The sequence below is a fragment of the Drosophila erecta genome, unplaced genomic scaffold (assembly GCF_003286155.1).
Source record: "Drosophila erecta strain 14021-0224.00,06,07 unplaced genomic scaffold, DereRS2 tig00000000-arrow-pilon, whole genome shotgun sequence".
In the NCBI taxonomy this organism is placed as follows: domain Eukaryota; kingdom Metazoa; phylum Arthropoda; class Insecta; order Diptera; family Drosophilidae; genus Drosophila; species Drosophila erecta.
The window spans coordinates 21,304,853-21,584,110 of NW_020825194.1; the positions used below are offsets into that span (position 1 = coordinate 21,304,853).

The following is a 279,258-nucleotide window of genomic DNA, read 5'->3' on the forward strand; positions in this document are numbered from 1 at the left end:
GCACTGCGCGAAAATCTAGCAGCTAATAATTAACAATTGCAAATATTATGCAAGCTACCATGAGTTAAGATAACTTTTGGCACAGGTTTGGAATACTCAAGACCTGACCGACCGGGACTTGACTTAAATCCTACCTAATTAAATTTGTAAATATTATAATGTTAACACTAACATTAATAATGAAAATCATATAATCTTTGTAAATAACTTAGATATTAAGAATCGTATAAAATAAATACCGATTAGATTAAGTTGTCCAAGAAGGCTAATAGTACGCTAGTCAAGTTAAATAATTTCGTTAAAAAAAAAAAAAATTTTTTGAATCGAAGGGGTTTGCCGATTTCTCGCAGTGCTGGCCCAGGACTAACTGGCGCACCCACCTCCGATTACCTGCAATCGGCCAGTTCTTTCCATTTCTATTTCTGTGCCGGCTTCTGCTGCCGTTTCTGTTTGGCTTTGTTCTCGACGCCCTGCATTGTTGTTGCCGCCTTTCGCCTTTGGCCCGAATGGCATTGAGCTTGAAAATGTGTTTATTTGCCGGCACACACAGCCAAACACACAGCCGCACACACAGCCGCACTTGGGGGCAGCAAGTGCCTGCCATAAAATCGCTGAATCCATCCACGACGACGCAAACAAGCTGCCATATGTCGGCGGTGGCTGGGGTGCAATCTTGCCACCTGGTAGCCACTACTTGAACACCGCATGCCACCCACCGATTGGCGTCGTCATTTGGAATCGGCATCATCATCCCGTCTCGGGGCAATTGTTGTGCATGTTTTTGTTATCTGCCGGCTGGTTGGCTGTAAGGAATGCTAATGCCGCTGCCACAACCGATTCCAATGCCAATGAGACTGCCATAAGTGCACCTCAGGTGTTGGCCAACTTCAAGTCCTTTCCGGGTTTGTTCCGCTCAACTTACACCCAAAAAAAATTATTTCTCAATTAGGCGCAGTGAGTCAGTTGTTTCTGCAATGAGTGCTCAATTGAACATTGAAAAAATATCTTGCTCTAGCCAGAAGTATCCTTTGAAAAAGAGCGCCAATCATTTATTCAGAATGTCAAGCGTTTCCAATTTGAATTTACTAGAGGTTTTAATTCAATTAATCGTTTAAAGGCAGCTTTGCAAGTCCACGCATTTTGTTTGCGTGTACAGCGATGACATTTGTCGGGTTATTTCTTAACTTGCCGGCTTGAAATTAAATTCCTTGGGAGGATCGGCTGCAGGGGTCAAGGCGGCGGTGCGAGGACGTGTGCGGCTGCCAAATGAGGCGAGTTCAAGTGGCACATGGCAGCGCCGTAGAATTTAAAAGCTCTCTGCAGTGCGAGTCACGCTTTCATTTGCGGCATTGGCCAATATATCAAAGCACTCAAACTGATTGCATTTAGTAGGGTCCAGAGCCGATGCCTCGGATCCCAGATCTCAATCAGTGTTGCCAAGTTCAAAGTTGATGCAACATATTAATATTTATACATTTTTGAATTTAATGTTTTAATATTGAAATGGTTTGTATCATTTGATTATTTCTTATAGCTGCATTTAACTCTTATAAACGAGACACATTTATTTTACCATTTTAAGACGAGTTTAAAGGTCCAGTTGGGAGGCTTGATTCTGCACTTGTTAACTTCAGTGGCGCAACACCAGTGCTGCATCGGTTGCATTATGAGACCCACGCGTTGCAGCGGCACGTTTCTCATAACGAAAACCCGCTCCACTTGCCCCCGGTCGCCTTGTTTGCTGGTCAAATCCATCACTCGGCTGCCCCACGCTCCCTCGGTTTTAATTGTCGCACAACAATGATCCCTCCGCCTTAATTGGTGTTTCCCTGTCGGCCGGATGGCACTTGGTGGGGAGCCAGAAGTGTGTGCCAAACACATGCCGCATGCCACTTGCCACTTGCCACTCGACACTCGGCCCGAAGGACTCGTCTTGTGGCAATTATGTGGATGAGCTGCTACCACATTCCAGGCCATTGGCTGGGCTGCGTCCTTTAGGGTCCTAGAAGGATGGAGGGACTTTGCCCGCTGTCTGGCCAATGAAGGCAATTAATGCCAGGCTATTTGAATCAAAGCCCATAAAATTACAAATTACAGAGGGCAACTACAGCATCTATCTCACATGTAATTAGATCTTAAATGCATAAAAGTGCCCGCTTGCTGCTGCTTTAATTCGATTTTCCATAGGGGTACTCCCATCCCAATCGCTCATCCCCTCGCCATTGTAATACCCTGTTATGATGGATTATGGCGCACACGGATTTGCCATACTTTGGGGATGAAATGCACTGCGCCCAGCAGCTGACAATTAATTATATGCATCGCTGTGCTGAATTATCCCTCGTCGGCCCACTAAACCCGTGCAAAATTGCCACCCAGCTAACCCATACCCCTTGAAATACTTTCCACATTTGTTGCGTGCGCACGTAACTCAAATGCCAAACACCTGCAGTTAACACGTTCGCAGTGCTTACAGAGCGGGCAAACAGATCCGATGCCCTGAATTCCCGTGACTCCCTTACTCCAGTATCCACTTCCGTATCCCCAGTCGTATCCATAGCCGTAGTTCGTGCCCCTGCGGAACGGACAAAGCAGCGTTAAAACTGCACTTAAGTCAAACTTGCCAGACAAGTGGCGTGTGGAAAGTAGAAGTGGTTGGGGATGGAGTCCTCCGATTTTAGGGAAACTGGGGGATTGGTTTGACTACTGGGGCTGTGGTTAAACAGAGTAGGGAAGGCGCTCCAAGGAAGGGGCACTGAGCGAAAATCCCAAGTCAATTTTATAGATATATTATCAAATTTATAATTACTCATCGCACGGATGAAGAAAAACTGCATTGCTTCCTTAAAAAAATAAAAATGACACTAAAATGTACGTGTTTTTTACTTATTTACCTATGTTCTTAAAGTCACATTATATGGGTGTTACTATAGTGTTACTGTTTTTAACCTTGTGGTTAGCAACTTTTTGCAAATAATTTAAGTAGTTTTCTGCTGGTGTAATCACAGGCAACTAAACGGCTGACGTGGCCGTTTTACGAGCGCCCTTCGGTTGTAAAATTTCATTACGAACTAAACGGTTTTCATGGCTCAAAAGCAGTGGTCATTGGACCAAAACCCACACTTCCTGCGCTGCTCCGTCGGAATTATCCCTGCAGTCTCGGCCGGACTTTCTTTCTTATGCTAATTCGTGGCGCTCGGACACTTAGTTGATTGGTTTTTGTCAGAGACGTTGTCGCAGAGCGTTGACTGATTGGATTTTGGTCATTTGCCGAAGAACCAAATCGCCCTGTCCCCAGATAGACAGTGATTATGATTAGCCGAAAGTTCTTGAATTTCGCAATTTCGCTCCCTCCAACTTTAAGTTTGCCAGCTCCCTCGCTGCATGCCCTTAGTTGTTATGTAATAATCTGGAGCACATGGGTCTCGGTTCGCTGGCTGCTCGGCTTGTCAAGGGCGTGCACCGGCCCCTGTGACCTTGACCTAGACCCACTCCCAGCTTACATAAGTGGGCGGTGGTAGGTGGAAGTGTAACATGGCCCTAACATTCTGCTGGGCACTTACAGCACTCAAGCTTCCCATTTTAAAACGCTTTTCGCGTTCAGCGGGCAGGGTGATTCAGCAAAGCTTGCCAGCTAGGTATTTGCTTGTAAATATTACAATAAATATGACATATGTAATCGTATTATGCACACTAAGCTATAGTGAAGCCAAGAATAAAATAAGTTTGGGATATTGCCCACGTTTAGTTTATTTTTCAGTACATGTTGTATAGAATTTCTAAAGTAGTGTTATAGTCGTTTTTCTCTCAATTGAATTAATTTAAAAAACGAAAATACTAAACGTATTTCAAACAAACATTAAAGTCTTATGTTTTGTACCGTGCATCGAACAAGTAATTTAATTTTATGACATATGTATACATACATATTTGAAGGTTTAATGAACATAAATGGATGTTATTTTACTAATAATAATAGGCTCTCGAACAGGCTCTTCGCGTTCAATGTCCATATGAATCCCAGTTCATCCATGACATTAATGTCTCTTGTCTTGAAACAAACTCCCACTTCCTACGAATTTGAATCGCGCGCGCAGCCTAACAGCATTTGCGCTTAACAGCGCCCTGTAGTCAAGCTTTTTGGATACAGATGGTAAACAAACGGGAAACAGCGGAAGGGAACGCTGAAACGAAAGAGAACGGACCGTGCAGCTGAATTTTTGTTGTATATTTATTTCGTGCCGTCGAATCGCTTCGCTTAGCTGACTTTTTGACTTTTTCGTGTTATTTGCACTCGAAATCAGCCGAAAAATATCCCCTGAAGATATTGGCGATAGTTCGGATGGCGAATATACTGCAGTGAATCGGTGAATTGCCAGCGAAGCAGCCAAAAGCAAGAACAACATCGAAAAAACGTTTCGTCACGCTGAGAGAGCAGTGGAATTTTTTCGCAACAAATACAATACAAAGTTGCATTGAGAAGTGGATAAGGCGACTGAAATCGGAAAATCAATTGGTGAATAATACGAAATCGGTGCAAGATAAGTTCCCGTGTGAAATTGCTTTTTCGGCGATTGGTTTTTCATCGATTTTGCAAAGGGAAAACAGGTTGGTTGTCAGTCTCTCTCTTTCCACCCCACCCCCAAAACACATTTCTTTGATTTTACTGATTTTGCAACTGGTTCTAGAAAACAACCGCTGCTTATTCTGTGCTGTTTTGTGTGGTTTTTTGAGTTTGAGCTGCTTTGTGGCCTCTGCTTTTTAGCATTTCATTCGTTGCGAAAATTTGTATGAAAATACCGGCTTGTTGTCATCTGTGACAAAGAGCGCGAGAGAGTGAGAAGAGAGCGCGAGCGAGGGTGACTCAGTAACTGTGCTTGTGCTTGTGTGAGGTTATGCGTGTCACATACAGTAGCGGTCAAATAAGTAGGGTGCTTCACAAAGATTGGTTGAATATGTTAAACTAATTTCAACTTTAGTAGAGGAATATATTTGGTATCTTGAAAGCATTTTCAAAGAGTATTTGAATATTGAATAAGTATAAATATAAATTTCTTGTACTAAAAAATAATTCAAATTTAATTTGGTAGTGCTCTATAATTTTATTAAATTTTTCATATCTAAAAATGAAACCTTTATACTTAACAATCAACAACTTTAAACATTATTTTCCAATTGTTCGAGGTACAAGAAATTTCCAGAATAAATATTGACTACAATGCGCTCACCGCTGCTGTGCCATCAACTGGAATTGGAACACACGCGTAGCATATTGGAAACACTCGCGTCCAGCAATATTGCGACATTACCCGACTTGATGGAATTGCTTGCATTTCTCTTAATTGATACGAACTTCAAATGGACGGGTCCTCAATTAGTGGCGATTATTTTTTTCTGCTTTCCCATTTCACTCGGACATTTTCGCAGTTGTGGGTGCAGCAGCTGTTCTTTCAAATTCCCGCGCAATTTGCATTTTCAATTGCATTCGGCGAAAGGGACGGACAGGCAGAGAAAGATTATGCAATATGCATTCATTTAGCGTGTTATCATCTTTTATTGCCGCCGGCTGTTATTGCAACTAGTTTTTGTCGGTACACATCACTAAGGTTAATTTTCACACACTAATTCCTGAAGGTTAACCATCATTTCAGTTAAGAGGGTAGATTCAATTTGTGATCCATGCGGAAGTTCATTTGAGATTGTCATACCATTATCTTAAAAAAGAGATTTTCAAACGGATATTTCGAATACTGGCTTTGAACTGATACGATTTTGGATTTAAATGGTTTGTAAAAAGGGTCACCCATTACAATAAGGGATTTTAGAATCTTGTTGTATATAAAGGTAGAATTTGATTGATTAAATTTAACATTTATTTTTAAGTATGCAATAATTCAAATAAATAAAAACATCACTATTTTAAACTATTATTAAAAAAGAAAAAGAAAATGATTTGCTAAGAATTTAGTATATGTATATGTATACCTAGTTTACACAAATATCCTACTATTTTGCGTCAATACGCTAATTATCTGGCAATGATTACACAATTAACGAAAACAAACTGCTAAAAACAATGATTATTAGAAAATATTGCTCTGCAACGCAAATTGAGAATTAAAAACAAATAGCCCAACAATAAACACCTTAACTGAAATCAACTATCCTCTATTTTAAAATATGAAAAATTTCTAGAGATGGTTGCTGAGTTGTTCCAAAAGTTGTCACTTTTCTCATAGAAGACCCATCTTGATCAGCTAGAAAGTTCTTTTAATCGAGTTGGAGGTGCAAACATCATCAGATGTGCGATTTGAGTGAATTTGAAGCTTGGTATGGGCCAATACATCTCTCCAATAGCCAAAGAATTTCACATGCCAGCTGCGTGGCAGAGTCGCGTGGCTGTGGCAAATAAAAACGCCATTTAAAACCAATAACAATGGGATTTGGAAACCGCTGCTAATTTGATTGATCAACGGGCTTTTAAGGCGCATGAGCGCAGTGCCATAATCGTGCCATTTACACCTGTTGTCCGTCCAAGTGGCAACTGCCTGCCGATTGCCAATTTGCGTTTCTAATTAGTTGCATCCCGTGTCGGCAATTTATGCTCGATGTGCCCAGCGTCGATGATTGCCTAGATTAGTTGTCTATTGGCCATGTGACATCGTGAGAACCACGTGCAAACGGCGCCCCTTCTAATTGCCACTTGCTCGACTCACACTTGCACCCCTTCAACGTTCCATGTCCACTCGAATGAATTTTATTGGAATTTACAAGTAATTTTAATTTAATTTTACTCGTAATCAATGACAAACCGCAGCTACACGACGCTTACAGCTGCTTCAAACAATTGTTAACAATGAAATGTATCCTTTTTTCCTAGTATGAACCATAATTTGACAACTCTCTTGATTGAAGGTTACCATTTGACATTCTTTCTGTGGCATTTGAGGCACTATACTACTATATTTAGTGGCACGATTAGTTGAAGGGGCCAAATATAAATAAGTGTGAGCAAGCAAACAGTAAAAAGAGTATACAACCAACTTAATGTAGTAGAAAATTGTATTTAAAATTATGCCTTGTTTGGGTTTTACTTAAAGTCCCCTTTTTTATAGCCCCTTTTATAGCCACAAATCACTCAAATAATTAGATGATTTTTTGCATTTACCACGCATTTCCATTTCATATTTTGTATTTGCTATGAGGACGTCCGAAATCTCAACATATGTCATACATTTAAGCGCATTTTGTTTGTCTTGCATGTCATTTTGTTGTCCACACAGATTTCCCACTTAATGCGCTCACAATTTTCTATTTCGTTCTCGTTTCATGCGGCTAGAAAATGTTTTTAATGGGTTTTACAGCACGTGCCGCTTGTTTTTGTCCACTGGTATTTGTTATTATGATTGTATGTGGGAAATATGCAGCATAACCTTTGTTTATAATTTATGGCAAGTTATTAAAGTCCGCAGCTGTTTTGTCTATTCAAAAGCCATATCGCAGTTCGCAAAGAAAATAGCACTGTGCTTTGATTATTGTTTTGGAAAGTATATTGTTGTCGGCGATTAAAGCTTTGGCATGTTGATGTGTATCTTTTAAAATTTTCTTTAAAATTATTGGTTGCATAAAAGATATGTAGTTTGGGGTTACTTTACCCATTTCTCTGCTTTAAGAACTTTAAGTAGAAGCAGAGAGTAGAAACGAATTTTAAGATTTCTACAAAGGTTACTTTGGTTTCTATGTGTTCTTTTTTACTTTATTTTGCTTTATTTTTGGGTAAATAAGAAAACGAACCATCTGTATTGGCTAGAGCAATATTTATTTAGAAGTATCGAAGCACAGACGTCACCAAAATGTGGCAAAGACGTCAATAAATCCCATTTTAGCACATATCGCATGGCTTAATTCCAAGGCCATAAAAGGGAAATTCTCAGAAAATAATACATTTCAAGACATTTCGCGTACTTAATTACTTTTCACTCTGGCGACGCTCACATTGTATTTTCTTTGGCAGCAGTTGGGTAAAAATGTCCCAACCTATCGGCCGTTTTAATATTTCTAAACGCCATTCGCTTAATTGGTGGCAACAGGTGCCACACCTGCGCCCCGCCACCACCTAAAGAAACACCACGTAGTGGTTCGGTTGGTGACCACGACTGGCACAGAAATCGGTGGCATCTCGATGCGATGCTGCACTGGTGGCCATCGGCTGCTCATAATTTATTTGCATGCGGGATAAGTTTATATTTATTGGCATGAAGATAAGTTTTGTGGCTACATATTCGAGTCTCGTTTATTTTTAGCTGCTTCCATGCCCGCCAACGAGAAGTGGGGGAAAAAAGCGTAATAAATTATTCGCACATTTACAAATCAAAATTTATGTGCTCTAATTTTTTATTATTTATTTGTCGCCCCCACCTGCAAATTATTTGCTATCCGCTTGGCTGATCCCTTACACGATGAACGTTGATAGATATTTTCAACTAAAATGCATGATTGTTTGCGATTAATACACTATTAAACACATTTTTTAAATAAGGATACTTTATCGTCTATTATTTATTATAATTCTGCTGTTCAATAGTTTTTAATTTACCCCCTTTGAAACCATTTGTTTAATAGCTATCTAAATGAACAATTTCTAAAATGCTCTTTTTATTTGTTTCAGGTTTTAAGAGGAGAACTGGTAAGTTAATACTGTGGGCTTAACTTTAATATAAGTAGAGCAATAAAATTTGAATAAAATGACGAGCATTAACTGGCTTCTTCGAGATTTTTGCGACTTATTAAAGTTAGTTAGTTTCACCTCTTTGTTTTTAAACATGTTTCCATGTTTTTTAATTTTGTTTGTTTGTGGTATGCATTCAGGTTTTCCGTAGCGTGATTTACAAAAGTTTTATTTTCACAATAATTAGTCATCGAAACTGGGATTTCATAATAAAGTCATTAAGAAAGCACGCTTCTATAGACGTAAGGCTCATTCGGCAGACGAAACGCATTACGCGAAATGCAATCGGCGAAACTGAAATCTAAATGGTGATCTAAAATCGAATTTAAATTGAGATAGGTAGAAGGCACAGTGGGGTTTTTCGGGCTTTTGGGGGGTGGGAAATCAATCCGGTGGGTCACGTTCTGCTCGGCGCTAATCGCTCAATTTGCCTCACTGCTAGCACGCGGAAATGTGTGGGAGGGCATTCGAAAGCGTTTCAGTCGCAAAAAGCGGCGGTGTCATGCACTGGGAAAAAATCCAATAGCATTACATAACAAAAACTTCTTGAAAATAACTAGATAACTTCGTCACTCGTTAAGACCGCGCGTTCACAGCAGATTTTCATTTTTCGTGTATACACAGTAGTCGTCCTCGCACTCGTGCGAGGTGCGCCTCGTCACTACGCGGACTGCTGGGGGTACGAGTGATTTGCCCGTTGGAGCAGACAAATGTAGTAATCTATGGAGGATAAAAGCTTTTCACATAGAATAATCACACAAAACAATTCCAAATAGTACTCGCAGTGCATTGAAAGCGGGTACAGTGAGGCAATGCTAATTAAATTTCGCTAGTCGGGGCACGGCGCCCTCAGTCTTAATTTGTTTGCATGCTCGGTCGAGCGGAAAAACAACAACGAATTGGCATAATGATCTTGTACGATCGGCGGAAACATGATGATCATCAGCATCGCCACGATCATGCTGAACTGACTGACATGCGGACTTGTTCCTCCTCTGAACGAGCGTTCAATTGCTATTTTGACTTTGAACTTGCGTCGCTCTGTAATTTACAAATTCTGCACTGCTCTCCTTCAGTGCTCCCCCATTTTGCACTATATAGTATACGAACTGTACGATCCGTGCACCATTTCCTACCCACTCATGTGACGTTCAGAGATTTAAATTTAGCCACAATGACCAGAGAAAGAACGAAACTATCTCTGGGCTCCACGCTTAATATGGAACGACATTTCAATTGCGATTGCTATTTTTAGGCATTGTCATCGCGCCGACTCGGCTTAACGATTTATATCTTTCATTTTGTTGCATATTGAGGGGCACCATTAAACCCCTCGATTGTGTGTATTGTGGCAAGGTTACTTCATTTGAGTTCTCCATACTTATCAAGGTGCATTAAAATGTCAAGTTATTCCTTTAAACCCACCATGTGAGACCTCCACTTATTGATTTTGGAACAAGAAGGCTTAAATTGAGTGTGGTAGTCTTTACAAAATAATAATCGTTACTTAACAATGAATTGTTTTCTGAAAAGATCGCTACTTATCCAGAAATTTTTGACATGCTTCATTTGTTAAGTCTTCTTTAATTAAACAAAACCTCGCTGTCTCTGTCAATAAAACAAAAGAGCAATTAACGCGGCTCATTTAGTTCTAGTTTTGAATAATAATGTGCCATAATTATGTTTGTCATACGACTTCCCAAAAAATTAACTTCCTGCATTTACGCAGCTTTTTGAACTCATTGAACTGAAATACCCTCGAGCACGCAAAACGATTTGCGTTCAAGAATATTGATTTATTTACTGCTGTTTTTAATTTTGCGAAAAAAAACTTTGCAAGTGCAAAAGTCCCAAACGTCCTTGCCTTGAGAAATCGACCGAGTGAGGAGAAATCGCATGAGATGTTGACCAGTAAATTGAACTGAGCATGTGAGCATTGATTTCGCTGATGGCATATGGCACATGGCACATATTTTGAATTTTTTAAGAAATATATGCGCATTTGTTTATACAAATGTATAAACTTTCTCGAACCCCGCGTCCATTGGTGCGCGGCACACATCTAAATATACTTTTAAAAATATATGTTTTCAGTTCGATGGTTAATGGAATTAATTCTTAGCTGAATTTGTTCATTAAACATATCTAAGTTACTTAGAAAACATGTAGATGCACAAAAGTAATTCATACTGCTGCTTGTCATTAGAATCAAAAAATGCCTTTTACTAATCGGTATCAGATAGCCCGAATACTTTGCTAATAATTTTCCCAGTGCTGTAGCCGCGTGTACACACATATATGTATAAACCTATATACATTTTTGTATCCACTGTAGTTTACTATACTAAATAGGATCGCTTCGGTTCATTCATTATAGCTGGCCCCCAGCTAGTGGTCATTCATGAGTTTTCCTCATTTTGATGTCACCGACGTCACGCAATAGAAAATTTCACAAAGTTAGGTCCAACGCCTAGTACTGTGAGTGGTACACCGCGTAGAAACCGAAGTATTTGGGGCTCAGGAATGGGGTTCAACCTTTGGCCCGCCCACACACGTGTCGAATAGCATTGGGCGCTAATTAAATCGCTGGGTTTTTGGCCTTTTTTGCGCGCTCTTTGGGTTGAGTGTCACATTTTTTTGAGGGCGTTCGATCATTTGACTCGAATCGCCGGTGCGCATAAAAAGTAAGCCAGCGTACAATTATAGATATATTTACGATTTGCACAGCCTGACAGATTTCACACATTTCGATTCTCCAGCTTTGTTGGCTTGGATACAACAAATTCCCTTGTTAAAGATTTGCTGAACTGGAAGAGTAGGAAAAAGAACCACACTTTGACTATAAACAAGAATTTAAAAATACACATCGTATGCAAATTGCTAAAATAATAATAACATATCTCTCTGACGAAGAAGATTTATCTGGGTACAGTGCTGCTAATAACTGGGTAAACATGGCTAAAAGACGTCTATAAGAAAGAAGTTTTGCCAGGGAGAGTTGATTTCAGGATATGGCGTTAGTAGTAACGTTAAGATCAAAATATCAACAGGTATCTATTACTAAACGAATACATGCAATGTATCCCTGTTTTAATTGGAAAACTGTTGATTTATTGATTTTCTGAAGCAGTTTCGCTCAAAGATACGCATCAAACGAAATTTGTAGAGCCCGCTGGAATGGAAATAGGAACCGCCACCTATGCAAATTCCCGAAAATCCCCTGCCAAGGTATTTTAATTTTAGGTGGAAGCCAGGGCAATCACTCATGCATACTACTTATCAGCTGGGCTTTGGCAATAAATCCGAGTTTACGTCAGCCGACATACGTAGGTACACTTAGTGCTACAGATACAGATACAGATACAGATAAAGATACAGACACCGATGCGATACAAAGGCGGATACCAGCTACTACTAACTACTACTAACTAACGCCAACGCGCCGATGGAGGCGGCAAAATTTCGCACATTTCGTACGTTTATTTGGTCGATCGGCTACGGCGTTTTCCTATAGTATCGTTGTTATTGCCCCGCTGCCGGCTGCCTGTCGTCGTGTTCCGCCATTTGTAGAGCTCATTTAATTTTATTGTTGTTTATTGCTAAACGAAACGAAAAAAAAACGGTTCATTTTAAATGTTTGATTACAACGATTTGTGAAGTTCAGTCGAATTTGTGATTTTCGCGCTGGAGGAGCGGCCCATTCAGCGATCGCGAGCAATGCGATTTGGAACTGCAATCGGATCGAATCCCAATCGCAGTTCCGTTGATAACTCAACTCAGTCAGTCTCGAGTGTCGTGTGTGATCGAATCTACATCTGCGGCTGAACATCTTGGCTTAAAGGCATTACAGCCAGCACTAGAATAAATCGAGGACTAGTGAAAGTGACAACCATACAAAATGCAGCTGCTGAATTTAGCGTGCCTCAAGCAAAGTGGGTTGAAATCTGGAAATTTTGAATCAAACTACATACTCGTAAATAAATCACCATTACGACACTCAACTTTTCAGCGAAATCACAAGCACAATCCACACATTGGGCTGCCAAACTAATTTGAATTTCATGTTATCGCCGAAAGTTATTTCCCACATGCCCCGCATTTGTCATTCTATAATCCAAAAATAATGCATGTGTACGGCCTTATGCAAAAAGCTAAATAAATGATACCTATTTGATAGATAGGAGCGTGAATTTAAAATGCGAATTTGTGTGCCTTCATTGGCAACCCAACTTAAAATGCCCAAAATGAATTCGGACAGGGGATCCCCGTACTCTGCTTGTGATTTATATCGAGTCGGGTTCAGGATAATTAAATTAGAAAATAATTGCCACAAAAAGCGCATAAACATGTCACAACGCGATTTATAATTTACTTAGGATTTGTTTGACTTCCAAAGCAAAAGCAATGACTGAGTAGATATAGATCACTGTATTATTTTATTTTTTGCTATTCTACTATATCCTGTGAACGAAACTACATCCTGTGAGCGTCCTAAAATTTGTTCTCGCCATGCTGATTGATCGTTTGGAACCAACAGCGAAAACCAGAACACGAAAAGATCTGAATGAGTATGCCAGAAGAATTCATCAATGCCAGTGCAAATACTATGTTCCCGAATCGGAACAGCAACTAAATGCGAAAGCCAGGAATCAATTACTCTTCCACATGACGTGCCGAAAAGTCGCTGGCATCGGCCAAATTAAAAATCTAATCTAAACAAACAGTCACTTGGGCACTTGGCACCGTGCAGTACTCATAGCCGCACTCATCCACTCATCGGATGCATTGTGAAGATATAGAACCGAGTCATTTGCGCAGAGTGTTTCATTCTTGGGCGCGATTGCAGTGCGAAATGTGTCAACAATTAATGCGAAGCGATATTGCAACTGCAATTCAAAGTTCAAGCAACTCGTTAATGTGTCAATATTGAAATTATGTCGTTAAACTCTTTCCACTGCGCGGCTTTATAAATACACTCACGTGTATTTTTGAAATTCATCTGATTCCTCTATATTAAGGCAGTCGCATATTTGCAAAACGCAGAGTGCAATAAACGGAAAATGTGTTGGGCGAATGAGATATTTATGTGTATTCATCACCTGACTTAATGTGGATCCATTAGCTATATTGCGAGGTGATTAGGTAACCGAATCACTCGGATAAATTGCCAGCTTTAGTATACCTAAATTTGTAATTATCTGTGTGGAAAGTTTTGTTAATTGATTTCAGTGAAACAACCAAAGCTAATTAGGGCCACTTCCTTATTTTTTCATTAATTACTTACCATTACACCTACCGCAGTAACTCAAGATATAATAAAACTGAATTGGTAAAAATAAAAAACGCAATGTTACATTTTCAACTATTAAATAAGAGCGGTACCAAATACGTTACCCATCCTCAGTATCAACCACTCCAAGTATTACCAAACAGCTTTAAGTATGATAACCAAAACATTTGGAAACTCTTGAAAACCATATAGTATAAGATTAAAAAACAGAGTAACACCGATTTCTTCTCTTGAGCTGCTTTCCATTTTCCGATTCATTTGGGTTAGCACGCACTGCGGTGATGACGATCACCTTTTGCGTTCGCCAGCCCCAAAAACCCGCCCCTTTCCGCCCGCCGGGACACTTTGCCATGGCCGAACTGCATTGGAAATTATATGCAAATAGCAAACGAGACGGAGACGTTCTAAAAATAAATAGACCACGCAAAAATCAGTATCAGTATTGTGTGTGTGCGAATGTCTTATTTTTATAAGTCTTCAGTCTTCGTCTTCGTTCTTCGACCATGGCGCATTTTTATGCAGAGCAGAAAAGAATTTAGCGCTATGGCCAATGCAAACTGACGATCCCATGATCAAGCAATAGATGCAAAGATACATTTGTATCTATGTAGATGTCCGACTCGGTTTTATGGATGGGCTGTTGTGGATGCAAATTACGAATTTTCCATGATGACTGTGCGGGCTTCCCCCCACAAATTAACCCCCTTTCCAGTATTTTAACCCAGTTATCTTACCCAGCACGATAACGCAATGGAAAAAGAGTAAAAGCGAGAGAGTGAGATACTGGATTCCACTTTTGTATCTGGGTGCGGTATGGAAAGCACATATGTCTGCTGTATCTATGCTCCACTTTTTGGGACTTTGGGTCTTTATTGTTGCTAATTGTTCTCGCTTGTTGTTATTATTGCCGCTGGAAATTTTTTAACTTATCGTGCGCGTCAGAGCTGATAAAATCCGAGTACACAAGGCGCAGGGAAAACTGGTGGGGAAAACAAAAGGAAAACCCTACAAATTGTGCAATTGGCAGTGGGTTAGCAGCGCCTATTCAACATGCAAATATTGGGAAATGTAGTAACAAGTAGTTTCTAGATTTTTGAGCTATTTTTTCTACTCATTTTAATAATAAATTAGTTGAGGTATTCAATTGTTCATCGCTGGACCTTTTGAATTCGTGTCTTAATTACAATTTTTCGTTATCCAATAAATTCTGTTTGCTAATGAACACTGCTTTTATCTATGACACCCACTGTGCGGCTCTTAACCCGCTCTCACTGGCGCTCTCTACCTCTCTTCTTCCTCATCCTCTTCTTCGTGAAACAGCAGACCGGCGCCCCACCACCGCCTGTGCCCCACCGCCCTTCTTTTCCACTGTTGATATTTACTCAATAAATATATTTTTGTATATTTTTAGTTTCAGCTTTCCACACTCAATTTATACCCTTCCCCCGAGTGGTTTATGGATATTCCCCAGTACTTACCCCAAAATCGTGGTCATCTTGATTTAAAAAGCTAGATATACCATCTGAGTCCGCGGAATACTGGAAAGTTATGCTTTAACACTAAGTTATTTGTTGGTAGGGTATCCGATGATCGGATAACCCGACCTTCTTTGCTTTTCTCTCTTATTCTTGTTGTTTTTGCCACAAGCCATTGGCGCACTTGTTACGACGTTGACGTCGACTGCGCTGCCTTTGGCTTTGGCTTTGCCATTGCGTTTGTTGTTCTGCTTTCGTGCGCTCATTTGTTGCGCGGCTTTTGAAGCGATCGCTACGCCGAAGACAAGTCGCGACGGAACGGAACGGAACGAAACGATACGAAACGGAATACAAGGAAGCTGGAGAAAAGCAAAAACAACACTGAGTCGCGCCGGCGTGGAGCAGAATAAAAAAGAAGTAGCAGCAACGAGAATCGTGTAATTATTTCTTCACCATTTGGCGTAAATTGTTTTGATTTCCTTGCCGAGAAATCAATAAAGCTCTAATGAAAATTTATTGAACTTCCAAGTGTGTGCGTGTGTGTGTGTGAAGTCGTGTGACAATGCTTATCAGTTGCACATGATCGTGTGACTCTCCCGCGCTCTCTTCTCTCACTCTTTCTCCTGTCGCTGTAGCTATTGATCAATTGTGAAATTTGTCTGCATAAATAACAAAGTTTACTCACACTTTCTAGTTAAATTCCTATTTGTCATTGATTTTATTTGGCTTAAATCTTACTAAAAACGATTTTTATTGAGATTTTTTTATGATTTTGTTTTCGTTTTGAGGTTCTGAATTGTCTTCGAATGTCAGTTATCGCTCTTTCACATTAAATTCAATTAGTTGCCTTACCTATGTATCTTTTATTTCCCGCCTGCAATCGTTCTCATACACTATTTCAAAAAATTGAAGCATATGCAAGTGTATCAGTTACCACTTTACCATTTTAAAGCGGTTTTCTGCTCAAATTAGCCTTCTTAGTTTTATTTTTGGTTGCCAAGTGTTCTTAGAGGCCATTTCCTGTCTTCCCTCGCTTCGCATTTTGTTTGTTGTGTAAACATTCATGTAGATATTATTTGTTTCCCTCCGAGTTATTCTTTATTTGACTTGGCCTAAGTGTTAAATTGCGAAATTCGCCAAGTATGTACATATGTTGTTGATCCAAAAAGTTAGTTGGTTTAATTAAGTGGCACATGACACGTCCGATAGCTGGAATCGCGTTTTCTTTATCGCTGCTGTCAGTTATCGAATTGCGGTTGTTCTTTTTACCGTTTTCAACCGCAAGCTTATCGTGTTTTTCGATGTAATCGAAATGAAGAATGGAAATAAAGAAAAGCAAAAATTGTAAACATTAAGTTGAAAACTTAATTACATTTTCCACACACATTATCTTTGTTGTAGCTCTGTTATTTTTGTTGTCGTTTTTTGTTGCTATAAATAGCTCAATGCGGTCATTGGTCCCGCTCGCACACTTTTCTCCCCCTCTCTCTCTTGTTCATTCCATGCGATTGAACTTTTTTTATGCTGTGTGGAAGAGAGAGTAAGCGTCGAAGAGTAAGGCAATTTAAGAGAGCGCAGATCGCACATACTATGTATACAGTCGAGGGCGCAAAAAGTGGAACGACAGCCACACAGTTGGGATTTTAGATTGCTTTTCACACAATATATTCATGCAGTAAAATCTTATCAGCAAAACGTGGAAGTATTTAGCATAATACGACGGTGGGGAGGAAAGAGGGCACCAATAAACACAATTCCCGGTTAGACATGTGTCGAACGTTAAACGAACGTTATTTTTCAAACATGTCGGGGTAATAACCCAAAAAAAAGGCAACTAAATGTTCTCTATAGTTATTTTTATATATATATTTAGTGTACATGTGACCCAATTCTAACTATTTGAACAACTACTGAGTGTTCAACAAAAATAATCAAATGCATAAACTTGGTGACAATGACAAGAATAATTATTTTTAAGAAATTGTTCAATTTGTTGGATGTATATTCTAAATTGAAGTGATTACTAACACATCATACACTGTAATCCAAGGCTTTTACGAAACCCCTTTAATCCCCTTCCACACCTTGCATTTGCACCTGGATTTCTCCCTTTCCGACTTTCACAACTAGATTTTCGGTAAAACTTCCTGAATCAACCTTGAGCAGCTATTTGATCACCTTCCACGTAGACCAGTTGATTTTTGTTTAACGATAAAGCAAGGCAAGGTCCCTAACTTTACCCCGTTCTGATTTTTTTCTCCACTTGCAGAGGTGGCACACATCGCCAGCAACAACAACCAGAACCAAAGCAAAGAATCCCAAGAAAGAGATCCGAGGGATACAGGAATCTTTGGGTGCTTTGCCAAGAAGGACGAGCAGCAGCATAATCCAACAAAGAAACAATCAGAACCCAGAGACAGTTCCAGCTCGGGCAGCTATAAAGTCCAGCAAAAGGAGCAAGAACAACAGAGGGCATCGGAGAACGAGCATCCATCCGTTTACCGCCAGCAGGACGAGGAGTTTCATCCGATAAAAAAGGAGGAGCCCCAGAAAACCCCACCAATATCCAAGCAACCCCGTCCGCGGAATACCCCAAGATCGCAAAGTCAGCCGGCTATAAACAACCGACGACGTCCAGGAACCCCGCCACCACACACAGTCGCAGCTGGAAACGGAACCGCAAGCAGGAGCATGACCTCCATTCCCGCCAATCTGTCTAGCAATAATGTTGCTGGAGCAGCAACCTTGCCAGGAGCTGCGGCACCGCCAGAGAAACAGCCGTGGCCCAACTCCAAAGACGATTACGAGCTGAGGGACGTCATTGGTGTGGGTGCCACAGCCGTTGTCCATGGGGCTTTCTGTATTCCAAGGAACGAGAAGTGCGCCATTAAGCGCATCAACCTGGAGAAGTGGAACACATCGATGGATGAGCTGCTCAAGGAGATTCAGGCCATGTCCTCGTGTTTTCATGAGAACGTAGTGACCTATCACACCTCATTTGTGGTGAGGGAAGAGCTCTGGTTGGTGCTGAGACTCTTGGAAGGCGGTTCTCTGCTGGACATCATCAAGCACAAGATGAGAACGTCCAATTGCAAACAGGGTGTCTTCGATGAAGCCACCATTGCCACGGTACTGAAGGAAGTCCTGAAGGGATTGGAGTATTTCCACTCAAACGGGCAAATCCATCGAGATATCAAGGCAGGCAACATTTTGATTGGTGACGACGGTACCATCCAAATCGCTGACTTCGGAGTGAGTGCATGGCTGGCTACTGGCAGGGATTTGTCCAGGCAGAAAGTGCGCCACACCTTTGTGGGCACACCCTGTTGGATGGCTCCCGAGGTAATGGAGCAAGATCATGGTTACGACTTTAAGGCGGACATTTGGTCCTTTGGAATAACGGCGATTGAAATGGCCACGGGCACAGCACCCTACCATAAATACCCGCCCATGAAGGTGCTAATGCTGACCCTGCAGAACGACCCGCCCACCTTGGACACGGGTGCGGACGATAAGGATCAGTACAAGGCTTATGGCAAGACATTCCGCAAAATGATCGTCGAGTGCTTGCAAAAGGAGCCATCGAAACGTCCCACGGCTAGTGAGCTTTTGAAGCACGCCTTCTTCAAGAAGGCCAAGGACCGCAAGTATCTCACCCAGACGCTGCTGCAATCCGGGCCCAGTATGGAGACCAGGGTTCACAAGGCGGCGAAACGGCAGCCAGGAGCTTCGGGTCGTTTGCACCGCACGGTGACAGGCGAATGGGTTTGGTCCAGCGAAGAGGAGGACAATGGTGGTTCTGCCGCCGGCTCTGGATCAGGAGGCAGAAAACACCCTTCTTCGGACTCGGATTCCGAAGATAGACCCATGAACCGATTGGAAAGAGCCGACTCCTCGGACAGCGACCGAGAAGAGCCTTCTCCCGAAATAACGCATAGTGTTTCCTCAGCCACAGTAACACCGGGAGCTCCAGTTGGTGCTGCTGCTGCCCAAGAGGTAACAGCTGGCATCGCTCAATTACCACTTCCTAGCGAAGCAGCCGGCGAAGCGCCACCAGTCAATCTTGTCCTGCGCATGCGCAACTTGCGACGTGAGCTTCACGACATTCGCTTTGAGTTCGTAGTGGGAAAGGATACAGCCGAGGGCATCGCTACAGAACTGGTAGATGCAGGTCTCGTTGATGCGCTGGATACCCAACCGATGGCAACGCATCTGGATCAACTGATAGCTGCCAGTGCTACGATGAAAACGATTACTTTCCAATTGAGCTCCGGCGTGCAGCCGGGCGAAGTGCCCGACGAACGATCGCTGGTGGGATATGCGCAGATCTCCATCACAGACTAGTGATCTGCCACGGAGCATGCATCACAGCCAACCCAACCCATCACAAGAGCATCCGAAACACCAACACATAGCACCATCCCCAGAAAACCAAGCCAGTCTGATGATACGTAAGGCCAGGAGGGTTCGGGATCTGGATTTCCCGACTGGAGCCGTTTCTGTTTGCTGCTTTTAGCACTAGACTAGAACTAACCGTAAATGCTAGTGATAGATCTTAACGCGAGCCGATCGTTTACCATATAGAGAAACTATCTATACACACGTATATATGTTAAATAGGGAGGGTCGATTTTGGTTGAATAAGATGGGGCGTGAAAAATTAGGTCTTCATGATTTGTACCTATTGGTATTAAGTGGTAGTCAAGTGTTTGATATATTTACTATTCAGCTTAGACATTTTTCATTTGAAAGCTATTGGATCTGAATTATACAACAAGTTTAAGTACTTCAAATTGTTCTTTGGATTCGATTTATCCAACCCTAGAAATCGGCCCGCCTTAGAGTTTTATATATGCCTTACGTACTATATAAATCCTATGCGCATTGTAATTATCCATGTGCCCCGACCCGTTTTTCCTCGCCCCGCTAAAGTAATTGAAGAATCGTGTACTTATTCGTTTCGTTTGTCTTTAAGTAGCTCTGTACATACACCACACGTATATATATATATGTATAAATATATACATACATGTATATATATAGCTCTTGGTTTTAATTAGCCCACTGAAATCAGTAGATCCTGATGTAGTCCTGCCTTTATTTATCATTTACCAACCGCTCCCCCGCCAGGCGTCTTTAATTTATTCTCTAGCAATTTAAACTACTAATTTTTAAATCCTAGCGCCTAAGTCTTGTTTTTGTTTTACTCTTATTATTTTGTATTTTATTTTACCATAATTACCACTACTCTGTATACCTACTGTATGAGTTTTCCGATAAGATCGCAAAGGATGTAAACTTAAGTGAGGCCAGAGGAAGATACTGGAGAGAGAACAGGAGAGTAGAAATTATGATTCAAGCTCTGTAACTACCTTGAAGTAAATCGTAAATCAATTACTTTAAAAATGAATAATATTAAACCTCGTATAGTTAAAGAAAAATTGCAAAAAAATAGAAACGAAGAAGGAATTTATTTTGTGTTTTTATTGGCCAGTTTGCAATGCAATGGGATTGCGTTTGTTTCGTTTGGTTTTGGGATTCCAGTTGGAAAAGCAAAATTTATTTTTTGCAATTTTTATTAAAATTGTATCTAATAAAATTTAATTTTATTTAAATTGAATTGTAATAAGTGTGAACAAGTTTAGAGGTGTATATGTATTTATTCGCCTATATTGGATTTTCAAGAATTTTTCAAGTAACCCTTCAGCAAATATTCATCTTTATGAAGCTCAAAAGATAAAACAAAATAATATATTCTTACAGCTTGAAAACGAATAAGCAATCGTTGGGAGCAATGATTAGCTCTTACTAATAAGTACAGTAAACCATTGATTGGGTGGACTTTGCCTAAGCTCACGTAATAAAGAAGCCAGTGTATGCCTGTAATTTTAGACTTTTTAAAGAGCATTGCTGGGCTACCAGCCACTAAGCGAAGAATTGTAGTCCTACAAAAACACGATACTTGCTAGCGTTTTAAATGCAAAGACCTCTTAGATACTTAGCAATAAAGTTGCTGCAACAAATTTAATTGAATGGAGTTTTATCCCAGATAGACTGTTATCAATTGTATACGAGAAACTCGAATAAAATCACATTTGGCTCCCAATTACCCGGGTGTGGTTCTCATATTTATATGTTTACAAGGAATATTTGTAAGCTTCCACAAAATAATCAAGTCGAAACTCGAAAATGTATAGGACTAGGATCTGGGGTTTTTACCATCAAGCTATCAACTACGACGTTCTGCTAAAACAATTTCAGCCATGTCGGACTACTTCGAGGAACTGGGCCATGAACCCACTGGACCACAGGGTGCAAACGATTTGGCCAGAAACCTCAAACGTCTCCAGGTCTTGGCCATCATGAATGGCATCGATATGGAGATCGAGGTGCCCGAGGCCTCCAGGCGAGCCATTCTGGAGCTTCCTGTCCATGAAATCCTGAAAGCGGAAGAGGACGGAGATTTGGAGTGCTCCGTTTGCAAGGAGCCTGCCGAGGAGGGCCAGAAGTACAGGATCCTTCCATGCAAGCACGAGTTCCACGAGGAGTGCATCCTGCTCTGGCTGAAGAAGGTACCTATTTCATCAAAATACATTCTACATTTAAAAATGTCCTTATTGCCTGTCTCCTACCTTACAACTTGCAGACGAACTCCTGTCCCTTGTGTCGCTATGAACTGGAAACTGATGATCCTGTTTACGAGGAGTTGCGCCGGTTTCGGCAGGATGAAGCTAACCGACGGGAGCGGGAGAACACTATTATGGATTCCATGTTCGGTTAATTTGGGGTTTCGATTGGAGCATTTGTAGTTTGAATATTTGCACAGCGGTATTTGGTTAAATTTGTAGTATGCTTAAATAAAGGGTGCTTACGGGAGAAAATACTTTTATTGGCTCATCTTTTCATTATGCAAAAGTAAGTATACTATCTAATTCAACAGCTTTTTCAACGATATATTCGAATATTCTTTAAAAAAACATTTTTGAACTATTCACAATCGCTACTGGTCCCACTTTTACTGAGATGTACCCAGTGGAGCTAACTGTTCCCATTTTTGATAACATGGCAGAGTATTCGATATTTCCCGTAGCAAGCTTATCGATACTGGCGTCGACGACTTGCCATCACCATCTGTCTCTTCCTTTTTGGCGGCGTGATTGGAAGAATATTTTTCGTTTAACAACTTGGACTTATTTTGTAGTTAAATAAAAGTGTAGTCGTAAAAATAAAGTGTTTTCCGGCGGATCGTGCTGAGTTTTGATCAAAATGATTGCCGACGACAGCGGAATAAGGCACTTCGATCGCAAGTTTGTGGCGTCCCATCTGCAGAATCTTCTGCGCTGCCCAAAATGTACAAACTGTTTTACTTACTCGTTCAATAAGAACCAAGGAGAAGGTGAGTGCTCTACTTTATGGCATAGCGATTTCGCCAATTTAGTTGGCTTTCTTAATTCATAACTTTTTATACCGTGGGGCTGAAAACGCTACGTTTTTGCAAATGCTCCGTCTCTCAATGAACAGTGTTGCCAGCATGAAAAGCTGGACAAGTTCAGTCAGGAAGAATAGAAAAGAATAAGAGAAGAAAGTAAAGAAGAATAGTAAAAAACATATATTGAAGTGGTGGTGGCAGCTTAAAATCTTTCTTGTTATTACATTGAAGTATTTATTCTTTCATTGAAATTATTAAAGAAAACAGAAGCCAAAGTCAAGTCTGCATCACCGTTTCGTTTTGGAGGTACTCAAATTACTGCAGAAGTTTTTCAGTTCTCTTTGACATGTTCTTCTAAACAGTCGTACAATAAGTTCACAAATGGTACGTACATACATACATACATAAGCACATGTTTATGAATACATACATAAGCACATGCTTATGAATGTTTTTGTGTAGGTGGTAAAAACGCTGAAGTTACTATGCGTTGACAAATTGACAAATACACATGCATATATGTATACATACACAAGTACATGTTTATGAATGTTTTTGTTTAGCTAATAAAAAACCCTTTTTACACTTATTCGTGAATCATGGACCAATTTCTATGAAATCTAGTGATGATTTTAATACTGGTACTTTATAGGGATTCAACGATGTGATAACCCATCACAGAAGCTGCAAAAAATCGTTACTATTTGAGGTAGATAAACACTGCTGTTTTATTTATGTTCACTTTTATTAGCAAATCATTACCAAATGCATGCCCTTTCCACTTTTTAATCGGAAAATCTTCAGCAAGACATTCTGCCGAATGTAGTGTAATTTTCATTAATTTTTTTAAGAAGCCTTATCCGCTGTTACGGATTTTGTGGTGTTATTGAATTGTAGAAATGCTGGGAACATATGTATGTATGTATGTACGTATATGAAGGTACACTGAAAGTATGGAATTTTCCATACTACAAATACTACTTTTATGATCGCCTAAAAAACGAAAGCTAATTGCAAATTACATATCCTCGTGCAAATATGTCCAAAAATTAGATTTATCGCGTGGGACAAATTTATTAAATGTAAGATCCAAGTTAATATTAAAAATCTCGTGTTTTGGGAGTACCGATTTTGGAAGACAATTTGACAAACCCATACTTAAAATATGCTCTTAACCAACAGAAAGTTATCGTCCCTTTCTACTGGCATGTGGTCATAGTCTCTGCGAGAGCTGCTTGTGGAGCGATCGGCGGGATCCGAAGTGCGCCGTGTGCCAGTGTCCTGCTCCTCCCACGATCATGGCCAGGAGTCCGGCCAGCAAGTCGTCCGCCAATATGCGCGACTACTACGAACTGAACTACCACGTGCTTGGTGAGACCAGCAGCCTCAGTTGCTTCCGCCGATTCGCCACGGACTCAGCAAACCAATCGCTGAGCCTCAGCTCGATCAGCAAGGAGATTGTCCAGTCCGCCAAGTGCAGCGAGTGCGGAAATGCCATTGCCAGCGGAGAGTGCAGGCGGTGCAATGCCTTCTACTGCCGCCGTTGCTTCGATGCCGTCCACAATCACAGTCGCGTGCTAAAGTCGCACGTTTTCCACAAGTCAACGGATCTGGGCACTATCTCCAGCAAGGGACTGCAAGTGGGCGATCAGTACTTCACATTGCCGGGTCAGAACCTTTGCTTTCAGCACCGAATGCTGAAAGACAAGTACTGTGTGCAGTGCCACCGATCCCACTGCCGAAGTTGCTCCAACATATATCATGGCGGGCACCGCATACGGCCGCTGGTCGAGATTGTTAGTAAAATTCTTGCACTATTGTCATTCCTCTCTTGTGTATATTTGCTTATTTCAATGTTGTTCACTCGATTTCAAAGATTTAATTACGCGAGTTTCGAAACCTGCCGCGTCAATGGCTAGAATACAAACTTACAAGCTTCAGAAATCATGATTAACATGTATCCTTAAATCCTGTAATTTGTGCACTACCATTGGCAGTCCCAATTTTAAATAACTCATGTAATCCAATGTTTAATAAGATACATTATATCTGCTAAATCAAATTTATGAAACCCTAATCTTATTGCTTCTATTCGGATTTCCTCCACAGAATCAGCGCTATGCTTCCGAGATTCCAACATCTTTAAACTCACTCAACTCGGCCCTTTTAAATATCGTGAATGGCAAGGAGGTGAGTGCCAAGATCTTTTTACTTACTAGTCAGATTTTATTTCACTATAGCTATAGGTATGTATACAGTTGCATTTACAGCTAGCTATTTACAGTACTTGCTCGCTAAGAATAATTTAGGGATTGTACAACCAACTCGCAAACGAATTTCTCATTACAAATATGGCAAGCTATTCATCCTCTCCACGGAACGCTCATTTGCTACTGCTCTTGATGGGCATCAGTTGTCCGGTGTTTCCATCGGTTTTGATCTCGATTACCTCCAGCTTTTCCACGCTTACCTTTGTGGATTCTCGAGTTTTATTCTCAACTTCCTTGGTTTCCCTAAGACTTTGCAGATGATCCTCCTCTTCACTGCTGCCTGGAGCTGTTGGCTCCACTTCGAAGTCAATCTCTGGCAGCGGCTGTGGAGTGGAGGAGACAACGATTGGCTTAAGGACAAAGGACTGTGTGTCCTGTGTGCTCGTGGGCGCCATTATAGTTGTGGGTGCGGTTTGGTCGTACGTATCGTAGGTCCCACGCTCCGAAATATCATCTATCTCATCGTCGATAAGCAAGTTTTTCTCAGAGCTTTGCTCATAAACCTGGGCATTTATTCCGCTACCATGTTTGGGTTCTGGTTTGTGATTTTTGGGCAGAGCAGGTAGAGTAGATGGTGCTTCCTCGGGTTTCTGCGCCTGTTGGGACGCCTTGCGTTGTTTCTCCTGGCGCATCTTTTCCTCCATTTCCTGGTATTTCATGGCCAGATACCTTGAATAAAGGGCACATTTATTAATGACTACTTTCGAATCTTTATGGTGTCTTACTTATCCACAATAGGTCCATTGTAGTCCTCGGGGAACTTTGAATTGAAAGGCAGAATGTACTTGTAAAGTCGCTCGTTCAGCACATATAGTTGCGCGGTTGTTGAACATTTGACATTAAACCACCAGTCGCAGGTTAAAGCAATCTGTTTATATATATATTTTGTTTCATTTTGAACACGCGTGTATAAAAATTAGGGTTTCCAGTTTACCTGACTAAATATGGTTCCATTGGGGCAAAGGAACGAGGCTTTTCCTCCGTTAAGATCACAGTAATGCCAGACTTGGCAGTTGGTTTCCGGATCTCCAAAGAATCCCTTGTAGCGTTGCTTGGTGCACTCAAAGCTGGTTTGAGGGATCTCCGCATAGTTGGGATAATCGATGCCAGGTCTTCCAGTGCTTGGTCCAGGGTGTTTATCTATTCGAATGTAAATTAATTAAGGGAACATATTGATGTAAAGGCTACCCACTTGGTCCCTTGGGTCTGGCAACCGCCTCCTCTGATTGGGAATGGTGTTCCTCTTCGCTGCCCGTATTGTAATCATAATCCTGGGAACTGGACTTGTGCTCCTCATGATGCTGCGGAGGATTAGCCACAATGGTTTGGGTTTGCTTTAGATTCTGAAGTATGCGGATCAGTGTTTTGATGGAGTTGTCGATGTTGTCGGGTGTTAAGGTTTGCGGAAGATGATTGCTCGCTTGAAGCTTGTGAAGAATTTCGGCCAGCGATGAGGTGCGAATATCTGGTAGTTGATCCTGATCCTCTGGTACGTATGCAGGCGTTAATGGAGGGCGCTCATGGGCGTATTTGTAAACGGGCTTAAGTTTAATAGGCGTTACCGTAGATGGTTCTCTAAGCGGTAACTCTGGGTGGTGGGCAGTAGGAGGCTTCCCGGAAACGTAAACATACTTCGGCGTAATCTCTACCGTGTGACTTGAAGTGGGCGACACCGCGGGCGAGGGTGTGGTCACGTAAATGGGACGCCTGGTGGCCTTGTAAGTATGGACTGGCTGCAAGCGAAGTGTGGGCTGTTGGTTATACAGAATCGGGGGACGCGGTGTGGAAATCTCAGGGTGCATTTGTGGTGCAGGCTGATGCTCGATATGTGGAGCTGTCGTGGTCACCAGAATGTAGGCGTGCTGTGGCGGCTGATGAGCCGATGGACGCTCATGCTGGGAGTGCTGTTGCTCTTCCTCCAGCGATTGTCTTGGCCCATCTATTAGGTAGTCAATAAACTGCGGTGGTGCTGGGGAACTAAAAGTAATGTTCAGATCTAAAGTAAGCGCTTTTGGACAGCTAAATGACAACAGCATATTCAATTGTTACTAAGAGATGCTCAGTTTTTTACGGATCTTGTTAGCTTTGTGTGCCTATTGATGAGTATTCTGGATAATGGGGGTATTTAGTAGAATATGGTTTGACTATGTAATTCCCTATCAAATTAGGAGCTTCTGCTCCTTCTCTAAGATTCTTGCTCCTCCTTCCGAGCGAAAGACTTACCCAAGCGGCTCATCCTTGGCGAAATCGTGGCGCGGCGACTGTGCCTGCGACTCTGCTTGTAATTGTGACTGGGAGTGCGACTGCTCTTGGACGTGGGCCATGAGTGCGCGCAGCGGGATGTGCAGCACCTGTTGGCCAGCAGTCGCATCCGGTCTTACGTAGAGGGAGTCGTACTTGTTCGGGTGATGGGGCTTGGTCTGGGTATGATGCGGGTGCAGATGGGTGTGTTGTGGATGGTGGCTACCAGCCAATGTATTGCTTTGTGCCGGCACCACCGGATGTGAAAAGTCGTAATGCTGCTGCTGCTGCTGCTGCAGATGCTGATGTTGCTGATGTTTTTGGTGTTTCATGCGCTGCTGTAAGTAAAGCACATATTTCTCCTGCGGCGTCATGTGCGGAGTATGCTGCTGGTGAGGATGATGACCAACACTAGTCGAGGGCGGGGCCATATTGAAGTAGCTTTCGTATTTACTAACGTGCCCGAAATGCGGTGATTTCTGGTGTATTATCAATGCGTTTTTGGAGGATGTGGTGGCGGTAACTGCGCTCGAATCGGGAACCGACACAGAAGCGTAGCCGATGCTGTTGGAGGTTAATCATGCAAAGCGGTTATGGTTTCGGTTTCAAGCAGAAATGTCATGGGAGTTCATTATGAACTTTCTGTACTATGTTATACGTAAGCTGAATTCCAAGGAGTTATAGTATGAATTCCTGAATGAATTTTAATCCCTGATACTATTATCTAAATAAATTGTTGAAAGAGTAACTTAATCAGCGATTTAAGTCGAAAAACAAAAGTGTGCATCGAAATGCGTTCAACTAAAGTGTGGTGTTGTAAAAATCTTCGCTGATTGGCATGTATTTCCATGTTCCATCCCATTCTCTGATAACCATTGTACGACAGATTTTTGACCTGAGCCCGCTGGCTACCTATGACATGAATATGCAATTTGACAATTACTACATGAGCATGTGGAGAGGAACACGAGACACTGGCCAGGTCGAGTCTCCCCAAACCACCTTTGCCCACTGGCTGCGCCTCTTGCTGTACAACGAACGGCAATTGGAGTCGCTATGGCTGTCGTCATGGGTCTTACGTCACCTCTGGAGTTGCAAAGATGGTGACTATGTGGAAGACCGGATTCAGAGTAGGAGAAGAGCGGACGTGGCCTGAGTCGGAGCCGGACACTGGAGTGGACTGGGCTGGTGCATGAAATGCAATTGATTTTTCTGCCCAAGGGCATTGCGCTGCAGCAGTATCCGTCTCAGACGGAATCCCAATTGCATGTGCTTTAAACAGAAGCATATTAAAGTCTTTGTTGCATATTTGAATTTTAAACGGGTGCACATAAACAGAGTACAATTATTGACCTATTTGGGTGATGATACAATAGTTTAGCAATCTCTCGTAACTGAGTTAATTAAATTGGTGTGTCTTACAAGTAATTTGTAAAGTCTGATGTACCATTTACTTTTAGGACCAATTAAAAGTCTGTTGTGTAATGTTGTTAATAATGTATAGATGACGTGAAACTGCTTTAAAGACAGCCGTAGTGGCAACATTTTTAATTGTATTCTACATGCGATATTGCAACTGCATCACGATACATAAGTGGGCGTGGCTGTGAGAACTGCCTATCAAGCAGACGGTTTGTGATTCCATGGGATCAGAGCTCGATCTGCCTTACTTTTTGGGCTCTTGGGCTTTTTTCTGCTTGGGTATGAGAGGCACAAGTGACAAGAAGTCTTACCTTGGATTGTTTTGCACTTGCTGGTGCTGCTGCGGCTGTTGCTCCTCCAACGCCTCCTCCTGGGCTCCATGGTCCTCCTGCTCCAGCACCTTCTCGCCCTTCTCCTCCTCGCCAGATGAGGATGGTGACGATGGCTGTTCGGCGGAGGCGGAGGCAGCAGCTCCGGCTGCATAATCCGTAACGATTTGTGCTTGATGGGAATTTTTATAGACAATTTCTGGCTGCTTCAGGTTGCTTTGGATGTTATTGTAATTGATGGCATCGGCGGAGGAGCCCGGCTTGCTGCTCACTGGCGTATAAATAATGGGTATAAACTGTCCCGGCAATGTGTTTTGCGCTGTAAATGGTGTTAAATTGATTTTTGATTGTTTGCCCCGCTGTCGCTGCGACTGGGATGCGACTAAGCTTGGCGATAGGATCTCGAATTGCTGTGGTTGCTGGTGGTGCAGGAGGAGGCGGTGCTGATGCTGCTGCTGCTGCTGCGGCGCTTGCTGTGCATGCTGCTGCTGCACTTGCTCCTTGGGGGACGGCGGTAGCGGCGGAAAATGCTGCACCGTCTTGTGCTGCGTGCGTGTAAATTATGAATTACTTGATTATTTCTGCTTATTTATGGCTCATGAAATCAATTGTAATGAAGAAGATTGGATAGGTATCAAAGTGCTTTTCCAATACCCTCGAAGTTTTATTGCTATACTATACATGCCCTTTGGAAAATACTCTATTCAAATACTTGCCTTATGCGTCGGGTTCAATGGCTTGTACGCAATATACGTGGCACCAGAATTGGTGATCGCCTGCTGCTCCTTGACATGACCAGGTGGCGGATGTGGGGGCGCATGCTGATGCTGGTGGCTTCCAATCGCAAGGGAGTGGAAGACCTCGCCTACGCCCGACTGATAGTGCGACACTGGTGGCGGGTGCGGTGGTCCATGGTGGTGGGGATGGTGCTTCTGCTGCGGCATGTAGGCCACCGGCACTGGTATCCTTCCAGGCAGCGGTGCCTGCAGCTGTGCTCCGCCGGCCGACGACGAGTGCTTTGTGGCATACTGCTGATTAATGGGCAACTCGGGCGCGGGCAGATAGAAGGCCATGTAGGGTATCAGTCGTCGACTTCGCTCTGAGGCACTCAGCTCCGAGTCGCCGATGCCACTGCTGTTGTGGCTGCCTAGGGGATTCCTATTGATTGGAGCTGGTTGGGACGCACTGCCAGTGCCAGCTTGGCTCGTGGAAACCAGAATGGCAACTGTAATATAGAAATATTTATTCTTTAGTTGCATTTTTCCGCTTTTTATTAAGTTTATAATCATTCGACACTCAAAAAACCGCAGGCTTTTAAAGGGTCTTAAAACAAATGATATAGGGGCGTTTGATGATCTGTATATAGAGCAGACTTTTTTAAAAACATCGATAAGTTTGGACTTCCCTCTTATTATTACTTCGCTTGCCATCTTAATGTTTATTTTTAATTTATTGGACGTAGTAAGCCTTGTCTGTTCGTTCAAATTTTCTGGAATGGTAGAAGGCTGTGCACGTCCGTTTTTATATTTATTTCACACTTCATAACGTTTGTAGGTTTTGTCAAAATTTCTGGATTCGAATTTCGTAAGTAAAATACACAAAGTGGCAATAAATTATAGTTTGTGAAATCAACCATCTTAAGGGTAAATATGTTCGCCATATAGAAAAGAAGCATTTGCTTGATGCCATTACCAAATCACCTAGTTGGAAACTCTCGGACAAATACACTAAACGCACGCCGAGGACACAAGAGCCATGTCTAAATACAATTCCAGCGCTGGAAACCGTCAGTTGGGTACCCGACACTCGGATGTGGATGCACTGGCGCAGCGGGGCTACAATGTGGGTCACAAGATCGGCGAGGGCTCGTATGCCACTGTTATAACCGCCGGTTATGCCGATGATAATGGACATGGAGTACATTTGGCCTGTAAAATCATTGACAAGGCCAAGGCGCCCACCGATTTCGTGAATAAGTTCTTTCCGCGCGAACTGGAAATCCTGACCAAGATCGATCATTCCAACATTATACAGATCCATAGCATCCTGCAGCGCGGTCCCAAGATCTTCATCTTTATGCGTTACGCGGAGAATGGTGATTTGCTGTCGCACATCAAGAAATCGGGTCCCATTGATGAGAAGCAGTCAAAGATCTGGTTCCTGCAGATGTCCAAGGCACTGAAGTATCTGCACAACCTGGACATTGCCCATCGGGATCTCAAGTGCGAGAACATCCTTCTCTCCAAGCGACTCAACATCAAGCTGGCCGATTTCGGATTTGCTCGCTATTGTCGCGACGAAAATGGCCGGGAGATGAAATCTGAGACGTACTGCGGATCGGCTGCCTATGCTGCACCGGAAGTAGTTTGTGGACGTCCGTATGATCCAAAACTAGCTGACGCCTGGTCCTTGGGCGTCATTCTGTTCATCATGATGAATGCCAAGATGCCGTTCGATGACAGCAACTTGACCAAATTGCTGGAGGATCAGCGCAACCGCAAGTTTGCCTTTCGCCGCAAGCTGCAGGAGTTGATTTCTGCCCAGGCCAAGGCTACTGTTTCGGTGCTTCTGGAGCCGGAGGCACATGCTCGCTGGAATCTGCGCGAGATTCTTAACTGCGCCTGGCTGCGATCCGTCGAGGAATCCCAATCATCCACTCCCTAGAACTTACTGCAAGTTTGCAAAACCCCAGAGACCACTTATCATTGATAATCAAAAAAGCGCTGCAGTTGATTTCACAGATATGTGTAAATTGGAATGGTATCTCAGAAATTCAATGGTATTTTTCAGATAGAGATATCTTTCTACTGTCTGAATCCCATCACGCACTTTTTATTTTGTATGGTATTAATAAAAAACCAAATACTCAAGTATTATAAATATTTTGATTATGAGTATACAAGAAATTATTCAAACATAATTTAAGGCACTTTTTTTCTTTTCCCCGGAGCAAAGCTTTTATAATTTTTAAATAATTTAAAGAAAAAGCCAGTCGATGTTGAGCAATAGATGCAAACCTTACAATTAAGTGACTTGGATGAAGCAGAAACCCGGACCCAACGAAGCTTAACCACAGAAACCGAAAAGCGCTGTCATAACCGTAAAAGAAATACTATTATAAAATAGCATTAGGTAAAATGTCGAACAAATTTTTCTTGCATCTTTCCCCACTGCATATGGCGTACAGCAATTTATTTATCGTGTGCATTGTTGGCCACACTCTCCGCTTCTGTGGGCCGTGTTTAGTGAGCCGTTTCAGCCGGCAGAGGCACAAAAAGCCTCCATGGGAGGGGAATCCCAGTCCCAGACGACAGTGAAAAGAAAGGCGCCAGTGATGCGCCGCTGAATTTGGGATTGAATTTCGAATGCTTAAATATATGGGTCATTATCTGTGAGAAATTAGACTTGGGTTCAGTCATATTTAATATGAGTGTTAACTCGATTGAACCTAAATTAATAATGTCAAAGTAGAAGTCCGTCCTTGTCTGTCCAAGACACATCAAAATGTGTTATAATTTGGGGAATTAATTTTGGGCTAGTCTTGTTTAAGCCGTGCCTTGTGACCAATCACTGCGAAACATAAGTAATTGTGGGATTTGCCAGTTTCGCCATTCCTGGCCAGTTTGCATTGGATTGGATTGGATTGGTTTGGTTTCGTGTCCTGTGCGGCATGTGTTGCAAGTTGCCATGCCGACCTGCAATCTGCAGACCTGGGAGTCGGCCCCCACGACATGGACAGTCGGCAGTCGCCAGTCGGCAGTCTCCTCACAATAAGTGTCCGAAAGTTCGAGCCAAATCAGAGCTGTGGGGCAGATAATTTGCATTGGAGAGCGGGCCGGGCTTAAGTGGCAACTTAGATGCAAGAAAGGTCTTGTTGTTGCATATGTGACACCAGAAATGGGTGGTTGTTTTCGCCCACAACAGTGGTTGCAGATATTTAGGCAACTGTACAAATTATTTACAAAGTGTAGTTAACTGTTTTTGAGGAATATGTCTGACTAGCCCACAAAGAACCGATACAGCAATGAGTTTAAAACGTTTAACAAAGTAATTATATTGCATTTGAGAACATTATTTAATGAGTATTTCCTATTTATTAATCCTTGTACATTAACGTGCATATTTCAAACGCGCACTGAAAATTGATCCTAGTTCATAGTCACAGTTATGCTATTCCCATCCCAACTCTGGTGTTACCGAAAATGCTTGTCTTTATTTGATCTTTCAGTTTGTCATATCCGTGCCGGCTTTCCATTTAGTTGTTTCTTTATAGTCTGAAAGAGTTTTCATTTTACGACTCTTTTTCATGTGTTGGCCCGGCCAGGCGGTCTGCGCTCCGCACACCTGTGCGTATGCGTAATGCAATTTTGCATTAATTAATATAAGTTGTCTGTGTGCTCGCATCCAGCCTGCGGGGCACTAAAATGTTTTGCGATGGCTCATCTGCCACCTGGCTGCAGCCAATTTTCAACCGAGCGTCGCTCCCAAGTGGCTCGTATGGAATTAATTTTGGGGCAACGTGTCAGATTTATGCTATTGTCTTTGTCCCCTTCGGAACTGCTGGGGCTTATTAGATCTGCCTTCCAACTTCCGGCTGTCGTATAAATCCTTTGAAAAATGAGTTGCATTTGCCTTTCGCATATTGCTAATAATTTGCTAGGATTCGGCTTGGGGATTTGTGATTTTCTATAAAATCGCAAATGGAATTGCCAATCAACACATTGTGCAGATGAGTTTACTGTTTTTTTAAATAAATATTTGACATTCTAAATAAATACTTAATTAATTATACTTTAAATGTATATTTACACATTTGTTTCTTTATAAATAAAATATTTTTTCGTAGTGATTGCGTGTAGTGAATAATTAAAGAGTCGTTACCGACTTGAAGTTATGACAAAACCCAGACGTGTCTTACTTTTTTTATGCTCTACAATCAAACTCATTTTTCCATACATCACTCCATGCAAAAAGTTTCCCAGACTGGCTAATATAATTGTTGATTTCTTTAACAAGAAGGCAAAAAGCACGCAATGCGAACAAAAACTGAGGTAGAAGGAGAGCAGGTGGAAGTGCCTATCCTAAATAAACTTGTCATGGTCAACGGCACACCCTCGATGCTTTTTCAATTACAATATAAATATGGGAGTGTGGCAGAATGCTGAAATGCAATTAGGCAGCCGCGAAAACAAATAAACGGGGGCAACAAAAGTTTGAGAATGATTCCTGATAGGAGATGGGGAATGGTCGGGATATTCTCGCACTGACCCCGCGGGGGATTCGACTTGTTATCGTTGTCATTTGGATGGCACTCTCCGCCGAACACTCGCACATTTGAACCCGTGGGTTTTTAGCTGTTTTGCCCGGTTGTCAGTTGGTTTATGGCCAAAACACATTAAGCGAACCGCATAAAAACATTTTAGCCGCAGTCACAGTCGCTGTTTTGGCCCGAGCCCACACCCTCATCATCATCACCAGCACCCACTGAAATTCTAGTTCAATTCAAGAGAATCGCTCCAAAAATGTTTGTGGTCAGAATCAGAGAGATGCGGAGTATACAGATACAGATACGGATACGGATACAGATACTGATCAGGCCATATTTACCAAGCACTTTTGCATGTATTTTGCATAAAATTTGCAAATGATTTGTTGAGCGCTTCTTATTTTGTGCAATTTTGATGCGATTTCTGGCGGGGATGGGGAGAGCTAATGGGTACGGTGGCGTGCAGGTGGCGTACAGGTGGACCAGACGTGGAGTACTCACCTGTTTTGGGTTAATTCACTCGCCCCGGAGCCAAACATTTCACGCTTTTTTGACATTTCTGGCGCATAATTTGATTAGATTTCGATACGACGAGCGAATTGTTTTGGTCACTCGGTTTTGGGGGAGGTGGTGGAACCATTTTGGAGTGTTGTTCCTGCTGTTGGTGGATTGTTTTCTAATTTGATTTGATTTGATTTCGGCCAGTGTTCTGTGGCCGCCCCCGGTATGCATCGCTCAAATGCAATTAAATGCAAATTTATTGCGTAAATATTTACTTGAGCGTGAATGAATTTTAATTTTGTCACCGGCTCGACCATTTCCATTTACCGCTCGTTCGGCCACCCATTTCTAATTTTCGCTGTTGTTTTGAAATGCTTGTGGCCATCGCATCATCATCATCAACAAAGTGAGCCGGAGGCCAGCGGACTGTGCACGACGCTCACTGATTTGGCTGGATCGGCGGATCCCGCGATCCGATTATTGTGCCACTCAGCTCGCGACTCCAAATTATAATGGCCGAAACGATACCACTCGCGCCCCCGGTCATTTATGGTCCAAATTGTAAAGTCGTCCATGTAAGCCATAAACTAAAACCATAAACTCCACATCTGTAAAGCAGGCATTACACGAGCCACGGGTCCAAGAAGTCAAGCTCAAATTGCTGGCTGTCCGATTTGAGCAGAAAAAAAACAAAACACAGAGGCGCAAGGCCTCAGATTTGCCTTCACTTACAATTTTGGCCAGAAGACAAATTATAGAGGCCGTAAAATGCAATAAACCAATCGCACAATTTCGGGTGGTCCAAATATTAGCCAAGTAAAGTGCGAACTAAATTGCTACTTCTGTTACTTATGCGATCTTTCATTGGCAATAGTAATAAAAATTTGTTAAGTATCTCACGAACTTGTGGAAATTCATTTGCATGCTGCTGAGTCGTAAACATAGATTCACTTCAATCTTCAATCACATTATAATGCAGTAGCCGCTGTCAAGTATACACTCAGTGTTTCGTTTTTTATTTCGAATTCAAATCTGCCCAAAAAATTTGCGCTTGATAAAATGTTAACTTCATTTCAGCCACACCAATCGTGAGTAATTCGCCAACGTAGCAGTTCACACCCCAATTTAATTCTGAGCAACTGCCCACATTGGTTAATGTCTAGGTATTATTTAAATCCATTGTTTCCTTTACTGGCCCGACCTTTAAGCTGCATTCCGTTAAATGGCTGAGAACTTGTCTAACTCATATATCAAAGGCAACGCACCGATGGAATTTAACTTTATGGCCAGAACCAACATCCGCTTGGGGCGAAACTGCAACTTGATCAGCGTAGTTGCTTTTACAATTCGGTATAAAATAATACGAAATGTGCACTTTTTCGTTTAGTTTATATTGTTATTTTCCACGCTTTCCGCTCGTCGACGACAACAATTGCGACAGAAACAGAAAAGTGAATGGGTTTTCCTTCCATTCCTCCAATCGGCTATCGCGGATACGTTTGCAAATGTCGCAATCTGGCACTGGCACCCATTATAAGCATTTGCGGACAGCTTAGAAAAAACAACAAATTAACCGCCCATTAAATAAACATGGAAAAACACACCCGCTTGCGTCTCAGTTTGTCCGTCAAATCAAACTGCGTTCATCAAAGTCAAATTCGTAGACCAAGTTGTCAACCGAGAGGTTTGCAGTACTGCATTGCCAATTACTAGCAAAAAGATACACTTCAACACAATCATTGGAACTTCAATTAAAGGCTTACTATTCAAATGATCTAACCAATTTTTCGTTATTCCTGTGGCGACGATCAAACAACGAAGCTTAATTTTCGATATAAATGTCTAAGCGCCTAATCAGGCCATTTTATTAAGGATTAACCTTAATTGAAGAAGCTCTTCCAATATGGTATAAATGAAGATTTGCTCTTTTAAATAAGATAGTCTTTTTCAATTCAGAATTTGATCTCTTCGTACAGAAATGAAATAGGGAAATTATCTTCACATTCCCCTTCACTTCAACAATAGCAGTTGATCAGCGATCCATGGAAATGTTTGGTGGAGTAATTGTTATCATTGGCCGGCCGTTAATTGTATGGAAATGGAAAATGATTGTTACACTTTCTGCCTGCATTTAGTTAACTACATTTGCACACTCATTCCGCCTCCTCCAACGGTCAGTTGCATCTCATTATAAGATTTACATTTCACGGCCAGCTTGGCAACGAAAAAGTCTGCAAAGTGCTTCCTCATTCACAAATGTGTTTCCTCAAATGGGAATGGTAAATGTAATTGGGATTTTCCGTTTACTGGCATTACTTTTATGGCCTTCCCATTTGTCGATTGGTCCAAACCTAATTTTATTGGTTGTGTTAATCGCCAGGCTATTTTAAAACATCCTAACTGGTATAAAAATAACTCCCAATCAACCAACATAAATAAGAACATTATAGATACTGACTTTCATTGTTGTTTAACGATTTTCTGAAATGCGTTAAACAATTTACTGGTATCCGGTTCAAGGTAATGTTTTACGATTATACCTGTTTTTATTGCCATTCCAAAATAAAAACAATCAAGTCGATTGAGACATTTCAAAATGTCTGGCAAATAGAATATAAAAAATACATGTAGATATTGGCAACAAAATTTTCAAAATTGTGTGCAGCTTTTTACGGTAGAAAGGCAAATAATAAGATGAAAGATTAATTCAATTAAATTAAATCAAATATTTGACTCATTCCCACTTATTCCTTAATATATGTATATTTTACTAAACTTTTAAGCCCAAGGCTGCCCAAAATTGAAGCAGTAAATTTGTCTTTCACACACTCCATGGACAATCCTATTGCCTCCGGTTTTTGGTGACCCAAACGCTTGACCCTCTCGGTCTGGCCAGAAAATTAAAAGCCAAACTCCCACTGGGGTCCACGGGGCGTATGGAGCACGATTCGAGTGGCGTTTGGACTGACCCGGCGACAATCGCTATAGATCCGAAGTTATTTATGATGGCTTTCTCGAAACAAGCGCTACAGCTAAGAGGTTCTGGCCTCACTGTGGCTATAGTTGTGTAATGAACTTCTGCAAAACAATGCAAATGGAAATAACCAATGCTTGCCATTGAAAAATGATTACGCAAATTAAAAGTAATTTATTTGTGCATGCAACAAAGTAAAAGCAACAGCAAATGGCTCGAAGCCGATTGTTATCACTCGAAGCTCAGCCAAGCCAGGCAAAACAAATTTAAATATAATTCACTTACAGCCAACAAAACTCATAAAAGGCCAGAATGGAAAAACGGTAACACAACTTCAATTTGGTGTATTATGGCCACGGTTCGAATCCATTTGCGGCGTTACAGAAATCGAGCGATCTGATCGATTCGATCTGTGGCAAGAAATCGATCGGCAAGGTCGCCAGCTGTCGATGGCTGCTAAATGTGGATTGCCAGTCGTAGATCTCTATAGATCCGCCATCGATTCCCCATTATCTGCTCTAGATGATCATGAAAAAGTTATCTTCAACAAGTAAAAGACTTGATGCTCTTTATGGTAGATATTTGAAGAAGAATTGATTTATTTCAAAAAATGCTATTAATGATGACAATTAATATTGAATTTGAACATAAATTTCCAACTATTATGGCTTAAGTATCCTCCTAAATCTGCACACAGCTCATTACAAATAAACCATAGTCTTAGTTTTAAAAACCATATTTCCATTTGGTTTAATCATATACTATTTCTTCTCGGTGAAACATATCTGCTTAGGAACCATTCTATTACAAATAAAATAAGCTCATCAAGTAAATTAAAGCTGCGGTTTTAAAAATGATTTGATGATTTTGTGGCTGCTTGTTCTCAAAGAACACGGTCAAATTCTATCATAGAAGGCGGAAATCGGGTGCTGAGGTTGTTGGAATCAAAAAGCTTAGAGAACATGACGAGGGCGCCGCCACGGCGATTACTAAAAGGCAATTAATCCCGAGCCACAGACAGAATTAATCGTTAACTACTAGAATTAGTTGCCTTTGTGGTTCGTTGTTTTGAGTTGATTGAAGCCAGTGCCAATCGGGTAACAAAAAACGACAAAGAAACGACGTTAAAAAGTAAATCTTGTTAATTAGAGCGTTGTTAGTCACGTTGTTGCCTATCTTTTGGAGGCCCTGCTGGGTTGGGCTGACCAATGAAAATCTATAACTAATATGGTTCCAGTTGGAAGGCATTGAATGTCATAATCAACAGCACGAATTTAAAAGAGCGTGTTCAAACACTGATGGTTGCTTATTACCAACAGGAAAGGAACCTACTTTTTAACAAGAAAACCAAGGATACCAAATTATATAATGATTTCTCTTGGTATTCATTAGAGTCCATAAACAAATAATTATAATTATATATGGAAGAATTCGAATAAATTAAATAATTGGGAAATGTAACAAAGTTGGAAGAATTTAAAAACTTGATTTAATAAGCAGCAAATTAGTTGTCTGGTTCAGTCTTGGTCATTAATTAGTTTATAAGACATTTTCAAAAGATTCTGGTAACCGCCATTTAAGCTCCATTCATAAATAAATACCTGGCAAAACCAGTCAAAATATACTTTATAAAATTCACATAATTAAAACGCATTTATCAGAGCCATAGAGACTTTAGACAAATGGTTAAGCCGCCGAATACCTAGTCATGGCTAAAACAGGAAGCTATTAATGCCACCTGCTTCGGGGATTCCCTAAATAAACAATTTAAAAACTGTTATCGGGCTTTAATAAGAGTGCTTTTAAGAGTGCTGTTTAATAACAAGTGCTCTGTGACCTCTGACCCAAAACGGTCAAGGCGAATTCCAATGACCGTCACGAAATGACCAAACAACAAAATTTGTAACCCTGTGCACTTTTGCCCGGATTTGCCCTGTGAAAACCTCCCGCAGACAATGGAGAACGATGGAATTTGAGCTAACTCACAGACAGACCATAAATAGTGGTTTCCAAATATGACATTTTTTTTGCCGACTTGGTGTAGCACTTTAATTAATTACTTTAGCATTCAGGTGCTGTTTATATAGCATTTTAAACCTACCCATTTTTGTTAGGTCTCTGCGTTCTTTGTGTTGCCAAAAATCGAAATCTTTTGGTTGTTTTTCTTCTTTTTTTTGGTACTAAACTATGGCTCATGCCAAGCGATTGTTGTCTCAACTAGCCAAATTAATTGGCTTAATTTGGACGCTTAGCTCGGCTAGCAACCTTTTTTTTAGGTGTTAACAATCGTGTTTGCATGTTGGTTTATTGCCAAACAATTTAACCATTTTCGGCTACTTTAGAACTTGAAAGCACAACCAGATGGTAGAGCAAAAAAAAACAAGATAGAATGCTATACTCGAGTTCCTCGTGGAAGCGCAAACGAGAAATTTCAACATTTTCTGGAATATCGGTAGAAACTGGGAAAAAATTAATAAAATAAAAAATAAAAATGGTCGGAAACGCTTCCTTCTCACTGTTACATACTTTTAAATGAATCTAGTATACCCTTTTACTCTACGAGTAACGGGTATAAAAACAGCTTGGCTAATCCAGTAATCCGTACATAATAATTAGCTTATCCGAGCAACAACCTTCAAATTCATCAATTAGTTGATAAATATGCGTTGCCCACTGGCCTGTTTTAATTGTGGTTAATTATTGTAAATGTTGGTAACTTTACAGCACGATAATCACTCCATTCCAAACCTATTTTATTAATGACATGGTAGCGTTTCTTCCACGGAAACAGAAAGATATTCATTTAACCTGAGGTCAGTGAAAGAGGTCAGCCAAGTTTTGATTCAGCCTTAATTGGGTTAATGCAGATTCCGCCGAGAGCTAAACAAGAAGTTCAGTAAAAGCGGCTATAAATTATCACCCGCTAACTGGAAGTTAACCTTGGCTATCGCGGTTGACAAATTGGTAACTCTGCAAATTAGTGACTATAAGAGATTAATTACCACCATATACATTCAAGACATAGTTGATCAGCTAATCAATGAGTATCAATATCAAATTCTCAGTCCACAATCACGAAAACCATTATGTTAAACTTGATCTGTATCACATTTGTTCTACTTTAGCATGAATTTTATTTTCTGACTGTTTGACATCAATTTCGAAATATTGGACACATTTTGAGATAAATTGGTTTATTCGGAGCCACAATTTTGCTCTATATTTCTGTACAGCAGTTGTATAGCGTGTCCAATTCCTCGTATGCAATGCAACGGAAAATGTAATTGAAAGTTGCCACAACACCTTGATTTGATTTTCCTGCTCAGTTTAAGTCTTTGAATTGCTGGTTATGGTTATTTCGATTCAATTTTAAATGAATATCAGCATTTTTATCTCCTAGTCTCAGGTGGAACTGGATAATAATCTCATCATACCTAATTCATACCTAATTCATCAGTTATGGTTCACCTACATTTTTGTTTCTATTGGTTTTTCAATTTATGTGTTCATTTTATGTTTTCTTTTATATCAACATATTTTTTAATCGAATGCCTTAAGGAAATCGTTCGTTTCGATAATGACAATTTTGTCTGCAAAAGTAAATATTTATGGCAAATTGTAGATTTTTCGGATTGAATTACCAGGCGATCATAATCAGCAGCAGGCTCCTACCGAAAACCAAACTGGTTGGGAATTATAGGGCTACAAGAAAATATGTTTCCTAAACAAATATTAAAAGCGGCAATAACTATGTGTTCCAACAGTAAGTTAAACATTCTTCAGGCTTTATTTAAGAAAATTTTTACTACTCACTTTAAAGACCTCACTATTTCACTCACTAATATAATTATGACAAAATAATAGATTATTATTTAATTACTTACAGCTCGAGATTAATGAACAAGAATTGTATATTATATTTTAAATATTTTTTATGAATAAATATTTTAAAATAAATATAACATTTCAAACACTTGTATGAATAACATTTGCCTGGTTATTTGTTCAAGAGGGATGCCAATGTGATATTGCAAGTAATCACACTTAAGACTAAACAGGAATTCCAGAAGGTGACCAACGATCGTTTGGTTTTCGGTAGCAACTTGCTGCTGATTATGATCGCCTGGTAATTCAATCCGAAAAATCTATAATTTGCCAAAGAAATTAACATTTTGCAGGCAAAATTATGAGATTTTTCGGTTTAAATTATTAGGCGATCATAATTTCAAACACTTGTATAAATAACACTTACCTGGTTATTTGTTCAAGAGGGATGCCAATGTGATCTTGCAAGTAATCAGGAACGCATACACTACTACACACACTACGCATACACTACATTCACTGCTCGACCGGTAAGAAAGATGACTTGGAATATTTTGTGACTCTAAATTAGAAGACATGCCTTACAGCCCTCACGAGAACCAGTTGGGAATTATAGGGCTATGGACACGAAAAATCTACAATTTGCAAAAAAAATATTTACACTTTGTGGGCAAAATTGAAAGATTTTTCGGTTTGAATTACCAGGCGAACAGGAATTCCAGAAGGTGACCAACGATCGTTTGGTTTTCGGTAGCAACCTGCTGCTGATTATGATCGCCTGGTAATTCAATTCGAAAAATCTACAATTTGCCATAAATATTTACATTTTCTAGGCAAAATTGTGAGATTTTTCGGTTTAAATTACCAGGCGAACAGGAATTCCAGAAGGTGACCAACGATCGTTTTGTTTTCGGTAGCAAACTGCTGTACATACGTACGTACATACATACGTACATACATACGTACATACATACGTACATACATACGTACATACATACATACATACGTACATACATACATACGTACATACATACATACATGCCCACAAAATGTAAATATTTATGGCAAATTGTAGATTTTTCGGATTGAATTACCAGGCGATCATAATCAGCAGCAGGTTGCTACCGAAAACCAAACGATCGTTGGTCACCTTCTGGAATTCCTGTTCGCCTGGTAATTTAAACCGAAAAATCTCACAATTTTGTCTCCAAAATGTAAATATTTATGGCAAATTGTAGAGTTACACAACTTACATACATACATACATACATACATACATACATACATACATACATACATACATACATACATACATACATACATACATACATACATACATACATACATACATACATACATACATACATACATGCATACATACATACATACATACATACATACATACATACATACATACATACGTACATACATACATACATGCCCACAAAATGTAGATATTTATGGTAAATTGGAGATTTTTCAGATTGAATTACCAGGCGATCATAATCAGCAGCAGGTTGCTACCGAAAACCAAACGATCGTTGGTCACCTTCTGGAATTCCTGTTCGCCTGGTAATTTAAACCGAAAAATCTCACAATTTTGTCTCCAAAATGTAAATATTTATGGCAAATTGTAGAGTTACACAACTTACATACATACATACATACATACATACATACATACATACATACATACATTCATACATACATACATACATACATATCGAAAACCAAACGATCGTTGGTCACCTTCTGGAATTCCTGTTCGCCTGGTAATTTAAGCCGAAAAATCTCACAATTTTGCCTAGAAAATGTAAATATTTATGGCAAATTGTAGATTTTTCGAATTGAATTACCAGGCGATCATAATCAGCAGCAGGTTGCTACCGAAAACCAAACGATCGTTGGTCGCCTTCTGGAATTCATGTTCGCCTGGTAATTCAAACCGAAAAATCTCACAATTTTGCCTGCAAAATGTAAGAAGTATTTATGGCAAATTGTAGATTTTTCGGATTGAATTACCAGGCGATCATAATCAGCAGCAGGTTGCAACCGAAAACCAAACGATCGTTGGTCGCCTTCTGGTATTCATGTTCGCCTGGTAATTCAAACCGAAAAATCTCACAATTTTGCCTGCAAAATGTAAGAAGTATTTATGGCAAATTGTAGATTTTTCGGATTGAATTACCAGGCGATCATAATCAGCAGCAGGTTGCTACCGAAAACCAAACGATCGTTGGTCGCCTTCTGGAGTTCATGTTCGCCTGGTAATTCAAACCGAAAAATCTTTCAAATTTGCCTCCAAAATGTAAATATTTATGGCAAATTGTAGATTTTTCGGATTGAATTACCAGGCGATCATAATCAGCAGCAGGTTGCTACCGAAAACCAAACGATCGTTGGTCACCTTCTGGAATTCATGTTCGCCTGGTAATTCAAACCGAAAAATCTTTCAAATTTGCCTCCAAAATGTAAATATTTATGGCAAATTGTAGATTTTTCGGATTGAATTACCAGGCGATCATAATCAGCAGCAGGTTGCTACCGAAATTTTTTGTAAGAATAACATCATAATTTTTTGCGAATGAATGCAATTCGATGCCAAATTTTATATCGAATTCAACGAAGTATGAAATTCCACAATCAGACCAATATTTTATCTGCTGTGAACAAAATACTGATAATTTAAATCAAAAAATCAGGATTAAAGAAATTTTTTTGAGAAAAATGTCAAAAATTCAACATTTCAAACCTTGAATGCAATTTGATGGCAAATTTTATACGGAATTCACTATGTACATCGCATTTCTGTAATGGGTAACATCATAATTTTTTGCGGAGTTGCTTTCTGATCTTGCTTAAGTTCGGACGTGTGTCTTAACGCGCAATTCGGTTTCGGTGTTTACTTTAAATTCTCTTTTTTCGTGTACCGTTAATCCCTTTAGCCAACGACAACTAAACAAAATTGAATTTTGCTGATATATCAACAACTGGCGGTTGTTGGCACCTGCCAGCTTTAAAATAAAAAAAAAGTTTTCCTACTCACTATTCTTTACGGTTCTGAGATTTGGGGAAGTTGTGCACATATTCATATTAAAAAATTGCAAACAACTCAAAATAAGATTTTAAAAATGATCCTTAATCTTCCCTTTTATTTTTCAACTTGTAAATTGCACGATAAAGCAAATATAAAGCCGATTGATGTTATCATCAAACGAAACAAAAATAAATTTAATTTCAAATTAACATCTATTATACACAATCAAGTGCGAGCAGATCCTTCACTCACTAGCACAAGTTAGTTTTATTGAAGTTTTGGCGAAGTTTAAATAAGTTTCTAAGTTCATCTGCTCAAGGTTTTTTGTACCACTTTTTCCTTGCTTTAAAATGTTGAATCAATAAATTGTAATATTAAATATAATTAAAATTTTTCAGTTGTAAAGATTCCTTAAAATGTAATCTCTGTAAAGTATTTTTAAGCTAGCTTTAATTAATTGACTAATGACTCAATCGAGGCAAATTGAATATTTGAAGGAAGCGGTCATTATTTTAGTAAAACATGCAGCAAACTTTAGCTTAGCTGAAGGTCATTGTCTAAATATTTGTTATTGAGTTTTTTTGTAATATCATCCCATAAATGTATTTGGTTGTCCAGAAAGCGCCAACCTTGAAAAGTTTGCATTTCTAAACTGTTTTATCTGTTGTGTTTTCATTCCTGCTCATTGACATTTGAAAGTTACTTGACTACCAATTTGAAAGTCCCATTAATATTTACCAGATCCTCAAATAATGATATCTGTAAACCAATGAAAATAAATTAAATTACGAACACTTATCCACCGAGGAAAATAATCCATGATCCGGTGAGGGATCACATTTGAAAAATGTCACATTTGATTGAGCCTGCTTAAATTCCCCGCGATTACGGTCATTACATTAATGGGATACCAACTTTCCTTCAGCTAACCATGCAACCTGTTCCATCCCCAAGTCGCATCCCGAATGATGTGCTTATTGTATATAATTTATTTGCAATAAGACAAACCATTTCAGTTATTCAGCTATTTTGAGCATTCAGACGCAACAAGTGCACTTGGCTATCGAGACGGGTTGAGTTGGTTTTAGCCATATTTGTCGACCCTCTGATTTGGCTTGACTCTAATCCAAAAAATTTCATCTATGCAGGCGGTGTGTGCTTTTTAAGTCATGCCAGTTTTGTTTTAACACGCGCCAGTTGGCCCACAAAAATGCAATGAAGCAGCTGCTGAAACTTTCCCTGCGGTGGCCCAACTAGTTCATATATCACTGGTGTGGTAATTAGACCACTAATTAAAGCCCAAATGCCAACACTTCTTGTCTCAAAAGCTGGGTGGGCACTTTCCTACTAGGCCGAACCGAAGCTGTACCAACAATGCCCAATTATGTCATGCTGTCAACTGTCATCAGGTGAATGAAAAATGATTATAAGCAGCTCAAGACGTCGGCTTAGTTTATTTCGATTGTGGTTATATCATACATTTTTAAATAAAGTTGGCGATCTTTCTACCCGAGTCTTTTAGAGGGTGTGATTTAGGTCGTTTACCCGACGTCTGCTAGTTTCTCGTTTGAGTTACGCACGAGCCCGTCATCATTGCACTAAGTATAACAGCAATATCTGAGTTCAGTCTAGGCTCAGTTACAGTTACAGTTAAAGTTTCAGTTACAAGCGCAATAACAATGGAATGTCTCTTACCAAATGCGGCGCTTTGTTGGCTTACACATCATCTAGTGCCACCCCACCAATACCCCACTTCACTTGCTCGTTTTAATAATCTTGAAAAACATCGTCTCATGTGTTGACATTTTTCATTTAAGACTGTATTTGGCCAAAGGCTTCGTGTTGTTTCCAAAAATAATGCCAAGCGGTCTGGGGGGTAAATAATAATAACAAAATGCGTGTAATAACCGAAAAATATTCACACAGTTTACACCTAAGCCATGGATTTCCTACCATTCCATGCTGCTTGATTCAAGGCATCTGCCTTGCATTTTTTGGCTTCTTATTATTTTGTGGCTTTTGCTTTTAGCCCAGTTTTTACGGTCGTGTGAGGTAATTTAAGACTTGGAAGACGTGGAATCACAGCAGGTATGACTATTCAATGTTTTGGTTATGAGTAAATGTGCCTCGGAGCAGTGATTGAAATTGAAAAAGCCGTTTAAATAAATTTCGCAGAGTTAAAAATAATTATATCGCTTCAACAGATTCATAAAAATTGATGGTCACATTTCTGTAGCCGTAAAAATAAGCAAATTTGGATGTTTGCCAATAACTACTTTCAAAATCTTCAAATGATTCGACTTCTTCCTTGCCAGTATATTTATTTTACACCAGCGTAGGATGGTTCTTCAAATTTTAGAGTATATATAAACGTAGGCAGCAGTATATGATATAAAATCGTTTTTAACGTTTTAAACAAAACGTTTCACCAAAATCATTGTGCGTCATTTTTGACTTTTTAGTCAGCCAAGCGTCTAATTTCCCCTGAAGTATTTTTTCTTGTCTGTTTTTTTCTTATGTCATTTTCATTACCTGATTTGCTTGGAATATAATTGTAATGCGTAAACTTCTTTGTTTGGTAATTAGAGAGCGAAACAAATGAATTCCGAATATGCTCTGTTTGACTTTCAAATTCTGTCATTAGTCGAGATGAGACAAACAAAACGTAATGACCCAGGGACGTCAAAGCTAAATTAAAAACCGATTCTCAGCACCGGTTTTAATTCATCGACCAACCCCCACACTTTGCATAATGCCGAAAACGGCACCGTCCAAATATTGGTTAGAGTTAGATGTTAGATCTATAAATCAATTAAGTTATTATCGAGGCGTTGAGCTTGTTTCATCTGTGGGAAATTTGCATTCGTCGGCACACGGAGTATTTCTTCCGCTTGTGGAAAGGCACTTGACTTGCAGTTCGCTCCTTGGACAAGTTGATAACTATTCGGCATGGTATTGTGTAAATTTGCCAGCGGCCATAAAACAATCAAATCCATTGGGTGAAAAGTGGATGAGAGACTTCGAGAGTGAGAAACTCTACAAGAAATGCAAATCCAAATGAATAAAGAAAACAAGCAAGGAGGTGAGGCATTTGGTGCTGAAATTCCAAACACCCTGCAGATTATCAAGCTTTTAGATATTGAATCCCTAGGATTTATGTAATATTAATTTGGGAACTCATTGCGGTATGATTTTAGATATTAACACATTAATTCGAACCTCCATCAGCATCATGATACATATTAAAAAATAAACTATCCCACAGGTTGTACTGTAGGACTTTAAAGAGTTATTAGTACTTCAACCAGCTTAGTGTATTCAAATGCCTTCTTTCAAATAGTGCCTATGTAGGGTACAGTGAAAAGCAACCAAGTTAATTCAAATGAAAGCAAGTCTGTGGGCTGGAACTGCAACCTGGACAGATTCGATGGCGACTCTGAGGAAAATGTTGCAACCAGCTCTCTCGGACGTCGCGTAATTGCGAAACGGCCCCGAGGACATTGGCGCTGCGGAGTTTCTTTGTTGGCTGGCGCTCAAATGAGTTTTTTTGCATATTGCAAATGCAAAATTTTTCTTAATTAAATCCGATCACTGGCGGCCAATCAGGAAGAGATTGGTGGCCGCGTGGTCGCTGGAAAAGCCAGACAACATTGAACTTGAATTGCTGGCCAAAGTGGCTGCGTAAAAGTTGTGCAACTTGTTGTTGGCCAGCTAAATCATTTGAGACATGATTGCAACACATCTGTGCGCCAGCTTTGCTTTTATTTTCGTTTTATTTAGCTGTACTTGGTTTGTAGATCCTGTTTTTGGTCAAGGCGCTGCGCGAAATTGGGTTAAATTACATTTTAACACTGAACAGTACGTGTTTCTTTCCGGTCAATTTGTTGTTTTATTATGTGTAAACCTTAGTTGAAAGGCTTAACCAACTGGATCTTCCACGCATTCGCCGACGGCCAAAAAGGAGTAAGCTGAATAAGAATAAAACTCAGTCTTAAAACAATCATTTCTAGTTTCCCAACTTTCAACTCACGCCTCTCATTTGTGCAAATATAGTTTCGCATCTCGCACTCGTTGCTAAAAGTTAAGTACTCCTCCTGAAAGATCTGCGCACAGACTGGTTCGTAGATAACCGGGCAATCCTTGGTGCAGCTGGGCTTGCAGATCTCCCGGCTGGTTTCAACTAGCTCGGATCTGCCACTGCTTTTTCGGGCGCACTGCTCCACCTTCAGCAGGCAATTGTTGTGAAAGACATAGCAACGTTCGTCTGCCATGGCCCAGGCCAACTCTTTCTCATCGGAGCATCTGTACTGCACACTGCACCGGAAGAGGCCGTCCTGGGCGTGGACCTGGGTGCATCCCACACAAAGGAGCGCGAAGGCCAAAGCCAAGGTCAAAGGCAGCTGGCTGCTTCCGTGCATCTCATCCGCTGATTAAAGTGTACAAACTGAGGTTCTCTGAATCACACTCGTGAATATTTATACGATTCCCACCAGTAACAGCCACATTAACCTGCATCGAATTGGCTGGCTTACTTGACCCCTTCGAGTTAAAATAGCACTGCGGGTCAAATTTGTGAAAATGAACATGCTTTCTTCTAAATTATACTTTGCTAAAGTACCATCATAAATTTTTGTTGTAAATATTGTACATGTTTTTTTTTTTGTGCACCATTTTTTTTTCCGACATGAGTACAGAAAATGTACTTATACTATCTCCATATTGAGGTTTTTTTTTAATTAAAAAGTCTTTTTTAACAAAAATGAAATATATTGAATGTTTACAGACCACCAAAGTGTTAAGAGAATATTTGTAGTTATTAATTGCTAACAAAATGAACTGCGGGTTAAACCAGCTTATTGTGTGACGCAGATCTGATATTTTTTATAGCCGGCAATTGAGATGCAAGATAATCAAAAGCTTTCTGATTTGTTAAATATTCTTGGAAACATTCACAAATATTATATATATTAAATCAACGTCGCACTGCAGTAGAAATGTTAATTATTGATTGCATTATTTTGTTCGTAGTTGTAAAAACAATGTAGAAATTAAAAAATAATTTCCACTAATGTGTTCCGCTTTTTATTTGGTCTTAATTATAGCGTTATGTAAAACACTCGATATAAATTTTATATGCATAAACTTCCGTTAGTTGAACACCGTTTAATTAGATTCACACTCTAGTTTGAGGACTTAAGGTTGCAAACGAAATCAATAAATAAAACATTCAGTTCTCGTGCATTATTAATACACATTATTCAGATTTGTCAAGTTCAAATTGATTTGGACTGTATAGGAAAAGTATATGTTTCAAGTATTCAACTCAAACGTGGCTTATATGCCAGACGGCCCTAATTACAGCGGGTTAAACATCCAAGTAGCAGCGCTCGGCGGTCGAAAGTGGCTCAAATAGATCAGGCTCCGCCGGCTTTCTACCCATTTGAACATCTTATTATGTCAATTATCCAATTGCTAATAAAGTCCACGTACGCTGCTGACCCGCAGTTTTGGATCAGTGGCGATCGGTGAAACGTAAACTGCAAACTGAGAAGCGAAACGAGAAATTCGCGTTAAAATCATTTCAGAGTCATTGACACAGACAAAGTCCGCCAACGTGTGGTTTTTTTGGCAAGCATTTTACTTTTTCCTTTCACGCCCCAAACTCAAACTCCCGCTCCTTTGCTGCTTTTTTCCTCTCCACACGGGAAGTGAAAAATCTTGTTTTCCACAGAAAATATATATGTGCAGCTGGGGTTGTCCAAAGCAAATTTACGGACCTTCAAATTGTGGGTCTGCAACTATTAGGCATCGCAGAAAGTTGACAAAACTTGCAAATGATGTAAACTGTAAACTGTTGGCGGCAATTAGTGAACTTGGGCCGAGTTTTGTTTTTTGGGCTGATGACTGTGATGAATGTAATTGGTTTTTGGCCATTAGCAAACCCAAGTTGCTGGGTTTTAGGAAGTTATTAGCATAATTGCTGCGGGAAGTGTGTGTTTTCTTTTCAGGGATGGTTCATTTCTTTCTCATCCACTGCCGTGTTATGCAGTTCGGAATATTTCGGACGAACTCTGCCCGCTCCAGGTATTTTTTACATGGATGCAGCACTTGGAATTCCGAAACATCTGCCCAATCTCCCACGAAGTCAGTGCCAGACAAATGCACACATTCCTTTCTGCTGCTCCCCCGATGGGAAATTGCATTTTCACTGCAAATGCCGCGCACTCGATGTGGAGCACGTTTACCTCAACTTTGGCCCACGGCTCCAACTATGAATCCGTATTCCCTCCGTCCGCACTCCCTACTCCGGCTTGTCGATCCCCCCAGGTTGGCGTCCAGTTTAGATATCCACTTGGCGCTGTAATGCACCGTCAGCGAATGCCGTCCATGTTGATGGCGATAATAATTTGTATGCCATTCCATCAATACCAGGCTTTCCATAGATTACTCTGTCGTTTCCACAGTGGCGCCGTCATTGTTGTGGCGCTATTAATTGATTTAAATCAATAATATAACATTGCGCTCAAGTCGACCATGGGAACAACTGTATTACTTTTATCAGTACAATTACAAAGTGGTCTTAAAAGTTTCAGTTGTTTTTTCCTTCCCTAAATGTGATTATGTTTTGATTTTTGATTGAAATGCTGCCCCTTATCATTATTGATTGTAATTAAATCGCGTAGTGCATGCCATGTCGTAAAGTGGAATGTAGTCTCCGGGTCCACTGTGCGGATTATCCGCGCAGCCTGGTGGACGTGGACGTGGACGTGGACGAATCCGCGGTGGAACCACCGCTTTGCGTACTTTCGTACTTTCGCTACGATACACAAATATACTTAAAACGCAACTTTGCGCACGTATTTGGGATTTCGGACGGTGTCGCATCCGATGCCGAGGCATTTAAACTTCATTTTCATATTGTCAACGGCAATTGATGGTCAAAGCCCCGCGTCGCCATGGTTGGCATTTCACAAGGCAATGCAATTCGGCACATTGCATTTTGAGGGGGAGCTGTTGGTGGATTCAGGGATTGCATAAGCTCTGCTATTTGGCAGGCTGACATAAAACAACATTTTTTTAGTGCGACACAACGACCTTGCTCCCGTTCAGTCACCCAATCCGCAAAAAATAAGACAAAAACTGGTTTCAATCGATTCTAACTAAGTTTCTGAGTGGTAAGACCGGGTAATTTAGAGATCTGAACTTACCAAATGCCAATGGCAAAAGCCAGTCGCTCGATCTTCCCTTGTGGATCCACATTTTATTCCTCTGATTGTCTCACACTTTCGATTATTTATTTACTGACCGTATTCCAGCTTGTCTTATTGCTTAGTAAAGCATATTTGTTAGACAACTGAAAGTATTCCACAGACGACGGTAAACAATTAAATTAATTGACTTGTCAGCGCTAAAAAGGAGATTAGCATAAACAGTGTTTTGAATATAGTTCTACGAAAGGGGCGTCACCTTCTATCTAATGAATGCATAAATTAGTTTGGTCCAAACCGGTGACAAAGAAAAGAATGCGTTTTGTTTTGAAAACACTTTAGTTACTTTTATTGTGTGATAACTTGAAAAGGTTGGGGAAACCGGACCAAGAAAGTATTAGGAAAGTTTTTCTTTTATTTTAGAGTGAAATCTTCAAGTTTCTGCTAAACCCCAATAAACATATATTGTATAGTTCAGTGAGCAATATTTTCAACAGCCTTCGATAAATGCTCAAGCTCATATTCTTTCACTCTCTTTGCTTAAACAAGAATTGGGACACAGATCCAGATACATTTGATAGGGTCATTTGTTGTCCGCGGTCACAATAAAGCTTGTTCTACTTCACTTTTCATAAGATTCACAATTTATTTTTTGTCATTTTACACCATATGCAAATTTTGCGTTAGAATTATAATTCAGTTGTTTTTTATCCCAACTTTCACATGTGAAATATTATTTAAACAGCCAACGGGTTTTTAATGATAACTAATATTGACAGTTCATAACCTAAGCGATTTATCTTTGGGGTTTTTGGCTGCTAAACTGCGAAACAAAAATGTTTTTATGATTTGTAAGCCGCCAAACGAACCGAAAAATGCTATGAAAAATTGATGCAAAACTCCGGAGCGCGCGAAATTTTTCTACACGCGCATGCGCGGCGTTCAAATTGAAACTAAACGAGGTTTGGCGGCTGCGCGTTTGTTTATTTGATCGGTGGCGCCGCACTGCTTGCACTGCTTGGCTTTCCGACCGGTTTCTCTTTTGGCCAAGTCAAAACACTCTTCTTCGAAGCAACTGCACTCTTTTTTGCTTCCCAGAGGTTTTTGTGACCACAAGTCGCGTGCTTGCGACCCACGATGATGGAGGGATTTTCAAGGGGGTTTTGGCTGATTATATTGCCGCAGGTCAGGTCTCAACTTTGCTTTGTTTATGCTGTTTTTCAGACTTGCCTTTAACTACCGTTTTCGCCGTCTTGCGGCTTGTAATGAAGCCATTAACGGACAATTACCGGGGTGACCATCTTATTATGTTCCAATTGATTCCGGCCTCGGGGCTCGAGCTGGTTCTATTTGGCTTCCCGTGTATATCATCCCTTTCCTTTCACCGGGCTGGCGGTCTGTCCTTTCACCTCTGCACTTTCCATCGCTCGCGAATCAACCACAAAATATGATCAGCTCATCCATCCCACATAATTATCAACAAAATTCAATTTCGGCAACCACGCGATCGAATTGAGTGTGCAGACTACACCAACTCAAAACTACACGTTTAGTTTTGGTCCCACATATTTATTTAATATATTATACATTAAAATCTCAAAATATTTGGACCTACTTTGTAAAATAATTACAATCGACTTAGATAAATAAATTGAATTAAATTTCGTACCCTTATTGAGCAGACATAGCGTATCTAAAGTATAAAAATATCAAACTTTTTTTATCTGTAATTTTATATATTTGCGAACCACTCCCATTGTGTTCAGCTGCTGCAAAATTTAATTAAGGTAAAGTTATAAATTATCTGATGAATTTATATGGCATTCACGCATTGCTTCGCCCATTGACTTTACTCACCCGCATCTATCAATCCAAAGATTAGTCGCCTTTCCATTTTATTTGTATCTTACGCTACTTTCCCAGCGTTTTCACAGGCAAAAGTTATTCAAGTTCCGAAAAATGCAGGCGAATTTAGTTAAAGTTTAATTGTTGAATAAATTGCAAAAAAATGAATAAATTATAAATTGCCTGTTCACCCATAAATATTTAATGAGCTCCAAAAGCCAATCGAATGAAAGTGCAATCATTAAATCGAATGATAAGTGTTTAAGGTCGAATTATATGGCTGATGGTCGGATGTGTAACTTTTGTGATTGTTTGTTGCGGCCTAAAGAAGTAAATAAAATTGTAGTAAATAATAAGAATGTATGAAAAGTCCTGCTTACTATGGAAATGGGATCCTAGAGCCCTCAATTATCGCTATGAATTAGGAAAGTATAATTTATTTTTAGCCCATCAGTTTAGATCCATTTTTTGTAGCCGTAATGTGTAGTGAATCGTATAAATTACTTCAAATGACTCCCATAAAAATATTGGCTGAATGCCGTCACCCCAGGGCACTCATGAAGGGGAACTCCTCCAATTTTGTGGGTGTGTCCAGAAAGTGGACACTGCACGTGCCGAAAAATGGTTTAGAAAGTGGCCAAAGGCACTTTGTGGCACAAAAAGTGATGTTATGGACACAGGAGCGAGCATGGATGCCAGTGTGTGGGGCTTTTAGTTTGAAATGGTCGATAAAAAAGCGATTACTAAATTCAATTTAGTCACAAAGCAACGACAACACCTTTGTGGGATTTCCAATTATAAAGCCCGGTCGAAAGAAATATGCTAGTCAATGCAGCACAGCTCTTTTTCCCATACCGCAAAAAGGCAAAATGCAAAGTGCCAAAGGCGTGAAAATAATCCATAAAAAGAAAAGCGGTGGGAAAATAGAAGGAAAACTACGACCAACAGAAGGAAGCACACAAAAGGGGCTACTTTTTTCAGTTAGCATAGCAGAAAGCGCGCTTAAATGATTTTGAATTGTGGACAAACATTGGCGACATGGAAACACGAAGGCGGCGGAGACGTGGACACGGACACGGGTTGACGTTGTCAACATTGTAGCTGCGGCTTCTGGCTAAAATGTTTGCGGCTGGTCAGGAAGGAGCCGGATGCGGGGGAGTTGGAGGAGGAGGAGGAGCAGTTGGCGTGGCTCGATGCTGGATACTGCGATGTTGGTTGGCTAAAAATAGTGCCTGGCAAAGAGCCGCGACCACAAGTTGCAAAAATCACGCGCCACGATTCGTACAAAGAGCAATTGAATGGAACCATCTTTGGGAGTGAGTGGAAAAGTAGTTGGGACTGCTCCCGCTCCTCGTCTGACTTTCGTTTGCGTTGACTGGATGATTATGGTTCTTTTGGGTCAGGGTTTTGTTTTGGTCTACTTGATGTGCTCCCGTTTAAAGGATGACGTGCCCTTGTAACTTTATGGTGCTTTAAACGGGTGTTATAAATATAAATATATTGGTGGGGAACATTTAATGGATTACATTCTTACCATCCGACTCAATTTCATATTTCTCCAATTTAAATGCTTAAATTTCATCTAAACTAAAGCTAAATGACATTTTTAACTCAATACAGACCTGAATCTAGGAAAAACCTGACTTAAAAGTACAATTGGATTGAGGCACATATTGTAACAACCTCAAGGGTATCTGAGCTTCGTCCTCTTTGACCAGTGACCCATCTCCAATGGCCACTTCCAGTTCATTTTCTGTTTCAATTGCAGCACTTTTTGCCCGCCTGTTGGTGCCAGCAAACTAACAAGTCGCCGGGATTGCCGGCAGAAATGTACATATTTTTTATTCCGGGGCAAAATCAATTGGCATTTCAAATTGCACGCCTTTGAGTTTTGTTCGCGCACTGCGTTTGCCATTCGTTTTGAGGGTTTGGGAGTTTTTGTTATAATTGAAAAGTGGCCCGGCCGTCGAAAAGTGGATGGATGAAAGGACCAATCCATGCCACACGCCATTACCCTCGAAGAAATCGAGGCAAACTGTGTTGGCTATTTAAGTTTCGGTCTATCGCCAGTTTAGGCATATAGAGCCATAGTCATCACAGCCATAGCCGCTCCATAGCCATACAATTAATGCAGATGTCGATGCCGAGACGAGACGAGACGAAACCACATTGAGTCCATGTAGGCGTCCATCGGCACAGGTGTGCAGGTGCAACTGCAAGTGCCGGGTGAACATGTCCATAGCTGTGCACTCCGGCATTGGTAGACACCGAATACTTCCTTCATTAGGCTCACCCGCAGCCCATTTCCCACTCCCATTCCCATTCCCCCTACCCCAATCCTCATTTCGGAGCAGCCAACCAACCGACCAATGTGTCCCAATCTGGCCTCCATTGCACGCTGGATGTCGTGTGCGTGTCGTTTGAAATCGGTCCATGCACTGACCAAAAAAAGGGGTAGTGATGTTGCATCACTTAGGGTCATTCATATCTCATGTGCACTTATTTGGAATGCTAGTTTATGTTCAATTGGAGAGCAGAAAACATTCAAAAATCATTCTCGAGTTGAATGCATAAGTGATACATTTCTTGCAGTGCTCTGGAGGGCTACTCTCACATTGTTTGCTGCATAAATAATGTTAGAGTAAATTAATTTATTCGTTGACATGTGTCCTGCGTTTATTTGAAATTGCATTGTCATTATGCAAATGCACTTTCCCCTTACCCCTTTTACCCGTTTTGCGTTCGATTTAACTGCCTGTTGTTTTCTGCTCCTCGGCTGAGTGACTGCGAGCTGAGTTTTTCTGCTGAGTGCCATGATTTATTTGTTGATACAACCGAGTTATTTACACTTAATTTGACAATGCGTGTAATGGTTTGTTAGCCACCTAAATCCCCGGACTGCAGCTAAGAGCGTTTGTCATTTACCAAGTTTCTTGGCTGCATGATTTGCTGCTGCTGGCTAAAATCTCAAATCTATTTGTATTTGTTCTTACTGGTTGTGGGCCAAGAATGCAGCGTTCAGGTGGTCGTATATTCCAGAGCAAATACAATAAATAAATGAACTGCAGGTGTTCTTGGCCGCATTCGTAATCTTCAGGTTTCAAGAAAGGGTTTACCATTAGGCTGCGACATAATGGGACTTAACGACATCGAGTTTGGGAGAGAACGTTTAATCTCATAGATGTATCCTACTGGTTGTGCATTTCACATGTATTTTCTCGATTATTGTTTGGATTCTAACAAACTTTAGGTTACTAGTTATTTAACAATATGGTTATGCACAAGTCTGTGGGTGCTGGTCAGTTGATTGTTGCCCACTGCTGACCAAATAACCGACTTTTCACGCCTTCTGGTATTACATCTATGGCCAGAGCCGTGGCTACCTTACTCCGCAATCCTTCCTTGCCCACAAACCGTCCACAACATTCCGAAGCCCCCGCAACTGCATTGTGGTTGCCTCATTACTACGGGGAAATGCTCACGCTTTTCCCGGCCGACTGCAGCAGAGGCAACATGTTGCATTTTATGAATGAAGAAAATGTAATTTTACACTTGAATTGCGTGACTTGGAGCGGTAAGTTCTCATATTTCATAGCCCAAGATGCCGCAATCCCTCACGTAAATTGAAAAAGAGCATTGATAGGCAAATTAGGCGCTGTCTGCTTTCTGGCCCTCTTGCACAATTGTAACTCAGGGTACACGTAAGGAAAATTACTATGAATTTACCAGTCGGTGACTTTCGTCATTTCAATTTCAGAAATATTATGCTAATTCGGCGTCACATATGCAGCTCAAACACATTGCGGTTGTATTTTAGTTTTAATAATAATCGAACATTTCAATTAGGTCGTCAAAGTGTGCGGAATATTTGTTACAGTGCAATTGTTGCAACATCGTTGGCAGACGAACGATGCTGAGAATTTTCGACCCACCCATCGCCTGTGCCTCATTAGCGGGAATCTCCATTCCAAGTGAGTGATCCTTTCACCAGGGGGCAACGAACATTCACTTTCAATAGCCAATGACATTCACTTGCCAGACAACTGGCAATTGATCAGCAGGCCGGCGCCCGCTGAGCTCTGTATTATGGCACCCATTAAATGCGATTCCAATGCACTCTTGAAAGTCATTAACAGCTTTGGAAGCGCACCACACCTGTCTGGCAATCAGTCTCCAAGCGAATCATTAGTCGATCTGGTTAAGACTTCTTTTATGTTGGGAGCAGTTTGCTGCTCGTGATTTGTTCAACTGCATTTGGGATTGATCTCTGTTCGTGCGCCGGTTTGCCAAGAAGCACACGAAATATATTACACATACGCCACCGATTCCGGTCGCCAATGCGGTGGCAAGAAGTCCGATTTATTCCACAGCCGTTTGTCATATTTTTCCTTTCGATGTTGTTGGAAATTGCGGAGGAATGCGAAAATGTTAAACGCCAATTAAATAGCATTTACTTTTCAAGGAATTTTATTAATTGGAGGAAACATTTTCATTTAATTCTTGGGGACACACCTTTAATAACGATTTGCTAAAATAAGTCACATTAGCACAGTGACAAATTAAAAATATCCAAATAAGGTTATAAGAATTTAAACTACAGCGAGTTCCTTTAGACTATTTCCTAATGAAGATAAATAAAAAACGTAGTTTCTATCATTAAAGCCACAGAATAAACAAATATTTTGGGGCTTTGATCTCGCGGGCACTGGTGTGCAACCTGCATCGAGCAAATATTTTACCATCGAATTCAGTTGGCCAAGTTGGCCAAACTGGCCCGCACTTGTTGCCATCTCGTCTTGTTCCAGGCAGCTGCAGATCCGATCCGATCCGATGATCTCGTCCCGATGCGAAGGCCATCGCCAGTCTCCGCACTTTTGTCAGATGGCGGACGCAGATCAAAAAACTTGCATATTGCTGGGTGATTTTAATTCCGATCCGACCGACCCGACCGGCTGTGAAAGTAGTTTTTATTTATATTTTTCGGCGGTGCATTTGGCTGTCTCTGGATTTGGTAATAATTCGATGCGACGGCCTTATGAGGCCATTATAAAATATGATGGCTCTATTCTTTAAGCCAAATCATTTTTAGCTTGCAGATAGCTTTGGGACTGCTTTTCCCCACAAAAATAAACTGGAAATGATCCGAAAGAAATAGTTTTATAGGGGTTACATCATGGGCACCAATTTATGTCTTTCACACTTTCAGTTCGCGTGGAGTTCGAGTTTTCATTCGGGCTTAGAGCGACACTCATTGTTCAATTTTCCAATTGTTGGCGATAAAACACACAAAGACTTATCGGCCAAGTCAATCGCTAATGCCCCAAAACAAGTAGTTGCATGTGCTTGGCTCAAAGTTGGAGCTAATACGAGTATTAGCCGAGAAGTCATCCGCTTAGCCTGCCTTTCATTACATGTGGCGCTGCCTCTGAGGCAACAAATGTTTTTACACAAAGACAATACAAAGTAATTATACAAATGTTAAATTTGAGATTACACTAACGAATAATAATTGAGCAACATTTAATAACCCCACATTTATTTGATAATACGTTTATTTTTAAACAATTTAATTGGTATTGCCAACCTGCAGAATGGCTATCAACACTTACAACATCTCCGTTTCTTACCATTAAAATTATGTTTAGTTTTGCCAAATTTGACTGGAGATCACTATTCAAATTCAACTTCCTTTGATAAACCTTGATTGAGAATTATAATTAACCTTAAAACGTTACGTTAAATCAATTTGTAAATAATATAGTAAAAGTTTTGTTAGTTTTACCAAGATGTGAAAGAAGTACCTTCATTAAAAAGTAAGATCTGGGTACAGGTACACAGTATACGATACTTGCCATCTCTGATCGCCAGTAAGCCATTGCTACTATTGCTACTTCATTTTATTTGCCATCCAATCAACGCGTTGCCATCTGTGCAACGTCGTTTATTTGTTGGCCCGGCCGAAAGAAAATGCCTTGCAATATCTACATTTTCACATCGCTCATTTCGCGGTGGCTTTCGCTTTGTTTGTTTAATTAACTTTAGGCCGGGCCATGAAAATTTGGCCGCAAGCTAAAAATATTGCAGCCGGGCTCAACCGGGATTTGAACCCGGGACCTCTCGCACCCAAAGCGAGAATCATACCCCTAGACCATTGAGCCACATGCCGAGCATCTGGCCACTGCAGGCTTTTGGCCGCTGCTCCTCGCTTCTTGGCGCTTTCGCGGTGGTTCGTTGCTTTTGCTGACGCGGATGCTGCTGCGGTTGACGTCTTTTGGCCAACTTGTTTGGGAGGCGGCTTTTGTGTGGCGTGTTTTTGGCTGATTGCATCAGCTTCTTGAGGGGGAAAAAGTATGCCACACTTTACACCTTGATCTCCATTTTCCCTCTGCGCCTGTAACTGGGCTGCAGACAATTGCAGATTTTATCTTGGCACCTTTACCATTTACCATTTTATGGAAATGGCACAGGCCCCAGTGTAGATGAAAGCGAACTTGCTGCTACTGGTTTTAATGTAATAAAGTTCTCTTTCAAAAATCATTTGCTTGAAATTGTGTATTCTGCCTTGCAAAAAGATGTAATAAGCTGAGAATAACACCAAGAGCTTCGAACAGCATCGATCTGTATTTATAACTAATGATTCAAATAACGGCAATACGCGTAGTGACGAATGCAATTACAAGAATATATGCTGTGGTAACGGCGCACAAACAAATAAGATTATCTACAAGATCTGGAAAAAAAAGGACCCATACAGCAGAATGGACCTAGTTCCTAGAATTTTAATTAAATATATTTTTTAATCGACAGGTTTTTATTTGTGCAGACTGGCACTTGAATGCATTCGAGTAAATCCTCATTTCGATTGCTGTCTTCAGTTAGCGCAATTAATCAATTATACTCGTACTTATCTCTCATACTTTCCATAAAAATGCACCCAACTTATTTTGAGCATTATCCATTCGAATGTCATTTTTTTGCCATTCAGGGAGATGTCTTATTTGCAAATTAAAAAACAAACAAATAAAGGTGTTTCGTTTCTTAAAAATAGTTTTATATTAAATCTGATAATGAAACTTTAAAGTATATACAAAACTTAAATGAGTATTTATCAATTTCTAGGCTAAAAAAATGCATTTTACTAACGGAATGTGTGCAAAAATTAATATAATATACGCTCCGAATACGAATTTTTATTATAACTTAAAATGATACCTCCAACAAGAATGTTTCAGCCAGAGGTGATAAAAGTTATTTAAAAAATAAATATTTTAAAAATGGAACGGACAAACTGCATAACCTTAGATCGTGGAATGCATTGTATTACGCGTTTCTTACAAGTCTTTTAAAACTATTGGAAATATATGAAAGTCTTTAAAGCAAGAAACAAGTCTGTACAAACCATCCGACTTAAGACTATAGCGCATTAACTACTTCAAAAATTGGTCTCGACCATTCGATTCTAGGTTGAATTTACAACGTAAGAAAAGCAATTAGTAATGTGTTAACTAATAGGCATCGGCAAACCTAGGCTACATATATTATGGGAAGAGCACTCGGGGCTCAGGTGAAGATGTCCTCGACCAGTTGCTTGGTGATGATGCGATGTGGCCGAGTCGGGTTCACCTTGGGGCGCTGATAGAGCCGGGCGTTAATGGCGTACAGCCGGGGTGAGAGGTCGCAGCGCACATTGAACCACCAGTCGCAGACGAAGACCGCCTGTGAGAACTGGGTGCCATTTGGGCAGAGGAACGTGGCCTGTCGTCCATCGATGTCGCAGTAGTGCCAGCCTGCGGGAGCATGTAGTATTTATTCTTCAGGCAAACATTGTTCAAGGATAACTCACCCTGGCACCTTGTCTCCATGTCGGCGAAGAACCCAGGATACTCCTGCTCGTCGCAGTAAAAGTTGGTGTACGGCACCGCCGACAGAATGGGATAGTCAACGCCAGGACGACCTGCAAATGATTTTGTTATTGCAATTAGTGAGTCGCCGAGCCACCGAAACACCGAAACCAAAACAAACTGCATGTCACGCAGTCGGCGGTTTCCAATCAATTTCACTTCATCCAACCTTACTTGAAAGAAACCTGCGGAAAAAAGCCTCTCCTACCTCCCAGAAGTGTCAACTGCAGGCGCTGCCCCAGGCTCACCAAAAAACTGAAGCCCCCATCAACCCGAAAAAAAAAAAAAAAAAAAAAATGGAAACAAAAATAAGCCCGGCATAAACAAATCCTCGACCGGTTTCAGTCGCCTCTCTGGCGCTAATAAATGAATTTACGAGTAGATGCACTTCTGTGCCAAATATCCATTCCGCTCGTCCGAAAATAATTTAAAATCGTGCACTTTTTTCTGGCCTGTCGCTGATGGCCCCGAAATGCATTTCGCTGCCCCATCTTCAGAACGACTACTCGAAAAATAGATGAAGAAGAGTATTGCTCTGCGCCAAGGACCCATGCCATTGTTTTCGATGTTGTGTCATGTTTAATTGACGGACTTTCGGGGCATGCATACTGAGATGAACCATTTAAAAAGCACAGTATTAGGTTCCTGCGAGATAATTTGGTTACCGGGAATGGATTTGCCCAGCTCTAGATACTCGCGAACGGAGGGGCTAAGGAAGTTGTCCGGTATCTCCGGAAGATCCTTCTCCTGGCTGCCGTTCTCATCATTCTCCAGATCCTGCTGCGGTTCCGGCTCGAAATTAACTGGTTCCGGAGCTCGTGGGCGTTTGGCTCGTTTGGAGCGCACCGTTTCATGGCAATCTGCAAGAAAATAACCCAACTTGTTAGTCAAAGTAAACAAATCGGCAAAGTTCAAGGTTTCGTCGAGGGGGAAAAACATTAAGGTCTACTACAATTAGCGGCGATGCCAATCATTGGCCTTAATGTCAAGACACAAACTTGATTTGCTTGATGCTACACAAACCACTCCCTAATCCAGTTAATGAGTCAGTAGCCGTCTAGCTTAACTTAACTTAACTTTAACCTCAGATTTGTTTGACCTGCTTTTAAGATTTAATATTCATTTTTGGTGCTGCGAGCAATTGAGCAACAATTGTTCTCTTACACGAACAGAAAATACTGAATGTCGCTATTTTTGCTTATATTTACTGTGCTATAATATTAACATGCAGACGAGTGTCTCGTCTATAATATACCCTTTACTCAGCTAGAGAAGCGCAGAAGCAAAGAGGCTGTTTCCGAAATTGCGATTTTTTCACAAGAAACTAATGTTTATCCCATATAAACACTGAAGGATAAAAGACAAGAAAACTGTGATTTCTTTCCTATTTCTCAATAAATCTTTCGTCTGTTCTTATGTTAAATTTCTGGTAAATGATATAGTCGTCAAAAAAAATGTATATACCCAATTTATTTTATCATTTTAAACTACATTTTTTTCAAATAACTAACTTGCAGTACTAGGTACTACTTATTGCGAATAAAATTTAGAATGGGTAATTTACATTTTTCGGAAACTGTGTTCCCAGTGTATGACGCTGTACATTTTGCAGTGTATTGTGTAGATTACTGCTGTGGCTGCTTCAGATGACAAGATTCGTGCGGCTGTTGCCGTTTTTGTGGCTGACCTTGCCGCTTCTTTTGCAGTGGGAAAAGATCTGCCACCAAATCGAGAATTTGCGGTAATTGCTCAATAAAAATGTATTGTTTTGTTCAGTTACTTTTCTGAAGTAAGCATAACTTGGCTTTGAGCTCATAAACCGTACCTGTTGCTTATGCAAACAAGCTCGATGCATTTGAGGTTGCAATTCTGCTTCCTTCACACGGCCCATTATAAAATTAGCTTTGGTCTTGAAAATCCGGTAGGCAATTCGGAATAGAACAAGTGATGCAGCAAACAAAAAGCGAATGCTTTGTGTGCAGTAAGGAGAATGCTACATTCAACTTTTAGTTAACTTCTCTTAGGTCTCCAAAAGTTGTTTGAACACCTTTTGGCACGTGATGAATATTAATGAGCTGACCCATATAACTTTTACACATATCCCAAAAGACAGACTTTAGTTTTATAGGTATTCTAGCAAATTTCCGATGCGTCGGCGTCTGGAAACTGCATGCTTCATCTGGGATTCGAAAACCTTAAGGTTTTCGAGATCTTTTCATACAAAACAGTCCGTCTACCTGGGACGGAGTTGGGTAGATCACCACGGAAAGGCTTCGTTTTAGCTCTTATATACTTTGAAACATATCTAGTATACATCTTATAGGTCAAGGGTTACGGCTACAACTAAATCCTTTTCTTCAGTCATGTATCCCTCAGACAAGCATTCTTTTTATTTAACTTACATATGAGCATAGGAAGTACAGACTTAAATAAACTTCTCCAAGTTTTTCAACATTTTGTTGCCCCATGATTTTGTTACTGCACTTGGAAGCAGTCAGAAAACTAGTTCTTCATTTTATATTCTACACTTCGTGCGAAATTTATTCACCTGGCAGTTGTCGCTGTTGTTTATTAATGCTGATTTTGCCTGTTGTAATTGACCTTAACCTTGTTCCGCAGTTGTCTGTATTTATTTTTATTTTTTTTGGTTGTGTAATTGAGTCGAATGTTTGACTCAGCCCCAGGCGATAAACTTTGCCTGGCCATCGATCTGGAACTGCATCGAACATGTGCCTTTCATCTAGTAAACTGATCGAGTGTGGGCTTATGCGTTAAACTTTCGACAGGGGAAGGCAAACCAAGTGCAGGTGTGCCAATTGATGAGTAATCAATCGAACGATCTAACTAGTTTTTAGTTGACACTTCCGAAGAGCTTGTGAACAATATTTTTCATTTGGGACTTTGTCTTGGTCTCTTTGTTGCATCATACGCAAAGTTTCATTGTAATTTTGGTGTTGCAACAAACAAGCTAGATAAAACTTCCTCAAGTTTCCAATCCTGATATGAATATGCACCAGCTAATGGACCAAACTATAGACCATTTACATGCTCAGTTTTGCCAAAAGGCAGGCATTAGTTGGCCACTGGTTTAGCTAATTATTGAAACCGAACCAATTAACTGCAAAACACAGAGGACAATCCCCAAAAAGCACAAAACAATTAGGCGAAATGCCAACTCCCACACAAAAACCAATCGAATGCAGAAAGCATAAAATTAAAAATTAGATTTTTGGGGACCAACATATGAGCCAGCCAGCCAACAAATTGCAAAATTATATTTCGCAAAAACAGCAACCAAGTTTATTACAACTGAAATAATTACTGCGAAAAAGAAAAACAATCAAATCGTAATTAGACGCCCGTTGAGGTGAGTCTTACTAAAATTCGGCCAGCTGCAAATTCAGCGACAAATTGTAAAAACTGCCCGGTTATTCACACATCCATGAGTCCGCGTTCGAGTATAAATCTCGATATCTATATCTGTAGCCAAGTCCATTAGCCACGCATTTGTTGTCAAAACTTTTGTGCGTGAGACAAGCCAAAAGAATTTTCATTGTGATCGAATATGGTATACCTTGCAAATGAGATTATTTAAAGCGATATCATATGGACACATCGTTTATTTAAAGCGATATCATATGGGCACTTAACTGGATTATTGCTGGTTACATGCATACATTCGAATATATATTTATTTTGTTATATAATTGTAAAAGTGGAAAATATTTGTATAGAGCGGCTTTAATAATAATAAACCGAAATCCGTAAGAGCCATTTGAAACTGCAAGGAGTAATGGCTAGTATAACTTTTAGTACCAACAGTTTCGAAGGAAACTGGAAAGACCAACACAAATCGTGTTTCCAAGACCAATTTCACGGAAAATTATAATGCCCTGCGTCAGAGTAAAAAGTAGCCATAAAAAGATTTAATTTTTCTGTGTTTTTTGGGGACCAAGTGCGTCGTCATGGGGCACACCCCTTTGCCACGTCAGGCGTTGTGGCTAGCTGGTTGTCGTTGTCTGCCGGTTGGGTAACCCAAGCTGAGCCGAACGGACGTTCCTAGTTGCCTAGTTGCCACTCTCCTCCGGTGGAGCGCGCTGCCTGCTCCGCATCCTTCATGTGTTGCTCCATCCAAGCTGATGATTTGGTGCGCTTTGGTTGGCTCGGATTTGGTTCGGTTCGGCTCGGTTTGGTTTGGTTTGGTTGGGCTGGCGGCTTGCCATCGCCCCTGTGATTGGGTTTTGGCTTGGTTTTGTTTTGTTTTGGCTTTTGTATGCAGTCGCATAATTAAAGTAATTGCCTTTCGATGTGTGTGCGCGAAATTGAGTCAGCAGCTGCTGGGGTGCAGGGGAAATTAAATAGCATACAGCAACGCATTTCACAATTGTAATTGCTGTTCGGTTCGACCTGCCGTTGAATTTGACACCTTTTCCCGCTTTTCCAGCGCTCAAACGCCCGATCCTCCAATTCGCCGGCTGATAAAAATCCGCCACATAAATCAAATTGCCACAAAACTCTTATCGGCGTAGGCCATCTATTTTGGGCCCATTGGCTTCGCAGGCTTTGTCTTTTCTGTGGCTGATTAGAGCCAGGTAATGCGACTTCATTTGGTCTTGTACTGCTGAAGCTCGCTCGCTGCGACTGCACATAAATTAAACTGTTTTGCGGCTTTCGGTTTTATCGGCTATCCGCCTCTAAATGCTATTATTATTTATGTTTTAGCCCATTGTCAGGAGTGGAAGGTTAGACTGGCGGTAAGGAACTAAATTACTTGAGTGCCGGAAATGGGGGCCCCATCTAAATTAGGCTTTCTCCTTTTTACAAACACTGTGAGATATTCCGTAAAATAGTTTTGATTGATTGGGTTTACTTAAAAACAGTTTGTGTTGCTTAAATTTTCCATCTCATTCCCAAAGTAATTCCCTGAAAATATCCCTCCATCATCCTCATGCTGTGTAAGCTGAAAGTTACATAAATAATATTACCAACTGTAGCCCTTCAGGAAATATTACTAAAAAGAAGCGACCACCTTGAATAAATTATGCACTTAATACACCTTAGTGTCAGCCATAAATACGCATAAGACTCATTAACAATAACTCTTCTTGATCGTAATCCGTTAAAGGGTTAAAAAGTCAAGTCAGGAAGTGCGGGGTTCGTCCAGCAACAATTGAGTGAAAATAAATCATTGACCAGAAAAAAGCAGGAGGAGGAGCAAAGACGATGCCATGGCATATCCTTCCATGTCACAGAAAACAGCCAGCGACAGGAGGAAAAAAAACTGGAAAACAGAAAAAAGCAGCCACATTAACGAGGATAATTCAGTTGGCATGATGAACATCATCGGACCAATGGCACAAGGCTGCTCTGCTGTCCTTGGCGAGTTGCAAGCGCGTAAAGCGGCGCAAAATAAATTAAGCTCATTATATAATTGAATCCTTGATAGGCTGATTATCCACACGGCCGCCTGGCTCCACCAGTCTCCTGCCCACTCGCTTATTAAAAGGATAATGCCCAGTCAAGCGCAAAGGATGCGAAATGGCCAAACGCAAAAATTATGTAAATGAATTTCCTGTTGCATGTGCTGTTCCGATGCGTTGGCCGTACTATATGTATGTGCAGATGTATCTGCGCGTTGGCCAGCGACATTTCCATAAATCTGCCAGGTGGTGCCACAGTCAAATTAAGCATGGTTGGCCTTAAAAACAATGCTTAAATACAGGTCTTTCTCCAGATACTGACTTTAAAGTGCTTTAAATTTGGCCGGTTCAAGGAAGCGCCGACACAAAATGATCAACTCAAATCCCATGGTTACCAATATATGGCTATTTCAATAAACGATCATTGCATATTACAAGCTATGAAAACTGCGAAGCTCCTTATAGTTGATAATCGCATCAAATACAACCACAATTATCCCATCGTTTGCTTAGATTACTGTCTCCGCAATCAAGGCAGCTACCAAGCTGAAAGTCACCGAAAAACTGTCGCGAGCTCCACCTTAAAAACTGGGGACAGAAATCCACACTAAAATTGCTTTTTCGAGCCGCCGAATCGCCAGTATATTCAAACGGCAACCTCATGCAGTCACGATTTGCACACAAGCGAGGTGGTGGGATATATAAATCTGGATGTGTTCAGAGTTATATGTGTGCAGTCGCAGGCCTCCTTAATCTATTGACTAAATGCATTGCATAAAGCGTCGGTCGGACGGTCGGCCGGTCGGCCAAACCTCTGAGCCAAGACCTAAAACAATGCCACCACAAAACGAACGAGTTCAGTTTGCCGGCCCGGTTCGGTTTTCGTGCAGCAGCGCTTTCAATGGCCGCAAATAGCTCAAAGGCGCTTTGTCTAGCCAGTATGGAGTCCACCCTCCACCCTCCACCCTCCTACCTCCTACCTCCTCAGATCCCGCCCGATATGCGATGCGATACCATACTATACTATTCCGTACTGTGCCCCTGTAAAACCCACTCCCTGTTGCTGCTGCATGGTTAAATTATGAACGCAGCCGTAAATCTATTTGTTAGCTATGACCAAAAACTTCAAATCTAGATTCGTTTTAGGCCAGAGAACTTTTAGCTGAATTCGAATGGCCAAATAAAATTTAATACGGAATACAGTCAGAACAGATCTTGTTGTCTCCCGAACTTTATCGCTGGGCCGCAAGACACCCACCAATATTCCAGTTAACTACTACTTGCACTGAACAAAAAGGTTGGTAGTTGAAGCACCTATCATGTCACATTTAATAAGTGTAGAAATAGTATCTTTCTGTTAATCGAACTATGTTGATGTACGTATATTCGCCATTAATACGAACTTAAGAATTTGTACTTGTTTATTTCTGTGTATGAACGAAACCATGTCGATAGTCGCTTTAGGCTTAGATTTTTGTATACAAAACTTGAAACTTCTTACATAAGATTTCGGCTCGTTGGGCTGCTGTTCGCCAGCTTATTACCACTATAAATTTGCATTCGGGTGTGGGCGTCAATGGGAATTTGGCTCGAGGAAGAGTTTCATTTTCTGCAGGTTATACAATCGGTCATTTTTGAAATCATAAAGCTTGCACTTTACGATTGGCTCGTATAACTCGCAAGCAATCAACGGAGGAATGCATTTCTCGTTACTAAATTATGGGATTTCCAACTTTGCTACACCAAAAACATAGCCATCCGCATTTAAATCCATGTAATGAGCCCATCCATTGATAATTTTTCGTTTCAATGAATCAACCCACTCCGAAAACGAGCTGATCTCATGGTTGTCTGCTACAAAATAAGTTTAATAAGCTTTTATATGTAATTATGCACTTTTCCACGTTAATTGCATTGAAAATCCGCGACTGATTTCCACAGTTTTCCCAACCTGCCAGCCGCTCCGATTTCCCGCATCCTGGGCAATAAGGTGAGGCAGGAGTTCGCTTTTCGTGGCCGCCTGGGCCGTTTTTCATGTCGCATATCTCATAAATATAAATGACTGAATTTTTCCGCAATTTGTCGCACACAAAACAAATTTCATTTTAATTGAAAATTATGCCAGAGCATTAACATGAGCAGCGGTTTAATGGATTCTGTTGTGGGATCTCGTAGAGGATGTTGTAGTTTGAATTTATGGATGAATTTTATGGAGGATGCTGCCCGATTTTGTGTCAAGTGTTTGGTAGATTGTTTTCACAAGGAAGAGGCTTGGATAGAAAGCAAATGATTGAGACATATACAATGATGTTCTCTAATCAAGGATCCTGTAAGGAGTCATGCATTTAATGATTGATTTGTACCCATTAATAAAAAAGGATATAAGTGACAAATTGTGAACCGAATGGGGGAAAACTCAATCGGATTGGAGCTCGGCATTCCAGTACTTTTTTGACCAAACTTATCGCTTTGTTGGCCGTTGACTTGGCCAGCAGATTTGCATTTGTCAGCTGGGCGGTCCGCCGTTGTTTGTTGGCCTGGCCAAATGTGTTGGCTGACAGCCGCATAAATTGTTTTCTCATGTGTGCCAAATGTTTGACTTACGCGCAAAAATGTTTGCGCAGGTAAATCTTTTGTGTGTGCACCGGATTGGGTCAAATTTTTTGTCTTGTTTTCCGCCAGAGCATTTGTATTTTGTTGCTAGCCATGCATATAAATCAATTAATTTATACACAAAAATGCAAAATGCTTGCGGAGCATTGCGTGCGAAGTTATTTCCTCCACCTGGCAATGCGCAACTATTCGGCAGCTTTTAGCCCACTCTGCAAATTATTGGTCAATTATGCACACGTATCGAGATGGGGTAGATAATAAAAACGCACTGCGAATTTAATGCCTAATTGAAAAAGTGCGATATATAAATCCTGTGTGGTTATCAGCAACTAGATTCGAAAATTCTTGGCCCAGAAACTGGTGCACTAATCCACTATAGCGTTTCTCAATCTTCCATTCTAGTTATAAACACAATTGAAACGTATTTGTAACTGCCCTAAAGCAACGTTCATTAAACTCTTCACCTGTTTGCACTTCCTGCACTTCTATTGCTTATATGTATAATAAAAACACGTGTACGTATTGAAATAATTTAGAGTTTTGTCATTCACATAACTGCCTATCTGCCAGTCTCTCGCAATAATTGAAAATCATTTGCATTCGAATGGCAAAAGGCTGGCTATGGCCAAAGCATCTGACAATCTGCGCCAAGCGGATGTGCCGAACAGCAGCTGAAAGGTTATTTGCCAGTTAGTTGCATGCATTACGTATACGCCACGTTGGCTGCAACTCGCGACTGATTTGTGTGGCCGACAGACGGATGCGATGCGATGCTTTGCGCGGCTAATGTGAGTGGGAAGCCATTCGTCGGGATGATGGGCTCCAACTAGAGGGCCCCAGGCGCATTTTGCATCCATTCATGAGGAGAAGCCTTCGCCATTACTGGCAACTTTCAAAATTTAGATGGGAAACATGAGTGGGCTTAGAAGGAATCACTAGCTAAACACATTTGCACAGTTCCTAAATAGATTGTGGCTAAATTAAAGCACATCCGCTCGAAGCTGCGTATTAAGGTAGAAATTAAAATATATCTTTCGGATATACTCGTCAGGTAGCGTTAGGGTAGATACTATTAATTATTAAACGCATACTCAATATTCCTAGGCATTGTCAACAGTTTGACATTTGCTCTATGTGAGGCCTGCTTGGAAGTGTGGGCTAGCACTCTTGACATGAAAGGTTTATTAAAATCCAAGTAATAATCGAACACAATGCCAGAGCGACTGGTAATTAGAGGCCAGCACAAATCGCACCTCATTGAAATGGCAAAAAGGCAAAAAGTATCGGTAGGCAGACGTTATAAGACGGCCAAAGGCGGATTGGTTCGCATAGCCTTCGCTTCGGTCGCTTAATTTCGCCTTTTTATTGTCTGAGCATAGTTGGTTGTCTTTTTGCATTTGCCACACAAAATGTCGTGCAGCATCTGGCTGTGGATTTGTATTTTTTGGGTGCGGACTTGAGCAACCTTCAGAACCATGCAAATGTCAGATGCCATCTATAGCAGAACTTTCCCGTCTGGGCGAACGTCGATTGCCGTGTGGCGTCTGGCCGGAATTTGGAAAGTATTCCCAGGCGACATCATCTTGATGTGCATTTGCAGTTGCCGCAACTCATAAATAACCCGAACTTTGGCGCTGTGTCGCTGGCCAATAAAACACTCGAATATTCCGCATGGTGTCGTGTCGGACTGCGCATTTTGCAACTTGTGGCTCTTCCCAGCGCCAGCAAAAGTTACGCAGGCGCCTGAACGCCAAGTGGCCAAATCTTTGGCCAACCGATGGAAAGCCGCCCGACCGACTGACACGCCAAAAAAGTGCAAATAAAACAAAATGCAACTGCTGCGTTGAGAACGCAGTTTTTGGCTTGCGGTTTGTTAGCCCGCGCTTGACACTTCGAGGCAGGCGGTTGGCTTGCCGCAACGCAGCTGGCTGCATCCCGCCTCCGCCTGCACTACAGTGGGGCCTCGCTACAGCACCAATATAAAAACCCATTTTCATGCTTGAGAGAACGTAGGCTCCCAAAATAACCACATTACCTTATTCACACAATACAAACAATGAATATTAATCTGGTTTTTATATTCCTAACCAATGATAAATATGTTTTGGAGCATTTTACTTAAATATTTTTAAAACCATATACTGTTTCATTACATTTTCATGATTGATGGGATTTATATTAATATTTTAATAGATTTTCATTAGGCACCCATCCCTGTAAGGAGCACATGTCGTGTAATCTGCTAGAATTTATTGCGCTTAACTGGCATTTGTGTGCATGTAATTCGATTAACTGAATCCATGCCAAAACAACTTGTACTTCCTGTGACCATAAAATATGTTTTTCCTTGTGGATGTATCTTTTTACATTACTCCAACTTTGTCTTTCAGGTGCTTTTATTGCGTATGATATTTTGGATTGTAAGCATATGGCAATCAAGTAGTTTATCAAATACCAAATATCAAAAGTGTCATTCAGTCATGCAGCATTTATGTGATTGATTCACAAATGCCAATATAAACTTGAGTAATTGAGTTTCTGATTTCGATAATCAATAGTCAGAACTGCATAGTTGATTAGGGCGAAATTCCGTCAAATGTTGGCATAAAGTCAAACTAAAACATTCTGAATATGGGTTTGTGGTAAATGTGAAACTATAACTGCAACTTATTAAACAAAAGTAATATCTTTATATATTTTTTACGTGTCGATTTGCACCAAGCAACCTCTCTACTTAGCATGCGAGCCACATAAATATTGTGGGAATCTTTGATTTATGGCTGGTGGGATTGTCTTCACAGCTTACCAGTAAATAATAAATATCCACAAATGATGATGAACACAAAACTTATCCTCGGCAACATGTTGCTGCTGTGTCTGCAGTGGTAAATGTTATTTTTGCTCCTTTTGTTTTGTCGGCGAGCGTTTCCTTTTCTTTTTCGACTCCCACTGCTTCAGTTTGATTTATGTGTTGACCTTTTGCAATGTTTGTTGGTTTGCTGGTTTGTTTGTTTGTTTGTTTGTTCGGCAAGCACTTGCACCTACTTTCATGCACTTGAAACCGATCGACAAGGCAACAAAAACCGCGTGCGGTTGCTACTTTTCGCCTTAAGAAGCAATTACTATTAATTCGTTTTTATTGGCAATTGCCGCTGCCGTTGCGCTCGTGTTTCGCTTGTTTACTTTTCCCAGTTGGCAATAGGAAAATGCTAGTAAATGGAGCAACGCCAAAGCCGGAGATTGCCGCAAATTTGCATAGCCTGTAAAGCAGTGGAGTCGCATGCGAGGAGGCGATTGCCCAATAGGCCGCCAAAATAGCGGGTGGGTAAAAGCAACGCTTCACAGTTGAAGTTGCACAGTTGACGTTGCAGTTGCAGTTGCAATTGCCTCAGATGTTTTTCTCTCTTCTGAACTTTTCCTGGCACAATGGAGCACACGAATAGGGCAACACAACACAAATGGTATAATAATAATACAACTTCTTGATTCACTTTTATTATGGCGGTCTGCAGTAATTCTTGGGCTTCTCTGATCGCCAGACAAGTACAACAACCATTCAACCAGACGCTTCGACCTCAACTGACTGCAATTGTTGTGGAATCGAGCACGAGTACTTGGCGGTCTACTCAGAAACCACAAACTCGCTCCACTCTGGAAAAACACTCCAGCTCGGATTTGAGTGGGCTTTTTGAGCCAGTCCTGAACTCGTTTGTCGTGCCTCCAAGAAACATACACGTGTATGTGTTCAACTTGAGCGCGCACTCGGCTAGCTTACTTTTAATTGTACTAACTAACTAGCTCGATCTGCTCTGCTCTTGCAGATCTTGCAGATCTTACGCAATGGCCAATTGCCGATGAATCACGAAAAAGTTCGCAGTTCGCAGTCTAGAGAGCCCCGAACCCTATTTTGGGCAACCTTCGAGCGGAAAACTAGCCTCAAAAGAACAAAAAGCCAGCCACCTAGGCCACAACGTCTAATTAATAGTGTAATTAAGTTTTTCACTTCATATTTTGGACTTCTTAGCCGACTGGAGACTGCGATAGAGCGGAAAAGCCTGTGCTGAATGACACTTGGTTGCGATTTGGGGGCCTTTCATTTTTTAGAGGTTTTCTGACGCTTTTTTGTTTAACTACTGAAACTCAAAAAATTACTCTGAAGAGGAATTCCAAGTATAATTGTAATACCTTCAAGCATTATCGCAGAAAATGCAGAAAGCCTTACTTTGCACAAATAAAAAACGATATTTTAAGAATTATTGAAGATATAAGTGTTTAATTCCAAGCAAATGAAAATCTAAGATTTCCGAAAATTTATGAAAATTAAATTTAGCTGAAATTAATAAATCTAGCACAGTATTTTTGTAAGTGTCTTGGCCAAGAGCATCCCGCCTGCGAACGTTCCACAGTTGACCTTGTGCTGCAGGTCTTTGGCAGCCACAGAATGCGACTTGGTCGCAGAGGCTTCTTCTGGCCAACCAAGAGTCTTCTGGGCCCGCATTTCAATGAAGTTAATGGAGACACAAAGGAGGGCTTTGGGCGGGGTAACTAAATTACTCTGCCATGTGCCGTGTGCCATGTGCCGTCCAGCATTCGCAATTAGCCTTGTCCAGGGAATGCCAATCGGATTGACCGGCTGATGCTGCTGGTGGCTTTTGGCTAACATCAGTCAGGCAGCTCAGCTTGGTCCAATCTTGGGTAAGGTAGTAGGCACACCTCAAGGCCTCCCACATAAATCATAATCACATTAGCCCCTGGTCCAGTCGGATTGAGGCGCGCAGAAATCGCTGTGCGTTCGCTTCCCCGATGGTTAATTGCAAAAATAAACAGCAGCAAAGCGTACTCAAATTATGTATTATATAAAAGGAGAAACAATTATTAATGGCAAAAGCCAAAGAGTCGCGACTGGGCATTACGCAGCCGATCTGAGCCAAGTTGAAAATCAAAAAGCTGGCTAACGAGGCGGCGCAAAATGCTACCAAAATGCTACCAAATTGCGTGTCCGTCCGTCCGATTGTCTGTAATTGATAAACTGGCCAAAATGAACTCGACTGTCTGTCTGTGATCGACTGACGTCGCTTAACTTACCGCAAATGCTGATTATTAAACAAAAAATGTACGTTCAATCCTATTAAAAACTGCGTTTAATAATCGCAGTTGCGCACACTTTTCTGTTGCATGTAGTAACTTTAATTGCACACTAATAGTTTTAATGTTATAAACGAAGTGTTATAAGCGAAATCAATGTAGAACTGCCGAAATTTTCATCAAACAAACGCCGACAAGGCTTTGTAATCTCCAGAGGCATATTAAATCAAAGTGAAGTCTGTGTTCGAGCTGATCAAGTTATGTCAGTATTTTCGCAGAGTTCACAAAATGATGGCAACCATTTTTGAGTGATTGATATTCGGCCAGTAGACTTACGATCGCACACTAATCCCACAGCAGTCCGATGCGAATTTCGTGTTTCTTAATTGTATTTATAATAATAAGCGCGGAAAAGGGTCTCCTTTTATTTGATGAATTTATACGGGGCAGTTGTGTTCCATTGCTTGCAAAAATGTCGATTGATATAGGGTAAAGAACAAGTTTGCGACCAAATGAAATATTTATGTTCTGGATCAGTCTCAACAGCCATTATCTATTATAGGTATCCGACTGTACCCGACCACTATATCATATAGCGCAAGAATTGATTATTAAGTTGATTATTTCGGTTTTCTGACAATATACGTTATGAAAATCAGACACCTGCAGAGGAACAATCGGAAATTTCATTAAAAATAACAGAATATACGGTGTTTTTTTGTTAATTTATATGTTCTTCAGTTTTTTCAAGGGTATATAAGCTTGGGCTACCTTTCTTATTTAATTAAATGTATCAAGCCAGAACATAATACATTAAACAAAACGATGTACATGTAAGGAAATGCCAGAAACACTCGCATATTTTATCAAATAATTTACTCATTGATTAAATTTTGTTCGATTGAAACTTAGTTGATATAGGGGGTTGGTATTCTTCCACAGAATAGAACACTGCCTTGCTCGTAAAGATTTTTGTAAGCACTTTAGCCCCGAGAAACTGGCAGTCAGCTCTTGGTTTTCTATCTCAACACCAAAGTGTTTTTGTGGTCAAGTAAACTTAATTGGCGAGGACTGGATGGGAGTATGAATTGGGTAACTGGGGACTCTTGATAGACAAGGTAAACAATAAACATGTCTATGCCTATGATATGAGGCTCTCAAACTCGACGCCAAACCCTTGACAAGGTCAGCTGAATTGGTTTCAAAGTGCCCCGAGCGACGGGAATGGCAAAACGATCCGCGTTTCGTTTTAATGATGTGCCAGATTCGGGCTCCTACATGGTTTCATTTACACGACAACTCTAGCGATTGGATCGCTCGATGGATGCCCGTTTATGGCAGAACAGCCCGCTGGCGCGAACTTGCCTGTCATCCGCTACAAATCAGCTGTCATAAGCCAGATCCAATCGGATCCGATCCGAGTCGGGGCAGCATTATTTCGGCGATTGTTACAATCACTTTCAAAACCCAACTAACAGCAACATAATCGCTGATAATGATCATTGCCACTTGACAATCGGCGGAGAAGATGATTGCGATTAACACCATCGGAAGATGCAGTGTTGCCCGTTTCGATTGGAAAGGAAGTAACCAGCAATAGTGGTTATAAAAATAGTTGAAACCCCTTCTTAGTCTGGACTTGCTTTGAAGTTCTTCAGCGTACTAGTAAAATGCTAAATCAATTTGCATCAGCTACATACATGTATTTCTGATTAGGTGGACTTAAACTTGTCTTAAGTTTATGAAAGTAAGCGTTGTGTGAAAACAAGACGAACTGGCTGCTCTGAGAAGTGGCCACCGATGGTCCTCCATTGGGGACTGCAAATTTAAAATCCGAGACGTTCGCCATTCACCTGGAGCGGCGGATAGGTGAGGTCGGGTTAGGTGGCAACTGCTGGCAACGCAGAGTCATTAGAATGTGCAACGTATTAATCTGCATGGCTATCTTCATCCAGCTAACCACAGACATTTTCCGCCACTTCTTGCACTCGCAGGTGGTTCGAGCGGCCAAGCAAAAACTGAGCGACTATGCCGCCGAAACGCTGGCCAGCATTTCCAAGCGGTTTTCCCACCTGCACGGCCTTCTCCAGGTGGCCGAGCTGCAGGTCATCGAGAAGCTGCGCGAGTCCAGTTGGCCGCCGCAGATGAAACTCAACGAAGCCATGGGCCAGCTGGATGGCTACGAAGCTGTCATCAAGGTGGGTGTCTGGGTACAGACGGTTTAGCTAGACGGTTTAGTCCTTATTAAAATGCACCATTCCTTACATAGCGATTAAAAAGGAATTTGGAAAGTGGAGCAGACAACAACTTGGGCGTACCCAGCGATGTCTCGCTAAACTGGCTGCTCAAGCTCATTTGCGAACATATCGAGAAGATGCCCACAACTGTGCGGGTCAGCAAGATCGAGGAAAATCCTTACCGGTAAGTAAATTATGCCGATTTTATTGCTCAATGATAATGATTTTGTTTAATTTTTTTAGCGTTACCTGCAGTAGATTCTTGGACATGTCCAACATATTCAAGTGCGAGTTTGTGGACCCCAATATACAAGTTTGTTTCAAGACCGACTTCGAGAGCAGTCGTAGGCTTTCATCGTCGCCCAAGTCCTCCAGCGGTGGCAGGGAAAACTTTCGTCCACTTTCAGCCAATCGTATATCAACCCAAAAGTCGAAGCTGAACCCAAACCAAATGTCACAGAACCAAAATGTCGCCAGTCTAAATTCATCCGCCGCCATTGTCGATGACTTTCCAGATATTCTCCACAACTTCTCGGCATTGGTATTCATCAAGCCCAATAAAACGGCTGAGGACAGCAGCGATTGGTTCAAGACCGATGCACTGGTCAGGGTGCGCTCGGTACACTCCCCGGAGGATTTCTATGTGCAAAGCATCCATGCCGCCCAGCGATTGCAGGAGGAGATGGATACCTTTACGCAGCCACTTTCGGGCAGCTGCTCCGTTCCGCCAGCTATCGTGGTGGGTCAGCACTACATTGTGCACCGCAAGGATCAGGACCGATTCTATCGCGCCATGGTCAGCCAAAAGCTGACCACTCGAGGTGTTTACAAAGTTTTCCTGCCGGATATGGGCCTCTACCTTAATGTCCACAGTGGCGAGTGAGTTCTCTGCACGAATTCTGCAGGACAATTTCCTTCTGCAATGCAATCTCTTCCAGCTTCCGTGTGGTGCCGGAGCGTCTATCCCACCTGCCGTACTCCGTCCTACACTGCAGCCTAAGGGAGTTGATGCCTGGCCATGGTGGATCCGAGTGGGGCACTAAAGCGAGCGGCTTCCTTAAGCAGATAGTGCAGAAGTAAGTTATTCTGAGCCGCCCCAAAAATCCGACAATTTCCCAGTCTTCTGGTTCTAGCAACCCCGTGCATCTGATCGTCAATAAAGCCCTGACCCATGAACTGCATGAGGTGGACCTGATCACCAGCAACTACAACACCAGCATCTCCGTGCGCGATTCTTTTCTATACTCTGGCCTGGCGCGCTCACGCTGCGACCGGGAGTCAGCTATGAGTCCTCAATGGCTGCAGCCTGCTCCTACTGCGCTTCGTCTACCCAGGATGTCGTTTCAATTCGGAGACGTGCACATGATCCAGATGCTGCACGTGGAGGACCCGCAGGAGTTTTATGTCATGCGCCACGAGAACGAGGAAAAGCGCTCGTTGTTGCAGGCCAGCCTGCAGGCGGCCATGGAGCGCATTAGCATAAGCCAGTTGCAAAACATCTTTCTTGGACGGCTGCGTCTCGGTTGCGTGCTGCAGTCGGATGGACAGTGGAAGCGTGCTAGCATTGAGCAGATCCTTGCCGACGGTGAGTTTAGACAGCCATGTTATAAGTGGTCGTATCTAATACTAATAAAATTATGCTTTTTCGCAGGATATGTTCTGGTGCGCCTGGTGGACGAAGGTCCGAGCCAGAAGGTTTTCTGGAATCAATTGTTTGTGCTGCCTCCGAATTTTTGGGATACAGGGCTGGCCATCAAGTGCTGCCTGGCGGATGTGGAGACCTGTGCAGAGCATTCCTATATGTGGACTCCAGAAGCAACGACCTGCTTTAAGCAGCTGACCTCAAATCCAAAACTTTACATGGAAGTTATTCGTGCGACGACGGATGTGGTCTACGTGGCATTAAACTTTGTCCGCTCCAACTCGGAAACCACAAGTGTTGGAGTGCAACTAGTGGCCCAAGGATATTGTACCTCCAGCGGGGAGAGCAGTAGGACGATCAATCCACCCGAGTCCACACGATCTGTGCGTCTTGATGTGGAAACCCAGAAGTTTCTTGCACAGCAAAGGGACCGGCCAGTGGTGGAAGTGTCACCTTACCAGAAGCACGATAATACCGAGCGCAACAAACGAACAACTGTCCGTGTTCTTCACGTTCGGAAGCCCGATGAGTTTTACGTGACCTTGCCCCATTTCGAGCCAGCCATCCTTACCTTGCAGAAGTCGGTGCAGAAAGCAGCTGCCGCAATGTACCAGAATATGGTGCCCAGAAGCAATTGGCAGGTGGGCGACATGTGTTATGCGCGGGTTCAAGCCAAATGCGATTCGCTGGTTTTATGGCATCGGGGAATCGTCAGAAAAGTCATACAACCTGGTATTACTTCCCAAATGGTACGCTGCCATGTGCAGTTGAGGGATTTGGGTGAGCTAGTCGAGGATGTGCCCAGTTCGTCTCTGGCCAATATCGATGAGGCGAACATGCGCATTTCAAGCAGCGCAAAGCGTTGTCACCTACACGGAATTCGGGCTACTGGTGATGAATGGTCAAAAGACGCCATTGAATTCTTTATGGATCAGTTGCAGGCTTATGACGATATTCACGTGACAGGATTCGGGCATGCGGAAAACTCTTTGAGCGTTGTCCTATGGGGTTCCCTCTCCATAGTCAGTGGAGCCTTTTCGCCCGCTCGTATAAAGTACGTTAATATCAACAAGGTTCTCCTGATGGCCGGAATGGCACAGAAGGATCTCAACCTCAACTTTGATAACGAAGACCAGCAATCGATGCCGGAAAATGTAAGCGTGAGCTTCGCAGAAACTGCGAAATCCATTGACTTTGAGATCTATAGAGACCAAAGTGATAGAATTACGAAGACTAAAAGCCTAAGCCCCATTGATTCGCCAGGGCTGAAAGCCGGCTTCGAGCACAACGAGGACATGCCGCCGCTAGAACTGCTCGAGGATTTGGGAAAGACCAGGACTACAACGGGCGAGGAAACACCACCCGCGGCTTGGATTACCCGACGTAAGTGCGATAAGGCCATTTTCACGGCTATCGCCACCAATGTGACCTACGAATGCTGCATATACTTGACTCTCGCCAGCGATAAGCCCTTCATCGAGCACATGCGCAACCTGCTGGTACGGGAATACAAGCCACTAATGGAAAAGCAACAGCGATCCACCTGCCATGCATACAAAGTGGGGCAAGCGGTGGTGGTCACCTATCACATGGACAACCTGATCTACCGAGGAATAGTACAGCGTCTGGAGAACAATCACGATGAGTACACAGTGTACTACGTGGATTACGGCAACATGGAGCTGGTCAAGGCCGATGAACTGCTTCCATATGCTCCGTTCCCGGACCTGAACGCAATGTGTTTTCTGGTGGAGATTCACGGAGTGCGATCAAAACGAGGAAAGTATTCTGTACAGGAAATGGATACCGTCCACCGCACTTTGGTCATGAAGCTGAGCAGTGTCCGTATTGTGGATGCCGAAACAGTGGGTGTGAACAAGCTGCCCACATGCCAGATCAAGGTGGGCAATGTTGACATTGGCACCATGATGATAGACTGCAACATGTCCGTACCTATCGAAAAGCAGCCAATCAAAAAAAAAACTCTATATTTACCTTTACAAAAAGCTCTCGAGGAGTTCAAAGTATTTGACGAGCTTGACAACCTGGCCTCCGGGGAGGGAGAACTATCAGAAGAAGAAGCTCCGCGCACCCAGCGTAAGCAAGGAAGCATTTCATCGGTTCAGCAACCGCCCATTAAGAAAAAATTCCTAGTAGATCAGAAGGAGGTTGAAGCCTTTAACTGTGATCAGGATTTTGATTGCCAGCAAGCCGCACAGAAAATGTCCCTCAACAATAGTTTTTATTTCAGCGACTTTGGCAAATACGCTGGTGAAACAGCAGCCGATGGATCAGATGATAAGCTGTACTCAAATTCCTCTGAAAATATGGAAATGGAAGTCTTTGCCAACAATGATGGCAGTCAGTTAGAGCCTCTAAATTCCCTCGCCGCCGATCAGTTGAGGCGCCGCATTGCTTTGCGTCAAAAGGTGAATAAAAATACTATTTATAATATATAATACAAATTTTTTTCAAAATTATGATTACATTTTTGAAGGAAATGAAGGCGAACATTAGCTTTTCGCCTATGGACTCCTCGTCGGTGAGGTCTTTCTACGACGGCAGTGGGAGCTTCAAAACCCTAAACCTTCCCAACGGAGTAAAACAGTTCCAGTGCACGGTGGACAACGTACTATCGCCCACGGAGCTGCAGATCGCCCCATGTCTTTCGGAGTTTACCAAGTACGAGATCGGGCTGATCCAAGAGACGAGCACCTTGATCAAGGACACGGAACCACTGAAGAAGCCAAGGATAGGCGACTTGTGTCTGGCCCGCTATTCGAGGGATAAACAGTGGTACAGGGCCATAATCAAGGAGATTCCTCCAATCGTATCTCCAACCAGTGAGCAAGCCACGGTATTCTACATTGATTTCCATGACACCGAAAGTGTTTCGTTTAACCACCTAAAAGTAATGCCCAGTCGGTTGTTTATGTTCCCCTTGCGCTCTTTCCGCGTCAAATTGCACGGCGTTAAGAAAAACAAGAATTTCGAAGACAAATCAGTGCGCCAGGCACTGCAGGCCTGCCTCTGCAGACATCCGCTGCTTTTTGCCCGGGTACACTATCCTCTCAACTATCACGCCAACAATGTTGACCGCTCTAATGGCGAGTCCGATCTCATCGAAGTGGAGCTTTTCGAGAACAGGCACAGTAAGAAGCTCGTGTACCAATCTTTGTGTGAAAATTGGATGTTCCTGACAAGAACCTAATGGCTAAAATCACAAATAATTTTTATTAATTACTATATTTCTACGCTACATAAAAGAATATGTATGACAGTATTACTCCATATTTTAAGTTTTTGTTACCATTAAAATAAAGAAATTAAAATTTAATTTCAAGCCAGAAACCGGTGATTTTTTACATTAAATTGATGTTAAATTCATGTTTTCGGCTTGGACTTCTCACTTTTAGATATTTTCTAGCCGCTCCTTTTTGCTGGTTTACAATATCCTGAAACTGTGATATAGTTCTCGAAGTTGGAACTGAGTTGTACTTTTATCAGTGGTGTCAGTCGCCTCCCACCTGTCGTCCCGTAAGAGAATCAATAAAAGGCGCTGATCGTTTTGTAATTATCCATAAATTGAATTTATTTCCTTCATAGAATGGGATTCTTTCCATTAGTTCTCATTGAAATCTTTATCGTAAGTTGTAAATATTTTAAAATTGTTTTGTTTTCATTTGTTTGTTTTCGTATTATGATGCATGTATGCATGTATTGTGAAATTTTATTTATACTTAAGTTGGGTTCACTTAGAGCTACAAATTTTAACTAATGCTGCAATAAACCATTAAAACAATCCTTTAAAATAGCCTAGAGAAGTTGCAACTACTATAAATCAAAAATATGCTACGTACATCGAAATTTGTTATCCAATATGACAGTTGTGTTCGCTTACGTTCGATTGCTGGCAGAGTTTTCTCTTTAATTAGAAAAATACAAATTATATAACAAGTTGTTAGATGGGTGTTCGTTTTCTGTGTATGTGTCCTTCGCTTAGAATGTGCTTAAGTTCTGGAAAACTCGAAAGTTTTAAGACCAATTTCGGCTAACTTAAATTAACTAGTATGCTCTTCTAGGCATGGATAAGTAAATGAATAAACTTAATGCGAACTAAACTACAGAAATGAAAAGTATCGCGGCATATAGTATTTAATCGATGTATATTGCACTGAACTAGGTATAACATTTTACTAAAGTGGGTTAAAATCTAAAACCTAAATGGGATTAAAGCGGTTGACGCGAATTGTAATTCGAATCCAGAGGAAGAGAATGGGGAACACTTTCACATTTAGCTACGTTCTTAAACCACATCCAAAATGTAAGATTAGTAAAATGTAATTATTGTGATAATTGTTTCTTGTTTGCTTATTCAACAAGAGTTGGCAATCGCATATGTTAACTAAATATATAGTTCGATAAGTAATACTAATTTGTTGTTTTGTTTTGTTGTTTTAACCACAGACACACACAGTACACACATAGAAGAGTCATGAACAACTACCTAGGTAATGATTATATTAAACTTTAGTTCGATTACGAAGCCCAATGGCACCGAACATCCTTAGGCCTCCACCGTGAACGGATCGCGCGAATGGTGGATCTTCAGATGCTTGTTGTGGTTGGTCTTGGTAGTGGAGCTCTTGCCGCAGATGGTGCACGTGAACGGACGCTCTCCGGTGTGCATTCGCCGGTGCTCTATCAGATAGTAGTGTCGATGGAAGGACTTATCGCACTGGTCGCAGGTGAACTTCTTGGTGCCGTGATGTTCGCGCCGGTGTCGCATGTAGTTGTACTTGCGGATGAACTTGCAGCCGCAGTACTCGCACGTGTACGGCTTGATCTGCTTATGCGCGTTGATGTGGTTCTTGAAGTCTAGCTCTCGCACGAACGCTTTTGGGCAGTACTCGCACTTAAAGGGCTTGGCTGTCCGGTTGGCGTGTACCCACGAGTGGATCTTGAGATTCCATTTGGTGGAGAAGCTCTTGCTACAAATGGCGCAATCGTATTGGGGCTCCGTTGAATGCGTCGCCATATGCGCCTTGATGGACGTCTTCGCGAAGATCTGCTTACACATAGGGCATTCCATAGGCTCGGCGTAGTCAAACTTATCGGAGTGGGCAAGCCGAATGTGGCGGCGTAGGGAGTTGGCGTGCACAAACCGATCGCAACAGTACGGACAGCACTTCGGCTTCAGGTCGTGCGTTTCCTTGTGCCACAGGAAGCGAGCCTTCGAGGGCAAAACTTCACCGCAGTGGCACACGTATTCCTTTTTGCGCACCATCATTTTGGTGTGGCGCTTGCGGTGCTGCGTCAGATTCGAGTATCGCTTGAACTTTTTGCCTGTTGTGTGTATAAAAGGAGTGAGTTAGGAAAATATAATAGCTTGTGTATGAGAATGCTGAGTATATAAGTATTTCTACTACATCGATATGAATAACTTATAGACACATGGTATGAATAATAAATGATGTATTTGAATTACCGCATATCTTGCACTTGAGAGGTGTTTGCCCCGTGTGCATCCGCATATGTTCGACCAAGGCGCTGCGCACCACGAACTTCTTGTCGCAAACGTAGCATCCGAACTCCTTCCAGCCCAAGTGCCGCTTAAGGTGTAGGGAGAAGTTCTTCCAGCGGTAGAACTTCTTGCCGCAAGTGAAGCATTCAGCCGGGTGCTCAGTGAGATGGGCGTCATAGAGCTTTACGGACGGGAAATCGGTACGACAGACGTAACAGAGAAATATGGATTTTTCCATAGCCTTCTGCTCCAGCTCACTAAGGTTGTTGCGCTCCTGTCCGAGCTTGGATTCGTTGTAGGCGATGAGCATTCGATACAAAGCTGCTAACTTAGCTGCTGGCGTCGTCATGGCTAATGGCGGCAGCGTTGGCTTTTCATCTAGCTGGTTGGGTGGCTTGATGTCATCATCCGCATCACAGTCACCATCACCGCCGATGCCCATCAGCTCAGAGTCCTTGACATCAGCCAAGAGTTCGGAATGGTCGTGCATTTGTTCAACATCCTGCTTTTCCTGGCACTGCTCCTGTTTTATCTTCACAATGCCATCTTTGGAATCCTCAACCTCACCTGCCTGCAGCATCATCTGCTGCTGTGGCGGCAACATCGAAGTATTGATTTGCGGCTGAGTGCAAATTAGACGCCGATTTTGCCGCACGTAGTTGTGCTCGCCAATCATGTGCGCATTGCGCTCTTTAAGCTTTTCGAAGATCGCCTCGCAGTGAGGACACTTGTAGAGCTTGCGGCGCTGCGGTTTCCGCTGGGCAAGAGCAGCCGCCTCCGCTGCCGCCTCAGCAGCAGCCCGTGATGTCGAAGCTATGGGTGGACCCGCCAGCATAGCCGATGACGTACATGCAGAAGAGGTGGCCGCTGTCGGGAGGACATCTGCCAGATGGCTCCTACGCGTGCTAGATGAAGCCTCATCATCAACAGCATTAAAGTCAAAACTGTCGGAGTTTAGGAGATTGAAAAACCTTTATACCTCGTCTTTATAGATTAAAATTCCAACTCTTACCGTTTTTGCTCCCTCTGCTGAGCGCTGAGATCCTGAGCCGGATAATAATCCTGTCGCCAATCAGGGTTGTAGCCGCCAGAAAACTGGTTTCTGAAATACCGCTGAGAAATATCCCCATAAACCTGTACATAATTAAAATTATACTTAGTTGTGGACAAAACCGAAATAAAATTAAACTTACCGATTCACTCCAGGAGTTCTCGATGTCGCAGTTGCTCTCCTGCTCGGAGATTTCTCCCTTGGCGGGCATCTTCTCATCGGTGCGGATATTCAGACCACCCACCAAACTGCTTTCCGTGCCAGCACCAGCGAACGACGACGACGTTGTGGACGCTGAGGCGGAGGGCAGGTTGCTGCTGCTGCTCAGCTGCTCCCGCTTGCAGGCGTCCAGGTCCAGATATTTTGCATCCTCGTCCAAAGCAACGCTACAGCAATCGACGGCCGCTAGAGCAGCATTAAAGTTAGTGGGCTGGTGGCTGACCACATCCTGACTCTGATTGGAGGGAGTGGCTGTTCCCGATTCTGCACCACCCTGATTTTGTGGATCGTGCTCCGGCTCTTGCTGGTACCATGACTGCAGCGATTGGGTTTTGGCCACCCGGAATGTAGCATTCATCGAGTCGTGGTCCATTGAATTGCTGGACGACGAAGCCAAAGTGGCCGCATTGGTGGCATCGCTGACCCCGTGTTGCTGCTGATGATGATGCTGCTGCCTAGAGAAGGGATTGAAGTATGTGGCCGTCGTGGCCGTGGTAGTGGTCTGGTGGTACAGAAAGTTAAAGTCCGGCGGCTGTAACGTGTTCTGCACCTGGGCTGCGGAGGAGGTGTAGGAAGACGACGAGGATAGCAGAATCTCATCCACGTCCATGTTGTTGTCCGGCAGGATGTACTCCTCGCCCGGCTTGGCCGGTGCTTTGGAACAGCTGCTACTGCTGCTGGCGAAAACTGACCCCGCCGAGGGAAACCCTGCACTGGCATTTACCACGAAAGTGGTGCTGGATGCGGCCAGTGGCGGCGGCTGCTTCGAGTTCGCAAACTCCAACAGCACTCGAGCATCGTCATCGTTCACCGCCGAGTGATGCTGCAACAGTTTGCGGCTGGTAGTCAGGTGCTTCTCCAGAATGCTACTGCTACTGCTCGGCGCTGGCGCCTCCACGGTCTCACTCTTTACCTGCACCAGATCTCTTGATATGGATGGGTTGTTGCTGGGGGAAGATGGGGTGTCAGTCTTTTTTGTTGTCGTCGCAGTCGCTGGTGCTGGTTGTTTTGGTTTGATGACTAATTTCTTAGGCCCACGATGCTGGGCGGGAGTTGAAAAGCGCTGCGGTAACAATGTGGTGGTCGCCTCGACCTCGACTTTCATGGGCGGCGGCTGTGTGAGATCCTCGGGAGACACTTCGGTCGCCGTTGCAGATGTAGGCGCTGCAGCCGTGCTTGCCATTCGAATAACGCTGGTAGTACCGTGCTCAAGACTGGGCTTCTGCTCCAGCTCGGCATTAGCGGCCAATGCCACGTTGTCGTAATCATCCAAGGGCTCTTCCTTCTCCACCTTAACGAGTGGTATAGGAGCCACAGCCGCAAACGGTCGACTTGCCCCAATACGACTGGAGGCTACGATGTTGCCCATCAAATGGAGGTACTCATTCATATTGAGCGGAACATCGCTGAGTACAGTAATCCGGTTCTTCTTGGACTTTGTAGTGGCGGTGGAGTTGGAATTGGAGGCGGAGTTGGACGCGGAATTGGAATGATTATCCGCCAGATTGGAGGTGGAAGCTCCAGCAGCACTCGTTGAAGGAGCCGTGCACAAGGGAGGTGGTAATGATGCCGCGGCATTTGGCTGCTCCTGCTTACGCTCTTTTTCCATCTCGCTCTCACATCCGCTGCTAAGGCTCATAAACTCCTCCTCGTCCGACATGCGCTTGGAGCCTCGCTTCGGCTTCGTCTTACGGGCCTTTTTCGTTGTCTTGCTCATATTACGGCTGTGACTGTTCTCCTCCCGCTCATCGTCCCCGTCCTCTTCCTCGGGTGGCGCTTCATGCTCGTCTTCCTCCTCTTCATCCTCGTCATCCTCATCATCATCGTGTATGTGCAGAACACTCGGCGGGGATTGATAAATGCGCTCGATGACGGAGAACTCGCCGTCTTCCTTCTCCACACACTCCACAATATGCTTCGGTGTCTCCTGGACAATGAAGTCACCATTTTCCCGCTCAAGGTAGTGTGCCACCGGTGATTCCGCATACCGCAATACCGAAGATGAAGTGGTTGAACAGGCCGGCGATGCGCAGGCCACAGCCGCTGCAGCATTAAGCAGTGCTCCGAACGGAGAATTTGTCTGACGATTCGCACGAAGACCCGACCCCGAGGTCGAGGGGTTGTTGGAGGAACTGCAGCTACTGCTGACCCCTAATCCGTAGGTCTGCGAATTCGGGGCCTGTTGGTGACTCTGCTGGCTCGGCTGCGACTGCTGCTGGTGAGGATGCTGATGGTGTTGACCCTGATTTTGCACTAAATTGTGGATCTGCACCTGTTGCTGTGCCGGTGGCGGTGGTGGGGGATTCAGGAATACTTCCGTATGTGGCTTACTGGGCTGCTTGACAGCTGCAGTTGCATGTGAAGTGGAAGCCGCTGTTGTCGTCGGTGGTGCCAGGGCTAGGTTGTGTTGCAACGCCACACTTTGCGACTGTGGCTGCTGTTTGTTTTGGTTGTGCTGAGATCGTATTTGACTAATGGCGGCTCCATAGGCGGGAGGTGGTTTCTGGTGCGATTGCTGCTGGGTCTGCGGTGGAGCAACTGCCTGCTGTTGCTGCGTGAATAGCTGTAAAAAAAATCGGTCTGTTTAACAACGGAATTCAATTCTAATATAATGTATAAAAATCAATGTCTAAGCATAAAGGGAACAGTGGGTATACATTTCACTCGTAATTACTATTGTTTTTTTCTCTTCATACGAAATTGAATGCAGACGTGGACCTTATAATCTGGGATATACCCTTTTTGACCAGGTACAAAACCCTTGCGCCTTACCTGCAACGGCGGAGGTGGGGGCAAAGCTGTGGCGTAGCTGAATTTCAGAGCAGGCTGATGCTGCTGCTGCTGATGCTGTTGCTGCGGGGTCTGCTGCTGATGTGGAAAGTGAGCCTGCTGTTGATGGCTGGCGAGGAAGTGCTGCTGAGGCACTTGTGGAATAACCAGCGCGGCTGTTGAGGTGGTGACACCACGCCCAAAGTCCGCCGTCTGTGACTGCTGCTGCTGGTTGAAGCGGTAATCCGGAGTGACCTGCGGTGGCTGGTACAAAGTGGACGCGCTGCTCGTGGTGGGATGTGCGGATGTGCTGGCGCTGGCGCTGGCTCGCGCCTCAGTCGTGGCCGTTGCGCATTTCAGTGCTTTCATCGGTGGATTGCTCGGTTTGCTGCTGCTGCTTGCGGAGTTGGAGGTGGGTGTGGAGCTGGTTGTGGAAGAGGCGGCTCCGTTGGAGCAGGCTGCCACGAGGGAGGAGGATAGAGGTGGTGGTGCTGGTGGCAGCACAGGCGCTGTTGCAGCTGATATGGTATTGACCACGACTGGTTTGACATCGCCGCCAGAAGGTAGTGATAAGACTGCCGGTTTCTCATCGGCACTGGCTTCGCCGCCGCTGGTTCCACCTCCAGTTCCTCCTGTCAGCATGGCGGCAGCGAGAGCACTACCCATGCTGTTGCCACCGTTTCCAACGATCGTCATCTGCACCAGCGCCTTGATCACTTGCTCCTTGGGATGCGTCTCCAAGTGATCGGAGAGATTCATTCCCGCATGCAGGTACAATGTGCACACGGGGCATTGGACGCTGTTGTCGACCATGATGACAATTTTATATTGTTCTATGTGTGGCTCCTGCCTACTCCTACTCCTGCTCACTGGCTGCTCCTGCTCTCTGGGAGCCTGGCTTCTAACTTTCTAGTGCGACGGATGACTGGCTTGGCTGCCCTTCAGAGTCATAAAACAACGTATCTCCTTGGCTTGACGTCCATCTTGCTCAATCCTCTGATTCGACGCGGGCGAGCTGCAATGGAGAACAAAGAATGTCAGAATGTTGATGCCAGAAGTCTCTGTACCAGTCCCTGGGCTCATTCTGCGCTCCGATATCAGCGTCTTCGGTGAAACGATACCCGATATGCGAAGAATGCGCCATCCGGCAATCCAAACGATCAAGTATCCGCGGAATGCGTGCAGTGAAATCTTAAGAAACGCGGTTTTACGAAACCAATCTAACTTTAAGAAGAGGTGGATACTTTAATAACAAACCCCTACTTTCTATTTTAGGGAGGCGATTTTGATTGAAAGGAGGAACTCCTTAGGATGTACATCGTGCGTGCTACCTGTTATCAGTTAATCATATTGCACAATTAGAACTACAAATATGTTTTACTATCAGGTGTAGCACCAAAGAATCAGTACAAAACTTTCAATGCAAGTTTCTTTGTAGTGACTAATTTCTTTAACAGCCACCAAGATAAAAGCACGAGAAAAAAATTCAACAAAGGCTGATGAAGATAGGCTGATAAGAGCACATTTCTAATGATTTTGGATTACCAGTAATAATTCGTTCTTTAGAAAGCTACTAAGTAAAAACAATTAATCATATTGTGCATTGTTAACAATTAAGCATCTCAAAGGATCAAAATGAGAAAATAAGTGACTCGACGAACAGTCATTGTAAGAAGTTGGGGCTACAGGAATATTGACTGAAACAAGCTGACTCAATCTTAACAGTCACCTAAAAGTCTATTTCCCATTTTCGAAACCAGTGGGGCCCTTTTTAAATCGATTCAATTGATTTAGTAAATCTACTTCTAATATTTAAGTTTCTAAACTTATTCTCTTATTAACGAGAGTGGCGCATAAGACCAACATGAGAATTTTGATTAGAAGGTCCTGCTTGGAAGAGAGGAGAGGCTTTTAACTTCCAGGTGTGAGTCGTGGGCAGTGGAAATGGCGGATTGGAATGCCGGCCGCAGATTGGTGAGACAACTTCTGGAGCAGCTTTTTTCGCTCGGGGAGCCAGAGCAGCAGGAAGAAACGGAATCAGAATCGGAAAAAAAGAGGCAACGACCCAGACCCAGACCCAGCCTGCTGACGAGTTATTGGCCGTTCCTCTGGTTTGCCTTTTGCTGCTTGCCTTTTACGATAACTTTTGCTTTTATTTATAGTCTGTCTGTAGACCAATATTTGCTGGCTTCTTTTTTGGGATTTGGCCATCTCTGCAAGGGTGGCTCTTTGTTTGGGGGCGAAGGACAATGCGAGGGCTGCACATAAACAGCGGCAAACAAATGTCTACGTCTGTTGCTATTGATTTTTCCTTTGCCAAAGGTTACACACACCACGCACACACTACACCCACATGCACACATGCACACACAGACAGTCGAAAAAAGAGGAGCACACGGTGCGTAAATGCATTATGATTTAGTCCAATATCCCACTTTGCAGCAACAACAATCGCAGCCAACCTTTTTCCCAGTGTGGAGGCGTGCGTGTGTGTGCCTTAATGTCGCTGATCTTGCCACTTATTGTACGATTTTTTCTGCTGCTTATTATTCACATAATTACAGACACACACTATTTAAAAATGCACATATTTCCGCTTTTGTTCACCAGCCATAGCCATCGATTTCGTTTTCGTTTCATCCATGGAATGAAATGACACTTCCACGAAGAGAGGACGCCAGCTAATTACCAGTATCGATCGAGGAGAGAGAGCGAGCGGCTGAGAGCGTATCCTTGGAAATGGAAAGAGTGAGGTGCACCTGCGGCCGCTTGAGTATGAAGAGGCAGTGGATATGGAGGAGGAACAGGAGGACCAGGAGCTCCTGACTCTCTTCTCTTCTTCTTTTTCTCGTTCAATGACACAGAAATCTTTCCTCTCGTCTTCCGCTTTGTGCGCTCCTTCTTCCAATATACAAGCGAGCTTTTTATATGTGCGAGTGCGAGTACGACTGCGAGGCCATCGCTGCGTTTATCTCCCTCTGTCTGTGTGTGTGTGTGCGTTTGTGTGTGTTTGAGTGCGTGTGGCTACACACAAAGTAAAATTTTCAAGCACGTTTTTCATGCAGTGCGAGCCGTTTTTGGTCTACTGTCGCATCTAAAACGAATAAACGCCACTTTCATCTACACTTTGGTGTACAATTCGTGCAATTTGCTGCGCTTTTCACTACCGAAAACCGTTTAAATCGTTTTCACCTTGCGACAAGAAAAATTACAACACCAAGCGTTGAAGTGCTGCAAAACGTATGCGGGCTGCGGGAACTTACCAGCACTAGCAGTGGTGGTATTTAAGGCTGAGCAGTCCCTTTAGCTATTTTCTCGCTAAATATAACATTTTTAGGTGATGCCAACAGACGGGAATAGCAAAAACTCGATCAAAAATGTTAATCTGTTAATTCTTTTCTCAGGTTTATAGATTTGAAAATATAATAAAACGGTTTGTTAATCGTTTATTTTAATTCGTTTAATACCGCCTTTTTTCCAAAAAAAAAAAACATGTATTTGAGTCCCTGGTAAGGGAAATTGCTCAAGTAGAAGAAGAAGAAGCATCAAGCCGGAACGCAGGGAATTATTTAGACAAATTTGTCAACGCTTGCTAAGATTTTCTCGAATTTGTGCATTAAACAATAGTAAACAGCCGATATGACAGATAAGGCGCAGGAACAAAGTATTATGGACAAGTCCATGCGGTCGGTTTTTGTAGGGAACATACCCTACGAGGCCACCGAGGAGAAGCTGAAGGAGATTTTTAGCGAAGTGGGCCCGGTTTTGTCACTGAAGTGAGTTTCTTTTTATTTATAGCCTTGCAATACCCTACTCAAACCTCTTATTCCTAATCTTCCAGACTAGTCTTCGATCGGGAAAGTGGCAAACCCAAGGGCTTTGGCTTCTGCGAGTACAAGGACCAGGAGACGGCTTTAAGTGCCATGCGGAATCTGAATGGCTATGAGATCGGTGGCAGAACATTGCGCGTGGACAACGCCTGTACGGAGAAGTCGCGCATGGAGATGCAGCAGCTGCTTCAGGGACCCCAGGTGGAAAATCCCTATGGTGAGCCCTGCGAGCCGGAGGATGCTCCCGAGCTCATCACCAAAACTGTGGCATCCCTGCCGCCAGAGCAAATGTACGAGCTGATGAAGCAGATGAAGCTCTGCATCGTGAGCAATCCTTCCGAGGCACGCCAGATGCTCATGCTCAATCCTCAGTTGGCCTACGCTTTGCTCCAGGCCATGGTGGTTATGAGGATCGTGGATCCGCAGCAGGCACTCGGCATGCTCTTCAAGGCCAACCAAATGCCTCCCGTTTTGGGTGGCAATCCGCACCAGGGCCCAGGAAACCACTCCATGATGGGGCAACAACAGGTTCCGCAGCAGCAGGTGCAGATCCCGCAGCAACAGCAGCAGGTTCCTCAGCCGCCAATGCCTGTTCCCGGACCTGGCTTCCCATCCAATGTCCATCCAAACGATATTGATTTGCGCATGGTGCCTGGTGGACCAATGCCGATGGATCCCAGGATGATGGGCCGTGGCATGGACCAGGATTTGCGTGGTTCCTTACCCAATCCAGTGCCTCCGCCACTGATGGATCCCCGAACTCGTGCTCAGATGCCCCCACAGCAGCAGGCGCAGGCGCCACCGGCCCCCTATCCCAGCGATCCGCGCCAGCGTCCCATGGATCCCAGGTTAAGGGCAGGTCCTGGCCCTCAGCAGCAGGCACCACCGCAAGGCATTCCCCAAGCGCCGCCACCAACACAACAGCAACAGGCGGCCGCTCAGCAGTTGCAGAGCAGACTAGGCGCCCATGGAGTCCTGCCCTCGGATGCCTCCGACCAGGAGAAGGCTGCCCTTATCATGCAGGTGCTTCAGCTGTCCGACGAGCAGATTGCCCAGCTGCCCTCCGAGCAACGGGCCAGTATCCTCATGCTCAAGGAGCAGATTGCCAAGAGCACTCAACGCTAAATCTACTTCGGCTAACACAATTGGAAAATCACTATTTTGATCATGCTTACTATACTTTTCTTTACTTTACACTTTCAATATGAACCAATAAATAAAAAGAACATTTTCACACATGGAGATTTATTAGCCAGAATTACGCTGTGCTCAAAGAGCGGAGACTAGGGTCTGGTGTAACTTCTGTACCGTCGTGTTGAGCATTTGGCGAAGCACATCATCTTCGGAACAGTTAATGACCTGAAAAAATGACAGATTATCGATATGTACGCCTTTAGAAAGGCTCTTCGACGAACACTCACAAGGGTTTCCAGGTTTATTTCCGCACGTTTCCCGCTCACCGTTACTGGCAGCAGATCGCCCTTGAACATTTTTGGCACGCAGTTGTCGCCGAAAGTGTCCTGTAGTGTCTCGATGAGGCACTCCCGAAAGCGGGAGTCCTCTGACTTGGTTTGCTTTGTGGCGCCCTTCAGATTCGTTCCTCCCAACTCCGATTGCATGATGCAGGCGAGAACGGCATCGGCGTACACATCATTCACGTGCGTCGCTTGCCACTCCATCACAATGATTTTCTGCTCCACAGTCAGCTCGATGCAGCCGAAAACCCGCAGCTTTCGCTCCGCCTCCAGCACCTCCACGCATCCGGCTCCAATGCGATCCAGTAGAAGCTCTAGAGTAGTCAGCGAGCTGCCCCAAGGAATCGACTGGCGTTGGGTTACAACAGACATGCTCATGTCCGTGTATTCTGTGGCAATTTTTTGATTGAATTAATTGGAATTTTTACAAGGAAATTATTCAATGTATTACTTACTGCCCAGATCAGAAGGAGCCAACAAATGGTACTTGAAGTCGCGTTTAACAAGAACGCCTGAGAGTTTGCTTCCCACCTCCGAGTTCTTGGCAGCGAGGCTTCCCATCACCTTTGCGGTTTTCTCGCCTCGGAAGTAAAGGTCCACGGCATGCGTGTTCCGCGGGTTGTAGAACTTTATATCCGTGCTCGCATCTGCTTCGTATTCCCTCTGTAGGGCCAACTTCAGACGCGACATCTCGTTCTGTTCCCCGTGGACGAGCACGACATGCGTTGGTCTTAGCAGGCGGATGAATTCACTAGTCTGCTGGTAGTCCGTGTGAGCCGAAAAGGATATGTAGTCGACGGACATGTTGAGCGGCAGCTTCTGACCCGACAGTGTGGTGATCTCCTCCGGTTCGGAGAGAACGGCTTTGGCCAAAGTGCCTTCCACGCAGTAACCGGCTATGATCACTCCGTTCTTGGGATCTGTACACCAGCTCTCGAAGAGCTCACGCGACAATCCCGACTGCATCATACCAGGCGAAGCCATGATTACACAGGGCCCTATATCCTCGAAGTGATCGATGCCCTTCAGGTTGGAAATGTGGCGGAAAACGAATGGATTGTTCACTGCTATCTGACGTCTTATTCGATCATTCATGGCATTGATGTAAGTCTGGTAGACAGCCATGCACTTCTTGGCCAGAGATGAGGCATAGTAGATGGGAATCTCATGCAGATCCGGGTTCTGTGACCAGAATTCATCCAGAATAAGTAGCAGTTCTTGGGCACGGCCCAAGGCGAATACAGGGATCAAGCATCTGCCGCCTTGCTGTACTATTTTCTGCACCAGCGAGGTAAATCGGTTCTCTCGATCCTCTCTTTTCTCGTGGACGTGAGTGCCGTAGGTGGACTCTGTGATAAGAACATCCGGCTTCATGGGTGGGACCTCGGCGGCCATTAAATGTCGATCCTCCTGCCGCGAGAAGTCACCAGTGTACAAGATCTTGATACCAGCAATCTCGATCATGAACATGGCAGCTCCCAAAACATGACCAGCAATATAGGCACAAAAGCGCACGCCCATCACATCGCGTTCCTCGTGGAAATTGATCGTCTCGATCTTCTCCATGGAGGCCTCCAGATCAGCTTCCGTGTACAGCATTTGCTCGGTGGATATGTTACTGATCTTGATGTAATCGGACAGCATCCATCGGTAAATGGCTTTAGTGGCATGGGTCATGAAGCAGCGGCCTTTGAAGCTGGTCTTCATGAGGAACCAGGGCAAGGCGCCACAGTGATCCAAGTGGAAACTGGTAATTATAAGGATTCACCATTAAAAGTTGAATGGCCATCTAATCTCTGCAGTACTCACTGTGAAATAAACAGCAGATCAATCTCATCCGCCTCTATTAGATCAACGTAGGGCAGGGCATCCATGCCGGACAATCCCGGATGGATTCCGCAGTCCAGCATAATCTTCTTGCCCTTGAATTCCAACATAATGCAGGAGCGTCCCACTTCCTGGCCAGCACCACTAAAATATAAACGTTCCCGCTGAGTTTCGTGAATATAGATTAAATCAAGTTTCCTTACAGTGGCTTAATCTGCAGCAGGTCGCTTTCCTCATCTGGCATGCGTGCATCACCTGTTGCCTGCGTCATGATGTCTAAAACAATGTAGTCAATAACCAAACAACTTTACAAATCGCCGGCAACAAAACGCTGTGCTGAGCAGTGTGACCAAAGTTTATTGACTGACGGTAAAGACCTGTTCACACGAAGGCCATAAAAGAAGTTATAGTTAAGTTAAGACGATTTATTTATTCTCGTACACTTTCAAAGTAACCATTCATTTTTTCATTTGAATATAGATACGAATAAAAATGGCTATTAATTTTTCGCGATGCTTTGAACCCTTCTAGTTGGGCCTCGCGTGACCTGGCCACACTGATTGCCACACGAAAGTCGAACAAATAAAGGAAAACTATTTTGGACAAATGGGAGGATCCAGCTACGATGGTGAGCAGTGGGATTTATTGGATACATGCCATACAACTCATCCCTCCTATCGACCTCCCACACAGTGCTCAGGAAGCAGGCGCGGAGCCTGGAGAACGAGATCGACCTGAAGCTGGTGGCATTCAGCAAAATTGGAGCGGGCAGCGGAGGAGGTGGAAGTGGAGGATTAGGAGGTGTTGACACATCGCCACTCCTGGGCGAGCACGTCTTCGATTCGCTGTCGGAAGAGATCGAGCAAATGCTGGAGAAGGTGGGATAGGTGACCCAAGTCCATGAGATAGTACAGGGATTAAAACTTAAAGCTGGGACTAAACCCAAAGAAATATAGTTCTGATTCCCCTTAATTAGACCCGCACCGAAAGCCTAACTAGTTTCCTACTCAAGTTTTCCAAAAATGATTAAAAGCAGAATTCAACACACATTTGAAAAAAAACTGCCACGATTGCGATACTGCGATGAAAAACATTCCATTACTTTTCAAGTTGCCACAAAGCCTCTAGGAACCTGTAAAACAAACTTATTTTTATATTATTCGGGTTTTATTTCATTTCTTGCGGTCTTTGCTAGATTCTTTAAAAGAAAACGATTGACTAAGTCACCTTGGATCCGCTAAATGAAATACTTAAATGGATAACTTGAATGATAAAAATGTACCGCCAGCACAATTGTCGGAATGAATGAATCACCCGACAAGACCACAAAATGTTCAAATTGTGTTTCCTAAAATATTTGGAGTTTTGAGTAAAACATTGATTTCTTGCTTGCGTTCTGCGAATTTTCCGTTTCCGGAGCAGTGAATATAACTATGCCATCCTTCTTGATTGCAGCTATCATCGTTAAATGAGTCCATGTCCGATTTGCCCGCCTCGGGAGCAGCCGCTCTGCACACACTGCAGAGGCATCGGGAAATACTGCAGGGGTACCGCCAGGAGTTCAATAAGATCTGCGCCAATCACACAATGCGAATCGAGCGCGAGGAGCTGCTTCGTGGCTCTGGATTGGCCACCAGCTCCGGCAGTCCATCCATCTCGGGCCTGAACCGGCGAGAAATGTACCTGAAGGAGAGCGGGCACCTGAACAGCGCCAGTCACCTGGTCAACGATCAGATTAACATTGCCATCGAGACGCGCGACCATCTGCACGCCCAGCGACAGGCATTCAAGCGGCTGCAGACCCGCTTTAACGATATCTCCAATCGGTTCCCACTGATTTCCAGGTGAAATAGAAAATATTAAGTGGATTTATGCACATTCACTTATCCAATAATTGTCCAATGTATATTCACAGTCTCATTCAGCGCATCAATATCAAAAAGCGACGCGATTCACTGATCCTAGGGGCAGTTATTGGCTTCTGTGTGATCTTGCTGCTGCTGTACGCCTTCAACTAGTGATTCGCCACCCCAATTTGGCCAAAGATAGAGCTTGCATTCGACTTCAATACAGACAATTGCAATTTTAGTTTGGTTTTTCCGAAGGTATATGTGTATGATTAACTTGTGATAGCAATAAATGTACAATGTAAGAGAATCCCAGCAGCTCTTAATTCTTATGTCAAGTAGCAATCAATAACTTTAGGCAATAGCAAACATAACTTATATACAAAAAGCAACCCAAAACATTTATAGACAGTCCTAAACTTAGGACTCACTAACTACTAAAACGACTTCAATTGTATAGAGATGGCTGAAAATCCCCCCGAAGAGGCCTCTCCCATAGATCGTGCTGAGGGGATTCCAGCCGCGGAGGATGCTCCCAATTTAGTAGCGATCGCTGAAGCGGTTGAGGGGGCAGAAGTTCAAGGTGATGCAGCTGACGCAGATCAAGGCGTGGAAGAAATAGTCGATGGAGGTACCGAATCAGTGTTGCCTGCCGAGGATGACCAAGCCTCAAAGGAAGGCCGGGAATCTACAACTAAACACAAGGGTCCTGTTACCGCCGACGAACGAAAGCGCGAAAAGCTGCTGAGGATTAAGGAAAGGCTCGCTAAGAAAAAGGAGGAAGAGGCTTCGCATGCTGCCATGGTGGAAGCTCCAGTAGAATCTGAGGAGATGCAGGAAGTCGAGGCCAGGGAGGAACTCCATTCCGTGGAATCGGGCGCCGAAGAGTCCGCAGATGATTTCGAAGATATACAGGCCATACTCAGCGAAAAGCCCCCGACTCCTCATGAAAGCATTATTATCGAAGAGGATGTCGAGTCGGAAGGCAGCATTGATGAGCCCTTGCCCAGGCTGGGAATGTCCATAAAGAGTGAGTTTATCCGCGGGTTCGAAAGCCTGCCAAGCATATCGGACATATCACTCGATCCGGAACCAGAAGCCCAAATTGAGTCCGGTGCCCAGAAATCCATTTCAAGGCTGGATACAGAAAATGAGGGTGAGGTACAAAAGGATGACACAGAAGATCCGGGTGAGGGCGAGTCTTCGGACTCCGATCAAGATGCTAGCACTGCTCAAATTGCGGCGGATGAGTCCGAAGAGGACGAGGATTCCGTGCTTATGGATGACCTGCCGGATGAGCAAGCGCAGACAGAAAAACAAGTCATTATTGGGGAGGAGGTGGACACCATGGCCATGTTTGCTGTGGCCATCGATGCGGAAGTGCAGCCCCAGCAGGAGGTGGTTGTTCCCGTGGAGGAACCCTTCTGGTATCGCCTCACTGTCGATTTCCTAAACAATCTTATCAATACCGTAGTGGATAATGTGGAGAGCGCCGACAAGAACAAGGAGCACTTGTTGGACAAACGCAAGATGTTGCTGGAGCTGCAGCGCCTGGTAGACGAGTACACCTCCGAGAAGTACCAAAACACCCTAGTGAACAATGTCGTCTGTGACTACTTCCGCCGCAATCGTAAGTTCAACAATTTTCAGCCACTGCCACCAGACGATGTTGCTGGCGAGTTCAACCGCTACATGAATGCCCTCAACTCGGTGGACAATCTGATGGAGCGAGTGAAGATGATCAAGATGAAGTACGGACACAGCACGTCGCGCGCGATGCTGGAGCTCAACTCGTATTCTGTCCTCGCCTTCAATGAGGAGCAGCGCCTGGAGGGATTCATGCGCAAGACCCTCATCCGCAAAGACATGGATCGCTTGAAGCGCGCCCTGGACAACGATCTCAGGCGCATGCAGGACCTTCGCAACCAGATCAGCGAGAAGCGCTACGAGCTTAATTTGAACCTTCACAACCTAGCATTTGTGGATGAGGTGAGGGCGTAGTGTTAGGAACTTTCAGTCTTGTCTATGTGTATACATACATATTCTCCCACAGAAAGTGATGAAATTCGAGAGGGTTACTGAGACGTTGACCATTTCCCAAATGCTCTGCGCCAACGAATCCATAATACAGTTGAGCAAGCAATTGGAGGGTAAATTAGTGACCTCTTTTTAAATTCACGTTTGTATGCGTGTAAATTTTTGTACAGAAAAGTGCAAGGATGTTGCGGTCATGCAGTCGAACTACAAGAAGTCGATGATCGAGGAGACGTGCGTTCGAGAGAAGCGGGACATGATTGCCTACATGCTCTCCAAGGCGAGGGCCGAGTACATACACCGCTTTGAGCGGCGGAACAGTCTGCGCAAGGATCTGACCAGGCTGCAGCTGGAGCACGCCCACCTCAAGACCGTGCGGGCCAAGCTGGAGGTCAAGGGCGGACTGCTCTTCAAGGCGGGCCTGATGTACGACTACGACAAGTGCATGGCCGACATAGAGACTCGTCGCGCCCATATCCAGGCCATGAAGAAGACCTGCAAGGAATTGGGGAAACGCATTCAGACTGTGGAACACTCCAAGCAGTCCAATAATTCGATACGGTTTCTTAGTTAATTAGGATGCATTTCTAATTTTCTAAGGATTTTCACAAATAAATTTGAGTGCATCTTGTATGACTATCATGACTATGTTGACCATTAAACGATCTTCTTCAAATTTCAAAAAGGGTATTCAACGTAAATTGCTTTCAGGAATTCAATTGTGGGAAATGTTCCGTTTCCATGATGTAATTTGATTTCAATTTTATGAAGATATATTTACAAATATATTTCCCCGCCGATTTCAGGCGATAATATTTTACGGTATTTTTCTGCCTGTCGATAACCAATCGGAGGTGCGATAGTCCAGCCCTGGCAACCAGCTGTTCGGCGATGTGATAATAATTTTGGTTTTTGTACCCAACACGTTTGACCCAAAACAAAATCCAGGCATTGCTGAATAAAAATCTACATAAAATGTCAGAGATGTCCGCGCTGCCCAACGCCGTGAACAATGAATCGTCGGTGGCGGCGCCCAGGATGTTCGGCGACCCGGACTTGGACCGGATGGCGATGCAGTATGTGGGCAACATGCAGCACTACCGCGAGAACATCGTAATCCCCAAGAGCAACGGCCCGGTGAAGATCAAGACCAACGAGGAGAAGTTCATCGAATCGGCGGTGGAGAGCTGTGGATTCAAATGCACCATGGCCTGTGTGATGGGTGGGTGACTATCTCTGCTTCTCAACCTAATTGTTCATAATCAAGGCACTTATATACAGTCTCTTCTTGATTTTCTCAGAGGAATATATTTTCGAGTCGTTGGACATTTGAAATATGTACGATCCTTGATCTATCTACGATTATTGTTTTATAACAATACCTATTTATACGATTCTCCGCCCTCATATAATTATTATTATCGGTAAAAATATTTTTTAAACAAATCAAATTATAATAATATGTTATCAGTTATTAATTGGTTGATTTAATGGTTAAGAACTAGCTTCAGACTATTTGGATTCCCCTTTTTTAGTGAATAAAATAGAAGAATTTAAGTCAATCCATATTCAATTTCAGGCTATGGCTTGGGCGCAGCCTTAGGTTTGTTCAGCGCCTCCGTTAATCCCAACATGTCCGATCCCTTCGCGAATGAGAAGAAGCAGACGGCCAGGGAAGTTTTCCGTGAAATGCGCTCCACCACCCACTCCTACGCAAAGAACTTTGCGCTCATCGGATGTGTATTCTCTGCCGTGGAGTGCACCATCGAGAGTGTAAGTCCACCTGCTGAAAAGCGTCTTGCGAATTTTGCATTAAATCGATGCATTTCTGAATTTGCAGCATCGGGGCGTCACGGACTGGAAGAATGGGACCTACGCCGGAGGCTTCACAGGCGGACTGATTGGCCTGCGGGCTGGCGTTAAGGCGGGCATCATCGGCGGACTGGGATTCGCCGCCTTCTCCACGGCCATCGACTACTATATGCATTCTAGATAGGCTCATATTCTTCGGTTACCTTGTTTCGTATAAATGTTTGTTTCTAACTAACGTCTACTGATATGCTTTTGTGAATTGCCGCCAAGGAAACGATTTCGTCACGACCTGTAATGGCCCCCATTTCCGGCTGGCTCCCATTTGGAGCCCTGACATTTGAAAAAGTGCAGCTGCCACACATTAATATTGCCCCCCAATCAAAAAGGCACTGTGTGGCATAAACAATGTGCCACAGTCTCGCTTTCAAATTCGGCCAGTGAGCTCCCGACCGGTTTTCTTTTCGGGGGGGCACTGTGTCCATTTTTGTGGGAACGCGAACGGGAATCTCGATCCAGCAGCAAATTTCCAGTTTCGGTTTTTTGTTCAGTTCGACTCGAGCGGCGGGCAGGTAGAGATCGTTTGTTGGCTCCTCTGCGCCAAGGTTTCCGTTTTCGGCGTCAGCCTTCTCGCGTGTTTCTTCTCCGGACGAGGATGAGCATCGTTCCCCAAGCAGCTGCAAAAGTGCATCAGCAGCAACATCAGCAAGATCACCAGTAACCACAGCAACGCAAACGGGTTTCATTCGCACTCGACGGGCATTTACTTTTATTGTGTGTGCGGTTGGGTCGCGTGCAGTTCACGGAATATGCAAAAGCCTTCATCATTAAATTAAACACAGACTAACGACTAGTAAGCACATGGAACTTTGCCACGGATGTGCGTCCTCCTCCCTTGCGGTTTCTTGAAAGGAAAGGCACTGGAGGAGAGGCGACAGAGATCAAATCTCTCAAAGGAACATTTACAGTGGACATTGGATAAGGAATCAGACTGATGCTTGTTTTGCTAGCATCAAAGGCGGGCTTAGAGGGCAAGACACAACTGATGGTAGATGGTGTTATATTAATACATTATAATCAAACTGATTTTTCATTGGTAGATATCAGGCAGGTAAAAAGGGCATTAGAAATATTTATTCAAATGTTAAACATTTGATTTTTATTAGGAGCAGTTATTTTTTGTATCGACTGTAAAAGCTAATTGAGTTTCTTCAGAATCTACAATCTAAGCGGTGTCCACTGTACTTGCCTCCAATGCGATCGTGAGTCACAAGTGTCTGGGCAACATTGGTCTGGCTGTGCTCGGTTAACTTCGTCAGTGTTTTGTTTATGCAACCCATTCCCGAGCCACAAACACTTCTTGTTTGCCTTTCTCATCGGCGGCAGCTGCGAACAGCTCAATTCTCAATTCTCGATTCTCCATTCTTCGCTCTCGTTTCTCGATTCTTAATTCCCGATGCCAGCCGTCAGCAAGTTCAATGGAACCAAGTGACACTTGCAATTGCAATCGCCTCTAATTGGCCCTTCGGCCAGTGAATCAAAATTTGAGTAATGTCTAGCAGCTGTGGGGCTAAGTTGAGTCAACTGACGGTCTGTTTTTGGGCTCCAACGCCACTTGTTGCCACATCGAAAGTCAGTCTTATCTTATCGCAGAACAATCTAAGCGAAGCTAAACAATACAGTGCGACTTCTAAAGCTCGAATAACTTGAGTACTGAATTTATTAAATAAATCCAAGAAAAGGTTAAATTAGTTGTGTTTTGAAGAAATCTTTAGAAAAATATGATGATAAATATCTTTATGATGATCATTTAATATTTACAACTTATTAATAGATGAAAATCATAAATAAGTTTTGAACGCAACATTACGTAGATCACATTCGCGGCAAATCGGTCCGATTTGTGAGATCTATTGTTACATATTTTCTAGAGATACTGAAAGTCGACTTAGGGGTGCTAGACTGTACGGCTCGTGTGCTCGCAGAGCGATTGCACTTTAGCCAGGTGGGTTACGGTGGCTACGAGAAATTAGCTGACAAAGAACGCTGACGACCTTGGGAGAGGAAAGAAAGCGGCGAGGAGGGGAGAGTCCAGAGCAGAGGAGTCCGCAGATGACTCAATTAGAATTCACTTTTACTTGACTGACCGTTTAGATTACAATCTCTGCGCTGAGAGCGCGGGAGAGTGAGAGTGTGGCGCTGAGAGAGACTCGCTTCCCCTGCTTACCGATATCTAATCAAAACAAATAATGCCGCAGTCCACGGCGGCTCTTCTCGAATCATTAATTCAGTTCTATACTGCGAGGCGAGCAGTCCGCTCACTGAGCGCTGCGGTGAAAAATAAGAAAAATAATAAGTCAAACTTTTAGAGGAAACTCTAAAAACCAAAAGTGCACTTTCCACAAACTCAAAAGATACAACCAACAGAACTCGAAATCTAGTACGCCTGAGTGGGAAACACCGAATCCAAATCATTACCCGATTCCATAATGAAGCACAAGCTTCTGCTGCTGGTGAGTAAATATTTCAGCCCTCCAAAACAGTATCCCTATCTTATCGCACATACTTTGGGCTCAGATAGTGGGATCAGAGAGTGTTTTCCGCAAAGCTGTTCCCCGACAGTGCCACAGTGTGGGAGACCTTTTTATGGAGCCCAGTGATGACCTCCTTCCGGACGGCTAGGTGGCCCCGAATAATTAGGATGCCATAGGTTATCAAAGATCTGTGAGTCAATCAGATGAGTCACGTTTTGATGTTCTGCACTTCGAAGTACGTGTACAACGTACTAGCTTTCAGATTTCACTCACCGATATAAGTTAGGCATGTTTTTCCACAAATTTATCTCAAGTCTTCAAGGCACATGAAAGCCACAATAGTACGGATACCAATCGCAAAATGTTTCAAAGCCATCATGAAAATGAACAGGATTCGTGGGGATCGTTGGAGGAAGATGGCCGAGTTGCTATTCTCTTTATCTGTGATCGACAAGGCCGAGGATGTAGTCCTTGACTTAATAATGTTGAAGGTCTTCGGAGAGTAGTTGCAGCCGACCAACTTTAGGCACCTACATATATGGAACATAACTAACCGCATCAATAATAATCATTGTAATCTTACGAGAATTCAGAAGTTCCAAAGCTCCCTTATGCAAAATATACTTGCTTAATTAAATAAATATTTTCTTCTGTGTAGAGGCTAAACCAATAGATGACAGAATAATTTCTTTGTTTTGTATACTCACCCAGAAATGGTTGATTTTTATAAAAATACGCACACTTTTGTAGGTTGAGTAAGTAACTTGTATACTTTAACCCTGTCATACTTGTATTTTCTAAGTGTTCAGTGCCATCAATTATGTGTGGGCAATTAGCAATTGGATGGCACACTTATTCCTTTCAAGAAAATAAAATTACTTGTGCTATATACAAATCGTATACTTGCAGTGCATTGATGTGCGCTTCACGTCGCAGTTTTTAGACCTCTCAGATTATAATTATGGCGCCAACCTTACTGGTCTTTAAAGTACTTTCGTCTGTCTGAACACTTGTACTTCGGTGCAATCATGACATATGAGAACCAGCTTAAAATCAGACACACAACACCCCTCAGAACAGTGGAAAATGTGGCGAAATTTTCAAGGGACACGTGCATGTTACTCAGGTTGTTTTCCGGGGAAATGTTTTAATCTCTGTCAAAGTCAGCTCCCTAAAATATCTTTTTTTGTGTACCCAACTTCTACCACGGATATACATAGGTTTTGGATCGGACTTTGCTTTGTTTTTTTTAAATGAGGAATTCCCAAAAACAATCCAAAAATATTTCGATTTGTAGTTGAATGTAATATACGCTAAGTAAATTGTTAACTTGATTTGATTTATTTTGTAATTTATGCCTCAAGAATTCTAAGCAAACTGAAAGTATTTAAAAATTGTTTTGATTTACGTAATGCAATTATAGGACGGTATAACAATAAATAACTTAACACAACCTTGATACATTAATTAACAAAATTAGATTGGAAAATCGTTTAACTAACCCCCTGATTTTCTTTAGTTCCTTGCTGGAGCGGCTTTGCTCCTGGCCAATGGAGTTCGGGGACAACATGAGGACATTCCGTACCAACCAGTGACCAACATCTGCCAGACGTGCCTGTGCCTGACCAGTCAGGACGGGGATCATCGGACGCACTTCAACTTGGACTGCTCGGTGAGGAATTTCGAGCACATACTGGCCCGCTGGCCGGAGCAGTTTGGAAGCCAGGCGATTGCGTCCGGAGCTGCATCGGAGATTGTGGTCTCGTACTCGGGCAATAGGATCAAGTTGCTCCAACAGCTGCCGGCCACGAATGCCAGCTTAACTCTCTCCTGTCGGCACTGTGGTCTGCAGGATCTGCAGGCTCCCCTCTTCATGGACGTGCCCAATGTGGAGGCCCTATACATCAGCTGGAATGAGCTCTCTGACGATGCCTTAGTTCCGGATCTCTTCAGGGGTCCATTCCGCAACACCCGCTATGAGCCGATTGGTTTGCGCGACCTGGACTTGAGTCACAACCGCATAACTCGACTGGATCGCCGCCTTTTCGAGCACACTCCTCACTTGACCAAGCTGAACTTGGCCTACAACAAACTGAGTGCCCTGGATGAAGCCACCACAGCCTCCATTGCATCGGTTGCCACACTGCAGCGACTGGACCTCTCCCACAATGGCTTGTTGTCTCTGCCAGCACAGCTTTTTCCAAAGCTCACAAGCCTCCGTTTCCTGGACGTCTCCGGAAATGAGTTTGCCACTGTGCCTGTCAGCTTGCAGCAGCTAGGAAAGTCTTTGGTTCAACTCAACTTGGCTGGAAATGCCTTTCTCAGCTTGAAGGAGAATAGTCTACAGGGCTTAGTTTCCCTAAAACGGCTGAATATAAGTAGCATGCCATCCCTACGAAGCCTGGAGAAGGGAGCTTTGAACTTGCCTGCCTTGGAGCACCTGGATTGCTCTAGGAACTCCAAGCTGGAGCGCTTGGAGCTGGCCGATCTGCTAAGCAGTCGGAATTTGTCGCAGTTGGACTTGTCCAGGAATGCACTGAGCACCCTGGTTCTTAATGCCACCGGTTCTAGCAATAGCAGTAGTAATTCTACGAGCGAGCCCTGGCCACGCCTTCGCCGCTTGAGCATCTCCGGAAATCCCTGGTATTGCAGCTGCGAACTGTTCAAAGCCCTGGAGCTAACTGGACTGACTCACATCGACCGGGAATGGGATGGAACCGAGGCGCGGTGTGAAACACCATACCTTCTGGCCGGATCACCGCTCTCCAATTTGACAGCCGAACGGATCTGCAAAATGGTGATACCCAAGAAATATCGCGAGGTGGACGAGGAGCCGCCGCGATTCCTGCGGCGCCGCTATATAATACTCACCGCCATTATAGCCAGCATTGTCCTGGTAATTGGTCTGGTGATCGGATTCGTCGTGGTCTGTGTGCGTCGACGGCTCAAGGGCAGTGATTACGGAGTACAGCCCATCCGGTACACCAGCGTGAGGGGTAGCAATCTGTCGCAGTTCTCGCAGCTGCAACCCGCTTCTGTGGCCAGCAAGTTCAATAATGTCCACGCCGGGAGCAGCAGTGGTGTGACCACTGGTGCTGCCAATGCCTAACTCGGTGTTGAAATCCTAATTCGGTTCACATACCGAGCCAGCTGCACAAGATTCGAGCCAAAGATGTCCACGACAGTGACGCGATCCCAACCGAAAGACTTCCTGTGCGTGCTATCCTGTACATATGTAGGTGCTCCCTGTATTAAATTCCACAAAGGAGCTGATCCCATTGCCAGTCCCTAACCCCTAGTATTTAGTAAAGCCATCGATGTTTGTATTGTACTTAAGATCCGCACATTAGAGTGTAATAAAACATTTTTATTTCAAAATATAGTTTTAATGGGTGGTGATGATTTTAATTTATTTAAGTTTCTAAAGTTCTTTAAACCAAACAAATTGTATACTTTAACTCGAAATCTTCAAAATAGTCTAAATAAATATAATTAATGGTTGGCCATCCCAATTGTTTTCCCATATGTAAAGTATCGAGTGGGTCTACTTAATAACTTTTATTTGTTGCTTGCTAATTTGTATTTAGTTTTAAAGATGGTAGGAAAACATAAAACAAGGAACAACCGAAGGTCAGAAAGTTGTGTTCAGGGTGTAGTGGCGTCGCTTGGCGAGCGGTCTATCTCTCCAATTGGCTAGATAAATGATAAAAGCTTAAACGGATAATACCCGGAGCAAAGGAGATAACAGATAACAGGCAAGTGAACAACAAAACAAACAGCCAAACCGCCTAGCATTCACTTTCGAGCAGCTCCTCCTCAGCGGTGGCCACAGGTGGTGGTGGTAACTTAAACAGATTAATTGCCTGCTTCTGAGCTAGAAACTGACGCATTTCAGCAAAATTATCACGCTCCTTGTGCTGTTTGCTACGTCGCTTGAAGGCCTCTTCGTCTGCAGAATCCGAATCTGAGTTGCTGGAGGAATCGTAGATAGGGAGGGGTGTGGCATCCGCCAAGCGATTATCCTCTTGCTGCTCGACTCTTTCCATTTTGCCAAACAGCTCGTCCACATTTATGCCCTTAGAGGCCAGGACCTCCCGCTCCTTTTCCAGCATAACTTGTCTGATGGGGTCGATGCGATCCTTCAGTTGTTTAAGGACAGGCTTAAACCTTCCCTTGGTAATACGCTTCTCGAAGTTAAGCAGTTCCTTTTCCGGCGAGGGAAACGGTGCATTCTGCTCAGCTTCAAAGTGCTGCTCCTCGTTTTCATCGTACATGTAAGCATAGAAGTCATCTTTCTGCTGCGGTGCATCCACGTTCTGCGAGAACTCCACCCTAAGAATGCTCTCGGGAAATTCATCATCGAGATCTTGCTTGGGTTTCGGCAACTCTCCTTCCAAGTCTAGCTGACTGTGCAGAAACTTGTTGTATACCAGCATCAAGCGCTGGAAGTCATCACAGCAAACGGCCAAGGCATTTTCGATGCCATGCATATTATTGGCCACGGCCACCAGCTCTTTGGAGTTGTTCTTGTTTGCAGCCTCTGTGGCTGTTAGTTTTTGAAGGGTCACGTCCAGAGCTTGACACTCTGCGGCCACAGCCACCATACACGCACTTAGTTTTAGAGAGGAATGCTGCAACACAGCAATTGGTCCGCTCCGCTGTTGCTCAGTTTTCGTCGCATTCAGCTCAGCCAGTTCCACTTGCTTTCTGTTCTGCAGGGCTAACGCTAGATTACTAAAGTGCTGCTCCTCCTCTTGCACCAGCTGCCTCACCAGGCTGTCGATTTTCACCAGATCTTCGCTCAGCTGAGAGATCGAAGGACGAGTCGTGATGGTGAGTGCCAGCCGGAGCAGGTATTGTGACTGCACATAGGCGAAGATGTTGTGGAAGTCCTGAAAAAATGTGAAATTTAGTGAGTTACTTAAGAAAGTTTAATATTAAATATAATATTTTAGGTGTACCCAAAGAAATTGTATTTTACAGAAAGCATAGGTAAATTAGGAGACAAGTATAAATAATAATAGCAATAAACGAGTATAAAGTGCTTATCATTTCAGTTATCTGTTGAGTGCGTCATTAAAGATTACCATATCCACTGTGAATAGAAAATATTGGCTCATAGTGGATATCATTTGATATAATGCGTATCAAGCATAATAATGAATATTTATATAACTCTCTATAAGATTCCTTGCAAGCTTCCTCAAACCACATCTAATAAAATTTAGATATACAATTTCTTACCTTTATGTGCTTGGGACTGTAGTCCGTGACATTGTTCTTGAAGTACTCGCACTCCCGCAGTTCTTCCATGGGCGCATAGTAAGCGCCGTACTTTGTCGGCAGGGGATAGTCCGTCTCCAGTTTGCGGGTGGCATCGTACAGGATTTCGGTAACCTCCTTGGCGGCCGTTATGCAATCCCATGCGCGCTCGATTTGACGGGATCTGTAACGAAGCCTGATTAGGTATGTATACCTCACTAGACTGATATCTCTTGGATTACTCTATAAGTTCGGCCTGCTTCATGATGATGATCTCCTGAAAGTACGTCATATTGCGACGGATGCAGTTGCCGAACTCGTCGATGGTCTTGACCAGTTGCTCCAACTTCCGTTCCACGATTTTGTTCCGGCAAACGAAGACGCTCTTCACAGCGAACAATGCAGCAAAGGTGCCGGAAATGAGGATGGATGGTACCATGGTGTACCGGATGCCCCGTGGTGTTATCAGGTGCTCCAACAGAGTGCCTCCCAATATTAGGCAGGCGTTCCTAGTTGTCAGCAATTGCCGGCCGGAACCCGGTTTGGAGGACATCTGCAGCTCCTGCATGCAGTGCTCCAGTGCCTCCACATGGTCCACCAGCAGGCGCTTTGAGTACAGGATTTTCTGCAGCAGGTGATCCTGTATTACCTGGTTTGTTATGCATTAGTTAGTTCGTTTATTTATAGCAACTGCTTTGCGACACGCCACTCACCTGTTTTTGCTTCAGGTCATCCGCCAATTGGCGTCGCTCAAAACGTTGCTGTAACATGAAATGAAAGCATTAGTTGCATTACTTATTAATAATAATATCTATATTATTGCCGATGCACGCACCTTGAGCTCCTGCATGTTTCACCTTTTGTTGTTTAGAAAGATTTTATATTTTACACAACACTAAGTGTACTTAAAATACCAAAAATACCGCCAGCATGAGGTGGTGAAGGGTATTCCAGTCATAAATGTATTTCAGCTACTTTATATACTTATACTTATATGTCAAGAGAAGTTGCTTAGTATGTTGCAGTTATGTCTATATGAAATCATTTGTCAAACATTTGCACACTTCATCGTCTCTTATAATTAGCCAATGCTTTAATAAAATTATGCAAAAGAAGTGCAAGCTTAGTTTGCCGGGACAACTGTTGAAAGAGTTCGGTATTATTAGGCAGTTAATATCCGGTCTCACTGCGTCGAACAGCTGCGAGTTTTGCAAAAATTTGTTTACACCTTGAAAAATTAATACATTTCGCCCGTTCATCAGCATGAACGAGTTCAAAGTGCCCGCTCCACTGCCCAAACCAAAAGTAATTATCACAGAGAAGCCGCGCTCTGAAGTTCCCGCAGAGCCACCGCCTCCGCCTTTGAAAATCCCCAAAGCTCCCAAATCCTCGCCAGCGGCCGTCTGTCCGTACAAGGTACCCAAGTGGTCAGCTCCGCCAGCCGAAAATCAGATCTATAGTTTTGAGGTGCTCAAATCCGGTCAGATAATCGACACTGTGCATCAGCTGCAGCAACAGGCGGTCTGGACTTTTGGCCGTTTGCCGGAGAACGATGTGCCCGCCGCCCATCCGACGATCTCACGCTTCCACGTGGTGCTGCAGTACAAGCCTAAGACTCCGCCCAAGCTGGAATCCGATAAGGAAGGCGGAGAGATGGAAGAAGAGAACGAGGAGCCAAAGAACGATCAGCCAGAGGGCTGGTACATTTACGACATGGGTAGCACACACGGAACTTTTTTAAACAAGCAGCGCGTGCCGCCAAAGGTCTACATCCGGATGCGGGTTGGTCACATGCTCAAGTTAGGCGGCAGCACACGCGTGTATATCCTGCAGGGTCCCGACGAGGATGAGGAACCGGAATCAGAGCTGTCAGTCACCGAACTGCGTCAGAAAAGAGAGAAGGAGCTGGCTGATGCAGCCGTGGAACGAGAGCTGAGGCTTCTGGAAGCTGAGGAGCGAGAGCGCAACGAGGGCGTTAGCTGGGGCATGGGCGACGACGCTGACGAGGAGACGGATCTAAGTCACAATCCCTACGCCAGCACCAATAACGAGGAGCTATTCTTCGACGACCCAAAGAAAACGTTGCGCGGCTTTTTCGAGCGAGAGGGTCTAAACCTAGAGTACAGGTGCGACGAGCTGTCCACCGGTTCCTTTGTTTGCCGGGTGGAGCTTCCGCTCGACGATTCCAATGGCAGGCCAATCATTGTGGAGGTTAACCACAAGGGGCGAAAGAAGGACTGCGTGGTGCAGTGCGCCCTGGAGGCATGTCGAACGCTCGACAGGCATGGTGTGCTGCGTCAAGCCAACCAGGAGGCCCAAAAAAGGAAGCTGCTCAAGAAAGGGGACTCTGATGACGAAGATGAGTTTTGGGATCGTACAGGGGATGTGGCGCGTAAGAAGCAGCGAAAGGAGAATGCTGGCGTCAGTGTCACCCTTACCTATGAGGATTTGGTAAGTCACAAAAGCCTTTTCGATCAATGACTGACCAACTTTTCCACAGCTGAAACAAGAGATTGATCTCAACATAGAATTGGAAAAGGTGGAGCAGGAGATTTCAACTTACCAACTAAAGGAAAAGAAGCTAAAGGAGCTGGCGGCCAAACAGGAAACTGAAGGCGATGATCTGGATAACTTTATGGACTTGCTCACCAAAGACGTTGAGAAACTGGACAAGACGGAAATCAAAAAGTTAAGGGTTAGTAATTACAGAAATTAATGTAAACATAATAATTAAAGATCTTGCCTTCCAATTAGTTGGAGCAGCAACGACTCAAGGGCGAGCAGCAAAAGGTGGAACGCCTGCTGAAGATAGCCAAGCCCACTGCTCTGCCATTCACCACAAGCCTCGCTGCTGGTTCTAAGGATTCGGCTGGCCAGGAGGGTGGTGCTGCCAGAAAACAGCTCCCCATGATTGGCAAGAGAAATCAGTTTACTAAATTCAAGGTGGTCAAAGCGCCAAGCACACAGACTGCGCCCCAATCTAATGCATTTGCTTCCGATGAGGAGGAAGTCGAAGAGGAAGAGGTCAAAGAAGCAGTACAGGAAAAGGAGGGGGACAATTTGGATACGGGAGAGAGGAAACAGGAAAGTACGACAAAGCCATCGACTCCAGAAAATGATAACTTAAAGGAAACCAAACTCCCTGCTAAACCGGAAGAGAACAAACCAACAGTCGCTGAAACGGAAGTCTTAAAACCAGACAACGTGAGGTCAACAAAAGTTTCAACGGAAGCGCCCTCAGCTCCCAGCGACGGTGTTGCTTCAACTAATATAGCTGAAGACACCAGCACCCCTGTAGAAGACTCCAGCACGCCAGCAGAAGACTTCAGCGGCCCAGCAGACGACACATCGGAACCGGAAGAAGCGCAGAAAAAGCGACGTCAGCGCCAGCGACAACGCAACAAACAGCGCCAGGATGTGGACATGGACCTGAACGAGCTGGCCGAGCATGAGGACACCGAAAAGTACGCCAAGTGGGTGCCACCGTCCAACCAGAGCGGCGATGGAATTACCCACTTGAATGAGAAGTTTGGCTACTAGCCCATTGGTAGCCCTAAAACACTTGACATATTTAGTTTAGATGTACTTTAAAACTAGTCTAGACCTGTAATAGATGTATTCTCTAAGACCCTCTCATTGTAACTTTGTAAATGTTGAACCCTTGGACGTTTTCCTATTTATTTGTTTTATGGGGTCTCCAGGGGTACTTCAGCCGGAGTGGCGCAGCTTTTCACCACCATTCCAGTGCTGGCAACTCCCCTGCGCGCTGACAATCACCCCTAAATTGAGTCGAGTGGCGGCTTCCACGAAACGATTCATCCGGCGATTCGATGAAAATTCCTGCGCACATACACAAAATGAACGCCCACTCGGCTCAGCCATTTTCCGTCGAAGAGGCCATCGGTTCGCCGATGGGACTCCAGTACTTGAACTTCCAATTCAGTTATAATTTCGTCGCTCTAACCGCCAACACGGTCCGACGGCTGAACGTGGAAACGTGTTTTTAGTTTACCAATAGCCCGTAGTCGAATGGTCATTTGTTTTTCAAACCCGAATGGCTTTAATTTGATTGCCTAATTCATTTTCAAATATCGATCTGATTGGATTCAGTCCACCTTGAAGTTTGGATCGATTTAATAGGCCAGGCCACTCGATTGCAGTTCAAACAAACCACCTGAACGTGTGGGTGGTTGGATTTTTATATAATCTGAAACATTTTCGACAACTTCTCGGGTGCGGAGCTAGTGGCATTGGTTTAATGCGGCCGTCACGCGTTTCCCCAACAGCCGGAGCACATGTGCGGGTTACATTTTAGGACGCGTAACAGTCCGTCTCAGAAGACGTCCCTCCGCTGGGGCGACTGCTGTCTAGCCTAATCTACTGTTCTAGTGTTCCGACCGCGATTCGAGTTCCTAGCCGGAGACCTCACCAGCGATTTCGATCGACCTACTACTACGGGACATCCCGCATCCACCAAGAGCCCTTTTGGAGCAGGAAATGTTGCATAAGCTGAGGCGCATTTGATTGGCGCGCTTCTCTGATTGCCGTCGCTAAGCTCCAGAATCGAAAATTGGCGTCCGCTTGAACTTGGCGCACAAATCGCAAGGCAGAGGTGAGTGGCTACCCGCAAATGCGATGGGTCATGCGCAGATTGCTGGGGGGGATTACCCCTGCTAGTCCGATGCGCTCCGTGCTTTGCTCAATTTTGTGAATGAAGCAGCCACAAGGGGGCATTGAGGCACACGGATTGAGGGGTTCTCGCGGTGCCCGCCCGCTTGACGTGGCTATGACGTACTCGACTCCCCACACACAAGGCGCTCGGAATTGTTTATGTGTTTCACATAAGCGCAGTCCCAACAATCCCGCTCCCAACTCGGTCTGTTACATAAGCGGGACACGTGCGTGCGCCTGCAATCACAATTAATTTCCGCACATTTGAATGGCTTTCAGTATTGCTTAAATTACTTGGGAACTAAAAGCTGTCGTTAGTAAACTTTTAAATATTACACTATACAAATTATTATTTTATTTATTACTACTAAGATTGTTAAAAGAAGTTTATATCATTTTGCATGGGTATTTATACGATTCTATTAGCTTTGACAGACAATACCGAGAGCCAAAGATAGAATCTAACCTCTATGGGGATTATAATTATAGGGCCGTAGAGGTCAAACCCAATGCAATAGCTCCTTAATTGCGCGCCATTAACAAGGACGCATTTTGTCTAGGTGGGCGGGACGATGAGGGACGAGAGGGAAGTGGGGCCAACTCCCATTATATCCTTGCAAACAAAGGTCAGGCGCACCTGAGGCCATGGCCAATGCATTGGCTTAATATTTAATGCCCCGCGCTGTCGCTAGTTAATTGAAAAATGAGGTCCTGCCGGCCGCGGCCGCCATATTAACCATTATGCTCAAGGCTGTAGCTCCATGTGAAACCCTTGTATTCCATTACAGCCCAAAGGTCAACCCCATTCCGAGAGTATTTGGTTACAGCAGCGCGTGGAAAGGCGAGGGTTTCGTAGCCAAGGACACGCCCGAACTGCAAGGATGATCAATATCGCCGGCGTGGTGAGCATTGTGCTCTTCTACCTCCTGATCCTGGTCGTGGGCATTTGGGCCGGTCGCAAGAAGCAGTCCGGCAATGACTCGGAGGAGGAGGTGATGCTGGCCGGGCGCTCCATCGGCCTCTTCGTGGGCATCTTCACCATGACGGCCACCTGGGTGGGTGGCGGCTACATCAACGGCACGGCGGAGGCTATATACACATCGGGTCTGGTGTGGTGCCAGGCTCCATTTGGATACGCTCTGAGCTTGGTATTTGGTAAGCGCTGCACGGATGTGATAGCAATTAAGAATAGTTTGTTATTTTGGCTGAATTTAAATGAAAAATTAATTATACTTATATCCGAAATTTCTTCTCCCTCATCCAAACTCAGGTGGCATCTTCTTCGCCAATCCCATGCGCAAGCAGGGCTACATCACCATGCTGGACCCGCTGCAGGATTCCTTCGGTGAGCGGATGGGAGGACTGCTCTTCCTGCCCGCTCTCTGCGGCGAGGTCTTCTGGGCAGCCGGCATCCTGGCTGCACTTGGAGCCACTCTGTCGGTGATAATCGACATGGATCACCGCACCTCGGTGATCCTGTCCTCCTGCATCGCCATCTTCTACACACTCTTCGGTGGACTGTACTCCGTGGCGTATACGGACGTGATCCAGTTGTTCTGCATCTTCATCGGTCTATGGATGTGCATTCCCTTCGCCTGGAGCAACGAGCACGTGGGCAGCCTGAGCGACCTGGAGGTGGACTGGATCGGGCACGTGGAGCCCAAAAAACATTGGCTATACATAGACTACGGCTTGCTGCTCGTCTTTGGGGGCATTCCTTGGCAGGTCTACTTCCAGCGAGTGCTGTCCAGCAAAACGGCAGGAAGGGCCCAGCTCCTGTCCTATGTCGCAGCAGCCGGATGCATTTTGATGGCCATTCCCCCGGTGCTCATCGGAGCGATTGCCAAGGCCACACGTGAGTCCTAGCTAGACACATACGAGTGATACATTCCCGAAATAGAAACCGCAGATGGCAGCTTACGATTGCACCTTTAACTAATGTCTGTTTTCCTTTCTTTGACAGCTTGGAACGAGACAGATTACAAGGGACCCTATCCCCTGACGGTGGACGAGACGAGCATGATTCTGCCCATGGTGCTGCAGTACCTCACGCCCGACTTCGTGTCCTTCTTTGGATTGGGCGCTGTTTCCGCCGCCGTGATGTCCTCCGCTGATTCTTCGGTGCTCTCCGCCGCCTCCATGTTCGCCCGGAACGTGTACAAATTGATTTTCCGTCAGAAGGCGTCCGAGATGGAAATCATTTGGGTGATGCGAATCGCCATCATTGTGGTGGGCATCCTGGCCACCATCATGGCCCTCACCATTCCCTCCATCTACGGCTTGTGGTGCGTGAGAAGATGCATTATTCACCCCCCAACTGGCAGCTCATTTTGCTAAGTGCCTGCTCCGCACATTTCTCCCCACAGGTCCATGTGCTCGGATCTGGTCTACGTCATCCTGTTCCCGCAGCTGCTGATGGTGGTGCACTTCAAGAAGCACTGCAACACGTACGGCAGCTTGTCGGCATACATTGTGGCCCTGGTCATCCGACTGTCGGGCGGTGAGGCCATCTTGGGACTGGCTCCGTTGATCAAGTATCCCGGCTACGACGAGGAGACCAAGGAGCAGATGTTCCCCTTCCGCACCATGGCCATGCTGCTCAGCCTGGTCACCCTCATCTCCGTCTCCTGGTGGACTAAGTGAGTATAAGCCAATGGAAATTGTAGGAATTAAGATTATTATTATTAAATATGTAATTTATTTTACTGTAAGATAGTTGACCAATTAAATGTAACCCTTCGCTTGATCAATTCCAGAATGATGTTCGAGTCCGGCAAGTTGCCGCCCAGCTACGACTACTTCCGCTGCGTGGTCAACATACCGGAGGATGTGCAGCGCGTGGGCGATCCCTCGGAGTCGGGTGAGCAGCTATCCGTGATGGCCGGACCCATGGCCCGCTCCTACGGAGCGGCCACAATGGCGGGCAAGGATGAGCGCAATGGCCGCATCAATCCCGCGCTGGAATCGGACGACGACCTGCCGGTGGCAGAGGCACGACGCATCAACCAGGAGACGGCGCAGGCGCAGGTCAAGAAGATGCTGGATAACGCCACTGGAGTCAAGCCTTCGGGCGGAGGAGGTGGCCACCTCCAGAGCCAAAGCGGGATGGCCATGCCCACTGCCGAGCAGGATAATACGGCCTTCTGAGCGGAGTAGAAAACCCCATGGCATCTTGGCAGCTGAATGCCCGAAATTAGGCTGCAGTTGATACCAGAGAATTATCCGATTTTATGTTGCGCTTGTTAGGGGGACACAAATGGGGGCAGTTGGGGTCATCAGATCGTGGGAAGGAGTACAGAAAGTATTAGGAAACGTACGTTAAACACACAAGTGCTCAGGTAAAAAGTGCAGAAAGCTGATCGTAAGGTTTACATTTTCATTTAGCCAACTTATTGTGTATAGTTTCTACAAGCTTAAAGCGTTCTATCGGTATTCATTTTGATGTTAGAGTATCTATGTGTAAATGTTCAGAAACCGATTGACGACTACCTACTACATATCAACTGCATTTTCCTCGCCCGAGAATTGCATAGGAATACGTATTACCCCAAAGAGTTAGCCCATAAAGTTAAAGAGGCTATGGAATAAGTGAGCATAGCATTTGAGCAATATGAATTGGCATTCCTGGCATTAGCATATCGATCTTATACTACATAGATGCATATAATGTGAATCATGTGTCCTTCCAGAACGAACAAAGCTAAGCAAACTAACCACAAACCAATGCAAACGAAACATATCAAAACAAGGCGGACTATATCAGTATACATATCACTCGAGTAAGCTATATAGGAGAATCGGGGTATACAAACATCCACTATATCCAAAAAGTAGTCGTGTAAGTGAGCGAAAACGAGGCATATCGAGTTATATAGGAATGAATTTTAGCTGCTCTCAAAGAGCAAAACCACAAGGTACATGGCAGATGATAAACAGGAAGCCGATCTATATATAACATGTTGCGTCGTAGTACCTAAATATATACCTATACAAAATCATATACACAAGCATATATATACATATCTAGAGCCAGCCACTGAATTTAGAGAGTTATACCCAAGGAAACAACCACGACATGACCCAGAAACCTGCGAAAGAACCATTGGCAAGGGAGTTTCTGATCTACATATATAAACACACGCTGCCTGAACCCCAAACCTCAAATCCCAACCTTTGATCTCAACGTTACTCCAAAGGGAAGCCTATTTGAATATAGTTTTCCTAGCGATGTGCGTTGGCTCCTCCGTTCGAAAGTCTCTCGGTTCACTTGTTACTCTTTCGACCCGTTGGAAAGAACTTATCTAAATCTGAAATCTGAAATCTGAATTACTAAACTCAACTCAAGTAAGCTAATATGCATACGAGTTTATAACTTGGTTATGGAAAATACCACAACTACATACAACTCATTAAATTGTAATAAATGTTGACTGCTTTTTGATTGAGCCTCGTATGTTTGTTGTATCGGGGTAGTTTTTTAACGTTTACATAAGTGAAACTAACTAAGAAGAGTTTGAGTCCATTTAGGATTATCTACCATATGATACCAGCATATCTGTTCGTTGTTATTGTTATTATCTCTTGCATCAGATCTGAGTGTGTCAATTTCGATAGCGTTTGAATCCGTTTAACTAAGGAGTTTGACTAAATTTCCGGAGATCCTACATAAGTAATCCTACATAAGTGTGTTTGTATTCCATGTTTCGCGTTTCGTTGTGCTGTTGACCAGGTTTGTAAATATGCAAATTATAATTACTCGAATCGTTTGTAAAGTTACTATCAACTAAACCAAAACCACCAAATAATTTATGCATTCAAGTGCGATGACTTCGCTTGGTTAAAACAGGCGAAACGATTCTGTTTTGCTATTTGTTAAATATACTCGTACCTACTTCTGTTATTGTTAACCAAACTTGGTCCATCACTCCAAGTTACCTTAGTGGCATTATGTTAACCGAAATAAAAGAAATGAACTAAAATAAAAACACAAATACAAATATAAATACAAATGAATAGGACGAAGGGTTACGATATACATGATGTATTAAGATCAAAGTAAACCGAATACATATCAATGTTTTAAGCATAGCAAAATGGAATAAATCGAAAAAAGTATTTAATAAATAAAAGGTATATATATCTACATCAAAATGGTTTCTCTGTTGCCCCAGAGCCGAAATCCGTCTACTTATTTATTCTATTTCTCAGCACTTATATATTTTGCCGACTAACTGACTGGCTTGTGAAATAAATGCGAGTATTACGAGCCAACAAAAGCCGCCAAGTGACGACCCGCAGACAATGGAACCGTACTATCATGCCAGATGGAAATTTCTCAGACCAACTTAAAGAGCAAAGAGCTCTTGTCGGTGTCGCATCTCATCGGTTCCAGCCGAGTCCAAAGCCACCAGACAATGCATCTTTGGACTCACAGTGACGAGAATGTGGCAACTATGCGACAGTTACTTATTTTATTTAGTCGAAAGTCAGTCGGTTAAATTGCCAAAGTCAGAGAACCATAGCCGAACCATAGAGATCTGCGATCTCAACTGGTTTCAATTAGCATGCTAATGATGCAGTTGCAGCTGTATCTGTTGCATCTGCTGTGGCAATTAAGTTGTAATCGCAATTAGATGGAAATCGCCCTTCTCCATCATAAGCTCATAACTTGTGTCGCTCGAGAATTCCCCCTAATTGTGGCCCCCGGTCGAGATGTCTTGTTGCAGGGGATGTTGCTGTGGCAGCTATCCGAATATCCGGTATATCTGCTATGTTCGCAAAACTTTTCATTGTTAGCCGACTTGAGCCTTCAACTGCCATTGGGTCGACTTCACCATCCCCACTTCCACGGCTGTCAATTAGTCAATTGGAATTCCGCGAATGTCGCGAATCGCTGGCATCGCTGGCATCGCGGATGTGAAGGGAACCGATCGCCCAGAACTGATGGCTTCTACGAGCTGCTATGATCTTCATGGAGTTGTTTATTTAACAAACGTTTCGAGATTTACATCTAATGGTGCAGTGAATTAAGGCTAGATTTCCATATAGGAGAAAGAGGAATGGGCGAATTGGTTGCTTGTCATTTGGGGAATAATTTACAATGGCGACGGCGATGATATGATGTGGTGGTTGAGTATTCGAAGGCACGTGGCGTATGCGTGATGCGTTGCGTATGCGGCAGCTGCTCACTTCTTGCGATAGGTGTAGCCACCGTCGGCACTGTAGCTCTGCTGAATGGTCTCGGGCACCTGGCTGGGTCCGTTGTACTCGTAGCCGGAGTCCTGGGACGGGGCACTTGGGTAGGGACCGGAGCTGGAGGATCCACTGGAGGGAGCAGCACTGTAGCTGGACGAGGGTGCGCTGGAGAAGTTCAGGCCGGAGCCGGCGGACGGAGCTCCATAGGAGCTGGACGGTGCCGAGGGATAGCCACCACTGCTGCTCGACGAGGATCCGCTGAAGGACGATGATGAGGACGAGAATGAGCTGGCGCCCAGTCCAGTGGAGGGAGCTCCATAGGAAGAGGAGGGTGCGCTGAACGAGGGCGATGCTCCTGCGGCAGGTGCTCCGTACGAGGCAGATGGGGCAGCGATCGGGGCCGAGTACGAGTTGGATGGAGCAGACGGGTAAGGTCCTCCGCTGTTGGAGCTCGGACTGGGTGCGGAGTAAGACGAAGAGGGAGCTGATGGGTAGGGTCCTCCACTGCTCGAGCTGGAACTGGGAGCGGAGTACGAAGATGAGGGAGCAGCGGCATATGGTCCACCCGAGCTGGAGCTAGAGCTGGGTGCGGAGTACGAAGAGGAGGGAGCCGAAGAATAGGGTCCTCCACTGTTGGCTGAAGGACTTGGTGCCGAATACGAGGATGAAGGAGCTGCAGCATAGGGGCCACCGCTGTTTGATCCTGGGCTAGGTGCCGCGTAAGACGAGGATGGAGCCGAAGGATAAGATCCACCACTGTTGGCAGAGGCACTGGGAGCGGAGTACGAGGACGATGGAGCAGCTGCGTAAGGTCCGCCACTGTTGGATCCAGAGCTGGGTGCCGAGTAGGACGAAGACGGAGCCGAGGCATAAGGGCCTCCACTGCTGGAGCTCGAACTGGGGGCAGAGTAGGATGAGGAAGGAGCCGAGGGGTACGATCCACCGCTGTTAGCACTGGCACTGGGAGCAGCGTACGAGCTGGACGGAGCGGATTGGAATGATCCATGACTGGAACCCTTGCTTGGGGCGCTGAACGAGAATGAGGGAGCGGTCGAGAAGCTTGCGCTGCTTGAGCCTGATCCACTGCTGGGAGCGCCGTAGCTGGACGATGGTGGCGAGATGGGCTGGAACGAAGCGGTTGGAGCTCCGTATGAGGACGATGGGGGTGCCACTGGTGCTTCATAAGAGGAAGAAGGTCCGGATGAGTAGCCACTGCTTCCCAGGCTCTGGGTCTTTGATGGTGCTCCGTAGTTGGTCAATGGCGCCGAGGGCAAGGGCACAAAGCTGCTCACACTGGGTGCTCCGTAGCTGGAAGAGGGCTTCGATGGACGCGAAACTGGTGGCAGGTAGGAGCTGACAGGCGCCTGAGGCGGTGCTCCATAGCTCGATGAAGGTGGTGCGGGTGCTGACTTGGGAGGTCCGTAAGAGGAGGAGGGCGCAGAAGGTGCTCCATAGGAGGAAGATGGTGGTGCAGGTGCTCCGTAGGAGGAAGATGGTGGTGCAGGTGCTCCGTAGGAGGAAGACGGTGGGGCAGGTGCTCCATAAGACTTGGAAGGAGCAGCAGGCGCTCCATACGAAGAAGATGGAGGAGCAGGGGCTCCATAAGATTTTGATGGCGGTGCGGGGGCTCCATAAGATGAGGATGGTGGTGCAGGTGCTCCGTAGGAGGAAGATGGTGGGGCAGGTGCTCCATAAGACTTGGAAGGAGCAGCAGGCGCTCCATACGAAGAAGATGGAGGAGCAGGGGCTCCATAAGATTTGGATGGCGGTGCGGGGGCTCCATAAGATGAGGATGGTGCTGCAGGTGCTCCGTATGATGAAGATGGTGGGGCAGGTGCCGCTGGTGCTCCGTACGAAGAAGATGGAGGAGCAGGTGCTCCGTAAGATTTGGACGGTGGAGCGGGAGCTCCATAGGACGATGATGGTGCGGCAGGTGCTCCATAAGACGAAGATGGTGGGGCGGGGGCGCCGTATGAGGATGAAGGGGCAGCGGGCCTCGGGGCTCCATAGCTGGAAGAAGGTGCGGACTTGGGCGGGCCGTACTTGCTGGAGGGTGGAGCTGGTGCACCATAACTCTGGGAAGGGGGCGCGGACTTCGGGGGCCCATAGCTAGAAGAGGGCGGGGCACCATAGCTCTGCGAAGGCGGAGCGGGTCTCGGGGCTCCATAGCTGGAGGATGGGCGACGATGATGGGGCTTCTTGGCCTGTGGCGGTGGTCCGTACGACTGGCTAGGCCGACCCTGCGGTGGTCCATAGCTGGACGAGGGACGGGAGGCTGGTGGTCCATAGGAACTGGAGGGGCGTGCAGCCGGAGCCGGATATGGGCCACCCGATGAAGCACTTTGGGGTGGAGCCGCATAGCTGCTAGACGGAGCGGTGTTGAACGATGGCGACGGTCCGGAGGCGGGTGGCAGGTAAGAGCTGGCGGGCGGAGCACCATACTTGGAGGAGGGACGCTGGGGCGAACTGGGCGGCAAGTAGGCGTTGTTCACTGGTGGCTCCGCTCCGACATCGTGCACCAGCGAAACGGCCACGACGGCCACGGCGATGACACCGAAAAGCTGCTGCGAAAACGAGGAAATTAGTAAATTAGCTTTTTATGACGCACCGATCAATGATCCACATTAGAGCGATTTCTTCAGCTGTGCACTCTGAGAAAAGTCTATGCGAGTTGCACATGTTTAAAATAGCTTTCAACTTTAGGATCTCTACGAAGAGACACTAAGTGATTAATGATTAATACACTAATGAATAATAAACGTTGTAATTAAAGGCATTTTCACACCAAAAGAGGTGTAAATCAATTATTAATATGAAGTTTATAATATTCATATAATATTCATTATTCATTAATATTCATATATTATATATTAATAATATTATTAATATTTTTTCCAATAACTGCCTAATTGGTTCAGATAAATTAAACTGTGTTGAGTTTGAATAGTATTTAAAAGTTGTTCGTTCTAATTCTACTAAAAGATGATATATTTTCTAAGAAATAGCAATTGGGCTAAATAGGTATATGATTAAAAAATCTAGTAGTACTTCCAATACTATATGAAAATAAAGCAAAGCGAGTATATTTACTATATCTTAATGGGTTCATTTTAGTTTTAGTGCACTTACCACACGCATGACTGCTGCTTCTCCGGAGGATGAGCTCGGTGTGATGAGCTTCGAATGCAAATTAACCGAACTGCAAGGCGGGAGAGGGGGCATTAGAGAAAATCAGTTGAAAGTGGATTACTTGCAAAAAATAGTTATAGAAAGATTACGTTAATGTTGCATAAGTTTTAACAGCCACCAAGGCGACCGAGATGAGCAAGATGACCAAGATGAGCAAGATGACCGAGATGACCGAGATGACCGAGACTTAACCCACGGAGCGGACCTAATCGCTCGTCAATCTTGGCTCGGTCCGTCGGGTCGGCCAATGCCAAGAACTGGCCAGCAGGCGGAGCGTGTCGCCCGGCATTGAAAGTGGAGCCCCTGGTGAGCTGCCACTTGGGTTGCCGTTTTCGGCAAATCGCGGATGCAAACAAAAGCCACTGAAATCGCTGGCGAACCACATCCGAAGCTGAGTGAAACTCTCTTGTACTTTTTCGGCGCTTTTCTTGGGGGAAATTGAATATAAAAAGGGACTATAAACCGATTGTGGGCGTGATCGGCTGTGGCATAATGCTGGCTTTTATGACATTGCAAAACCAGCAGCGGCAGTTGGCAATTTCTCAGCGCCATTGCCATGCACCCCCACGGCATGAGGCATGTGGCATGAGGCATGTGGCATGTGGCTTGTTGCATGCGGAGTGACACATATTTGCCTCTCCAGCTACTCCAGCTACTGCTGCCAATTACTGTCTCCGCGTTTTGGCCACATTCGGAGGCGCCTGGCCCTGTCCCGTTGCGTCCAATTGTTGGTTTTTCAGCAATTCGCTTTATTGTTTGGCCCGCGACGCTTGTTTGGTTTTTTAGCGATTGCGACAAACTTAATTATTTTTCTAACTCTGACTAAGTGACTGAATGACCTGCTGAATGTGAGGCAACTCCTTATTGGCCATGCTGGTTATGCAATTTTCGAGGGTGACTTAGACTAGTTCTTTAGACTATTTTTGGTCCAGTATATTTTGACAGCAACTTGGGTTTTCTGAACTTTAGTTTGGGGAAATTAGTAACGAATGTAAAACACTTTTTTTTTAATTTTTCAATAAAAACTAAAATATTTCATGATAAAATATTGTCTACACTTTGTTATGTAATGAGTAAGAGTATTTTGAAAAAATGTTTCATTGTACCTGACTATTTCCGAAATACTTATAAGATAGTCCTGAGTTGACAATGAATATTTTATAATAATTTTATAGTTTGTTCTGGCAAAGCACTGTACTTTAAATGAATGGTGATAAATAAAATAGAACTTGAAACTTGTTTTTCACAGTAGCTGATAATAAACTATCCTTGCTTCTTTGCAAATTGTAATCATCCTGTCTAAAGACTTTGTCACTTAGTAACGATGATTTATGATGACGATGACGTGTGATGTATATGTGTACTTTTAAGTAAGTTATCCTTTATGCACTGACCGTTTTCGTGGGCACCAGCTGCTTCTTTGAGATTTTGGGGGCACTTTGCAGACGATGCTCTGCCGATGGACGAATGCGAACTACACTGCTGGTTGAGGCGCAGCATGCACTTTTATACAAAATCATAACCAGGCAAAGCCGCAAAAATACAGCAGAAAAAGCAACAACAACGCGGACAGACCAAAATCAAAAGCTCCAAGCCAAAACACAATGAGAAGAAGACGCTGGCAGCGGCATGTCTTCGAGTTCGAGTTTGGTACTTTATGTAACACTTCAAATGCACTCACTCTCCGCCGGAGCCACCAGCCACCAGCCACCAGCCACCACAGAAACCACCATCAAGCAGCCCAAGCAGCCAAAGCGGCCAAAACAAGCAAAGCGGCAAAAGCGGCAAAAGCTGCGCATCTGCCACAGAAAACATACAACAAAATAACAAAGGCAGCGGCAGCAACAAGCAGCTACTGCGATCGTGAAGCTTTCGGCACTTGCTTTGTTTTTGCCTGATAAATCCACTCGATCCGATGCCAAGTTCAGTGGCAACATCTGTCATCGGCTGCGTCTGGCTAAATTGGTCTATTAAAGTGGTTTATGCACACCCCTGCAATTTGTTTTGCCTTTTAAGGCTGGAAAAAAGGGTTAATTTCCCAAACATGTAGCGCATTTTCAGCCATTTGTGGTTGAGAACTCAAAGGCACATTGCATATGAGTGATTTACAACTTGTTACCAATGCAGTGGCAATCAACTTTGTAAAGTAATACAATGAGGCAATGCCAATGTTGATCCCTCAAGTGAAATGTTTTCGAATTATGTAGGAATAGTTGGAACAATTACCACTGGCCCAACCAATCAATAACCAAACAAAGTTGCAGTTGTGAACATTAAAGAGCCGGGTCATTTATTTTAGGCCACAGTCGGCGGCATCTCGGGCTTCTTCCAGATGTAGCTGGCCCATGGGATGCACTCCTTGAGCAGGTGCATGTAGGCCAGTCCGGAGGGGCAGTCCACCTCGGTGGCCGGAGTGCCGAGGGTCTCGCACAGCCAGTACTTGGCGGCATCGAAGTGGTGCGTGAAGGTCTGGCCAATCTCGGACTCGTCCTTGCAGGCGGAGCGACCTGCATCCGCGCTCACGCCCGCCACCAAAATGATGGCCAGAACGGCGGCAAACAGGGCAACAACTGATGAAAGCAAACGAATCAATAGGTTAACGATGCGAAATAACATTAAGATTCAACCTCACACCCACCAGACTTCATTTTTAGCTTTGAAAGTTTCTCGATAGAAGGCACCAACTGAGACCCTCATGTTTCGAGAATGGAACTTTTATACGTTCGACGGGGAGATGTGCCAAAAAAATAACCAAGTGAAAACAAGAATAATAAAAGTATTGACAACTTGACACACGCGTTCGTCGATTATTATCAAGGGAGCAGAGCGAAAAGTAGCTGAAAACAGCATCCTTATCGAGATGGTAGAAATTTTTTGGGCTTCAGGGGAGGGGAGAGTCGACAGATAGCAAATAAATTGAAGCATTATTTAATGCAGCATCAGGAAGGAGGAAGATAGCCAAGTGCATTTTTAATGGATTCTTCTTGTAGTGCCAAATATACTGTATTCAATTCGCACCCAGCCCATACATTTCATCATAGTTATAAGTTAAGCAATATAGTTTGATTTATGTATGGGCTATCCATTGCCGGCCACTTTATTTCACTTTAAATTCAAGCCATTTATTAGGGAGAAACTAATATATATGCATAAATATTTATCTCTTTTCGCAAAGCAAACGTTTTGATTGGTTTGATCTCTCCTTGAGATTGATTTGATTCACTGGGTTTTAGAACCAACAACAAACGTTCAGCACCCAATTAACAAGCCCACAAACAACTCAGCATTTATCCAGTCAACAGTCATCCAGCATAATAGCCATGACTATTTATTGACAGCTGGGTGAAGTGTGAACCCAGCTGGCGTGGCGAATCCACAATCGGATATTTCCATAATGCGTTAAACAAATGCTGAAATCTGAATCCGTTTAAAGTTTGCAACATTAAAGACTATCGGCCCCCCATTAATTAATTGCCGACTGTCTTTCCGATGCCTTTTTTATTATGATGTTTATTTTTGTTTTGTCGTTTTGCAAAGGTATTTTGCATTTATGTTAACTGTTTGTCTCTTTGGGCTTTGTTTGGCTGCGGTTTCGGCGCTTCAAACGCCCCAAGCGACTCGGGCGCCAGGCCACTTGACCAATATACCCGTAAATAGCAAAGAGGCAGCAGCAGCTGAAACAAAATATGGCAAAAAACCTCACGAAATGCGCCGACTAAAAACCGTTTAGCAGCAAGAGTGGGTCGAAGACAAAAACCCTGAAAATCGCTTACAAAATGTTTCAAAGTGTAATTACAGTTTCCGCATTGAGATTATGGCCAACCTGGGGAGATGGCAGCAGAAGGAGGTGGCCAATCAGCGACGCAACTCCCCAGCGGGTGACTATTTCTTTTTAATATGGTATGGTTGTATGGTTAAGGGACAAGATGACGCTGCCATATCGCAGCGCATGTGTTAAGCTAACTGATTATTTCAGGTTGGCCAAGATGTGATGGTGGCAACGCAGTGCAGCGGCTAATTATCGATTAAGTCGACACGCTCGGTCTTTGGGCCAAATCCAATTAATGCGGCCAAGTGAAATGCGACTCGTTATGATTGCCATTGCCCAAACAAACGGGGCGACATCCGCAGCAGGGAGCTAAAAATAAATTTAAAATTATTTGGACTAAGTGATTTTGCTTGTGCAGCAAGTGTCGCTGCGATAAGGAAAATTCGGCACTAGTATAAATATGCCAATTGACGGTCTTCAATTGCAACACTTTCATCATGTACAAGGGTGAGACACATCGCCTTGGATCTTCCAGGGAATTTTCCATTCATCTTTCCCAATTTTCAATTTTCTCCTGCAGTCTCCATCATTTGCTGCCTGCTCTTGGGCCTCTTCCTGGCCCTCAGCTCCGCCTACAATGGCCAGGACATCTACGCCGAGCCCAACTGCGCCATCGTCGAGGATCACGCTCGCAAGTTCCGCGACATCTCGGACCCCACTCACTACTGGGTGTGCCCCGAGGGTCAGGAGAAGGCCGACTACATCCAGTGCCCGGACAACTACGCCTTCATGGAGCCGGATCAGACCTGCGTTGTCTGGGAGCAGTGGAAGTGGATTGAGCCCTACACCAAATAAACAGCCAACTCTCGTACTGTTGCTGAACTTCTAAGCCATTTATGTTTCTTTTCTGCCGCCAAGCTTTGATTGGATTCGATTGGATTTACGGCCGGGTGGTTGGATCAGTGGTGGTGCCAATTAATTAATTATGTGTGCTACCTATGCACAGTAAAACCACTCTATGTTTGCTCAACTGAATTACGCTCCTAGTTTCTTCCTAAGGAACTATTTAATTTTGAAAGTGGGCCGCTAATTCGAAGAATTCATTAGTCAAAAGTACAAACTTAAGAGGATTTGTTTTAACATGTGTCCAATGATTATTTGGAATTATGTACCCTGCGTTACTTTTGCAGTATTTGAATTCCAAGCACGAAACCACCGATTTAATTGCATTTTTTTCGGTCCCTCATATACTTTTGAAATATTTGATCACCCAAAATGTGATCACAACTGATTGCAGTACCTCGTACTCAGCACCAATTAAACAAAAATCCCATGACAACCGCGGAATCTAAAACCACAAGTCACCTTAACCTAAGCATATTGTATAACTTGTATAACCTGGCAACTGCTGGTTGCGGCTGCCCAGTTATCACTGTAACGACTTGCCTTGGACCTGAACTTGAGCCTCCACCTGAACCTGCTGAACCTTCTGAACCCCAGGCCGAAGACCGATGAGGCAGAACTTTTAATTAACCACGGCGGAGATACACACACATTTGGGATGGGTTGGGATGGGTTCCCAGGGCCCTGGGCCGTGCCCGGAATATGAGATTCGTCTGATAAACGATAATTAGGCGATGCGTGTCTGTTGCGCTTGTAATGTTATCTAACACCTTCGATTGGCAATCAAAGCTGTTGCCGCTGTGCTGCTACCACAATCAATCAACTCGCATTGTGCGCGCTCCGAAGTCATTCAAAATGCGAAGAGGTGAAAAACTTGGAGCCCGGAGTGCTAGTGCTCCAATTTGGGGCTTAACAAAATACAAGTGTGCGTACAAAAATTGGGGCTCACATATATTTTCAAGTAAAAGTCATAAATATCAAAGCGTGGCGAAGAGAAACACAAGGGCTCGCATTAAAAGTGAAAAGTACTTCAATAAATTTAGTTAGAAATCATTGCCGCAATGCAAACACGCCGTTTTTTGTACAAATATACTATATTCGATGGATGCGGATGGCCTCAAGTGCGCGGTTCGTGGGCTCGTTGTGGATGCCCCACGGCGGCTGAAGTGCCCGTCGATGATGGCATCACATAATGAATTCGGCGGTGCCCTGGCACTCACCTTACCCAAAAGATCTCAGGCCCGCCATTGAAGAAAGTCTCTGTGGCCTTGACAAGGCGAGGAAGCTCCATTATCTGCGTGCAGATAAGACTCGATCCCAGTCCCAGTCCCACTCCCACTCCCACTCCCTTTGGCCATGACAAAGGTAATGGTAGTGGTAATGGTAATGGCAATGCCATTGGTAATGGTAATGGCCATGCCAACTAGACACTCATACTGCTCCTATTAGGGCAAAAACAAAGCACTGGCATTTGCCAATACAATATAGTAATGTGGGCTTGTGTTTATCAGATGTCGCCTCATTTTTGGGTTAAGATGCGCTGCAACCGCGGGCTTTGGCGCTCCAATCTCGAGTGCTTCGCCGCACTTGGCCAGCAATTACATCGAAGAACGACATCTATCATTATTCCCATTACGTATTTACCAGTATCTTCGTGCATCTGTGCAGAGATGTGCAAATAAGGCGAATACTCATACTCGAAGTACTCCGGCATTGAGCGAATTTCACGTCTTTGTATTCAGCTAATAATAAGTGCACATTAATGACGAACTCACTTAATGGCAGCTTTTGTTAATATCTTCGATACTATGTATGTATCAATAGAAGTAAGATTGAAATTCGTGCATTATATTTATGCAGTTAAAGATACGTTTGTAACAAAAAAGTATATATTTGTATAGAAGACTACGATTCTAAAAATGAAAAACATTAATAAAAAAGATATTGATATTTTAAGTTTGCTATTCATTTCTTCAAAGAAACTATTTTGATTTTATTTGTTCTGCCTTTACAGGGTTGAATAAATGAATATTTAATTATGTTTGAAAAGCTTTCAATATTTTGCCACAAAATGAAAAGTTTTCACAGAGAAAGACTTAAGTGTTCTTCAGTTTTTTTGATTTGCATTCAGGATAAACTTTTTAGACCTTGGCTAATAGTGTATGCGAAACTTTTCAGTTTCCACGTCATTTGGCCGCCGCCTGTCCTTAGTAATTATCTATCACAATCCATCTCAATCCAGCTGCCGAGCCAAAAACCGCAGACTGCTGCTTTGATTGATGGCTCCACTGAGTTGACTGATAAGAAAACATATGTACCCTCGATGTGGATACACATATATATCGTATATCTAATACACGGGCTGTCAGGCCAGGTGAGTGACAAATTGACATGTCGCAAAAATGATGAATCTAGCAGCGGCGGGCGGACAGAGGGGAAATCCACCGAAAGACACTTAGATATATGTACGTCTGGAAAGAGTGACTGTCCGAAGAAGTAGAATCCAAATGACCTTTCATCAAGCTGACAAATAAATTCAAAGCGACATGACTGCCAGAACCGCCCTCAGGCGAACTGAAAAATGTATTTGAGTGCCGTGGGCTCGAGTTTAGCATAGGTCAAAGTTCGCAAGTGAGGCGGGATTTCGGTTCAAGTCCATTGCTGACGTCATTGAGCCGGAGCATCCACATCCACGTACCCACATCAGGAGCATAATCCGGAGCAGTAAGCGAAACTGAAACCGAATCTGCGAGGCTGCAGGTTGAGGAATATCATCACCATCTCACCTGTCAGCCCTCACCTGTTTTTCTTGGTCGGCTGGCAATACAGGCAATCCCCTACGCGATATGCCCACATTAATTTTTCACAGTCTGCCTTTCTCTTAGGCATCCACAATTTATATGTATTAAAACTTTATTCCTCTTTCAAACGTCGCCGTTCATCTGCGATGATTGCGAGGGATCTGAGTGATTGAGGTCTGTCATTTGCCGGCTGTTAATTGAATTGGGGGGCTTATACAACCAGACAAGGCCCCAAAATGTTCAATATTTCAACAGTAAGCAAGAAAGTCCTTTGTGCGCCTCAAAAATAATTAGAACACTGGTTGCCATTTCCATTTACTGTCCTGTGCACTCAGAAGTTTCCAACAAAAAGGTCATTTCTAGATGATTGTTATCTAACAAAAAAATGGGAACAAGGTTAACATTTTAATTTGACACCCAAAAGTGGTTTGTCAACTTGAAAAATAAATATTTTTGAATATTTTTCACTGACGTTACGAAAACAATTAAATTGAAAGCTGTTAAGAAACTCGAGTTGCTAAAACCTCTTGAGACTTGTCGGTAAGTTTTTTCAGATTCAAAGTAAAGTATTATTACCGGGTCACCGGATCATAAGAGTTCTGACCCCCGATTACTGATAAGCCAACGTGACTTTTTTTCAGTGTTGTCCATAATCCATCCATTCATTTTAGCAGTAAGTGCTGTCAAATCATTGGCAAGTTGAAGCAAGTTTTTATAGTTTTCCCAATCTGATGATGATAGAGTGGTCGGGGGCGCAAGCTGCACTCTTTTTGAGCGCCAAGCTTTCACCACAGTAACCGCCCCTGATTTCCAAGCTGAACAGCTGATGAACAGCTGGAAGCCACATGTGCACTGGTGGGGGCACTGGAAGTGGTCGCTGGAAGGCAGAGCGCGTTCATTCTGCCAGGAACCGAAGGAATGTACGACAATAACGGCTCCGCCTACCGCTTCCAGGCGACGACTCCTAGCTCGTGTGTGTGTGTGTGTGTGCGTGGGAGAGGATTCGCATTTGGCATCTGTATGGGTGACAAGGCCACACCCACGCGGCCATGTTTGAATGAAATAACAGTAAAGGCAAAATGGCAAAGTCAATCGGGAAATGGCGTGGGGAGCAAATACATTTTAGCGGAATGGAATGGCAACTGGAACACGGTTCACAAAACGGAAACTGAAACACAGTAATACGAATTTAGGTTACAGGCCAAAGCAAAAGAGACAGATACAGAGAGTGCGAGAGAGAGAGAAGGGGCAAAATTAACTGCAAGTGTTGTTTTCGTTGTTGTTTCGCGCTTAGCAAGTTAGCTAAGGTCATCGAAATGTCAAAAGTTGCATTCTCCGATTTTCGAGGGGCAGGGAAACTAGCAACACGCACACCAAACGCTTGTCCCGTTGACATTGGTGTTGATGTTGACAGAAGAAAATACACGCGACACTTGCAATTAATTTTGGCGGACACGCTTCCCGAAAACCACTCATATGTGCGTTTGTATATTTTTGGACATTTATCCAATTCCCCTGGGTTTCGGTTTTATTTTTGGCGTTCTGCCCTCTCTTTTGCTGCCATTCAAAAGTGGCTTTGATGTCGGCCATTGTTAGTTTTCCTCTTTTTTGGCTCACTTACACACTTCAACACTTTCGGCAGCCATTTTGATGGGCACTTTTCCTTTGAAATTCCACCACTCGTGACACTCACACATACAGTCACAAACACACGCACACGCTCATGGTAAAAAGGAAATTCCTTAGCACTTTATTGTGGGTTCCGCTTTCTTCCCTCTCGCTTTCAGTCATCTGCCCTCTCTCTCACTCCGCTGTCCACCATCTCCTCTCACTGCGCAAGGCGTCGTCTTAATTTTAATTTTATTGATATTATTCAGTTTGCGCAGATTCCATTAGATTTTATTGCCCACCCATTTTATGCATTCCCTGCAATATTCTCCTAATCTGTTTGGCAATTCCAACATTAGGTTTCCACTTATTTACTTGTGCAAACAGAAATTCCACCTATCAAACAAACAAAAATGATTAGTTTACACTCAAATATAATAGATTTGTTATGTGGCACTAAACTCAAATGTTTCAGGGGTATACAGTTTTCCTTAAAAATTATGGAAGTATTCTACCTTCCTTCAACGTTTCCGACCCTATAAAGTATTTACTCGAATATATTGAGGCGATCCGGCCATGGACGTCTTGATCTCAGGAACTTTAAAAGCAGGAAAGATGAGATTAAGTATTTAGATTCCAGAGCCAGTATATGCAGAACAAGATTTTTCCATTTGTTTGGCCTTTTTCATTTTTTTATTTGTCTTGTAACTTTCTATCGATATGCCAAAAAACTTTTTGCCACGCCCACACTATTGAAAAATGTATGGATATTTTTTCGTTTTCTCATTTGCCTTGCCAATTTCTATCGGTTTACTCTACTATCTATCGGTATATACATTGTACGTTATTGAAATATATTATTATATTTTTTCTATATATTATATTTTTTCAGACAAATGTGGAAATTTCTCGTTCTCAGTCGGAGAACGCAACTACATCGTTCATGAATTACCTACACTTTTTTGGTAATATCACTCTCCAATATAGGGCACCGTTGTAAAAACTTTATTAACATATGGTTCTCTAAAGAAATATCTTAATTTGCCTTCTTAATGCATTTTGATTGATATTCTGTAAGTTGTTCCATGTTCAGTAAAAATTTTCTAGTTTTGATTGCTTAGAAACAAATACTTTCTTGAAAACTAATTAGCATTAGGTATACTTTTGAACGTGGCAAGGGCACGAGTTCAACTTGTTATAAAATTCAGGAAAATTAAGGGGTAATTCAATACTGATTGCTGGGGGTTTTCCACCCACTCAGCCTCCGCTGATACAATTTGATATCGGTTGGGAAATTACAGACCCACTTCATCACCATGCTTAACTCCTTACCTTTTGCAACTGCCACATCTTTTCCACTGGCACATCCGCGCTAACGAGGCATCGGCTCATGTTACCCTTCTGGAGCTGAATCCTTTGCGCTTCGTCCTTCGTCCTTGGCTGTGAAACACCGTGTCAGCTGTCAGCTGACTTGTCGACTCCAGGATAAAGAACGCAATCGATTGCAACTATAAGTACTCGCAATTAGTGTTGCCGGGGGCTTACGCAATCAATGTAAGCGGTCCGGAATGAAAATGTATATACATATTTTCAGGGGATTATGCTCGGTTGGCTTTATGAATTCCCAATGAAGGCTGCAGTTCGGTTCGGATCTGTCTGAAATCGCACGGATAAAGTATCTGCATGGTATCTGATTTTAATAGGCAGAACATCGTAATTACTTGAATTTATATTTTGGCTTCGACTATTGAAAGCTAATAAACTTGACAGAAATCTTTCTTACAAAAGATCCACTGAATATTTATTCAATACAATATTTATAGGCGGACATGTACACGTAATCATTAATCTTTTCCTTTGCCACTATTAATCAAACTTCAGTTCTGCGCTGATTATCCGCTGGGAAATTAAGTTCTTGTTCTTTTCTTCATCGCTTTTTTCGGCAGTATAGTACAGTTTTCGTTCCGTACCATCCAAATAGGACAATAAACTAAATATATTCGCATGACTATCAGCCACAAGCAATAGGTAGACTTAAATCAAAAATCCTATGCGCAGTGCTCCTGAAAATCGCATCAGTTACTGTTATGCCGCAGTGCCAAGTGTACTGACTTTTCATTTAGTTGCACCTTCAGCTAAGATAAATCGTGGTGTCAGGAGCAGTTTTTGAGTTCGCATCATACCTTGTTTACCTTTGGGCCGCCACTTGCTGCGTCGTCTCAGCTCCGAAATGAACTTTGGCGCAGCGGGTTGCCGAATCCCCCTCTGGAATCCTGGTGGCGGCGGATGTGACTGCGACTGCGACTGCCGTCAAACGTTGCGCCCTGGGGAAGCTTGTGGAAGCCCATGCCATGCCCCATGACCAAAATCCAGACACTGCCACTGACAGGCGCAGCAACAACAATCCGACAACAATCCCACTGGCAGGTATCCTGCTGTCTATCTGGCTGTCAATATCGCGCAGAAAGGATCGGCGGCACTATGAAGCCATCAAGTTGGATGGCAGTGGAATTATTTTAAGGTAAATATAGTTTAAATCTCCAGCGACAGGGTGGGAAGAAGGGGTTCTTGCTCCCGGCAGGATGTGCGAAAACTGGTTGCGGTCATAGCAATCCAATTAGGCCAGAGCAGTATTTGGCAGCAGTTAGCGTTAGTTCTTGTTACCCAGAAACTGCCAGAAGATATTCAAAAATACCCACACGAATTTCACATGGTATAAAATCGATAGAATGTAACCAGCAGGGGTTGGTGGGTGGGTTGCTTGGTTGGTTGGGGTTCACCTTGGGCCAAACCAGACCCAAAAGGCGCAGCGTGATGTTTTATAAGTGCTGTGTTTGTTTTTACTCTTCTTACTCGGTGGTGGTTAAAAAGTGCTTGTGGCTCGCTTGCATCCTGGCAGATGCCAGACTAGTCCGCCGTCTAATTGCCAAAAGGCCCGGAGTTAGAGCACTCGTTCTGGGCACGACTGAATCCTTAATTGAAAATAAACATTAAGGTACGCAATTAAATGTGCTGCAGTCTGGTTGGCTGGTTCGTTATGGCCGCGCTTTGAAGTTTATTCTATGCTCGTTTTTTATCGCCCTCGAGGCTCTGGCATCCTGATCCTGGCCACTGGTGTACTTTCCGCTGACTTCCGGCCACTTTCCAGTGTCGAATTTCAATTGTTTGCCCCATTTTGCTGCGCAGAATTAATTAATCGCTTAGGCGGCTCCATTTCGCAAAATGACAAATGATGGCGCATCTCTCGGGTCGAACAATTAGCTGTAAATTAAATTTGTATTAAGCTTAACTGCTGCGCAAATCGACAGTAAAGCCTCCTTAACAACTTACTAAGCTTACTCAACCAGTTACTTGCATAGCTCTGGCGAAACATTAATGATGATATTATGATAGTATGATATTATTATTGGCATACACGAAAAAGTTGCAATGGCTTGGGTACTTCAAACACGAAGTTTGTCAAAACCAAATTTTTTCTAAAAATACAAATTTGGTATAATTAAAAACATCTCTTTGATGGCAAGCCACTGTGAACAGTAGAAGACGTAGTGACGAAGCACACCAGTTGAGAGTGCGAATGCGACTGGTATTTACCTCATTTCGTCACTGCAGTTTTAACTTGTTATGATTTATTTTAATCATAATTGAGTGTAAGACATAAACTTAAATTTTTAGTTGCTAGGACAATAGTGACAAATGATTTTTAACTGGGTTTCTTTAAGCCTACAACTCCATAGCATTTCCCACGTTTCGTGTATACCTGCCTTGAATAAAACACTACATTTATATTGCAGAGCTGTTTGCGCTAGAGAAGTTCGACTGTTTTTATTCCACTTTTCCACTTTTCCTCATTTTCTCGGCTGTGTTTTGTGTGGCTGGGCTTTGTTTGGTCTATTGTGGGCGCCTGACGAGGCTCGTTTTCTCGGTTACTTGTGGTCCGCGTGGCTCGCGTGCCTTGAAGACATTTTTCTATGTTTTGGCCGCGTGGTGCGTACCAGGTAACCTTGTTTCCAACCACTCTTAGGTGGGCCGCAGTACGTTGGCCCGACTCGACTTGGCCATCCGGCGGACGGCTGTGCCATATAATTTAGGCCCGCCGCACAAAGTGTTGTTATGTTTAAGCACACCGCAGGCAACCAGAAAGCCACCCACCCAGAAACAACCACGCCCACACCTCAGGCAAAGGACACGCACGCGGCAAGAAGGAGGCACACCTTAATTTACCTTTGAGAAGACGCCTCCTGCTGGTTCTCCTGCCCCAGTGCCTCGTCCTTCCGAGTCCTTCGGCTCATATCGATCGGCGCATTAAAAGTTGCTCACTCTACTTTGTAAATAAGTGAATAGAAGAAGCTGCAAAACTAGTTTCAGCACACAAAAAATTGGAGCTCGTAATTGCTTTTACGTGGCTGGATTTTTGAAGGTTTCGACTGCTGATTGGCGAAAGCAAACTTTAAATGCACAGCGAAACTTTTATACCACCCACAGTTGGAACCTAAGTCCTGGCGGACTAGACATGCCATTCATGAGCCCAAGCCCCATAATCAATCAATAAAACTGCTCTAACCTTGACATGACTTTCAGTTCAGCTGCCAGTTCTCATTTGCGACGTTAAATGAAAAATGGAAACGCAATCAACTAACCAGCGGAATATCATTTCCCTCATCTCCATGCAGTGGGTCAGTTGACGGCGTTTTTCCTGTAAATTCACCGGCAAACTTCTGCCCCAATCAACTAGCGAAAAATAATAAATTTTAAACTTTTTAGGCAGTCTCACAACTTTTGCATAAGAAATGTAACGCCAGTGACAGAGAAAAAGAGTTGAGACCAAGATGAGCGAGAAACTTTGCCATTGAATTTCTTATGCCATTCGGTTTTGTGGTCTTAACATAATTCGGTCCTTTTGGGCCCGAGCTAGGACTTGATAAATTGCAGAAAGTACTTGTCAAGTGATAAATGACAAATAAATTGGCAAATTGTGTGACATGCGGGTCAAAAAACCCAACAAAAGCTGTACCAGATATATTTTGCGGGGTGTTAGTCCCTGCATTGCAGTCCTGCTGTCTTCGCACCAGATATTAATCAGTGTCCTTGCTGCCAGCCAGTCCCATTGTCTGGCCCACTTGAGAAGAAATGTCTGTTTATTGTTCGGGCAATTGCTGGAATTAACAAAGAAATTGCCCAATTTTGGTGCAGGGAATTCTGCTGTGGCAAAATAATTACAACTGCTGCAGCAAGAAAGTAAGCAAAAGTCTGTTGTTGTAAAATAATTACATTTGGCCAGTGTGCGCTTCTAAGGCAGAAAGAGAAAAGTAAAGAAAGCAGTCCCCAAAGTTGCCTTACATAAGCCCCCAAATGCGTGCTACACAAAAATGGCAAACGCAAAAGCACGCAATGACAAAATGGGCGCAAAAAATCGGCGCAAGACACACAAACAAACAACATTTGCAAACCGACAGGTGAGAGCGGCCGAGGCAAATTGATTTTCTCCGCACACTTCAAATAGAATTTTATTCAAATGTGCTCAACTGGGCGAGAGTAATGGGCCTGGGAAAACGGGAAAAGCGGATGAGGGGCAACGCTGTGGCAGGATGTGCCAGCCAATTGGCTATCGAATGCCCGGCGGAGGCGCAGGCGCATGCGCAGATGTCCTGCGCCGTGGAAGGCGCAAGGTGGGGAGCTCCAGCCTTCCAGGCTGAATACCTACTGCTGCTCTGCGCTTTTCGGCGAGCCGTCGCCAGACAGAAGTTACCTTTGCTCCTGCCCGGACGACTGAACGCACGCTGCTGCTGTATCGCCGTAGTCGCCGTCCGTCGCCTGGAAAAGAACTCCCCGGAGCTACATGCATAGCCCGAAATAGAAAAGCAGTATCATTTTTTGTGGACCCCAGCCAGGGAAATCCAAGCGAGCGAGCGTACGAGCGGTCGAGCGGTGCGGTTGCATTGCGGGTAGAGTGTCAGTGTGTGTGTTGGCGTCGGTGTGAGCGTTCACAGCGTTTGGCGATCGATTAGCGCGCGCTGCCCTTTTACATAATCGTAGCGAAAAGAAGTCCGCGCGCTTTCGTGTGCCGTTGGGTGACTTGGGTGACTTGGGTGATCATCCCATCCGAAAAAGGGAACAGGATCCGAAAGGAGCGAACGTGGCGTCCAACGAGGCCAGCACCAGCGCCGCGGGCAGTGGCCCGGAGTCCGCCGCCCTGTTCTCCAAGTTGCGTAGCTTCTCCATTGGCAGCGGGCCCAACTCGCCGCAGCGCGTCGTCTCCAATCTCCGAGGATTCCTCACCCATCGCCTCAGCAACATCACACCGAGCGACACAGGTGAGTTGTAGTTACTGTTTGATGGGACTTGCATAACGTGGCTCGGTCGTAATTAAAACTAAACAACATCAAGTCGCACACACTAGAGCACTGGGCCCGCTGGCCAAGAGGTTCGTCCTCGTCCTCAAAGGCCTCCTGCTCATCAGCGTTGTCCTTTGGCGCACAAGTGTGCCTATATATATACACACACCTCTTCTGTGTGTGTGTGTGTGCGTGTGTTTCTACGTACATGGAGAGCTCGTTCGTGAGCTCGACACTTGCCACATTTCACAGGGTAGACACATTTTATTTATGGCCCCAAAACAGCGCGAGGAAACCGAAACCGTAGGTTTCCGTTCGTAGGTTTCGTTTCACTCAATGGGTATCCGTGCAACGGCGTGGGAACGAAACGGTGCGGAACGAGTGGAATGGAACAGTTACCGTTCGACCGCCTGCCACCCAAGCTCAAAGATTGTAGCTCTTATGTAATTCCACGGACTGTGCAGGTGCCTCTCTACACGAAGAAAACTGTAGTGGCTATCTAGCAGTCTAAAAAACCATTTCAAATAACTTGCAAAGTTCATCAAATCCGGTTGTAGTTGTAATTTAGTGTGAATTAGTGTGACTATTACGTTAAATAAATATATAACACTGAAATAATGAAACTTTACTGCAGTTTTTAACATTTTCATTGCATATTTCAACACATGGTGATGAACTTTTTCGCTTATTACGGATTAAAATTAATTGGATGTTTGTTTAAAATACATTTCCTCCAATCAACCCTTGCTTTTCAACAATTATAATCTGAAGTAGAAACTAAAGTACTTAAAGCATTTTCATAATTTTAAGCTTCTGGCTACTTGGAGTGCGTACCTTACTTCTCATGAATGTATAGCCTTACTTTCTTGCGAAAATTTTAAAGGAAAGATACAAGCTAAACGAATCTCAATAGTTTTTAGTTACTATTTACTAAATAGTACGAAACCAGTTTAACACTGCATTTGAAAAGCTTTTACTCTAAAGGAGGAATCTCCATCGGCATTTAATGGCCGAATTCCTGTGCCGTCGTTGTTTCAGGACTTTTCTGCAGCCACCAATTGCGAATCAATTAGCCGAGAATCGCAAACAAACGCCTTTATTAGATTGCGTTGGCTAATCAAATTTGTGTCTGTCGTCCCATTAAATCATTACAATGTCCGTCTAGTGGAATGTGTAGATGGTCTAGTCGTGGTCCGGCTGGAGTTCATCAAGGCTTCCAGCACTACTGCCATCCGTGGGCCAAAGGAAGCCACCTGCCGGAGGAAGCAATTTTCTGTGGTGCTGCGGCTGCTGCATAATGAAGGCAATAAATATAAATTTCACACACAAACACAAACAAGACGACGGCGTCGTCATTAGATTGTTTGCCTTGTAGACGCGTTTGTAACGCTGATGTGTTCATAGCGGTTTCATGTCAAAACAAAAGGGGGCGCACCACCCAGTCACCACCACCAGAAACCACCGAGAAACTGCAGGCCCAGTCCCCTTCTTGGTTTTATACCCATCTACGGCAGCCCGAGGGGATGGAAAATGCCAGAAACAAAGGCTGGCAGGAAGGTAGCTCGTAATAAGCTAAACGAGAAACAAGTAACGCATTTGTCTTGATGCCGTCTGATAAGAACGCGCCCGGACATCTCGAGGGTTGCCAGCCCGGCATTGAGCCATCAGGATTCGGAGGGAAACTGGGGAGAAAGGAGCAGGATCTGGACCAGCACTGGCGCCCAAGTAGCGACATCAAAAGTCGTAAACGGCACGCTGATGGTGTTGTTGATTGCTCCGCATTTGGCAAGCTACAAATGGTTACATTTTAGGCCCTGGGTTCGATGCTGGAAATTAGCAATTTGCTGGCACGGCTAGGATATCGCAGTTATTAATCAAAACTGCACACAGAGAAAAATTGGTGCTCTCGCGCAGAAAAAGCGACAACGAGAGCTACCCAAATTCTACAGCTGAACGGCTTTGAAAGATTTTTACAAGAAATCACACCTTATAAATCTCTTAGTGGAAATGTTCATACTTTTGAGGGACTTGCAGTGGTAATTTGAGCAAGTTGGAAATTGTGAGATGGCCGAGAAAACATTTTCTGTGCACAAAACTACTTGAAACACGAACTGCTGAATGGGAGACATAAAGGTGAATTACTTTTACTCCGCAAAAAAGGCAGTGAGTATGGCAAGTCCGAGTAATTTATGAGCAAATCAATTTGTAATCCAACGCTGACAGTTGACCAAGAAGGGATGTTCGGTGGAAACAGCACATGTGTGCAAAAACACGGACATTAGACACGCACACCCACACAGGCAAGATCGAGAAAGAGGAAACCATTTGGGGCTCACACCCCCAAGAGCCCGCCCATTTAATGTTTTGATTTATAGACAGCCCCGCACTAGAGGAGCGGCTCATACGCCCCGTGGTACCATCAGTGCCACCGAAATGGCGCCCTTTGTGCGCTCGTGCTCCTTTATTTCCATTTTGGGGAGCTGGAAACTGGAGTGCGGATCCTCGGGCTAAGTGGCTGCGTGTCCACTGGGAGTTGATAAAAGCACATCAGCGCAGCAACAATAAGAGCAATAAAAACAAGGACCTGCAGCGCAGGGGGTTGCTCGAAAGCAAAAGGGATACCCAGCTCAAACTGACATTTTCCTTCGCCCCGAAACTTTGGCAATTAAAAAAGTGCTTTACAACGACTAGCTGAGCTATGCTAAAGCCAAAGCTCTAAAATCGATTGCACAATCGCAAGACCGCGACAAGACAATTAAACTTGAAACAAAAATGTCACTTGGCAGTCGGAAGAGGGTTAAGGTAACGCTGGCAACGCTGGCCAACTTAATCGATCAAGAGTGGCCAAGGTGAGGCTCATTAGCTGGTCACAGTTCATTAGAGCCAATTGCCCGGGAACGTGTCTCAGTCGGCTGCCCCCCGACCAAAACTTCAACCCTTCGAACCACTTGAACAAAGCTGCTTACACCACTTGCGGGGAGGCTTACAAGGCCAGACCTTTGAGGGGTGGTATCTAAGTCCATGACACACGGACCTAACACTTGTGAGGATTTTCCGGCGCCTTTTGTCGGGCTCACCGTAAATATTATGATATATTTTATACGCTGTTTATTTAAGACAGCACTCCACAGCCGCACCTTGGAAATTGGCACTGAAACGCAGAACGAAATATGTTCTAGATTATTAATTTTAATGGCATTCGCAGCGTTGCCTGGGCAATGGCAAAGCGCCAAAGCGCCAAAGCGCCAAAGCTCAGAGTTACATGTTACATGCCAACTCATTGCAAATTCAAGCCGAACCCCACGATATTGTATTTTTTATGTCTCACCCTTGAGCGGAGCGAGGGCAGAATGAAATTGTATTTTACGCTGATTACCTCGTCAGACAGACGCAGGCACACCCAGGACTAAAAAAAGCGAATGTAATTTCATTCCCCTTTCTCGGAAAGCAAACATCCTTTGCCGTTGCTCAAAAAACGACAGGGCGACTGACAGAGGAGCTGGCTGCGGATGTTCCCAGGGTTACGGCGGGTGGCAAAAGTTGGCGATCATCCCGCCATTGAAAAGGCCAGTGGATAGTGGGTGGAGCTTTAAGCCTGGCTGAGAAGAAAACACTTCCTTCAATTGCTGCCCCAGAATCCCATTTCGTCCTTTGTTGTCTGGCAGAGGATTAAATTTGGCTTTGCCTAGATGGAAATCTTAAAGCCCTCTGAATATTTAAGGCAGCACCTGAAGCCCCACAGGTAGCGCAATATTAATGAGACACAAGTAGAAACTACATTTGCCTCCTGCTGCGCAGCCAGGGAAAACACATGGGCCGTCATAATTTACTGCGGTGGAAGCTGCATAAAATATGAACGCTTGGCCTGCTAATTGAGGCAGTCGGAAGTTGCCACTCGACCTCAAAAAGATGAAAAGGAAACCCGGCAGGAGCTGCAACAAAAGGTCAGGCGAAACGGAACTAAAACGCAAAGCAAATTCATGACCACAAGCCACCCAATATTTCCATAAATGTTCCAGCATTGCCTGGGAAATCCATCAGCTGTCCGGGGAGCTCTGCCAGACAGGGCGGAAAAATCAATAAAATTATAAACGCGTAATACAAATTGCTAGCTTACTTATAAACAGACATGCAGAAAGCATAGCTAGGTGTGTTCCTTTCAAATTGGTAATCAGTCAAGTAAATATAATACAACTTCTTTGAACACATGTTCAAATATTTATAGGAATGAAAGAAGCAAAGTTTTTGATGTGAAACTTGCTCCAGTTGTTTATCCTACCAAATACCGATTATTGGGCAGAAAAACATAATAAAATCATCAAATTGAGAAATCTTAAAGAAATATATTACAGCAAAAGCTGGTTCCAGGCGCTCTTCCGAGTGTTTTGTTATAATATTGCTTTATACTACGTGAGATACATTGAAAGGTCTGTTTAGTGGGGACCTTGTTGAAATCAACATGTAGGCACACGTTTCTGCACTTGACTTGAGCAGCTGCAGGCGGGCGACCAGGAGCAACCCCTGGTGCTGATAAAAGCCCGCCAGCCACCACCAGCGCCCCAGGGTCAAGTGCGACCATCCACCACCCACCCACCTGACCCACCGCGCCTCCTCCTGCTTTTGTTGTTGGGGGAAAGTACTCATGCATGGAGAAAACTCAAAAATTAAAGTCGCTGGACGAAAAATAAAAGCAGGACCCCACTCGGTCGCAAAACATAATTGACTCATGGGCAGCCCGGGGGCTGTTGCCATACATACAAACAAACATGCATACATAAATATATACACATTAATATATGTAAGAGTAGCTAGGTGAAAGTGGGTGGGTTTGGAGCAGATACACGGACGTGGTCATGAAAATTTAATGATAAAACGAAATGTTTTTGTTACGTCTCGCACACACCAAAGCCTCATAAGGGGCGGCTCTGCATTTGGATGGATGGAGATGGTAGCCGAAAAGTGGGGCAGGGGTCATATTTATACCCAGCACACGTCGTATTTTCGTGTTTACCCAAATGGGGGTGGCTGGTCGCCGAGCGCTGGAAGGTAGATAAATGTGGAAATTAGATCGGCATTGATAGCCCACACAGCAGCGATGTTGGCTATAGGAAGTTTTTAACACCAAGCCCTAATGAACAACAGTTTTTGAAGTATGAGTCTAAGCTGTATTGGTTTTCACAGAAAAACAAAGAATCACTGAGCAAGATTGAAGCTTTAGCATAAGACACAATTCATAGCTGAAAGGTGATTTTGTTAAAGCTTACTAAGGTTTTAAAAGCTACATTTTGACCACCGAAAAATACAACCTTTATTTAATCACAATGCTTGGGTGGACTTAAGCACCCTTTTGTTCGCATTCAAGTCCTTTCTGATGGCGTGCAGGTTGAGTGGGTCCTTTTTTGTTTCTTTGTGAAGTAAAAGCAATAATTATAATTACTGCGTCGATGAGTGCAACCGCGTGGCGCTGAGAACACTTCCCTCCGTTTACTTGCCCACAAAATCCAATTAAAATAATTGCTATACCCTTTATAATCACCCTGGACCCACAAATGTATTTAATGAATTAACTGTAGAATTTACACGTACTTTTCGGTATTTGTTTTATGATTGAAATGTGTGTCCCTCGAAAAGAAGAACCTAAAACTGAAAGATATCCCTAATCCTATGTAATCGAAACATTGCGAATGCCACGAACTAATCCTAATACAATACAATTTCTGTTCACCAGCAGGCAGCCTTTTGCAACACAGAAACAACATTTCAATCATAAAATAGACCCAACTAACCAACTAATCCTAGTTAAGAGAAATCCAGTAATAGAGCAAAAGAAGCACATGTGTGAGAAAGAGTGATGCTGAAAAATTAAGAAAATAATTGTAGCAGGCAATCAAGCAACAGAATTAAAGAAAAGACTAACGAAATCTTGTTTCTGTGTCGTTAAAGGTTGTTCACTGGCATGCCAACAACTCGTACACCTCCAACTACAACAACCACACCAAAACATGTAAAACCACACAGCAACAACATCAAAAGCAGGAGCAAACACCACAGTTAACCACAAGCAACGATAAACCACCTCAGAGCTGGCAGTTAGCGGAGCGGAAACGGAAGCGGCCATATTTGTAGCGAGAGCTAAGCAATTTCCGGCCTTAAGAATGGCAGGCCCGCAGATCGGCGCTTAAAAGCTTTAAGGCAACAGAGAAGAGTACAAAAGAAGCAGAGAGAGAGCGAGAGATAGAGGAAATCCCAAAGAAACTGGATTAAAACTGTGTACACCTCAGCAGTTGAAATTAATTAATTGCAACCAAAATGGCCTCATTCCAAATACCTGTTATCAACCTGGAGGTGCGCGAGGTCAAGGACATCGTGTGGGAGAAGATCCAGGAGCCGGTGAACCAGCGACGCCTCATCCTCGTGATTGTATCGATTGCCCTGCTGCTGGACAACATGCTGTACATGGTGATAGTGCCGATTATACCCGACTATTTAAGAGAGATTGGCAGCTTCGATGACGGGCCGACGCCCCCTCCGTTGCGGGATAATATCACGGGAAAGATCATACCCGTGCATCACGATCATCACGGGCAGGACTCGGCCACGGGCATCCTATTCGCCTCGAAGGCCATCGTCCAGCTGATGGTGAATCCCTTTTCGGGCGGCCTCATCGACAAGATCGGCTACGATTTGCCCATGATGATCGGCCTGACCATCATGTTCTTCTCCACGGCAGTCTTTGCCTGTGGCAGCAGCTACAGTGTCCTGTTCTTCGCCCGATCCCTGCAGGGAGCTGGTTCCGCCTTTGCGGATACCGCCGGATTGGCCATGATAGCCGATCGGTTCACCGAGGAGAACGAGCGCTCGCAGGCCCTTGGCATTGCGCTGGCCTTCATCAGTTTTGGATGCCTGGTGGCGCCTCCGTTTGGCGGGGCGCTCTACCAGTTCGCCGGAAAGGAAGTGCCCTTCCTGATCCTGGCACTGGTGTGCCTACTGGACGGGCTGATGCTGCTGCTGGTAATGAAGCCGGTCAAGGAGGCGATTAAACAAAGCAAGGACGTGCAGGACCAAGTAATACCCATCTGGCGCCTGCTGATGGACCCCTATATTGCCGTCTGTGCCGGGGCACTGACCATGTCCAATGTGGCGCTTGCCTTCCTGGAGCCCACCATCTCGCTGTGGATGGAGGACAACATGACCACGGACAACTGGAAGATCGGCATGGTCTGGCTGCCCGCCTTCTTTCCGCACGTGCTGGGCGTGGTCATTACGGTGAAGATGGCCCGAAAGTATCCGCAGCACCAGTGGCTAATGGCCGCCGGTGGATTGGCCCTGGAGGGCTTCTCCTGCTTCATCATACCGTTCTGCAGCGGCTACAAGATGCTCATGCTGCCCATCTGTGTGATCTGCTTCGGAATCGCCCTCATAGACACGGCTCTACTGCCCACACTCGGTTATCTGGTGGACGTGCGATATGTGTCGGTTTACGGCAGTATCTATGCCATAGCGGATATATCCTATTCCATCGCCTACGCCGTAGGGCCCATTATCGCCGGCGGAGTGGTGGAGGCCATCGGGTTTACGGCTCTCAACTTCTTGATAGCCTTCTCGAATCTGGCCTATGTGCCCGTTCTGCGAAAGCTACGCAACATCTACGACTTCAAGCCGTTCGAGAATGAGGCCAACATTCTGATGCAGGACCCGCCCAACAAGGAGTACCAGACCTATGTGATGCACGACCAGAAACCAGTGGCGGGTGGCGTCAAGAACCACCTGGAGTACGGCCAGCAGTATCAGCAGGAGCAGGAGACCAATCTGGACGACCAGCAGTACGAGTACCAGCAGCAGCAGGGATACCAGCAAGGATATCAGCAGGATCAGGGCTACCAGCCGGGCTACCAGGAGCAGGGCGGCAGCTACGCCCCCCAAGGTCAGCCCCGCGTGGCCAATCCCTTCCAGCAGCAGCAGCAGCAGCAACAACAGCAGCAGGTCCAAAGCAGAGGTCCTGCCGCCCCAGCGAATCCCTTTAGGCAAGGATTTTAAACTGTTGCCCCACATGCCCAAAAGCAACACAGCAACCCCTAGTTTTAAATCGTGTTCTTTTGCACACCTCCGTGTGCAACATTCTGTTCTCTGTTGAACCCACTCTGATCTAGACACAAGACACATACACACATATATTACTATAGACATATAGGCAAGTGGTACGTACACTATAACGAGCATTACATGCAGATAGTTAAAATAGCAGCTAGTTAATGCCTTGCACCGCACCAAGTTTTGTATCATACACGAATGTTAAAGCAACCGAGGACAGTGATGGGCGTGGTGGGACTTGAGTTTACTTGGATATTCCTAAAAAGTCATAGAATATTAAATTTAAAATCAAATTCAAATTCAAAATTTAGAAGGCACTCGCAAATGTGAACTGAAATAGCGAACTCTTTTTAGTGCACTTTTTTTTTTTATGAACAGAGCTGATACCAAAAAAGGGAGTGAAGATAATACATCAAAGCTATTTGTAAAGAAGATATTATATACGAACAGTTCATAATTTCAAAATGCCAACAAGAATTAATGTTTCAGTAACCAGAAAAGCGAACAGAAATTTGAATGCCAAGTAAGCCACAGAACCAGCAGACCCAGGAAATACCCATCACTGATATAACGCAATTATGCTATATAGAGCGGTCCGATCGGATCGCCTATGCCCTATACTCAGTACTTATGCAGCCGTTTTCGTGTCTATCAGTCAGTGAAGCTAGAGAAACCAAAGCCTAGGCATAGATAGTTGGTAAGGGGAGGACTCGGACTCCCGCCCCATCAAGTATACACAAAAGTATCAGATATTATATACACGCATACATATATATCTATATACAAGCTAGCTGTAAGCAGCTCAACTGGCCAGAGGACCACTTTTGCCCGAGTGCCGCCGTTAAACAGGCAATGGCATCCATATCGCAGACATATCACAAGTTGCACAAATCGAAACCCTCCCACGCCCACTGAAAAAGAGGAACTCTTTCGGGTGTCGTTGTGGCGGACTTGGGAGGAGAGTGGATTCCCGGCCAGAGGGTGATATGATTTCAGGTTTGAAAAACATAATGATTTGAAAGTTTCTTAAACATAAGACACAACCAAGGTAACGATACATATCAGAGTCTCGATGGCTCGCCTGTTAAAATTACCAAAAGTGATATTACTTATTGCTACTAGTCTGTATACATATATCGTATCATATCGGTAGCATACGCAACTAGATCTAGGACGTACATGGAGTGTACATAAGTTATACAACAACCAATGGAAACAGAAATCAATTGAGATTCAAATTAAAGTTTCATATTTACCTACCAATCAATTATTATTTGCTTGTTGACTCTATGTGCATATGGGCGGTTCCAACCTGGGTACTGCCGCCATAGTAGATCTTCGATAGCATAGCATAAATGTGTGTACCTTGTCTATAAGATAAAGATAAACCTAACTGAATAATATGAACATATTTACTAACGATTATTGTAGTCATAACATACAGTACGGTATTTTAATTCGTTTCGACTGCACCACTTTTTAGGGCAGTTTACTGCCCCTATATTATACACCTTTTAGCTGGACCCAAAGCTCCACCATATCGATAAGTAAATTGATCTTTTATATACAATTCAGCATGCGTATGTGGACTTCTATTTATCTACATTTTTCGAATGTGTTAAGTGGGAAATTACAATTTCTATAGTCGTAAACATATCAGTCAAACGGCCATTTAAAAACTGATTATATTTATGGTTACCAACAAACATAATATATGTACGAGTTTCCTTTTACGAATTACGAAATATACGCTGTAAATTAACGAAAATGCACTGATTTTGATGAAGTTACAAAATACGTTCATATGGTTTTAGAAAATACTCGTTTCAATATTTGCATTGATTTTGTTATAGTTCCTCTAGGAAAACAACACTGTTGTCTGTTTTTAGAAGTTGCCAGCTTTATGTTTAATTGAATTCCATTATTTCCTTATTTCACCAACACTAAATATATGTACTTAAAAATATATACATAGTTCTACAAATTTACAAAACTGTAGAAATGCTCTTAACTATAATATGAACTAAACTCATGAAAAAATCTCCCATCAAATGTATCAATTAAAACGAAGACGAGTAGTGGTGAAGTGTTAAACTACATACTTACATATACTCGTATATAAAGCGAAGAAGAGTAAAACCAGAACAATTAATATAGTCAATAAAATATATTATTATGTAACATATTATAACCTTGTTTATTTAAGTAGCTACAATAGAATTTTAATAACAACTAACAAAACATATATATATGAAAATGTATGAAAAGACACCGAAAAAGCAATATTTATGTAAGTTTCCTTTGAAACAATCATCTAAAAACCACAATGCCAGGTCTTGAAGTCATGTAAGGATTGGAATTCCGTTCAAAAACAATTAGGCATTAACTTTAGTCCGTTCCTTTCGCTAACATATGATTAATTTTTACATGACTTTCGAAACTGGATGTAGATAGATGTCAAACAAATAAACATGGCAATTTCAGGCATTCAAGATTTCAACCGATTTGAACAGTTTTAACCAAAGTTTGGTAGAGCGTAACATGTATATGAATCTTCCAATTTTGGTTTACAAATAAATATAATTATATAAATATACAGCTAAGTAATAACCATCACATTATGTACTCAAAGGACGAGGACCCAGAAGGTCGATTGAAAAGAGCCTGAAGGATGTGTAGCAGTGCCGGCAATGTGTAATAACTTACTAAACAAATAAGAGCAAATGGAACGCATAAACTGTATGTGTTACGAGCATATAAATATAAATATAAAAATGAAAATACAAATACAAATACAAATAAAATCATAAGAGAAATGTATGATAACATATATAAGTAAAATATACATTTATGAAATGAATTATTAAACACTATAGCAGTTAATCGAGTGGTTATACTCTGCGTATTACAAGTGTTGAATGTTCAATAGCATTATATGAATTATGAATTATATGCAATAACTGTGCGCTATGGATAATTAATGAACAAAATTAATTTTTAATATCGAATATATACTAAATGATATAGGGATTTTACCTTGGCAACAAAACCAGCAGCACAGAAAAATAATTTGATATTTTTTCATATGAGAAATGCCTCTCCGACAGTTTCTATGTGTTGTGCGTGTGAAGAACGTTTTAGGAAATTTAATTGTATACCCTAGACAAAATAAAATGAGTTCGTAAGTGAAGCCCACAAAGTTAATGCCCCACAGTTCGGTTTTGTATTGTATATAAGGCATATTGTTACTTTCGAATGTCCATTTCGGTAGAAGGCACGTCAAAGTCAAAGTCAAAGTCAAAGTAAAAGTAAAAGTCAGAGTCGAACCGTTTCGAGTACATACTTACATAGATGGTACAGAGCTAAATTATTACAAAAGTCTTTGAAATTTGTTTCGGCTAATGTTATAGACGTTTGTGTTACATATTTAACAATAATTATTACGATAAACTGTGGAAATTATAATAACAAAAACATAATTAAGCAAATGCAAACCAGCAGAGTAATTCAAATTTTACCAAGTATCCAAATCCCAGTTCTGTAACGTTGCTGTTCAATTTCCAAGTCTATCCATCTATATTCTATACGTAATATTGTTTATATCTGTATATCACACCGTTCTTCAACTATCCCCAAAACAAAAGTAAGCAAACTAAGTGCTATGCATATCAAAACGAAGCGAATCGATGTTCGATGACTTAACATAGCTAAAACCCCTCTATAATCAAATGTAAGCAATAGGGAAAGAAGCAGGAACTGCCTCGAAAAGCAAATTTAAAAATCGGATCGATGTGTGCATATTTTCCTTAAGATTCATTCACGGCATAAGTCAGCAAAATTGAAAGCTTAAACAAACACCACTTTTGCTGGCGTTGGCATTTGCCGTATTTATTCAAGGGTAAAATTCGAATTGAAAACTCGCACACATGACTCTATAAACGTATTTGAACTGCATCGAAGAAAGAGAATTCAAAATGGCAGTTGCCTGCTTTCGGCTATTGGAAAATGCTATGAATAATGAATTGAACGAGCAGAAAATTATAACCGAACGTACATTAAAGCATACAGATATTGGCATGAGCTATAGAGGAAAGATAATGCATTATTACAGAGCGACACACCCAACACACAGCCCACACACACCCACACACCCACACAGCCAACCACACCCAACCACAACAGAGACAAAGAACACAAAACAAACATGTACTATTGAAATATAATTGTTAACCATGGAAAAACGAGTCTTTTCTTAATGGAAACTGGCAGCTCGTCCGATCTATTAACGATTAATGCAATTAATTAGCTAATGTGGGCGAAAAAGGACCTTCTGGTCCGATTAAAATCGAGCCGCATTGTGTGTACACCTGGTTTGGTTTCGTGCCAAGTCTGAACTTGGAAACTTTGGCATTATGGCATTCATCTCCCAGCTCTGGGGGTTAGTATATGTTCCAATGGACTTCCCCATCCAAAAAACACCCGAACTTTTGGGGGAATTGTGTGCGTGCCCTGGGGACAGAAATTTGTGTGGAAAATGATTTTATGTTTGCAATTTCCATTAGCAACTTTGGCCCGAGTCACGAACAGCCAACTTTCGTCTACTTATTTATTTCGGATTTTTGGGGGATGATGCCCCAGGCTGAGATACAGATTCAGCCGCAAACGAAAGGTGGACCGATTCTCGGGCGTGTCGACCAAATATTCTGACTGCTTAGCCGCAAACCGCAAGCCAAGTACAAGTCAGCAGAATACCAATCTCCGCCACAATGCCCTAGCAATTTACGCTTTCCGCTTGTTTCAATCGGAACAATTACAAGAATTCCAATGCCTCAATGCGGCAGTTAATTTGAGTTTGGCGCACAGAAGTATGCTAGGCATTTGCGGCTGGAGAGCGGAAAAACCCATGCCACCCACATCCACAAAAGCGCAGTGTAGTCGCATTCGCCGTGAAACAACGGCGCTAAGACTGTAAAGGATTTACGGCTCAATTGCGATGTGCGTACGACGGCCACGGCAGCCCCATGCTCACCGACATCCCCATCCTTGTCCACGTCCACCCCTGAATGGAGAAAAGCCCTTTACGAGCAGCCAAACCGAACAAAAGGAGGAAAACTCATTCACTAGACCATTCATCGCTTGTTTCGACATCCGACAATGTTATGACCCCGCCAGCTTCCGACACTGAAAAAAATCCAGCACTTTCTATAGGTAAAAACTCTCAATAAGATTAAATTTATAGTGCCAGCAAACCTAGACGTTAATATTGAAAAGAGTGTTGGATTAGTTAGTTGATACTTTTATAAGGGGCTTAATATATTTTGGCCCTTTTTCGGTTAATATTTCTGAGAAATCGAAAAACTTTATAAGCAGATTTGAAATTGATTGGAATATAGTTGTTTATACACACACATTCTATATTAAGTAATAACTCTATGGTTAGGCCTTAATATGTTATACCTCTTTATATTACCTTTATTTTCTCGGTGTATCGGTGGTGTAGTCACCACCGAACGCTGGTACCAGTTGGTGGCTGCGGTTTGGGGCGCCGGCTTGTTCGACGGGTGTTTTATGTAGTCGCAACGTGTCGCGCCCTCGACGTGCCGCCTCCTTGGGGTGCGGATTTGTTTTGCCTTTTTAAATTCTTCTCCTTCATTTGCTCCGGTTGCCGGCATCTGCTATTCGGACTGGTCCTAATGAGCTACGGCCTTGGGGTTGACTGTAGCTAAATTGGAATCATGCCGGCAGAAACATTATTTTTCATTGGGATTACATTTTTATCGCATTGTCTGACAGGCGGCAGCAGTTGCCTGTCCTTGCTGCTTCGTCCTTTATGGAAAGGGAGCTCGGAATGCCATGAATTCGAGCGTGATTTTTGCAGCTTAATAATGAGCCCTCGGTTTACTGACGCGTTTTATTGGCCAGCATTTAAAGTAGGGCCGTGTTGCCATTAAGCCCAAGATTCCTCGCCGTTAATGTGCGAAATGTCTCCGGCATATCGCCATCGCCATCGCAACCCATTATCCAATATATACACACAAAATAATAACAAAGTATTGGCTGGGACCAAATCGAATCAGGAGTTGGCACAAAACTGACAGATACGAGCAAATTGAAGCAGACAGCTACAGGAAAGGAAAGGAATGGGGAGCATTACTTTTGGGGTAAGTCCCCAATTCGGAACCGGAACTGCGCTGTGTCTGCCGCCGAAATGATGCATGAATATCTGATTAGCCGTCTGTCGGCCTAATCAGAAAACCTGGCCATCAATCACTCAATTGGAAAAGTGTCGCTGCCAATGCATATAATTAAAGGTGACGCAGCGGATACGTTTTTAGCTCTTGGACGGGGAAATAAATGGGACACATTCTTATTTTAGGCTGCAGTCGAATATCTTTGCATGTATTATATTGAATATATCATTTTATATTTAATATATCGTACGAATCAACATCTAGCTTTCGTAGTTCCTGAGATCGAGGCGTTCATACGGACAGACGGATGCTCAAGAATATATATACTTTATATGGTCGAAAACTCTTACTCTAACTTTTACGGAAACTTTTACTCTACGAGTAACGGGTAACGGGTATAAAAAGTGTATTACTTATAATTATATTTAGTTAAGATGGCAAACCTCAAGTTTATGATTTTTGCATTAAGCCCGAGAACATCCCCCATCGCAAAAGCCAGTTTATATTCATTTGGGAGGCTAATTTTGTATTTTCCTACGTCTGGTCAGTGGAAAACTTGGTAATTGGAATTTATATTTGGACATCAAAGAGAAAGTAACAGGCGCAATAACTTTCCCCAACTTGTTGTAAATTGATATTTGCTCTATTAAGCGAGCGAAATACAGCTACCCCAAAACCATTAGCCAGTGATCGGGGAGCTGGGCCACCCCAGAAAAGAGTGGCCCACACCAGAGCTTTAATTACTTAATTTGAATTTCTCAACGACGCTTCCTAATACAATTTATTACAATTTGCTGATGGGTAGATGGGCATGATGGGTGACCCTGGACAGGTTACATTTTGTGGTTGCTGTTGTTCCAGCCCGGCGAGGACAACAAAGGAACGGACGTTCAAATTGCCGCCACGTGACTCCATTGTGTGATTACCTCCGCCAGCCATGTAGTTGCTCAACTAGGGCATCTTTAGCGAGATAATGAAAAAAGGATAATAAATTGCATTAAATTTGACATCGTTGTGGGTGAGGCGCGTGGCTCTACCTCCACCTCTGCTCAAAGGGAAATAAAGCCAAGGAAGGCCTGTTTGCCGTTTCTGCTCGTTTTCCTTTTATCCCGATTGCCATAGAACAATTTTATTAATAACATTATGATTGTCCCGCCGTTTCGAAGGTGGGTGGGGTCGATTTGGCTGGAAATCGAGCAGCCCTACAAAGCTGGTTAGCAGTGCTTCAAAGTGGTGTGTGTTCCCCTCAAGTGGCAAGCAGTTTAGATAAGGGCCTTGTTACCTTTGAAAAGAAACGAATATTATTAAAAAAAATATATATATATGTAATTTCTAAATTGTTTTGGGGCTATTGTCCTTATTTTACTGCGCTTAAACTTGATCTTGGACCTATCATAGCACATCTAGAACTGATTCAGTTTCTTGCTTCTTTTCAAAAGAATATTTTGATTTTCGACTTTAGATTTTTCAAATCTTGATTTTAAAATCGATGTTGCTTGTGGAAGAACTTGACGATTGCTGTTTGGAAAGTTGCCATCGAGTGTCTGACAAAAGTCTCTCCTTGCCATTGGGTCTGAGCCGGAAATTCGAGCTACTCGGGCGCAATGGCAACCGGAAGTGCTTATACAGCTGAATTACAGCAATGACAGCTAAAGTTTTTATGTGTATGTCAGGAGCCGAAAGGCGGACAGTCGAAAGGAAATGGGCCTGGCTTTAAGCCCGAGAGTTTTCAGTTTCCTCTGGCCAATTTTATTGCATTTCGCCGGCGGAAGCCTGGCCAAGACAATAAATGGCAAACTAGCACGAATTTGCCCGAATCTTTGTGTGCTTTGATGCGGGACGATAAATGGTGGTGGGTCATCGAGGGGATAATCGATTGAGAGCTAACGAAGTTTGACATGCGGATAAGAAAAATCAAGTTAATGGTCGTCGGGAACCGAAAATATTCTTCTAAAAACAGTGAATACTCGGTGACACATAGGCTATACATCTTTTTTTTCGTGCGACTGTCAGCCGATCGATAAGCAGCAGTCTAACGATTGCGGCAAATTACTCAACCATTTAATTTGGTGTTCAACAAGTGGTTAATCAGCTTGTTTTCTTTGTTATTTCAGGATGGAAAGACTCGATTCTGTCGATACCCAAGAAATGGCTGTCAACGGCCGAGTCTGTGGACGAGTTTGGATTCCCTGACGTGAGTAAAATTGATTAAACCATTTCGAATTCGCCTTCCCCTTTTCCAGCAAATATTTGCCCTAGGGCTAAACTCGACTGTTACTTGAATAATTCAAAGACAAACACTCGCACAGACGACAGACTAATCCTGTTTGTTATAATTACAAATGCAAATAACGAGGGCTTTTGTATGGCAACAGGAGCTCGGGTTGCTCCTGGCAGCCAACCTGCATGCAAACAAACCGGAAAAACCAACCTTTCCAAAACCCGCCCCCCACAACCCCAAACTCACCTGAAAAAAAGCACAGCAGCCACAGTAACAACCCCCGAAAAGCAGAGTTAGACATCTAAATTGTAAACCGATGGATGAAAGGGGAGCCCCGAAAAAAGACAAGTGACAGGAGACTGGGTATTCGGATATAACAAAAGATACAATTGCTTTGAAAACGGAGAACAGGACGTATCCGGAAGTCAACGACATGCTGATACCTTGTCGTTTCGCTGTTGAGTGGAAAACTGTGTTTTCGCAGCAGGTAAATCAAGGTCGATGGATACATTTAAATATGGAATTGCAGCCAGAAATCCTGCATTCAAAATCAGCTGCGGCGGCCATCCGGCAATCGATTGGATTGCCGACCTCGAAATACGACGATTTTCCCACTTGGGAACACCTAGGGAAAATCTCTCAATTAAAGTTGCCGGGCGAGGGTGGAAAGCGGAAAGCGGAAAAGGAAAAAATGTAAAGGAGCGGAGTACAATGTCAGATTCAAGCCATTCCATTTCTTGTTCTATTTTTTGTGATTTCAAATTCGGTTCCCCAGGGCATCGGCATCAACTTATGGTATTGCTGGTGGCAGGACAAAGCAACTTTCCATTTGACGCTCGATATTGCCATGCATACAAATGAGGAAATGGGGGAAAATTCCCGGGCAAGCCGGGCAATGCCAAGTGCCTAAGATGAGTGGCAGGAAAATCAAATTAAATTTGCAGCACCACGCAGCTTACTAACCCCATCGAGAACCCTTTTTTCTCGCTCCGTTTTCGCAGACTCTACCCAAGGTGCCCGTTCCAGCACTGGATGAAACGATGGCCGACTACATCCGCGCCCTGGAACCGATTACCACGCCGGCGCAGCTCGAGCGGACCAAGGAGCTGATCAGGCAGTTCTCGGCTCCCCAGGGAATCGGAGTACGACTGCATCAGTATCTGCTGGACAAACGCGAGGCGGAGGATAACTGGGTGAGCATTGTAATTTAGTGATTTCTTGTTTATAAATCTAAATAAAAATTAAGAAATTCAAAAATACATACATGCACTTTTTGGCAATAAACAGGTTTTTATGTCTCTGAAGTTTTTCTTTGATGGCTTACAATCAAATTTCTTGTTATTAAACTTATATTGGGGCTGTTGAAAGAACGAAAAATTATTTCCTTTTCATAATGAGTGTGTCAACACTTTATTAAGCCACAAGTTCTGGGGTTTTAGATAGAATCAACTCGAGGTTTTACTGTTGGACGATGGGCGAAGGCGCGGTCGGAGGACCGTTGTTGATGGTTGGAGCTGTGGGAACGGGCGTCATCGGAGTGGGCACGTTGCCCTCGTTGGGTGATGGAGGCTGGGGCACGGCGATGGTGGTACCAGTGGGGGTGATGATGTCGTCATTGCTGGAATTGGTGGTGGTGCTGCCAGGAGCATCAGTTTGTGGAGTGGGCACCGAGACGGTGGTTGACTGGCCAGGTGCCGCAGTGGTGGGGGAAACGGTAGTGGGAGTGCCGGTGGTGGACTGGCCAGGTGCCGCAGTGGTGGGGGAAACGGTAGTGGGAGTGCCGGTGGTGGACTGGCCAGGTGCCGCAGTGGTGGGGGAAACGGTAGTGGGAGTGCCGGTGGTGGACTGGCCAGGTGCCGCAGTGGTGGGGGAAACGGTAGTGGGAGTGCCGGTGGTGGACTGGCCAGGTGCCGCAGTGGTGGGGGAAACGGTAGTGGGAGTGCCGGTGGTGGACTGGCCAGGTGCCGCAGTGGTGGGGGAAACGGTAGTGGGAGTGCCGGTGGTGGACTGGCCAGGTGCCGCAGTGGTGGTACTGATGGGCACACACTTGACGTCGATGGGCAGACTGCTGCACTGGGCGCTCGGGAAGTAATCGGCGCAGGACAAGCATTGCTGCAACACATAGTTGAAGTAGGTGTCAGTGGCACAGTTGGTCAAGACGGCGGTCAAGACGGCGTTCAAGCCTTGGGTGCACTGGTAGTAGGTGGTGCTGTCCTCGTAGTTGGGCAACTTGAATGAAGCCCGTGGGCAAACAACGGGATCGATCTTTTCCGCATACTGTGGAACACTTGAGCAGGCGGCATGGGCTTTTCCGGCCACGGCCAGCAAGGCGGTGAGCACAAAGATCACTTTGGGATTGGAAAGAATAGGAGGAGTGTGGTTTATGGGCTATATCCTGTTGGCCTATCTGAGGTGCTGCTTACCGGCTTTCATGTTGGTGGTTTGATTTTCGGGTTACTGGCAGGACTGGAAATATAATGCGTCTGGCTGCTAGCTCGGCTCACCGATCACTGATGCATTTCAGCCAGCTCGAAAGCCTTTTTATGGGGAGGCAGGCCATGCTAGGCAATTTTAATCAGCCCGCTTCTAGATTAATTCGTGTCTTGTCGGCCCGGGTGCGAAATTGAAATCAGCAATGGCAACCAACCACGCTTAATTGCGCCTTAGAATCGTTGCCCCGAACTCTCGGTAATCTCGGCCAGATAACAACGGGGCGGAAACTATTCCGAATCTGGCCGTCAAGTGAGCAAGAAATAGGAACTTCTCATTCCGAGTGTCGTGTCAATTAGCATCGCAACTAGATCATCTGGAGAGGCGGAGATCCCATTCTTGCCTGGTAATGACTTCATGATGTTTTCTGGGGAACTCAAGTTCTCAGCTCTTTATCTCTGGCATTCAGATAGCAGAATGTTTTGTTCTGGGGAACCACGCTGTTCACCCTGAAATGCTAGGAGTGTTATGGTAATTCCTGATCATTAAATGTTGCAGTTCATTCACGCTCGAGCTCCATTTTAAGGGTTTCCAAAAGTGTATATTGTATTGGTTAAGCAAAAACATTTGTTGTAAGTTTAGAAATGACTTAAAACTGGCATTTTTGTTACTAGTTAACGTAAGTGAAGTATAGTACTATTACTAGTCGAAAGTATTGATTCGATGTTATCGGAGTATAATATCTGTACCTCTAAACCTGCCCACATCGATAGGTGATCAATAGGTAATTACAATTTTAATAATGTAATAGATAACGCAATAGATAACATGCGTCGTACCTCTTACTGCTATTCCAGAATTCTTATTTAAAAAATGTGACGACCATTTAAGGGCGGAGAACACCAATAGTTCAGTTCTGACAGGCAGCTCCTATCTGTTCTTCACTTTTTCTTTTCGTTTTACATTATCAAATTCAGATGTCAATGGCGGCCGATCAAAATATTTCGTGCCTAACAAGAAATCGCAATCAATTACCCAGTTTTGACTCCCTACCGCGATAAGGAAGTTCTGGGAACAACAAATGCCATTCCCGAACACCCATTCCCGTCGAGAAACTCGAACGAAAGTCGTTGCCAGTTACATATTTAATTACTTTGAGCTGTTATTTAGAGTAGTGAATGAAATTCCGCTTGCTGAAGGATGGGGATTGAACTGGCGATCTTCGTAAGGATTGGGTCTTAGGCGGTGGCTGGCTTCTTCTGGGCCTTGCTGGGTGGCGTCGGCTTCTTGGCGGCCTTGGAAGGAGTCGGAGCAGCTGGCTTCTTGGGTGTGGCGGTGGGCTTCTTCGCCATGGCAGCCTTGTGGGGCACTGGAACGGTAGCCTTCTTGCCGGGCACAGGAACCGGGACCTTCTTTCCGGGCACGGGCACAGCAGGCTTAACGGCAACGGTGGGTGGGGTTGGTGGCTCTGGGGCCGGGGTTGGTGGGATGGGGTGCACCTCAACCTCCTGCTCATGGTGCTCGTGGTGTTCATGGTGCTCCTGCTGCTCATGGTGCACCGGGCTCTCTGGGTGAGACACTCCGGAGATCACTGGTGGTGCATTTTCGACAACGTGCATGGTGATGGGAGCAGAGGTGGGCAGGACATCCATCTGGGGGGCTGGGATGTAGTGGGCTGGCGACACGCACTGCTGGAGGACAAAGGTGAAGACCTCGCCGGCAGGACAGTGGACAGTCAACTGGCTGCCGTAGATGCTCGGGCACACATAGTACTCCGAGTTGCTGTGGTAGCTGGGCCAGCGGATGCCGATCTCGCCGCGGGCGCACTGCAGAGAGTAGTCCAAGCGGGCCTGGCTGAAAGCCAGCAGGCTCAAGAAGGTCAATGCGAATACTGTCAGGATTAAAAAAGAAGGTGTCTTTGATGGGGAAGTTTCATATATTGTAGAGATCTTTTCAAATCCTACCTTTCATCTCTGTGCTGCGTCCGTTTGGTTATCCGTGATACTTCAGTGGAACTGTGGTACTGCTCTACCAATGGCCCAATTGCCATTATTTATACTACTTCGCATCTTGCTATCAGAATCAGTGATCAGCTATCAGCGTTCTCCGCGTGATGCTACGAGAAAGACATGCAGACCGCTCCCAAAACTCCAAAAAAATTCACAGCTAATTGAATTTGTGTCGAACACGACAAGGAAATATCGACCACTAACAAGGTTTTCATGTAAAGGCCTTGGAAAAAAAGATTTTGAACACATCTCCCAGTTTTATATTCCTAAAGGTCGTAACTCCGAATTCCAATGAACACTCAGCGCACTTTAAAACACTAAGTCTTTTTTAAACAGGCCTATTACTACTGGCTCAACGAGATGTACATGGACATTCGCATCCCTTTGCCGATCAACTCGAATCCGGGCATGGTGTTCCCGCCGCGCCGCTTCAAGACCGTCCACGACGTGGCCCACTTCGCCGCCCGCCTGCTGGACGGCATCCTGAGCCACCGCGAGATGCTGGACAGTGGGGAGCTGCCGCTGGAGAGGGCCGCCTCCCGGGAGAAGAATCAGCCGCTGTGCATGGCGCAGTACTACCGCCTGCTGGGCTCCTGTCGTCGGCCTGGTGTTAAGCAGGACTCGCAGTTCCTGCCGTCGCGGGAGCGACTGAACGACGAGGATCGCCATGTGGTGGTAATCTGCCGCAACCAAATGTACTGCGTCGTGCTGCAGGCCAGCGATCGTGGGAAGTTGTCCGAGAGTGAGATCGCCTCGCAGATCCTTTATGTCCTCAGTGATGCTCCCTGTCTGCCTGCTAAGCCGGCGCCGGTGGGTCTCCTGACCGCCGAGCCAAGGAGCACCTGGGCTCGGGACCGGGAAATGCTTCAGGAGGACGAGCGCAATCAACGCAATCTGGAGCTCATTGAGACAGCCCAGGTGGTGCTGTGCCTGGACGAACCGCTGGCTGGGAACTTTAATGCCCGCGGCTTTACGGGTGCCACGCCCACTGTTCACCAGGCGGGCGATCGAGACGAGACGAACATGGCCCACGAGATGATCCACGGCGGAGGCAGCGAGTACAACTCCGGAAATCGCTGGTTCGACAAGACCATGCAGGTAATGCCATTAGATCTTGATTTATTTTGCATTCGAACATTTGTAAAATGCAACCTGATTTGCAGCTCATTATTTGCACCGATGGCACTTGGGGCCTGTGCTATGAGCACTCCTGTTCCGAGGGCATTGCTGTCGTCCAGCTGCTGGAGAAGATCTACAAGAAAATCGAGGAGCACCCGGACGAGGATAACGGTCTACCGCAACATCACTTGCCACCGCCGGAGCGTCTGGAGTGGCATGTGGGTCCGCAACTGCAAATGCGGTTTGTCCAAGCCTCCAAAAGTGTGGACAAATGCATCGATGATCTGGACTTCTACGTGTACCGCTACCAGAGCTACGGAAAGACCTTTATCAAGTCGTGCCAGGTCAGTCCGGATGTGTACATCCAGCTGGCCCTGCAACTGGCCCATTACAAGCTGTATGGACGACTGGTGGCCACTTACGAGAGTGCGTCCACTCGACGATTTCTACACGTAAGTATACCAGCATCCCTACAAAATATTATTCGAACATTTAGTATTCTAAATTAAATTTTTGAGGAAGGAGTATATTTCTATATAATTTACCAATTTTAAACTCTTAATTTCCTTTACAAATCGTCATTCTCTGTATAATCACTTCCAGGGTCGCGTGGACTGCATCAGAGCGGCCAGCACGGAGGCATTGGAGTGGGCCAAAGCCATGTGCCAGGGTGAGGGTGCAAACGTGCCCCTGGAGAGCGATCGCGATGATGAGGAGGAGTCACGCAAGGTCAAGTTTAGCATTTACAGTGTGGGTATTCCAGCGTAAGCCCACCTCCTTGGAAGGAGTAACTCATCTTCGCTCCCACCCACAGAAGGATCATCTCCGTGAGCTGTTCCGGTGCGCCGTCGCCCGCCAGACTGAGGTGATGGTGAAGAACATCCTGGGCAATGGCATCGACATACCGCTGCTGGGTCTGCGAGAGGCCAGTATAGAGGTCACCGGCGAGATGCACGAGCTGTTTAGAGACGAGTCCTACAACATCTCGCAGTGCTTCCTGCTTTCCACCAGTCAGGTAGTAATGGGTCAATAAGTCCTCGCTAAAAAGCACTGCACTCTCTCACCTCTGCACCACCCAATTAATTCTTGCACCACAGCACCACTGAGCACAAACCAGCTGCACAAAAGTAGGTATCAGCTAGAATGAAAATTTCGTCAGGATTGGGCACACAAGGTTGTAGCATCGGTATAATGGTCTCCTTGAAATACCATTTAGGTGGCCTGCTCTACGGACAGCTTCATGGGATACGGACCGGTGACGCCACGTGGCTATGGCTGCTCCTACAATCCACATCCGGAGCAGATCGTCTTCTGCGTCTCGGCCTTCTACTCCTGTGAGGATACGAGCGCCTCCCGCTACGCCAAGTCGCTGCAGGACTCGCTGGACATAATGCGGGATCTACTACAAAACTAGACGGACCTGGCCAGGATACAAGATCTGGCCACCAAAAACATATCAGTAAATGTACCTAAGCAGGTTAGCGAACGAAACTAAGTAAGTGTAACTAGCGACCACCCGGGCGTTTCATTTGTGACCAAGCACCACCAAGCGAGCCACCCAACGAGGGGTGGGCATCTGAAGAATAAGAAGGATAACGATAACGAAATCGGAATCGAAAACTAATGTCAATCACTATCACGTTGAGACAAAAAAAAAAAAAAAATAAGGAAACTATACGCAACCCATTCGCTTTACATATGCGTTACCTAATCCTCGTAGTTTGAATTAGAGCAACTCTAGTCAATTAAATGTTTTAGAGCCGTTTTATGCGCAAACTGTTAGTGATGTTATCTAAGTGTGTTACTTGTGCAATATTAAATATGAGTGTTATGCCATCACTTTCTAACTAAATTAGCAGAGCTTACGAACTTGTTTATCCCCACTGTCCGCGAATTCGTGCGAGCAAGCCCACAAGTATGCAATACTTTTCGTTACGAAAGTTGAGTTTCAGATACGTTCTATAGTTGTTACTCTGTAAAAGATACTAGCTAAAGCATATACTAAAAGTACACTGCGCTCGTTACTGCAATTTCGTTGTTTGTTTGCGGACTTACAAGTATTACAAAAATGATATATTGTCCGTTGATATATTTCCATATATATTCGTGTGTTAGAGAGCAAATGGTATACCGTAACTAAAGGCTTTTTGGATGAATATATATATATATGTACAACCCGTAAATGTTTAATGAAAAGAATGTAGAGGAATATATAGAATACGCGTATAGACTTGAGACGTAACAATACATATCAATAAATTTATATACATCCCAGGAACGCAAGTAATGCGATGGACGATTTAAAAAGATATAGATACATAACCTATGTGTGTTTGTCTGTTCAAGCCGTTAGCGAAATAGTATGTTTCGATAGCGATCCAAAGCTATCAATAATCTACAAATAATATATATACAAAAATACTATACGTATGTTATTTACAATGGAAATTATATGAGAAACGTTAAAGGACAACCAGATACATATATCAAACTAGTTGCTGTGTTCATTGTTGCTATATATGTATGATTATCTTCTAAACTGTTTACCGAACTATCAGTACGTACTATCCAACTAACTATCCTGTATTCGATCTGTGTATCATTACGTTACCTTACTGTTTGTCGTTAAGTTTGACTCGTTTCCATATGGCCAAGAGCCGCTATTAATGTATGCAAAAATAATCACGAGCCGAATAAATTGAAATAAATGCATTACAAACCAAGACCATCATTCCTGACCTACAATTGATCTGCTGGTGAATGAAAATACTAGTATATGGATTTGGATAACTCGCGCGGCCAAATTGGCTACATATTCCCAGTGTCTTCCAAGAATAGATAAGTGTCTTCCGCTTAAAACAGTCGTGAAATCCGCGTTGCGCACTTCTTAATATCCAAGTGGTAAATACGATAACAAATAAATAATGATAAGCCAATGCCAGATAAATAGTGTTGTGGTAAATTAATTAAATATACCAATTTATCCCCACGGCCAAGTGGTTCTCCATAAAAGGCGCTGGCCGTTCTGGGCAGTTCAACAGTCTTTAACACGCCGTCACCATGAAATGTAAGTATTGTAAAAGGAGTAACCGCCAATACAATCCGTGGACCACTCGAGTAACCCACTCAATTCGTTGCAGACTTCAACCTGCTGTTTAGCCTCTGGCTGGTCTTCATGCTGTGCTCCTCGTGGGTCTCGGCTTTCTCCAGTCTTGCCACCCCGGACCCAACTCCGCCAACAGGTGCTCCCGTCGATGGTACCACTGGCACTGGATTCCCTGGACCTCCCTCGGCTGAAACCACAAATGCTACGCCCGAAGTTTCGACTATCTATCCCATCTACGGATAGTCATCATCAAATCAATTGATGAATTAAAAACTAAATCGCAGATATATTAAAATACGTGTAATTTTCACTTGCATGAAATTAATTTGGGTACGGTACGAAAGGCTTTTGATTATTTTATACGGGTTATATATTGTCAAACATAAAACCAGACGTGGCCATTCAAATAATCGGCATTCACATAAATTAGACACTAAACGAAATGCACACCGATGTACATATGCATCATATGTGGGGGTGAGCCACAAGCTAGTGAAGCAGGCACCAGGTTGCGCTTAGCTGCTGCTGGTCGCCACATTCCGCCGGAAAGAGCCACGCACCTGCATCTGCAACTGCTCGCTGCTGCACTCGTCTCGCCCGTACTGCACATGGAAACGAAAATCAATTAGCAACATTTGGAAGCGGGCTAATCACTGGCGTACGTACCTTGCAAAAATTGTGCTCCAGCAGTTCCACTGCCGTCAAACGGATCTTGGGATCGTGCTGCAGACAATGATCGATGAAGTCGTGACCCTCCTGGGATAGGCTTTCCGGCGCCTGCGGCTTCTCGCCCATGCCCACTTTGAACATGATCTGGAAGTTCGAATCAAACTGGGCCCACGGACGCTGTAAGGAAACCAAAGATATAATATATACAATAAGCAAATATCTTAGCAACTGAATTCGATATTATTTCCATGAAGTGTATTTAAATATTTTTATTCAAAGTTAATATTTGGATAATAACAAATTATATTATTATGTTATCATAGAAATACTAGTTAAAGTTGATCTTATACTGTATTCGTAAAATGCATTCATTAAAAAAATGTATTTTATTTGAATCACTACAATTAGAGTAATTTGGCAAGTAACTTTTCACATCGCCATATTGCATAAATGAGTGGATAATTATGAAAATATATAAAATGGCTCCTAAAGCTAAGCACGAATAATCCAACATTGTGAAATAGTCTGTACACCCCGGCCCGTAGCACGGAATGCTTATCTACAATGTGAAGCACTCACCTTGCCCGACGCCATCTCGACAACCACACAGCCCACCGACCAGATATCGGCGGCCCTGCCATGGCCATCGCTGTTGGTCTTTGTGAACATCTCCGGCGCCATATAAGCCTGCGTGCCGACGTAGCCCTGCAGCTCGCCGGGCACGGTGGTGTGCGCCTGGATCTTGACTGCTGATCCGAAATCACCTAGTTTCAGGCTGTTGCTGCCGTCCACGAGGAATATGTTAGCGGTCTTGATGTCGCGGTGCACAATACCATGCTTGTGTAGCTCAGACACGCCCGACAACAGCTGGGCGGTGAATCGGCGCGTAAGTGCCTCTGGCAGATTCCCAGTCAGCTCCACCAGCGACTCCAGGGTGCCCTCAGAGCACAGCTCCATGAAAATAAGCAGCTCTTCGCGGTGCACCTCGATGCCATAGTAGCGCACCAGGTTTTTGTGCTTTATTCCTTCCAGGATCTTTAGCTCTTCGGCCACGTTCTTGAGCGCTCGCGTCTCTCCCGGCTGGATTGCGATCTCTTTCATGGCCATCAGCTCTCCCGAGTTATTGTTCACCGCCGTGTACACCTTGCCGAATCGTCCCTGGCCTATCTTAATACCACGATGCCAGCGGAAATGAACGCTACGTGCCCTTATATGCACCTTGTCGCTGGAGTTAAGAGACTTGACCTGTCCAATCAACATCCGTTCGCGCAGCCCGTCCTCTAGATCCATATCCAAACGGTTGACGGCATCTCTAACTCGTTCCTGCCGCAAGGCCAAGGGTGTGCTTTCTAGGCTTCTCTTTCCAGGAGATGCTGGAGTGGGAGGCGTCTGGGGCACCATCAGACGCAACTCGCCGTTGGGACTCCTTTGACACGGAGTGTCAACGTAGTCTGAACTGTCAACGGAGCTGAAGGAGTTTCCTAACAGATTCTCCTTTAGGCTGAACTGCGGATGCAGTAATTTGTTGTACGGTGGCGATTGCAGTGGTGGCGTATTAGGATTAAGGTTCATGCCGGCGGACATTGGAGTCCGTGTTGGTGTCCGGGAACGCGAGGTGGCCGGTGAAGAAGTCTTGCGAGTGCGTGGCGAAGCCTTTTTCTTGGCGACCTTTTCGGGTTCCGAGGTGATACCAATCACGTGCGAAATACAGCGATCCATCTGCTGCTTTAGCGACTCAAACTCGTCGTCGTCCAAGTGTTGGGTGATTTGTGGATCACACGCAAGAATCAGAAACTCCAGACCCTGGGAAGCCCAACGGGGACGCATTCCTCGCCCACGCTCGCAACGCTCCATTACGAAATGCATCCACATCTTAGCGTAAGCGATAATTCCTAGGGCAAGATCTACCGTGTGAGCACCGCTGTCCTTTTGGTCCATAATCTTCTGCTCGAACAACCGAATGACGTCCTTGTGATACTCGAACCCAAATTTATATCCCTGATGCAAAATCTCCCGAGTGCGCGATAGAACAGCCTGTTTGTCCTGCTCATCCAAATCTCGCATGTTGCTCAAACAGCACCGTTTTTGCACCCCTTCAATTATTGCCGTCAACTTGTTGCGCACCTGCAATACGTCCTGCTGCAACAGCTTGAACGCTGCCTTTACGTCCGAACAGATGAAGTCATGCTGCTGGTTGGCCACATCATGTTCGTAATGCTCGCGATGAAAATCCGTCGTCTCTACGTCGCGACAGAAGGTTTTGGCAAAGAAGAGCACCTTAATTGAACGCTCTCGTTCGACTGTGAGCAGCGATTGTGTCTCTCGGCAAATAGTCAGCAGTTGCCATTTAACCTCCTCGTTGTCGTCAGTGTCGGCTGTGCCATCGATCTGTTGATCCAGCTCAACGGTGCGCTTCACCAGGCGTTCGGAAATGCTCCGCAAAAGCTTGCTGATTATGCCACAGAACTTTTGGGATGCTAACGTGTGCATGCCCTTTATCATGGGACTGATGAGCTTGGTAAACATCCACTCCTTCTCAAGGACGGATTTCTGGTTGCCCTCCGGAACGGCAACCAGCACCAGTTGATCAATGTAGTCCAGATACAGCTCGAAAGTCTTTCGCACCGTAGCATCATAGTGGTTTAAAATACTAATGTAACTGCCCAGTTCCGCCTCATTCTCCACCAGCGCGGTGGTTATGTGCCGCTGGTATCGCTCTCGATGGGTCAAAGCTAGGGTCAAGCCCTCCCTAAGCTCCTTCATCAACTGTTCCAGGCTCAGGGGATTGGGTCGAACGGGTCTCGTTTCGAGACGCATGCGCAGGAACTCATGCATGAACTGCAACGGAATTCCGCTCAGAAATACAAAGGTGGGAATGTACGAGGGCAGATTTATCGATTGGGCTTCCTCGCTCCAGTAGCCGTAGGTGCGCAGCTCCACAACCTGTTCGCGACTGATTTGAGGATCTAGCCTTGGTACGTCTTCTTCAATGGACTCTGCATCTGACTCGTAATCAAAGTCCTCAGCTCCGGGTTTCTCTAGAGCAATGTGAGCCTTGTACAATGCCACGTTGTGCAGCTTGTGTAGAAAAGCCAGCGACTTGGCCAGTCCCCGACTTTTGAGCACATTTTCTATGAACTTGCGATACAGTCCAGTAGACTGCTCTCCTGTTCCATTGTGACTGCACGTACCCAACGGCTCAACACTGAAAATGTTGATGTCGTGAATGGATCCCTTGCGCATATGCCCGTGAGAGCACTCACTGGACCACTGGCTTATCTCCGTGGAGGTGGATCTAAAGGAAAATGGAAGTTATATCTTGTTTTTCAGTACCAATACTGTACCAACTTACTCATTGCTACTTGATGTCTCGCCTGGAACGTGGGTGGCGTCGTTTAGCATGAATTGCACTTTGGGAGACGGTGTGACACCCTTCCGCGAGGCTGATCCGGCCACACTGGGTGGCTGGGATGAATCCATTGAGTTGACAGCCGAATCATCGTTTTCTACACCCGATGCTGATGAACTACCGCTGTCGGAAGCGATGTAGGATGAAGTGCACACGGGCCAAGAGAACTTCTCATCTTGCAGTCTTGCCAGAATTTTTCCCAGAATACTGAGCTTCAACTTGTTTTGCTTGGTAATGTTGTACCACAAGCACATGGACTTGATGCGGCCTACAAAGCTCTGTGATTTGTAAATGGGATGCAGGGCGCCCATTGCCTGTGAGGAAGGGTAGAGTGCTTCTGCAGCTTCCAGGCGCGTCAGCATACCCTCTACTTCTCGCAGCGCCAACTCCTGATGGTCCATGCAATCCTTGCAGTACAGCGACATGCAGCCTTGGCACATCTTGCTAGGCAGTGGAGCTGGAATAGATGTTAATAATGACTAAGGGTTTACTTTTGAAGAATGGTTTGACATACAGCTGGCATTGGAGTTGCTGTCGGAATGAATGCCACTATCCAGGCTGATCAGACTCGGCTCGCGGCGATAACGCGGCTGGAACTTGTAGTTTATAATGTGGGTGAGCAGATCGGAGACTCCCTGTCGCGCTTCGAAGAGGTACTTGTCCTGCTGCTCCACAGTTCTGTCTGCTTGCCAGGCCTGCAGCTCTAGCCAGATGAGATCCTTCAGCTCAGTCTGCCAGGTATGCTCCTCCTGTGATAGTTTCGCGTCTTGTCGGTCTACGCTACCGAGCTTTATTAGATTGGCAAAGGTCTCGTGGAAGTCCTTTCTTTTCCCCAACCCAGCTGTAGCTCTTCCATCACTCCTTAGCATTCCAGCGGGAAGTTGCGCAGCAAAAGCCAATGGCGGCGCCGAGGAGCGATAGCCAATGGGCCGTGAGGAGACGCAGCGATAGCGATTACAGCTCTCCACCACCTTGGAAGCGATTCGCAGTGGAATCTGCGCCATCCCCTCCGAATTGAGCGGCATGATCTGGTCCAGCGACTCAAGTGGATGAGCTGTCTCGTGGAAGCTATTTCCTCGTGGAGGAGCCACCGCCGTCGTCGCCAACGAGTTCTTCATCTCCCGTTCCGAGTCGCGAAGGAGAGACTGCAACCGCTTATCCGTCCGCTTGTTCTCATCGTTGACAAACATCTCGTTGAGCAGGGCGCAGTCCATTGTGTTGCGTCGCAGGACGCGGGATCTGGCCGTCCTGGTCTTTTTAGGGGTGCCACCCACACTGGCCGGTAAGTCTGCGGAACTGAGAAAAAGCGTTCAGAAAGTGGTCTGTTACAAGTATTGGTGGAAAAGGAGCGGATACCATAATCAACGTAAGCAACTTTCTTAGAATTCTAAAATTTTTTTTATGTTCTTTGGATATTCTTGAGGTCAGGTAATATGTATTGCTAGATTTTGATTAGATTTTGATTATAGCTATAACTATATTTAAATCCAGTTTTTACACAGAAGGCAGGACATTTCTTTGAATAACATATGTTTAATTTTATATGAAGAATAAATATTTGAAGGTGAATTGAAATTATTTCCATTTTCAAGTAAGAGCGGTTACGAAAATGTGTTAGCCATACAGATCACACTATCAAGTGCAACATATGGTAGCGTTCGTCACTATTCCCGATCTCGTACCTAGCACGGACGCAAACCCTTATCGCGTCCACCCTGATACCGTATATTATGATATCCATATGGATCACCCCGTATGTATTGTTGGTGTATACTCACGCTGTCACATTGACCACCTTCTGTTTGCGTTCCCAGTCGCGGTTCTTTATTTTGAGCCTGGTACGTGGCGGAGTGGTGCCGAACGCCTCATAGTGCGCCGCCAACTCATCCTCAGGGGGCATGTCCTCCTCTAGAGCTCCAATCCGACTACGGGCCATCTGCACTGGACGCGAAGGCGTCTGCTTCACACGGTACTCAACTCTGTAAGATCCGAAAAGGGTCGATGATAAGGTTGAATGTCATGGTTGATAGTATATTTGCACTAATCTAAGGGCTTGCTCTAATTGTTTCGCTAATTGTATCGGCGGACAAGTGCCGCCTAATCGCCGATAACCCAGATAAATATTATGCACTCAAAAAATAGCTTTAGTATTGAACAGCAAACAGAACACATTCCAGAGAAATAGACGCAGTGCAAGTTTATTAAATGATGCTGCCACGCCCACTTTAACGACCACAAACCGCCCAAAGCTGCGGTATTTTGATACCTTGATAGTTTTTCATTTTTATATAGTTTTGTCAATATCAATCGATTTGCCAAAAAACTTTTTTTAGTTGTGGCAATATTCCAAATATGTGTTATGGTTTCTTATAATGCTTTTAGCTATGACAACTATTGAATTATAAGTACTCGTACAATTGAACAGCTAAATCAAGAAGGTATTCAAAAGATTTCCCGAACTAACTTAGAATTTTTGTTTTTAACTTTCAAATTAATTTCGCGCTGTTAGAATAATTTCTAAGCTTTTTCGTGTGCATCACATGAAAGTTTGGCAGTGTATCCAAGGGAGTGAAAGCGGCGAGGTTTTGGGAGGACATCCCTATCTTATCTGACTGCTGCCGGTGCTGCAGACAGCCGCTTGTCACGCCTGCGATTATGCCCTAATTTGAGCAGAGGTTTAATTTATTCAGACCAAAAAACTGTTGTGATTGTTGTGCAAATCGCACCACACTTTTCATCAGCCTATTGGCGCGGCTCACTCACTTCTTCGGACGCATTTTGCAGCCTTCCTTCCGGGGAATCACTGTCTGCCGAGTCCAATAGCTCCAAAACTGGCAGTAATCAGCGAGTCGCAGCGAGACGAGAGAGAACCTTGGAGTGCAATCCTCGTCTCTGCTCTCAACTGGTTGCTCGATAATGCCGCTGTTTTAAACTGTGCTTAATCGCCGCAATCGAGGGCTATTGTTACTTTCGGAGTCTCCGGTGGGTGTCGCAGCCAGATTTATGCACATCTAATTGCACCGCACCATACACAACCCACTCCGGGGACAATAACAGCGGCGTAACGAGCCGAGAGCAAATAAAAACGACAGCTCACAATTATAAGCTGGTGGAGCTGGAGAGAACTTTAGACGGGAGCCAGCGAACGATGACTGGACTGGACTGGACTGGATGACCGATCCCCGGTACGCGTTACGCGGCGCACCCGGCTGCCGATTCCCTTCTCCGATCGCTGGAATCTCACTGGTGGGGGTGCACTATCTCCCACCGCAGCAGTGTGTAGTTTTCCGGCTGGGTTATCACGACGAATGGCAAATAGGCGACAGTAGTTCGCACGCCTCGCACCGAACCCTTTCGAATTTCATAACGCGCAGCACTTGCCGCGGCAGCCAGTCAATTTATTAGCACTTTTAACAAGAATATTCCCCATCTATTCGCCAATGCGTATAGTATACGGATCTGTATGTAGCGCAAGCGATTGTGTGCCGCGGTGCCGACGAAGCGGTGTCGCCCCCAAGTCGACTGCTATTCACTGCCAATCGCGGCGAACTGAAAAGCGCGAGCGGTGAGCGCACGACCGACGCATCCCGCAGCGGAGAGCAACTTGTGGGTGGCCACTACAAATCGGAGTTGTCGGTTTAGCTATTAAAAAGTTTCATTTCAGTGAGAAACTACTCGAGACCAGTGATGACAATTTAGCCTTTTTCCGGACAGATCTGTCCTGTTTTTTACTGCTTCATCCGGAAAAAATGTCAAACAGCCGCAACCCGGAAATCTGTCCTTTTTTAAGTTTTTCTATCCGGAAATCTGTCCTTTTTAGACAATGTAAGAATTTTTAAAATTTAATTTGTATAATTCCACATTTTTTTGTTTGCAAACTATGTGGCATATTAGGGGTATAAATAAAAATTTCGCGATTTCTGGCTTGACCAGCCAGATTTAAAAAATTGGTTCACAAAGGACCAAAGTGATAAAAACAAAGGCTTGCAAATACTGCAAGTGCAGCATAAATGAAAAAATTTATAAAATTCGTGCTCATAGGGAGACCAAAAAGCAAGTGCAAAATACTATGTGCTGTGCTCAAGTAAATAAAATAACCTTTTTGCCTGTTAAGTCCGATAAAGTGTGTCGCCAGGAAACCAGGAAACACCTATAAAATGCCCGAATCGTATTTGAAACGCATTGGCACAATGGCAACGTATGAATCAAACGTTGAGGACGAATGCATCGTGGACGAAACATTTAAAATATTAAATTAAAAGTTAACTAAATAAATAATCCTTAAAAAAATCGGTCCTCTTTTTTCATCCTTTTTTGAGAATTTCAGCCTATTTTTTCACTGCACTGAGCTACCCGGAGTGATCAGGTACCTTATGGTAATTTTAACACGATCACTTTTACCCGGTATCACGACATCCCTACTCTAAATTAGAAGACATGCCTACAGTCTTCACTAGAACTAGTTGGGAACTATAGGGCTACAAGAAAATATGTTTCCTAAACAAATATTAAAAGCGGCAATAACTATGTGTTCCAACAGTAAGTTAAACATTCTTCAGGCTTTATTTAAGACAATTTTTACACTCACTTTAAAGACCTCACTATTTCACTCACTAATATAATTATGACAAAATAATAGATTATTATTTAATTACTTACAGCTCGAGATTAATGAACAAGAATTGTATATTATATTTTAAATATTTTTTATGAATAAATATTTTAAAATAAATATTATAACATTTCAAACACTTGTATGAATAACATTTGCCTGATTATTTGTTCAAGAGGGATGCCAATGTGATCTTGCAAGTAATCACACTTAAGAATAAACAGGAATTCCAGAAGGTGACCAACGATCGTTTGGTTTTCGGTAGCAACTTGCTGCTGATTATGATCGCAATTATTATGGCAATCTACAATTTGCCAAAAAAATTAACATTTTGCAGGCAAAATTATAAGATTTTTCGGTTTAAATTATTAGGCGATCATAATTTCAAACACTTGTATAAATAACACTTACCTGGTTATTTGTTCAAGAGGGATGCCAATGTGATCTTGCAAGTAATCAGGAACGCATACACTACTACACACACTACGCATACACTACATTCACTGCTCGACCGGTAAGAAAGATGACTTGGAATATTTTGTGACTCTAAATTAGAAGACATGCCTTACAGTCCTCACCAGAACCAGTTGGGAACTATAGGGCTATAGGACACGAAAAATCTACAATTTGCCATATATATTTACACTTTGTGGGCAAAATTGAAAGATTTTTCGGTTTGAATTACCAGGCGAACAGGCATTCCAGAAGGTGACCAACGATCGTTTGGTTTTCGGTAGCAACCTGCTGCTGATTATGATCGCCTGGTAATTCAATTCGAAAAATCTACAATTTTCTAGGCAAAATTGTGAGATTTTTCGGCTTAAATTACCAGGCGAACAGGAATTCCAGAAGGTGACCAACGATCGTTTGGTTTTCGATATGTATGTATGTATGTATGTATGTATGTAAGTTGTGTAACTCTACAATTTGCCATAAATATTTACATTTTGGAGACAAAATTGTGAGATTTTTCGGTTTAAATTACCAGGCGAACAGGAATTCCAGAAGGTGACCAACGATCGTTTGGTTTTCGGTAGCAACCTGCTGCTGATTATGATCGCCTGGTAATTCAATCCGAAAAAAATCTCCAATTTACCATAAATATTTACATTTTGTGGGCATGTATGTATGTATGTATGTATGTATGTACGTATGTATGTATGTATGTATGTACGTATGTATGTATGTATGTATGTATGTATGTATGTATGTATGTATGTATGTATGTATGTATGTATGTATGTATGTATGTATGTATGTATGTATGTATGTATGTATGTATGTATGTATGTATGTATGTATGTATGTATGTATGTATGTACGTATGTACGTACGTATGTACAGCAGTTTGCTACCGAAAACCAAACGATCGTTGGTCACCTTCTGGAATTCCTGTTCGCCTGGTAATTTAAACCGAAAAATCTCACAATTTTGCCTAGAAAATGTAAATATTTATGGCAAATTGTAGATTTTTCGAATTGAATTACCAGGCGATCATAATCAGCAGCAGGTTGCTACCGAAAACCAAACGATCGTTGGTCACCTTCTGGAATTCCTCTTCGCCTGGTAATTCAAACCGAAAAATCTTTCAATTTTGCCCACAAAGTGTAAATATATATGGCAAATTGTAGATTTTTCGTGTCCTATAGCCCTATAGTTCCCAACTGGTTCTGGTGAGGACTGTAAGGCATGTCTTCTAATTTAGAGTCACAAAATATTCCAAGTCATCTTTCTTACCGGTCGAGCAGTGAATGTAGTGTATGCGTAGTGTGTGTAGTAGTGTATGCGTTCCTGATTACTTGCAAGATCACATTGGCATCCCTCTTGAACAAATAACCAGGTAAGTGTTATTTATACAAGTGTTTGAAATTATGATCGCCTAATAATTTAAACCGAAAAATCTTATAATTTTGTCTGCAAAATGTTAATTTCTTTGGCAAATTGTAGATTTTTCGGATTGAATTACCAGGCGATCATAATCAGCAGCAAGTTGCTACCGAAAACCAAACGATCGTTGGTCACCTTCTGGAATTCCTGTTTATTCTTAAGTGTGATTACTTGCAAGATCACATTGGCATCCCTCTTGAACAAATAACCAGGCAAATGTTATTCATATAAGTGTTTGAAATGTTATAATATTTATTTTAAAATATTTATTCATAAAAAATATTTAAAAGATAATATACAATTCTTGTTCATTAATCTCGAGCTGTAAGTAATTAAATAATAATCTATTATTTTGTCATAATTATATTAGTGAGTGAAATAGTGAGGTCTTTAAAGTGAGTCGTAAAAATTGTCTTAAATAAAGCCTGAAGAATGTTTAACTTACTGTTGGAACACATATGTAGCTATTGCCGCTTTTAATATTTGTTTAGGAAACATATTTTCTTGTAGCCCTATAATTTCCAACTAGTTCTAGTGAAGACTGTAAGGCATGTCTTTTAATTTAGAGTAGGGATGTCGTGATATTAAAAAAATATCGTATCGATAATATTTTTATCAAAAAAAAATATGATAATATTTAAAATATCATAAAAAAATCGACATATTTGATATTTTCGATATATATGTTTTTTTAATAAAATTTGTTTTTTTCCCCACAATAAAAATATAAAAGTTTCTTATTCACTTCATGTTTCTTGCTCAAGTAAATAAAATAACCTTTTTGCCTGTTAAGTCCGATGAAGTGTGTCGCCAGGAAACCAGGAAACACCTATAAAATGCCCGAATCGTATTTGACGAAACATTTAAAATATTAAATTAAAAGTTAACTAAATAAATAATATTCAGAAAAAAAATCTGTCCTGTTTTTTCATCCTTTTTTTTTTTAAATTTTCAGCCTATTTTTTTCGTTTTTTTTCCCAATATTTTTTTTTCAGAAAAATATTGGCATCACTGCTAGAGTGTGGCATAGCAAGAGTACACAAATAAATTACGTTTAATATTTAATATATGTACAAATATATAAATTATTTTAATTGAAGCTTTGGAGGGGTTTTTATTTTAAATAAAAGGAATCAAAATGTAAAAAGTATGCAGAAAATATAGGGCTTTCATTTGTGAAACCTACGGTTTACAATAAATGCCATACCTGCCGTTAAACTTTAGCCGTTTTTGTTGTGGCATCTCAGAGAGAGAGAGAACATACAATTAGATTTTGCGAGAGAGATTTGAGTTTAAGAGCACAAGAAATAGAGAAGCGTTTAAGTTTTGTTGTGGAACGCAAAAGGGGTATCCGATCGTTTGTGGACCGTATTGCGTTTGTTTGTGGTTCGTAATTGTCTTTACCGCGCGAATATTTATTATTAATGTATGGCATTTTATTATGTACGCGTTTGTTAGCTAATACGCAATGTGTTTACTTAAGCTATACATTCAGTGTAGGTATTTTTTCTCCATACGAGGAGAACAACAAAAACGATTCGAACTTAGTCAATCAACTTCATTGGCGCTATATGAAAATCGACTGTCACGTGACCAACAGTGCGTATACTTCATATTTATAGATATACATAAAAGTTGCACATTCGCACCGTGGTCCCCATTGATGAGGCATTGGAAATTCAATGACTAACCGATCAATTTACCCGATTAACTGATAGGACGAGTTCGTGATAAACAAAGTGACTTGAAACAGAAGAATCAGACTCCCAATCAAAATTATATTTTTTTGTTTTATTTTTCTATGCTTGCTAACCTTCCTATGCCGAAGATAACGCCAGTTCTTTCCAATTTAGGAAGAGAAAATGAAAAAGAGTAACCAAATAAATTGCGTTTAATATTTAATATACAAATATATAAATTATTTTAATTGAAGGTTTGGAGGGGTTTTTATTTTAAATAAAAGGAATCAATAAATCATACACAATCGCTAGATCTCATGTTTATGCTGTTCTCTGCAGTAAACTGGCATATAAAAACATATAAGAAAATTCCAAATTACTGTAAACGGAGGTGGCACGTGTATGTTTGTGAGTGTGTGGGGCGCATGCGTGTGCACTATGCGGAAATGTTTTCTGATATGTGTGTACTATGTACACGCCATAATTATGCTTATCAAACACACGAAAGCCCAAAATTATAACCAACTGATTTGATTGTACTCATGCCGGACTGCCCAAAGCGAGAGGGCTAGAACGAGGAGCAGAAGAGAGAAAGAGAGGAGAGAGAGATAACCTGCAAGTTCAAGTACAAATATGAATGTTGCAAGAGCGCGATCTCACTCGCTCAATCTATCTCTCTCTTTCTCTCTCTCTCGCTCTTGGCCCACAACAGTTAGGCCAGAGACCTTCAATCATTGGAATTCCATTCAGTTAGCCAGGTGACAACCACAAAACATTATGGACGGAGATTTGAGAAGAAAGCGAATTCGATTTGAAAACAGAATAACGAAAGAGGTTACAAAGCAGAGTGGGCAAACGCACGTATTAAACGCGTTTTAACTTCCAATAGTCTCCCCTCCGTCTCTTCTTCTTCTTCCCTGCCCCTAAAACAGGTATACGAACTGAAGAAGAACACGATTGGCCGCATTAAATGAGAGATAATGTCAAATGAGAACCACGCTCACAGATGTCCAAGCTATCGATTACCCTATAAAGGTTGTTATAACCTCTGAAATAGCAAACTAGGTCGTTCTAAAGTTTCTAGAGAACAGCTTGGTACAATATGTACATAGTATCAACTAACTGGTATCTTCTTTTCAAACTAAACCTTAAACTAATCAATTCACAGGTATCAAAATATAGGGAGACCAACAAAAAAGAGAGCGGATAGCAGACACATAAATCTCGGCTAATTTCACTTGGTTTCCATAGAAACAGGTGCCAAAAGAAAATTGATGTTTGCCGAAAATTTCCTGCTAACATATGACATTCGTGGTTTTCTGCGAAGCAAAACCCCCATGAACACTCACCCATCCCATGCAATAAAATCAAAAATCTAGTATAATATGAATAAGCCCCGCGCAAGAAACAACAATAAAAAACAGCGGAAAAGGTATCCGTAAGTCCCTCAAGGTGAGTGTGTATGTGTTATCAGGCCACCGTCAGCGTTATCAGCAAATATCTTGGAAGACTCGAGGCGGCCACCACAAATACGACTATGATAAATGCCGAAATACTCGGAAAAACAAGGCAGAGAGTATATACAACATAAACTTTGTTTTTAATGTATACCTGATTTAGTAAATAATTAGGCATTTTCCAGTAAACATATTCGACATATTAAAAATGGTGCTCTTCAGTAAGTGTGAAAACTTGTTGGTCACTGAAAACAATCTTTGTTACATAAAAAAGCAGCCCTAGCAGAACTTCTGACTCCTATGAAATTTCAATTTAAACTTTTACTGCCACAAAAATATGTAATAATGAAAAGAGTGAGCATTAAAATGTTTTCTTTGAAAAATATTACGTGATTTATTAAAAACTTACACAAGTACTAACGATTTCTCGCAGTGCACCTATGCAGAATTTTAATTGCGCTGCACACAGTGTCCAATTTCAGGCAGAATTCGCAATTTGCTGCTGTTCGTTTTTTGTGCCTGTCTTGCAGTTCGCTAAATTCTGGGGTTCGTTGAGCCCCCCAGAGCAACAACAAGATAACGTGGCCCCAAAACACGTTGTTTACGTTTAAACAAATAAAACTGGTGAAATGCACAGCGAGAGATGAAGAGCGAGAGCAAATGAGAGGGGAAAACCACAACCAGGGCTTTGAGAGCAGAGAAAGAGAGCGGCTGTTACGTGCCAATGCAGACTTTCTTGTTTCTGTTGGTGTTGGGAAAAGCCCAGAATTTCGGAAACCAACGGTGTGCTTTGCTCACCTTGCAACATCCTCCTCGACGCTCTGCTCGCGTCGTAATCGTATGGGCGGAATGGGCGGGATGGGTGGTGGGGGTGGCGTTTCAGCTGTAACGGCACTATGATGGCCATTGCCGTTCTCCTCCTCCCCCGACTTGGGCACCTGGTCCTCTGCATTTGTTGTTGCCGGTGTCTTTTGCAAACGCAAACTCTGCTGCAGCGCCAGATAATCAATTGTTCGCACTCTTCGCCTGTTTGACATTTTTGCTAAACTCTGTTGTTTTTTGCTTTTGTTATATTCTTGGAATTTGCTGCTCACACACACATGCTAAGTCAGCCGCCAGTGCACCAACACTGTCGCGCTCCAGCTCAACACACTACTGCACTTTGGTAAGCACGCGCCGCGTTGTTTTTTCTTTCCCTTTTGCCTGGCGATAATCAGATTTATTTTAATTTAACTTTCACGGCGAGCAAACACATAACGTTTAACGCGCTTCCGAACTCGCGAACTTGGCACGCAGCTAAGCAGCCCGTCTTACGTCTTACCGGGCCAAAAAAAATCAGCTAACTAAAGTTTTCGAGCCCGGCAATTTTTGAGAGAGAACAGAGAGAGCTTTAGAGATGGCAATACAGCGATAAATTGAAGTGCGAGCATCGACATTGGTTAAAAGCTTAGAATTGAGTAAAGTATTTCAAAGATTTCATATTTTTGTTCACATATTACTGGCAGATTGCTTTAAACAAAATTGGCAAACAATCTCAACAACCTCGACACATTGAAAGTTCGAAATACATTCTTGTAAATAGCTAAATAGCTCTTTAATTTATCCGGTTATTTCTGCTTCTGCAGGCCTAACGACCATTATGAGTAACAGAATGGCGGGATTTGAGATTTCGAATTAGAAATGTATATTTCTAATTCCGATGTTTGATTCCAAATTTTTAAAACATTCAACTCAAAACTAATACCAAAAGAGGGTAGTTAACATTTGATAAAATCATGTTACCAACAAAAACAGGCGTTTTTAAGCAATTATTTAGATTTCAATTATTTAAAATAAATGATAATATATATACATTTTATAATAATTATTAAAAATGAATGAAAGTACATATGTATACATTTTATAGCCCATGCGGTTGATTCTGAACTTGAAATCACCCCGGTGATAAGACCACAGTGTGGTAGCTTTCATTCAGCGTATCTTCGATTCCGTATAACATTCTCTTTATTATTTAACAAACTTTAGCCTGTGTACAAAAGCAACAATTACCAGCAATAGAAACACTTGCCCAGGGCAAAGATTAAACACGAATTATAAAACTAAAGTAACTACCTGGGATATGGGCCTTAACAAGAACGAAAAAAATTAAACTATTACGTCGAAGAGCCTAGAAGAAATTCCTGAATATACGGACAACGGCCTGGACCCATCGCGGAACGGGACGTTGGACAATTTCCCGCTCCGCCGTCTGTGATAGATCGTATAGCCGGTCAGCTTCCGCCTGCAAGCGCTGGCTCAGGTCCTTATTAGCCGTCACCAGGCACACCTGCGTCTCCAGATCGCGGTTCACTGATCGCTCCCCAAAGTTTGATGAGCCGATGAGCGTAAGGTTGGGCAGTCGCGCCTCGGGCAGGTAGTACCACAATCCTTTAGCATGGTACGTCCAGCCAGGCTTCTCGTACTCGAAGAAGTTGACGCGGTGGTTTTGCTTCCGGCGAACCAAGCTCTCGTAAAAACTCTTAGCTATCAATGTGTAGGCAGCCGGAATTCCTCCCGCAGGCCCTTTGGCACCCTGAAAGCCATTGGCCTGGAAAATAAATCAGGTCACGGAACTATTAATCAACTAATTAAATAGCCATAGCGACTCACATTTGGATGAGCCATCAGGATGCTGCACTGGGCCAGGCACTTGTGCGTGAGCGTGTCCATGTACTCCTGCGTTAAGTTGAAGTACCCGGTGGCCAGTTTCAGCCGTGAGCCAGACACGCAGTTGGAGAGCAGCCGCTTGGTCACCACGCTGTCGTGATGGATGCCGATCTGGCCCATCTCAAGTAGGGGAAAAACCCACGTGTCTGCCTGAGGATTCTGCTCCTTTGTTCGCGCCTGCCGCTGAAACGTCTCCTGCACCAAGTCGGAGATACGCTTCTGGGCAAGCTGGATAAACTGCTCCTTGGTGCCCTCGTACGGCAGTATTCGCCAGTTTCGGTGCAGTCCCTCGCTGGCATCTGGCGCCACTGCCAAACTAAACTCCTGCACGCGTTCGATGAACTGAGCATAGAAATCCGCCAACGGCTTGTCCTCAATCAGTATGTATCGATCCTGCCGGTTGGTGAAGTAGTCATTGGACAGATTGGCCCCTGAGATGATCACGGCATCGTCGAAGAGGTAGACCTTCATGTGCTGCAGTCCGAGTAGCTCATTCCATCGTGGCGGAGCGAGTCTCTTTGTCATCCCGCGCAGATCAGGCGTGTGGTAAAGAGAGAGCTGCACCTGGCTAGCGAAGTCGCGGACCAGGGGCAGCAGCATAGTCTTTGAGTTGAGGGTTCCCCGCGTGCCGCGTGTAAAGTCCAAGAGCACGTTGAGCCTCAGTGCAGACTCTTGCTCCAGGCTGTGACGCAACGTCTGAACCATGGCGTTCTCGAGTTGCCCGGTGCCCAGGTATAAGCTGGCCAGCACTATACGGCGTTTGGCCTGGCCGATGCGCTGCACCAGCGTTTCGTAGAAGTGCTTTGGCTCGTGGATGACCTGTATTTGGTCGCCTCGCAGCGGGAAGCATGGCGCTAAGTTGTGTAACCAACTTAGGCTCTCCAGTGCAGGTGCTCCAGGGAATCCGGTGGACAGGAGACTGGGCGCCTGCTGCAGGCAGCCCAGAAAGTCGCCCTGAGCAGCCGGAGAGAGCTCCTGGCTGAAAAGGCGGCGAAGGTATAGCATCTTCTTGGCGGGGATTTCTCTGGCGGATTGGTAAGCGGCTTCTCACTCTGGGCAGTGGTTAGGTAAGGACAGAGTATGGCGCATTGCTCACTGTCTGTTTGGCGGTATACGGAACACACTTTCATTCATCGGGGGCTGTTTTATCACAAAAAAACTCGGAATTTCAGCACGTAAATAAATTCCAGGTGGAACGGAAGTGTTGCAAAGCGAGCTTGGATTCGATAAGAAATAATAGCTATCGAAATTAATCGGTATTTGTAAATATATTTAATTTAAATATAAAAGGGCTTTTAATTTAAAACACATTAATATTAATAAACAATTCTTTTAATGTTCTGTTACTGCAATAACATCGATGTTATAAAATTTCGAGAAACATCGATATAAGTGTTAATAATCGAATTAGTTCCACCCCTAGTTCAGGTAGTAGAAAATAGACGCGCTGTTTTAAATGTATGTTTAAAATAAAAACTATGCAATAAACAAGCTAATAGCGCTACGTTCACATCGAATTATATACAGGGTGTACCCCTATACGATAATTGTATATATTGTGCCAAGCCGCGAGAAAATCGCTCTCTGACCGTTGGAAACCTGGAAGATATGGAAAACGCCGATGCGACCTCGCAATCGGATGTCCACATCGACTACAAAACCCCCAAGAAGACCCACTCGCTGATCGACAGTCAGCAGTTGCTGGACAAGATCAACATCCTCACCACCAAGCCGGAGAATCACTCCCAGAATGCTAAGGTAAGCACAGGAATCGCAGAGTGGCGATTGCCACACGTGGGTGGTTTACAGTTAGTCCTGAAGAAAATTTGAAATGCGCCAAAAACATAGTGTAAATGGATTAAAGGAGCAGTAAACTGTAAAGGCTTAATGGAAAAATCATATTTTTGTGTTATTTATGTTCGGTTATGTATGATATTCCTTTACAATCAAAATTTTACAGTTTTATTTATCTTGTTTTTTACATTGCTCCTTTCTTCATTTCCTCTTACTGTCTATTTACTTATCTTGTTCTATCCAGTTATATATGTATTTACATATACATACATATATTCTAAGATCTCTTCTGAAAACTAGAATCAACTTAAGTTTTGAATTGTTTACCTTGCCCGTTTTTATCCACAGACATTAATTCTATCATGGGTTATAGAAATGAATGATTTTTATCAACTATCAGCAGTTTTAACATTTCATTGCATAATAATGGATTCATTTCCTTCCTCGTACAGCTTCCCACTATCAAGGATTTTGTCATCATTAAGCCAATTAGCCGCGGCGCCTTCGGAAAAGTGTTCCTGGGCTACAAGAACAACGACTCGAAGCGGCTGTTCGCCATCAAGGTGATGCGCAAGTCGGAGATGATCAACAAGAACATGGTGTCCCAGGTGATCACCGAGCGGAATGCCCTGGCCCTATCCCGCTCCCAGTTCTGTGTCAGTCTCTTCTACTCCCTGCAATCGCTTTCCTACGTCTACCTGGTGATGGAGTACATGGTGGGCGGGGATCTCAAGTCACTACTGGCCATGTTTGGGTATTTTGACGAGCCCACGGCCCGGTTCTACGTGGCCGAGATGGTAATGGCGCTGCAGTATCTACATCAGCACGGAATTGTCCACAGAGACATAAAACCAGACAACATGTTGCTCTCAGCCAGTGGTCATGTGAAGCTCACGGATTTTGGGTTGAGCAAGATCGATATGCGACGAGATCTGGAAATATCAGACCTTATAAACTGCTCACCGAATTTAAACGCCCGCACGCCAGGACAGCTTTTGTCCCTCACCTCGCACCTGTCCTTTGGCTCCGAGAAGAAACTGCAGGACTTCGGTTCAGTTTCAAGCGCGCAGAGCAACGGAATGGGCCTGGCGACCACGGGGACATCCAACTTGCTGCAGGCCATTAACAAGCAAAGTTTGATAATGGAGCTTTCGGATAGCGAGGGTGACACTTCGCTCAATGATGCAGAAAAAACGAGCGACAGCAAGATATCTGGAGTTTCCCCCTTCTTTTCTGCCGAGGAGGCCAATGAATCCATTACTCATACTTGCACTACCAACGTAAGTGTGGGAAAACCTAATGTAATTAAAGCGGATTACTTCACATAGTATTTTCTGAATCTTCAGCCCCAGGACAGCAGCTCGTCTTGTTCGTTCCACACTTGTAACTCGGCCGACCTGAGCAAGTGCTCACCACCGCTGGAGGCTAAAGATGATGATGCTGCGGTCAATGCGATCCCCAGCAAGCGACGCGTGGAATTCGTCTTGGATGCGGTCCCCTGTCAGGTGAGTGGCTAAAACTCGGCCAAACCCGTCACCTCTGTATTTATTTGCATAATTGGTTGATTCTCTGAAAGGGCTGCAAGCTGGCCGAGCAAGACAGCAGCAACATGGTCGCCAATGAAGGCAAACATTTGCCCAAGATAGATAACGCAAGCGAGGCTTCGTTTGAGTTTTCCATGGTGCGCAGGCGATCGGTCGACGAGGTGCGTTGGCATGTGCATAAGTGTGTGTCTGTCCTTTGTGCGGTGTCCCTTTCTGTATTAAATGCTTGTATTCTATAACCCTCTTCGCAGAACTAACCTAATGCTAACCAAATTTAAAAAAGTTTAATATGTAAGCCACATAGTCCACGTAGTCCAGTTAATAACTACCTCTACTATTCCCTCAGCGAAATCGCATCTCAAAGGTGCAGGAGGATTCAGGAGTGTCCAGTCGCAAGGGCGACGACTATTCCAGCTGCCACTTGAATCTGAATAGCGAGAGTACGGCTTCGTCGATTGAGAAAAATGGGGACAACCTGAGCCAATCCAAGGAGGACTTTAGCTGTTCGGATTACTCGCGCAGTTACAACATAACCAACGGCAACGAGATGAGCGGCATCAACATGAACTCGCCGTTTCGCAATCTGTCCAAGCACTTTAAGCGCCCCGACTTCCTGCGCGGCATGAAGCGAAAGATCAATCTGGTCAATCGCTCCGACAACATGTCCGGCTTGGAGACCGATGGCTGCAGTTCGAGCAATGGGAGTACCAACACCGGACTTACGCAAGAAATCGAAATCCTCAATATTGGCAGCAGCACGCCCAAAAAGCGCAAGGCCCGTTCCTCGCCGATCCGTGGTGTGCTAAAGGTGCGCTCCTTATCCGATGACGAGTTGCCTATGACTCATCTGCTTGGTCCGGAAGCAAACGTGGCCAACGTGGTATTCTCTACGCCTGTATCTTCCCAGAAGTTACCACGTCGTGATGGGGGTCTTCTCGGAAAGCTGAAGGCCACTCGGTTCGCTCTTCCCCTGTCCATCGAAAACAAGAAACGGGAGCACGCGGCCGCAGATAAGATGTCAGGCATTCAGTATCACCTGAAACTGTCAGACGATCCAACGATGTCGCCTATCAATCATGGAGCCGGCAACTTACCAAAGACGCCGAAAAACGTAAACATCAATACGCCATTCCGCACGCCAAAGTCAGTGCGTCGCGGTGCTCGCGTGTCTAACGAACGCATCTTGGGCACACCCGATTATCTGGCTCCGGAGCTACTGCTGAAGCAAGGTCACGGTCCTGCTGTCGACTGGTGGGCTCTGGGCGTCTGCTTCTACGAGTTCATGACCGGCATTCCACCCTTCAACGACGAGACACCTCAGAAAGTATTTGACAACATTCTGAATAAGAGTGAGTTTAGTGTTTTTAAAGAGTTTTCTTATACCTAGCATATATATTTTTGTTACTAATGCCTCGCAGACATCGAATGGCCAGAAGGTGATGAGGCATTATCCGTCGAATCCATGGAGGCTGTGGAACTGCTCCTTACCATGGATCCCAATGAGCGACCGGCCGCAAAGGAAGTGCAGCAAATGCGTCACTTTGCGTGCATCGACTGGGAGAATATTGGCAATACCGAGCCACCATTTGTCCCAACACCAGACAATCCCACTGATACGGGATACTTCGATGCACGCAACAACCTTCAGCACCTGCAGCTGTCCAACTTTGCCGTAGAAGACTGATTGCCAAGCGGAGCCCGGCTGCCTTCGCCTCAGTTTGCTCGTTCCGAGCGAAGCCCTATCGTTATTTATATTTTCATGTAGCAATACCTAAGAGTAGTCATTTCATGTTCATTTGTTATCGTTCGTCTAGCCCTACGTATTTATATTTTGTTTAAAGTTCATTTAATTGTATCATTAAATTTCTTGTACATTGCCGTCAATTGGATTATTGCCGTCATGATTGTCGATGATGTCATTGTAACTACGCTTAAACAAATAGCTTCAAGTATGCACTTTCGAGACATGTATATCAAATAAAGTTATAGTCTACAAGATTTAAAACCAATATTGAGTTTATGGCTCCTGAAGTATTTGTATTAGGATAAATAAATAAATGTTCACGATTATGTGTTTTGCAATTTTGAAAATTGCTTAAAATTGATCACTTTATTTACCCTATACCTAGTTAGATGATATATAACACCTGGAAAATAACACAACTGGCTGTTAAGATGGTTAGAATAATCCTCTTGGTCGGTAAGCTACGTGGCAATCAACTTGAAGTCAAAGTCCCAGACCTCTGGAATGGTTGTCAGGTAGCTCTCCTCGTAGAAGATGCTGATTAGTCGGCAGACCATATGAGGTACGGCCCGGATATCGGGAAATGTGGTTTCCTTGAGCAGGCTAACGGCCCGAACGATCAAGGGCTTGATGTCGGTGAACTTCTTGTTGGCCAGCAGCATAGATAGCTCCCGGAGCGCACTTTCGTACTCGTCTGATGGCAAACGAAGGTCCCGATTGGCCGGAAACAGCGAGAAGATCACGCAAGCCAAGCAACGGGTTAGCACTTTTCGTCTGAAAATTGATTCGGCAATGTAAGCCCTACGGATTTTCATTGTTAAATGTTCATAAAACAAACCTGTTGGTAATAACCTCCGATTTGAGACCGATCACTCCCAGCAGACCATCGCCCCAGCCTTCTGCCTTAGTTGATGCAATCTGTAGGTGCCTCGCCAGCATGTGAAGTGGCTTCTTCACCTGCTGGTTGATCTGCGCAATTTGACAGCCCCGTGCAATGACCACGCCCCAAACTAGGGCCATCCGCGGTTCTGTCAGTGGGCTGGTTTTCAAGTTCTCCAGCAACTGGGTGAGGTCCTGCAAGAAGGTCACCTTATCCCCATCCGTCGCGATCTCCTCCATCTTGTAGACCACGAAAACATGCAGGGAGAAGAAGTAGCTGCCCTGCATGATCGGCATAAGGTCTAGTTTCGGCAGCGACATGCTCAGTGCCTCTATTAAACCTTGCCAGCTGGGCGCGTGCCACGGCGCGCTCTCCGGCGCGGTGCGAAAGTAGTTCTCTATGCTGGTCTCCAACAGCGAATAAATGCTGGCGATGTATGTGTTGAGGTGACCGATGGCGGGCAGGGTGGAGCACATGACCAGGTTGCCCGGAGAACAACGCTGCTGCCACCAAACAAGAGCCTTTATGTGTATGCTGAAAACCAGTAAGTGTTATTGGTTAGACTGAAAATGTAGACCTATCGAGTAATTTATACTTGGACACTTCCTGGCTCTGCGTCTGGGTGGGCGCAACCAGCTCCAGCATCAGGTTGATTGCTTCTCTACGCTGTTCCTCCACTGTACGATGCTCACTGCAGCTGCTGATGGCTCCGTCGATGCTATTCAGCAGCTCTAGGAATGCGTTACTAAAGGCACGCTCGCCCTCCTTCGTGGCCAACAACTTGTTGTGCTTGGCTCCGCATGCTCGCTGCATTCGGACCATGGACCGGGTGTAGAGCATGCGCTTGGCGGTACCCAGAACAATGGCATCCTGCGCAGAGCGTTCCGGCAACATGGCACAAGCCAGGCGAAGGAGCCTGCACCAATGAACAGTTTGGATAAATTAAGGAAAAATGTACATTCATGCCCTTTTACGTACTCCAAAACAGCGCGGTCCGCATAGTTACTCTCGGCTGGGATCTTCAGGGCAATGGCTGGCTCCACACTGGCCACGAACCACTTGAGCAGCTGCTCCAGCTCACTGTATTCCACCAAATGCCATGGATAATGAATGGCATCCTCCAGAATCTTGCTCGTATTGGGGTGAATGTGAATGTTCGGTTCGAAGGCGATCTTTACGAATATGTTGAAAAGTCGGGATAGAATCGACACTGGCTGGGGCATCTGGGCAAACCAATTATTCCACTCAATTCGAATGAATATGTGACCCAGCATGGCGTGTGACTCTGGCAGAAATTTTTGCAGGCTATCATAGAGCAGCTCCACGTGTTGTGCCGGTGGTAGGAAACGTTCCCAGGGCAATTGAGCCAATCCCTCGTGAATGGGCGCCAGCACGTGGCCAGCTGTGTTCGGTTGGGCAAAGTGATGCACGTACCAGGCGAATACGTGCTCCAGAATCTTGTTCGACGAAGGCAGATACTGCACTACTTGTAATATGGTGGCAACGAAGGAACGGATCATGAGTTTGGAGCTGCTCACATGCTGCTCGCTCCATGGTAAGAGCACTTGGCTTTGTCCAGGAGTCAGCTGGCGAATCCAGTGGGCTACGCCACTAACCGTTTCCTCGGTATAGGGGATTAGCCAGGGGCTGTACATCTCCACAATAGATCCAAACACGATATCGCTGACTAAAAACGGAGAGGAAATATTAATATATAGATACTGCGGAAATGGTGTCCAACTTACTTTGATCAGCTAGTAGCGCCTGATAGCTGCAAATGGCCGAAGCGAGAAGCGTATGACCGAAGGAGGTGAACCACAGGACCAGCGCCTGGCAATAATCCTTGTGCTTGGGATACAGTCCGTGGAGTCCATGATGGAGGCGCTCCTTTTGAAAATGTCGGGATAACAGCAGAAGTGTGTCCGTTGCCGCCTTCAGGGTAAATAACTTTTGATGTCGGGCAAAGTCCAAGGCAAGTTCGTGCACCCGCACTTCGCTTTGCTCCAAAGACAACACCAGACAGTTGGAGCGGACAAACAACGCGTTTAACAGGTCCACAAGAACAACTGGCATAAGTTTTTGATCCGACGTGCGGTCCAGAACGAGCTGCATTACCTCGCCGTAGTGTTGTGGGAAATCGTAACCAAAAATATGGACTAGATGCCTACGGAACAGATCTTGTAAAAGACTGCTATCGGGCTGAGACCATGCCTCCAGTCCCTGCAGAACCAGCAGAAGCAGACGGTTGATCTCGCTCAGTTTTGGCTGATAGGCCTCCATCCATCCCAAAAGGTCGAATTTCGAGAATAGTACGAACAGAGTCTGTGTGTCGCAGTGCTTGAGATGCGAGTCAATAAGGAACTCATACATGGGCAGAAAGTGATCCACGTCAGTGCGGCTGGGCACAAAGACTCCGGCCAGCAGCTCTAAAAGATCGGGTCGTTTGAGCGCCAGACGAAGAACCGCCAATCCCTGGGTGGCCTGGTCTGCTTCCAGAAACATCTGAGAAATACAATTGATCAAATGACATCTTGGCAATCACAAATATATTACTCACCCCAAGCTTCTCCAATACTTGAAAGTACAGGTCATGTGTTGGTTGGAATTTCATTGTCACCTCGTTTAGGTTATCCACTATGTGATAGAACACCTGCACGCCTATCTGCGTGACTCTTGATTCCAACGGGGCAACCAGTAGGGCACCGATACAGACGCCCAACTCCTCGAGGGCTTGAGCAAAACTGTCTACATTCATGGCCAACAATAGATCGTCAATAATTTTATCATGCCTTTCTCGATTCTGCGTTTGTTTTCGGGATATAACGTCGTTGATTCGTATATGCTCCGGAGTGAGTTTTATGTGGGCAGGAGCTGTACAGTTTCGCTTGAAGAGCAGGGATGTGCACTCCTTTCGCCTGGTTTCTTCATAGGGAATCATCGAGTAGAGTGTTGGCACTCTTTCCAAATAGTTCAGGTTCAGCGAATTTAACTCGGACGTCTTATAATGGTAGTTGCTAAAAATTAAATGATTATAAAAACTGACTATAAAAAGTTTGCTTCTTACTTGGCCGTTGAGTTCAACGTGTTCATTTTTTTCTGAATCTGAGTAACAATATTTGCATCGATCAGCGGCGTCTTGGTAGGTTCCACACAAACATGCACTGGATTCTCAACAATCTTCTCGTAACTATGTAGCAGGCTTTTAATGTGTTGAGCAGGCGGCTGTCGCGGCTTTGGTTGCACTGGTGTCCTGGGAGCCTTTTGGTTGGGAAGTCTCATCACTTTTCGGGCCCAGTGATCAGCCTGATGGCGTTGCTCCTTGCGTAACGAAGCGAGGCACAGGAACTCCGTCCAGTGGCTGACATGACCACTTAACAGTTCGCGCAGCTTCTCGGAATTGTACTGGGCGGGCAGGTGCTCTGCATCACTGGTAAAGTGATTTATTTGAGTTTCCTCCAGCCAAAGCGCGCAGTTTTGCATTAGCTTGCAACAATTTCGATAGAAGTGGGCCATGGCATCATCACTGGCGTTTTTGGTTGCTAGCGCAGAATAGTACGAGTCAGCAGACTTCAGTTGGGACTTAATACTCTTCATCAAAGGCACATTATATTCGTAAAACTTGTCAGATACCCCAAAATTGTGACTAAAGTTAAGCGATTCGTTTTCTGTCGGCACTCGCCACAGATAGAGTTCGAAAAATTTTTGACAAACGATAGGAAATAGGGCGTGAGTGCTGTCCATGCTGGCCAGCAGTTGGGCGTATTTGAATATCACCAGTTGGCTGGCGGGAAAGCTGTTGGATTTGCTCAAGGAGATGGTTTTTTTGAGAGCCACTTCCACGGGTTGAGCGGAAATTTGTCGCAAAAGTTCGGGAAAGATTCGCGTGTCTACTAGACGGAACTCAATCTCAAGAATCACTAAATTCAGCCAGCAGTTTTGGGGCGAGATTACGGGAATGCGAGAAACAGACTGTCCGCCGAAGAAAGCTTTTAGAGCTGATCCTTTAGGTGCCGACTTCCATTCTGTGCAATCCTGTGGTGTAGACAAAATGTACATTAGTTAGCTGTATAGAATTTCAAGTACGCATCCTTGATTAGATTATTTACCTTGTAGTAATTGTAGAAAAATTCAACAGCTTGAGCACGGCAGTCGGGAAACTGGTACGAGATACGTAGCATTCTGTCAAGAAGATACAATAAATTGGAGTTCTGCGACCATCCTGGCAGTGTGGTAAAACAGTTGAGCCAGATGTTGAGAAGATTAAGCGGTGAGCAAAGTCCATAGCTGTCCCAACAAAATAATATAGCTTTGTAACTATTCAAAAATGAATGATAAAATTTGGGCTTACTTTGTGTACGAGATAATCTGATGGTGCAACATGTTATCTAGTAATTCCAGAATGGGGCCAATCGAATTTGCGTAGACCATGTCCTTAGCCAGCTTTAAGTAGGTACGATCTGCGTTTAGTAGAGTAGTCATAAGTCTCTGAAAACTAGAATTGGAATAGATTATACTATTGAATCAACAAATTCTCGATTCAACAGCGAACCTTTCACAATTGGCCAGAGTTTCTGGCGTTTCCAAAAACAATGGTACGATTAACTCCAAGCAGCGAATTGTGGCCGCGTGACGGTGATCCAGCAGAAGTTGCTGAAGAAGGTTAAATCCGTGCTGGCAGATCAGCGGAATAGAATGGCCATGTAGGCTGACCAACATACCCACGTACAAAGCCAGGGGTCTGTTCTCATTAACACCCTGGAAGATCAACTCCATTCGTTCCAGTTCGGGAATAAAAAGTAGTGGTTCTGTGGGATGTTGGAGAGTGCGCTTTACGGACTCCACGCCTTGGTCCATCAGATGAAGCCGCAAGACGGAGACCATGCGCCAGCACCAGTTCGTAAACTGTTCTCGACTAGATTGCGTGGAATCAATGAGGGAAGACACTTGACGCACGCTCTCAGAAATGCCGGAGGCACCAATAACCTCCGGAGCGTATTTATTTAGAGATTCATTCACTAGGTGAGCCATTCTCACGTGTATGTTGTGTGGCAGGAAAAGTCGGCCCTCGCAGTCCAATCCCCAGTTCAAGTGACTGATGATCAAACGAGCTAAATGACTCTCCGAAGACTGGTAGTCAAAGTGAAGAAGCCAGTTTGAGAGCACCTCAAAGCTATCCATGCTGGGGTGCCAGTTTTCCAGGGGCAGAGCTTTAAAAAGATAAGCCGCTTGATCTACTTCTCCGTATCGCATTTTCAGCTGAACCAATAAACAACTAAACAAATCCTCATCCATTAAGTTGGCTAGCATATCACGCGCAGTTTTATAGCAAATTTCCCTCGTGGATTGATGTATATATCCAATGTGGAAGATGTGCAGGCAGATTGCCTTGACGAGACTTCCATCCTTAGAGCGGTTTCGTTCATTGGCCATCTCAAAAAAGGTCTGCAAAAGGTAGTACATATCCTCGGGCGCCACGTCGGCATTCGCTAGATCGAATTTGCGCCAGAAGTCTTCTGCTTGAAAGGCTGCCTCCGCATTGCTCACTAAATCGTTGGCCAAATCCGTGGGAAAACCCACATTTAGATAGTAATACAAGTGCCAGATCACTTCTGCATCCAAGGTGGCGAAGGGCAACGTGGAAAAGTATTGCCAGGTGCCAAGGTTTCGGGTGCGGTAGATGTAGCCACAGGCGCGTACAAGTAAGGCTTGTAATTCCACTTGAATGCGCTCGTACATCTCAGAGGATTTGAAGAGGTTGTTGTTTCTGCGCGGTAGTTAAGTAAATAAACACAAATTAACGTGATATAGTACTCACATGAACAGTTCGTTGTAATCGAACACGTATTGCAGGGTATGTCGGACCAGCCGACCAAGTCGTTTTGCCAGTTGCTTATATCGCTCGTTGTTGTAGGTCAGCAATCCTTCACCCATGGTTTTGACCAGTTGGGAAAAAAAGATTACCACGGACAGCATTTGTTGGGCCGTGATCATATCCGGTTCGAGAATATAGTCGTCCAAAAATTTTTCAATGCGCAGTGCCGAGCTAAGGATTAGCCATTTTAAAAACAAATCAAATTACACATGTAGGCATTCCAACTCACGTAAAGATCTTCTCGAAAGGCAACTGATTGAGTAGTGCGATCAGGTCGCTTTCCTTCAGGCCTACGCATTCGCCGGCGGGTGTGTGCGAGTCCTCGCCATCGGAATCCACCACTATCCAGCGATCAGTGGCTCCCGTAGCAGAAAGTTCGCGGTGAGCTTGAGTCTGACTCTTGAGATATTCGTTTCGCTTTTTCACGGGCATCAGCAAAATCTGCAGCACAGCCATGCAGTGGTTAAGTTCGGGAGAGTTAAGCTCTAGTGGCAGTTCGTTCTGTTGGGACCCACGGCGCCCTGCTCGCGTTCCAGGCAATTGCAGGAACTGGGCGGCCCAGGATCCGACACCATTGGGACAGCGCAAGATGTTAAATAGAAGGAACCAGTGATCCTCTCTGGTAGCCAGCAACAGTTGCAGAGCAATCAGCTTGCGCAGCCATTCCTTGAGGTCTTTGTCGAAATTCTGATGGGGTAATAAGGTATTAGATATGTTCTCACACTTTTTTCTCTAAAGCATTGAATTACTGCATTTGGACTGGGTCTGCGAACGAAGCTGAAAAGTATGGAAATGGCTCGCCTTAGTTGGGAAACGCACTCCAGTGCCTGTCCAGATTGTGTGTACTTCAATGAAACCACCGACTGGTCATCTACATTGGGATAGGTCAGCAGCTCATTGATTATTTGGTCCACCTTTACTTTGGTTATCTTGGCTGTAATCGCGTTGTTGGTATACGCGTGGCACACCATGTCATATAGGCCAGTTAAAGCCGTCTGGGCCAGTTCCAGCTTAATGGGATCCACCTTTATCACACTGCGAAAGAGATTTTGGTGAAAAATTCGTGCCAGAAGTAAGACTTGACTTACTCGTAGGTGATGGATTCCTGGACCACATTGCCATCGCCGCAGGTTCCACTGAAAGTACGTGTAACTGGCTGGCGGACCCAGATTTGTTTTTGGGACTCGGTGCAGTCCTTGCGCAGCTTCTCTACATCGTGCAGATTAGAGGTGATCTTCCCCTGCAGTTCATAGTATTCCATTACAGCCGCATACAGAGGATCCGCCTCGCTGGACTCCAGCAATGAGTTCATTAGGAATTCCAACTCGAATTGCTTGGCCAGCTCCAGATCGGGACAATCGTAGATTTGCCGCAGTTCCTCCGTACTCAATGGTTTAATGTGACTTCTGGCCAGAGCGAAACCCGTTGGAGACTCCGCCTGTCGGTACACAATCTTAGCAGAATGCTCCTCCACCCGCGCGTTGGACATCTGCATGGGCTGCAGGTTGGGGTACTGAACGATGTGAACAGTCGACGGGGGCGGGGCACTTGGGGCACTGGGTTGGGCCTCCGTTTCTGAGGGTTCCTGTGTTTCTGGCTCTTGCGGCGTTTCTGCTACATCGCTGGAAATACAGCACTCGTGGCTTATGATTGCCTCGCCACTGGAACTGCTGGCCAAGGCCGCCACTCGCTGGAACTCCTCCAGCAGAGACACATTTTCCGATGGTCTTTGTTCTTCACTTGTTGATAACTCAGCATGCTCCTCTTCTTCTTCTTTTTGGATCGGTTCCCTGTTGCAAGACTTCTTGCTCTTCTGCAATTTGAATTTTAGGCTTTAGATTGTAACTTCTTATTGGCCACGACTCACCTCCTTTTTGGGCTTCACTAACGTGGCCATGATTCACGTTTGATTTCCTAGTGAACAACCTTTTTGCGTTTTATTTTTGCATTCTATGGGGAACGCAACACCGCCAAACAAAATTCCCCATAAATATAATAGTGATGGGAGAAACCGGAGAACAGCTGTGTGCAGTCACGAAGGCTCACGGGCACTAGCGCGATATAATAATCTGTATTCATCTCAAATATGATGACTCGTAAGATACATAAGCAACTTATTTTGTATTTTTATTTTGACGTGTATACGTTGATTACCTAATTACCATTGCAATTTAATGTACCAGTCGTGACTCACGCAGCACTCCCGCTGCCCTGGCCATCTCAGTTATCGATAGGTCAATTTGATGGGCAGCACTGACCAAGTTTAGCAAGTTCATGCGCGCGTAAAGTGAAAATTGGCGTCCAAAATGCGATTCTTCGGGTGAGTTTTTATAAAAATACGTTTATTTGTCTTTATTTATTGCATGCTGCCACGCACACACATATGCGTTAAGTACATGCGAATGAAATGCGCGAGCAATTGCTCAACAACAGTCGCGCACAGAAATCACAGCATCTTTATAGACATGAAACACTTGGCTAACTAATTGTTCTATTCTAGGGCTTAGCTTACGGACTACGGACTAAGTGGTTGGGGCAAACTATCTACGCATGCTACATAGTCAACCCTCAGAGCGCAGATCGACCGGCAAGTTGGCGATACACTCCCGTTTCGCCCTCGCCCGGCACAATGTCCAATTGGATTCTACTGCTGTCGCATATCGACTGCTGATCCGCAGAACCCGTTCCTTCGGAGGTGGTGAAGACCACGGCGATGGGACTGCTCTTCACCTTGTCCTCCGGCGAGGACTCGTACCCGTGATTCACCTTCTCCTCCTTGCATGTCGTTGTCGTGGCCGAGGAATCGCTGCTGCTCCGCCCATTCAGTCCGGACTCCTCCTCGTGCTTCACGTAGTACGGCTTCCGGCCGGAGAAGCGCTCGCACAGCCGGAAGATCAACGGGTGCAGCAGCTTGCCGTCGTAGGCGTCATCCGGGTGCTGAGTCAACAAGCTGATCACTGTGCCAATGATCACGGTCAGGGCCGTTCCAATTAAACTGTAGTACATGAAGCTGATCGAATAGAAGGTTTCCAGTCCGGATCTGCAGTGGAATCAAGAATATAATAGGATTAATATCAGGATTACAAAGTTCTTGTGGGCACCTTCGCCAGGTCAGTACGTCTTACGCATTATTGTACTTAAGAATTAGTCGACTATCTCACCTTTCAGGTGCAATTGTGGGTTGCGTGGGCACAAAGCTCTGGTTAAAACCATCAACAGGCGTGTGCGACATCAGCCAGGGCATCTGTCCCGGCTCAACGATGGGCTTGCCAATGGACTGCGCGAAGGTATCGTTGGTGCATCCCTACAGCATAACGAAGGAATGTTTTAGGGAATCAAATATAAAACGAAAAGCTATAAAAACCCACATCTGTGGAGGTGGGCAGCAAGGGATTGTCCTTGGTGACAGTCATGCCACCGCCGATGATCCAAAGCACGAAGGCGCAGGCGGTGACCATGCCGGCGGATGTGCCCTTCCAATTCGCAATGGGTACCATCATGGCCAGGATGAAGCAACCCAAAAGAGGACCCGAGGTGGCCGAGAACACCAGTAGCGAGGACTCAATGACACCCGCCAACAGACCGACTCCGAAGGCCACGCCCATGATAATCAGTCCACAGACCACGGTGATCGACTTCAGAATTCGTAGCTGCTGCTTGTCGGATAGTCCCTTGAATTTTGGCAATTGTGAGATGAAGTCCTCCCAAATAACGGTTGCCAATGAGTTCAAATTCGACACCATCATGCTATAATCAAGCGTTATCTTGGATTAGCGGATGCACTTTTCCAAATTTCAGCTATTTACCAAAGGGCGCCATTGAACAGGGTGGCCATGAAAATGCCCACAAAGCCGGGCAGGAAACCAAGTTGATCCTCCACAAAGAATGGCAGAATCTCATCGGGCTTCTTAATGTAGCCCTCGGCATAGGGATCGCAGTTGATGTACGTGGAGTAGATGACCATGCCAGAGATCCAGGAGATGGAAAAGAAGAAGAACACCAATGGCACATTGGTCAGCATCACTCTGCAAGATATGATAAGATATTTCAATAACTAATAGATTTTCCTTAATAGGTGGTTCTCCGAAAATAGCTACTTACCGACGCACTTGCTTTAGCGACTTGAGGCTGACATAACGCTGCATAAAGTTCTGCTGACAGCCGATCTGCGAGAGGGACATGAACAGTTGGCCCAACCAGGCCGAAGTGGTATCCACTCTGACGGTCATATCGCCCGTGAAGTTCCAGAAGTTGAGGCGTCCTAAAAAATAGAAGAGATGGAGGCTTTAGTGCATGTTTATGCCGGGAAAAAGATTGAGCTGCCGTTAGAGGAGGAGCACGTGGAGGGATTCCCAGGAGCCCCACGATTGCCGCACAATGACAGCCAACAACTCAAACTCGAGTGACAAACGCTCCGCCGACACACATTTATTACTGTCGTCATGCGAGGCTGCCATTTCCTCCTCCCTCGGATTCGGATGCCGCTGTTTTATGCCACTTTTATCATCATCATTTATGTGCATAATGAGCCGGCGCAGAAACAGAAGCAAAGCAAACGGCAGTGGATGCCATGCCACAATGGATGCCATTTTAATAGTCATCATTCGTCAGCACTATACACACACATATTCGCATCCTGGCAGCTGGCTAATAAGCTGCCATGATCAATCGAAACCAATCCCACACCCACTGGTGGCTTACCATTGTCCCGATTTAGTTGGTAAACCTTCTTCACGCCGCCCGTAGAGATAGTTCCCTGGATGCACACGGCCACAGTGACAACCAGAATGGTCACTGTCTGGATGACGTCCGCGTTGATAGCCGCCTTCAGGCCGCCCTAATGAGTTGGAACAAGGGTGAACAGGAATTTAAATATTTTCATCATTAAATCGCTGGCATTCCCGGACCCAACGTACCATAATGGTGAAGAATATGCAAATGACGGCCATGCCTGTAATGGAGGCCCAGTAGGGTATGCCAATCACCGTCGAGAGGGCCACGCTGGGAGTGTACACGGTGATGCCAAGGTTGCAGATCTGCCGCACGATATATGTCGCCGATGCCAGGCATCTCACAGTGCGGCTCTTGAACCTGGAAAACGAAAGGGAAAGGATAAGGATGAAATTAGGAGCAGGTGAGTGCATCGTTTAATTAAGCAGCTAGTCCAGGTGCCTCGTGCACTCCATCCGTTTATTTATTTTTCTTAAACCTTTAATGTGTGTCCCCTTCTCGGGCAGCATTTCATGTTTTTCATTATTGCTCTAGCCCCTTTTTATGATTTACTACCGCTGTAAAGAAGCTATGCGGAGCTATCGGGAGCACCGGGCGGGTCGAGTTTACGACATGGGCGAGAAAAACCTAAGAAAATTGGCGGGTCTGTAACTCGTTTTGATTGTTTTTATAGTTCAGCTCGGCGATTTTATGGCCTCGGTTGTAAAAATTTGTGTGTTAATTTGATGCGAAATGCGCGACAAGATGGGAGGGACTGCTCTGGAGGTCCACCTAATGATCGTTTAGTATGCGTTATGTGGCCAGGGACGAATGTCTCAAGTGCCTGCGCACACGCATCCACCGGGCGCGGCTCTTAATAAATAAACTGCTTTTCGTCCGTAATCCCATGATTGGTATCCTTAGCTGTAAGCCACTAGTTGGGGCATAAAGTTAACAGTCCTTTCTGCAGCTATTAAATAGTTATAAACGCGGTTAAGCGCAAGCAAATTTAAAGCATGTGGTGGTAGGATTATTATCGCTAGTTTTTTTTTATAACAATTGCATTCTCTTTTAGAGATCACATCGTTAATCACATTTCTGTGAGACCTACTCTCAGTAATTCGATTTAGTTTTTGTTAATATTAATAACGCTGCATAACTGTCATGTAATATGACTGCCATTAAAGAAATCTTCTGGAGTTGGGCTATCACCTATTTTATAAGGCAGGGCTATGGACTTGAATGACCTCATTGTCGTCTACTAAAAGCGAAAGACTCCTATATCCCTGCACCGGACTGTGCGTTGTAATCACAAGTAATTTCTTGTTGAACATCTGGGCTGACTGCATAATCCACTTTTGCCTGCGCCCTCCTCCGCTCCATTGGCCAGTCTCCTCCCCTCTGTTTGTCATTCGGTGTCTCTGCATTGGACTACGTGTGTGAGATGGCCCACTAAATGATTAATTGCCCTTGGCCAATATTGATCTGAGACGAGTTGGGCTGTCAACGGGCCGTGTCTTGGCCGAGGTCCTGGACTCGGGGGGCATGAGCGATTGGGGACGCAGGTGTTCGGCAAGGGGATTAAGTGCGCACTTAGATGTGGGACGGGTTGCACTGGATTTCATCTTTAATCGCCTTAATGTTCTGGTTATTATAAAACGTAGCCGCAGGCCGGGCACCGGCGTCCTGTGTATTAATTAATGATGTTGCACTTTTCCCCCGCAGGCAAACATCAATTGGCATATGCGGGCTGCGGGATGGGGTATGGGGGATGGGGGCCACGCCCCCGAACGCCTCCGGGCTAGGTTTGCATTAAGCGGGCTTAACATATTTACTCGATCGACTTTACATTGTTGGGCGGGGCTTAAGCGGTTTACATGGCAACGCGTCGTATGCTTGATACACATTTTAATTGCGACACAGCTGTGTCTGTGGGCCGGTGGAAAACAATCGGAAAATCCCGCAGAGGAAGCTCCAGGGCCACCATGAAAGCCTGGCCAATTTGGCCAAGGACATGTACTGCATGACAGTCGCTGCTCTGTGTGTTGATTGAATGGGCGTGGCACTGGTATGATATGGTTCGGCTTGCTTGGTTGGTCAAACATTTATTTAGGCATTCGCCCTCTTTGCGTCTCATCTATTTGGTGTTCTTGGGTTTTTCGTGTTTTTCTTGTTTTTGCTGCTTTTCCCAGCACTAAGCTCCTCTGAGCCTGAGCTTGTGTGGAAATTGATAAAGAAATATTATTGTAGGATACAATATCCCAGAAGCAGAGACACACGCAAACACACACAGAGCCACACATATTGTTGCTTGCGGTCAATTTTAGCCTGATATGTCAATTTAATATGATTTATGCGATTTATTGTTTTCGGTTGCCTTTCATTTCGTCTTCTACTTGGCCGGCGAGTGTTTTTCCTACGTTGTCTGATTGTGGCATTTGTTTCTCATTTAGCCTGTTAACATTGTGTTCATCACAATAAGTGCTCGGCCAGTTGTCCTGGCCCAGGATTTGCCCGGCCCTCCTCTCCTCTCCTCTCCTCTCCGTCTGTCTGTCATTTCATCTCCAGCTCACTCCGACTGTGTGTGAGTAATGACCTGAGGCTGTCACCGCAGTCCAGTTGATTGAACGTTGGCCCGCTCCTGGCTTTTGTTTTAGTTTAATTGATTTAACCAGTCAGCGGATCCCCTGGCCGGCATAATTTACTTGCCTGAGTTGATTAAAGACGTACTGCGATGCGATTGTCGCTTAATAACTTTAAATGAAATGTAAGTGCCGCAAAGTATGCAATAATTGCTGCAGCCATGCCAGCGGGCAAGCAATTACCAGCAAGGACACTCGCAGCTCCCGGCTGCGCTCCCATTTGCACCACCATCCCACACCCACTTGCCCATCGGGATAGCAGGCAGGCAGGCAAGCTGGAAAGCTGGCAAGCTGGCAAGCTGGCAGGACAACGTCAATGACCACCATCAGTGGAGGGTGTGAAAATAGGTTGCCAGCGAATGAGCAGGTCAGCAGGCGTGGGCGCCAGCCAATCCATCCTCTCATCCATTAATTGAACCCTGGCCGTAATGGGGATTCAGTTTTCCACTTCTCGTGGTCCTGGTAACCCCTCCTCAAATTGAGTTTACTTTGCAACTCGGAGCCATCATTTATCATGGGAAGCCGCTAAGCCAATTTTCGGCCAGGCGACAAAGGCATAAATTAATGGCAAATTTAATATGACGAGTGGTTTTGTACAATGGCCACATAATCGCCGTTTAGCCAGCCAATCCTAACCCAAGTCGTTCTCCTGGGAGGGTCGAGTTAATTTTACAATCACAAGCAATCTGAGCTACGGTGGCGCAGGCACAACAAGGGTGACACATTTGATTGCATTAACTGTCATGCATAAATAAACATAATCAGCCATACGAAGTCGGTGTCCTGAGTGCCTTCAATGCGCTAAAAGCCGTCCGCAAAAAAGGTGGAAATAAGGTATCAACGGTGAATGGTTTCGCTTGATTTAACCGACTTCTGGATACCCAGAGCAAACCAGCTTTAAGGATTATCTGTTTTGTTTGTCGCATGTGTACATCGAATTCTATTTGAAGTTGATTTATCGCTTGGAGTTGGGACAATTCTTCTAGGTTGTGCATAGAAAGACCAGTTTGAAATAAGGTAGATGTTTATTTTCTAAACATACTAATTTATGGTGACTTTGATGGCATTTTGTGCAAGAGCTCACCAATTTGTATCTCTATCTAACTACCTTTATTTTGCATCAGTTTTGTCTTCGGCCCAATATCCCCATTCTGGTAAGGTTTCCACCGGAGGGCATGTGTGTTACTCCCAAAAACAACTTTGTTGCCTTTGAATTGCATATCACGGCCTCACTTTGTAGCGCCGAAAACGTCTTTATTTATGCGTATGCATGTCGTCCTAAAACACCGACCCCTGAACTCCTTCACTTCACCACACCCCTGATCCTGGCCAGCAACCTGGTTTTTGCGTGGCTTTTTTCATTTGGTTGTCATTCACTCAGGAGCACTTTGGGCACCCTTGTACTCGTAAATAAACCATGGAGGAAGCCATGGAATGCATTTTTTCCATTTGCTAAGTGCCAACGACTGTTGGCATTGATCTCTCCCGCTTCTCTGGCACACAAGCTTGGTATCAATTTATTTACATGTAATTGCCAGCCCCCAAAATCACCGGCAGTATGAATTATCCGGGCGAACAAAGCCGAACTTTACTTGACCATTGAACTCGATGGTTGCCCAGATAGCAAATCTCTGTGTGAGTTGGCTAACACTTGAGTTGGCAGCGAGTCAAGGGTCATGCCACTGCCATCCACCCAATCCGACCAATCCGCCCAATCCGCCCAATCCACCCACTCCTCCACAGATTTGAGTGGCAGACATCACTTGCGACAGGCGACTGACAAGTGAGAGAATCCACGACTTTTGGGTGGGTGCGAGTGTGTGCTTGGGATGTCTTGGGTTTTTTGTTTCGCAAGTTTTTCGTAGGGCGGAGATCCTGGGGCTCGGTGCTTGATCCTTGATGCCTGATGCCTGATGCCAGTGACAGACAACAACACGCGCTATTTATAAACATTATGGCACAAACGAATTGTCATACAATTTGTCAACAGCCTCAGACCGAGTGGCTTCTTTGTGTTTCCTTCTTTTTCCTCTGCGCTTTCACTGGGTTTTTTTTGGCTTGATACCCGGTAGTCATTGGATTCATGGGTATATTATCTAGTTGCGACTGTATGCAACAGGAAAGTGATAGAGAAGGTGCCATGAATGATAAATGAGTAACTGGTTCAATGTGTTTACTTGGATCCCTAAATCTAAGTATCTTAGAATGTTAGTGCACACATATGTAAATATCTCCTGGATTTTAATAAGTATTCTTTTGATATTTGATAACCATATAGTGTAGTGTTCGGTGGTACTTCATGATTTACAAAAGAATGGGTATTATTTAGCCTACTGGCTTTACTACACCATTCTTCATGTACGGCATTGTCCTCGTCCTTTTGTCTTTTCCTCATTTTTTTCTTCCTCAAACTTGCTTTATTTGGCCTGGTTGGATGTGTTTGGCCAAGTGGCTTTTGCCAATTTGTAGCATATTCACTTATCGGCCTCCGTGTGTGTGTGCCCTAGACCCCATTTCCATGTCTGCATCCACATCCATTTTCCTCCGCCAGTCCAGAGGTTCAGCCTATTTTGATGAAGTTGTATGCATAAACATGTCGCTGGGCGCCAGTTGCGATGACAAGCGACAATGAGGCATCCAAATGTTGTGCGCCCAACTTTTTGGGGCAACATTTGGCCATGTTTCGCCCCCACAACCCTTTTCTTCGGATCCCTGCCTTTCCTCCAGCCTGCTTTCTTGATTTTCCCGCTTTTGGGGGCAAAGCCAATTGACTAAGATTGATGAAGTGGCTTGACGCGTTCGCTCTTCAATTAGTTTGAGTGTTGCGTCCGAGCCGAGTAAAATGTACATTTATAAACCGGTATTTTTTGATAACCAACATTATCAGTCATATGGTCATTAATTTAACTGAGTTTTAAGCCCATAAAAAATGTTATTGAATTGCTCAATAAAAGTCTATAGGTGATTTAGGAAGTCATTAATTAAACTGATTTCGAAATGCGTTTCTGTATACTCCATGTTTATCAGTCCATGCAAGATTGTGCTCTTAAGCATCAGCCAAATTCTTCATAAATAGGATTTATTATAGGTCTTGTTAAAATGTATTCAAACATTGCAAAATCCTTCGACAATTGAGACTCAGCACAGTGGAAGAAACATGCCATTGATTTTATCATTAATTTCTCTTAGACTCCCATTAGTTCTTCTTGTATTTCAGTTTGCTTATGCTAATTAACAAATTACATCCAGTTCTTCAGGCAAACATCTAAATAATTTGTCAATGCTGCGCAGCCTTCGCTCTGCGCAGTTTGCCCACGTCCAGAGAATTTTGTCAATGTGCGGCACATGCCAATTAAATTTCAATCAAATTATGCTCTGGCCACCATGCCACACCCCCGTCGCCGTTCGCCTTGTCAGTTTTTGCAATTAATTGAATTCTGTTGTCGAAACTGCAAAACATTTGATAACAAATTTGTTAACTAATTTCGAACTTAAAAAACAATTAGGCCCACGAGGCGACAACTTGCGACAGATGGAAATGGAAATGGAACAGGAACAGGAGTAGGGAAACTAAGGGGCAGGATGAGGAAACGAGGTGGCCCAGCAGCACTGACGACAACTGGACGATAGCATCCGAGCGACCAAGTCCACCACTACGTCTCCAAGCCCAAGTTGCCATCCTCGACGGGGCAAGGACAAATCTATAGATTATTTGCTCTGCCGGCTTGGCTTTTGTTTGGCCATTTGTTAGCGACTCGTTGTTGTTGTGCTCTGTTGGTTCGCTTTTTTGTGTGAAATGTAATTCAAATTTATTTAGCAACGCAGCGAACTTGTGCCAGACGCAGCAGCTTGGCAAAAGTAAAAGCAGAACCTGAGCTAAACTGAACTGAGCCCTGTGGCGCTTTTCTGTTCAGTTTCATTTGGCCTCCTTAATGAAGAATAAAATTGTGTGCGCTTCGGCGATAAGAGAGGCGACACAGGACCCTTGGACAGCGGTGGCTGTTGCTCCTGCCTCGCATTTGGCGGAATTAAAACGAATGTTTAAATAACAATTTTCCTGTTGCCAGCCGTTTCGCTTCGCTTCACTTGGCTTCGCTTCTTACTAATTAAACGGTGTGGCGCTCTGGGGAGTGTCTTTCCTTGGACCTGGAACCTGGTGGTTCGACTCACCTGAGATCGATGTACTGATAGACGGAGGTGATGCCCAGATTGAAGTACACTGGCACGAACATGAAGCAGACGATGGGATAGGCGCTCATCATGCCGTAGATTATCTCCCACATGGCCGATCCGCGGTAGTACAACTCACTGGGATAGCCTTTTAAATGACATTGTTGCAAGATGTAATATAGTTAGGATTTTATGGGAAGTAATGTGGGGCTCAAAGACTCACCTAGCACAGATCTCACTCCCAAGGTTCCTCGGGCGATGGAAATCATCACTGCCACGATCGAAACTCCGCCGGTGGCAAAAACATAGTCGGCCTTGCTGCGCTCCTTCTTTTTGCCAAAAATGCGTTTCCACAACGGGCCCAAAACGGTGAGGGCTATAAACAGTACGAACATCAGATAATCCCATCCCATGGTGCTCAAGTCCTTGGCCATGTTGATGCTGCTGTTGCTTCTGCTGCTGCTGCTGCTGCTGCTTCTGCTTCTGCTGGAAATGAACGAAAGAAAAAAGTGGGCAAGAAATGAGAATCAAAATCAAAATTCAAGTTGGTCACCGGCAAAAAACAAACACAATCTCTTCAACTGTGGGGGGGCTTTTAGGTGAGATGTGAGCTGGATAAACCGTTTTCCAGCACAGTTGAGCATGTGCATGTTAGTCACGCCCGATGGACATAATGCCAACTGAGCGCTCCGTGGCTCCGTGGCTCGGTGGCTCGGTGGCTCCTTGGCTCCGCGGCCCCGTTGTCGAGCAGGAAACTTGACAACATTGTTGCATATCCGCAGGCGAGTGGTGTGGGTGCCTTGTGGTTGCCTGCACCCATCATAACACTTGCAACTACCCACACCCAACTGGGGACAGAGGCCAGGGGCCAGGCGAAATGAGCGGCAAAAAGCCGAGGCTGCACGAAACTTAAAGGGAGCAAACAGATTGCACAGAGTGACAATAAACTACCTTTCCCTGGCATCAAATTCGTAGACCCAAAGCACAATGACCAAAAACTTATGTTCAAAAGAATGTAGGTTACAATGCTTTCCATACATCCAAATCCAAACTGTTCGACAGCTAAGGTTGGTCATATAGGCCCATAATAGGTTAGTATCTATTTTCCAAAAGATTTTTAGAAATTTTATAATTTGCTTTTTTATAACCTCACAGTTTATCTTTCGGTGCACCCTTGGAAAATGTGGCTCGTTGTTTGAATTTATGAACTTCGCCCCACTTGCTGACATCTGCATGCACGTCCCGCTGTAGGGACATTCCACTGTACTTCAGTTTCTGTAAGCATGAGTTGGTGTAATCAGGACGAGGGGAGAGTGGAGCTTAAGTGCGACTTTGGCGGCGACTTTGTGTTTTTATAGCTGAGCCAAGCTGTTGAGCTGCCCTGTGATTCTGGTGATACCGGGGTCCAGACGACCAAAAGAAATGGCATAACCCAGCTTAGGGTTTTCTCCTTCACCTGAAGCTGTCGTAAAGCAGACTTCTTGCTCAATGTGTATCTTCTAAAGTCGATGTTACAACTTCTAAGGGGTTAGACAAGCGAAAGTTGCAAAGGGGACGAATAATTGGAACTTATGTTTCATTACTTTTTATGTTAAACCTTGTAGTTATTCATGTTTAAAGCCATGGTCTCTGCTGCCTTCTGTATGCGAGTATTAACATCTTGTGGCCCAACCTTTTCTAATTCCTCTTTTTGATTGTCTTATTGTCTTAGATTTCTGAACAACAGAAAGCTTTGTGAGACCTATGCAAGTCATAAATACTTACGGATTTTAGGAAGCAGGCACTAACACTAATTGACAACCTGATTGACAGTATTGAAATGTAGTTTGTCTAATTCACTTCCCAAGAAATCGGGTTGAATCTGCAAGTCACAGATAGCTTTACAAGTCTCAAAATTCCCATGCGTTTAACATGATTACAAATAATTGATTATTTGTGCAAAGATGACTGTTGCCCCAGGAAGTTTTACACTACCCATTCATAGAGGGTCGCCAACTGGACAAATTTTGCCAGCCAAGTTGCCCAGTCATTCGGTCATTCGTTTTTTGGCTGACCAACTAATTGACAACATTTAGCATGCAGTTTCGCCTGCCCAGCGAACCCCATTTGCCATCGCTTTGGCTTTTATCTGACATGCTGTCTGGCTTTTGTTTTGCCTGGCTCTGTCAAAACTATTAGTCATGTTGTTTTTACCCGAGCTTAGCTTTGTTTAAAGCACAGCTGCCGTGTCACTTGCCTGACAGCCGCAGCAGCAGGATCCTGGCCAGCTTGCTCATCTTTGTCCCCTCGCTTTTTCGGCCATGTGATAAGCCGGGGGACAAAAGACAGGAGCCAGGAAGCAGGAGCCAGGTGCCAGGAGCTAGGAGCCAGGAGTCGAAACGGATAGTTCCAAGGTCTGCCTCATTGTGCGTACTAACTTGTGTGCAAAACGTTATTTTCTGCTTGCTGGGTTTAAGCAAATTATCCGTAATCCCTGCGAAGTGCCATCTGCACTGCACTTGAATGTCCACAGGTGCATCAAAATGTCCATGAAGCAGACGTCCGACAAATGTCTTAAATACCCTCTAGAAATATGTATTTGCTTATCAAATGTTTTAACTAATTAAAACACTATTATGGGAGGAGGATAATTAAGAATCATATTTTAAACACTCGCAAAATACCTAAATAAATCTTAGTTTTGGCGGAAAGGTTTTGGGTTTACGTGGATTTATTGAACATTGTTTGTTATATTAAATCAAATTACAAAAAGGATGCATAGTTTCCTTTAAATGTGCTACGACTTTGCGCCCAGTGTAGCTGCTCTTTTGTTTGATGGGCGAGCAAACCGAATGCGGCCACAAAATGTCCAATAGACAGCGACGACAATTTGTGAACATTTGCATCAAATATGTATGAAAAATCCTTTCCCGAAAACGGAGGACGAGGGGGTAATGGAGACCTGGCTACACGTATGCATAAGTTAGTAGGGTGTGGCCAACGCCCCTTCCGGATCAAGCTGCCACTTGAAACTTTCGTCGGGCGCACACACACACAATAAAAGTGGCAGCCAAGATGGGCCGGGATTGCGGATGGCAGGATGCTGCTGCCGCCATATTCTGCCACTTGCAGTTAATATTCATGCAGTTCAGTTTTTGAAAAATTATACAAAAGTTGGCGACATGTGTGGTGCGGTGTGTGTGGTGTGTGGGGGCGTGGAGGTGTTTGTGTTGGGTGTGCGTGTGTGTTTGCTTAAAGGAGTCTTCGATGCCAAGCATCATAAATTATAAAGCAGCTTGAAGGAGCGACAAAAGCAACAAAGAACCGCTGACATGTCCTGAATCCTGGCGAGCAGGAGAGGCACGTGTGTTGGTGCTGCCTGCCACTGACAGCCACAATGGAAAATTATTAAAAATAAAAGGGCGGCAAAACTGAAGCGCGTGTAAAGGAGAAATTTATGACACTCATGAAATATTCAGCATTTTCCGCCGCCTCCTGGCGCCCCAGAGCCGAAAATCTGCCACGATAATGCGCCAAGATCGTCAGACAATGAAACGCATATCAAAAACACATTTGCCGCTGGAAAATGGAAAAATGCAAAAATTGCAAGCGCGCCAACAGCATTAGCAGCATCAGCAGCTTCAGCAGCTCGGCAAATAAAATAAAAGCCGAAGCTGAAGCTGAACTTAATTTGCCATTTAATGGCCTGCAGTGCCCCGCCAGCTGACAAATTGAAAATGTAATTTAGCCAAAGTGCAGCGCCGACATTGGCCAGCGGCCAAAAGAAGTCGGCCGAGGCAGGAGTGGGTGGGAGTGCTCTTCCGTTTTCCACTTTTCCGCTTTTCCGCCTCTTGCCGACGCAGAACGTATGTAAAACTTTCGCTTTCCACTGCCTTGCATGACCTGGCATTAAGAAGTGGCCGCCCAGGAAGCCTGATCAGCTTGTTGGTGGTGGTGGTGATGGTGTTGATGGTGTGATGGTGATGGCATGACAGGGATAATTATGGAAATGCGGGGGAAATTACACTATACGCTACATTGTTGCATATACTCGTATGTACGCATTCGCTATGCACTCAATTTATGCGCCACTTCAGATGAGTTTGTGCGTGGGGCGCCACAAAGTTGCATGCACTGCGTGCAGCTCATGGCAATGCACGAAAGTTTCCCCAGTTCGCTGCATTTGCTAATTAATGCACTGGCAAAGTCAGGCTCGAAACTCCCGAGCAGAGGGTGTGCCAATCAAACTTTTATTTGACAGATTTCCCGGATTGGGCATGCAACAACTTTCACAGATTGCAAAGTGCAAAATGTTGTCCCAATTCTCAGAATCCTCAGGATTCTCAGGGCTTTTAAATGTCTCCTCTTCCAAATGGCTTTCTCACCCCGAAACTGTTAGCTGTCTTTACTTATTTACACAAAAATTTATTAATTGCTTAATGCAATCAATAGAATAAGGGTACATAGCTCTGGTGTTATAGGTACTGCAATTCTATATGTAATTAATTATGATTATGTTCGAATCATTTCAACTTTAAAAGCTAAAGAAGAATTAAATTGTTTTTAAGCGATATTTTGACAAGTGAGTTTCGAGAGTATTGCAGTTAAGTCAAGTGACTGCAAGTTACTTTTTGTTCCTCGTTCTACGGTTCACATTTTTTTGTTTTGTTCTCCGTTGTTTTTGCCATGGCAAACTTTGGTCGGTTCATCTTCTTCATTTTTGCTGCTCGGCTGCCAAAAGTTGTTAAATACAAAAGTTTGCCACTTAATACCAGTTCGAGTAATGAAATACGAGTCAAGCAGTAAGCAGCGATCCCAGTTCCCCGTAACAATCCTTCCAGCAAATTGAAGTTGAAGCATGCGGTTGGCAAACTTCTTCCTGCCATTTGCCAACATGCAACTGCGCCCCTTCCACTGCCCTGCCCCACTGTTTTTCGTCCTTTAGACCAATCAGGGACCACCCACTTGGGCACCAGGAGCAGCTCCCGCTCCTCGGGGGCCAAAACCAACTCGATTGCATTTGGCAATTGTTTGTTTAGCTTTAACCGCTCGACGCTTTACACATGTTCACGTCCCTCCGGGCCGGCGACCCCAAGAATTTTGTGCAAAAGTTTAGTTTGATTTCTTTTCGACCACGTTCGCCTTGGCCAGGCTTAATGAGAAAAGTCATTGGGGGCGTGGCGGGCCACGCCCATGTGCGGCTTTCCACCCCTTTTCACTTGCACATTGGTCCGGTCGAAGTCATTTATCAAAGGATGCCCGAAAAATAAATACTCGACTTAAGTTGCCTCTTATTTATCGTTCGCTGACTGTTTGTTGCCAACAGAAAATAATGTCAATTTTTCAACTAGCCCTGTATGGGGTTAAACTTTCAATTGCGATCATTTATAACGAGTTGCGCTTCGCTTGGCCGGCGAAGAAATCAAACGCTGCTTTCACTCGCCTCCTCCCGGCGAAAAACATAATTTTCCGCGGACTTTTTTATAATTTATTTGCAGCATGGCTTTGGCAAAAAGCGTAGCCCTGGCCAAAAAGAAAATGAGCAAAAAAGTGAGTAAGGCAAGGAAATAAGTTCCTGGTACTTTGTAAATTTCGAGAAAGTTTCAACAAAAGTGACAATTGCAACTTGTTGTTGCCTGTCATTGTGGCCCTGTCGCATTTCAGACGTGAAGTAAAGCAGAACTTTCCGCGTTGCAAGTTGTCCTGTCAAACAATTAGGCAGGCTTCGTTTAAATTACACGGCGGAATATTGTTCAAAAATCGTGAACCTAACTTTTGAACTTTTTAATTCATATTTAGCAGGAAACAGCACAAAAAGCTAAAGCTCCTAGAACCACGTGTTTCAAGTGCACATATTTGGTTGATGAAAATGAAAACATAAGTCATTTTTCTGTGTGCAGTTCCGCTTTTGAAACTCGAGCATTCAGCGATTCAGCTTAAGGAATTTGCTGGTCTCTGAAAAGTATGCTACAAAATGAGCAAGGACGAGAGAAGGGAGCGCATTAAACGACGGTCATCAGCCACTGGCCAGTCGCCACATGCTGTTAATTTGATCAACATCAGCCCGGAGCCGCACCGAGCCGGCGACTCCATCTCGGCAATTTAGTGGTCAACCCCAGCGGCAGGGCATCTAGGACAGCCGGCTAATGCCCGGGTTTTGCGTTGCAACTAGCCAGCGTGCACAACTAATTTCCCGTTGTCGCCACTTTCGTGTCCAGCAGCCAGCGCACTCGACACCATCGAGTGGCACTGCCGGGAAAAGCTGTTTTCCCCCTTATATTTTTTGTCTATTTTTGTGCCATTTTCCTCGCTCTCTCTCCCTCTCTCTCTCTGTGCGCCGATGGTGTGCCCTAACAAAGTTTTCATTACGCGTGCTGTGCGAAGTTTTGCCAGTTTTGCCAGTTTTCCCGCTTTTCCCATCTCGATTCCCTCTGCAAGCCCCTGGAAAACTTCTCTGTGTCTCGAGTTTCACCTGCTGTGGGGAAAGAACAATGGGCTGCGGTTTCTTTTCAGTTTGCTTTCTCAGTTATTTTTTCCGTGCTCGCATTTTACAAATAATTGGGTTAGTTAGTCTCCGGCTGCAGTGTCTGTTAGCCCTTTTGCTATCTCTAACACCTCCGACTCCTGGCCATTAGCTCATTGTGCTGGCCACTGACCACCTGTGGCAGTGGACGTCGTGCAGTGACAAAATTGGTAAACCATAAGGTACTTAGCCACTAAAATTGTTTGTTTATCAACTTGTTGATAAAGACTGTGCAAAATATAATTTAAAATTTAATATTAACAGTCCACTTTTCTCTAGTTATTAAATTATTATTAAATAATCGTTTATGATTTTGCTAATTATTTATAAAAGCAAACATTTTATGGTGCAGCTGTTTTAATTAGATTTCCTGTTCCGTAAAAATGTGTCAACAAATTTAAGTTTCCCCCGAGTCCAGCGCTCAAAAAGTAAATTAGAAATCATGTAGGAATCCCTCAGCTGCGACCTGCCAATGCTAACGACCGACTGACAAAGGGAATCCTTTCGGACACATAAATTTGCATTCAAGTGGCTCCTGTCGGGAGCTAAACAAACAACAATTTGTCTTGTATTTCGTCCTGGCCCAGGGCGAAAACGAATGGCCACTAATCATCGTTTAAAAAGCTGCCACTTGACATCCAGCCAGCACCTGTCCAGCTAATTGAACTAATGAAACGGTCTGGTCATGCCCTGTCCAGTGGCCACTTTCCAGGTACTGGCTCCTCCGCATTGGTCATCCACTCGTCCTTTGAGATTGAGGAAATTAAAAAGCTTGTTCGGGTCCTTTGTTTGCACAAAGGCTGTTGATAATAAATTAGCCTGGCTACATTTTTGTCACCATGGAAATGCCGCAAATGGATATTTATGGCTGCAACGCCTCCCTTTGGCTATCACCGCTTGGTAAACTATTGCTACCTCATGGAGAACTGAGGAGGAGCTGCAGCCCATCCCCACTTTATTGGCCACGTGCTGGTGATTCATTCAGGTGAACGGCTATCATTGGGGAGACTCTTTATGTCCGGTCGGGGACAAAGTGCTTTTGGCCAGTCCAGTCTGCTTAATGAAGTATTTATGTAATGAGTGTGCATATGGCAATACATATTTTAATTATTTATTGATGTTTGTATAAGCACGCTTTAAATTGTCCTTCCATTGCTGACTGATTGTGTGTTGACTTTGGCAATTAAAGTGTATTTAATCACTTATATTTTAATGACATCTCGCAGCTGAAATGTGTGGCTTTTCAGTTGAAAAATGTAGAATTAGTTTAAAGCAAGGATTATTCCGCTCCCAATGCAGCCATTGAGCTCCTGCATTTCATTTGCATGCTGAGCTACTTAATTTAATGCCAAAGTTCTTGTCGGTCTTCAGAACACGAAAACTAATTTCTTTCAGAATTTATGAGAAATTTCTTGGCAATATAAAGTCCAGCTAAAACCAGCTCGAATATTATGTTGGCGCAATTAAGAGAGGGGAAAACTAAAATATGCTCTGGCCTCTACCGGTTGCCTTTTTGGATTTTCAATTAACCCGGATAAACCTGGCTTGTAGCAGCTCGATCTTTGATGGCCAATGCTAGTTATTAAAACTTAAATTCACTTACTTGCAGCACAAAAAATTAGCCATGACTCATCAGGCTGGCCATGGCAGCAGATGTGGGTGGCTGAATAACGAAAAAAGGAGGTGCAGCAGGATGTGCAGCAGGATGTGCAAGGACCCATCCCGACGGACAATGTTGCCCGCAGGGGAAAGGGGTGGCATTTGGCTGGGTGGCCCTGATAGCTCCACAAATTGTTTAGCTGGCAGCGTCAACTTTATGCTGGCAACAATGTAATTTATTTAATTCCCAGCCCATCTCCCCCCACCGCCCCTAATTGTTCACGCTGCAAAGCAATTTAAGCTGGCAACTGTTGCTAAGTCACGCCCCCTTTTTGTGTTGATTTCATTTGAATTTATGCTAAATTGTCAGTTTCACAGTGCGTGTTATCCTGGCGGATTGGCTGTTTGAGTCCTTGCTGCTCTTGTAGCTTTTGTCGGTGCGAAGTGAACTCGCTTCGCTTTGCTTCGCTTCGCTGAGAATTATAATTTCAAATGATTGTGCGTACAATCAGTTGTAATTAGCATATTTAATTATATCGCGCATAAATATTCATGAGTCGCAAATTGCAGCTAACTCGGGGCCAAAACTGTTTGCCGAGCTCGGCGAGTTGGAGCTTAATTAGGTGGACAGGCAGCCAAAGTTGGCGGTAACAAACTTGGCGCATTGATTGATCTATGGATCGCTTGATTGATTGATGGCCACTCCAGCGTGACAAAGTTGCATCAACGAGTCGTTCCAAGCAAACACAAGTAGAGCGAACAAGGGCAAACAATTGAGCAAACACTATCAATATGCAATTAACGTCATGTAAACGATATTTACAGATAAATACGGCTCGCTCGACTCCTCTGCTCCTGGCCACATTTTATTGGCTTAATTGACAGGAAAATATACCAGTTGGGTGGCGGAGATATGGGGGCAATTAGTTATTGTCCGCACTCCAACGCAAACGCCACTTTTCGTATCGCTTGACACTTTAAATCGATAATGCATTATTACCTAGACAGCCATTACTCATACGCCATGTCTGACAAGCGTAGAGCGATTATCCTTAGTGCGTGTGTTTTGGTGAGGAGGCCGCCAGCTCCATTCATAATTAAAGGCAATTAGTTGGGCCAGCTGCAACAGCTTGTGCCCCACACATACCACATGCTGCAATGGCAATTTGGCAAATTGTTTCGGACAGCCAAATACCCGAACTGTTGGCAAAAATCGAAATTAATTTGCAACTCGCCTGTCCGAAAAAGCAGACTACACAAAATTAGCCACGAGCAGCGGATGCTCCACTCGAGCACGAGTTAATTTACATTTGGCCAGGCCGAGCAGCTCCGCATAATCGTTACATTATGCTTTTGCATCAACGGGACAACAGCTCCAGCGGCAGCAAGAATAACAATCACTTAATAACTTGGCCCAAAGTATAGCAGCAATTACATGACCAACTGGGGGACAAAAGGGAGTCACTGGCGCATCGGGAGCGGAACAATGACGGAAAGGACAAAGTAAACTCGTTTGGCAGCAGCAGCTTGTCCAGCAACAATGTCGCAAAAATTTTGCTTGTCTTGATTGACAGCAACAGCTAAAACAACTACAGCTACTACGACATTTTGCCATCTTAACTTCTGAGAGATGCACCGGGAAAAACGTTTTTTGCCACAAAGAATTACAACTGTTTTGTTAATTATATCAGAAAAGTGGGATTGAGGTGACCTTAATCTATCTTGGACCCTTCTGGTGACCTTCTTGTGATGTCTTAAGTACATTTCTGTCTCATTGTAACGTCTTTGTTTTCACTGCACGTCGTCTTGAGAGGTTTCCCTAAGTCGTCTCCCGTGGCCGCCAGGATCTTGTGATCCTGTGTGTGTGCGGTTCTCGCAACGCTGTGCTTTGTCATAACTAAGGCAGCTTACTTAGCCTGCTTACTACACGGCTGCAGGGTTCTTAAGTCGGCAACTGGCCGCATACGTAACGAACTCAAATGAAGTTGCTTGAAAGTGAATCAATTTGCATAGAGTTTATGCTTTTGCCACTGCTAGTCCACTTGTTGAGAACTCATTAGGAGCATTGTCTGGAAACTTTCGAGTGCTGGCAAGGCCAGCGGCACAGATTTTCAGCCAAAGCTGCCGCAGAGGAGCAACACTTGCAACGTATCGAAGGTTTAGCACTGATGTGGCTTACTCAGCAAACGGCAATTTCGGAGGGTAGTCATATTCCATTAAGCTAAACATCGAGCTATAATTCACCGGGCACAGCTGAAACGCAACTGAGAATAATATGTGCCTAGGCATACGAGCCAGCCAAAAATAAGCTTAAAAATAATATTTCGGTCCAGAGGTTTCTCTCCGCACACAAAAGACCCGAAACCTTTAATAGGTCAACTCAAAAACCACTGACAGCTGTTTAAACGATCCAATGTGAATACATACGCGTATTCGCCCGACTACTCACGTGAAAATAGAAATGTTTTGAGTAAATTACTCCAACTCCTAGCAAGTTGACCACTGAATGGAAGTAAACTGAATGACCGGCCTTGTCTAAGATCGCTCAAGGAATGCTTGCAGCTTCTGGCCCTGTGCCCTCATTTATAAGACCGAGAGATATAGATCTACCCTGATAATGCCAAAGCAAATACAAGGGTGTCGGGTGTTTCGCCAGGTGTTTTGCTTTTTTACGCAGAACGTGCTCTTGTTGTACTAGTCGGTGTATCGAGTTAAACGGAATCGGGCTAGACACAATTGTTTGCCAGACAGTAAAATCATATAACGAGCTAAAGTCAGTTCGTCAGTAGTGACGATGATGATGATGATGGACCCAGCGGCCTTACTCGGCGGGTGGCAAGTTGCCTCGACCTAGAGCACTTAATCGGAAGTGCTTTTCCCGGACCGCGTTCAGAATTTTATCTAAATTAGCTGCATAAAGGGAGTTATGAGCTCAGCCGTATATGAGAGATGTGCCTGCGTCGTTTTACCCAACTAATTACTAGTTATAGCCGTTACTCTTAGAGTAACAGAGTATACTGATTCGCTGCAAAGTATGTAACAGGCGTATATACTATATATTCATGATCGATCAATATGAACTTCGATATCTCAGGAACTACAAATGCTAGAATATTGTTAACGCTCAAAACTGCAACAATTTAAATAAATTTTTTAATTTGTTTCATTTTATTATTATTATTGCATTGCCAACAATGCTATGCAATGCAATAAAGTCTAATGCCAACAAACCTTTTATTAGTTTTTTCCCATTTATATCGATATTAAAAAAGAGAATGTTGAACTTTCTCTTTCTCTCGCCCTGCCACTAACTGTGTAACGGGTATTTGATAGTCGAGGAACTCGACTATAGCGTTTTCTCTTGTTTCAAGGGGAATAAATAGAATAAAGTGCGGCACACGGCTAGGGGGAAATTATTTCCACCAACTGCAGTCGTGATTAACTCCGTTTATTTTATGTATGCATATATATGTGATTTATAAGATTTAGACATCATGTAAACGGCGGCCTGTTCAGTTGTGGTTTTTGCAATGTAAAGTGTAATTTATGGCCACCACTTGATTATTTAATGAGGCATAATTTTCATTTGCCACACACAAAACTTTGAGACCACCGAATTTGAAGTTCATATTTTCCTCCGCAACCGACTGGCTTTCTTTTTAGCCTCGGCTTTGGCTTTGGCTTTAGCATCAGATTGTGCCATCTGCTTCATAAATTTTCATTTGGCTGAAATCATAAAGTGAAAAAGGAGGAGACGACGCCGTTTAAGTATCCTAAGCCCCACATTGTGGGCTGAATACGGTGTAGCAGATTTAATTTATGTTTCATTTTTCACACCAAGGCCAGGACGCCTGGCAATCGCCAAAGGTGCTCCCGACGCCCTTTCAACAAGTACATATCCAAATATATATCAAAATGTATATGTGGGTTTACCTGGAAGTGGGTGGCTTCAAGTGGGGTTTTATGTGCCTATAAATATGCAAAATTTATGCGGATGCTGCTGCAGGTTCCCCGGCTTAGCCACACAAAATAAAAACTGAGCAAAATGCCCAAAAAGTTTGAGCTCTTTACATGACTAACTAATTGAAATTTACGCTGAGGCAAACGCTTTCCGTATTTCCAAGTTATGTATGAGCCAGAGAATACTCAAATCTTAAAAGTTCTAATGCCTCTCCGAGCTCATCAACTATCGATAGATTTTTAACAAAAGGGAACATCAGAGAATGTCTTTTACAAAAATTTAAAGTTTAGTATTTAACATATTTAACATTCACTGTGAGAACCAGCTCTGTAAATATTTACTTTAACTAACACAGGGCAAATATTAACTCATTTGATTGCGCCCAATATTTCTCGCATGTTTCGGATTAAATGTAAGTTAATTTAAACATCAGCTTTATATGGTCCCAGTGATGAAAACGCTGTTTGCTTAATGCTTAAATATTCAACAGGGAAAACGTTATCAAAAATTCATAAGCTTTGCGAAAATATCGAATTCATTGCAGAATATTTTTGCTTTCGTTCTTTTAGTTATACCTTAGTTTGTTTTCAACTGTTTTTGTTGCAATAGTATTTATTTTTTTTGGTTCACTGTATTTATATTCTGTGCTGACCAACAATGCAAAGCGCTGAAGGAGGGGGAAAAGAGCTGAAATTTTCACCGAACCACACAAATCAATTTGCAATTGTGCTCATTGTGAAAATGCGAATGGAAATGTTTTTATTACAATAGTTTTGATGCGGTTTTTATTTATATGCCACAATAGCGATACTAACAACGATTAAAGCAACAATTTCCCTCAAAACACATTGTTGTGTTTTTAGTTGAAATTTTGCAGCTGTTGCGTTTATTTTTTGCATGAATAGCTCTCAACGAGCAATGAAATGATTCTTAAATCGGCATTTGCAGTATCTATTTTATGCGCTTGTTTGTTGTACTAGGCTAATTGCAAAAATAAATAGAATTTCAAGCAGTGAAATGCTTTACCAAATACATTTTATAAACGTTTTCAGCTGTATTGCAAATTAAATTCAATTAATTAATCAGTCTTCCAGCTTGTAATTAATTTCGTTCGAGCCTCGAGTTAGGCATCTTGAAATATTTATGCAATGCCATTAAAAAATTAACACATGATTCTTTTTAACACCCCCAATACGGCGAGGAAATCCCGGCAAGAGCAGTGCCGCGCTTGCCGCTCGTCAGCACTTACCTTTAATTAAATGATTTATGCTAATTTCGCGCCGCGTTGCCAAGTTAATTAAATTACAGCGGGTAGGGGAGCCTTGATGATTAGCAGACTCCGCTGTGATGTGGCTATTGTGGAGCGTTTGTTGCTCGCCACCTAATTGTTGGTATTATTACCATCGATTAGTTGGCTGTGCATTGATTATGGTTTATGGCGAGTATTTGCAGGGTGCAATGTGTCTACTAGAAGTGTGTCTACTAGCAAATATTGATCACTTTGCTCGCCTTGGGCGCAGATGTAGCAAAAAGCACAGCTCTTTTGTAGTTCATTTGACTGCACATTTTGATTGCTTTCTGTGTCTAGTGGATCTAAATTGGATTTCGGATTTCGCATTTCGAATTAAACAACGCCGCTGGCCGCATTTAAAGCAAATTTAGCCTGGCCGAGTACATTAAAGTAATCAAAAATGTCTATCAAATTAAATCTATTTGTCCAACAGCCTCACACTGAGCATCATCGTTTCAATGAGTCTAAACAAATAACTCGAAACACAAAAATGGGCCAGCAAAAAATAATGGAGTTAGTCACCAGACTCCCGGGACCGATAACAATAAGCAATCAACTGGCTGCCCTGAGTGGTGCTATCTCTTCGAACTATCACATATCAGCCTGCCATCGCATTCATTTGTGTGTTTTCGCGTGTAAAGTGCCTCACATCGACTATTGCGAATATTCCGCGTGCCAAAACTAATTGATAATGCAAAACCCGACCCCAAAACAATACCGAAAATTGGTTCTACCATCGCAACTTATGCACCTAATGGAAACAATATGGCGGTTGATAAAAACACTCCAGTGCCCGTCGCCATATTGTTTGCATCACAAGTGCTTTGGTTTTGATTTAATTATGTGATTTCCAAAATCAGTTAGCCTGTCATTAGTCTGCTTCCTGGTACAATTACCTCAAATTGTTGCCACTGATTTCAAATTGGTTTTTCCCCCAAACAAATTGAACTCCTCTTAGGTAAATTATCTCTGAAAACACTTACGCTTTCTGACTCAGTGCATATTTTTAAAAAAAATATCAACCAGTATGGCATAAATAGATTGTCCTCTTAGTGACTCATTCTTGGGTGTATCTTAAATCAAGTTCGATTGCCCTTGTCTTATCATCCCTAAGTGGAAACATAATCGTTAAATAAAATTACAAAATACCTATTTTGTAATAGGCATCACTGTCTAGTGATCACGTGACTCGAGTTTTTATTGCTTTAAGTGTGCGATAAGCAAATTAAAATCAGTTAAAACCGTATAGCCGAAGAGCCATCTTGGGTGCCATATTAGTTTTTCGCCGAAAACCGCAGTTATCTAATCTAATTATCAGGCCAGTACTTCAGAAATTTCAATAAAAAATTGTTTTTCCCCAAACGTTTTCATTTACACGTGCTTATCAGACGAGTACCTATTACTTTTTAGCTTTGATTGACTGGTTATCTTTGGGTGGTAAATAATGTTAGAAATTAAGTTGGCCAGTATCGAATATAGACTACTCATCGATTTACTAATCTCGTGATCACAATTACTTCTCTCGCAGTGCTAACATATTTTCCTCGATATATAAAACAGATGAATAAAGAAAGTTTTTCGACGACAGCTAATCAAATATTATTTTAATAAACTTTGTTTGCACTGCGGATGTACGCACGTAGATGGAACGGGATGGTTGTTTGTGGAAGCATTTATTTAATTTTTAATCACATTTTAGACTACTGTTATTCATATCAACGTTTCATGGTTAATTTAACGAGCTACCCAGATTTAAGTGGTGAATAATACCGCAAAAAAGAATGAGACGGGAACGTCATGAAATTCCTAGCATGTTTTTCACAAATTTCCAAAATTGATTATGACAACTTTTCCCTGGAATAATCTTTTACGTTTGCGAATCTAGCCTTTCCCTGGAACATGCTGTGTAATCTTTTCTTATCTGCTGAAAGCCCTAAAAATACCCGAGGATTTATGGCTGATCTTCTCCGTTGCCAAAGTTTATCCCAGTGCCAGTCGTTGCTGCATTGCGTTCTGCACTACTGCCTTTACTTTTTTTCATCAACAAATTGAGTTCCCGTGTTCGGCAGTGAGATACTCGCACTTCTGACCGACATTCAAACAAGCAAACCACTTGGAGCACTCTGGAGCAGACACTATCCATTGTCACTGGCATTGCCACGGCTCTTCTGACCACGATCCCAGAAAAGCCCGTGAAAACGCTGGAAACACTGAACACAGTGAATACAGCGCATACAGTGAAACCCCTGCTAAACCCCGAGGACCCACCGTCGAAGCTAACGAAGTGCGTCTGGCCAACTTTGGTGGTGCGGGAGTGGCGATGATGAAGTCGAGTGGAGCATTGCACTTGAGTGATTTTTTATTGTGACACGCGCACGCTGTGCAGCAAATTAAATGCTTCATCCACAACAACAGCAGTGGGAGATGAGCATAGCTCCGGGCCAGTCCAGCAGCCAACTGACAAGCAATTAAAATGCGTTGCAAATGTGCGGCCGCGAAAAAATTGGTAAAACACTGCGGCTTTAATTGAGGCTCAAGCAGCCGTCGAGTGGCCCGAAAGTGGGTGTGTGTGTTTACGCACTCTTGCCACACACTGACAGTTTCAATTTTCCACTCCGGTCTATAAAACTGTATTTTTCCATTAATTATTCATTATTTTTAATGGCTCCCACAATGATGGTGATAAAAAAAGGCGATGCTAAAAAGCACGAACCAATTTAAACACGTCTGTGTTATTTGGCTTTTATTCTTGTTTTATTTTGCGCAACCGAGCAAATATTAAAATTGAAAATTTTGTTTATTTGCTTATTCAAATATTACACCATAATGTGTGTTTGTTTAACTCAGGTTTTCCATACTGCCAATAATCGCCAATAATATCTGGCACTCACATCTCACTAAAGTGTATTTTCTGTCATGTGATTCTTTTATACTCGTACAAACTTTTATTGGTGCTTCCCCAACCTGACTGACTCAGCAGCACACGGCAGCTGTTTTGATATTTATTCTGACTCGGGATCATTAAATATTTATTCGACGACAATAGTATAGCACGTGATCGCAGATCTGCTAAATCCCGCTGGTGGAACGAGGTTCAAAGGCCATGGACCACATTGCATGGAATGGGCATTGAACGCGGATTATATTTTGCGCAAAATCGAGGATTATGGCCATATTAAGAATGTAATTAATTCGAGCTTGTGTCAATGAAGCGCCACTGCGAAATAAACAACAGCAATAACCGCACAAAATAAACCCGGTTCAAAGGACAAAGGCAAAGCGTTTATAAAAAGAGGAATTCGCGCACAAGACTGCAGAATATACAAAATATAAATAATTAAATGCATATATACGAAACAATGGGTCCGCCACCCGCTCATTATTTATATTGTGCGACTATATGCAATCGTATTGTATATTGCCAAGATTTATGTTCCCCGGCCAAAGGACGGCGTTCCTGGGCAAAGGGCATTAAACACCCAACAGCCAACATCCAAGAACCGACGCAGATTGACATAAATAAAAGGGTCTGGTTTCGTTTGGCTGGCTGGCCAAGGAGCATGAAAACAATTTCGGCCCGTAGTTTTGGCCAGACTGAGTTGCGCTGCATTCACGAAAGGAGACAAATGTGAGTGCTGGGGAAAGATGAAAGTTCGATACACTTAAATGGCTTCTGGGCTGCGGAATTGAATGTAAACAAGTGCTGGGGAAAAAATTAAACAGCTGGCATTTACTTAGCTCATCGCTAACTATTTATTCTAACTTTTTCAAGTCTGTCAACACAAATAAACAAATGCTACGTCCACTAACTCTATTTGTGGACAAAGTGAGTACTAAGTATGTGGTTATGCCATTATGAGCTTTTCCCACTATTAGCGTTTACTTTACTGTAGAAGTACTACTATTACAAGCAAACAAAGAGAACGTTTTCAAAAATATTTAAATAACTAAAAATCTTGTACTAGTCGCTTTGCAGGAAATGATCACAATTTCAATGTATTATTGGGAATCCTATAAATGGTATTAAATTTCTGCCACCATTGTCTGCAAACCCCATGGATAAGTTGTAATGCCTTATCCAAGGCAGCAGTAATGATATTTTTGTAAGTCCAGAACACGACAACCCATGAGGAGCAAAACGAAATCAAGGGAACAGAACACAAATTTATCTGTGGCGATTTATGGAGCATGTTTTGGGACCATGTCGAGAGCACACACACCCGGACGCTCGGAACATCGCAGATGGGAGCGAAGAATTAAGGGGCGGTGTCCAGGACATCCTGCTTGTTGAGTTCATAAATAGCGATGTTGCATGCAACTTGAAGAGCGCCTCAGTTGAGCTCGGTTGGGTGTGGCTTTTCCTTTGACTTCAGCTTCAGCGCTCGAGGTTCTAATTTTTATGAGCATGTTGCGTGCAACTGGAGGGCAGGCAGTGCAGCATACTTCGAGGCGCTTTTCGCCCGAGCCTTTGCTGCTGCCTCTTCCACTTCATTGTCCTGACGTTAGCAGCAAAGGACCTAGGAATCGGAATCGGAATCGGAATCGACTCAACTGCTGGTCTCACATTCGGCTCGTATATTTGTGTGATTTAATGCTGGCAATGGCAGAAAAATTTAAATTGCTTTATCATGTTCTTGGCCTAGGGCACATTACCCATACGCCCCGTGGGCCCGCTCGACTGCCAGCACAGCGAACAATAAAAATTAGGACACATAATGACGTCGCGACCTCCCGCAGCGGACCAAATTGAAAACAGCATTCGGTCAGCTCTTTTTGCCGCCGTTTTGGGCTCGCTTTTTGATTTTGGCTTGATTTTTTCCTAGTGCGCCTGTGTGTTGCATGTGGCAAGCAATTCGATCAGTTGCCACCGGCAAGTTGCAATCATTTTTGGCCCCCGCCAAACAGAGCAAAGCAAATGCCAGTCTGATAGCTGGTGGAGGGCTTTCAGCGCTGCAAACTCTGCCACAAAACTATCAGCAACACTGCCACTTCATTGCTGCAGTCCTTGTTTTTGTTGTTCAAGGAAGAAGCTGCTGAAAGGGAAGCCAGAGTGTCGGACTGGGATGCACTACAAAAAGTGGACAATATCTTTAAATGCCTTTTCCCGAAATTCAATGTATACATATTCATTTAGCTAGCGTTATTAGCATGTTTTTTTTTTATAACTTCCTGTTTATAGGACAAACTTTTAAGATTATATTTTAGGAGATTTTGTAGTAGTTTTGTATGTTAGTATTGAATGGATTTAATTTTTTCAAGTGCTTACTGGCGACTCGGGATTTGATTTCGCCTGAGTTGGCCGGATCTACTGGGTTGGTTCGCTGTCTGCTTAGCGTGTTGGCCAAACAGAACAGAACTGGAAGCCACAAGAAACTGGGTTGGGCTTCCGTCTGGAGCTTCTGGGTTACCCAGTTCGCCCATTCCCACTCTCCGCTTATTGATTGCTTTGTTATGGATTTTTTCCATTTCACTTCGGGGGACTGAGTGTGTTTGTGGGCCATTGGACTTATTTGCAACACTAGCAGTGCAACTAACTGCAGACGCTCCTTTGATTGTGGCAATCAGAGTTAACGAAAGGGTGCCAAAAGTTTGTGTAATTTCATATTCAATGTTATTCAGTGTTTGCCTTGCAAACTCCTCCAGGGCGGCAGGGATATGCTCTTAAATCCAACATAGAATTAAATTGCCAAATTCATTTTTAACTTGAGTCGCATGCAGCGCCGCCTTCTGCGCAATCCGCGTGCAATTAAAATGCGAACCATGCCCGAGTTTATGATTAGAGGGAAAGATCGCCGCGATTTTATGCACGTAGCTCCGGCGATTCAACTTCAAATAGCCGGAGCGCATTAGCCGGGAATAATATTCAGGCGGCGTCGCGACGCCGTCACCATCACCATCGCCATCGCCAACAACAATTAGGCAGAACTTGAAATACGAGCAGCCACTACCAAGACCAAGACGCTTGTTTATAATGTGGCTGAGGATGGTGCGTTGGTGCGGAATGGTGCTGGGTGTTTCTGGAATTGGAATTGGAATTGGGACTGCACTTAAGCGGCACAGCGACTGGAGCTCAACTTTGGCCAAATGGAATTGAAATGACAAGTCGCGGGATGGGATGGTGGAGTCAGTCGTGGGTTGGGCAGCTCACACAGGCACTGAGAGAAAAATGCCAGCCCTGGATACCAGTTTTTGACTGCCAAACTGCATACCTTAAAGTGGCTGCCCAATACTACCGCCATTCCTGTTTCAGTGCACAGGCAGGCAACTGGAAAGGAGTGGATCGGGATGGTCGGTGATGCGAAATTCGAATGGGCTGTGATGCCCAGCTGGATGCCGTCTATTGGCCTGTTGTTGTCGCATTTATCACGGCTGTCTGGTTGCGGGGAGCAGTGTCTGCAGAACTTGCTGCAGGTCAAGTTACGGGCAAGTGGGATCTTGAGAGTGGTTGCCGCCGATTCCTTGCCGACTTCTTCAGGCAGGCAAATGAATTGGAACAGAGCCCAAAAGAACAGGAACAGAACAGGTAAGTTGCATTTGGCTCGAGGGCGTTCTTTGTGCTCCCTGGTTCAACGAACTGGCATGCAGAATGTACTTTTATTGAATTTCATTGATAAATGCTGCTTGCAACATGCATGGCCCTCCTCAATGTTGCTCCGCTGGTTGTTTGTTCGATGGCAATGCGATTCGATTTCTGATTGCATGCCGGGGCATAAGTATGCTGTTCTGCTGTAGCTCGTTTTTAATCGACTTAAATCTAATTTGGGTCATTTGCAATCATTTGGCCCAAAGGTAACCGAACTCTTCCAGCCAGTCGTTCAACTTTCGTAAAATGTCTGCAAATTCTGCCATCGATCTGTATTGATTAGCCAAAAAATCGGCAAAAGATTTATGGTATTCAAGCGTCTGTCGCGAGTTTCACTCTTTTGGAACTTGTTTATAAAGTTTTTATGACACCCCGTACGGGCGCTAGCCGAAATCAATTTAAAAATAGTTAAGTCACGTCATGTGATGCCAATTAATCAGTCGCAGGCACTAGAAGCTGCCACGGCTTTTCGGCAGACAGACACGTCTGCTGCAGTTGCAATTATTAAATAAATCCATGTAAATACACCGTGCAGTATTGCACGGTTACTTAACACTGTTTACGGCCTGCAATGGCCAAATAATTAAGAAAAGCAAACAGTTCGTTCAACCAGGCCACTTGCGAGGTGTCAATGTCAAGAATTTAAGGCCGTAAGTCAATCAAAAGATATTTTCGTAAGTGCTATTTTTTAATAGCAAATACGCGGTTTTAGTGCTCAAGTATTTATGTCGCCAGAATTGCTATTCAAGTCAGAGCCGCTGGAAAATGTTATTTTCGTCTCGCTTGGAAAAGCTATTTTCAGACTGGAAATCAATTTGCAGATTAGTTGCGTGGAGTCTTGAAGTCTTGGAGCAACCGGTATGGAGTCAGTCACGTGGTTTGGCAATCGGGTTTGGTTTGTTTTCCGAGTGGTTGATATAGTGGTCATGTGCTGTTTTTCCATTGCCTGATTGCTGAGGAGAATTGAATGCTGCACAGATAGCTGATATATGTGAAAATAACCCGTGACTTGTGGGGCTGGTTGCTTTCCTTAAACGAGTTTTTCATTTTTTGGCAGTATTTCGATTTCACTCCAAGCGGATATTCATTCCACAAAATTATTCACTTTTTTAGCATACTATTTAGTATAGGTATCAACGTGTAAGGATACAACGTTGCACGTTGCAGAATTATGTGCCAAATAGGTGCATTTCTAATAGCTAAAGTCGGCTGAACAAACAATGTGAAGCTCGCGCCTTGTGCACTTGACACGCAAAGGGGCTGTTTGTTGTTATGCTAATTGACTACTTTGTAAAATTATTGTACTCCGACGTAGGAAATGTTCGCAGGGGAAGTAGCGGAATAATTCGAAGGGGGACGGGTGAATGAGCGGCAAAAAACCTTTCATTCATGACTTCTGATGTCGGATGTCAACAGGAATATATATAAAACGAACAGCAGCAAAAAAGTCGAGTATCGGCATTAAATTGCCATCAACAATGCTGTCGTCTCGATCAAGTATTCATGAAATATGCTCTACGAGTGCTGTGAGGATTTGACTTCATTATTTGGCTTGCGGTGCGGTCGCAGGTTGTGGTCGATGCGGTTACATTAAACCGACGTGGCTACACTCAACAAAAAAGCTGGATAAATGTTGTCTCAATACCACCATTAGCAATTACTAGTTTTATATGGACTTATTTATTTATTTACCTAAGATATTTAAACTTATAAGCTCATAATGTTACTTATAGTGTTACTTATTTAAATTACCAATCATTTTCCTATCGATTTCCGATTCCCTTTCAAATACACTATACTATTTTGCCCAGTGCACGCCATCTCGCGTGTCCTTATTATGGGAGATAAATGTTAATACCAGCTTGACAATCTGTCCGATGCGGGCTCATGTTTAATTAGTCATGTTTGTCACAAATTCTGACATATGAGCCTTTCAATCGATGCAACTCATTTAAAAGCGTCAGTTGGCCGCCAGCAGCGGGCAGCTCTAAAAATAAAACCCATTTCGATTCGAATTGCAATCGGCAACTCGGTTGACAGTTGTTCTTTTTGCACGGCTATAAGTTGCACAAGAAGAAATATCGTTGCATATTTCACACCCAGCATTGCGCGAATATTTATCAAGTTACCCTAGTCCGCAAGTCCTTCGGCCTTGCGCCCCCCGCCCTCTGCCCCGCCCTCTTTTTTCTTTTAGAAAAAGACACCGACTTTTGCAGGAGCCCGGTGGGGCGAATGGACAAGAATGCGAGCGGGCACGGGAAAAAAGGGAAAAATAGTTAAAATGTAGATTTATGCAAATGGAGCGCATAGCTCGCATCCTGTCCCATCTCGCATTCCCTGTATGCCAATGTGTTAGTAGCCCGCCAGGCGTTCCTTGGTCCTTCCTCCGTCGTGATCCTCCCTGCTCCTCCCTGCTCCTCCCTCGCTTTTTTCCCCACTGTCAGCTCAGTTTGCTTGCCAGCTCGCTGCCGGTTGTCTGTCCGCCTGTCTGGGTATTGAGTGTATTGCATTTAATATTTATTTGCTTTTATTTTCCCTTTTTCCCGCTGCCGAGCACATTTTTCTTTTCGAGCTTGCGAAGGATGAGAGGGATAGGAACTCTTCTGCCGCCGTCAGGTGGAAGAGGAAAATTAAAAATGCAATTGCGATTAAAATTGCATGACAAACGCGCGTCGCGCTCGCAAAAAGTGTTGCCAAAGGGGGTTTGCATGTTTAGCACCCACGAGCACCCACTCCCAGGCCCGATAAATAGTTGGATCCACAATGGGAGACTGCTCCAGTTATACCCGTACATAGCCATGGTGAATCACCTTTTCTCGTGATTCACGGGCTTTTATTGAAACCCGCCCGTCTAAGGAAATCAATTCACACTTACCCTTAGTCAAACGCGAAGAAAAGGTGTCACCAATTTTAATTAGCGCAAAATCCGTTGCGTCTTGTTGAGTGGTCGGTGGTCGGTACGTTAGCGAAAAAGAAGAAACAGTTTGATTTGTTAATTAGCGCTTCAGAATTATACTATTATTTGTCCAAGCCAAAAATACGCATAAATCGCGGGCCTCACCGCCACAAAAATGTTTTATATCCGCAATCACTGTAACATTAAAATCCGTTCGTATGCTAATTGTACACATATGCATTATCTTTTTGTTTTGCCACTCTTTTTTTTCTGGCTATCTGCCCAGTTTCTCTTTAATAGAATTTAAATTTTGTGCCAATGGCCCCCACACGCGACACTCGGCCATATCATTCCCCCCCGACTTTCTCTGTACCCTTTACTTTTGTATCATCCCAAGTGCATTAAGCGATAAACAAAGGATGAGTGCACAACAAGGAACAATGACTGCAAAAGCTAAAAACATGGCAGTGACATAGGAAAGTGCATTTCAAGGCAATCTTAAGGGGATGCACAAAGAATAATTTCTAGAAGTCTTTAAGCGATACTTTCAATGTTTCTGAGTCTCACAACGGCACTTTGATAAGAAAACATTGCCGGGCAACAACTAATTGTATACCCTAATTTTATACAAGGTATTGATATACTTTGAGTGGCGCTCAGAATCATAGCACGTGACTAGCAGATGATTTTGATATAACAGCCAATAGACAAAAAAGGAGGTGATGAAAGACATCTGTGTCTCTCATTGAAGTGCTAAAAGTGCTCATTTAGCAGTTGTATTTCGATTATAAATATTTTAGTTGAAATTAAAATTGAAATGTTGAAAATACAACTTGTGCATTTTATGCTTGAAATACTCTGTTTTAATGCAAATTCAAGTTCTAGTTGAAAACGCGTCGACCTAGAGATATTTATAGTGGGGGTGGTGTGCGCTCAAAAACGAGGCGGAATCATAATCACGTGACTAGCGAATGATTTTATTTAGCCGGCGCCAAACAATATGTTTTTGTTTTTAGAAATCTTGTACTTTTTGTTTTGATTCCGGTTTACGCTCTCCGCTTTCCGCTTTCAGCCTCAGTTGTCTCTTATGCGGTGGCTTTTGATTTTTCGCCCAACATTCGTCACTCTTTCGCGCACTCGTCGTCTCGTCTGTCGCACGTCTGATGGCGGACTGAATGTCAAATGATTTGGCCGCCCAATGGTTATGCTTTATTTATAACAGCACTAATTAATTTTCACTCTTTCTGCCGGGCGGGGAAATGAAAATGGTACGGGAATGGGAATGGGAATGGAAATGAAATGAAGTGAAATGAAAACGGTGATGCCGATGCGATTGTGATTGGGGGATAAGCCGGGCGAGCTAGTCGCTAGTCGCCAGCGACTACGACTACGACTAATATAATTTGCGGAAACTGTGACACAGCAGCACACTGGGGCCCAGGTAATTGCACCTGGCTGTACGAGTGTGTAGGGCTCAAGCTCAAGGCCCCGCACTCCCTGCCTGCTGGCTGCCCATTGTCATCGGTTATTAATTTCCCAGATTGGCATTTATATGGTCTTTGTAGTCTGTTGTTTAGTTTAGTTAGAGCCGCAGGTGAGCCAGATGGATGTGGACGTATGGACGTATGGACGTATGGAGGAGCACGAACACGAACACGAGCACGAACACTAATTTATTTGCCACCAGAGAATGGACCGGAATAAGATGGACAGATCTTTTCGGCGATATCGGATGCATTTACATAATCAAATATTAATATATTTGTTGTAAATATCCCTGGTCAAATCGGTTTTCAATTAGTCAGAGTGAGCTGTTTTCGAGAGAACCTGTTCCACTGGCAGCTGACTATTTAGCGCTTTATGTGGCATATTTGAAAAGCTTGTCTGAAAACCGTTTAGATTATATTTTGGTAGCTCGTTTGCATTGCTAATGAGCCAAGGGTTCCAGGCCAGAATTAATGGCCCCGACCATGTGAAAAGTTCGTAAATATTTGGCGTTTACAACTAATTTATCAAAATTCGAAAACTACAGGCCATTAAAAGCACACCAAATCAGTCGTTTTATTGGCATTGTCTGGTCGGGAATTCCATTTCTTTGACAAGGAGGGAAGGAGGGAAGGAGGGGGATTTTCGCTGCCTCTAGCTTCTTTGTTGGAATTTTCCGCTTAGTTTTGTCAGTTTGGTCGCGCAATTTTTCGAAACCATAGTAGCCATACGAAAATTTTCCACATCCCAATTTCGGTGGGGGTGGCTGGTGGTCGATGGTCGATGGTCGGATGGTCGGATGGCCGGATGGACGACCTTCGTTATCAAATATTTCTGTCACGTCCGCACGAGTGACCCAAGGGCCCTCGAAAGGCCAGAAAGGGTTATGTAAATGCCTCGATTTCGATTGAACTCTCGGTCAGCCAGATCGCGTGATTGCAAAGTCCCTCTGATAATGCCGAACTTGTTCAATCAATTATCCGTTTATCGCCTGCACTTTTCTACTACCTCGTTGTTTTCTCTCACTATATTTATATGACAATGCTTTGGTGGGTGAATAAATTGTGTTTTTGTGGCACGCCGAGATGACAAGCAAATAGTAATAATTTCATTTGCGTTTTCAACGGCGAGTGCAGTTGGCTTCCGTTTTCTTCTTACTTTTTTCTACAAACTCAAAACTCGGTTTCGGATACGATTTTCAAGTGGATTTCAGTGCTGCACGGATCGATTCGGAACTGCGAACTGCGTCTTGTGTCTGCGAGCGCCACGACGGGTTTGTTTTCATCGCCAGCTGCGCGGCTGCCTCTTGGGCGGCATTTATTTCTCCTCAGCGTTGGCTCGATCTTGTTCGTCGTCGCGGAAGGTTCGTAAAACGTTGCGGTCGACGCCGACGGCGCCGCTGCCGCTGCTCTGCTGGGCGTACCGCCAGCTGCTCTGTCGGGCGTACCGCCAGCGTTCCGCCGGCGTCAGCATCTCGCAGCCAAAGTCCCAATCGCATTTATTCCACAATATCAGAAAGAGTCAAGAAGGAATGACTCAAGCGGGGGATGCGACTGGGAAGTACCCACTAATCGGGTGGACATGTGTTGGGCATCACTCCTTTCCTCTTCACAGATGTCCTAGGATATTTCTGGGTAGGTAATTAAATTAAACTAAATTTTATATACTCAGATGCAACATAGGTAATTTACGGCTTTTTTTTTAAAGGAAATCGAATGTTCACATATTTCTTTCGCGTCTTTAAAGGCTTTAAGATATTTAACGTATTCAAACCAGAAGTTGTCTTAATAGGTTCAAGGAGTCCACAAGAACCCGCTAAAAAAAAACAATATACCCGCGCTATCTACGACTACTCGGTATCAATACAACTTAAATGAACGAACATCTCGTGGCCGCACAGGCAAATATTGTGCGTTTGTTTACGCACTGGCAGCGGTGGCACAGAGCCGGTTTTAGCCATATTTTTGGACCCCAACCCACAGCGCACAGCCCCAGACCACAAGCCCCAGCTCCAATCGATCCACTGACCAGTGGCCAAAGAAATGGATATTCGGATTCTACTCCACGCGCTGCAGACAGACTGCATTTGCCCCGTTCGGCTGGCAGCAAAATGGAAATACATATTCGAAATGCCAGTGCAAACAGGGCAACGTAACGCGATATAATTAACACATGCAACGCTAAAACGTAGATAAGCAAACAACAATTGTCGACACTGCCCTTTGCCCAATTACACTGGATGCCTGAAAGGGGGAGTGGCGTGATGAAGGCTTTTCTGGCCCTTGAGATGGGGGAATTTCCTTTCCTATTGGCCCCACAGCTGAAGCGACTCATATCCCACAGACTTGCCATTAATTATACGTTCAACAACGCGTTGATTGTACTTCCCAACTACACATGTTTTGTACTGCATTGCAACACCAATAAATGCTTTATTTTGGCGGCAGGTTCAAGGAGCAACTGCCCTACATACACTGAGAAAATCTGTACCTCTGTCGCAAGAAAGCGGGACCACATATTTATGGAGATTGATTAAAAAAGCCTTGTTTCTCCATTTTTGGTTTATTATGCATTATGTTTGCTGGACTTACGCACTTGCCAAACTTTCTTGCCAGTGTACTCGCTATTAATCGCTTCGTTTGTCGCTCATGCTGTTGGTATTTGCGGCCAGTTGCATGTTGCCGACTTTGCAACTTTGTGGGCAACTTCCGGCAGCAATTTCTATGCAGCCAAAGAAAAGTTTTTGCATTAAATGCGAAACAGTGTTAAATAATTTCAGCTATTTTACGATTATTTTTCTCGGCTTGGGCCTGAGTTTTAGTCCAGTCGGCAGTAGACTGCCTGTAGTCCTGTCCGTTAGTGTGTGTGTGTGTGGCTAGCACGGCTAATCATCTCCAGCGGAAGCGCTGTCACCCACCCACCTCCTCCGGCTCATCCTTTCTAGCTGGGAATAGCGTTTACTTTATGACCGCTAAGCAGGGCGGTGGTCGTCTGTTTGGCGGTTGGCTCGGTTGTGCCAGTGAATTAGCACAAACCGCATGTTAGATTCGTTGATAACATGCCAGCACCTCCCATCCTACAGCGCACCCACCACATAAGACCACCCACCCCCACCACATAGACATGTACAAGTTGATGTCCTGTGGGTGTGGATGTGGGTGTGGGCGCGAGTCCTTAGCCATGCAGTTAGAGGCTGTCAAGTTGCGAATTTTATGCGAAATGTTTAGTAATTAGTTGCATCCGCAAGGGGAAATTACTTAGCACAGCCAACCGCAAAAGTCCCATCCCTGCTCCCGCACCTCCACTTCCCCTCCCATCTGCCACTCCCCTCCCCTGCCCTGCCCACACCAGTAACCGTTTTGCTCGGCTTGTTGCGAAAGTTCAAGCGTTGGCAAAATGTTGACAGCTTCAAGAAATACACATTAAGGGTAGCTGGCTTACATATCCTGTGCAGTGAAAGAAATTTGTTTGTAGTTTGGTTGTGTCTTTTGCTTAGATGTATAATGAATTGAATACGAATCAGGCCTTCTTATATTCCCACTTATTCTGATCTTATTTTGAGTGAGCAATGAGCTTTTAGTTTTGAAGGCTTTTAAGTCTGAATGAAAAACAGCTGTTGTCGATTAATTTCATGTTTTAAAAGTAATGTAATTGGAGCACAAATCACTTTGCATGCCAACTGCTTGATATTTACAAGGTATTTTTAAATCAATCATTAGCTAATATTTTTAAATTTTAAGTGCTTTATGTAGAATCCTATTATTATAAATGCTCTATTTTCATTTAATATATATAAATATAAGCTTATATTTTTAAATTTTAAAAAGTGCTTTGTGTAGAATCCTACTGATCCTCTATACTAATTTTTATTCCTTTTGAACAAATTTTATTGCTCTGTACGTATTTAGACGTCTTTCCGTATCACGCATACGAGTAGCTGGCCGACTGAGCCAGCGCTCATTACTCATACGCCGCGTGTAACGAGATCCTGTTGGTGCCAGGCGTTAAATTAACTAATTAAAACTTGCACAACTCATGTAGCCATCTCTATATTTGGCCATTGGAAGGAGCTGGCTGGGTTTGTGTAGCTTCTTGTTTCTGTGCCGTGACAATTATTCGCGGGTGCTTTTCATTTTTTCTAATGCCGCTGCAAAATGATGTTGCCAGCGACTTCTGACCCGGTTGATAAACGCTCCACGAGCTTTGGTGGCAACAACTGAAACAATTAGTACTGTGGCTGTGGCATTTGGTCTCAGCCCGCAGGCGCGCTGCGTGTGAATGTTTTCGGTTGTATATGTTTTGGGTTTCTGCTTTTTTTTGCTCGAAAGTTGTACATAGGTAGCACACTTTTTGCCCCACGCCGACCGGCGTCACGTGTGTAATTAGCACCTGGCTGACTGGGAGACTGGCAGACGAACTGGGCAAACAAACTGGCTTGACAAACTTTGCATGCTGCTGGCGCGTTTCTGATTAATGAGACTGTTGCGGCTCCGCGGCGCTAAGAGCTCGCATTTGGCGCTAATTATGTAATTGCGCTCGCACAACAATTGATCACACAGGAACTTGTTTAGTTCTGCTTTCCTCGCCCTCTCTTTAAAGAGCATAAAGTACACATTGTTAATGAATCGCCCAGGGATGGGGTTTGAGTCAACAAAGTGTGATAATTGTGTCCGGTTCGGGGTTTCCATTTAGCCAGTTAATCTTTGGACGCACAGGTATCAATTTATTTCCTTCAGCGAATGCATTAGACAGCAAAAAGCTGTGTGATTCAGGTTAAAAACGTGCTAATTTCTTCAGAGAATGTATAAGTTAAGGCTTGATAGTGTAGAACTAATGACTCGCTGCTGAATTGCTCATCAATTCAAATTCTGTTATGGCTTTATCTACTTTTAGTATTTTACTGTATATTATGAAACAGATGCATGTTTCGCGTTTCCTACCTGTAAAATGTATAATATATACACGTTATATATATTTTAATATTAATACTAATCTTAAGGGCAAATTCCAAAGTTAGTTTAGTTCTTTAATAGTTTACTACTGACTGTTTTCCACCTGGAAGATACATGAATAAGGCTGAGTTTGCAAATTAAAAGGTATATGACGGATCTTTAGCCACATTGAAAGTTCCTCAATGTTCTGCCATACATATTTAATAGTTTTCCAAGGCTGGTAGTCTTACCGAAGCGTGTTGATTGTTTTCTACCCATAAAGTGATGGAATAAAATTGTACTTACACCCAAAGGTATGCTGTGCATTCTTAATATACTCACCATTTAACTCTTCCCCCAGAAGTGTGCTATATTTGGCAGCTATCTCGCCCTTTGTTCGACTGCATTTTTAATGAACCGACTTTGACAGCTCGGCAATGTCAAGGCTGCTGAAGAAAATCAATATCCTGAGGAGCCGAAATGCCGGTCCTTTTTCGTGGCGGCGTCTGCGCATACAGGAAATTAAGATGCCACTTAAAACGCCCCAAATGAACTTTGCACAATTTATTGGGGTTTTCACTCATTGCACTCGCGTTGCGGACCTTCATTACGATGTGACTTTCGCTTTCCACTTGCCAATGGGATTCCAAGTATTTGTCGGCATGCGGAGTGCACGGTGACAACAAATAATTCGACCAATGCATTTAAAGAATTTAAGAATACTTTCGGTTTTTATTATTCATTTATGATTTCTGCCTCTCCCTTTCTGCACTGCTTTTCTGATTCGCTTAACGAGAGTAAGTTTTAAAAGGTTTCTTTTTAGTATTTTGTATGTTAGCTTTAGCTTGGTTTTGATGAGTTCGAGTTGGAGCCTCTTGAGATATTCCTCGTCGGCCGTTTAGTGGTAATTGTAATCGTACTGTATAATTTCAATTAAATCTTTATTGTCCTTTCTACTGGACATATGTATTCGCTTAGCTAATAGTTTTAATTTAGTTCTCGTAGTTATCATGTATCGTATATGCTCTATATTATAAGTTTCACTTAGGCTACAAGATCTTAGGAAAACAACGTGCCCCATACAATGGGTAAATGTTACGTTTGCTCAAACTCAACTGGTGTGGTGTTAGAAAAACAACGAAACTTAAAGTTTTAAATGCGTCTTAGTTCTTGGTGTTTTGTCGTTTGGCTATTCTCAGAAAATGTACACACAGTTTTTGGGAGGAATTGCCATTTCTTTAGTTAAGTTGAACTATGATATATGATTGCCTAAATGCTAAAAGTTTTCGACTATTGTTGCTGTTTGTTATTTTGGGGGTAAGAAAGGGGTCTCAGATGTTTGGTTTTTACTTTGTCTACACTTAGTCTTAGCTTTGGTTTAATTAAATACTTTTTAGTTTACTTGTTGTTCGACTTACATGCAAAAATTCAATTCTTTGGTGGCTTCAATTTGCAATTTTGTGTTGCTCAATTTACATTTCATTATCGTAATCGTATTATATTTAGTATGTATGAACTATAACACGGCATAAGTAATAGGTATTTACAATGCTTAGCAGCTAAGTAGGTTTGAAATGCTCTTAATTCCCTTAACTAACTTTCAATTTTGATTTGAGTTCTCTTTTGTGGGCGAGTGTGAGTGTCAGTGTGAATGGCATATAATGTTTTTTGGGCTTCAGTTTCTTGTGGTGGTGCTCTACATGCAACCAAGACGTTAAAAGGGGCTCAGATTTTAACGTTTTGACCACCCTGAGTGGATACGAGATGAGATGCACGATGAACCGAGGAGAATCGTAGCTCATAGCACCATGTTACTTCGTTGTTAGCTATGTGGACCTACAAAAATGTATAAATAACGCAACGAGAACTCGCTCCTTTATAACAGATGAAAATAAAAGCAACAACGACCATGTCTGGTACTAAACATGGTCTCTACTTACTCGTAGCACATTTTTGTGTATTTTACCCTTTGTTAACTACAGTTTATTAATCGTAACTTACATGGCTAGCGAAACTAACATGCAAATTTGTGCAGCATTCTTCTATTAATGTAAATTTATGGCTTACGCTTTCTATTTGCTTTACACATCATTTGTATTTTTTCTAGTTTCATGTTTCTGATGTTGCTTAGTTTGTTATGTTTTTGTTTGGGGAAGAAACCTTTTCAAATACATACACCTATTCGATATACACACATTTAGTTACATAGTCTGCCCGGAAACAGAAGTTGAAGTCGGTAAAACGAGGGAACAAATACAAATAGAATGCACGTGGGTAGAGCGTAATTGTAGTGGAAGACTTCCGCTTAAAATGTAGGTAGTTTTAATTTATGTTCATTCATTTCGTCCGTTTTGCGAAATTTGATTTTTAACCGCTTGATTTGATATACATTTGCATACTCACAGATTGTTGTACACGTGTTTTCGGTTCCGTGAAGTATCGTTTTGGTTTGTTGTATCGTAATCTGGTGGTATTTTATGTTGCTCATATTTGATCTACACACAACTAGTGGAACAGACACGTATGAGAATATGAGTTAAAATTTTGCTATGCATATGCCGTACGATACAATTAAATGAGTAAACGTTTCCATTTATCGGCAACTATAAATTATGCTAAATATATCTGAACTATTCGAATAGCCGCCGGTTGCGTTTATCTAATTTCAAAATTCAACTTTAATATATATATATATCTGTTTTTAATTAATATTTATATGTATATAAATATTTCTGTCTAGTTTACAATTAGCAAAAAGTGTAAGTTTAAATATTGAAATACGTTTAAGTTACTTGCGATTTGTTTGGTTTTTGCAATGAAATAATTTCATTTAACATTTCAGTCATTGTATTTTTTTTGGTTTTGAAAGACAAGCCAAAAACTTTAACTTACATGGTCGCATGGCTTATCTTAATGGCAAACATATGAATTCCTTTGCCTTCTCCTCTCTAAACCTGAACACAGGCATTGGATTTGCTTAGTTTTGGGCGGCATTTTCAGACCTGCAAAGGGGGCGGTGAAAAGCATCAAGCATACGACCCGTTGAACCGAAGCGAACCAGCATAACCAACTTAACTTTTCCAATTAATCAACGGGGGCGCATTTTAATGTCCGCCGTCGCCGGCGTCACTGGCTCATAAATATTCATGCTGTCAATGCGCATAAATACCTAAGTGCATATTTATGGTCCAAACATTTGTCGTTATGAGTTTTACATTTATGGCTTTTATACTCCACTAATTAATATGCAGGCCAGCGAGCGTCATTTCCATGATTCATGCTCCAGTCGCCTAATAGCCATGATAATTGCTCCAAAAGTACACACGACTATCGTATCGTAGACCAGATCCTCCAAAAATTCCGGCGCCACAAATGCGTTCATGCGATTCCGGCAACAATGCAGTTCTCTGTGTGTGCACTTTTCACGTGGTTTTCGTGTGGGTGGGTTTTTATTGATGGCTTTGATGCTTTTATGCACTTGTTTTATAGTGTAATTTGTTTGCTAGCTTTGAAAAAACCTCCGATTATGAGTGGCGCGTCTGGGCAATAGTTACGCATAAATAAACTTTTGTCTGCATGAGCGATAGTAAGTCGCAGAAAAAAATGCAGCCAAATATTTGCCAAAAGTAGCGAAATAGTTTGCAAATTGTGCAACCGCAAACAAAAATGCATTTGAAGTGAGTTTCCCTGTCAATTCGATTTTCTATAAATACCTCTGCAATTTGCCAAGTTAATCAGGCATTAAATTGGCTTATTGCATATATTGCTTGGCGCCAAAATAGATGTTGACAGAAATGCAAATTCTAGATTACGCATTTAGTGCAATAAATAATTAAATTTCACGAGAGAGTTTGCGGCCTCTGGCGTCCGGAATTGAAATGTACAAAACAAAAAATAAGCGACAATAATACTACAGTAATCTAAAATGTATTTATGTCATTATTGTAAATGTTTAAAGCTTAATTGTGTTATTTACTCGCTTTTGGACAACTCCCATGTTGACTGAAAACAATTAAGGCAAACAAAGCAAAAAATTAGCATTCCGAATCTCATAATTCAATTACGGAAATTAATTTAAATAGCTCTGAATAATTCAAAATGTTTTTCATCCCATTTTTTCTCTGCTCCTTGTTTGTTTTTTGTATTGGCTACTTTGTTGTGTTAAATTCTTCAATTGTCAAGCATTTAATTTATGGTGTTTGCTAATTGTGACGTTAATTGCAATTTTAGTAATGCTCCTCAGTCGTTAGCAAAGCAGGCGAAAGCGGTTTGCCCAAAAAAGGGAAAACAATGGATGGCGTTGCGTATACGCAGGGTGGTCTAAAATGCCTGCCAGCTTTTTACGCTTTAAGTGAAAATGACTTTCAGTGTGCCTGGCAAAACAATGCCATCCGTGGAATGCCGTTCGACACTCATCTGGCTGTCGCACCTAAGTGCAGTTAAGTGCTGCGTGTGTATGGGACGTATGTGCGCTTACACTGGAAACAACGCGGAGGTCTAACCAAATCATAGCTAAGAATGTCGCGGAAAATAAATGAAAATAGCTACAGCTAACTCGGTGTGCATTTGCCCAATGCCTCCAGCAGTTTGAGGATAATCTGAATTGGTAAGATAGATCGATTTTGTATAGATATTATGGATACGTTTACTACAAAGTCGCTATGCTTTTTTTTTAGGATTTTTCCGTGTAGTCGCGCATTTTAATGTGCCTTCTGCACCACCTGCTGCACCGCCATCGCTGCACCATGTTTCTTGCAACACCGCCACATGGGTTTTTCCTTGCTGTCGATTTCAATTGTTTTCGATTTCGCTTTGTGCACGACGGTCCTTTTTTTCGTCCTGCCATTTAGCTTGTTGTTGTAGGTGTTATTGTTGGACTTTCTGTCGTTGTTCAAATTGTCATTTGAGTGCAGTTGTTGTACACACACATTGCTGACAATGCCAAAACGTTCAGCAGCATGCTGTGTGATCCATAAAAAATGCAGGCACCAAAAGCCTTTGCTGTTTGTCTTTCAACACCATCAAAGTTCTCTGGTCGATTTACATTTTCCATTTTCCATTTATTCAAATGAAACACTTGGCGGCACAGACGCATTCATTGCCGATCTCGGTCGCATTATTTATGCGTTCTCAAACCATTTTAAGAGGTCTTCGGCAACCGCAAGCATTAGGCTATTGCCCAGAGCTATAAATCAGATCAATCTTCTACTATGCCGACATGTGTTGAAAGTTCGAGCGCTGCTAAGAGCTGCCATAAATTTGTGGGCGGCACAGAGAACAAGGTGATTTCAGATGGTTTATTGGAGATAGAAGTGGGCCCTATGCTGACTACAATCTAGCCGATAACTAGACGGTACTCGTGCCTCGCAGGTATTGTTGCATCTTGCCACAAAGTGTCGAAAAAGCTGAGGAACAGGCCAACACACAGGAAGTGAAATAAATTGTACGTAAAATTTATGCATAGACTGTCAGCCTGGCGCTCCTCCGTGTTTTTGTGTGGATTCTTTCGGCCGTACCACATACTATATATGGTATTTCCTTGCCATTTTTTGGCTTTGCCCAGCAAAACACGACCAACAAGACCAAACGAAATGGAGAGCCATTCTGGGCCACATGCCAAAAACAGAGTCTGTCGGTCCGCCCCCATCCTGGATGCTCTGCTCCTCTGTCACCATCTTCCCGTCTAACTCGGTGTCATTGTAGCGTTCCAGTGACGACTGTCTGTCCGTTCGACTGACTGAATGGTTGAATGACGGACGGACTGACTGACTGACTGGGTGACGGGCTGTCTATTCCACTCGGCCGGGCGCATGCATTTGCTGATGCATAGCCAGCAACTAAAGTGGGAAATGGTGGGGAAAATGGTGCAATGGAATGAGGTGCACAGAAAGGAAAATGTTCAGAGTTCCAAAACAGCATTCTAGTGTTTCCAATATTGCGGCAGGTCAGTTAAATGGTTTCTGAGGTTTAAAAACATGTTCGAATTTCCTAAATATTTACTCAATTAGCGGGTTTCAAAGCAATCATGTTTTATAATTATTTTGCTCCAGTACCGCATTGAATTTAAAGCAAACAATGTACTGCTTTTTTTTTGTGTAGAAGCCAACCATTCGCATTTGCATCTGTCTGTGCCCATTAGGCATTGGTTCCCACACATTTGGTTTATTTTTTCGGGCTCCCACTTTCTGTGTCGCTGAGTGAAACATCTTTGGGTGAATGAATAAAACGGCGACTGCCTTGTGGAATCTGTCGCTGGTGCAGTTTTTGTTTCTATTTCCATTGCTGTGTGTGCTCACTTTGTTACACCAAATTGTGCGGCCGTTGTGCTGGATTTTAGTTACATTTGTGTGCGCAGGGAATTATTGATTTGGCCCCCGGCCAAATGCAGCCCTACTCCTCGTCATCTAGATTCTCGTCATCGGAGCGGCGGATAAGCGCTTGGCAAAATATTAAAAAGGAATTAAATTAATTTGTTGCCATCGCTCGACTACGTACACACTTGTTGACCTCCATTTGGATTGCCAGCGTGCCACATTGGGGATCTGGTGACCCTTTGGGGTTCTAGGACTACCTGAACCCGACTCTCGAAGCATTTGCAGACTGCACTGATATGTGGCATTGGCAATGCAGCCGCAAATGGAAATTTGCAAAATTATTTCAAGTTGAATGGCCATAGACGTCGCTGGCGGACACATCCATTCAGGGAGCATAATGGCTGTTTGCCCAGTTCAAATTCTTGTTTGCTCAGCTCATGCATTTCTATGAGCTCGTCGAGTGTGAAAAGTGTGTGGGCTGTGGTGAGTTCGTTCGGTTGGTCTGGGAGTTCTGGGTGTTGTGGGGGTTCTAGGTGTGCTGGGCCTTCGGGATTGGGGTCTCTGGGTTCAAGGGTGCTCGAGAAACCAAACGAAACGGAACCAAAATGCGTAAATTGAAATTGAGAGATTCCATCAAATTCACAGCCGTTCATTGCTTTTGAAATGAGCTACAATGTTCGTTACTTTTTTTATTCAAACAAAAAATTCAAAGAAAGATTGGAAAGGACTTAGCATATGGGGGCTGATAGAACTGCAGAACTTTGGATTATTCGGTTACTCGATATTATCGATAGCTGTAGCAACTAGCAAGGATTATTGTAACTGCTTTTGAAATTCGTAAAAATGTGTTTCTAAAAACCTTTGGGGTTAATTGGCAACTCAGCATGTTTTTGTTTTACTGAAAACTATTTAAACCGTAATGAGCTGAGGCATTAAATGGGTAAATGAATAGTGGGTAATTTCGGTAACATCGAAAGTCGATAGCTTTGCAGTTCTGGGAGAGGGAATGGGAGTGGGAATGGGATTGGGATCGGTTTCCAGGGACCTACGGCACTGCCAAAACGAAGCAAATCTAACGCCTGTAGTGCTGATACATGCCATGACCATAGCCCATCGGTGTGCTGCCCATGGCACGTTCGGTTGCCTTCTCGATGCTGGCGTAAACGCACCTGTAACAGCACACATAGGCCAAACATCACTTGAACAGGATGCGCCGGAAGGCGCGTCGGAAGTCCTTGTTGAAGATGGTATAGATGGCCGGATTGAGCGCCGAGTTCATGTAGCCCAGCCAGAAGGCGACGGCGAACGCCGATTCCGGTATGTTGCAATGGCTGCTACATGCCGGCACCAGGATGTACAGGAAGAAGAATGGCAGCCAGCAGGCGATGAAGCTGCCCATGATCAGGCCCAGGATTAGGGTGGCCCGCTTCTCCTTCTTCCGCGCAATGCGACGCTTCTCCTTCTCCGGATCCCTGGGCTTCGGTGTCTTCGGTATGGCCGGCTCCAGTTCCGCCTTCACCACCTGCTGCTGCTGCTGCTGCTGTTGCTGCTGATTTTTGCTGGCCGCTGCACTGGGCTGTTGGTTCTTGGCCGCCGATTTGGCCTCGTTGCGCCGCTGCTGGTTACTCGACTTGCGCCCGAAGATCGGCTGGCAAAGGCGAAACTTGAGCGGCTTGACCACGGCACAGCGACTGACCACGCCCGAATCGCTGCTGGATGGATCGAATTCACTCACCATGTCCGTGTCCACGCCCACGGATAGGGCTCGACACCGTCCGGCGATCGGAGAGACGCGCAGCTCATTGCCGCCCGTCTGCTGCAGTCCACCAGGCGTCGCTCCCGCTCCCGCTCCCGCACTCCCATTTCCGCCGGCGGCGGAGGAGGCGCCTCCATCCATGGCCACGGTGCCGTTGTTGTTGTTCAACGCATTGACGGAATTATTGCTGCCCATGGACGGCGGCACGGGGACATTGAGACCCACCCGACCGGTGGCTATCGTGCTGACCTGGAGCGTCTCCTTGGGCGAGGTGGGCGGAGCACCGGACGCCCCGGTGCCCCCGTTCCCGCTGCTCACCACGGTGACCGAATTCGTGCCAGACCCATTGGGATTTGCATAGGCAAGCACCGTTTGGGCGGCCACCGCCTCCAGTTCCCCCGCCTCCGAGGTGGATATGTCGGAGGCCAGGTCCATGGTCACCGTGGGTATCTGCATCGGCAGGCTGGCGCTGTTCGGTGGTGTCTCGATGGTGGCTATTTGGCGCTGCTGATGCAGTTGCAGAGCGGACACGCCGCTCGAGGAGGGCATCGGTATTGTTCCTTTCTTGGCGGTGGTGAAGCTCGTTACCTGCAGCAAATGGAAAAGCAACATTAATACGCAAATAGGTCACGAGGTGCAACAGAAAACTTTGGGGACACAGTCCTACCCATAGATCCTATGGGAAATCTCGGTTATAAAGTTTAAATATTACAAGGCATTCCAAACATGGATGCTGAACTGTTTTGTCAGCATAATCTTGCTAAGATGGTAAGAACTCGAGTACAAGTACTCCTTGTAAAACTTCCAATTTACTCTGTAAATGATATTACTTTTACAACTTAAAAAGCTGTAAAAATATCTGCAATACTAGGTTCGAGTATCTGTACTATTGCTTCCACTCCTCCTACGTTAGATTGATTTAGGGATATAAATAAGAAATAAGAGAAAATATTTTTAGTTCGCCAGAGCTGTAGTTGCTGGCACGGCTCATAGTTCTCAAAGTGGTTCTGTGTGATTAACAGTCTCACATGCTCGGGCATTGCAAATTAGGTTGCAGATCCGCACAAGTGCAGTCGAGAACAGGGACAGATGGCCCAACACTTGCTACAGAAGTTTTCCATTTCGAAAATCCTGTTTAAGCCAACAGGCGGCAGGCAAACGCGTCCGAGCGCGCGGATTACACAAACATGGAGCGAGGGCTTTTGCTTTTCGATGGGGATGGGGATGGGGATGCTGGAACGTGGCCCAAAGGAAGGGGGTGAGGGAATGTGCATATTCAATGCTCGAGAGGCAGCAACAATTACCCGGGGCAATTAACAGAGACACGGGGCGCCCCAACGAAAATGAAAATAAAATGGGAGGGGGTCGCGGATCGACTGGGCGGATACCCTTGAATTTTAAGCAGACTAATCTAATAATTAATGCAATGTAATTATTATATCAGGTTAGCTATAATATGATTATTCTTAATGTATTTTATAAATGGTGCTTCCGTGCAAATGCACTTGAGATTACAAAAAACAGCATTTTAAACATTTAGTTTTATAATACCATTAAAATAAGTATTTTGCTATGGTATTAAAATGTTCTATCTGAATTAAGCACATATATAATAAGCTTTAAGGCATTTTTTTTTGTGTCAAATGATCATATCCCCCAACTAGGTGCAGAATCAGTGAGACAAATCGCGTTGTCAGCATACTCGTATGTGGGAATCCCCCTCTGTTTTCCCTGATTTCTGTTTTTCCTCTGCTGCCGCTGTCTCTGCTTGTTTTTCCACCCATCCCCCTCATCGCCCCGGAAAATGCAGCCCCTTTCCTGTTTGTTAATCGCTCGTTTGGGCCGCTGCTCTGCATTTGTTTGCACAAAATGGTCGAGAAGTGTTGCTGATATTGCCGGCACTGTCTAGTGGCGAATGTATTCCACCTGACATCCATTTTTTCTGTCAGTGTGCATTGCGCATATAGTTAATTGAAAATGCAAATTGCACTGCATTGGCTGTCGTTGTGCCACGTAATTGACGATCATTAGAGACTTTTCACTCAATCAGTGGATTTGGGGTGGAGTTTCGATTAAATTTTCAGCGATAATTTTCCAACAAAGACCGTTAGGAGCGGGCATGGCCTCGGTAAATGCCATTGGATTGAATGGCCCTTCATAATGGCCGTTCGCCTTAACGTGGCCAACTGCAACTGCAACTGCTGCAGCGGCCAAAATTGCACCGTTGGCAAGTTGCAATTCCCGATGGCCGAGGGCAGGGAAAGTGTAGGTAAGTACTACACGTAGCCCACAAGTTGTTGATGGGAAATTGAAGCGAGGCATGTGTGCTCAATTTGCAGCATCCTGGGGTAATGCACAATTACTTTTTGGGGGAAGCGGAAAGGTGTGTGCGAATATTACACATACGCCGCATATGCCACAGTCGGCTAGAAGAATTACATTTGTCCATTGAATCGTAAAAATCCCATTTCCATGCCTGACACATTTTGCGGCCAACCGCAATAATGGCTCCAAAGTGAGATCCTGTGACCCCCGGGGTGTGGAGTCCATTAGGCAAAGGTGTGTAAATATGTTCCCATTTTGACGGGTCAAATTCATAAATAATCACCCCTTCCACTCACCTGTTCGTTGTTCGTTTTGCGGGGATGCTTTTTAATGCCTCTCCTCGCCCGCGCCTTGGCGGCAAAGTAAATTCGTATGTACACAAAGACCATGATGCAGCTGGGTATGTAGAAGGAGCCCAGTGCCGAGTACAGCACGTAGCCAATGTCCTCGCTCAGCTGCAATGAGTGGAAGAAGGACCAGGGTTAGACATTATCGGGGTATGGGCCAAATGGATTTAACTAAATGACTGCCAAAGGTGGAGTCTGGTGCAATGTCAAAAGTCCACGGTAGGGTAACTAAGAAGTATCCAAGTCTTTTCTGCTAGCAAAATCAATAAAATAAATCTTTTCTGTCACACCAAATTAAATGAGATTAAGTCACAAGTTTTTTGAATTTTAGTGAGGAGCAATTTAATTATGTACAATTTTCTTCGAATAATACTTACATTATGTAATAAATATATTTTCGTGAAAGCAATTTGCAATTACATATATGTATATAAAAAAAGAGTGAATTATATTAGCATTTGCACTATAGTAGGTAAAACGGCAATTTATTTAAGTTACATTGCCTGAAATGCAATCTATTCAATCAGCTTCTGCGGCTAAAACTGTGCACAACTTTGCGTTCTTTGTAGTCCTAATTAGTTTTAACCCTTTCAGCCATCACTAGTCAAATTTTCCCATTGAATGCCCTGAACTTGACTTGTAGCCTTTGTCGGAGCTTAAGGAGCATTAACTTTACCGAGTTACCTCAACTATCGTGTGCCAGATTAAATTTACGACCCAACATCCTCTGACTTTGACTCGCCTTTTCTTTGATACTTTCTATCGCTTTAGCCCGGCTTGTTGCTTTTGGCCATATTTTCAGGCTTGATGGTGGGGTCATTGAGTGCATTAGGCTGATTTACTGAAAAATGCATTCCGCCTTTTCTGTCCGGCAAAAAATGTTTTTGTCTGAGGCTGCCTCCGTCGGCAATTCTGCGCCCCGGGTTCCATTTTCCTAAGGCATTTATGTGAAATATGCAAAGTGCACGAAATTTCATAACGTTAAATGAAGTAAAAGTATTAGATTACCGCACCGCACAAAAGAGATTCTTCCACCTGGTGGCGAAAATGTTCTGGCACATTTTCTGGATTCTGGTGCTTGGAAAGCGTTTTACTTTCCCTTAAAGCTGCCGGAATTAAATCATCTCAAACTTACTGCCCGCCCAACTCTCTTCACAAAAATTATGCAAATTAAGTGTTTTGATGAAAGGCATTCGAAAAAGTGCACTTGACAGGAGGGGAAAGCGGGGAACGGATTGCCCCAGCAGCTTTGCCCTTTTGAGTCGCTTTTCGTGTTGTTCGCCGGCGAGTGGCGTGCATAATGAAAAGCTTTTGTCCCGTTGTTACTGCCACTGCTTGTAGCTCACCTCAATCCGCATTCAACGCTCCTGGGAAATGCATAATTCTACACGCTGAGAAAATGCCAATAGCTTCGGAGCATCCGAAGTGGTCATTTATGTTGGTCTTTGCTGTTAAGCGATACACTTTGGAGAAAATCCTTGGCAACGAAGCATTATGTGGTTTTGATTCCATTTCGCACAGTGCATGCATCCTTGTGCGGCGAATATCTGTGCCCGACATCAGCTGGTCACGATAAGCTGCTTCCCTCTGGGAGAATTGCAGTAGCCGGTTAAGAAATCGACTAGCAATTTATAAAAAATGCTTTACGTACTTGATATCCGAGTATGTATGTGCATCTGGAGAAAGAAGCTGGGCCCAAACGAAATTTATTTAAGATTTTAAGCTGCTTACGCTCATATGCAGGCAGGCAAATTGAATTGCCGGGAAGAGGAGCCAGCTGTAAATACGAGCACACAGCCAAATATCTGGATAGCTGGCCTCGTATGCAGAGGCAGCTTAAGTGCAGCCCAGTTTATCATAAGCCGCAGGCGAAGTTGCACCAGAAACAGGCTGAGCTAGACAACTTTATCCTGCTGCCAAAGCGGAATATAAATTTCCTAGGCTCTCCCCAACCACCCACCACTCGGCCATCTCGAAAACCGGGGTTGTGGCAACAAAATAAGCATAAAGTATTAAGCGCCGGTTATAATGTTGCCGAAATATACATCAAGTGGCAGGCTGAGATGGGCAGGAGTGCGCCACCGGAGGATCCGAGCAGATGAGTAGAACCACCAACAGCTACTTAAGCTGGATTCTTGAATGCTGACGCTGCTGCCAGCCGGGCTGTCTCGGCTTTCAACTTATTGCTTGCCGCACAGGCAGCACGCAAAGTGCACTGGGAGAAACCGGGTGGGGAAGTTCCTCACTGCCATTTGTGCATTTCATGCTTGGACTGTATAAGTCTTGCTTATATGATCTGGCAAGGGAAACGCACGTAATTTCAAGGAATATATCAATTGAAAACAATAGATGTGGGTGTGATTACTTGCGTTCTCATTAGAAAATAATATTTATTGAATAGATCCTTATTGAAGCATAAGTATTTTTAACACTGTATGTTGCAGTTGCATCGGCATAGCTTTGTTGTAGCTACTCTTACAGCACCATTATAAATGGTACCATCATTTACGGTTTAAGGCTGATATATTGACAGCATTTGTCAGCGCTTCACGCGGAGCAGTCTCTCACCTCCACAGTGGAATTTAGTGTTCCAAAGGAACGAGTTTCGTTTCGTTTGGTGGCATTAAAGCCAAAGTTGGCCGAAAAACTTTTCTCGGTAGGCTCAAAAGTTGCGCATACGCCACGTGTGTGCACGTCAGTCAGGAAACACCTGTAGCAAAATAGTGGCCCAAAGTTTTGCACACTGCGATAATGATGTTGAGCCGAGGGGCGGGGAAAAAGGGAAGAATATTTTATTAACGCATTGGAACAAAGCTCTTAAACTGACATTTGTGCCAAGAACGGGCCAAGAACGTGTTGGCCAGGCTGGAAACTAGTGGGCAAACAAATAAATTGTCAACTGTGCGTGACGATAACTTTATGCAGCGGATTTAATGTAATTGAAAACTTCACTTTGTAGCTGCACTTCCCTTCATCCCTTTCCTACTTCCATTTTCCACTTTCCTTTTCCCCTTAACCCATTTCCCAGTGCCATGCACCTTTGGAGCTTCCTGCTCCTGCAGACTTTCAATCCCTCAATGCCCCCTCAATCCGCCCACAAGCTGCATTTGTGCTAATTTGCAGATTTTCAAATTGCAGAGGGCGCCTTTGTTTATTTAAAAGTTTTCCCACGCGCTCCCCGAAGAAGAAGCGTGCAAAACCAGAGAGAGAGAGTAAGGAAAACAAGGAACGAGGCGAAAAGGAAAAATAATTATTCTGCAATTTTTAATTAAATGGCAATGGCAATTGTTGTTGCCCCCGCTTCAGCCCTTCATCCTCTTCATTGGCGAACTTAAGCTGACGGAAACAAAAACTCATTATGCGCCACCAAATTCGTTAGGCGGGCAGGAGCTTGAGCAAAAGCAACAGCTAAAAGTGTTGATGATGACAAGTGCCTTGGAAAAAAGGATGAAAAAAAGCAACGCAGAGCTAAAAGGAGAAAAATGATGAAAGGGTTGACGGCAGACCGAGTGGAAATTTATTGAAATGTAAACATGGAAAAGCAGGCTGAAATGAGCGTAATTAAAAATATTAAATTCCTCTGTCCACGTGGCGTATGCGCGATGATTTAAAGGTAAATCATCCGCCCCGTGGGCTTGTGGCTACCAATAGCTGCCAGCAATCGCAAATAATATGTAATGAAGGAAAATAAAGAAGAAATTCCGCTGTAAACACAAAAGAATTTCAATCCGCATTGCACTGCAAAAAGTTCGAGCTGGGGAAAAAGGCCGCAGAACAAAAGTTGAGTCAAGCTCGCAAAAGTGCGAAAAACAAAATGTGTGTGTGACGACAACACTTTAAAAAACAGAAATAAATAGGATAATAATGAACTATAATGCAAGAGTCTTTGTGCGTTTTTCAAAACTTTAATTTGTGTAAGGTAAACAGTCCTGCCCGCATATGGTTATTAATAAAAGGTATAATTAAAATTCTAAATTGTAAATTAGTGCCTTATCGGATTAATCGGCGAAATCCTTTAAATGCGATTTAAAACATATATTTGCTCTGCAGTGAAAAAAGCGCGTTTTGTTCGAGGACGTGTAACTGAACTGGGCCAACGGAAAATGTGGAAAGAGTTGGTAGTGGCTGCTGTCATCATCAGCATTGTTGTCGGTGCTTGTGCAAGTTTTTCAACAGCAATAAGCCAGGACTGCGAAGGACTGCAGGACACATTCGGACTCGCCAAGGACAGCAACGCACTGAGACAATCAATAAATCTAAAGTGCAACTACAGGCGGCGACTACACAGCTCAGTTTTCAATTCGACCAAAAGAAATGTTCGCTGCCTGGCCCTCGTTTCCGCCCCTTTGACAATGTTGTCAATACTCGCACTTGAATGGGGGCGATCTCGTGCCAATTCGGCCCCTTCTTCCTCAGCCCAATTGCAGCTCGATTTGCCCTCTTGTTTGTCGCTGCTCGCTGAAGCAGCCATTTTGCACAGAGTTTGCATAGCCAATTTGCCTGGCTGTAGTTTTTCTTTTCTCGCTCCTCGTCTTCGCATGGACTTGGACTGCTCCTCGTCAGGAAGTTCCACATCCTCGTGCTGGAGCTTGCATTTCAATTGACTGCACTTCGCATTGGCATTTGCCCATTGCCATTGCCATTGCCATTCCTTATTTTCCATTAGAGCATTCACTCCGCTTTTCCAGGCTGTCGTCATCGCCAGCTGACTTTATTTGCGACTGCCTTTTCGCAGTTCCACATTTTCACAACTTAACGCTTGCCCGCACTTGCCATAAACGTAAATCAAGTGGCTTCTTCGTTCGGCGGCTGGAGTGCCACTCAAACGAGGGCTAATGCCGCAGATCCGTCCAGTTGGCCATCTCCTCGCGTCATTTACCCCACGACAATGTCCAGCCAAGCCAATTTTGAACAATTAAAAATGCTACTAATGAAGAGCGTAGCGAAAGCACTAATTACACTCGTAAAAAAGTATTATAAATGTACTTGTAGGATCATAAAAAACTATGCTTAATATCTTATAGATAATGACCATATAAAAACTCAACGTCAAATAAGATACAGTGATTTAACTGAGCTTAAGTTGAACAGAATACTTTAGCCATAAATGTGTAAGCTTTACTTGCGGCGCTAGTAAGCCAAAAACGCTAAAGAGAACTGAACTGCCCGCGTTATGTATTGGATTTTCCCATTGGCGGTCTGATTTTTTTCATTGCGATTCAATAAATTAATTTCGCAGGAAAAACTCGTCGACTCGAGGGTGTTTTTTAAGCCTTGGGTCGTGCCGATTTGTTATTGCCGCTTAATTGCGGCTGACGGCACGCTTCATTAAATTGCAATTTTTCAGAACCGCTAAGCCATGCAAATGCATTTGGTGGGGCGCCACTAAAAAATGGCCAACACACAACACTGCGAGCTCAATGGAAGAAAAACACATTTCCGGAATTATGCTGCAGGCTTTTTAATTGTTGTGGCGAGTTTCATGGTTTTATTATTTGATTTCGTCCGCCTGCCTTTCTGTATTGCTGCGTGTGGCATTTCCCCCCCACGCGATTTTCCCCTGCGCGTGGTGCCGCGTGTATCCGCTGCGAAACGGCGCTTTTATTATGCGGCCTGATATTTTTAACGGCAACCACTTTATGCTGATTGCCAGCCTGGCCTATCCGCTAGCAGCCCCCGCTTAATATTATCGTTAAAATAAAATAGCAACAAAACAGCTCAGCAACTGTTGCTGCTCCGCCGCTGTAGTAGTTGTAAAATGCAGAAGGACTGAGGATTTGTTGCTGCCTTTATGGAATCGTCGGCTGCGGAAATTGCTTGTTGACACGCAGAGGGTGGGCGGAAAATTGGAGGGGAGTTGCTTTTCTGAGGGGGCCTGACCTAGTCCACGGCAATTTGTTTCCGCATTTTCAGCCGTGGTCATTTCAGACTGGGTTACCACTGTACTCTTATGCAAGGAGTTCCCCAATCAAACACTACTAAAATTGTGTCCAATTTTGAATGCCTAATTCCAGTCTAGTTAACAAATTAAAAAATAGTTCACACAAATAACATAGTAATAACTATTTAAGTACGTCATTTCGCCAAGAATTAGATCTTGTTGTATTAATTCGTAAAATTTCTTTTTACCAAGTTTAGTTAACCTGTTAACAAGTTAATCGTTAATGACTGGAAAAACGACAGTCATCGCAAAAGATATTTCCAAAGGGTATTTACAATGCAGGTACACCCTGCTTGTTTAATGGGCTTGCCTTCTTGTTTTTAGCCAACGCAAATTGTGATTGATGTTTGGCGCTAAATGACTATAATTATGCAACACGATTTGACTTGCGTTTTATTTGATTACCGGTTGCGGGCTCATTGTGTGGCCAAATCGAACGCGACCTGGCCCACCCCCTTGATGACTCTATTCCCAATTGAATGGGAGGTTAGTAGCGATAAGCGAGCTGTTCCGGACCCGGACTGCCTATTGATTTTGTGTCATTGGTGTTTCGGCGCTCACGAAAAACAAATGAGTTGTGTAATTAATACGGGCCTTTGTCTTGCCATAATGGCAGGCACATAAATAGCACAATAAGCCCGGGCTATGTTACGGAAAATAGCAGAAAATTAATTTTCATATGGCTTCGCTGGTCCCTTCTATTCTGTTCAATTCTATTGAAGTGCGTATGTGCATGTGTGTGGCCCTAAATGTATGCTAATATTATGCCTTTAACCACAATGTCGCATGCATTGTTAATCATCTGCAGTTGCCAGTTGTAACAAATTGTTGCCAAATGCTTGTTTGGGGCTCCGCAAACTTGTACACAAGTGCGACCGAGAGCGGCCAACGGCGTCGTTAATTTCAACAGTAAATTAAATAGGAGTCTTTTCGCATTGGGAGCCATGGAAGCTGCTACTGAGCCGTGTTTCGGGCCCAAACGGGCAGTTAAGCGGCCAGAGCCATAAACACTGAAAAAGTTCAGCTTTTACATTTTCGAGAATTGGGATGGCATTAAACGGGAAAAATTTGTAAGCCTTCTACATGTTTATGGTGCAGGCTATTAATATTTGAATACGTTTAATATATTCATTTTTTAAAGACTATAGAAACTGCTTAGTTTTTAATTAAATATAATATATTTATCATTTGAATAATGACTTCAATATATGACAGAGCATATCTCATTTCTGTGTGCACTTTAAATGGAAACCTAATGTCCGAATGTTTGTTTTTGCGAGTGGTCGCCTGGCAAGCCAATTGGAAATTTCAAATGATATATATTCGTGCGGCAGAGGCTGGGCAGTGGCCTGCTCTCGTAATGTAGCTAAAATCGAAATCTGGCTAAAACGTGTTTATGCCGATTTGTGTGGGCCGCATTTCCAACTGGCCAGCTTTGCTTGGCCCAAAAATAATTACTGTGTTGTGCCGGGCGTACAAATCTTGTTGGTTTTGCAGGCAGCATGCAGCAGGAGCAGCAAACCCACAGCAACAACCATGTTTCACAAATTTTAACGCTTAATGGTTATTGACACACAAACAAACCAACTGGGGACATGGAAGGAGGTAGGAGGTAGGTGGTGGGTGGTGAGTGGAACAAACAGCATGACACTCGTCGTCGGCAAAAGCCGGACAAATGAACAACCGCTGTTGCAGCCATGGACAAGTTGCCATTGGGGCTTTGGCCATGCGGTCAAACGCATGAGGAAGGAGCAGCTGGCCAGGAGTTGAAGAGGGTAAGGGGGCGGGTGAGAGGGGGCTATGTGGGTGCTTGATTGTGGGTGGTGGTGGTGGTGGTGGTCCAGTTGCACGGACAGCAACGATAACAACACGACAAGTGCAACTACAGGAACGCCGGGCGCTCAACAAGCAAAACAGCTTTCCACATATCACGCAATTTCCATTGCAACGCTTGTTTGCTTTGCTCTGCCGACGGCTGTAATTTATGGCTTAAAGTACTAAAAAACGCATGTGTGCGTATTGCAGCATTATTGCATTTTAATATACGGCACAGGTTAAGTTAATAAGGTGGCTAGACTTTACAACTACTAAGACACATAGAAAATTGGACCAAATTGATGTAACTGCAACAATACACATAAAAAAATGTATGCATATGGAACAGGAAAAAGCATACCGCATTCTATATATAAAAAGTACATAGTGCATATCAAATGCAACAAATTGTCGTATCTGTTTAAAATAAGTAATTATATGCAATGAATTGAAAGCCATTCCTAGTGTATTGACCGCTGCTGTTCACAAACTTCGGAGAGCAGCTAACTGTGCGTATACGCAATATACACCTGAAATTAAAATTGAAATGAAGCCTTGCGGCGACCTTAGACAATATTGATATTGATTTGCCTTGGCTGCTCAAGCCAATCAAGCGGAATTAAAAAGTTTCCGTTTCACTAGCAATTGCCAGAATATCAATTTGATTAAGTGGAAGGATTGCAATCCTTTAAATCCCCTTCGACCAGAGCTCAATGATAATGATTGTGTTCGTCGGTCAGAAGTTTACGGCCACAAACAGCATCAGTATGGGCAGCATTCGTTTCCATTACGCCACCCAAGCACCGCCATGTGTGAGTGTGTGCGTGAGTGCAATTTCATTAATGGCTAATTAATTGCAACTTTATTTCGCGGTCCGTCCGCCGTGGCAGCCAGCCATTTTGCATTGTAGCGGAATGTGCTTCATGCACGCAACAAGCATCGCCCATCGTCGAGTGAAAATAATGGAAAGCTGTGGGGAGTTTGTGTGGAAGTCAGACAGGAAGGGCATACGTTTTGTTATGCGAACTTGCAGCTATAATTTAATTTTAATTTTTTTATAATTTTTAAGCGCCGCTCCTTGGCACGAGAGTGCCTGCTCGTGGGCAATTGCATATTCAGTGCACTTCATTTTAAGCGATTGCACAAGGCTCTCTGCGTGTTTTAAAATCGTTAAGCATGCGCGCACCCACCCGCTAAAGACGAACTAAGGCTTCGACTAATTAGAACACTAATTAGCGTTATTAAAATACGGCAACGGCGGTAAAATAATGGCAGACACTGTGCCTCAACCAGCGGCGTTCAGGGGCGGGTTTCGGGGTGATCCTGGCTGACTGGGTGGTGCGGACTGGGTGGCAGGACCAAAACAAGTGTAGCGCGTGGCAGCAGCTGCACGACTGCCTGTCTGGCTGTTTTTGCCTTTTGCCGGGGAAGCTGCCCATTAAAAGCACATTTAAGATGTTTACAAACGTGTTCTGAGACGATGCACACGACAAACCCACGCTCACACGGCGACTTAGGCACTGCGAGGAAATTCTGCAAGTTCTGACAGCTGCAAATTAAATTTACCAAGTGTATTTGCGGATATTTCATACAGCACCTGTTGCTAGAGCTCACTGTATCCTTGTAATAATGCACCATTATTATTCAATATCAGGTAAATAATAAAAGTATTTCAGTTAAGGAATGCCTATTAAAATCCAGTATCTATATCTATCTATGTTCTTTACTTCTTTCTATATAAACGTAATGAGCCCAATCACCCATTATCCTTCCCTAACAAGCTCAAATGTTCCACTGTTGTATTTAAGCCCACAAGTTATAGTTTTTCCTAGTGCCACGACACGCATTTGCTGTCAGTTCTTGCACTGGCGAAACTAGAGCGCTGCTGCGGAAGGAGAAACTGCTGCGGGCGGAAACGGATGTGTGCCGGCGGGAAGAAGAAGAGCGACGCTTCGCGGTGGAAAGGTATGGGTCTGCGTGAAATTAGAGGCGGTGTGGAGTACATTTTACAAGCGAGAGTATGAGATTGGGTAGATTGGGTATGTGGGGAGCTGAACGAATTTGATTGGCCCTAGATGTGGGCGGGCGCAGGCGGCCGAATGCGAAAACTTTACTTTAATTGACAGCAAAAAGCAATTTGCCTCATTACAAGCAACACGAGCGTAATTAAATGCTGCCCTGCGGCACAAAGCTGCTCCGTTGTGCCGCCCTTGCTGCTCCTGCCACTCCTGCCACTCCTGCCACTCCGACACCGATTTACCCACCAGCTACAGCGGCTCGTCCTTCTCCTCCTCCTCCTTTGATGGCCATTTCCCGCCAGGATTACGGGGAAAGCTTTAAATTCGAAACGCTTTGACCGACGGCGCACAAAAGGGTCCGGCAGACAACAGACGACATGCGATTTAGTTTCTTATTTGACACTTTTCCGCAGAGCTTTGCCCCGTTTTATTTCGCCATTTCCCTTCTTTCCGGTGGGGCAAAGCGATGGCCAAAAGGGCAGCTTCGGCATCTGTCGACGTCCGCTGCAGTCATGGCAAATGTCATTTAAAGGACAATAATGGCGGTCGTTGCTGCCGCCGTTCTCCCCAGTCGACCGAAAAGTCCCCATTTTTCTCTAGCGCCGCTTGGCGCCGCATTTAAAGTCGAGTTAAAGTTCAAGTTACTGTGCGAATGTGCGTCAGCTGCGAGGCTGCGAGGCTACGGATCTCGGTATCGATTTACCCAGAATGTGACATAATTATGGCTCTGTTAACACACACTCGTGCGCGAAGCGAAAGCGGAGCACGAGACTCCTTGAGGATGGAGGCGTCTCCGAGGAGCAGGAGATGAGCTCAGGCGTCATCTTCCTGCGCTGTGTGTGCACTCAAAGAAAAGATACTCAGCGCGTAGCTTGGATATAAGGGGAACATATTGTACACTTGGCAGCGAAGTTTATATTTTAATAAAATATTGCCCCTGTATGGAAACTTTTTACACAAGTAATAATAATTATTATTATTATTATCTAATTTTGATTTTCAATCTTAGAAAACATTTTGCCAGTGCTTCGCAATATTTTTAGAGTACGCCGCTCCAGTCTGCTTTATGGCAGCCGGGTGCCCCTGACTTGTCCCCACTCGACCGGCGATTTATGTGTGTGCCGGAGGGTTGGTCAGCAGGAAAGTTTTCATTAATTGTACTCGCATGTCAGCAGAATGGGAAGAGCGCCGCCCTCTGGCTGCCAGTCGCATCCATGTAATTTAATCAAGAGATGAGGAAACTTTAAGCCATCTTTGCGTTGTGATCGGAGTTGGGCGCGGCAGAAAGTTTTTGCCAGCCAGCAGCAGGGCGGAGGCCAGAGTAAATATTGAAATCTTCAACCTCTGACCCGCATGACAGACGAACAACAGGGATAACAATGCCCCGCATACAAATTTGTGGGCGTCGCTGAAGAGATTTGTAAACAATATTTTGTGGCGTACATTTGGGACAGCCGCTGCCTTTGTACTACATACATATATATATTGGCTGGCATCGTTTTCTTGTGGCTCGTCTCGATTTCGATTGGGGCCAGCTATTTGGTGTTCTTTTTATTGGGCTGCCCTGTTCTTCTGTCTCTGAGAACTACTCGAGTTCCATACATTGTTGCTCGTTTATTTGCCCTTTATCCACGAAGTTTGCCAGCCGTCTGAGTTCTGGTTTAGCGGATTTAAGAATTTTTCATGAAGCGTATAATGCGAGAATTGAGCAAACGAGATTAAAAGTTCCGCCGTGGCAGCTCGCCCTTTATTAACTGCCAGTTTTTCCGAGCTAAGGCAGTCCAAGGACTCTGGCTCGCCACTTCTGCGATGCAATCAAGCGTGAGTATAAATATTTATGGTACACATTTCTTCGGGTCCAATCAACTTTGCATTAGGCGGAAAAATATAAAAGCGCAAAACCATATTTACAGACACACACTACAGATGAAAATCATGGCAAATGTTTCAGCATAATTTCACAGATACAAAGGCCGCACAAAAAAGAAGAAAGAAAAAACAGACAACGCCAAAATGCGTTGCCAACACAGAAATATATTACAACTGTCAAACCGGCAGATACTTTACTGATTTCAGGGGCGCTGTATATACTCGTACATACATATTTTGCCATCGACAGGCGGCGATTGCTCGCCTTATTCTGTTGGACTGTTGGTCGAGGTTCGTGATTGCTTTGCAGTTTTTAGAAACGTCATGTATCCTAGTCCTATGCGTAGTTATGTCTGATCATAAAATCAATATGCGCATACTTAAATTTTATTTCCTTACAATTTGTGTACGAATTTGTGTGGCCCACTTTTCCCGGACTCCCAGCGCCCGTTGTTTTACGATGTTCCGCAATGCCTTTCTTTTCCTTTTTTTGCAGCCAGATCCTTTTGTTTTTTGCTTTTGTTGTTTTGTAGTCCATTTAATTCATGCCATCAAGGACCTAGCTGGCTGGCAGGGTGCACATGCTTTGTCCATTTTGGGGGGAAATGGGAAACGTTGTTTTGACATATTTTTCTCGTTTATGTGTCCCTTGATCCGCTGGGTGTTGCTTCCCGCTTCCCATTCGCTCTGATTTCTGTTGTTGCCCTAGGTGGTATACTCGTATATTTTTTATTATTTTGCTTTGATGCCTTGTGCCACACGGCGTATGCTTGATAATTGCTTTGGCATTTGGCAACGCCTTTTCCACGGCAAATGGCTGGCGAGTACTTGCTTGGCTAGCTTCCTAATTGTGTTTACCTAACGCTCCACAAACGAGGGGGGGTAGTCTCATGTGAGCCACTCTATTATGTCATTTGGGGCATTCAATACAAATTGGTAATATCTCATTTATTCCCATTTTGGCTTGTCGTCTTACACATTGGTCGTATCTAGACTGATGGATGGTGGTGGTTGGGATCCGGCTGCAAGCTGGTTGGGCTGCGATATATATCCTTCTGTACACAAGTGCGTACGTGGGTGCTTCTGCTGACCACGCAGGCAAACAAGCAGGACAAACAAACATAAACTGCCAACGGAAAAGCCCAGACAGATACTCGTTCACTGTCATTGCGCTGGTGAGTGACCAAATGTCAAATATACCAAGGCACACACTTATTTCATTTCCAGATTTATGGTGGGAATCGCAAGTGTCCACCCAACTCAGTCGACCTCAAGCGGGACACTGAGGGAAATACCTCGACCTAATAAACAAAGAATATAACATTCTTGGGATACTATATCTTCCTCTCCAATGTCACTTTTTGAATAGTATTTTAATTATAGTTCTACAATTTTAATTACCATAAAACGGTTATCTTATCAGCAGGGGAAAGGGCTTAGAACATTTAAGCGGAAATACTTTTTGGCTCACTGTAGAAGGGAAGTGTCCTGCTAGGTGAGTCCTTGGCAGCCCAATGCACACTAACAGCAATTTCCGTTGACGTCCAGCTTCTTCACTCCTCTGCTGTGCGAGTTTCGCTCACCAGCTCTTCTATACGAGTATATGTATATACAATTTTTTACCATACTTGTGCTGCTCCAGATGCGACATATCTCCGGCTTGGGGCTCAGACTCAGTATCAGATACGACTCTAGCTCCAGCTCGACAACACTTCAGCTGCACTCGCGCTTCATGTCAACAGATTGCGGATTGTTGCTGCATTTTCCATTTGATTGCTCGCCGCTTTCCCCTTTTCCACTCGCATTTCCCCCAGCAAACAAATGGCAAACACGGACAAAAGCAAAGGCCACATACAATGTGATATGCTCCACTGCGGTATGTGAGTGCAGTGGCGTAGTTTCAGAGGGGTTGGAATTAATCATTGGATTTAATTGAAACTAATAATGTTGACCTGCAAAATATTATTCAACATTTGAAAGAGGTACCAATGGACTTAGAAATCATGGATTTTTAAAATGCCACTATATTTTACTGCTTCAATAATTAGCTGTAGCAATTATTATAAGAAAGATTCACATAGTTTCAAAAAGGAATGTTTTTTGGGACAGCACCGGATGCTGTATCCCCTAAATAATGCTCAGTGTGCGCCTCTGCGGTGCCACGAGATGATGCAATGCCAGAGCCCCATCGACATACATCCTTCTTTGTGATTTCATCAATTTTGGGTCGCATTCTTTGTCCGCATTTGTGGCTTCAATTACTGGCAGCGAAACAGAATTCCACGCACGTATCCCCGCTCGCTGTTTATGTCTGTGTAAAGAGTTTAACATGTGCTTGGATGGTCGTGTCCTGCCACAGCCCAAAACGCATATTTCTTCTTTGCGGCAGCACGTACACAATCCAGTTATAATATATAACTACAAATGGAATTTATCCCTTCATCCCGCCCCAGCTTTTGTGTCCCGATGCCCGATTTATTGACATGTTTGCCCGCTACTAAGTCAAATTTCTGTGGGCGATTTTGTAATTGCCTTTTCGCACTCATTTCGGGACTTGGTTTTGATCCAGTCACGCAGCTTTCCTAATCTGTTTGCCGCTAGTGTGGGGGAATAATGATTTGTAGAAATCCCAGTGGGTCTTCCCACATAAAAGTTACTTAAATATGCTTGGACTTGCGTGCTAAAGCAAGAAGAGCATAACAAACAAATTAAGTTAACTTTAAGTTGCTCACTACATTAAAGTTTTCATCTAATCTCATAATTTATTTAAAATTTTTTAAATTTTGTCCTAGTGTTTGAGCAATAACATACATAAATCATTTGATCCGCAGACTTTAGTACACATAATGTCTTTGCTGAAATGAAAGCAAAAGTTGGCGAGTTTAGTAGGTAAACGCCATCAACGTGTAAGCAAACACACAGTGGCTTTGCTTGAATCCTTTGCATGCTTCTGCATCGTTAACGCCATTGGCCGCTAAAAGTGTCATAAAATGTGTCCATAAATAAAATCGACTGACTGACCATCTGACCGAATTGAAGCTCGTCATTCAGCGCGTTCGTGTTGCCGGCTTATAACTAAACGGCTTACACGGCAGTGGACCAAACCTGTTCCTCGGGGGCTGGCTAGGGTGCAGAGAACTTAATTTGCAGGCCAGATGAGCGGACTGGTTTGATTAAAGTGGTTTCGCCGAGCCACGTGAATAAATAACAGCGGCAGGAAAAGTATTAGCAGAATTGAGGTTGTGGTTGGGATTTTGCTTAGACGAAAGTCAAATTGAAACTCGGCTGTGTATGGATGGTTTGGTAGGGTTGGCTTCGCTGTGGACTATGTGTGGTGTGGCTGGCACAGGCATGGGCCAGCTATAAATTATGATCACAGCTAAAGTTTATGCCATGCCCCACACACACAAACACACACTCACTCACTCACACGCAGGAACTCACACACATGTGGCCGTGGCCGGTTGAATATTTTATGCAAACACCCAAACCACAGGACCGACTCGGCCCCAACTCAAATCTCATGAAGTGAACATAAAACATGCAAATTAAAAGGTCCAAACACGTCGTCGTCCTGCGAGCTGTTTGCTCTAGTTGCAGCTGAAGCGGACACACAGACACGCACAAAGTGAACTAATTTACACAAAAACAATACAATTTGCGAACCCTTGTTCCACATCCCTTTCCCCCTTTGCCAAGGGAGGGGGCATACCCCACCATTCCAGCGATTCCATTTGGCAGCCCCAAACCCATTTCGAGTTAGCTCAGCTCACAGCCAAATGGCGCCACCTAGACATTTATAACCCGACTTTTTCCCTGCGATCTCGTCCCTTTCGCTCCGCCCTCATCCCCTCTCACTCGCACACATGCGTGCCTCGGTGGCCACATTGTAAATCTTACTGTCAGAACATACAGACACTGGGCCACTTCATTTGAAGAGTATCCTTACACTGGGCGCAACACAATAACTGGTATTCTGTCGAAAGATCTCATTCATCTATTCAACATGTTTTCAGGGAGTTACTTAACAGTATTCCTCTGGGACGTATGCTTTTCGTATTACCTTCTAGATTGTACTATGCTATCAGTAATTGTAAATCTCATTCATATCTACACCCTATTTAAAGGCGTTTGGTACGCAGTTCGAAGGGTGCCGCAGTTTTGAAACAATTTTTCCAAGTGCACTGCTTTGAAAGGACGAGCACAGCACACTAACACACTAACACACTCGCAGGAGTGGCCAAAGGAGCTCTTTGGCATATTTTTCACGCGCACACTTAGACACTGGCACTAACACATGAGCAGGAACAATCAATGCCAGCAGTTTATGCCAAAAGTCAGTGATGTTGGGCGTTTTGTGTGCTTAGATACCTTTTATTTGGTCGGCTTTGAATTCGACTTCCACTTTGGCTTCCGGCGTATGCATTAAGTTCTTCATACTAATTTGCCGGATAGTTTTGCGTGTGTGCGTGCGCTCTTAATTACATTGCCTTTTTGTGTCCTTCGGCTCTGATGCTCACTAATAAAGCCGGCAAAGACGACGATGTCTAGGCAGCGATGGGGAAAGCATGAGGTTAAGTGGAAATTATTTTAATCAAACAGCGGCAGGCGGAAAAGTTTCAGCTTGGTTAAGCCGAGATACATACGAGTATGTGCCAAAAAGAAGACACAACAGCAACAGTTTTCCCTGTCGGCTACAAAATTGCTCATACGTTCCGTTGCCGACACTTGATTTTGGCCTCAAAAATGGCTGAACTAATTTATTTGATTCATTTGGATGCAGATTGTGTTTTCCGATTATTCACATACGATGGAAGACACTCAAATATTTATAGTCGGTCTTATCTCCGGACCAAAAACATTTCCCTGTTTTAAATGTTTTCGTTTTTTGTGTGTGCCCTGGTGTGTTTGCTTTACATTTTCAAGTTCGCCCGGCTTGGTCTGGCGGAATATGTGCATAAATCTCTGTTATTAGTGAATTTATATTCGCCCGACATTTTCACGCACCCAGAGCAACTTTATTTCGCTGCTGAAATGTGCGGCATTTATACGGGAGGGAAATACGCTTCTAGGAAAATCGGACGGGGATAAAATCGCTAGAAACCCAAAACCCAACCAACCAGCACACTTACATACGAGTATGCGCTGCAGGCATCATCAGCGAAAATGTTCACTTCAAAATCCTTTGAGGCTGGCTGGCTGGCTCTCAAAATGAAATTAATGACTTAAAAGCTTTTTTGCGGTGCCCGTCACTCAAAATACAATCAATGCGCGTAACAGCAGCAATAAAAGCAACAAAGCAACTTTACCATCGCCCCCCCACAAAAAATCCGAAATGCTGAGCTGTAATTTGCGAGCCCCATTTAAAATCGTTGCAAAAGTTTTGAACGATCATAATGTTTTTACCACCTGCCAGCCAGCCAGCCAACCAGTCAGCCAGCCAGCCGCTTTTGGCCAAGTGTCACGCCAGCCGCAAAACGAAGGAGGAGCAATGGGGTCTCTTCTGCGTTCCTGAGGTGAGCAATAATTGTTGTTTGTGTGGCAAGTTCAAGCTAAAGAATTAAGTAACTGTAAATGCAATAAACGGCCACACCCAGCAGACCCCACAGACCCCGAACTTCACCCTGTAAGAGCCGAAAGGAACCGCCCCTGCTTTCTCCCGCCCGTTTGCCAGTCGAGGTTTTTATGGGTTGACAGTCAGCCGCACAGACGCCCAGCCATAAATTGTGAAGAGAACGCTTAACGTGCAACATATTCCAACGGAAGCACCAGCAGCAGCAGCAGCAACAGCAGCAGCAACAGCAGGAGCAGCAGCAGTTAACTTCCCCTTAAGAGGTTCGGTCGGGGTTTCCCCTTTTCGAAATAAATGAGCATTTCGCACCGTGGGGTTTTGCGGCGTCATTTTTCTCGTCCCCTTTGCGGAAGGGGAGTCCGAAAGTACACTACAAAAAATAATACCAAGGAGTATGTCCTAAAATACAGTAACTGTGCAGCAGCTTTAGCAATGTTAGAAGGCCAACTAAAAGTGCTTCAGCATTAATAAACATATTTCTAATATATATCTGAATATCTTTTAAAAGGGGAGTAAATGTATGCTGTTAAAATAATACATGTTTTTGGACTTCGTTATTGCAGTAAAAATAATATATTATAATATAATATTAATATAATATTAATAGAATATATTAAGGCTACATTTGGTATTTTAATAGAAAAAACATTCTTACATAGAGTAATATGTGACTCTAAAATCTTTAGCAGTCTTAAAAATTTGTTTTAAAGGTAATTCAAAAACTTATGTGTACATCGAAATGTAATGACGCTTTCCAGATTGTTGAGGCATTCCTGAGTATATACATTTCAGGTTCAGCCTTATGAAATCAAAATGCCAGCCGGGTTTTCAGTGTAGGCCATGAGAAACACCTAGAATAACAATGGCATATTGTAACGCCATTAGCTGCCGGAAAATTGGCAACGCAACAAATCGAAGCGGGTTCAAAGGAAGCTGGCTGGTTGAAGCAGTGAAGGAAGTTCTACTTCAATGAGGTGGCGGCTTTCTCCTGGGGGTGACATTAAATCAAGTGCAAAATGTCTGCGAAATGTGATACGATGCAAACCGATGTTTTCGGCCCGGCTGAGTGATAAAGTGTGAGCTGTCAGGGAAAGTGGGAAATGAGGAGCAATGGGATGGTGGTTTTGGGATATTTGTCCGGAAATTGCGTGGAACAGCAACACGTAGGGGCCCAATTCATTTCGTTTTCCATTCTCAAGTCGAAGCCCCATCCCCATCCCCATCCGCAGGGTTCCACTTTCCACCTTCCACCTTTTACGGCATGGCGTGCATTCTGTGAATAAATCATCTCGGCAATCTTTATTTCCCCGTACATCACACGAAATAAACCAGAAATCGTTTATGGAGAAAAGAAGAGCAACTTTTTTATATGAAGTTTTCTTCTTTCGGTTTTATTTTTCCTGTCTAGCATTCCCACCATTCAGTCAGATCTTACGCAGCCCCTATGGCTGTCAGGAAAAAAGTTTCGCCGTATTTCGTATAAATTAAATTAAAGACAAATAAAAGTTAACTCACATGCTCCCACTCGGTCTGCTTTCCCATCGCTGCGCCAAGAGGTAGCAATTAATTTAATAAATCAACACAAAAGTTTTGCTGCCAGTGCTCCTGTTGGCTTGTCTTTGCTGCTGTTAAATTTTTTCCTGAATCCATTATTAAGAGCTGGCTGTGTCAACTTAGGCGGCCATTAGGCGCAAGCTTAACCCATCAGTGGCAAAGTCGTGGCTAAAAGTTAAAGAGCCATCGATTTGCCCTGGAGATTTTCCTATCTACCCCCTCATTTCGGTGTTTTGTTTCAGCTCTTTGTTTAAGAGTATTTTGTCGTGCATTCTCCCCTCTTTTCCGGCTATCTTTTCTTTTGGATGCGAACGACGCTCCAAGTTTGGCACATAGCTTAATTCCTCAAGTTTAATTACAACATTCGGCGATTTTCAGGGAAAACCTTGGGTAGAGCTGGCATGGGAATATTCTGTAAACAATTCTATTACTCTTCGGAACCTAGAGTAAATACTTTTAAATAATTCAGTCCTATTGGTTTCCTTATATCCACTCTCTAGGTCGAACAAATTTATAAGACTTACAACATGCATCTTTTTATAAAAACAATCTTTGTATTTAACAAGCTTTTTAAATGTATAATTGGTGGGGGAGAACTACAGATCGCCCTTGAAGGACCAAATTGTAAAAACTATCTATATAATTGAGATGTCTACATATATAGGGTTATATATGCAAATGTATTTTACTATTTATATTTAGTGTGTTATGGGATGCTGGTGTTTACACCTCAAACTTAACATTTTTTTGATAAATATATCAGTTGCGTTGTTCATGTAGATCATTTTTAAGTTTCCCCGACTTGAAAGCAGAAAATCTTTTCAAATCCCGGCGACAATTATTACTCCAAGTGAAGGGGTTGAAATGGGTTTGGAATTGTGCTGGAAAAAGTGCTGCCACTTTGGCCCATAACAATGTTTGACAACTAAGAGAATGGCAAGCCGAGTGGGTGGGTTGGGGTTTGTTGTGGAGTGGTCTGGTGGCAGGGACATCCCTTCCAGACAAGTCGGCGTTGTCTGGCGGGCGGACAAGATTTTCAGTTTAATTTGAACAGGACCTGACGACGACGTAGCCTAGTTTCTTTTTCCGTTGTTGGCTCTGCAGCAGCGAGGCAGTGATAACAATGGCCGGCAACAAGGACAAAAAGCGTGCATCCTGCGTATCTGTGTGAGATGAGAGAAAATGGCAACTTGCAGCTGCCAAAGTTGCTCCCGGCTAAGCTGGACTCTTTTCATCCGTTGCGGGGTTGAAAGGCGGGCGGGAAATGCGAATCTGGGGTGATGTGATGGGAAGATGGCAATGGCGATGGCGATGGCGTTGGAAGTAAAAGGGCCGAGAACTGCTGCCGGCAGCTCCGCTTCTGCATCCATCTCGCCATCTCTCCATTTGGCCCCGACAGTTGGCCGGCATTGATGTGGCTCCCGTCGTCCTTGTTGCTGCCTTTTTAATAACGCTAAACGTTTATCAACACACACACACAGATGGAAGAGAGATTGACAAACAGGCAGAAGGACAAATGCAATAATCTACTCAGTTTCCCTGGCGTTTAATTAGCGGAAGCGTGAAGAATTAGGCCAGACCCTGGCACTAAGATTGCGCATTCGACCCGTATACAACGAAGAACTTTTGTGTGTGTAACACATAGGATTCCCCTCAGTAATAAAATCAAAAAATGGAGAAATTGCATTTTGAAATGAGCTTGTCCTGCGCAAACTAATAAAACAACAAGTCACACGCTATATTAGGGGAGTTTCACAGCCTTTTATATTTTCTGAGTAATCAATGTTTTTACTTAGCCACAAACTAGGGACATCCTACGATGTACTTGTTTATTTTGTATCGCGTCGGCCTTCTTTATCACATATTTGTTTTGGGTGTTTGTCTGTGTCACTTTTATGACGGCGCTTATGAGCGATATATGCGGTTATGACAGCGGCAACAGCCACAGAAATGCTTGTTTATCTGTGTTGTGGCTGCTGTTTCCAGTCCGCCATTGCACAGGAGCAGATTCAGGAGCAGTAGCGGTGGCAGTGGCAGTGGCACGACCAGGAGCAGCTTGTCCCTGTCACTTTGCTTGCCTCCAACCAGACCAAAAGCCGTTTATAGTCGCTTCTTTTTACGGCGCTGTCTTTCTGTCGCCTCGCCGTGATAATGGCCTCTCAAAGCCAGTATTACACTATGAGAAATACTGTTAAATTCAATAAAAACTTTCTTAAAGCCATTACTAAAATGGCCAAATTTGGTAAACAGCCAAAGTTTACCAACAAAAATCTTTAATTCTGGTCTTGAGGAGCTGAAATCCTGCGAGTGGTTAAAAACTTTATTTTAGTGGCTGACATATCATAAAACAGTTTCAGATAATGAAGCAAAATAGTTTAAGTGTACAGTAATGAATCCAACTTGCTGGTATGATTTAGGAGTGCTATATAGATTTGGTATATGGTTTTAATTATTATATCAAATATTAAAATCAGATATAAATGTAAAAATTGAGGCTTGGGTAATGCCTAGCTCAGCGGCTTAAGCTCCTCGCTGCCACTGTGCCACTTTGCGTACCTCCATCGCAATGAATTTGATTGCTCGACCATGTTGAGAGCCAGGTTGGGGGTCCTGCAGCAAAGTAAAATGTTAGTGCGTTGGACAGGAGCAACCGAGCGAACTTTTCACCTGTTCAGGCTCCAGAAGCCTGACACTTATCCGCATCGGGAAAGATGCCAGAAAGCGATGATGATGGGGATGATGGGGTGGGCAAGGACACCATGAACTGTGACTCCCTGCTGCTCATTAACTATGACAGAACTTTGGCCAAAGCCCAGAAATTCCACTCTGGGCATTAAGCTAATGAAATAAATTCCGAATAAAAAATTCCAGCCGAGAGGGAAAAGTTGGCGCTGCATAGTTGGGCAGCGGAGTATAAAGTGGAGTCATTGTCGTCGCTTGACATTTTCCAGCTATATCCAAAGCGAAACAATGCGTTTTGCTCCGGCCAGCACTACTTTTTATGCACTACTTTTTGTGTGCGCTGCGATTCGGGGAATTTGGGTATTTCATACAGCCCCGGGGCGCCGGTGACAGCTTTAGTTATTTGACGGGTATGCCGGTGAAATATGTCAGTTAATATTGCCAACTGGCCGCGATGGGAGGTGACAGGTATATGTATGGTACGGAGGCGTATCAACGAGAGCGAAAACGAGAACTATCCGCGAAGTGCCATGGAAAATGTTAATAAAAGGCAAATATTTGCCAAGGGACTGCGCTGCGGAACGCAAAGGATTGAGATTGAGATGGCGGCCAACTAAATTGAAAGTAAACAGCAATCTATTTTAATGCGTGCGGCTTGGCAAGCGATGCAACCGGGGCTTTCCCTTGTCAACCGCAGCTGAAATTTTCGGCGTGCTCCATGGGATCTCCACAGACCCAGCGGCAATCTTGCCCTGCATCCGGAACTGATTTCCGATGGGGGTGCAAGAATGCCAGGGACCTACTAGGAAAATGTTTCGAGTGAAACTTTGGGCAAACAAAAGTTAATTAAAACATTCCCGCAACCGCGAATACACTCGGCAAAATGGTAATCACATCCTGCATAGCGTAATACATCTGAAAATCATCTTCTAAGACGATTTTAATTGGCGGCTTTCGCGAATCTTTTCCGACTTTCCGCTGCATTTCTGATTAAAGCAAAGGCCACTGGGCCACGATGTAACTTGTGCTAATCAATGGATTGCTAGTAAATGCCAAATTAAAAATGAAAATCACCGAGATCCACCCATTTTCATGAGCGTTTCGGTCCAATGCTTGTGCGGGGAGGGAAGTCTAGAAAGCCACAGCAGAGTATGCCAAAGTAAAAGATGTTCAAGCATCAACCCGGCCAAAAGGGAAAATGAAAACCATGGAATTTAAATTGAAATCGCAGTCGAAATAAAGTGAAATGAAGCGTTTAAATTGTAAGTGAAGTGAGTGTGTGCGTGCGAAGAGCAAAGGGAAAGGCACACGCACACACACACACACACACACAACCATTCTTCCGAAGAGTAAGTGAAAGTTAATGTGAACGCGCTTGTTTACTCTGCGGCTTCTGAGGCAATCGCTGAAAATATTCGACGTGCAACTCAGGCGAAAACATTGCCGCAGAGACCAAATGGGAAAATCGCGAAAATCGGAAAAGCGCTGTGCCATAAACGAAAGAGGGGCCGCGAAAGCTAGAGGAAATCCAGAAACGACTACGCCAAGCATTCATCCTGGCGCTTTTCTTTGCTTTGGCTGTCTGGCAAAGGGGATTTACTCGCGAAATATGTAAACCGGCAACATTAAGCGAAGCGCGCTGGCATTTACTCGCCATCCGCCATCCTTCCCTTGCTGCCAAAATCCTGCAGCTGCTCTTGTCATCGCTCAATCGACTCAGCTGAATTTTTGCGAAAACAAAAACACATGCAAATTATATTTCACTTGAGGATTTACTTGTAAATCGGGGATAACTCAGCGCTAAACACAGACAACGCGCACACCTGCAAGCTAATAATCATTAGAGCCAGGGCTCATAGTTAGGCTTGACAATGCCATTTCTCCGAAATTCGTTTCATTTATTTTGGTACCAAGACTGCCGGGCTTGAGGGGTATATCGTTTTCTTGAGAGTGTGAATGCCCGAAAAAAATTAGTATCAATTATAATTGATAGAAAGGGAAAACTTTTAGCCACCTCTTAGTTGGAGCCTTTAGATCTTAATCCACTTATTAATATTTAAAATATGAATATGATATCAACATTTGTAGTACTTGCACAACAAAATGTGAAAAATACGTACAATATCTAACGCGTAGCAGTGAGTAAGGGGTATCTGTTAGTCCCTTTGATTGGAGCTCATCGTCTTTCCCTCATCGCCAGCTGTCTTGCGGGCCAAATCTGAGCTGCGCACATTTGCCACAAGAGCTGAGAGTATTTTGTTGGGGATTTGATTTAAAACAACTCGCAGGAATAACTGTAGTAAACTTAGACGCCCTCGATGCCAAGAGACATTCAACTCGTGTGCATGTGTGCGAATGCCTGATTTATGCCCCCGCGGTTTTGGCTTCTGTTTAAGCGCCAATTGAGTCGCACGTCCCGGTGACAAATCGATTTCTTATCACCCAGCGGTACATTATGGCCCCCTGATGGCACGGTGTGCGTGTGCCTGCGATAAGATTAAGGTGGGACATCCCATGGCCACCATCGCCATCTCCAGCCCAATTGCAATACCCTCGCCGGCGCGGCACTGGAGTAAATAAAATTTTAATTTAATTTTTAAGCACTCGCAACGATTACGCGTAATTCAATCGAAATGAATGGGCGGAATGGGCGAAGGGAAGTCGGCAGTCATCGGCTGGCCTTTATCAGCGTTGCGCCAGGGAAAGTTGTTGACTTTTATGGCAAATGACTAGCGCAACTGAAAAAGAACCGCCCGCCCCGCCTACCCGCCTCTACCGCAGAAAAAGTTAGCCCCATATTTATTTTCATTTGGCCGGGCAAGTTTGTCCACAGTTCCAAGAGCACTGAGAATTAATTCTAATGCAATTACATTTACTAATAACTTGGGCAATCGATACTGATATTGAAAATAATTAGCTTTTTGTTTGATTCTGTTCTGTTCGTTGACTTTAAGAAATTTATAGTAAAATGGCCTCGAGGGCAATGGCTTTTCCTCAGTGTGCTTTCCGCTGTTGTTGTTGTTCTGTGGGTGTTGCTGCTAGCGTTTTATATTTGTTTTAATTTCCTTGCCATTTCCTTGGCCACATTTGTCAGTCAAATGGCACTGGCAACAGGAGGCGGGCAGGCAGGAAGGCGGGTTGGGGCAAGTTGAGTCTGTGCAACAGCATTTTACGTTTTAGTGTTTATTACAGTTTACTGGCGCCCAGCGCAGGAAGTGCTGTTACTTGCTACTTCCGCCGGGCTCCCTGTCCAATGGATGTGAAAGTATCAACCGGAAACCGGGGCGCTGCCTCCTAGTTGAATTACCCCTCAACTGTGAGCACAACTTCCATTCCGGCTGCCGTTCTCGCTCTTTCCACTTTTTGAGTTATTAAACGCAAGTCGAGTGCTATGGAGCCATTAAAAATTTTATTGACTTCACATGCTTAACGGCCCAAAAAGGCAATTTATTACACATCACTTTGCTTGGCCCCTACCAAAAATCCTTGGCGTAGAAGGTTTAAAGAAAGGCTTAAAGAGGTCAGAGCATCAGCTGCATCTGATGTGGATTCCATTATATCCTCCACCACACGGAACTGTTAGTATGTGTGAGTATGCCACTCAAAACTGGTTGCTCAGGTGGCGCGGCAAACACGTAACCCGACAGACTGGACAGGACCTACAATGTGCCTTGTTAATGGCATTTTATCGCCAATTATAAAACCTGTCATTTCACCATTTTTATCAGTGCGCCAAGAAAAAAAACACGAGCATCGAAGAATGAGGGAAATGTGTTAACAAAGGACCATACATCCCGACACGGAAACGAGGACTGGCGGGAGGGATACCTACGGTCTGGGCTGACGCTTGAAAATGCCAATCATGTTGGAGGCGGATCACAGGCGAGGCGGGGACGGGGCGCCAAGTGAAAGTCCCGCCTCTCCACGGATGACATGTGGATAAGTGGGCGATTGAATGACTGACTGACTCACTGAGTGAGTCCCTTTAAATTCATAATATGAACTGCCAGCGCTTAAGAGCATTTTCAGTTCAGTAAAAAGAATCCAGGTGTTATTCCCTTTATTAATAAGAAGAGCCCATAAAAGAGTGTACTTTCCTCATCCATTAGATATTTTTTAATTCATCTAAGTTTACGTTATATACCAATATACTCGTACATGGGTATAAAACAGGTGTAAAATGTGACTTTATAAGCTGAATTTATTACTAACAGCAATATTTTATAAACACATAAGAAGTGTAATTTAAGGTTTTTTTATTTAAGTGCACTACCGCCGCAGGAACAAGTAAACGTTATTTTTCTTTCTGGTGAGCGAGTGCGCTTACATGTAGGTAAATAAAAGCTGTTAAAATACGATAGTGTTGCCTATTAGCACAATAGGCCAACGCACACATATGCGCAGCTATCCGCACTCTCACACCCACACCCACACCAACGCAGACTCACACACGCCGGGGGTCGACCACATGCAAAGGGCTGGAAAAAATACGTATACGCCGTGTGGGTTTCGGGTTACTGGTTACCGGGAAAAGCGCGTTAGCGGGCGCAAAGTGCACACACACACACACACACACAGCACGCAAAGTGTAACCACAAACACGACAACGAAGGCGGCAACAAACTACAATCAACAAATACAAATACAAGTACAACGACAACTACAATGGGAGACAAAAAACACACAAGGACACACACGGCGGAGGCAGTCAGACAGACAAATGATATGTGTGCTGTGAGTTGGTCCTTGTGCCTCGGAAGACAAGTGCAAAGCATAGGTTGAAGGTGCTGCAAATGGGATTGGTTTGGGTCCACCAAGGCCTGGCTTCCTTCTCCTCCGGACTCTGGTCTCCTCTGCCTCCTGCGTCTTATTTATTTGCCTATTCTTTGGCTGTGCGAGTGTGCGGCAAGTTTATGATCGGCAACTGCGACTGACGCAGAACATAAGTCTGCAATGCGGTCAGAATCACTGTCACCAGAGTCCCGAGGAGAAGGAGGAAATGAAGGGATTTCCCGTGGTGTGCGAAAGTCACCTTCTTTCCAGTAGCGAAATATTTCTTGAACTTATGGATTTATGGAAACATTGACTTCGATTTACGCCAAGACGTTTGTAGATCCAATCAATCACCTTAATTTTGGTTTAAAGATATTAAATGAAACTACTTTTGGCACTAGGCGCATATGCAATACGAAGCAATTGTTATTTCTTAATTTTATAAAGGGCGCAGTAACTTTTGTAAGCGTTTTCAGAACCGAAGTTACTGTCGCTTCCTAAAATCTTGTCATAAGTAATTTTAGTGCATTAGTCTTTTGCAAATCCCTTTTTTTTAATATTAAAGCCATCGAACCAACGAAATATCCCGCTCACTTGTTGCCTCGGGTCAGGACATTTACTCAACATCTCCGATGTCGAATGACTTAATATTTGCAATCAAAATGCCATTGATGAGAAGCACTCCATCTCCGGATCGTGCCTTGTGGTATCCGGCACTCTCGAATTCATAACAAGCATAACAAATGGCCAGGCTACATGGCTGCTGTCCTGGCCATAATATCAAATCATATCTTAACGTTTATTCGCACAACAACAACCATGCTGGGGGGGCTTTTTCCCCATTTTTCCCCTATTTTTGTTGCCCTCCTTGATGGCAAGGAATTCTTGGTAGCAGCAACAACGACCTGGCATTTACTAATTTCATAAAGCCAACTGAAGTAAAAATGCCAGCGGAGTGGAGCAGAACAAAATAGAATAGAACAGAAGAGGCTGAGTAGGATGTGACAGTCCAAAGGAGATGTGTATGTGTGATTGGAATTTATCGCGGCCTCAAAGGAGAGTTTCCCGTGCTTTTTGGCCACTCTTGCCAATGCAGTTTTCAGCTTGACTGGGCAAAAGGAAATGATCAAAGCCTCACAATGAGTGCGCCATTTCCGCCTTGTGTATTATGCTGGGAAAACTGAGGTCGGGCTTAGTGCCAACAATGGCAACAATAACTCAATAAAACCCTGGCGCCGCAGACAAAGCGCAAATGAATGCATGAGGACTAAAACCAGCTTCTTTTCGTGTCAGCCTGAAAGTTCCTCGTTCCTGGCTGTTTTTTTCAGCCCCCTAAGAAATATCCGAGTGTCATTCGTCTTCATCGTGCTGGCGTGTTAATGAAAGACAAAGGAATGGCAATGGCAAGGCAACGGCTCTCGCTTTTATGGCGAACTGTAAAATGCGCTTCATTTGTAAAAATGAGCCATCGACATGGGGGCGTATGCGCAACGTGTGCGGCAAGTGCCCGGAATTATGATGATTGACGATTATACACCCGGGGTTAGGAGCAGGAGCAGGAGCAGTAAAGAGGATCTGGTATGCCGTGGGTGTGTGTGTGTGGGCGAGGATGAGGTAATGTTTTCCTTCGCCGTGCAAAATTAGATGGCATGGCACATGGAGAAAGGGTTTCCATCCACGCTTATGATGTAACTGAGCAAGGGCTTAACCAGCATGCACATAAACCAGCAAACAGAATTTTGTAAGAGCCAAAAAAAGGAGGAAAATTAATATTTATGACATGGTCTGTGCTCAAATGTCACTGTGCATATTTTTAAAAATGTACAAAAGTCGGGAGAAAAGGAAACTGCGAGTGCTAGATGCGGCTTTTCCCCCAATTATGCTGAGGCAATTTTCACTTCGTTGCCGCTGTCAAATTTAACACGCCCTGCATTACGGCTTGTTGTTATAATTATTTTTTTTGTAATTTTAAATTTTCCAGATTCCATTCGTTTGCCCTTGCTTTTGTTCTGTGCCGCACTTTCCTGGCGCTATTCCACTTTGTTTTTCATTTACATTAAAAGGTTCAAAATGAGCGTAATTAAAATTGACCCAAGGGAGTAGAGCCGTGGCAATAAAAAGTAAGAGATGGAAGCGGGGCAACTTGTGCATAATTAGGCGGGACTGGGAGACTACATGAATCATCTGGGGGCTTTGGCTTGGATTTATGAATGTCGAAATTAAACTCATATATGCTAAATTGAATCTGGCCCCATTGAGTGAATGATACTCGGAGCCAAAGTTGCACCAGGACGGGAATTGTGAGTCCGTTAGTGTGTGAGTCTGTGTGGCAGCATGGACCTGCCACCGCCTGTGGCCTTGGGAGGCTGCCCTTCCCCTTTGCCCTCGCTTCTGTCTCATTTAATTTTGAACTTTTTTGATTTCTCTGGTGGCCGAATGGCTCCCCAAACGACATGTGCGGCGAGTGCAAAAGTTGATTTCGAAGTTACCCCGGCGCAAAGGCAGCAAATTAAACTACAAATTCATTTACGCAATGCAATTTCAGTTGGCAAATTTAATTCAATTCGCACAAACGAAAGTTTATCTCGCCGCTTGGGGTAATTATGTTTGCATTTAGTGCCAGATTATGGTACACTGAATTAAGAGCGCAATGCAAATTAAAAACTTATTCATGCTTTTGCCAAATAAATGCAATTTCTATAATTTCCTTTGGGCCTTTGCCTCCCATTTATTCCAGTTCTCGTCTTTTTTTATTCAGCCCCTCTTTATCGTATTTAATAGCACAAAATGGCCCACAGAAATGGGGCCCGACGACATTTTGTGTAATTTATTTGGCCTACAGGCGCATCCAGGTCCTTTCTCCCTTCCATTTTCTGCCTCCAACGACGAGGACGATGAGGCGCGCAAATACTTTAAGACGATTTTATGTAAATGTTTTCCGTGCTCATGTTTTAAGCGAGTTGCCATCGCCTGAGACAAACGCCAAAAAAGGCAAACGCCAACCGCCATAACAAAGGATGGGGCCGGATTTCAACAGCCTCCTGCTTGTAATACACTAAGGAGAATAAATAACATCACAGTCTGGACTCTATAATGTTGGTGAATGCTTTTTAAAAGCGTTCTCATATTCTGCTGACATTTTAGGTAAAGGAAAGGTCTCGGTATTTCATTGGGTAGAAATACTGTAGAGAATACTGTAAAATGTCAACTGTTGTTAAAAATATATTTGGTATATCAAAAACCTTATAGATCTCTGGCTAAAATAATAAATCCTGTCTATTACCACTTAGGTGTTTAGTTTCAGACGATAGTTCGGCTATTTAATTATTTCTCTGCGTGTAGCCCTTATTCTCGATGCCAGTTTGGCTCCTTTCCCGTGTCTGCTCGTTCGGAATTTTATTCAAAATGGATTATGCCGCCTGCGAGTGAAAAGAAAACAAGGCAAAAAATAATTCTGCACCATTTTGGACACATTGTTGTTTGTTTTTACGCCGCTTGCTGGATGGCCCCACTCGTTTTAGCCGCTGAGCTTGTAAGTGTTTATGTTTATGCGACAAAGTGCCAAAGACCAAGCACCAAGAACCAAGGATTCCGTTCCAGCTCCTGGCTAAGGCTGATAATGCTCCCGCCGGCGACGACTAAGAAACCTTAAAGCAAGCACTCAAAACTGGAGTTTAATGAAAGGCGAAATTGGTGTTTGATTTCGGCGCGGCCATAAATCTTCATATGGCCAACTGCTCGCTGCTCCCATGTGTGCTGACTCAACTGGCAATTATCTCAGCCTGGTGTTCAGTTTCCAGTTCCAGTTTTCCACGGTCGTTCGCCTAAGTGAAAGTAAATCAATATGCCTGGCACGGTAAAAATTTACGACAAATAACGCATTAAATTGAATTGCTAAATTTAATTTTATTGTTGGATCGTGCGAGGAGTTCCCGCCGGGATTCCTGCTCCTTCAGCTGCACAACTCTTTCGTTTATTAACAATTTCCCGCGATATACACACACACACACACACACACCCATGTACAAGAGGTGGTGTATCGAACCAACAAAGGCGCCAGACGATGGCTGTATGGCGATGACGATGGTGACAACGCCAGCTGGCGTGATAAGCCATTCATTACGATTATTATGGAGGAGGTGCCAGAGTAGAGGGCCCGCCGACCTACACACATGGTCTTGAACTCTCGGCGAGCAAATAAAAAAATACTGCTGATAGGGGTAAAAAATTTTCATACTCATTTATTTTTATTTACTGCTCGCAATTTGCACATAAAAGCCAGAAAGCCAGAAAGTCAGAAAGCCAGCCAATGCTGCTGAAACCGAAAACCAAAGTGAAAGTCTTTCCCGAGCCCATGGCGTGTGAAAGGGTTTTCTCTGAAAATATGGTTAAATTATGCGTTGCCATAAAGCCGAGCGCGGCTAAACAGAGCGGTGCACGGCAATGCGATGCCAATGCCAATGCCAATGAATGGCATTGTCAATATTTAAGTTTTGACGTTGTTATGACAGCGGATGGCGGAAAGTTTTTGCGTGAAGTTAATTTATGGTGTTCATGTGGGCAAATGTTGTCATAAATGTCAAACGATTTTTTCGGTCTTTTCCCTTTTTTTTTTGGCTAAGAATTATATGATCGTATCGAACGGCATTTGGTGTTGGGTCATGCGTGTAAAATTAAGTGCAGCCGGCTTACTCTTTAATTATGGCCAACACGCTGGCATTTGGCCAACGGAAACCAAGGCGACAGGCATTTGCCTTTTCCTCGAATTGAATGGAGTAGCGCGGAGAGCCTGGTAAATATTTCATTTCATTTTATTTGGTTTTCTTTAATAAGGAGCGCGCCAGTCGGCAGTGAAAATCACAGGGCAGAACTAAAGCGGCTGCGGGGCGTATGCGCAATTTGTTTTATTTGTGTTGCACGGTGCCTTTAGAAGAACGGCCAAGACAAATTTATTTCCAACTTTGACTCGGACTTGGTGAGATTCTGTTTTAATTTGCGATTTTCCGCTTGTTTTGCCAATTAGGCGCCATTTGACTTTACGATTGCAAAGCAGTTTGCCCAAAAAAAAACCAAACTTTGACAGAATGTTCGCAATTTATTCGGCAATAATTAACTTTGACCCTTTCAGCAGACTAACAAAAGATTAATTTTATATTTATTTCAAGAAATATATGAATACATAAAATTGTGCTTTTAATCCTTTGGTATTTTATGTAACATTTTAATCCCAAATCGATACCTATTATTACCATTTTTAGGGCCACATAACATTATTTTTCTCTGTGCAATGTCTTCTCATCCAATTGAGTTTTCCGTTTATTCCTTAAGGCCAAGGAGCGTGCAGACAACAACTTTCCAATGGATTTTAATTCAATTAGCATCAGCGGAACGCAAGTCAATTGTAAAAGAGTTTTGCTTTTATCTCCGTCTGTTTTTGCCCTTCTTCAATTTCCCAGCATTTGCGGCCTGTTTTGTTCAATTTATTTTGGCGAGTATAATTTACTTTGGCAGCAGATAGGTCCAAGCTTCTTGTGGGAAGCTCATAAATACAAAATCTGCTTCAGCTGGCATTCGGGGGCCATTGCTTTAAGCCTGTTTATGATCTTCTTGCCTGTTGGCAAGCGAAAATTAATACGCGTGCGAATTTCTCAGACGCTCTTGGTACGAGCACAGCAACCGAAACAAAAATAATGACATTAAACTTTGCCAAAGGAATTATATTTCATACGAGATGACATCAGCTCACACAGAGTTGCCGGCACATACTTGTATGTAAATGCACGATGTATCGGGTATCTGAGGCAAACTTTGTGGGGCAAAGTACTTGATGCGATAAGGGGAGAATTCGGTACCCATTTTTGCTGCGGGACCCATTCCTGCATTTTATGGAATGCAATAAAAAACTTTTCAGACAGCCTCCCAAAGTAAGCAATGCAAATTGTGCAAAGAACAAACGAAGCGACTTTAAGCCACGTCTATGAAGCGCACAAAATAAATAAATATATAAACGCCAGCTCACGAAACCACGAAGCCAAACAATTGACTGAGAACCGAAAAAATAACAGAGAGAAGAATGAAAAAATAATAATAATTCGGACACTAATCCGGGCTTAGAAACTCGGCTTTATTTTAATCAAACCGACGGAGCCAGCAGCACGAAAAGTTCCCCCAACTGCTGGCCACACGCGCTCCCCTTCGCAAAAAATGAGGAGGAGTACGAAAAGAAGCCATTGGCGAAACACGCGACAGCCATGATAACGGATGAGGGGATAAGCCCCTGGAGCAGGAGGCGGCATGTGGCATACATATCCGGATTCGGGTCGGGTCCTGCTCCAAGTGAAGTTCAACTTGTGGCGCCTTTAAGTTTCTGCCCGGGCATGACAAATGCCAATGAGCGGCTGCACTGCACATGGCAGTTGAGTGGCTGGAGATGGAAATCTGGATTGGGAAGTGAGCACTGTACACAGAGGAAAATCAAGTTAAATTAAAACAATTGCTATCTATGCTAAAATCTGAAAGGGAAAACACCATATACGCTTGCTTTTGGGCTGTATTTTAAGTGTAAATCAGGAAAACGGTTACTGGAACACGCAAGTTAATGGCTGAAGAATAATTGCATTTTTTCGTATGTATGGGAAGACCACAAATGGTTTACGTGCGGCGCTCACAATAACGAGTCACACATACTATTACAGAGGGACCCAAAAGCAGCCGGAAAGAATTGCTCAGTAATTTAATTTAACCAACGACGGGAGTTGGAGCTTGGAGCGAGGGAGCTGGGAAAAAATGGTGGGCGCCAGTTAGTGGTGCGTGCGCCATAAGCTAAAATGTCAATATTTGCCTATGCTCCGCATAAAATGCCAAGGCATATGCCTTGTGGTGTGGTGGGCATTCAAAGGCACACGATGTCCTCTGTGTGTTTCATTTCATTTTTTCGCATTGCCGCCAGTTGTTTGGCGCTCCACAAACAACATCCTATCTGCATCTGTGTAATGTAATTTCAGCTGCGATGAGTGCGCGACGAGCGGAAATTAGCAAACGATTTGAGCAGCCAAAAGTAAGGGAATGTAAACGGGGCGTATGCTTGCTGTTTGATTCTGTTCCGATTTTTCCCCCAACTGCGCGGCCCGTATATATTTTCTTTAATAATTTCCTGTTATAAACAAATCAAGGATGTAATAACGCAGTTCAATGCGTAAATGCTGCTGTCTCCGCTCCCAGAAACTCCGGACTGCTGCTCGAAAAATAAATGCCACTGATTATGATCTTAAAAGCCATTTCAAACCCTAATGGCCGAGAAAAGTGAACTTTTCCAACGATGTGGAAACGTGGTGCGGAGCACATAGTAAATACACTAAGCTACACAGTGCAGTGAGAGAAAAAAGCATAGCCACAATTAATGAATACCTTTTTAGAGTAACTGCCTGCGCAGGCTCACCTTTTGAATTCGATTATTTGATGGGATATATATCTGTGTATTCAACAGGAAAACAACTTGATTTTTGTGTAATTGGCAATCAGTTTTAAATTTGATCAACAGGCATAAATAAATTAGCAGCACTTTCGCTGAAATCGGATGCTGGAAAAGTTAAAGAGTTAAACAGCAGAAATTGCTTACCATGAAAATAAGTGCTATCCATACTGCGTACAGCCTTGCAAACTAGCGAAATACTTTACTTTTTCCCCAAGTGCAGGCCAAGATACGCAGGCATGCCCAAACCCGCCCAGGGAAAGTATCTCAAGGACTAAGCCCATTAGCTCACTGCTGTTGAACCTTTTTTCGCAGCGAGTCCTGGCATTTCTTTGCTTTTGCATGAAAATGCTGCCCGAAAAAATGAAAAAAATGAAACGAGAAAATGTAAAATACTTTAGCCAACATAAAGGGCTACACTCGCACACATGCGCTGCGCATCTGGGATGGCAAATGTAAGTACAGAAACAACAAACAGTCTTCAGGCCGAGCAAGTCAAGTGTATGAAAAGTAACAAAGACCTAACGAGAATTACAGCCTCAGCATGCACATGTACATGGAATAATGAGAAAATATCAAAAGTGCCCCGGCTCACGCACACACTTTGCCTCTGGTGGACTGAAAATAGTGGTGGACTTGGACTTGGCACTTGGGCACTTGGGCACTGGGTACTCGGTCTTGTCCAGGCTCAATGTCAACTTAAAGCCTTGCAGCCCGACTGCCGACTGCCGCCGGCCACGGCATTGAGTTTGTTGGAGAAAGCAGCAGCCCTTATTAGGAAAACTGGGATTTTCCCTTGCCCCCCACGCCACTCTCTTAATTTGCTTTAAAGTGCCTGGCTGGGCGGAAAAAAATACTGACGCTAATGAGCTACTTAGGCAATGACTTAAGTCGTTATTGTGCTGCCGCATATCATCGCATTACACATCACATTACACACACGCACTGTTGGCCCCGTAATTTGAGCCCACTAATAATACCCCTGGCAAGCTCTGTGTTTTTGTCTTAACTACTCAAAACTTTCACTGGGATTTCCATGGCCCACAGCCGTGTGACTGAGGAAAGGGGAGAAGTAGAAATTTACTCTCGGGCCAAGAGCCGATTGAGCCCCACTTTGATCCTGGCCATTTGTTGCGCCATTGTGTGATGGCTGACTTTTGTGCATGTTCCGTAAAATGGTATATAATATTCGATTAATATTTCAATAAAGTGTTTGGCCCTTTACGGATTATAATCCATTGGTCCATTGTGCGACCCTTTTGCCACTGAGCAGCTGCACAAAGGACACAATGGCCGGCTCCATGGGACAGGCAGTGAATAATATAGTTCCTTGGAATTAGAATTTCTCGAGAAGCAGCGGCACCACTTCATTCAATAAGCGGTCTTTTGTGTGTTTATTTGTAGATTTGTTGGCCCTCCAGCTTGTTGAACTGGCTGTGTGAAATTGCAGCTATTACGTGGGCTGCGAACAATGCCAGTTGATTTTGTGCCCCGCCGCGGGCCACCGAATTATGCGTCCAAAAATAACAGTCCACCCACACGCACCCATATTGGAATCTACCTCATTAGGTTCGGCATTAATCAGGCAGCGCCAACTTTCATCGCCCCTGCCAGATGATGTCAATTAAATGTGCCAGCCCAAACGAGTTCCTTCTCCTTGGAGGCGAGAACAAAAAGGCCAAAAATAGGTGTAGTTCACTGCCGAGACAAGCTCGAGTGGCCCGAAATCAGCGTCGTCGCGCTTTAAAATGCCATTCTATTAATTAAATCGAGCAGGCAAGTGTCAAATCAGCGCCTGCACCACACACGCCCCCCGCCCAACACAACCCATTTTTTGTCCACCTCCCCAGCGGCTTGTATTGCGGTTCAATGTGCGACGACGACGGCGACGACGACGGCGGCGAACAACAATTTTGTACATGTCGACATGGTGTCATAATTAAAATGTTCACCAGGCCATGCCACTCCGGCCTCCCCGTGCGCTGCTCCTCCACCTGCTCCTCCCCATCCCCATCCCCATCCTCCTCCGCCGGCTGTTGGGCCGCCAAATTGGGCGTTTCACTTGCCAACCCCGGACAAGGCCAATGCCGACAGGCGAGAGACTTGCTTAATGATTGGACAGAGCCCGCTTGCTCGGCGAAAAATCAATTTCCACTGGTTATCCGCTGGTGCAGGAGGAAGTGGTCAGTCGTAAACGATTCTTAAGGAACATCAATCTTAATTGGTTCAAAATTACAACAT

At 43.9% G+C, this 279,258-nt stretch overlaps 31 protein-coding genes and 1 non-coding gene across 45 annotated transcripts in view; 17 read left to right on the plus strand and 15 right to left on the minus strand.

Moving 5' to 3' along the window:
- Positions 1-4,188: 4,188 nt before the first annotated feature.
- LOC6551834 (E3 ubiquitin-protein ligase RNF181 homolog) lies at positions 4,189-22,376 on the plus strand. 2 transcript variants are annotated; one of them, XM_015154784.2, is made up of 4 exons: positions 4,189-4,608; positions 8,669-8,686; positions 21,755-22,065; positions 22,140-22,376. In XM_015154784.2, exons 3-4 carry the CDS (start codon positions 21,757-21,759, stop codon positions 22,272-22,274), a joined length of 444 nt encoding a protein of 147 aa, XP_015010270.1. In that variant the 5' UTR covers positions 4,189-4,608; positions 8,669-8,686; positions 21,755-21,756; the 3' UTR covers positions 22,275-22,376. The 2 variants fall into 2 exon arrangements, with proteins under 2 accessions (XP_015010270.1, XP_001979631.1); XM_001979595.3 differs by lacking the exons at positions 4,189-4,608; positions 8,669-8,686 and adding an exon at positions 15,902-15,930.
- LOC6551835 (serine/threonine-protein kinase OSR1) lies at positions 4,545-20,962 on the plus strand. Of its 2 annotated transcripts, XM_026978774.1 has the most exons (3): positions 4,545-4,608; positions 8,669-8,686; positions 17,763-20,962. In XM_026978774.1, exon 3 carries the CDS (start codon positions 18,185-18,187, stop codon positions 19,835-19,837), a length of 1,653 nt encoding a protein of 550 aa, XP_026834575.1. In that variant the 5' UTR covers positions 4,545-4,608; positions 8,669-8,686; positions 17,763-18,184; the 3' UTR covers positions 19,838-20,962. The 2 variants fall into 2 exon arrangements, with proteins under 2 accessions (XP_026834575.1, XP_001979632.2); XM_001979596.3 differs by lacking the exons at positions 4,545-4,608; positions 8,669-8,686 and adding an exon at positions 15,850-15,930.
- A 184-nt stretch (positions 22,377-22,560) lies between the features above and the next one.
- On the plus strand, positions 22,561-81,949 carry LOC6551818. The gene is made up of 10 exons (XM_001979589.3): positions 22,561-22,889; positions 24,105-24,718; positions 25,032-25,112; positions 76,854-77,057; positions 77,129-77,280; positions 77,340-77,975; positions 78,035-78,172; positions 78,230-78,681; positions 78,748-81,167; positions 81,236-81,949. The coding sequence occupies exons 1-10, from the start codon at positions 22,760-22,762 to the stop codon at positions 81,947-81,949; spliced, it is 5,541 nt and encodes a 1,846-aa protein (XP_001979625.2). The 5' UTR covers positions 22,561-22,759.
- On the minus strand, positions 25,128-52,951 carry LOC6551832 (DNA N6-methyl adenine demethylase). Of its 2 annotated transcripts, none has more exons than XM_001979593.3 (9): positions 52,865-52,951; positions 51,996-52,141; positions 29,901-30,409; positions 29,167-29,729; positions 27,416-27,997; positions 26,385-27,169; positions 26,127-26,332; positions 25,918-26,060; positions 25,128-25,861 (listed from the first exon to the last, which is right to left on the minus strand). In XM_001979593.3, exons 2-9 carry the CDS (start codon positions 52,045-52,047, stop codon positions 25,306-25,308), a joined length of 3,396 nt encoding a protein of 1,131 aa, XP_001979629.2. In that variant the 5' UTR covers positions 52,048-52,141; positions 52,865-52,951; the 3' UTR covers positions 25,128-25,305. The 2 variants fall into 2 exon arrangements, with proteins under 2 accessions (XP_001979629.2, XP_026834190.1); XM_026978389.1 differs by lacking the exon at positions 52,865-52,951 and adding an exon at positions 52,255-52,836.
- LOC6551831 (testis-specific serine/threonine-protein kinase 1) lies at positions 30,662-32,059 on the plus strand. 3 transcript variants are annotated; one of them, XM_001979592.3, is made up of 2 exons: positions 30,662-30,827; positions 30,889-32,059. In XM_001979592.3, exon 2 carries the CDS (start codon positions 30,940-30,942, stop codon positions 31,846-31,848), a length of 909 nt encoding a protein of 302 aa, XP_001979628.1. In that variant the 5' UTR covers positions 30,662-30,827; positions 30,889-30,939; the 3' UTR covers positions 31,849-32,059. The 3 variants fall into 3 exon arrangements, with proteins under 3 accessions (XP_001979628.1, XP_015010271.1, XP_026834211.1); XM_015154785.2 differs by having other exon boundaries at positions 30,662-30,768; positions 30,849-32,059; XM_026978410.1 differs by having other exon boundaries at positions 30,662-30,768; positions 30,827-32,037.
- On the minus strand, positions 48,519-49,230 carry LOC6551821. Its single transcript, XM_001979591.3, has 2 exons — positions 48,818-49,230; positions 48,519-48,755 (listed from the first exon to the last, which is right to left on the minus strand). Exons 1-2 carry the CDS (start codon positions 49,203-49,205, stop codon positions 48,706-48,708), a joined length of 438 nt encoding a protein of 145 aa, XP_001979627.1. The 5' UTR covers positions 49,206-49,230; the 3' UTR covers positions 48,519-48,705.
- On the minus strand, positions 59,927-59,998 carry Trnap-ugg. The gene has a single exon. It is a non-coding gene; the product is annotated as a tRNA-Pro (tRNA).
- On the minus strand, positions 61,019-73,355 carry LOC6551819. The gene is made up of 4 exons (XM_001979590.3): positions 72,581-73,355; positions 62,407-62,601; positions 61,684-61,794; positions 61,019-61,627 (listed from the first exon to the last, which is right to left on the minus strand). Exons 1-4 carry the CDS (start codon positions 72,636-72,638, stop codon positions 61,401-61,403), a joined length of 591 nt encoding a protein of 196 aa, XP_001979626.2. The 5' UTR covers positions 72,639-73,355; the 3' UTR covers positions 61,019-61,400.
- A 354-nt stretch (positions 81,950-82,303) lies between the features above and the next one.
- On the minus strand, positions 82,304-91,578 carry LOC6551817. Of its 2 annotated transcripts, none has more exons than XM_001979588.3 (6): positions 91,494-91,578; positions 88,305-89,316; positions 85,456-88,095; positions 85,275-85,396; positions 84,227-85,206; positions 82,304-84,084 (listed from the first exon to the last, which is right to left on the minus strand). In XM_001979588.3, the coding sequence occupies exons 2-6, from the start codon at positions 89,112-89,114 to the stop codon at positions 83,306-83,308; spliced, it is 5,331 nt and encodes a 1,776-aa protein (XP_001979624.1). In that variant the 5' UTR covers positions 89,115-89,316; positions 91,494-91,578; the 3' UTR covers positions 82,304-83,305. The 2 variants fall into 2 exon arrangements, with proteins under 2 accessions (XP_001979624.1, XP_015009700.1); XM_015154214.2 differs by having other exon boundaries at positions 90,991-91,555.
- Positions 91,579-91,656: 78 nt separating this feature from the next.
- LOC6551816 (cleavage stimulation factor subunit 2) lies at positions 91,657-93,363 on the plus strand. Its single transcript, XM_001979587.3, has 2 exons — positions 91,657-92,077; positions 92,143-93,363. Exons 1-2 carry the CDS (start codon positions 91,941-91,943, stop codon positions 93,254-93,256), a joined length of 1,251 nt encoding a protein of 416 aa, XP_001979623.1. The 5' UTR covers positions 91,657-91,940; the 3' UTR covers positions 93,257-93,363.
- Positions 93,354-95,801, minus strand: LOC6551815 (cleavage and polyadenylation specificity factor 73). Its single transcript, XM_001979586.3, has 5 exons — positions 95,637-95,801; positions 95,416-95,577; positions 94,062-95,353; positions 93,553-93,995; positions 93,354-93,490 (listed from the first exon to the last, which is right to left on the minus strand). Exons 1-5 carry the CDS (start codon positions 95,702-95,704, stop codon positions 93,401-93,403), a joined length of 2,055 nt encoding a protein of 684 aa, XP_001979622.1. The 5' UTR covers positions 95,705-95,801; the 3' UTR covers positions 93,354-93,400.
- Positions 95,802-95,964: 163 nt separating this feature from the next.
- LOC6551814 (Golgi SNAP receptor complex member 1) lies at positions 95,965-97,590 on the plus strand. Of its 2 annotated transcripts, XM_001979585.3 has the most exons (4): positions 95,965-96,061; positions 96,127-96,311; positions 96,889-97,277; positions 97,349-97,590. In XM_001979585.3, exons 1-4 carry the CDS (start codon positions 96,040-96,042, stop codon positions 97,449-97,451), a joined length of 699 nt encoding a protein of 232 aa, XP_001979621.1. In that variant the 5' UTR covers positions 95,965-96,039; the 3' UTR covers positions 97,452-97,590. The 2 variants fall into 2 exon arrangements, with proteins under 2 accessions (XP_001979621.1, XP_026831676.1); XM_026975875.1 differs by lacking the exon at positions 96,127-96,311 and having other exon boundaries at positions 95,976-96,061.
- A 39-nt stretch (positions 97,591-97,629) lies between these two features.
- On the plus strand, positions 97,630-100,029 carry LOC6551795. The gene is made up of 3 exons (XM_001979584.3): positions 97,630-99,269; positions 99,334-99,430; positions 99,488-100,029. The coding sequence occupies exons 1-3, from the start codon at positions 97,743-97,745 to the stop codon at positions 99,886-99,888; spliced, it is 2,025 nt and encodes a 674-aa protein (XP_001979620.1). The 5' UTR covers positions 97,630-97,742; the 3' UTR covers positions 99,889-100,029.
- Positions 100,030-100,152: 123 nt separating this feature from the next.
- Positions 100,153-101,361, plus strand: LOC6551794 (mitochondrial import inner membrane translocase subunit Tim22). Its single transcript, XM_001979583.3, has 3 exons — positions 100,153-100,536; positions 100,894-101,087; positions 101,155-101,361. The coding sequence occupies exons 1-3, from the start codon at positions 100,290-100,292 to the stop codon at positions 101,308-101,310; spliced, it is 597 nt and encodes a 198-aa protein (XP_001979619.2). The 5' UTR covers positions 100,153-100,289; the 3' UTR covers positions 101,311-101,361.
- Positions 101,362-103,460: 2,099 nt separating this feature from the next.
- Positions 103,461-106,823, plus strand: LOC6551793 (insulin-like growth factor-binding protein complex acid labile subunit). The gene is made up of 2 exons (XM_001979582.3): positions 103,461-103,636; positions 105,177-106,823. Exons 1-2 carry the CDS (start codon positions 103,613-103,615, stop codon positions 106,764-106,766), a joined length of 1,614 nt encoding a protein of 537 aa, XP_001979618.1. The 5' UTR covers positions 103,461-103,612; the 3' UTR covers positions 106,767-106,823.
- Positions 103,579-105,133, plus strand: LOC26527082. The gene is made up of 2 exons (XM_026977899.1): positions 103,579-103,636; positions 103,701-105,133. The coding sequence occupies exon 2, from the start codon at positions 103,984-103,986 to the stop codon at positions 104,161-104,163; it is 180 nt and encodes a 59-aa protein (XP_026833700.1). The 5' UTR covers positions 103,579-103,636; positions 103,701-103,983; the 3' UTR covers positions 104,164-105,133.
- Positions 106,824-107,200: 377 nt separating the features above from the next.
- Positions 107,201-109,834, minus strand: LOC6551792. The gene is made up of 5 exons (XM_001979581.3): positions 109,755-109,834; positions 109,633-109,680; positions 109,162-109,568; positions 108,902-109,103; positions 107,201-108,549 (listed from the first exon to the last, which is right to left on the minus strand). Exons 1-5 carry the CDS (start codon positions 109,767-109,769, stop codon positions 107,446-107,448), a joined length of 1,776 nt encoding a protein of 591 aa, XP_001979617.1. The 5' UTR covers positions 109,770-109,834; the 3' UTR covers positions 107,201-107,445.
- Positions 109,835-110,073: 239 nt separating this feature from the next.
- LOC6551791 (kanadaptin) lies at positions 110,074-112,577 on the plus strand. Its single transcript, XM_001979580.3, has 3 exons — positions 110,074-111,370; positions 111,420-111,614; positions 111,674-112,577. Exons 1-3 carry the CDS (start codon positions 110,183-110,185, stop codon positions 112,457-112,459), a joined length of 2,169 nt encoding a protein of 722 aa, XP_001979616.1. The 5' UTR covers positions 110,074-110,182; the 3' UTR covers positions 112,460-112,577.
- Positions 112,578-112,799: 222 nt separating this feature from the next.
- Positions 112,800-118,721, plus strand: LOC6551790 (high-affinity choline transporter 1). Its single transcript, XM_001979579.3, has 6 exons — positions 112,800-113,531; positions 114,379-114,745; positions 114,861-115,445; positions 115,554-115,875; positions 115,957-116,229; positions 116,347-118,721. Exons 2-6 carry the CDS (start codon positions 114,472-114,474, stop codon positions 116,735-116,737), a joined length of 1,845 nt encoding a protein of 614 aa, XP_001979615.1. The 5' UTR covers positions 112,800-113,531; positions 114,379-114,471; the 3' UTR covers positions 116,738-118,721.
- An 832-nt stretch (positions 118,722-119,553) lies between these two features.
- LOC6551789 (extensin) lies at positions 119,554-124,494 on the minus strand. The gene is given in 5 exon segments (XM_001979578.3): positions 119,554-122,349; positions 122,915-122,958; positions 122,961-122,984; positions 124,369-124,404; positions 124,407-124,494. Coding segments are annotated over 5 exon segments (2,766 nt in total). The 3' UTR covers positions 119,554-119,775.
- A 738-nt stretch (positions 124,495-125,232) lies between these two features.
- LOC6551788 lies at positions 125,233-125,677 on the minus strand. Its single transcript, XM_001979577.3, has 2 exons — positions 125,613-125,677; positions 125,233-125,544 (listed from the first exon to the last, which is right to left on the minus strand). The coding sequence occupies exons 1-2, from the start codon at positions 125,620-125,622 to the stop codon at positions 125,270-125,272; spliced, it is 285 nt and encodes a 94-aa protein (XP_001979613.1). The 5' UTR covers positions 125,623-125,677; the 3' UTR covers positions 125,233-125,269.
- Positions 125,678-127,231: 1,554 nt separating this feature from the next.
- On the plus strand, positions 127,232-127,632 carry LOC6551787. The gene is made up of 2 exons (XM_001979576.3): positions 127,232-127,250; positions 127,324-127,632. Exons 1-2 carry the CDS (start codon positions 127,241-127,243, stop codon positions 127,596-127,598), a joined length of 285 nt encoding a protein of 94 aa, XP_001979612.1. The 5' UTR covers positions 127,232-127,240; the 3' UTR covers positions 127,599-127,632.
- A 9,961-nt stretch (positions 127,633-137,593) lies between these two features.
- On the plus strand, positions 137,594-162,115 carry LOC6553866 (choline O-acetyltransferase). The gene is made up of 9 exons (XM_026976039.1): positions 137,594-137,724; positions 138,038-138,369; positions 154,787-154,866; positions 155,895-156,086; positions 159,669-160,430; positions 160,496-160,903; positions 161,055-161,201; positions 161,266-161,466; positions 161,668-162,115. The coding sequence occupies exons 1-9, from the start codon at positions 137,594-137,596 to the stop codon at positions 161,863-161,865; spliced, it is 2,451 nt and encodes an 816-aa protein (XP_026831840.1). The 3' UTR covers positions 161,866-162,115.
- On the plus strand, positions 138,293-150,713 carry LOC26526782 (vesicular acetylcholine transporter). Of its 3 annotated transcripts, none has more exons than XM_026979742.1 (2): positions 138,293-138,369; positions 144,334-150,713. In XM_026979742.1, exon 2 carries the CDS (start codon positions 144,700-144,702, stop codon positions 146,425-146,427), a length of 1,728 nt encoding a protein of 575 aa, XP_026835543.1. In that variant the 5' UTR covers positions 138,293-138,369; positions 144,334-144,699; the 3' UTR covers positions 146,428-150,713. The 3 variants fall into 3 exon arrangements, with proteins under 3 accessions (XP_026835543.1, XP_026835848.1, XP_026836157.1); XM_026980047.1 differs by lacking the exon at positions 138,293-138,369 and adding an exon at positions 138,533-138,854; XM_026980356.1 differs by lacking the exon at positions 138,293-138,369 and adding an exon at positions 139,040-139,058.
- On the minus strand, positions 158,450-159,383 carry LOC6553867 (vegetative cell wall protein gp1). The gene is made up of 2 exons (XM_001979574.3): positions 159,288-159,383; positions 158,450-159,214 (listed from the first exon to the last, which is right to left on the minus strand). The coding sequence occupies exons 1-2, from the start codon at positions 159,292-159,294 to the stop codon at positions 158,562-158,564; spliced, it is 660 nt and encodes a 219-aa protein (XP_001979610.1). The 5' UTR covers positions 159,295-159,383; the 3' UTR covers positions 158,450-158,561.
- Positions 162,116-163,439: 1,324 nt separating the features above from the next.
- On the plus strand, positions 163,440-163,867 carry LOC6553865. Its single transcript, XM_001979572.3, has 2 exons — positions 163,440-163,518; positions 163,592-163,867. The coding sequence occupies exons 1-2, from the start codon at positions 163,512-163,514 to the stop codon at positions 163,798-163,800; spliced, it is 216 nt and encodes a 71-aa protein (XP_001979608.1). The 5' UTR covers positions 163,440-163,511; the 3' UTR covers positions 163,801-163,867.
- A 44-nt stretch (positions 163,868-163,911) lies between these two features.
- LOC6553864 (mitogen-activated protein kinase kinase kinase 4) lies at positions 163,912-178,677 on the minus strand. 2 transcript variants are annotated; one of them, XM_001979571.3, is made up of 7 exons: positions 178,069-178,677; positions 169,414-169,614; positions 168,150-168,931; positions 167,579-168,092; positions 164,806-167,521; positions 164,224-164,403; positions 163,912-164,159 (listed from the first exon to the last, which is right to left on the minus strand). In XM_001979571.3, exons 1-7 carry the CDS (start codon positions 178,305-178,307, stop codon positions 164,073-164,075), a joined length of 4,719 nt encoding a protein of 1,572 aa, XP_001979607.2. In that variant the 5' UTR covers positions 178,308-178,677; the 3' UTR covers positions 163,912-164,072. The 2 variants fall into 2 exon arrangements, with proteins under 2 accessions (XP_001979607.2, XP_015009699.1); XM_015154213.2 differs by lacking the exon at positions 178,069-178,677 and adding an exon at positions 170,399-171,182.
- A 574-nt stretch (positions 178,678-179,251) lies between these two features.
- Positions 179,252-181,231, minus strand: LOC6553863 (CDP-diacylglycerol--glycerol-3-phosphate 3-phosphatidyltransferase, mitochondrial). Its single transcript, XM_001979570.3, has 2 exons — positions 179,920-181,231; positions 179,252-179,857 (listed from the first exon to the last, which is right to left on the minus strand). Exons 1-2 carry the CDS (start codon positions 180,979-180,981, stop codon positions 179,438-179,440), a joined length of 1,482 nt encoding a protein of 493 aa, XP_001979606.1. The 5' UTR covers positions 180,982-181,231; the 3' UTR covers positions 179,252-179,437.
- Positions 181,232-181,339: 108 nt separating this feature from the next.
- Positions 181,340-185,323, plus strand: LOC6553862 (serine/threonine-protein kinase greatwall). 3 transcript variants are annotated; one of them, XM_026976006.1, is made up of 6 exons: positions 181,340-181,734; positions 182,223-183,050; positions 183,117-183,275; positions 183,347-183,475; positions 183,661-184,663; positions 184,733-185,323. In XM_026976006.1, the coding sequence occupies exons 1-6, from the start codon at positions 181,585-181,587 to the stop codon at positions 184,996-184,998; spliced, it is 2,535 nt and encodes an 844-aa protein (XP_026831807.1). In that variant the 5' UTR covers positions 181,340-181,584; the 3' UTR covers positions 184,999-185,323. The 3 variants fall into 3 exon arrangements, with proteins under 3 accessions (XP_026831807.1, XP_026831808.1, XP_026831809.1); XM_026976008.1 differs by lacking the exon at positions 181,340-181,734 and adding an exon at positions 181,759-181,852; XM_026976007.1 differs by lacking the exon at positions 183,347-183,475.
- A 58-nt stretch (positions 185,324-185,381) lies between these two features.
- On the minus strand, positions 185,382-193,846 carry LOC6554092 (ectopic P granules protein 5 homolog). The gene is made up of 15 exons (XM_001979568.3): positions 193,678-193,846; positions 192,899-193,623; positions 192,560-192,845; positions 192,040-192,497; positions 191,754-191,981; positions 190,488-191,702; positions 190,287-190,430; positions 190,045-190,222; positions 189,003-189,970; positions 188,496-188,952; positions 187,684-188,440; positions 186,917-187,625; positions 186,534-186,854; positions 185,897-186,472; positions 185,382-185,832 (listed from the first exon to the last, which is right to left on the minus strand). The coding sequence occupies exons 1-15, from the start codon at positions 193,705-193,707 to the stop codon at positions 185,520-185,522; spliced, it is 7,365 nt and encodes a 2,454-aa protein (XP_001979604.2). The 5' UTR covers positions 193,708-193,846; the 3' UTR covers positions 185,382-185,519.
- Positions 193,847-194,153: 307 nt separating this feature from the next.
- LOC6554090 (sodium-coupled monocarboxylate transporter 1) lies at positions 194,154-203,815 on the minus strand. Its single transcript, XM_026976009.1, has 9 exons — positions 203,556-203,815; positions 203,333-203,480; positions 196,727-196,901; positions 196,512-196,647; positions 195,912-196,071; positions 195,617-195,835; positions 195,179-195,557; positions 194,972-195,114; positions 194,154-194,850 (listed from the first exon to the last, which is right to left on the minus strand). Exons 1-9 carry the CDS (start codon positions 203,764-203,766, stop codon positions 194,379-194,381), a joined length of 2,043 nt encoding a protein of 680 aa, XP_026831810.1. The 5' UTR covers positions 203,767-203,815; the 3' UTR covers positions 194,154-194,378.
- Positions 203,816-238,183: 34,368 nt separating this feature from the next.
- The window catches only part of LOC6554088 (alpha-2Db adrenergic receptor), a 45,258-nt gene continuing 4,183 nt past the window's right edge, over positions 238,184-279,258 (minus strand). The window contains exons 2-4 of one of the 2 annotated variants that reach the window (XM_026983888.1): positions 243,272-243,430; positions 240,630-241,238; positions 238,184-240,542 (exon numbers count right to left, since the gene is read on the minus strand). In XM_026983888.1, coding sequence (XP_026839689.1) covers positions 240,090-240,542; positions 240,630-241,238; positions 243,272-243,430 — 1,221 coding nt within the window. In that variant the 3' untranslated portion in view covers positions 238,184-240,089. Of the gene's footprint in view, positions 241,239-243,271; positions 243,431-279,258 lie in introns of both variants that reach the window. The other variant, XM_001979564.3, reaches the window with a different exon arrangement.

Bases quoted from the DNA above. Each gene is read 5' to 3' on its own strand.
- LOC6551835 (XM_026978774.1), top strand. From the start codon at position 18,185: ATGACCTCCATTCCCGCCAATCTGTCTAGCAATAATGTTGCTGGAGCA.
- LOC6551834 (XM_015154784.2), top strand. From the start codon at position 21,757: ATGTCGGACTACTTCGAGGAACTGGGCCATGAACCCACTGGACCACAG. The intron at 22,066-22,139 runs GTACCTATTTCA...TACAACTTGCAG, and splicing joins TCCTGCTCTGGCTGAAGAAG to ACGAACTCCTGTCCCTTGTG.
- LOC6551818 (XM_001979589.3), top strand. From the start codon at position 22,760: ATGATTGCCGACGACAGCGGAATAAGGCACTTCGATCGCAAGTTTGTG. The intron at 25,113-76,853 runs GTGAGTGCCAAG...TTGCACTCGCAG, and splicing joins ATATCGTGAATGGCAAGGAG to GTGGTTCGAGCGGCCAAGCA. The intron at 78,173-78,229 runs GTAAGTTATTCT...TTCTGGTTCTAG, and splicing joins CTTAAGCAGATAGTGCAGAA to CAACCCCGTGCATCTGATCG.
- LOC6551831 (XM_001979592.3), top strand. From the start codon at position 30,940: ATGTCTAAATACAATTCCAGCGCTGGAAACCGTCAGTTGGGTACCCGA.
- LOC6551821 (XM_001979591.3), bottom strand. From the start codon at position 49,205: ATGCACGGAAGCAGCCAGCTGCCTTTGACCTTGGCTTTGGCCTTCGCG. The intron at 48,756-48,817 runs GTGAGTTGAAAG...ATTCTTATTCAG, and splicing joins TATTTGCACAAATGAGAGGC to CTTACTCCTTTTTGGCCGTC.
- LOC6551832 (XM_001979593.3), bottom strand. From the start codon at position 52,047: ATGTGGATCCACAAGGGAAGATCGAGCGACTGGCTTTTGCCATTGGCA. The intron at 27,998-29,166 runs GTAAGACTTCTT...AACCTCCAACAG, and splicing joins CAAGTGCAAAACAATCCAAG to CATCGGCTACGCTTCTGTGT. The intron at 26,333-26,384 runs GTGGGTAGCCTT...ACATTCGAATAG, and splicing joins TGCCAGACCCAAGGGACCAA to ATAAACACCCTGGACCAAGC.
- LOC6551819 (XM_001979590.3), bottom strand. From the start codon at position 72,638: ATGTTGCCGAGGATAAGTTTTGTGTTCATCATCATTTGTGGATATTTA. The intron at 62,602-72,580 runs GTAAGCTGTGAA...ATTTTCTTGCAG, and splicing joins TGGATATTTATTATTTACTG to ATTGCCATGAAACGGTGCGC. The intron at 61,795-62,406 runs GTAACCAAATTA...AATCATTTGCAG, and splicing joins GCTGGGCAAATCCATTCCCG to GTCGTCCTGGCGTTGACTAT.
- LOC6551817 (XM_001979588.3), bottom strand. From the start codon at position 89,114: ATGGTCGACAACAGCGTCCAATGCCCCGTGTGCACATTGTACCTGCAT. The intron at 85,397-85,455 runs GTAAGTTTAATT...AATTATGTACAG, and splicing joins AGAACTCCTGGAGTGAATCG to GTTTATGGGGATATTTCTCA. The intron at 85,207-85,274 runs GTAAGAGTTGGA...AAACTCCGACAG, and splicing joins CAGCAGAGGGAGCAAAAACG to TTTTGACTTTAATGCTGTTG.
- LOC6551816 (XM_001979587.3), top strand. From the start codon at position 91,941: ATGACAGATAAGGCGCAGGAACAAAGTATTATGGACAAGTCCATGCGG. The intron at 92,078-92,142 runs GTGAGTTTCTTT...CTAATCTTCCAG, and splicing joins GGCCCGGTTTTGTCACTGAA to ACTAGTCTTCGATCGGGAAA.
- LOC6551815 (XM_001979586.3), bottom strand. From the start codon at position 95,704: ATGACGCAGGCAACAGGTGATGCACGCATGCCAGATGAGGAAAGCGAC. The intron at 95,578-95,636 runs GTAAGGAAACTT...TTTATATTTTAG, and splicing joins CTGCTGCAGATTAAGCCACT to TGGTGCTGGCCAGGAAGTGG. The intron at 93,491-93,552 runs GTGAGTGTTCGT...TCATTTTTTCAG, and splicing joins AAATAAACCTGGAAACCCTT to GTCATTAACTGTTCCGAAGA.
- LOC6551814 (XM_001979585.3), top strand. From the start codon at position 96,040: ATGGGAGGATCCAGCTACGATG. The intron at 96,062-96,126 runs GTGAGCAGTGGG...CCTCCCACACAG, and splicing joins GGGAGGATCCAGCTACGATG to TGCTCAGGAAGCAGGCGCGG. The intron at 97,278-97,348 runs GTGAAATAGAAA...GTATATTCACAG, and splicing joins CGGTTCCCACTGATTTCCAG to TCTCATTCAGCGCATCAATA.
- LOC6551795 (XM_001979584.3), top strand. From the start codon at position 97,743: ATGGCTGAAAATCCCCCCGAAGAGGCCTCTCCCATAGATCGTGCTGAG. The intron at 99,270-99,333 runs GTGAGGGCGTAG...ATTCTCCCACAG, and splicing joins ACCTAGCATTTGTGGATGAG to AAAGTGATGAAATTCGAGAG. The intron at 99,431-99,487 runs GTAAATTAGTGA...ATTTTTGTACAG, and splicing joins GTTGAGCAAGCAATTGGAGG to AAAAGTGCAAGGATGTTGCG.
- LOC6551794 (XM_001979583.3), top strand. From the start codon at position 100,290: ATGTCAGAGATGTCCGCGCTGCCCAACGCCGTGAACAATGAATCGTCG. The intron at 100,537-100,893 runs GTGGGTGACTAT...ATTCAATTTCAG, and splicing joins CACCATGGCCTGTGTGATGG to GCTATGGCTTGGGCGCAGCC. The intron at 101,088-101,154 runs GTAAGTCCACCT...CTGAATTTGCAG, and splicing joins TGGAGTGCACCATCGAGAGT to CATCGGGGCGTCACGGACTG.
- LOC6551793 (XM_001979582.3), top strand. From the start codon at position 103,613: ATGAAGCACAAGCTTCTGCTGCTG. The intron at 103,637-105,176 runs GTGAGTAAATAT...GATTTTCTTTAG, and splicing joins AGCACAAGCTTCTGCTGCTG to TTCCTTGCTGGAGCGGCTTT.
- LOC26527082 (XM_026977899.1), top strand. From the start codon at position 103,984: ATGAAAGCCACAATAGTACGGATACCAATCGCAAAATGTTTCAAAGCC.
- LOC6551792 (XM_001979581.3), bottom strand. The intron at 109,104-109,161 runs GTAATCCAAGAG...GCTTCGTTACAG, and splicing joins AAGCAGGCCGAACTTATAGA to ATCCCGTCAAATCGAGCGCG. The intron at 108,550-108,901 runs GTAAGAAATTGT...ACATTTTTTCAG, and splicing joins ACAGTCCCAAGCACATAAAG to GACTTCCACAACATCTTCGC.
- LOC6551791 (XM_001979580.3), top strand. From the start codon at position 110,183: ATGAACGAGTTCAAAGTGCCCGCTCCACTGCCCAAACCAAAAGTAATT. The intron at 111,371-111,419 runs GTAAGTCACAAA...ACTTTTCCACAG, and splicing joins CCCTTACCTATGAGGATTTG to CTGAAACAAGAGATTGATCT. The intron at 111,615-111,673 runs GTTAGTAATTAC...CCTTCCAATTAG, and splicing joins CGGAAATCAAAAAGTTAAGG to TTGGAGCAGCAACGACTCAA.
- LOC6551790 (XM_001979579.3), top strand. From the start codon at position 114,472: ATGATCAATATCGCCGGCGTGGTGAGCATTGTGCTCTTCTACCTCCTG. The intron at 114,746-114,860 runs GTAAGCGCTGCA...ATCCAAACTCAG, and splicing joins CGCTCTGAGCTTGGTATTTG to GTGGCATCTTCTTCGCCAAT. The intron at 115,876-115,956 runs GTGCGTGAGAAG...TTCTCCCCACAG, and splicing joins CCCTCCATCTACGGCTTGTG to GTCCATGTGCTCGGATCTGG.
- LOC6553866 (XM_026976039.1), top strand. From the start codon at position 137,594: ATGGGCCTGGGAAAACGGGAAAAGCGGATGAGGGGCAACGCTGTGGCA. The intron at 160,431-160,495 runs GTAATGCCATTA...CCTGATTTGCAG, and splicing joins GGTTCGACAAGACCATGCAG to CTCATTATTTGCACCGATGG. The intron at 160,904-161,054 runs GTAAGTATACCA...AATCACTTCCAG, and splicing joins CCACTCGACGATTTCTACAC to GGTCGCGTGGACTGCATCAG.
- LOC26526782 (XM_026979742.1), top strand. From the start codon at position 144,700: ATGGCCTCATTCCAAATACCTGTTATCAACCTGGAGGTGCGCGAGGTC.
- LOC6553864 (XM_001979571.3), bottom strand. From the start codon at position 178,307: ATGTCAAACAGGCGAAGAGTGCGAACAATTGATTATCTGGCGCTGCAG. The intron at 169,615-178,068 runs GTGAGCAAAGCA...CGGATCTTACAG, and splicing joins GTCGAGGAGGATGTTGCAAG to AGTTGAGTACCGTGTGAAGC. The intron at 168,093-168,149 runs GTATGTCAAACC...CATCTATTCCAG, and splicing joins CAGCAACTCCAATGCCAGCT to CTCCACTGCCTAGCAAGATG.
- LOC6553863 (XM_001979570.3), bottom strand. From the start codon at position 180,981: ATGCTATACCTTCGCCGCCTTTTCAGCCAGGAGCTCTCTCCGGCTGCT. The intron at 179,858-179,919 runs GTGAGTCGCTAT...TTTATTTTCCAG, and splicing joins TCCTGATGGCTCATCCAAAT to GCCAATGGCTTTCAGGGTGC.
- LOC6553862 (XM_026976006.1), top strand. From the start codon at position 181,585: ATGGAAAACGCCGATGCGACCTCGCAATCGGATGTCCACATCGACTAC. The intron at 181,735-182,222 runs GTAAGCACAGGA...TTCCTCGTACAG, and splicing joins ATCACTCCCAGAATGCTAAG to CTTCCCACTATCAAGGATTT. The intron at 183,051-183,116 runs GTAAGTGTGGGA...CTGAATCTTCAG, and splicing joins CTCATACTTGCACTACCAAC to CCCCAGGACAGCAGCTCGTC.
- LOC6554092 (XM_001979568.3), bottom strand. From the start codon at position 193,707: ATGGCCACGTTAGTGAAGCCCAAAAAGGAG. The intron at 191,703-191,753 runs GTGAGTACTATA...ACTACCGCGCAG, and splicing joins GATTACAACGAACTGTTCAT to AAACAACAACCTCTTCAAAT. The intron at 187,626-187,683 runs GTAAGTTGGACA...CTCCGTTTTTAG, and splicing joins GGCGCTACTAGCTGATCAAA to TCAGCGATATCGTGTTTGGA.
- LOC6554090 (XM_026976009.1), bottom strand. From the start codon at position 203,766: ATGGCCAAGGACTTGAGCACCATGGGATGGGATTATCTGATGTTCGTA. The intron at 196,072-196,511 runs GTAAGCCACCAG...TCTATTTTTTAG, and splicing joins CCAACTAAATCGGGACAATG to GACGCCTCAACTTCTGGAAC. The intron at 195,558-195,616 runs GTAAATAGCTGA...GCTTGATTATAG, and splicing joins CTGTTCAATGGCGCCCTTTG to CATGATGGTGTCGAATTTGA.